We start from the raw sequence: 288,358 nt of genomic DNA, 5'->3' as shown, positions 1-288,358 counted from the left end.
TTTGAGTGAGATTTTGGTGCAAGCACCTCAGTACTCGCCCATGGGCTTTCAGAAGGTTCAACCACTCCTAGATCAAGCATTTTCTGAACCTCTTGTTTTATGCCGTCTCTGACATGGTCAGGCTGCCTATAGATTTTACTTTTGACAGGCATGCTGTCTCCAGTATCAATTGTGTGTTCACACCAAGATGTGGTGCCAGGCACAGTTGAAAAGAGTTCAGAAAACTGTTGGGAGATTTATGCAGTTGTCTTTCTGTTCTGCAGTCAGACAATCTGCCAAAACTACTCCCTCCACTAAAGCATCCTCTTCAGTGGAGGAGAAGAGATCAGGGAGAGGGTCACTCTCTTCTTCATCTGTTGCCATGAGCACGGTGAGATCAGCCCTGTCATAGTAGGGTTTTAGGCGGTTGACATGAATCACCCTAAGGGGACTCCTGGCAGTGCCCAGGTCTACCAAATAGGTAACCTCACCCTTTTTCTCAACAATGAGATGGGGTCCACTCCATTTGTCTTGGAGTGCTCTTGGGGCCACAGGCTCCAATACCCACACCTTCTGTCCTGGTTGGTACTGGATCAGAACAGCCTTCTGATCATGCCATTGCTTTTGGAGATCGTGGCTGGCCTGAAGGTTTTTACTGGCCTTTTTCATGTACTCAGCCATTCTGGATCTTAGGCCAAGTACATAGTCCACTATGTCCTGTTGGGGAGCTTTTAAAGGTTGTTCCCAACTCTCCTTCACAAGTGTTAGTGGACCTCTTACAGGGTGTCCAAAGAGGAGTTCAAAGGGGCTGAAGCCCACTCCTTTCTGGGGTACCTCCCTGTAAGCAAAAAAGAGGCAAGGTAACAGGACATCCCATCTCCTCCTGAGTTTTTCAGGGAGTCCCATTATCATACCTTAGAGAGTTTTGTTAAACCTCTGTACCAGTCCATTAGTCTGTGGGTGATAAGGTGTGGTGAATTTGTATGTTACACCACATTCCTTCCACATAGCTTTCAAGTATGCAGACATAAAGTTGCTACCCCTGTCTGATACAACCTCTTTTGGAAACCCCACCCTGGAAAAGATTCCCAGGAGGGCTTTTGCCACTGCAGGTGCTATAGTGATCCTTAGAGGAATTGCTTCAGGATATCTTGTGGCATGGTCCACAGCCACCAAGATAAACCTATTGCCTGAAGCAGTAGGAGGGTCAAAGGGGCCAACTATGTCAACCCCTACCCTTTCAAAGGGGACCCCAACCACAGGTAGTGGAATAAGGGGAGTCTTTGGTGTGCCACCAGTCTTGCCACTGGCTTGGCAGGTCACACAAGACTTGCAAAAATCTTAAGTGTCCTCTGACATCCTAGGCCAGTGAAACAGGGGGACAAGCCTTTCCCATGTTTTGATCTGGCCCAAATGCCCAGCCAAAGGAATGTTATGTGCAAGAGTTAGGAGGAACTCTCTGTACTGCAGGGGAATGACCAATCTCCTGGCTGCTCCAGGTTTTGGGTCCCTTGCCTTGGTGTACAAGAGGTTGTCCTCCCAGTAAACTCTATGTGAGTCACTGACATCCCCTTTTGCTGTTTGACAGCTTGCTGCCTGAGACCCTCTAATGTGGGACAGGTTTGCTGTGCCACACTCAGCTCTTCCCTGGCAGGCCCCCCTCCACACAAAAGCTCAGCAGTGTCTGCTGCCAGCTCATCTGATGAAGGTTCTGCTCCTGGAGCTAAATATTCTTCCTCAGAAGGAGAATCATCTGTAGAGGGAGGGATAGTGGGTAGGGATTTACCCTTTCTACCTCTAGCTTTAGGGGGCACTTGGTCCATTGTTTCAGGATCCAAGTTACGATGTCCTTTTTGCTTTTTGGCCTGAGCCCTGGTTAAAGCAATAATATGCCCAGGAATGGCCAGCATTGCTGCATGAGCCTCAAACTCCACTTCTGCCCAAGCTGATGTCTCTAAATCATTTCCTAGTAGACAGTCTACAGGTAAATCTGAGGCAACCACAACTTTCTTTGGACCAGTAACCCCCCCCCCCAGTTGAGATTCACAACAGCCATGGGGTGGCTAAGAGTGTTGTTATGAGCGTCTGTCACTTGGTACTGGTGACCAAGTAGGTGTTGTTCAGGGTGTACCAGTTTCTCTATTACCATGGTAACACTGGCACCTGTGTCCCTGTAGGCCTGAACCTCAACACCATTTATTAGGGGAAGTTGCTTGTACTTATACATATTAAGGGGACAAGCAACTAAGGTAGCCAAATCAATGGCACCTTCAGAGACTAACACAGCCTCTGTGGTCTCCCTAACAAGACCAACCCCAACTAAATTACCAAAAGTGAGCCCAGCTACTCCCTTGGATTGGCTATTAGAAGGTTTTCTCCCACTACCACTGCTATTACTAGGGGCACTAGGAGTTGCAGCAGGGGTTGTGGTAGTGGGAGGTTTGGTGTTTTTCTTTGGACAACTGGCATCAGTTGTCCAATGGCATTTGACTTTACACATATAACACCAAGGCTTTGTTACTTGATTTGAAGAGGATTTGGACCCACCAACCCCACCAGAGGATTTTTGTGGGCCTGATGAAGACTCAGTATGTTTACTTTTGTCCCCATCCTTGTCAGAAGACTTACCATCCTTCTTCTTGCCATTCTTGTCAACCCCTGTATGAACTTTTCTGTTCACTCTTGTTCTGACCCATTTGTCTGCCTTCTTTCCCAGTTCTTGGGGAGAGGTCAGATCTGAGTCTACTAGATATTGGTGTAACAAGTCCGACCTGTGCCCGTTCGCACCCCCTCTTCTTGCTCTTGGGGGCTCCTCTGTTTTCTTGCCATCTGCAGCAGAGGCTGTGGAGTGTATAAACTATCTCACAGTGTGGGTACCCAATAGTATACAAGATCTCTCCCTATACCGACCACCCTCTCCCTTTCCCCTGTAGGCATCCTCCAGGAGTCTCAGGGTGAAACGCCACATGACCCCACTCCATCTGCATCCCTGATTCCGTCAACCAGGAGCTCTTCTAAGAGAGAGCCCACAATCACCGTTGTTCCCAATCCCAAGGACAAGAGGAAACGTAGGGAGCCTGTCATTATAAATAAACGTACCAGGACTTTGAGCCCCCTTCATCCGACCCAGCTCCCTAACAAGGTCATGGGTCCATCCTCCCCGCTTCTCACCATCGACCAACAGTCAAATGGGTCTTTTAGGGTTCTCATAAGAGAAGAAATCTCTAAATTGCTTCTCCCAATATCAACCCGCCTTCAAATAATAGAGGAGAAATTAGAAGCTTTTATTAAGTCACAGAAGCCAGCATTCCCCCCTACTATAGATACTTTACCTCATTCGCACCATTCTTATCCTATTCAGGAGCAGGTTAGTGTTAACAGACGACCTTCCCCAATGAGTAAGAGCCACTTTCCCTCTATAAATCAAGATAAAATCAGTTCTGCTAGAGCTCCAAATACTCAGAGTATTTCTCCAGTCCATCCTCTAGACAGGATACCCTTTCCGCCAAACTCAGTGCCCAGTATTGGTACCTCTAATTCCACTTGTGACCATGTTCCCTCTGGCTCCCTGCAGAGGACCCAGACCATCGGCCCATCTGGCATAAGAGTACTGCAACTTCCCCCGGGGTCATGCCCATATGTTTTGGTTATTTCTAATGTGCCTGTACTTAAAACCAAACCCTCAGAATCCTTCGCTGAGCATAAAAATAAGGTTATCCATTGGCTGCATGCCAACGCAGGTTTGCATTTTCTATGACATCCTCAATTCTGATGGTGAGAAGGGTTGGGTGGGTGGGTTCTCTAGAAAAGATCGGTACAGGGGATTGTATTGTCATCATTTTCAACTCCCCTGTTCTTGTACGGCAGTTTGTGTTAAATGCAGATAGACCATATCCTTCAGCAGGCATGGTCTCTCTATGTAGACTACAAGTGTTTTATCCACCCACACGGCCATCCATGAACAGGCAACCTCTATTGTTTCGTAAAGTTTCCTTTGACACTGAGATACGGTCTAGCCTTGACCTTGGCCCCAGACATCCATCGCTGTCGCTTTCGGAGATGGATTGACTATGTGATGGTCCAGGGGGAGAGGATCCCAACATTCTTGTCTCCGAGCACACTAATCATACTGTCCTCGATGTTCCTATTTTAGCAATCTCATCGTCTTTGACGGACCCTGATAATCGGGGATTTTTTAAAAACATTTTTCATTCAGTTAATAAGGAGGGGGCTCCTTTTTCAACACCCATTTCTAGGGATCCAGGGCTCTATTGCTTAGATATCCCACTAGATTTGAATTCATTGGGTTCACCACTTTGCGAAGTGCACACCACACAGGACAACACAGATATAGGCAACCATATATCAGCGGGGAATAGTATGACCCCCGGCTGTACTACCCTTAGCATGAAACACCTCCCTAAGGAAGTTAGATACACCAAATCTAATGATCTCGCTAAAGTTCTCAGCTGGAATATAGCAGGGCTCGAAAGCAAATTGCAAAATTCGGAATGGGGTCAATTTATTGATGAACATCTACTATGTCTTGGGCAATGGGTCCCAAACACAGATTAGGCTTTAGAAGCTATTGGGTTCCAGCTCGAGGGTCCCCCTCCGGGAGACCTTCAGGAGGGCTACTCACATGGTTACGTAGTTCTCTCAGATGTAAAGCTGTTGCAATAGATACGGGCTTCCCTGATTTACAGGCCCTCTTGCTAACAATCTCCAAGGAGAGATCCTTACTAATAATCAACATTTACAACAGGAGTGAGGGCAGCCTCGTAGATTACGATGCTATATCTCTACTGGATAGCTTACTTAAAAACAATTTATCTCATTTTATTCTGATTGGCGGGGACTTCAATGTCACATTTGAGCCCAACCCCCTGGTTCAAGAGATATATCAAGAAGAGGATGCCTACTGGGGGATTCCACAGCTAGTCTCTAATAAAAGTCTGAGACTGAACAAAACAGCTCGTTTAATGGCTGATATTACATTAACATATGGCCTTCGAGTCTGCAATGGTCGCTCCTGCTCTGACATAAATCTGCATCCCACTTTTAAAAGAGGAGGATCTAGAAACCAGATTGATTATATACTCCTCGATATCCGACTGTGGGGCCATATGGCTGATATGAGAGTACAAGAGCATGTAGAGAGTGACCACGACCCACTGATTCTGTCGACTAGAGGCCTATTCCCTTTACTTGAGATACCCCACTCTAAGGCTTATACCCAACAGCTAGCTCTATCAAATAATAGATGCAATTTAAAATGGGAATCTGTTACCACATCCCCCGAGCATCTCTCTTCAATATACAATCTGCTAGCCAACCAAATGGAGTGCATGCTCCATTATAAAGAAGACGATGAGGGTGATAGGCTTTTAGCAGCCCACAGCAAACTGTTTGATTCCCTAAAACATCTTTTTACAAAAGAGATCACCAGCAACCCCAAGAAAAAGTGCCAGGCACGGTGGTTTACCAATTCATGTAGGGAAGCACAGCTCACTTTATTGAAAGCTCTAAAAACTGGCCAAGTTGAATCCATAAGAACAGCCAGAAAAGATTATAAGATTGTATGCACCAAGGCACGCAGAAACTGGGAAGAGGCTAGATGGGCTGTTATTTTGGAATCTGCTGAATCAAAAGATACCACCAGGTTTTGGAAATTAATAGCAGAAAACTGTGGAGACTCCGCCTCTGTACCTGGCACATCAATTCTATCCACAACTTGGGTCGAGCATTTTGCCCAATTATACGCAGGTCCACCTGAGGCATCTTTCAGGCCTCTTGATGTCCCAATAATCCAAGATGCTACCACGATCATATTCACCTTAGCTGAAACAAGCGCCGCTATAGATTCATCAAATTGGGGAAAGGCTCCAGGTCCTGACAAGATTCCGGGCGACTTATACAAGACAAGACCTGACATATGGGCTCCTTATCTAAATCGAATCTGCAATGCAATCGCAGCAGGAGCCCCTATCCCTTATTCATGGAAAGGGGCTGAGATAGTTCCCATCTTCAAAAAAGGTAGCCCCAATATTCCAGCTAACTACTGCCCGATCAGTCTCCTGGATAGTTTCCAAAAAATGTATGCTAAACATCTTTTGTGCCACCTCGACGAATGGATCTTGGAATCTAATGCCTTATCTAATCTACAAGCAGGGTTTAGACCTGCTGTGAGCACCATTGATCAAGTCTTGAGATTCCTGGCAATTAAATGGAAGAATGTGGACTTGGGGGGTGGGGGGGGGGTGGAATCTGTATGTGGTTTTCATAGACCTGAGAGCTGCGTTTGATCTGATCCCCAGGAACATGCTATGGTCGACACTCTCTAATATGGGAGTCCCTTCAGGTCTTCTGAACTTTATCACCCGACTTCATGACAACACCTATGCTTTAATTAGATGTGGCAAGGAGGGTGAGCTGACAGATCCTGTGGCTATCAATAGAGGTGTCCGGCAGGGGTGCGTTCTGGCTCCTACTCTTTTTTTGCTTTATATTAACAACTGTATCCGTTATCTGGAGAATTGTACAAATGACTTGCCCAAATTGGTTGGGGTAAAAATCCCCTGTTTATTGTATGCAGACGATACAATCTTGCTAGCCAAATCACCCGTGGGGATCCAAAGTTTGGTTAACCAATTTTTTGTTTTCTGTAAGGATTTTGGGCTCGACGTTAATGTTAAAAAGACGAAACTTATGATATACAGCACCCCAAGAAAACAACCATGTGCGAGAATTGAAATGAATTCAGTCCCTCTTGAGAAAGTGGAAGAGTTTGACTATTTGGGAATTAGATTATCGACCACAGGAAAATGGGAGGCAGCCATTGATAAAGGGGCACTTATCTTAAACCAAAGAGGTGGGGCCCTAGTAGGTAGGTCCAGAAAGGCAACAAGTTCCCCTCTGATCACAATTGACGAGATCTATAACGCCCAAATCCGTGCGGCGGCCCTGTATGGAGCGGAACTCTGGGGATTACATAGAAGATTGGATATTTTACAAACAAAAGAAAACAACTTCCTCAGACAGGTTTCTCGGTTAGGGGTAGGTACCCCAATGATTCCTCTCAGACTCGACTTAGGATTAAACAGCATCAAAACCATAGCAGCCCTGAGATCGCTTTCCTATTTGATCCGACTCTGGAAAACTGCCGAACTTGAACCATACAGGGCGGCGGTGAGGGAACTTGTAGCCACTCCTCAGGGCCCAATCAAAATTCAATGGTTGCAGGAGATGAAATCTGCCTGGGTTAAAATAGGTCTCTCCCATTACTGGGAACACCCGGAATTGGTTCCCAATAATGAGAAACAACTTGTCAAAAGAAGATACTGGGAAAAAGCCAATGAAGATCTACTGCGCCAAAATGGGCTGGGCAGGTTAACAACAGAATTCGTTCAATTCAAACACGAACCCTGGCCGAGACTTTTATGAACCTCCCTATGCCGCCTTATGCTCGTGCCCTCTATCTACAGCTTAGATATGGTTTCCTGCCTATTAATACTCACACGGCCCACTGGTCATCCAGAGACCCCTCACCTGACAGATGTATATCTTGCCTTCATTATAAAGAAACGACTGAGCATATTCTGTTCTTCTGTCCTCTATATATAAGTCCTAGAGGATAGTGGATTATCCCCCTCTGTAAAAACTTATTATTGTTGGATAGAGCCAATGCCATCAGAATATGCAAATATGAAACATTTACACTGGTAGCTTCCTCAGTTACCAAATTTTTATAGGAGGCTTGGTGTATCCGTCACAAGCATATTTCTGTGAAGGGCCCTTAGAGCTTTAGGCCGTGCCCTTGTTTATTTACAGAGGGAGATTTTAACAAAATGTATATTCCTTCGTCTCGCTTCGTATTTTTAAAATGTGCCATATACCCTGTCATTATTTTGAAACTATTACTTTGTATGTGACACTTTTTTCCTGTATTTTACTAAGAATCCGTGGCCCTTTGCAGGAGCAAATTGAGATCGCACAAGCTCTCAAAGACGTTTTTTATGTCAAAATTTGCAATTTGCCATATTTTAAGTTTGATTTTAATTTTAGCTGGAAGGATTTTACTGAAATATTTTATATGTTAGTTGATTATTCTGAATAATTGTTATTATGAATTATGATGAGCTATCGCGATTCCAACTGATTTTATATGATTATGTAAGATTGTTCTTTTTCTTTTTGGAATTCTAAATGGTCCAAACGTTTTTGGACCGAATGTATTTAAAATAAATAAATAAAGTCAGACACACAGTTATTCAGAATATGCTCTCTCAGAACAAGATTATACCGGCTTTCATAGTCAGAAACTTTACTGCCATGTAACCACCCTTCCAAGGCCTTCACTGAACAGTCAACAAAGTCTATCCAGTCTTGTGAGGACTTTTCTGGTGTCTCTGAACTTAATCCTGTATTGTTCAGTGGTTAAGCCAAATCCATCCAAGAGTGCATCCTTCAAAACTGCAAAATTGTTAGCATCACTTTCTCTAACAGTAAGGAGCCTATCCCTACCCTTTCCATTGAAAGATAGCCACAATATAGCAGCCCACTGCCTTTGACGGACCCCCTGTACCATACAGGCCCTCTCAAGTGCAGCAAACTACTTGTTGATGACATCCCCCTCCTTGTAAGGGGAACTATCTTGTGCAGATTCCTGGAATCATGCTCTCTAACAGGATTACTATCAGGAATACTGCTGTTGCTGCAACCATGGGGTACAAACCCCAAACTCTGTCTCGCCTTCTCCAGGTCTAGAGATTCCCTGACAAGAGCCAGCTGTTGCTGTTTAAGCTTCAGTCTGGTCTCTTCCACTCTCAACTTTTTGAGTTCCCTTTCTAACATGTTGTCTTCAGGGTGTGTGGGTTGTGAATGCTTGGACACAGAGGATAAATTGGAAACAACAGAGGGAGATCTGTCCCTAACTGACTGGACTCTAACAACCTGGCCTCCAGGAATAGAAACATCCCTACTATGATGGGAGCTTCTATTACTACCAGCATTGCTAGGTGGTCTGCTAAGGGGCAGATTTGGAACAGAACCCTCCCCACCTCCCTCAAGGTTATCCCCTGAGTCAGAATGGGAGCCATCTATTAACTTCTCATTTGAAGTGCCCGCTTGGGACTCATCATTCACAATAACCATGTTATATAGAAACTCTTTTGTGGGGTTCTTTCCTATCACTAAACCTCTACCTAAGCAGAGACTCCTTAGGCTCTTGTAATTCAATTTGTCATAAGTTGTACTGACCATTTTAAGAGCAGACTCTACATCAGACATGATAGAAAAAGGTTTAGAGATAGTGAGAAGGAAGAAAGAGTTTCAGAACTTTTTAAAGAAAAGAGAAAAAAACTTTTTCCAACATTTAGAAACTTTTTAGAAGTTTTAGAATACTTTTCAGCACTTAGTAGAAAGTGTAAGTGGAGAAAAGCAAAACTTTTTGGTTAGGTGTACATACAGTGAACTTGTTTTGTATATTTTTCTCTTATGAAAAGTACAAAATGACAAAGTGGTAAGTGGTTACAAGTACTTATCCCACCGCTGCACAACCAATGTAGGAGGCTGGCCTGGCTTATAGTGGGTACCAAGGGTACTTACACTCTGCGCCTGGTCCAGTTATCCCTTATTAGTGTAGAAGAGGTGTTTCTAGCAGCTTAGGCTGATAGAAGGTAGCTATGGAAGAGCAGCTAAGGCTGAACTAGGAGACATGTAAAGCTCCTACTATACCACTGGTGTCATATGCACAATATCATAAGAAAACACAATACACAGATATACTAAAAATAAAGGTACTTTATTTTTATGACAATATGCCAAAAGTATCTCAGTGAGTACCCCCAGTATGAGGATAAGTTATATACACAAGATATATGTACACAAACCAAAATTATGCAGAAAATAGCAAAAGGAAGTAATGCAAGCAATGTAAAGTTACAGTAGATTGCAATAGGAGCACATAGGTATAGGGGCAGCACAAACCATATACTCAAAAAGTGGAATGCGAGCCACGAATGGACCCCAAACCTATGTGAGCTTGTAGAGGGTTGCCGGGACTGTAAGAAAACAGTGAGGGTTAGAAAAATAGCCCACCCCAAGACCCTGAAAGGTAGGTGTAATGTGCACCTACTACCCCCAAAGTGCACAGAACTCGTGATAGGGGGTTTCTGCAAGAGGAACAACACCAGCAATGCAACAACAGTGGATTTCCGGACCTGACTACCTGTAAGAGAAGGGGACCAAGTCCAAGAGTCGCAACAGTGTCGAGAGTGGGCAGGAGCCCAGGAAATGCCAGCTGAGGGTGCAAGGAAGCTGCCACTTGTTGGAAGAAGCTTCTAGCTCTGCAAGAAAGAAGAGGACTAGGAACTTCCCCTTTGGAGGATGGATGTCCCACATCGTGAAGAAGCTTGCAGAGGTGTTTCCACGCAGAAAGACTGCAAACAAGCCTTGCTAGCTGCAAGGGTCGCAGTAGAGGTTTTTGGGTGCTGCTGTGGCCCAGGAGGGACCAGGATGTCGCCACTTGGAAGAGGAGACAGAGGGGGCAGCCATCAACATAGGGAGCCCTCACAGAAGCAGGCAGCACCCACACAAATACCGAACAGGCACTTGGAAGAGGAGTGAACTGGAGTCCACCCGAAGTCACAAAAGGGAGTCCCACGACGCCGGAGGACAACTCAGAAGGTTGTGCACTGCAGGAAGGAGTGTCAGGGACCCAGGATTGGCTGTGCACAAAGGAAATCCTGGAAGAGTGCACAGGAGCCGGAGCAGCTGCAAATCACGTGGTACCCAGCAATGCAGTCTAGCGTGGGGAGGCAAGCACTTTCCTCCACCAGACTTGGACTGAAGAGTCACTGGACTGTGGGAGCCACTTGGACAGGGTTGCTGAGTTCCAGGGACCACGCTCGTCGTGCTGAGAGGGGACCCAGAGGACCGGTGATGCAGTCTTTTGTTGCCTGCAGTTGCAAGGGGAAGATTCCGTCGACCCACAGGAGATTTCTTCAGAGCTCCTGGTGCAGAGAGGAGGCAGGCTACCCCCAGAGCATGCACCACCTGGAAACAGTTGAGAAAGCCGGCAGGATGAAGCGATACAAGGTTGGTAGTAGTAGTCTTGCTACTTTGTTGCGGTTTTGCAGGCGTCCTGAGCAGTCAGCGGCCGATCCTTTGGCAGAAGATGAAGCGGGAGATGCAGAGGAACTCTGATGAGCTCTTGCATTCGTTATGTGGTGAGATCCCCAAAGCAGAGACCCTAAATAGCCAGAAAAGGAGGTTTGACTACCTAGGAAGGAGGATTGGCTACTAAGAGAGGTAAGAGCCTATCAGAAGGAGTCTCTGACATCACCTGCTGGCACTGGCCACTCAGAGCAGTCCAGTGTGCCAGCAACACCTCTGAATCCAAGATGGCAGAGGTCTGGGGCACACTGGAGGAGCTCTGTGCACCTCCCCTGGGAGGTGCAGGTCAGAGGAGTGGCCACTCCCCTTCCCTTTGTCCAGTTTCATGCCAGAGCAGGGCTGGGGGATCCCTGAACCGGTGTAGACTGGGTTATGCAAAGATGGGCAGCATCTGTGCCCATCAAAGCATTCCCAGAGGCTGGGGGAGGCTACTCCTCCCCAGCCTTTCTCACCTTTTCCAAAGGGAGAGGGTGTAACACCCTCTCTCTGAGGAAGTCCTTTGTTCTGCCTTCCTGGGCCAGGGCTGCCTGGAACCCAGGGGGGCAGAAACCTGTCTGAGGGGTTGGCAGCAGCAGCAACTGCAGTGAAACCCCGGAAAGGCAGTTTGGCGGTACCCGGGTTCTGTGCTAGAGACCCGGGGGATCATGGAATTGTCTCCCCAATACCAGAATGGTACTGGGGTGACAATTCCATGATCTTAGACATGTTACATAGCCATGTTCGGAGTTACCATTGTGACGCTACACATAGTGTAGGGCACGCGTGTAATGGTGTCCCCGCACTCACAAAGTCCAGGGAAATTGCCCTGAACAATGTGGGGGCACCTTGGCTAGTGGCTAGTGCCAGGGTGCCCACACGCTAAGTAACGTGGCCCCCAACCTTCACCAGGTGAAGGTTAGACATATAGGTGACTTATAAGTTACTTATGTGCAGTGTAAAATGGCTGTGAAATAATGTGGGCAGGCCTGTGTAAGAATTGTCAGAGCTCCCTATGGGTGGCAAAAGAAATGCTGCAGCCCATAGGGATCTCCTGGAACCCCAATACCCTGGGTACCTCAGTACCATATACTAGGGAAGTATATGGGTGTACCAGTATGCCAATGTGAATTGGTAAATTTAGTCACTAGCCTGTTAGTAAAGAGAGAGCATAACCACTGAGGTTCTGGTTAGCAGAGCCTCAGTGAGACAGTTAGGCATCACACGGGGAACACATACAGGGCACATACGTATGAGCACTGGGGCACGGCCTGGCAGGGTCCCAGTGACACATGGACTAAAACAACATACACACAGTGAAATATGGGGGTAACATGCCAGGCAAGATGGTACTTTCCCACAATTGTGCACTACCATTTTATGGCATTTACATTGTGGCATTCGAATCGGCAAGACACGCGATTCATTCCTTGTGTGTGTAATTCTTGATGCTTGTGCAACCATTTCTTAGCACTTATAAGGTGGCATTAGAATCAGCAAGACGCGTGATTCATTTCCTGCAATTAAACTAGATGTTTCAGATCTCTTGCAGTGTGCGCGATCATTTCATGGCATTTGCATATTCTTGTTGAAATCAGCAATGTGCGCAACTTATGTTTCTGCATTTAAAAAAAAAGAACTAAGTGTTAGAATTCTAGATGTTACATTATATGTGCATAATAAGGCCCGTAATACAACTCCTATGGTGTTCCAGAAAACGTTCAGATTATTTCCTTGTCCTCATGCAAAAACACTATGTTTGATTTTGAAAACACCGTTTTAGAGGGTTTTTATGTTTCTAGTAAATGTGTAACATTTCATTAAGGGATACATTGAGAAGTTGTATTAATCATTCTTAATTTCTTCCCAGATAACCAAACGTCTTGAGGCCTAGTTATTTAGCCCATGCTTAAGTTATCCTTGGTTACAGTATGACAATGCTTAGAATCATAGTCTAGTAAAGGTTTAATGTGATATAATCTTGATATTGTGTGTGGTTAACCTTTTGTTCCCTACAGGTCTCCTTCCCAGCAGTTCCCATCCTAATTCCCCTTTTCCCCTCTTGGACTTTCCCAGTCTCTGTGATTCATCTATCAGAGTCTTGGAGCTGTCTAGTGGTGGACATGTTGGGAACGTGCACAGACCCTGAGGATGTGGTCTCACTGACAACAAGCATGCTTGCACTAGTTAGCAGTTGTAAAGAACACAAAGTCTTAAGGCCAACAAAACAAATTTCAGCTAAAAACAACTGAGGTAAGTAGGCAAAGGGTGTAGGGGAAGACCACCCAAAGGCTGACAGGTCTAACACCTATTCAAGCAGAAACCATAATAAATATCAAGATGAATTCACAAGCAACTCCAAATTCACCTGTATTCAACCGCTTGTAGCTTGGCGCTGAGCAGGCTTAACTTAGAGGCAATGTGTAAAGTATTTGTGCAACACTTCAAGCAGTAACACATTGAAAACACACCACAAAAAGATCCCACACCAGATTTAGAAAAATAGTTTCATCTTTATTAAATAAAACAAGAACAAAGCAACAAAAATCTAATCAGTAGAACCGGAAATAGTCAATTTTAAATATTTTGAGCGAAAATGGCGCCAAAAAGCACAAAATGGCAATTGAGGCTATCTGGTTGTGTCAGACGGGGACAAAGTCACAAGTTCAGGCCTACTGTTACAGAGTCCAGGCCAGCTACAAGTCTTAGTTAGGCCCACTAAAAAAGAGTACCTTAAATCCTGGAGTTGAGGATGTGTCAGTTCTAAGGAGATTCAAGTCTGAGATGCAAGGTCCTCCTTTGTCATTGAGCATCCCATCAAGAAGGGCTTGGGATGTGAAGCACAGCATCAAGTATGCATTGCTCAGTCAATACAGTGCATCATTCTGAGTAGCTGCAAGGCTGTAATGCGAGAACCTGCATCGTCTTTACTGCTGCCGTGGATGAGAGGTTTGTGCTGAAATGGCCTACGTCATGGAAGCTCTGCACATTGGCAGTTCTAATGCGAACTGGAAGGTTGATGCAGAGTCCTTGCACTGAAAGAATCCTTGCAGCAGAGGTGATGCATTGGTTCTGCTCAGGAATTCGCTGCACAGCAGAGGTGATGCTACGGTTTTGTGGGTCCATAGATGGGCTGGCAGAGCACATTCAGGCTCATTCCAAGAGCCCAGGAATGGGTGGCACTACTTGGCAAGTTATGATTCAAGATAGATGAGTCCTGGTGCCTTCTGTCTCTGAAGCTCCATTCAGGAGGCCTGCCAACTAACCCTTGGAGTCACTATGGGGTCCAGGGTTCAACATATGCAGGTCCAGTCCTTCTTACCAAGGCAAAAGGTCAGCAGGTCAGCACAGCAAAACAGCAGTCCTTTGGAGGAGCAGTAGCCCAGCAGAGTGGCACAGCAGTCCTTCTTCCTGGTAAAGTGTCCACAGGTCCAGATGTGTACTGAAGGGCTGGTGTCTGAGATCCAATATTTATACCTGGGTCTTCCTTTGAAATGGGAGAAGCTTCTAGACATTTCCCTTTGATGGACAAATGCTTTCTGCCTTCCCTGTACTTACTCCACAGTAACTAAAGAGGGTGTCAGCCCTTTGTGTGGAGGGAGACACAGCCTATTTAAGTGTAAGTAGGGTTGTGCCCAGCTCCACCCTCCCATTCTGCCAGTGATGGTCCAACCAGGCACACCTAAATACTCTATTGTATGCAGCTGTGTAGGAGAAATACACCAAACCCAATTATCAGCTACCCCTAGTCATGCGACACAGAGACAGGCTGCAGGCATTAAATGGCTAAGGCAGGAAAATGTCAAATTTCTAAAGTAGCATTTTCAAAATTGTAATTTAACTCCCTGTGGGTGTGTTGGCCAATGGCCGACGCAAGCACACCCTCCCTATTGCTTCTATAGGATGTTGGCCGACATAGGGGAGGGCTTAAAAGAATCCTCAGGTGCTAGCACATGAGGTTTCCATTTAAAAAATCACTTCCGCATCTCCTTCTGCCTGCCCATTTGTGACATCATTATGCCTTGTGGCGCACTGACATCACAAACACCCACCAGAGCAGAGAAGCAGGCAAGTATGTGGGGAGTTCTCCTGTTAGGATGACTCTCACAAACCTATTTCTGCTCGTGGATTGGGCTTACCAGAAACCAGTGTTTGAGCGGTCGGCCCTTGTGTGTGACGAGCCAACCCCTTCCCAAGGAAAGCATATATATATTTTTTTTAAATGTGTATTTTCCTCCTGGGGAGTGCAATCACATCCCATGGGGAGGATTCAATTACTATAACTACCTAGTGGCGCTCGCCACTAGGTAATATATATATACATATATATTTATATATATCTTCACTTAAAAAAAAAAAACAAAGGTTACAGGGATGTTGTAGTTAGGGTCAAATTTTAAACGAACAAAACCATAGAAATTCACCTGTTATAATTATGGTCAGCTCAAGAAACTATAACTTGTGCCCTGAGGTAACTATAACTCACGCCCTCGCCATGCACAGGTATCTCATCAATACCTTTAATGAATGATGTTATCAAAGATGTCATGAGTGAAGTAATATCAGAGGTAAATAGCAGTGAGTGCATGACCAGTATGTTTATGTATTTGAGGAGTAGATGGTTGTGCAGTAATATTTGTGTTTTCTGTCTTTCTCTGTCAGGGTCTACATTGTTTCTAAGGAAAATCTAAAAGCTCTAGATATTTTTGCAAACTAATCACCAGGTGAACTCAAGGGTGGCTCGCGTGGATCCCTCAAAGTACTGGAATCTGCTGGAAACATAAAACTTCCTGCCACCCAGAGTTCCAATACGTCCTAATAGAAATGGTACCTCACCTATGTGAGTGGGCCTAGTATCCGCAAAATTGCTGGGTCCAAGACGCAATGTGGCAACATCAACAAAAGGTGTAACTGCAGTTTTTGGGCCTGGGTTCAGCAGGAACCCAGGAAAACGTACCAAACCAAGGCATTTCTTAAAACTAGGCACCCAGGGCAGTACAAGGTGGTGTGCCTCTCGTGGATCCCATAAAGTTCTCTTACCCACAATGCCCTGCAAACCCCAAGGTTTAAAAGGTTAATTGCACATCTTCTTGCATTGTTGTGCTGTATTCTTCCAGAATCAGAAGGAATCCAAATATTTCCTACCACCCACTGTTTCCTCACGTGTTCCAATAAAAGTGCTGTCCCACTTGCGTTTGCTGGGCCTAGTGGCCGTGAAAGGAACCGATCAAACTAACATTAACTGGAGTCCTCGCAAAAGGAAACTTATTGACGTTGGTTTCATGTGTTCTGCCATGGGCACAAGACCTATCGACGCAAGTGAGGCATCAGTTTTATCAGGATTCTTGTGGGAATGCCTGGTGGATGGAAGTTTGTGGCTTCCACAGATTCCAGAACTTTCTATCCCAGAAATGTGAGGAAAATGTATATTTTAGTCAAAGTTTGAAGCTTGCAAGGGATTCTCTTTAACAAAATGTGGTGAGAACCTGCAAGTCATCCCACTCTGGATACTTCTAGGTGCTCAGTTTTCAAAAATCTACAGGTTGGCTAGGTTTATGTTGGTGCTGGCTGAGCTAGAATACAAACTCTAGAGCTATGCACATTGGAAAGAAAGAGACAGTTTTCAGTGGAAAAATGTGTTGCGTCTATGTTTCTTTTTGGCCATTTCCTGTGGCAGCTACTAGGTCTACCCACACAAGTGGGGTACCATTTTTACTGGGAGACTTGGGAGAACGCTGGGGGGATGGAAGTTTGTGGTTTTCTGCAGATTCCAGAACTTTCCATCACAGATATGAGAAAACTGTGTTTTTTTTAGCCAAATTTTGAAGTCTGCAAGGGGCTTGGAATAAAAAAACGTGGTGAGACCCATGCAAGTCACCCCGGAATGGAAACCCCTAGATTTCTAGTTTAAAAAAATGCACAGCTTGGCTAGATTTCTCTAGGTGCCGGCAGAGCTTAACTGGTCCAAAATCTAGTGCTACCCACATTGGGAAAAAGAGTCAGTTTTCGATGGAAAAATGTGATGCACTCATGTTGCGATTCTGGCCTCACTTGTGTGGGTGGGCACCAAGCCTACCCACACAAGTGAGGTACCATTTTTATCGGAAGACTTGTGGGAGCATACACTAGCAGAACATTTTTTATTACCAATGAGAGTTTCCTGTGTTTGTGCCTTTCAATTGTAAGCCAGTGTATAAGAAATAATTCATTTTGAAAAAAACCTCTAAATCATACGCTAGTATGCGTACCCAGACATTCAGAAATGTTACAAATAACCACTGCTCCTAAACTCCATATCTTGTTCTCATTTCAGAAAAAGTTTTCTTGATACCTATTTCGCTATATAAATTGGTCTTTACTCAGTACTCAATGAGAAACCATTGTACCAGCTTTCAGTTATTAGCTCTGGGTACCTTGGATTCTTGGAGGACCTATAAACCCTATATATCCTCACAACCAGAAGGGTCTTGGAGACATAATGGTATATTGCTTTTGTATACTGGCCATTGTGACAAAAGTAACAGAAGAAAATGTTGTCACGAATGGCCGTTTCTTCCTCCTCATTTTCAATACTTCTTTATTTCAATAGCACACATAAGACCCATTGTTGAATTTGGAATATTCTCTACTTTAAAAAAAATTCTATAGCTTTTCTGGATCGACCAAGGGACTTCACACAAAAAATAAGAAAAATGTGCTACCTCTTAGAAAAATGCCAAAACTGTGATACAACAAAAAATATTCAGCTCTGCATGTTCCTGTAAGCTGGTGACTTTAGTAGAGGTAGTACAGGAAACTGTTCATGGATGCCATTTTTAGTAAAAAAACAAAACTAGAAAGTTTTATCTGGAGCACGTTTTCCCTAGTTTTCTCAAAAAACTCAAAAATTTGCTAAATTTTGCTAATTTTCGCAGTACTCTCTAGGGGAATCCACCAACCCTGGATGCTTTTCAATCTCCAGGACATTGGAAAAATAGGATGCAAATTTGGCATGGATAGTTAAGCGTGAACTATCCCGAATAGCCAAAAAAAGGCTCAGAACTGGAAGGGAGGGAGAGATGTCCTAGCAGCCAAGGGCTTAAAATCCAACTTCACCATGTAAGAGGATTTTTTATTACAGTTTCAAAGACACCAAACATGAACCAGATTATCTGTTCCTATTTGGAAGTTACAGCTTATTAAATGTAAGAGGGTAACTCCAATATTATTCGATGAGAGAGGTAATCCTTGCCATAGTGAAAAACAAATATAAGAGTTTTTCACTACAGAGACATGCAAAACCTAAAATTACATGTCCTACTTTTTAAACACATTGCACCCTGACCTATGAGCTATTTCGGGCCTACCTAAGGTGTGACTTATTTGTAGCAAAATAGAAATGTTTGGGCCTGGCAAAACGTTTATTTTCCCAGGTCAAAATGACCATTCAAAACTTCCCACACAGATTGCAATGGCAGACTTGAGATATGTTTAAGGGGCTACTTAAGTGGGTGGCACAATCAATGCTGCAGCCCAACTAGAAGCTTTTGATTTACAGGCCCTGGCACATGTAGTGCAGTCTGCTAGGGACTTATAACTAAATTAAATATGCCAGTTGTGGATAAGCCAATGTTACCATGTTTGAAGCAGAGAGCACATACACTTTAGTACTGGTTAGTAGTGATAAAGTGTCCAGAGGCTTAAAGTCAATAAAAATGCGTCCAGCAATAATGGAGGAGGAGAGGCTAAAATTCTGGGGTAAGACCACCCTAAAGCTGACAGGTCTAACACATGTCCCCCCTCAGTTGAAAGTGGGGAGAACTGCCCAGCCCCTTAGGAGTTTTCTTCACGAAGACATAAAAACCTTCGCAAGACTATCAGCACTGGTGTGGTCTGACCCAGGGCGGGTTTCCTGTAGGGAAATGGGCCACCTAAACAATTTTGGATTTTTATCTGAAATTTGCATTAGCTAAATGAGGTATGGTCTCAGCTTCTTCAGTGCTCAGACCACAGCAAAGGCTTCTCTCTCAATATCACTCTACCTCTGTTTCTGGGGAAGAAGAATCCTAGAGATGAATGCTAAGGGCTGATCTAGGCCTTCCTCATTCAGCTGCATAGAAATTGCTGCTATCCCTTGCTCTGAGGCATCTGCTTGAACAATGAACTCCTGGGAAACATCAAGGGCCAGAGCTTGTTTTAGGGAGTCAAAGGCTTTCTGACAGACCTCCTTCCACCTTCTTGGGCTGCTTCCTGGGAGTCAGCTCAGTCAAGAGGGCAATAATGATGTCATACCCTTTGACAAATCTCCGGTAGTAACCCGTGGAGCCCAGGAAGGCTCTCAATTCTGCTTGTTTTTTTTGGGCTCTCAGCCCAGGATAGTCTCTATTTTGGCCTGAAGGAGCAGAATATTATCCCTGCCCACCAAGAGTCATAAGTACACCACATACCCCTGCCCTATCTGGCGCCTACTTGCCAGATAGGGCAGGGACTATCAAGATAGTCAGACCTGCCTGCTACAGGGCCTGAAGCACTTCCTACAGATGAAACAGATGGTCCTTCCAGGTGCTTCTGAAGACAGCTAAATCATCTAAGTAAGCGGCACTGACAGCCTCCATCCCAGACATGACCTGGTTCACCAGCCTCTGTAAGGTGGCAGGGGCATTCATGAGCCCATGGGGCATTGCTATGGATTGGAAGTGGCCCTCTGGAGTAGAGAAGGCCAACCTCTCTTTAGCTCCCTCAGTCAGGGAAATCTGCCAGTACCCCAAAGTAAGATCAAAGGTGCTCAGGAAAATGGAAGCCCCTAACCGATCAATGAGCTCACCAGCTAGGGGATGAAGTGTGCATTAGTCTCAGTCACTGAGTTGACTCCTTGGTAGTCAACACAGAACCTGAATTCTGGGGTGCTGCCTGGTGAGGCCGCCCTTGGCACCAAGGACTACTGGAAGGCTCAATGACCCCCAGTTCCAGCATCTTAGTGACTTCTGCTTGGCTGCTGGCTGTCACTTTGTCTGACAGCCTGCACATTTTGTTTTTGACAAGCAGGCTGTCTCCAGTATCTATATCATGGATAAACAACTGTGCAAGCCCAGGAGTTAGGGAACATAGGAGCAAAACAGTACCAGCAACTGGCAACAGTCCCTCTGCTGCTCTGGGGTCAGGGTAGCCCTCCACTGACAACCTTTTCTGTGGATGATAGGAGATCAGGGGGCAGTTCAATCTCTTCCTCCTCCCCATCATCATCTGTCACCATCAGAATGGTGACTTCAGACCTCTCATAGTGGGGTGTGAGGCGGTTGAGATGAAGCACCCTTAAGGGATTTCTGGGGGCCTTGAGGTCCACCAGGTAGGTGGAATCCCCCTTCCTCTCCACCACCTCATATGGACAGTCCAGCGATTGTGGACAGCCCTTTGCTCCACTGGTTCCATTACTCATACATTCTATCCAGGTTGAAATTCCACAGGGGTAGTCATACTATTGCTTCAGAATCTTCTGGCTAGCCTCAAAGATCTTTCATGCTTTCTTCCAGAACTTGGCCATCTAGTTCCGGAGGGTCAACATGTAGCTGACCACATCATATGGAGGTTTCTTGGGAGCTTGCTTCTCCCATATTTGACCAGACTGAGAGGTCCACTGACAGGGTGACCATACAGAAGTTCAAATTGGCTAAAGCCCACTCCCTTCAATGGCACCTCTGTGCAAAGAGCAGGCATGATAAGAGAACAACATGACCACAGGTAGCCCTCTAATCATCCCTTTAAGGGTCTTGTTGAACTTCTCAATAAGCCCATTTGTTTGTGGATGGTATGGTGTGGAGAACCTATAAGGAATCCCACAATCACCCAAATGGACTTCATGTAGAAAGATATGAAGTTGGTGCCCCTGTTTGATACCACTTCCTTGAAGAAAACACCTCTGGTGAAAATCCTCGTAAGGGCCCTGGCCACTACAGGTACAGTAATGGTTCTCAGAGGGATTTCCTCTGGGCACCCAGAGGCATGGTCCTCCAAGACTAGGATAAAACTATTGCCTGGGACAGTGTTGGGATCCACGGGTCCTATAATATTACTTCCCACCCTCTCAAAAGGTGTGCCAACACAGGCAAGGATGTCATGGGAGCTTTCAGCTTTTTCCCAGTCTTCCCACTGCCTGGTAGGTGGGATAGGTCCTACATAATGTATTAGAGGATGTTCTCTGGGGCCAACAGAAGTAGGATAGAAGCCTGGCAAAGATCTTGTCCTGCCAAGGATATCTCATGATCCAGCCCCAGTAGGAAGGCCATGTAGCACTGTGGAACTACCAACACACGAGTTGCCCCAAGCTCAGGAACCTTAGGCTATAAAGAAGGTAATTTTCCCAGTATATGAGGTGATTTCCAGAGGTATCACCAGCTACCTGGGCTTTGGCTTGCTGCCACAGGCCCTCTAGGGTTAGGCACTCATTCTGCGCATGGCAGAACTCCTCCCTGATGGCCCCCTGCAACTTACCATCCAACAAGTTCAGGTAGGGTACCAAGGGAGGCAATGTCCTCCCCAGTAGTCGTTGGGGCAGCCTCCTCTGGTACCCCATCCACCTGGGCTGGGGGACATTTAGGGGCTGAATTCCATTGTCCCTTGCCCTTCCCTTTTCTGGCTGTTTTCTGGGCCATTCTTCCAGGCTCCAGACCTTCCTGACTCCCATCCTGGGCAGCCAGTGACCTGGTGGTTCACAGACCCACTCAGGCATCCCTAACATTCCCAAGTGTGACCTGAGCTTCACTTCTTTCCATGCAGTGTGCCCCAAGTCATTTCCCAACAGACAATCCACGGGCATAGTAGGGCTCCCACCAACCTTCAGAAGACCTGAGACCCCATCGCACTCAAAGGGAACATGAGCGATGGGATAGTGGTTCTCCCTGTTGTCTCCTAACACCACCTAGTGGAATGTATTGGGTACCAGCTACTCTGAGGACACTAGATGACACCTGGCAGTAATTTATATTGCCTCCTGTGTCCATCAGAGCCTCCACTTTCTGCCCCTTAATGGCGACCCTCTGCCTATACTTGGATGTATTGTGTGGTATGTGAGCTTGGAGCACCATCTCTAGAGTACACTAGGGTTACCTCACTAGTCTCCTCCCAGTAACTGGGGCCATCTTCTCAACAAGCACTACACTGGCTACCCCTTGTGACTGCCCAATACTGGGGGGCAGTTCCCTCTTGGAGCACTTGGCATCTCCCTTGACATGCCATACTCATAGCACTCATAACACTTGGGGACAAACTTTCTAGTATTCTTATCTATGCAGCCTTTCTCTTGGTGGCCAGATAGTGTTTTGGGCCCTTTCCCCCTGTGAATTGTTTCAGGGGCCTTGAAAGAACTCCTTGGTTTTATTTGTATCAATCAAACATTTGTAAAGCGCGCTACTCACCCGCTAGGGTCTCAAGGCGCTGAAGAGGGGGGGAGGAGGGACTGCTACTGTTCGAATAGCCAGGTCTTGAGGTGTTTCCTGAAGGTTAGGAGGTCCTGGGTCTGTCGTAGGTGAGCCGGGAGGGAGTTCCACGTCTTGGCGGCGAGGCAGGAAAAGGATCTGCCACTGGCTGCGGTCCGGCGGATGTGAGGGACGGTGGCGAGGGCGAGGTTGGTGGATCGTATTTGGCGGGTGGGAGCGTGGAAGGTAAGTCGCTCGTTAAGGTAGGCAGTTCCTGCAGTGTGGAGAGCTTTGTGAGCGTGGACCAGGAGCTTGAACATGATCCTCTTGTTGACCAGAAGCCAGTGTAGGTCTCTGAGGTGAGCTGTGATGTGGTCACGGCGAGGGATGTTGAGGATGAGGCGTGCGGAGGCGTTCTGTATTTGTTGCAGTTTCTTCTGGAGCTTGGCTGTTGATCCTGCGTAGAGCGCGTTGCCGTAGTCCAGTCTGCTGCTGACGAGGGCCTGGGTGTCTGTCTTTCTAGTTTCGGTGGGGATCCATCTGAAGATCATGCGGAGCATGCAGAGGGTGTTGAAACAGGCGGAAGGGACGGTGTTGACTTCTTGGGTCATGGTGAGAGATGAGTCAAGGATGAAACCTAGGTTGCGTGCATAGGTGGTGGGTGTAGGTGCTGTTCCTAGGGTGGCAGGCCACCAGGAGTTGTCCCATGCGGAGCGGTTGGAGCAGAGGATGAGGATCTCCGTCTTGTCCGAGTTCAGTTTGAGGCGGCTCATCTTCATCCAGTTGGCGATGGCAAGCAGTCCGTCGTGGAGGTTGGTGCAGGCGGTGGCAGGGTCCTTGGTGAGGAAGAGGATCAGCTGGGTGTCGTCTGCGGAGGAGAAGATGTTGAGGCTGTGGGATCTGACGATGTTGGCGAGCAGAGCTGTTGAAGAGAGTTGGGCTGAGAGAGGATCCTTGGGGAACGCCGCAGATGGTCGTGGTGGCTTCAGACAGGAACGGAGGGTGGCGGACTCTCTGGGTTCTGCCTCAGAGAAATGATGTGACCCAGTCCAGGGCCTTCTGACGGATCCCAGCGTCGAAGAGGCGTGTGCGCAGGGTGTGGTGGCAGACGGTGTTGAAGGCTGCTGAGAGATCTAGGAGGATGAGGGCAGCGGTTTTGCCTTTGTCGAGCATGATCCTGATGTCGTCGGTAGCGGCGATGAGTGCGGTCTCGGTGCTGTGGTTCCTGCGGAATCCCGATTGGGAGATGTCTAGTGTGTTGTTGTCCTCCAAGAAGCGGGTCAGCTGGCGGTTGATGATCTTCTCGATGACCTTCGCAGGGAAGGGGAGGAGGGAGATGGGCAGGTAGTTCTTGAGGTCTCCGGGGTCTGCATTGGGCTTCTTTAGCAGGGCGTTGACTTAGGCGTGTTTCCACATATCTGGGACGGTTGAGGTCTCGAAGCAGCTGTTGATGACGGCCTGGAGCTGGGGGGCTACCCTCTTTTTTCTGTTGAGAACCCTGACCACCCTTTTGGGAGACACCTTCTTAAACACTCTGGTGCTGACCCAGAGGTCTGCCTCTTCAGCAAAGTTCCTAGGATCGGTAAGCTTGCAATTCTACTAGGTGCTGGCACAACTCTGGAAAACAAGTATTGAACATGTGCTCCCTCAGCATTAGGTTATAAGGCACATTAAAATCATTCACTTTGCTACCCCTCCCCCAGTGCTCCAGGACATTGCTGGCATAATCTAAGATATCCACAGAGGTCTGATTTGGTAGCTTGTGGCTCTCCCTGAACCTATGACAGTACTTCTAAGGGTTCAGACAAAACTTAGCAACAAGGATTGTCTTCATGGGGATGTACCTTGTCTGGTCCTTGGCCTCTACTGTTCAGAGTGTGTCCCTCCTAACCGTGATCAAGTATTTCCACAAGCAAACCCACCCCCAGTACTCCCACGGGAACTTATGTACCCTGGGTGCTACTTTATAAGCAGCTAACCACTTTTCTATATCATCCCCTGCCACATAGTTAGGCACCAGCTTCGAGAGTATGTGGACCTCCTAGGGTATGTGGACCCTCACCTCACCAGCAGACCTTGTTGGTATGCTGCAACCATCAGTGTTGGATCCTGTGGGTTGCTTGGCTTTTAGCGCCACTTCCCTCCTATGTTTCACATGCTCCAAAAGTAGCTTTTTTTCACCATCCAAAGCCCTCTCAGGTTTCTCCTTTGCAAGGCCCTCCTAGCCTCGACCTTCTTCCTTGTTTAGGCCCTCTCAGCTTAGCTTGATTGGCCTTATTCCAACTCTTCGGGGGTCAGGGCCCTGGAAAACACAGAGCTCCCTGTATAAGAGGAAACTTTCAAGCGTGGGTGAAGGTTGCTCCCCTCCCCTCAGGCTGCGTTCTAATACCCTCATGTTTGGTCCTATTTATCCTCAGTATCCAGCTGCTCCTCCTCATTGTCCGTGGGGCCCTGATGTACATCTGCCCATGCCCTTAAAGCCTTTTGGAGCTATACCTTCTTGGTGCTCCTCGTCGCAGGCAACGCCTCCTTGTGTTGGGCCACTGTGGTTGGTCAGTTCAAACTCCATCTTTGCAGGTGAAATCACAGCTCTAACAGCCAGGCTGAGAGAGTATAACTTTGGAAATGTTTTAAATTCTAATCAGGGAGAACTGACTCAAATTGGTCTTATGTGTGGAATGGTATCAGACATCAATTTACTGTAAGGCACTGCACAAACACAAGTCCCAACCTCACCGCTGATCACCAATGTCAGAAATGGGTGTCTGGTTAGCAGAGGTATGCACCCTGTCCAAGCAGGAACCCCAATCCTAGTCAGGATAAGTCAGATACACACTAAAAGTTAACCTCTGCTCATCCTTTGGTTCCTTGGCACCCAGCAGTCAGGCTGGCCTGTGTTAACCGACCTAACTGTCCAAGGAGTAGTGCTTCATAAATGTGTGGCCCACATGGTAGCTTGCCAGAAGTCCAGGACTGATACCACAAGTGATAACTGTAAGGAAATGAGTCTTTTTTTCATGATCATTCCCAAAGTTTGGACAGATGCTGCTAGTTTTTCAACTCTCAGAATACAGTGAGTCCTGCTAACCAGACCCCAGGGCCAATGATCTGACCCTTAAAAGTACATAATTGATTGGCTTATACCCAATTAGTAGCACTTTACTTACTTATAAGTCCCTAGTGTATAGTACAAGGACTACCCAGGGCCTGTAGGTTAAAGGTCTGTTGGACTTTGCCCTCTCTGCAGGGTAACCACCAAACTTTTCTGCCTTTACCCTCCTATTTTTCTGATCTTGTTTTTGTTGGCCTTAGGACACTGTGCACTGTGCCACTGCTAACTGGTGCTAAAGTGTTCATTCTCTTTCCCCATACATGGCAGAATTGGCAAAATGACAATTGATATATTTATTTAGTTATAAGTCCCTCCTAAAGTGGTACTACATGTACCTAGGGCCTGAAAATTAAATGTTAATCCTGGACCTGCAGCAGTTATTGTGCCACCCACTTAAGTAGCCCTGCAAACATGCTTCAGGCTTGCCAATGAAGCCTTTGTGTGCAGTTTTAAATTGTAATTTTGACATAGCAAAATAAATCTTTTGCAAGGCCCAAACCTTCATTTATAATAAATATGTCATCCCCTAGGGTAGGCCCTGAACAGCCCAGATGACAGGGCGAAGTGTATTCAAAAAGGTGGACCTGTACTTTTAAGTTTTACATGTCAATCAATCAATCGAAATTTGTAGAGCGCACTACTCACCTGTAAAGGTCTCAAGGCGCTGTTTGGGGTCTGTCCTCTCTGCTTCAGTCGAAGAGCCAGGTCTTAAGGTCCTTCTTGAATTGAGGTAACGATGGTGACTGCCCAAGGTAAAGAGGAAAGGTGTTCCAGCACTTTGCCGTGAGGTAGGTGATGGATCTTTCTCCAGCTGAGTCCTTCCGTATGCGGGCTGTGGTGGCTAGTGCCTGTTGAGCAGAGTGGAGAAATCTGGTGGAGGAGAAGAAGGTGATGCGGTGTTTGAGGAAAGTGAGTCCTAGGTCGTGGGGAGCCTTGTATGCATGGACAAGGAGTTTGAAGATGATCCTTTTCTCGACGGGGAGCCAGTGGAGGTCTTTTAGATGTCTGGTGATGTGTTCGCGATAGGGGACATCAAGAATGAGTCTGTCGGAAGTGTTTTGAATGTGCTGTAGTTTCCTCAAATTCTTCTGGGTGGTGCCGGCATAGGGGGAGCTGCCATAGTGGAGTCTGCTGGTGATCAGGGCGTGGGTTACGGTCTTGCAGCAGTCATTTGGAATCCATTTGAAGATCTTCCAGAGTAGGTGGAAACAGAAGGATGCAACAAAGTGGATCTGGCTGGTCACAGGGAGCGATGAATCCTTGTTTTTCACTACTGCAAAGCCTACCTCTCTATTAGGATAACATTAGGTTACTTTATGTGAAAACTTTCAGTTGGGAACAGGTATATAGGTCAATATTGTTTTTTAGAGAATTATCATTAAAAGTCCTCTTTAATGCTAAAGTTGGATTTTTTGTCACAATTTTGAAAAATGTTACTTTTAGAAAGTTGGCTTGTCCCAACCATTTGGTTTCAGCCTCCCATATCCTGGGTCACATCATTAGGTGTACTTTGCAGTTCACATTTGTTTTATTGCCCCCATGCAGTGAGAGAAAGAGAAGCTAGGTGTTGGCAGGAAGGGCCACATTGAGTTTACAAGGGGGAGGAGCTATCACCTAATACACTTGTACATCACAAAGACCCTGTCTTAGCACTTTCACAAAGGGGTTTAACACTAGTCTATTGAGACAGTCTGGGGTCAGGGTAGGGAGGCAGGATATTCCAATCACCTCTGGGGAGTTGGATCCTCTAGAAGCTTCTCCTACTTCTATCTTGGCACCAGGAATAAATATTGAACCTAAGACCCCAACTCTTCACTACATATCTGGACCTGTGGAAGACTCCGCAGGACTACTGTGCTGCTGTTGCAAGAAGGATTGACACTCTGCTGCCCTCCTACCTGAGTGAAGGACTGGACTTGCATCTTGAACTCAGGGTTAGTTGGCTGGCCTTCTAATCATAAGCGTCAGAGACAGAACATGGTTCCTCCATTTTCTACCCAGCACCTGGACTCTGCGAGCTGTGAGTCATACCCTCCCAAATGGTGCCACCCCAGTCTAGAACCCAGGAAGTAGGTCTGAAGGTGCCGAACCAGCCCAAACTGTGGTCCCAGCAGAACTGACACATTGGAGATACAGCATGACACATCACCGACCAGAAACGCTGCATCTAAACCACTGCATGACTCATCGCCTCACCAACTCTGCATCTGGACAACTGCCTGGTTCATCTGTGGTGCAGAACTTCGCACCACCTCCCGCAGCCTTCCAGGAGCCAGTGCTGCTTGATGCATCCTTGACGTATACCTTTTTATCGCAAGCCCCTCATTGTTGAAATCCTTGACAACAACGCAGGACTTCACAAAGCAAGCCATGCAGCTTCTTCGAAACCAGGCACTGTGCAACACATCTTGGAAAAGGACTTTCATCGAAAGCCCCTCAACAGCATCCTCAATGACGATGCAGGACCTTGCATCGCAGCATAGTAGTTCCTACGAATCACTGCTTCACAAAGCATCCTTGATGTAGGACTCGGCATTGCTCCACATCCAGGATTTAAGGCACTCTTGTTTAGTAGACCTAACTGGGCAATCCATCGCAGTCAGCCTGAACTTGTCACTTTGTCCTGGCCCTGTGCGACCAGATGTACACAGTTGGTGCTTTGTGCTTTTGGCACTATTTTCACTTATATCTTTAAAATTGCCTATCTCCAGTTCTACTGATTGGATTTTTGTTGTTTTAGTCCTAAATTATGTACTACATTTGCTCTGTTTTTTTAAATTAAATAGGATTTTTCTTGTGTTGTGTTTTCACTATTACTGTTTGAAGTGCTGCGTTAATATTTTACACATTGCCTCTTGGTCAAGCCTGACTGCTTTTGTGCTAAGACACAAGACGGCTAAGCACAGGTCAATTTGGTGTTTGCTTGTTGCTTCACCCTGACAAGCATTGTTGTTGGTGCTTGAGTAGGGTATAACCCCCTCCCCACCTCAACAAGTAACCCAGTTTCTTACAGTGTCCTACCAGGGGTGCAGCACTTATTGTTTCACCTTGCATGTGACAACGTGAAAACATATCTCCCAGCCTGCCAGTGTAGACTGGCAGAGCAGTTTTAAACTGCTAACTTGACGTTGCCATTTCAACTAATGGCAAAGCCCAAACTTCTCTGCATAATATATATAGGTAACCCCTACAGCAGGTCTATTCCATCCAAAGGCAGGGTGCTGTATAATGTATCTATTTTTAAACGTTCTAACAGTAATACCCCGAATTCTCACTATTACTGAGGAAAGGCTAGTAGCCTCATTGGCGAGTACATGGTTACATGCTGACCACTCAGCTGTACTAACTTCTGAATGGGTATGACAAAGTGGACACTTCAAGGTTTCAGAATAATGGTTGCATTAAACCAGGCTTTATGCCAAAGTCAAATTTAAGGTACTTTTTAAAGAAATGCACATTTTGGAAAGTTGCCACTCTGTTGCCTAATTGTTTGAATGGACAGTGGACAAGACAGTCTTCTGCTCTCCTGGGGTGAAGTGTGAACAACTTCCAGCAGAGAGAACAATAGCGGTGTTACCTCTCCCTGGCAGAAAGACACATAGGGTGGGAGTCCAAATGACATGCTTCAAAGTGGCAGCCGCAAATGGTGGAGAGACACAAGAGGTGCTACTCTTTTGTTCAGATAGACGGATTGATTGATTGGTGTTGGGGACAGAAAGAAAAGACCAGTTGCTAAACCATTTTGAGGTCGAGCACGCAAGTTTTTTGATCTGTTGTAAGTCTTCTGGGCTTTTAACCAGGCCTACCGCATGCCCATCACTTTCACTCGTTCGTGGGCTTGCCTTTCAAAAATCCTTTGTTATCATTGGTAAATGCTTTACGTTTGTTTCTCCTCGGATGCTTTTGTGACAACCTTAGACACCAACAATGTTACATGGATAATTGCACGTTTGCTGATACGTTTGCGAGCAAACTTCTTTTTCCTTTTTGGTCGGTGACTCCATCGTAGTCTATTAGCCACCATTGTAGATCCTGTGCAATCCTCTTCAAAATTTGGATCATGTCAGAGATATTCTCCTGATATTGTGGCCACTGCAGAGCCTGCGTATGCCATGAGTGTGCTTCATCAGCAGGATGCATGTGGCCATCAAAACAAGCAACCTCAGAGACAGTCAGGATAATGGTTCAAACGTCAACAAACTGTTGAGAGGACACAAATCTAGTACAGGTAGTAGGCTCCAGTCCTTTTTCGGTGCTAGGGAGCAGCAGTCATAGCAGCCATGCCGTATCTCGTAAGTGGGCACTCTTTTGAAGTCTTCTTTGACCAACAGACCTGCACTTTCTGATGGAGCAAGGAGAGGTGGTCCTCCGTCAGCTGTTCTGGGAATGGTGGCAAGGGTGCAGGTTTTTTCACAAACAGAAGTACATAACTATTTTGCATGATTTAGAGCTCTCACTTTTCAGAGCTTATATTGTTTTTTTGGGGCAGGTGGTACCGGAGCTGCCACCAACAGAATGGCTGTGAAGTGGGGAGGGCTCAATAAAGTGGATTAGAAGCTGTAAAATCCAGGGGAACGGGGGACTGGACAGCTCGCTGGGTATGACTCCCCATCCTTTCTGGCATCCTTGCCCCAAAAAGACTGGATAGCCAGCTGGGCTGCGGGTAGCAGGATAAGGCTGATATTGTGGCCACCCACAGGTGGCCGAGCACAGCCTGGGAAGGAGCAAAAGGACTGCTGTTGTGAGCAAGAAGTGGCACGGATTTCCTAAAACCACTCAAATGCAGAAACAGCTTTGGAACAAAACAGGTGGGCACCATCAAATGTCAATGAGGTTTGCTTGAACATCACCTAGCAATCCAGTGGACCGCAACCAGGTGTGATGGCTAAGCGCCTCTGCATAGTCTGTCGCCCTGCCTAGGGAACCAGTCATGTCCAGTCCACAGGGGATGGTGAATTCTGCTGCATTTTCCATTGCCCAACAGGGCTTGGCTGAGGATGATGCAGCACTCTTCGGGGAACATGGAGAACAGCGGTGCAACAGAATCCCATAAAAATCCCATGAAAACATCAGTCAAAGACACAAACGCAGAGCCAAGCTGGCAAAGAGAAAATCCTCTTCCCAAAGGTATACAGCCTCTTTGGCTTCCCTGCCCATTTTGGGTGGTGGGGCATGCGTTTGGGTTGACCTTGGGTGTTGAGGCTGCACTACCAGGCTCTCAGAAGAAGGATGCGGAGGATGAAGTTTGGGTCTCCTTGAACGGGACGATGGCGAGACCCTGTGCAACGTTTATCCCAGGCCCTCAGAAAAACAATGGTAAGGGCCTCATTAAAGGGGAGCAAAGGCTCAGACGAGCTCGCCTCGGATGAAGACCCTCCATCAAGACATTGGTTTTTACTTTAATGGCTATCAGTTGTCGGAAAAGAACCTCTACTGCCCTAAGCATCACAGGGACAAAGGATGTGCCCACATCGAAAATGATATCCGAGGGAAAAGCATACCAATGTCTGAGAGGTGACCAAGTACTGGCGCCACCCAGCTTCTCATACCAGTTATCTTGGTAAGGGTCCTCTTCAAAAACCTCTTTTCCTCCTCTCCCCCTGCATAAATAAAGGGCCTGTCTAGGGGCAGCAAGTCCAGGGTTTGTCAGGACCTGGATGACACCAGTATTGATACTGAGCGGTGTTGAGTCGGAGATGGGTTCTTCATCCACTGGAGCCGGTGACATCAGAAATGGTGCTGGAGGAAGCAGGGCTGTGGTGGGTATAGGAACCTAGTGCGGTGTCAATTCGATCTGGGGCCAGATCAGATGGCCTGGCTGGTGTCATGGGTCAACCCGCCAGGCCATCTGATCTGGCATGGCAGGTTGTTGCTCCGTGGAGCCCTAAGGCGCATCAAAGGGAGTTGGTGGCCGAAAGAAGGCATGTATGGTGTGATAAAATTACCTAAATTGGACGTGTGTCAGTCTAGGGAACTCGAGGTGAGGTGGGTTCGGCTCTGCAGGTGGGGTGCAGAAGTGGGCACTGGTAGTGAGACAGGGAAGGCGAAGAATGCTTCAACTTATTTTTCTTGTGCTTCTTCGACTTACCCAACTTAGACTAGCAAATCTTTGAGCGAGAAGGTGATCATCTGCAGTTATGGCTGCAGGAGCGGCTGAGAAATCGACACTGGGAACAGGACTGGAAACAGTGCAAAGACTTCTCCCGCAACTCCAGGAGCTTCATTGCCCGCTTGCAAGTCGCCTTGAGGTGCATTGACTTGCACTCGATGGATGCAGCCTTAGGGGTCTAGCCCGACCCCAGGCACCAGAGACAGACCAAGTGGGGATCAGACACAAACAGCAGTCTGTGATGTCCCCCACAAGGTTTAAACCCTGCAGGTTTAGTAGGGGACAGTCTGTAGCACACTGGTAGCAATTGCTCAGAAATAGTCACCAAAAAAGTCCAAAAAGTTGTGGGTCCACGCTGTTGGAGTGGAAAGGAAGGAGCTAATGTGAGCGCGTGTGGTGGCGTTTTTGTAGGTATCACAACATCACTTCCAATGTGTGTATGATTCAGAGCCGACCAACTCAAGATGATCAAGATTTTCTGACGCCAGGGGAATATTCTAAGTCTCTACCAGAAATTGACAACACTGCTCTCCAGCGTTCCAAAAGAGTGTTTCAAATATATAACTATCTGATGTTTTTCCTCGGTATACAGCCGCTGCTGGAAGCACATAACTAAATACAGCCAACAAATGGACCGATGCCATGTGTGGCACTTACACTGCTGTTCAAACTAATCGTTAGCATTTTAGGACTTATAGTTTTCTCTTTAGCAATATAATAATGAGAATGAATATCTCAGCACGCAAAGTATGGAGGACTATATAAAACATGTTGCACCTATATTGAGTTGGAAATGAACTGCCAGATGTTTACAAATATTAATTTCTGAAGCGCTGCTATATTTTAATCACGTTTAGCATAACCTACATTATGACACGTATGTGCTTTACCCAGTACTTTGTTCTAGGATTGAGACAAGACAGTTCTTTCGATGGCTCCAGTCATGCATTGACTAGTAGTGCCAAACATTCCACTCTCGGGTTTTTAAGCTCTATGAATTCTGTAGCTTGCACGCCTGTAAGTAACATTTTAGATTTAGTATTTCATGCAGTGAAAACACTTTTTGTTCCAACGCTGCCATCTAGTGTTTATACTGTGGATGAGGCAATGCGCTAACCTGCTTTTTAATGCCGCGCTCACCCAGTTGAAAAATACAAATCACTGAGCCACCCCTCAGAATTTTTCACAATTATTTTAGAAAGATGCCAATGTTTAAATAGGTGTAAATCTATTTAAACATTGCATTTAACTACTGTTACCTTTTTAAAACTGCAATAACATGTTTCTGCTTAAAACAAAGGCATGTTATCTGTATAATATTTCTTTTGGTAAGAGTTTGGCACCCCCCGGGATCACTTGAGGCCCCCCCAGGGGGCCCACCCCCCAGTTTGAAGACCTCTGTGCTAATGCATGCTTCAGATCTACTTAGTAAATATGACGACTGTAGATTGTAAATGACAGAATTGCTGATCCTTTAATAACCGGCAGATTCTGTCACTTACTGATCACCATGTAAAAGATGTTATAAACTCATTATGTGTACATGATGATGCACAGTGAAGGTCTGGAGAAGGCTGAAATCTTGTGTCATAGGTCTTAGTTATGAAGTGGACTGTCCACCTGACAATATTTTCTTTGACACTTTGTGGCACAAAGTGACACCAGTGTAATAGATCGAAAAATAACCAAACTTCCAAAAGTTATCATTCTTTCCAAGTAGAATGCTTACACCAAGGACCATGTACCAGCACAAAAGCTGACATGAAATGTCATTAATACATAAAAATGAATGCATGCACTGTTTTTAGCACAATCTCATCTTAATGGGAAACTAAGTATGAGCTTGACACACTCCAATTCTTTTCCCCATGGTAATAGTCCAGGTGTGGGTGTAATGTTTCATTCCTCTGTAGAATTGGCAGAATTTGGTGACTCCGTCTTACTCTTGCAAAATGGAGTTCCAGCCGAATTCCGTCAATTGCAGCGTGGCAGAATTGTTCCCCGCGAGGCTCTAGAAATGTGAGCTGGAAAGCGAGATTTAGCATTCCCTGGCATGATTTTCTAATGGGGGCGGTCATGGTCAGAGGTCTGCTTCTTGAGTACATTTGCTGCCGCTCGAATATATTTTCTACTCGAGTGGCAACAAATTCAACTCGAATAGCCATGTGTTCTTGTGCACCACATGGTGCTGTTCCTACTGGCTTTTTTTTTAAAGCTGCTTGCATATTGCAACTATATAGAATTTCCCATGGTTTCAAAAACAAAGACAACATGTGTCACAGAGACACCACAACCCCACTCATGGACACAGCATGCTCAAAGCGCAAAGGCCAAATTTGAGGCCACCTGCATTGGAAAAATAACTGCTACCGAAGGCGAAGTGCAGGCATCAAGGGCAAAACAGCCCTGACCCTCAGAGACGAGACAACAGGTGTGGTCCAACATACACCAGGGTACTAGCATGCAACAACAGCAGAAACCTACCAATGCTACAGCCAAGAAGCCTAGAAAAAGCCGCCCAGGACAGAGATACTGTCGGGGTCCAAACAGGTCAAAGGAGCCCCAGTATTGCCATTACATCCTTCTGAGGGTTTACAGGCAGCCCAAGCTGCTGCCACCTCACAGACAGGTTTCTCCCCTCCTGTTGCTTGAAAAGCTCGAGCCCCGGAACGCAGAACAAAGAATTTCCTTTGGGAGAGGGCTGGTACACCCTCTCCCTTTGGAAATAAGTGTTACAGGCTTGACGGGGTAGCCTCCCCAAGCCACTGGAAATGCTTTGAAGGGCACATTTGGTGCCCTCCTTGCATAAACCAGTCTACACTGGTTCAGGGACCCCCAGTTTCTGCGCTGGGGCGAAACCAGACAAAGGAAAGGGGAGTGACCACTCCCCTGTCCATCACCACCCCAGGGGTGGTGCTCAGAGCTCCTCCAGAAGGTCCTTGGGTTCTCCTATCTTGATTCCAAGGTTGGTAGGGAACTCTGGGAGCATTTGAGTTGCCACTGCCAGCAGGTGCAATCAGAGCCCTCCCCTGATAGGTGCATACCAGGGTGGTTCCTCTGATTCAGATTGCAAGACTCCAGCAGGAATCCTCTGCACTCTCGACTTTGACTTCTCACCAAAGAAACTGCACCTGGACTCTTCAGGATCCTACAAGCTGCAACAAAGATGCAAGATGCCACCTGCAACATTGTATTTCCTGCTCCTGCCAGCAACTGCAACAGTTTCCCGGTTGTGCAACATCTGAGTACAGCCCGTCTTCAGCCAGCATCAGAAGGAAGAAGGAATCTCCCTTGGGGTGAAGGAGTCACTCCCCTGCTTCTGCAGGCACCTACTGCCATGATGACCGGCTGCGTGGATCGCCTCTCCTGCTGAGCTGCATGGTCCTGCATTACAGGTGGTGGACTGAAGTGGTCCCAACGGTCCTCTCTTCCAACTGTCCAACTTGGGTGGAGGTAAGACCTTGCATGCCCACACAGGAATCCTTCCTCCAAGATCTTCATGCATCTTGAAGCTGCAGCCCTCAGCACTCCTTCCTGCGATGCATAGCTACCTGAGTGGTTCTCCGGCAGCATGGGAGCCTATCTTGTAGTGCTGCATGGGCCTCTTCTGCACCTTTCCTGTCCCTATCCTGTGGGACTCCTGTGAGCGCTGCCTGGTCTTCTGTGGACTCACTGTGCTGCTGAGAGCCCCCTCTGACTCCTGAGTAGAGTCCACCTGGTCCTTCCCGGTCCCCAGCAGCGCCATTTTCCACTAACCGCAAGCTTTGCATGTGCCAAGGCTTGTTGGTGGACTCCAACGACACAAACCCAACTGCAATCCTCCATCTGGCAAGGGACATCACCTGCACCCTCCAAGAACCCGGCTTCGTCTTCTTGGGTGCAGTGCTGACTCTTCATCCTCACTGGTGGTTCACCTTTAGCACCTTCATCCTGGTGGGTAGGGGCTCCTGCCTTTCTTGGAATGTTCTGTGCTTCTTGGACTTGGTCCCCTTTTTTCACAGGTCTTCTTGTCCAGGAATCCACTGTTGGTGTCTTGCAGCCTCTTCTGGGTTTTGCATAATTCTTCTCACTTCTGCGTGTGTTCTGGGAAAGTTACTGTGAATTATTTTGTCAGCATTGGAGAGGTCTACATCCTTATGCATTTCCCCAGTTTGGATGATTGTTCGGGTGGCTCTGATGGTTTGCAAGTGGAAGGAGACTGCAGTGGTAGTAATTCCGCTTTGAAGATCTAAGATTTGGTTTCCAGTCCTATTTGTGTTGTCTGTGGGTGTTCCAATGTTGCTGCCAATGTTTAAAAAAACACTGGAGGGTCCAGAAGGGGAACTACCCAAAATGGTAAGGACAGGTCATTTAAGTCTAGTGGCTTTGAAAAATTCAGGAGAGTTTGGGAGGTGCCAGGCCTTTCAGCAAAAATTCAGAACTCATCAAAGAATTCTGGGTGCCTGGAACAAAAAAGATCTATAGATTGGCTTGGTAGAAGTGGGTCTGCTGGTATTTTGGGAGAGATTCTGATCCTGTTTCATTGGAAGTAGTTGAGGTTGATAATTATTTATCAGAGATGTTTAATTATGGTTTAGTTTATCATACTAGTAATGTTCATAGGTCAGCAATTGCAGCAGGTCATGTTCACGAGGATGGATTATCGGTGGGTCAGGATGTTTTGAAAAGGAGATTAATGAATGACTGACAAGGATTTCTAAAGCGCAGCTGTCACTCTGAGAAGCATCCTGGCGCTGTGCTAGGAAAGACTACTACAGATCTAGAAAAAAAAAAAAATGTACTTAAGTCAGCAAGTGGCACAAGAAATCTGAGGCATGGAATAATCAAGTTTTAATTCCCTTTTAAAATTGGCTTCAGCTTCAATAAACCGCATGTTATGGGGGAGGAGGTTCCAGGCTTTTGAGCCTAAAACAACAAAGGACTTTCCGCCTCTAGATTTTAGACAGAAAGGGGGAGGGAGCAAAACATTCTCAGAGGATGACCTTAGGACCCACTGAGGAGCAAACTGGGAAAAACATTCACTGAGGTATATGGGCCAGAGTTTGTTGAAGCTCTGTAAACGAGCAGAAGTACTTTGAATCCTTTTGTGAACTGTGAATTGTGAGCCAATGCAAGGTATAAAGAGCACCTGAAGCAGCGCTCCTACTGGGAAGAAGTAACACCAGTCTCGAAGCTGCATTCTGCAATTTATGGCTAAGATGTTTAGAGCTGCCAGCATAGAGGTTTTTAAAATAATCCAGTCTTGAGGAGATGAAAGCAAAAGCCACCGTTTTGTGCCCGCTAGAGGTAAAATATTAAAACATTTCCTCAGGGATTTTATAAGGCTGAAGCACCTGCCTGCAAACAGCCAAAGCTTGTGGCATGAAGGAAAGATCAGAGTCACATTTGACCCCTGATTGAGAAAAAACTTTAAACTTCCCAAACAAAAGTATTTCTGTTTTTCAGAGTTACATTTGAGACGATTGTCTTGAATCCATTCAAAGATATCGGCTAGACAGTTACACAAGTTGGTTTCTGATTTCAATTAAGTGTTGTCTAAGGACAAGATCAACTGAGTGTCATTGGCATATGACATAGTTTCAATTCCATAAGAGGCAATCATAGACATAAGTGGAGCCATATAAACGTTAAAGAGGGACAGGCTTAAAGAAGAGCCCTGAGGTACACCCATCCTATCCTTTTTGTCTTGAGAAAAAAATTGTCCAAGAAAAACAGACTTTCTTCAGTTAGTCAAAAAAGACTTTATCCAGTTTACGGCACCTGGTGCAGTAAGATGGCATGTGAGATGGTATCAAATGCAGCGGATAAATCTAACAATATCAATATTGCATTATTTCCTGCATCCAGAGTCATTTTAAAAGATTCTGAAACCTAAAGAAGTGCTGATTCAGTTGAATGCTTCGGGCTGAAACCGGATTGTCGAAAGTGAAGTATGTTAGAATTCTCAAGGAACAGCATAAGCATAAGTTGTTGATTGACAGTTTTCTATAGGATTTTGCTTAGCATATGCAGGAGGGAAATGGCCGTAGATTGGAAAAAGTAATCTGGTACAATGAAGGTTTATTTTGTAAAGGTTTGACAATTGCCAATTTCCACTCATTGAAACATGTTGCTGTGTTTAATGACGCATTCATTATGTGGTTTATTATAGGATTTGCCACATCATTAGCTGCATGCAGGATTGCCAGGGGTAAGGGTCCAGAGGAGTTCCTGACTTACAGGATAGAATAAATTTTGAGGAGTGTGTTAAAGAGCCTTTCCTTTAGGGGGATATTACTAACCTTTATAGATGTAACATTTGATACGTTAGTCCTAATAGTAGAACTAAAGCCTTGCTGAATGACAGAGATCTTGTCCTCGAAAAAAATGAGAAATTTGATTACAAAGAGTCTGGGAGGGGGTAATGTCTCTAGGAAATGCTTTTTGTTGCAAGAATGATTTTGCAAAATTAAAAAAAGTTTTGGAATTAAACCAAAATGAGATGCATTAGAATTGCAACGCCACCAGTTTCCAGATATAAAATCCGTTTGGGATGCTACTAAAGTTTTGACATTTATAAGAATTGGGGAGTGAATGGTGTTCTCTCTTAGGGATTTGTTAATGAAGTTGAATATTTTGCTGTGTTTGGTGTCATTTCGTAGAGCTCTTGATGTGACAAGCAGAACTTTTACTCCGGAAAAGTATGGTTTTACTTAACCAGGACAACAAAAAATAATTCTAAAATGATAGTTAATCAATTTTTTAATTAAAAAGAAAATTTGTGCCTAGTGTGTTATGTTAAAGGGATTGAAAGTAGAACTTTGAGTCTGAGGCCTATGGGGGTGTGACATTTATTAATTTACTTTAAGAAGCCATGTAAAACTGTATATTCCCCCACTCTTGTCAGGTGAGTCAAAGAGGTGATGTTAAGAGCAGGTGTGGATGTGAGTGTGTTTGGGGCACTTTCTGCTAGAGGTGTGGCTATAACAAAAACATTAATGACAGGTGGTGAGCTTCAGTACATTTTAAAGGTGTACAGATTGGTCGAATTACAATACTTTTAGAAGGATTTATTTCAAACCAGTTGAAAATGCAGCATGTTGTCTAATTGAAAAGCTTTGAACTTGCATAATGCTAGCCTTTGCGTCTTGCCACAGAATGTAGAGTTTCCACAGCCTGGTGGGCAGAAAATTTGGATTTTATTAAAGATACAGAAGCTATTATCCCACCCTTTTACTCCCCCTTTGAAAGCACAATCTTTCCTGGTTCAAGTGGAACTACACTTCACCTACAGACCACATACTTTCCCCGATGCCCAGTCCAAAGTAGCTTTCTTGTTATCATATCTGTCTGGGGATGCAGCTACTTGGGCAATTCCTCTTGTGCGTAAAGATAGTCTTGTTGTACAACTGGAGAAATTTTATTCGTGAGTTTGAGAGAGTTTTTGATCGTGAAACTGTAACACAGTCAGCAGATCGTGAATTGTTAGATTTACGCCAAGGGAATCAAGACCTCGTATTTAGCCAACTTCGGCTGGTTGCCGAGACATCCTGGCCTGAAGAAAAACAAGCGGTCTTGTTTTACAAGGGACTCAAAGAGGAACTAAAAGATATCTTAGCGCAAATCGACCCACAACCTACAGACTGTCAAGAATTAATAAACCTTGTCTTGAGACTTGATCATCGTTTAGCAGAACGTAAAGGAACGCGCAAAAAGATTGAAAAATATTCATGGCACGTTCATGATAACAGAGACTCAAGAACTCCGAAAGAAAGAACCCCGGAACCGATGGAAACTGGAACCATCAGAAGACCTGTGACCAAAGATGAAAAGGACTTACGCAGAAAAAAATGACAATGTCTTTATTGTGGGCAAAAGGGTCATTTTGCGAAAGATTGTCCAATCAAACCAAAGAACAAGCAAGGTCAAGTTCAGAAGGTCGCAGCCAATGCACCAGTCGAGTTGTAAAACTAAAACACCCGAGATGCAGAGTAGGGTTGCTCTTGGGTGTCACCGTGGACCCTTCACAATCTAGACATCTTAAACTGGAAATAAGAGTTCAGGTCAAGAAAAAGATATATTTCAAAAAAGCTCTAGTCGATTCTGGGGCTACTGGGAACTTTGTTGATGTCCAATTGGTTCGTGCATGGGGGATCCCATGTATTGAAAAGAAGACCCCAGAAATCATCCAGGCAGTCGATGGAAAACTCTTGACTGGAGGTCCGGTAACTCTTCAGACTATCCCCTTGTCGATGATTTGTGAAGATAAGAATTAAAGAAAGAAACGTAAAGAAAAAATAATCTTTGACGTGATCCATGCTCCCCAGTATGGGATTATCCTCGGCTTGCCATGGTTAACTCATCACAATCCAGAGATCAATTGGGCAGAACGAAAAATCGTGTTCTCATCTGCGCTATGTAACGAACAATGTCTCCAAAAGATTAAAGTACCAAAAGTTTGCAACTCTTGCATATCTACTGCCGCAGAGAAAGAAATTCAGCTGCCCAAACAGTATTCATCTTACAAAGATGTATTTGATGAGAAAGGAGCAGAGACTGTACCTCCTCATAGATCCTATGACTGTCAAATTGATCTAGCCCCAGGTGCGATACTTCCCAACTGTTGTGTATATGCCCTGTCAGAACATGAAAATCAACATTTACAAAAATACCTAGATCAATTTTTGGAGAATGGCTTCATTCGCCCCTCTAAGTCTCCTGCAGCTTCGCCTTTGTTTTTTGTTCCGAAAGCTAATGGAGAACTTCGAACTTGCATCGACTATAGGGGTTTGAACAAAGTCACCATCAAGAATAAATATCCTTTACCCCTAATTCCGGTCTTATTGGAACAAGAGAGCAAAAATCTACACGAAGCTTGACCTTCGAAGTGCTTATCATTTGGTCAGAATGAGAGAGGGTGACGAATGGAAAACAGCGTTCAAGACAAGATATGGCCTTTTTTAATACACCGTCATGCCTTTTGGTCTGTGTAATGCTCCAGCAGCATTTCAATTTTTCTTGAATGACGTTCTTAGAGAGTACCTCGACATATTTGCCATAGTCTACATCGATGACATTTTGATCTACTCAGACAATGAAAACGAACATGTCCAACATGTCAAGAAAATTCTTGCAGCCCTTCGAAAACACCATTTATATTGCAAACTAACCAAGTGTGAGTTTCATGTTACCACAGTTGAGTTTTTAGGGGTTATTCTTACCCCTCAAGGTATGGTGATGGCAGAAAAGAAAGTAAAAGCCATATCTGATTGGCCCACCCCAAAGACTGTTCATGATGTACAATGTTTCCTGGGGTTTGCAAATGTTTACCGGAGGTTCATAAATCATTTCTCCCAGACAGTGGCTCCAATCACTAAGCTACTAAGAAAGAAAGAAAAGTTTGTATGGTCCCCAGAAGCTGATCAAGCCTTCTCGACTTTGAAGGAAGCTTTCTCCACTGCCCCAGTCTTGACTCATCCTGATGCGAATCGACCTTTCATAGTGGAAGCTGATGCTTCAGATGTAACAATAGGAGCCGTCTCATCACAACAAAATAAAGACACTGGTCAACTTCATCCTGTAGCTTATATGTCTCGGAAGATGAACGAAGCCGAACAGAACTATGTCATTGCTGAAAAAGCTTCTGGCGATTTGTGACACCTTTAAAGAATGGAGACATCATTTGTTGGGTGCCAAATACACTGTCACAGTATATACTGATCATCGTAATCTTCAATTCATGAGTGCCGCCAGACTTTTGACCCCTCGGCAATTATGCTGGATGCTGTTTTTTGCTGAATTTGATTTTGTAGTAACCTTCCGGCCTTGTAAAGATAATCGCAAGGCTGACGCCTTATCTCGTCAAGACTCTACCACGTTGCCTGCATTTCAAGCCTTCAGAGCTATCATTGATCCTGACAAGGTTCTATGTATCATAAAAACTGAAGATGTCTTTCAAGAAATTCGCAACTCTTTCACTGTTGGAAAATGGCAAACATGGGCCCAAGCAGATCCCAAAAGGTCAATCAAGCAAGGATTACCCTTTCATGACGCTCGTTTGTTCGTACCCACTGCCAAACTTCGCAAGATAGTGTTTCATTGGTTGCATGTTATACCTACGGCAGGTCACCCAGGTACTCCTAAAACTCTTGAACTGATCCAACGCTATTTTTGGTGGCCTACCCTAACAAAAGATGTAAAAGCAATGGTAAACAACTGCGAAGTTTGTGCTCGCATTAAAACAAGTCATTGAAAACCAAAAGGGTTGTTACATCCACTTCCAACCCCAAGTCGTCCATGGGAGCACATTTCTTTAGACTTTATTACCGGTCTGCCAGTGGTTCAACAGCATTCAGTAATTCTGGTGGTAGTAGATAGTCTCACGAAATATGGACATTTCATTGTCTGTAAAAAATTGCCCACTTCTAGTGAATTGGCAACTATTTTACTGAACAGAGTGGTTCATTATCATGGACTGCCAAAGGTTATCCTCTCCGATCGGAGGTTGCAATTTGCCTCCAATTTCTGGAAGACATGGTGTAAAACACTCCAAGTGACATCTGCGCTATCTACTAGTCACCATCCTCAAACAGATGGTCAAACGGAGAGACTAAATCAGAATTTGAAACAATACCTACGTGCCTACGCTGAAAAGGCACTTCATTCTTGGACATCTATGCTCTGGTTAGCTGAGTTAGCTTACAATAACACATTCCACACTTCTATTGGCGTTACACCCTTTTTTGATTTATTTGGCTATCATCCTGACACTTTGCCCATCACAATTCCTCAAGAAAGTTCTCTTACTCAAGCTGTGTCAGAAACCATTCAGCATTTGCATCAAACGCAGAAACTGATTCAACAGCATTTTAAAAAAAGCCAAACAAAAATACTAAAGGCATTATGACAAGAAACATTGTGAGGGACTGCAATATCAACCAGGTGACAAAGTGTGGCTTTCGACAAAACATATAGACTTCAAGAAGAAGCACATGTTTAACCCCAAATTCATAGGTCCTTATACTTTCCTTCAGCAAATCAATCCGGTGACCTATAAACTACAATTGCCAGGATCCTTACGGATTCACCTAGTGTTCCACACTTCCCTCTTGAAAAAGGCAGTCCAAAAGGTCCACCCTCATCCAGCTCCTGTTCAAGTACAAGGGGAAGAAGAACATGAAGTCAAGAAATTGTTGGATTCTAAACTGAGAGGGCGTAATCTATGGTACTTAATCTCATGGAAAGGTTATGGTCCTGAAAGTAACTCATGGGTTTCCGCATCTGATGTTCATGCTCCAGTACTTGTGAGACGCTTTTATCATCTTAATCCAGACAAAGCAGGCCCTAGAGCTCGTCTGGGAGAGGGGAGTACTGTCAACACCAGAGCAGTGCGTGCTCTATTGGCACTAGAATGCAGAAAACCAGCACTCTCAAAACAACGTAATTTATGCATTGTGCTGATATGTTGTGGTTTGACCTTTTGCATTGCAGAGTTCAATCCTGAAAACTTATTTTTAATATGCTTACAAATACTGTTCCTTTGCAATGTATTGCTGCAGGTTTTCAGGGTGAGTTAGGGTGTGGCCCCTTTCCGGGGCCTTCCGGAGACTTTCCCTGTGGCATGCCTGGGTGTGGTTGTGGGCTGGGCTGGGCCGGGACTCTATGGAGGGGAGCCGACCCAGCTCCCGGTACTCGCTGTTCAGAGGTCCCAGTGCAGAGCAGCAGCTTCTTCCCGGCAGCCTATTGGATCTTCCAGGCTTCTGCCCTTCATCCTTCATTGGTGATCATTTTTCCAGGCGGTGAGACGGTGGTTGGACTGTCCCAACACCGTTATCAAGAATTTTCATATTCTTCGTTTAATTCTTTAATGATTAACAGATTACTTGTGTGCTATCATTTCTTGACATTTATATGGTTGTTTACAAATCGGTAAGACGCGCAGTTTGCTTCATAAAGGTTTGACTTTGTTAATCATTGCGTGCTACCATTTCTTGTCATTTGTATGGTGGCTTACGAATCGGCAAGACGCATGATTCGTTTCATAATGATTTTACTTAGTTATTCATTGCGCGCTGTTATTTCTTGACATTTGCATGGTGGCTTAAGAATCGGCAAGATGCGCGATTCGTTTTATGGTGTTTTAACATTGTTGTCCATTGCGCGCTACTATTTCTTGATATTTACATGATGTCTTACGAATCGGCAAGACGCGCTATTCGTTTCATGAGGATTTAACTTTGTTGTTCATTGCGCGCTACCATTTCTTGACATTTACATGGTTGCTTAAGAATCGGCAAAAGACGCGCAATTCGTTTCATTGTACTTTGATCTTCTTATTCATTGTGAGCTGTTATTTCTTGGCATTTACATTGTGGTTTACGAATCGGCAAGACGCACGATTAGTTTAATGACGTTTTAACTTTGATATTCATTGCGTGCTACCATTTCTTGGCATTTTACATGGTGACACTCGAATCAGAAAGACGCACGATTCTCTCCTCGAGTTTAATTCATGTTTTTTATTGTATGCCACTATTCAAAGATATTTATTATGTAATATTCGAGTTGACAAGTTATGTGATTTGTTTCCTGAATCCATATTGTGTTATTCATGGTGCACAATCCTTTTATGGTGTTTAATATATATATATATATATATATATATATATATATATATATATATATATAAATCTGAAATGTGCGCAATTTGTGTTGAAACATCTTAAGAGTACACAGAAGGCCAGAGTTTCTAGATGCAATATTGTATGGTCCTAGTATGCATTCTCAAAAAAGGATTTAAATGACTGGTTTAAAATTTAGTCAGAATGTTTTTCTGATTCTCATGTAAAGGAAAGTACTTGAATAATAAAGTTTTCATTTAATCCATATTGATTCCCTTACAGGTGTCCGGCCATCTTGAAACTTAATCATTTTAAGCTTAATTCTTAGATTGTTCATGTTTTCAGAATGACTAGGCTTAGAATCATTGTCTAGTATTGATTTCAGGAGATATCATTTTCATATTGTGTGTTCTAACCTTTTTCTTACTACAGGTCTCCTTCCCAGCTGTTCCCTTCCTAATCCCCTCTTACCCTCTTGAACTCTCTTAGCCTCTGTGATTTATCTATCAGAGTCTTGGAGCTGTTCAGTGGTGGACGTGTTGGGAACGTGTGCAGACCCTGAGGACCTGGTGACTCTGACACAAGTGCAGAAGGAATCCAGTTGAGCCGATTCCATAATAGGTCGGTCCTTGGGACTTCAGGAGTAAAAGGCCTTTAACCACCACAGATGGGCCCAGTAGCCCCTGCGTGCGTCATGGTCCTCCGAAAGGGGTTTCGACACACAACATTTTGGGGAGCGTTTGAGTTGTGCAGAGTCTCTAGAATTTCCCCCTTTCCTGCCTTAGGGTAGAAGGCTTGTTTGATTGGCAATATGTAGGCTCCTCCATGGCTACTTCTCTGGTGGAGTTTTGACTTGGTTACTCTCCACATGGGCTATACGATCTCCCTTATTCACTGAGTGTTTTTGTGGACAATAGTACATGCTATGTTATATCCAAAATATGATTTTTTTTTTTTAGGCTGTGTAGGATTTGTGACATTTGATTTCTTTAGGTCTTGGACGAGAAGTGTCAGTTCAGAGAGGGTGCAGGGTGTATCTACAATTGGTGCACATGCACAGTTCATTGACTTGTTATAGAGATAATATGTGCACAGTCCTGTTTCTAAATTGTGGATATTTGAGTCTATGTTGATTATGGTGTTGGTCAATGACTGGTCAATGATTGAATTTGTTCGATCTGGAGTTTCAGTTTATGTAATTGCCATGTTAATGCATTTGTGGCTGCCAATACAGTTGAACTAATCAACATAAGTAATGTGTTGGTCGGAGGGCTGCAGACTGGTTTGTTAATACCATCACCATAACATTGGCCTGGAGAAATGTTTGTTCAATTCCTTCTGGCAGTAATTTAGTATAAGTTGTGTTTAGGAGAAAGCTAGCTAAGTTGCCAGAATGATTTTTCCTTCTCAATATATAATTTAACAAGCGACGGTACTGGAAACCTTCCAGTGTACCGCACTTCTTCTATAAGTGCCTCAGCCTTATTGCAGACCTGTTGGATTTGCGCTAGTCTCCATTATACCATGTTGACAAACAGATGGTGTAGAATGGTGATTCTTATATGTTTACAGCACAAAGAATCGTGATTTTATTAAAGACAAGGAGGCTAGCATTATGCATAACCTTTTATTCACTTCTTCTGAGCAGCAAACCCATCAAAAGTATCCAATAGAACCTGAACATCACAATGAAAAAGCAGAATGTTTAGCTCCATATAAACTGTGTGACCTCCATTTTCTTCCTCTTTTGTTTGCTGCTTCTGAGCAGATAAGTATATGCAAATGGGGGTTATGTTTGTTATATGATAGTATTACTGTATGTGTTAATTGGTTAAATGTTATTACCCAATTTATGGGTAGATTTGTTCTTAGAGGTATTTATAATTTTAAAGATTTTGTGATATTCAGGGAGCACTACCATCTCATGGCATTCACATGGTGGCATTCGAATCGGCAAGACGCGCAATTCATTTCTTATGTTTAACTCGTGGTATTCAGTGTGCGCTACAATTTCATGGCATTCACATGGTGGCATTCGAATCAGCAAGACGCGCAATTCATTTCTTGTGCTGAACTCGTGATATTCAGGGTGCGCTACCATCTCATGGCATTTACATGGTGGCATTTGAATCGGCAAGACGCGCAATTCATTCCTTGTGCTTAACTCGTGGTATTCAGTGTGCGCTACCATTTCATGGCATTCACATGGTGGCATTCGAATCGGCAAGACACGCGATTCATTTCTTGTGCTTAACTCATGATATTCATTGTTGTAGGAGGCTGGCCTGGCTTATAGTGGGTACCAAGGGTACTTACACTCTGTGCCAGGCCCAGCTATCCCTTATTAGTGTGTTTCCAGCAGCTTAGGGTGATAGAAGGTAGCTATGGAAGAGTAGCTAAGGCTGAACTAGGAGACATGTAAAGCTCCTACTATACCACTGGTGTCATATGCACAATATCATAAGAAAACACAATACACAGATATACTAAAAATAAAGGTACTTTATTTTTATGACAATATGCCAAAAGTATCTCAGTGAGTACCCTCAGTATGAGGATAAGTTTTATACACAAGATATATGTACACAAACCACAATTATGCAGAAAATAGCAAAAGGAAGTAATGCAAGCAATGTAAAGTTACAGTAGATTGCAATAGGAGCACATAGGTATAGGGGCAACACAAACCGTATACTCCAAAAGTGGAATGCAAACCGCAAATGGACCCCAAACCTATGTGAGCTTGTAGAGGGTCGCTGGGACTGTAAGAAAACAGTGAGGGTTAGAAAAATAACCCACCCAAAGACCCTGAATGGTAGGTGTAAAGTGCACTTACTACCCCCAGAGTGCACAGAAGTCGTGATAGGGGGTTTCTGCAAGAGGAACAACACCAGCAATGCAACAACAGTGGATTTCCAGACCTGAGTACCTGTAAGAGAAGGGGCCAAGTCCAAGAGTTGCGACAGTGTCGAGAGTGGGCAGGAGCCCAGGAAATGCCAGCTGAGGGTGCAAGGAAGCTGCCACATATTGGAAGAAGCTTGGAGTTCTGCAAGAAAGAAGAGGACTAGAAACTTCCCCTTTGGAGGATGGATGTCCCACATTGTGAAGATGCTTGCAGAGGTGTTCCCACGCAGAAAGCAAACAAGCCTTGCTAGCTGCAAGGGTTGTAGTAGAGGTTTTTGGGTGCTGCTGTGGCCCAGGAGGGACCAGGATGTCACCACTTGGAAGAGGCAACAGAGGGGGCGCCCAGCAACGTAGGGAGCCCTCACAGAAGCAGGCAGCACCCACAGAAGTAGCAGAACAGGCACTTAGAAGAGGAGTGAACTGGAGTCCACCCGAAGTCACAAAAGGGAGTCCCACGATGCCGGAGGGCAACTCAGAAGGTTGTGCACTGCAGGAAGGAGTGTCGGGGACCCAGGCTTGGCTGTGCACAAAGGAAATCCTGGAAGAGTGCACAGGAGCCGGAACAGCTGCAAATCACCAGCAATGCAGTCTAGCTTGGGGAGGCAAGGACTTACCTCCACCAGACTTGGACTGAAGAGTCACTGGACTGTGGGAGCCACCTGGACAGGGTTGCTGAGTTCCAGGGACCACGCTCGTCATGCTGAGAGGGGTCGCAGAGGACCGGTGGTGCAGTCTTTTGTTGCCTGCGGTTGCAGGGGGAAGATTCCGTCGACCCACAGGAGATTTCTTCAGAGCTCCTGGTGCAGAGAGGAGGCAGGCTACCCCCAGAGCATGCACCACCTGGAAACAGTTTAGAAAGCCGGCAGGATGAAGCGATACATGGTTGCTAGTAGTTGTGTTGCTACTTTGTTGCGGTTTTACAGGTGTCCTGAGCAGTCAGTGGTCGATCCTTTGGCAGAAGATGAAGAGGGAGATGCAGAGGAACTCTGATGAGCTCTTACATTCGTTATCTGGTGAGATCCCCAAAGCAGAGACCCTAAATAGCCAGAAAAGGAGGTTTGGCTACCTAGGAAGGAGGATTGGCTACTAAGAGAGGTAAGAGCCTATCAGAAGGAGTCTCTGACGTAACCTGCTGGCACTGGCCACTCAGAGCAGTCCAGTGTGCCAGCAACACCTCTGTATCCAAGATGGCAGAGGTCTGGGGCACACTGGAGGAGCTCTGGGCACCTCTCCTGGGAGGTGCAGGTCAGGGGAATGGACACCACCCTTCCCTTTGTCCAGTTTCACACCAGAGCAGGTCTGGGGGATCCCTGAATCGGTGTAGACTGGCTTATGCAAAGATGGGCAGCATCTGTGCCCATCAAAGCATTTCCAGAGGCTAGGAGAGGCTACTCCTCCCCAGCCTTTCTTACCTTTTCCAAAGGGAGAGGGTGTAACACCCTCTCTCTGAGGAAGTCCTTTGTTCTGCCTTCCTGGGCCAGGGCTGCCTGGACCCCAGGGGGGCAGAAACCTGTCTGAGGGGTTGGCAGTAGCAGCAGCTGCAGTGAAGCCCCGGAAAGGCAGTTTGGTGGTACCCGGGTTCTGTGCTAGAGACCCGGGGTATCATGGAATTGTCTCCCCAATACCAGAATGGTATTGGGGTGACAATTCCATGATCTTAGACATGTTACATGGCCATGTTCGGAGTTACCAATGTGACGCTACACATAGGTGGTGCCCTATGTGTAGGGCACGCGTGTAATGGTGTACCCGCACTCACAAAGTCCGGGGAAATTGCCCTGAACAATGTGGGGGCACCTTGGCTAGTGCCAGGGTGCCCACACACTAAGTAACTTGGCACCCAACCTTCACCAGGTGAAGGTTAGACATATAGGTGACTTATAAGTTACTTATGTGCAGTGTAAAATGGCTGTGAAATAATGTGGGCATTATTTCACTCAGGCTGCAGTGGCAGGCCTGTGTAAGAATTGTCAGAGCTCCCTATGGGGGGCAAAAGAAATGCTACAGTCCATAGGGATCTCCTTGAACCCCAATACCCTGGGTACATCAGTACTAGGGAATTATATGGGTGTACCAGTATGCCAATGTGAATTGGTAAATTGTGTCACTAGCCTGTTAGTGACAAATTTGTAAGTAAAGAGAGAGCATAACCACTGAGGTTCTGGTTAGCAGAGCCTCAGTGAGACAGTTAGGCATCACACAGGGAACACATACAGGGCACATACTTATGAGCACTGGGGCCCTGCCTGTCAGGGTCCCAGTGACACATGGACTAAAACAACATACATACAGTGAAATATGGGGGTAACATGCCAGGCAAGATGGTACTTTCCTACACAACCCCCCCACCAAATGAAGGACAATAAGACTAGCCATGACCTGATGAGTCTTCATTGTCTAAGTGGAAATATCTGGAGAGTCCATCAGCATTGGAGTGGGTACTCCCAGGTCCATGGTCCACTGTATAGTCCATTCCCTGTAGAGATATGGACCACCTCAACAATTTAGGGTTTTCACCTTTCATTTGTTTTAGCCAAAGTAGAGGTTTGTGGTCTGTCTGAACAATAAAGTGAGTGTCAAACAGGTATGGCCTCAACTTTTTCAGTGCCCAGACCACAGCAAAGGCCTCCCTCTCTATGGCAGACCAACGCTTTTCTCTAGGGGTCAACTTTCTGCTGATAAAAGCAACTGGTTGATCCTGGCCCTCAGAATTCAATTGTAATAAGACTGCCCCTACCCCTTATTCAGATGCATCAGTTTGAACAATGAATTTATTGGAGTAACATGGGTTTTTTAGGACAGGTGCAGAGCACATGGCCTGTTTGAGCTCCTCAAAAGCTTTCTGACAGCTAACTGTCCACAATACCTTTTTAGGCATCTTCTTACTAGTGAGATCATTAAGAGGGGCTGCTATGGAGCCATAGTTTTTAATGAATCTCCTGTAATACCCAGTGAGGCCTAAGAAGGCTCTCACCTCGGTTTGTGTTGTAGGGGGAACCCAATCCATGATTGTCTGGATTTTCCCCTGAATTGGTGCAATCTGTTCTCCACCTACCAGCTGTCCCAGATAAACCACATTTCCCTGCCCTATCTGGCACTTTGAGGCCTTGATAGTGAGGCCTGCCTTTTTCAGGGCCTCCAAAACTTTCCAAAGGTGGCCCAGGTGCTCATCCCAGGTGGAGCTAAAGACAGCTATATCATCTAGATATGCTGCACTAAAAGCCTCCAACCCTTGCAGGACTGTGTTTACCAACCTCTGAAAAGTGGCAGCTGCATTTTTCAAACCAAAGGGCATCACTGTAAATTGGTAGTGCCCTCCTATAGTTGAAAATGCAGTTTTAGGTTTAGCATCCTCAGCCAAGTTGATCTGCCAATACCCTGCAGTCAAATCAAAGGTGCTTAGATACTTGGCAGATGCCAGTGTATCTATGAGCTCATCTGCCCTGGGTATAGGGTGAGCATCAGTTTTTGTTACCTGATTGAGACCTCTGTAGTCTACACAAAACCTCATCTCCCTTTTTCCATCTTTTGAGTGAGGTTTTGGTGCAAGCACCTCAGTACTCGCCCATGGGCTTTCAGAAGGTTCAACCACTCCTAGATCAAGCATTTTCTGAACCTCTTGTTTTATGCCGTCTCTGACATGGTCAGGCTGCCTATAGATTTTACTTTTGACAGGCATGCTGTCTCCAGTATCAATTGTGTGTTCACACCAAGATGTGGTGCCAGGCACAGTTGAAAAGAGTTCAGAAAACTGTTGGGAGATTTATGCAGTTGTCTTTCTGTTCTGCAGTCAGACAATCTGCCAAAACTACTCCCTCCACTAAAGCATCCTCTTCAGTGGAGGAGAAGAGATCAGGGAGAGGGTCACTCTCTTCTTCATCTGTTGCCATGAGCACGGTGAGATCAGCCCTGTCATAGTAGGGTTTTAGGCGGTTGACATGAATCACCCTAAGGGGACTCCTGGCAGTGCCCAGGTCTACCAAATAGGTAACCTCACCCTTTTTCTCAACAATGAGATGGGGTCCACTCCATTTGTCTTGGAGTGCTCTTGGGGCCACAGGCTCCAATACCCACACCTTCTGTCCTGGTTGGTACTGGATCAGAACAGCCTTCTGATCATGCCTTTGCTTTTGGAGATCTTGGCTGGCCTGAAGGTTTTTACTGGCCTTTTTCATGTACTCAGCCATTCTGGATCTTAGGCCAAGTACATAGTCCACTATGTCCTGTTGGGGAGCTTTAAAGGTTGTTCCCAACTCTCCTTCACAAGTGTTAGTGGACCTCTTACAGGGTGTCCAAAGAGGAGTTCAAAGGGGCTGAAGCCCACTCCTTTCTGGGGTACCTCCCTGTCAGCAAAAAAGAGGCAAGGTAACAGGACATCCCATCTCCTCCTGAGTTTTTCAGGGAGTCCCATTATCATACCTTAGAGAGTTTTGTTAAACCTCTACCAGTCCATTAGTCTGTGGGTGATAAGGTGTGGTGAATTTGTATGTTACACCACATTCCTTCCACATAGCTTTCACGTATGCAGACATAAAGTTGCTACCCCTGTCTGATACAACCTCTTTTGGAAACCCCACCCTGGAAAAGATTCCCAGGAGGGCTTTTGCCACTGCAGGTGCTATAGTGATCCTTAGAGGAATTGCTTCAGGATATCTTGTGGCATGGTCCACAGCCACCAAGATAAACCTATTGCCTGAAGCAGTAGGAGGGTCAAAGGGGCCAACTATGTCAACCCCTACCCTTTCAAAGGGGACCCCAACCACAGGTAGTGGAATAAGGGGAGTCTTTGGTGTGCCACCAGTCTTGCCACTGGCTTGGCAGGTCACACAAGACTTGCAAAAATCTTAAGTGTCCTCTGACATCCTAGGCCAGTGAAACAGGGGGACAAGCCTTTCCCATGTTTTGATCTGGCCCAAATGCCCAGCCAAAGGAATGTTATGTGCAAGAGTTAGGAGGAACTCTCTGTACTGCAGGGGAATGACCAATCTCCTGGCTGCTCCAGGTTTTGGGTCCCTTGCCTTGGTGTACAAGAGGTTGTCCTCCCAGTAAACTCTATGTGAGTCACTGACATCCCCATTTTGCTGTTTGACAGCTTGCTGCCTGAGACCCTCTAATGTGGGACAGGTTTGCTGTGCCACACTCAGCTCTTCCCTGGCAGGCCCCCCTCCACACAAAAGCTCAGCAGTGTCTGCTGCCAGCTCATCTGATGAAGGTTCTGCTCCTGGAGCTAAATATTCTTCCTCAGAAGGAGAATCATCTGTAGAGGGAGGGATAGTGGGTAGGGATTTACCCTTTCTACCTCTAGCTTTAGGGGGCACTTGGTCCATTGTTTCAGGATCCAAGTTACCATGTCCTTTTTGCTTTTTGGCCTGAGCCCTGGTTAAAGCAAAAATATGCCCAGGAATGGCCAGCATTGCTGCATGAGCCTCAAACTCCACTTCTGCCCAAGCTGATGTCTCTAAATCATTTCCTAGTAGACAGTCTACAGGTAAATCTGAGGCAACCACAACTTTCTTTGGACCAGTAACCCCCCCCCCCAGTTGAGATTCACAACAGCCATGGGGTGGCTAAGAGTGTTGTTATGAGCGTCTGTCACTTGGTACTGGTGACCAAGTAGGTGTTGTTCAGGGTGTACCAGTTTCTCTATTACCATGGTAACACTGGCACCTGTGTCCCTGTAGGCCTGAACCTCAACACCATTTATTAGGGGAAGTTGCTTGTACTTATACATATTAAGGGGACAAGCAACTAAGGTAGCCAAATCAATGGCACCTTCAGAGACTAACACAGCCTATGTGGTCTCCCTAACAAGAGGAACCCCAACTAAATTACCAAAAGTGAGCCCAGCTACTCCCTTGGATTGGCTATTAGAAGGTTTTCTCCCACTACCACTGCTATTACTAGGGGCACTAGGAGTTGCAGCAGGGGTTGTGGTAGTGGGAGGTTTGGTGTTTTTCTTTGGACAACTGGCATCAGTTGTCCAATGGCATTTGACTTTACACATATAACACCAAGGCTTTGTTACTTTATTTGAAGAGGATTTGGACCCACCAACCCCACCAGAGGATTTTTGTGGGCCTGATGAAGACTCAGTATGTTTACTTTTGTCCCCATCCTTGTCAGAAGACTTACCATCCTTCTTCTTGCCATTCTTGTCAACCCCTGTATGAACTTTTCTGTTCACTCTTGTTCTGACCCATTTGTCTGCCTTCTTTCCCAGTTCTTGGGAAGAGGTCAGATCTGAGTCTACTAGATATTGGTGTAACAAGTCCGACCTGTGCCCGTTCGCACCCCCTCTTCTTGCTATTGGGGGCTCCTCTGTTTTCTTGCCATCTGCAGCAGAGGCTGTGGAGTGTATAAACTATCTCACAGTGTGGGTACCCAATAGTATACAAGATCTCTCCCTATACTGACCACCCTCTCCCTTTCCCCTGTAGGCATCCTCCAGGAGTCTCAGGGTGAAACACCACATGACCCCACTCCATCTGCATCCCTGATTCCGTCAACCAGGAGCTCTTCTAAGAGAGAGCCCACAATCACCGTTGTTCCCAATCCCAAGGGCAAGAGGAAACGTAGGGAGCCTGTCATTATAAATAAACGTACCAGGACTTTGAGCCCCCTTCATCCGACCCAGCTCCCTAACAAGGTCATGGGTCCATCCTCCCCGCTTCTCACCATCGACCAACAGTCAAATGGGTTTTTTAGGGTTCTCATAAGAGAAGAAATCTCTAAATTGCTTCTCCCAATATCAACCCGCCTTCAAATAATAGAGGAGAAATTAGAAGCTTTTATTAAGTCACAGAAGCCAGCATTCCCCCCTACTTTAGATACTTTACCTCATTCGCACCATTCTTATCCTATTCAGGAGCAGGTTAGTGTTAACAGACGACCTTCCCCAATGAGTAAGAGCCACTTTCCCTCTATAAATCAAGATAAAATCAGTTCTGCTAGAGCTCCAAATACTCAGAGTATTTCTCCAGTCCATCCTCTAGACAGGATACCCTTTCCGCCAAACTCAGTGCCCAGTATTGGTACCTCTAATTCCACTTGTGACCATGTTCACTCTGGCTCCCTGCAGAGGACCCAGACCATCGGCCCATCTGGCATAAGAGTACTGCAACTTCCCCCGGGGTCATGCCCATATGTTTTGGTTATTTCTAATGTGCCTGTACTTAAAACCAAACCCTCAGAATCCTTCGCTGAGCATAAAAATAAGGTTATCCATTGGCTGCATGCCAACGCAGGTTTGCATTTTCTATGACATCCTCAATTCTGATGGTGAGAAGGGTTGGGTGGGTGGGTTCTCTAGAAAAGATCGGTACAGGGGATTGTATTGTCATCATTTTCAACTCCCCTGTTCTTGTACGGCAGTTTGTGTTAAATGCAGATAGACCATATCCTTCAGCAGGCATGGTCTCTCTATGTAGACTACAAGTGTTTTATCCACCCACACGGCCATCCATGAACAGGCAACCTCTATTGTTTCGTAAAGTTTCCTTTGACACTGAGATACGGTCTAGCCTTGACCTTGGCCCCAGACATCCATCGCTGTCGCTTTCGGAGATGGATTGACTATGTGATGGTCCAGGGGGAGAGGATCCCAACATTCTTGTCTCCGAGCACACTAATCATACTGTCCTCGATGTTCCTATTTTAGCAATCTCATCGTCTTTGACGGACCCTGATAATCGGGGATTTTTTAAAAACATTTTTCATTCAGTTAATAAGGAGGGGGCTCCTTTTTCAACACCCATTTCTAGGGATCCAGGGCTCTATTGCTTATATATCCCACTAGATTTGAATTCATTGGGTTCACCACTTTGCGAAGTGCACACCACACAGGACAACACAGATATAGGCAACCATATATCAGCGGGGAATAGTATGACTCCCGGCTGTACTACCCTTAGCATGAAACACCTCCCTAAGGAAGTTAGATACACCAAATCTAATGATCTCGCTAAAGTTCTCAGCTGGAATATAGCAGGGCTTGAAAGCAAATTGCAAAATTCGGAATGGGGTCAATTTATTGATGAACATCTACTATGTCTATTCCAAGAAACTTGGGCAATGGGTCCCAAACGCAGATTAGGCTTTAGAAGCTATTGGGTTCCAGCTCGAGGGTCCCCCTCCGGGAGACCTTCAGGAGGGCTACTCACATGGTTAAGTAGTTCTCTCAGATGTAAAGCTGTTGCAATAGATACGGGCTTCCCTGATTTACAGGCCCTCTTGCTAACAATCTCCAAGGAGAGATCCTTACTAATAATCAACATTTACAACAGGAGTGAGGGCAGCCTCGTAGATTACGATGCTATATCTCTACTGGATAGCTTACTTAAAAACAATTTATCTCATTTTATTCTGATTGGCGGGGACTTCAATGTCACATTTGAGCCCCACCCCCTGGTTCAAGAGATATATCAAGAAGGGGATGCCTACTGGGGGATTCCACAGCTAGTCTCTAATAAAAGTCTGAGACTGAACAAAACAGCTCGTTTAATGGCTGATATTACATTAACATATGGCCTTCGAGTCTGCAATGGTCGCTCCTGCTCTGACATAAATCTGCATCCCACTTTTAAAAGAGGAGGATCTAGAAGCCAGATTGATTATATACTCCTCGATATCCGACTGTGGGGCCATATGGCTGATATGAGAGTACAAGAGCATGTAGAGAGTGACCACGACCCACTGATTCTGTCGACTAGAGGCCTATTCCCTTTACTTGAGATACCCCACTCTAAGGCTTATACCCAACAGCTAGCTCTATCAAATAATAGATGCAATTTAAAATGGGAATCTGTTACCACATCCCCCGAGCATCTCTCTTCAATATACAATCTGCTAGCCAACCAAATGGAGTGCATGCTCCATTATAAAGAAGACGATGAGGGTGATAGGCTTTTAGCAGCCCACAGCAAACTGTTTGATTCCCTAAAACATCTTTTTACAAAAGAGATCACCAGCAACCCCAAGAAAAAGTGCCAGGCACGGTGGTTTACCAATTCATGTAGGGAAGCACAGCTCACTTTATTGAAAGCTCTAAAAACTGGCCAAGTTGAATCCATAAGAACAGCCAGAAAAGATTATAAGATTGTATGCACCAAGGCACGCAGAAACTGGGAAGAGGCTAGATGGGCTGTTATTTTGGAATCTGCTGAATCAAAAGATACCACCAGGTTTTGGAAATTAATAGCAGAAAACTGTGGAGACTCCGCCTCTGTACCTGGCACATCAATTCTATTCACAACTTGGGTCGAGCATTTTGCCCAATTATACGCAGGTCCACCTGAGGCATCTTTCAGGCCTCTTGATGTCCCAATAATCCAAGATGCTACCACGATCATATTCACCTTAGCTGAAACAAGCGCCGCTATAGATTCATCAAATTGGGGAAAGGCTCCAGGTCCTGACAAGATTCCGGGCGACTTATACAAGACAAGACCTGACATATGGGCTCCTTATCTAAATCGAATCTGCAATGCAATCGCAGCAGGAGCCCCTATCCCTTATTCATGGAAAGGGGCTGAGATAGTTCCCATCTTCAAAAAAGGTAGCCCCAATATTCCAGCTAACTACTGCCCGATCAGTCTCCTGGATAGTTTCCAAAAAATGTATGCTAAACATCTTTTGTGCCACCTCGACGAATGGATCTTGGAATCTAATGCCTTATCTAATCCACAAGCAGGGTTTAGACCTGCTGTGAGCACCATTGATCAAGTCTTGAGATTCCTGGCAATTAAATGGAAGAATGTGGACTTGGGGGCTGGGGGGGTGGTGGAATCTGTATGTGGTTTTCATAGACCTGAGAGCTGCGTTTGATCTGATCCCCAGGAACATGCTATGGTCGACACTCTCTAATATGGGAGTCCCTTCAGGTCTTCTGAACTTTATCACCCGACTTCATGACAACACCTATGCTTTAATTAGATGTGGCAAGGAGGGTGAGCTGACAGATCCTGTGGCTATCAATAGAGGTGTCCGGCAGGGGTGCGTTCTGGCTCCTACTCTTTTTTTGCTTTATATTAACAACTGTATCCGTTATCTGGAGAATTGTACAAATGACTTGCCCAAATTGGTTGGGGTAAAAATCCCCTGTTTATTGTATGCAGACGATACAATCTTGCTAGCCAAATCACCCGTGGGGATCCAAAGTTTGGTTAACCAATTTTTTGTTTTCTGTAAGGATTTTGGGCTCGACGTTAATGTTAAAAAGACGAAACTTATGATATACAGCACCCCAAGAAAACAACCATGTGCGAGAATTGAAATTAATTCAGTCCCTCTTGAGAAAGTGGAAGAGTTTGACTATTTGGGAATTAGATTATCGACCACAGGAAAATGGGAGGCAGCCATTGATAAAGGGGCACTTATCTTAAACCAAAGAGGTGGGGCCCTAGTAGGTAGGTCCAGAAAGGCACCAAGTTCCCCTCTGATCACAATTGACGAGATCTATAACGCCCAAATCCGTGCGGCGGCCCTTTATGGAGCGGAACTCTGGGGATTACATAGAAGATTGGATATTTTACAAACAAAAGAAAACAACTTCCTCAGACAGGTTTCTCGGTTAGGGGTAGGTACCCCAATGATTCCTCTCAGACTCGACTTAGGATTAAACAGCATCAAAACCATAGCAGCCCTGAGATCGCTTTCCTATTTGATCCGACTCTGGAAAACTGCCGAACTTGAACCATACAGGGCGGCGGTGAGGGAACTTGTAGCCACTCCTCAGGGCCCAATCAAAATTCAATGGTTGCAGGAGATGAAATCTGCCTGGGTTAAAATAGGTCTCTCCCATTACTGGGGACACCCGGAATTGGTTCCCAATAATGAGAAACAACTTGTCAAAAGAAGATACTGGGAAAAAGCCAATGAAGATCTACTGCGCCAAAATGGGCTGGGCAGGTTAACAACAGAATTCGTTCAATTCAAACACGAACCCTGGCCGAGACTTTTATGAACCTCCCTATGCCGCCTTATGCTGGAGCCCTCTATCTACAGCTTAGATATGGTTTCCTGCCTATTAATACTCACACGGCCCACTGGTCATCCAGAGACCCCTCACCTGACAGATGTATATCTTGCCTTCATTATAAAGAAACGACTGAGCATATTCTGTTCTTCTGTCCTCTATATATAAGTCCTAGAGGATAGTGGATTATCCCCCTCTGTAAAAACTTATTATTGTTGGACAGAGCCAATGCCATCAGAATATGCAAATATGAAACATCTACACTGGTAGCTTCCTCAGTTACCAAATTTTTATAGGAGGCTTGGTGTATCCGTCACAAGCATATTTCTGTGAAGGGCCCTTAGAGCTTTAGGCTGTGCCCTTGTTTATTTACAGAGGGAGATTTTAACAAAATGTATATTCCTTCGTCTCGCTTCGTATTTTTAAAATGTGCCATATACCCTGTCATTATTTTGAAACTATTACTTTGTATGTGACACTTTTTTCCTGTATTTTACTAAGAATCCGTGGCCCTTTGCAGGAGCAAATTGAGATCGCACAAGCTCTCAAAGACGTTTTTTATGTCAAAATTTGCAATTTGCCATATTTTAAGTTTGATTTTAATTTTAGCTGGAAGGATTTTACTGAAATATTTTATATGTTAGTTGATTATTCTGAATGATTGTTATTATGAATTATGATGAGCTATCGCGATTCCAACTGATTTTATATGATTATGTAAGATTGTTCTTTTTCTTTTTGTAATTCTAAATGGTCCAAACGTTTTTGGACCGAATGTATTTAAAATAAATAAATAAAGTCAGACACACAGTTATTCAGAATATGCTCTCTCAGAACAAGATTATACAGGATTTCATAGTCAGAAACTTTACTGCCATGTAACCACCCTTCCAAGGCCTTCACTGAACAGTCAACAAAGTCTATCCAGTCTTGTGAGGACTTTTCTGGTGTCTCTGAACTTAATCCTGTGTTGTTCAGTGGTTAAGCCAAATCCATCCTTCAAAACTGCAAAATTGTTAGCATCACTTTCTCTAACAGTAAGGAGCCTATCCCTACCCTTTCCATTGAAAGATAGCCACAATATAGCAGCCCACTGCCTTTGACGGACCCCCTGTACCATACAGGCCCTCTCAAGTGCAGCAAACTACTTGTTGATGACATCCCCCTCCTTGTAAGGGGAACTATCTTGTGCAGATTCCTGGAATCATGCTCTCTAACAGGATTACTATCAGGAATACTGCTGTTGCTGCAACCATGGGGTCCAAACCCCAATCTCTGTCTCTCCTTCTCCAGGTCTAGAGATTCCCTGACAAGAGCCAACTGTTGCTGTTTAAGCTTCAGTCTGGTCTCTTCCACTCTCAACTTTTTGAGTTCCCTTTCTAACATGTTGTCTTCAGGGTGTGTGGGTTGTGAATGCTTGGACACAGAGGATAAATTGGAAACAACAGAGGGAGATCTGTCCCTAACTGACTGGACTCTAACAACCTGGCCTCCAGGAATAAAAACATCCCTACTATGATGGGAGCTTCTATTACTACCAGCATTGCTAGGTGGTCTGCTAAGGGGCAGATTTGGAACAGAACCCTCCCCACCTCCCTCAAGGTTATCCCCTGAGTCAGAATGGGAGCCATCTATTAACTTCTCATTTGAAGTGCCTGCTTGGGACTCATCATTCACAATAACCATGTTATATAGAAACTCTTTTGTGGGGTTCTTTCCTATCACTAAACCTCTACCTAAGCAGAGACTCCTTAGGCTCTTGTAATTCAAATTGTCATAAGTTGTACTGACCATTTTAAGAGCAGACTCTACATCAGACATGATAGAAAAAGGTTTAGAGATAGTGAGAAGGAAGAAAAAGTTTCAGAACTTTTTAAAGAAAAGAGAAAAAAACTTTTTCCAACATTTAGAAACTTTTTAGAAGTTTTAGAATACTTTTCAGCACTTAGTAGAAAGTGTAAGTGGAGAAAAGCAAAACTTTTTGGTTAGGTGTACATACAGTGAACTTGTTTTGTATATTTTTCTCTTATGAAAAGTACAAAATGACAAAGTGGTAAGTGGTTACAAGTACTTATCCCACCGCTGCACAACCAATGTAGGAGGCTGGCCTGGCTTATAGTGGGTACCAAGGGTACTTACACTCTGCGCCTGGTCCAGTTATCCCTTATTAGTGTAGAAGAGGTGTTTCTAGCAGCTTAGGCTGATAGAAGGTAGCTATGGAAGAGCAGCTAAGGCTGAACTAGGAGACATGTAAAGCTACTATACCACTGGTGTCATATGCACAATATCATAAGAAAACACAATACACAGATATACTAAAAATAAAGGTACTTTATTTTTATGACAATATGCCAAAAGTATCTCAGTGAGTACCCCCAGTATGAGGATAAGTTATATACACAAGATATATGTACACAAACCAAAATTATGCAGAAAATAGCAAAAGGAAGTAATGCAAGCAATGTAAAGTTACAGTAGATTGCAATAGGAGCACATAGGTATAGGGGCAGCACAAACCATATACTCAAAAAGTGGAATGCGAACCACGAATGGACCCCAAACCTATGTGAGCTTGTAGAGGGTCGCCGGGACTGTAAGAAAACAGTGAGGGTTAGAAAAATAGCCCACCCCAAGACCCTGAAAGGTAGGTGTAATGTGCACCTACTACCCCCAAAGTGCACAGAACTCGTGATAGGGGGTTTCTGCAAGAGGAACAACACCAGCAATGCAACAACAGTGGATTTCCGGACCTGACTACCTGTAAGAGAAGGGGACCAAGTCCAAGAGTCGCAACAGTGTCGAGAGTGGGCAGGAGCCCAGGAAATGCCAGCTGAGGGTGCAAGGAAGCTGCCACTTGTTGGAAGAAGCTTGGAGTTCTGCAAGAAAGAAGAGGACTAGGAACTTCCCCTTTGGAGGATGGATGTCCCACATCGTGAAGAAGCTTGCTGAGGTGTTTGCATGCAGAAAGACTGCAAACAAGCCTTGCTAGCTGCAAGGGTCGCGGTAGAGGTTTTTGGTTGCTGCTGTGACCCAGGAGGGACCAGGATGTCGCCACTTGGAAGAGGAGACAGAGGGGGCAGCCAGCAACATAGGGAGCCCTCACAGAAGCAGGCAGCACCCACACAAATACCGAACAGGCACTTGGAAGAGGAGTGAACTGGAGTCCACCCGAAGTCACAAAAGGGAGTCCCACGACGCCGGAGGACAACTCAGAAGGTTGTGCACTGCAGGAAGGAGTGTCAGCGACCCAGGCTTGGCTGTGCACAAAGGAAATCCTGGAAGAGTGCACAGGAGCCGGAGCAGCTGCAAATCACGTGGTACCCAGCAATGCAGTCTAGCGTGGGGAGGCAAGCACTTTCCTCCACCAGACTTGGACTGAAGAGTCACTGGACTGTGGGAGCCACTTGGACAGGGTTGCTGAGTTCCAGGGACCACGCTCGTCGTGCTGAGAGGGGACCCAGAGGACCGGTGATGCAGTCTTTTGTTGCCTGCAGTTGCAGGGGGGAGATTCCGTCGACCCACAGGAGATTTCTTCAGAGCTCCTGGTGCAGAGAGGAGGCAGGCTACCCCCAGAGCATGCACCACCTGGAAACAGTCGAGAAAGCCGGCAGGATGAAGCGATACAAGGTTGCTAGTAGTAGTCTTGCTACTTTGTTGCGGTTTTGCAGGCATCCTGAGCAGTCAGCGGCCGATCCTTTGGCAGAAGATGAAGCGGGAGATGCAGAGGAACTCTGATGAGCTCTTGCATTCGTTATCTGGTGAGATCCCCAAAGCAGAGACCCTAAATAGCCAGAAAAGGAGGTTTGACTACCTAGGAAGGAGGATTGGGTACTAAGAGAGGTAAGAGCCTATCAGAAGGAGTCTCTGACATCACCTGCTGGCACTGGCCACTCAGAGCAGTCCAGTGTGCCAGCAACACCTCTGAATCCAAGATGGCAGAGGTCTGGGGCACACTGGAGGAGCTCTGGGCACCTCCCCTGGGAGGTGCAGGTCAGGGGAGTGGTCACTCCCCTTCCCTTTGTCCAGTTTCATGCCAGAGCAGGGCTGGGGGATCCCTGAACCGGTGTAGACTGGGTTATGCAAAGATGGGCAGCATCTGTGCCCATCAAAGCATTCCCAGAGGCTGGGGGAGGCTACTCCTCCCCAGCCTTTCTCACCTTTTCCAAAGGGAGAGGGTGTAACACCCTCTCTCTGAGGAAGTCCTTTGTTCTGCCTTCCTGGGCCAGGGCTGCCTGGAACCCAGGGGGGCAGAAACCTGTCTGAGGGGTTGGCAGCAGCAGCAACTGCAGTGAAACCCCGGAAAGGCAGTTTGGCGGTACCCGGGTTCTGTGCTAGAGACCCGGGGGATCATGGAATTGTCTCCCCAATACCAGAATGGTACTGGGGTGACAATTCCATGATCTTAGACATGTTACATGGCCATGTTCGGAGTTACCATTGTGACGCTACACAAAGGTGGTGCCCTATGTGTAGGGCACGCGTGTAATGGTGTCCCCGCACTCACAAAGTCCGGGGAAATTGCCCTGAACAATGTGGGGGCACCTTGGCTAGTGCCAGGGTGCCCACACGCTAAGTAACTTGGCCCCCAACCTTCACCAGGTGAAGGTTAGACATATAGGTGACTTATAAGTTACTTATGTGCAGTGTAAAATGGCTGTGAAATAATGTGGGCATTATTTCACTCAGGCTGCAGTGGCAGGCCTGTGTAAGAATTGTCAGAGCTCCCTATGGGTGGCAAAAGAAATGCTGCAGCCCATAGGGATCTCCTGGAACCCCAATACCCTGGGTACCTCAGTACCATATACTAGGGAATTATATGGGTATACCAGTATGCCAATGTGAATTGGTAAATTTAGTCACTAGCCTGTTAGTAAAGAGAGAGCATAACCACTGAGGTTCTGGTTAGCAGAGCCTCAGTGAGACAGTTAGGCATCACACGGGGAACACATACAGGGCACATACGTATGAGCACTGGGGCCCTGCCTGGCAGGGTCCCAGTGACACATGGACTAAAACAACATACATACAGTGAAATATGGGAGTAACATGCCAGGCAAGATGGTACTTTACCACAATTGTGCACTACCATTTTATGGCATTTACATTGTGGCATTCGAATCGGCAAGACACGCGATTCATTCCTTGTGTGTAACTCTTGATGCTTGTGCAACCATTTCTTAGCACTTATAAGGTGGCATTAGAATCAGCAAGACGCACGATTCATTTTCGGCAATTAAACTAGATGTTTCATATCTCTTGCAGTGTGCGCGATCATTTCATGGCATTTGCATATTCTTGTTGAAATCAGCAATGTGCGCAACTTATGTTTCTGCATTTTAAAAAAAAGAACTAAGTGTTAGAATTCTAGATGTTACATTATATGTGCATAATAAGGCCCGTAATACAACTCCTATGGTGTTCCAGAAAACGTTCAGATTATTTCCTTGTCCTCATGCAAAAAGACTATGTTTGATTTTGAAAACACCGTTTTAGAGGGTTTAGAAGTTGTATTAATCATTCTTAATTTCTTCCCAGGTAACCAAACGTCTTGAGGCCTAGTTATTTAGTCCATGCTTAAGTTATCCTTGGTTACAGTATGACAATGCTTAGAATCATAGTCTAGTAAAGGTTTAATGTGATATAATCTTGATATTGTGTGTGGTTAACCTTTTGTTCCCTACAGGTCTCCTTCCCAGCAGTTCCCATCCTAATTCCCCTTTTCCCCTCTTGGACTTTCCCAGTCTCTGTGATTCATCTATCAGAGTCTTGGAGCTGTCTAGTGGTGGACATGTTGGGAACGTGCACAGACCCTGAGGATGTGGTCTCCCTGACAACAAGCATGCTTGCACTAGTTAGCAGTTGTAAAGAACACAAAGTCTTAAGGCCAACAAAACAAATTTCAGCTAAAAACAATTGAGGTAAGTAGGCAAAGGGTGTAGGGGAAGACCACCCAAAGGCTGACAGGTCTAACACCTATTCAAGCAGAAACCATAATAAATATCAAGATGAATTCACAAGCAACTCCAAATTCACCTGTATTCAACCGCTTGTAGCTTGGCACTGAGCAGGCTTAACTTAGAGGCAATGTGTAAAGTATTTGTGCAACACTTCAAGCAGTAACACATTGAAAACACACCACAAAGAGATCCCACACCAGATTTAGAAAAATAGTTTCATCTTTAATAAATAAAACAAGAACAAAGCAACAAAAATCTAATCAGTAGAACCGGAGATAGTCAATTTTAAATATTTTGAGCGAAAATGGCGCCAAAAAGCACAAAATGGCAATTGAGGCTATCTGGTTGTGTCAGACGGGGACAAAGTCACAAGTTCGGGCCTACTGTTACAGAGTCCAGGCCAGCTACAAGTCTTAGTTAGGCCCACTAAAAAAGAGTACCTTAAATCCTGGAGTTAAGGATGTGTCAGTTCCAAGGAGATTCAAGTCTGAGATGCAAGGTCCTCCTTTGTCATTGAGCATCCCATCAAGAAGGGCTTGGGATGTGAAGCACAGCATCAAGTATGCATTGCTCAGTCAATACAGTACATCATTCTGAGTAGCTGCAAGGCTGTAATGCGAGAACCTGCATCGTCTTTACTGCTGCCGTGGATGAGAGGTTTGTGCTAAAATGGCCTACGTCACGGAAGCTCTGCACATTGGCAGTTTTAATGCGAACTGGAAGGTTGATGCAGAGTCCTTGCACTGAAAGAATCCTTGCAGCAGAGGTGATGCATTGGTTCTGCTCAGGAATTCGCTGCACAGCAGAGGTGATGCTACAGTTTTGTGGGTCCATAGATGGGCTGGCAGAGCACATTCAGGCTCATTCCAAGAGCCCAGGAATGGGTGGCACTACTTGGCAAGTTATGATTCAAGATAGATGAGTCCTGGTGCCTTCTGTCTCTGAAGCTCCATTCAGGAGGCCTGCCAACTAACCCTTGGAGTCACTATGGGGTCCAGGGTTCAACATATGCAGGTCCAGTCCTTCTTACCAAGGCAAAAGGTCAGCAGGTCAGCACAGCAAAACAGCAGTCCTTTGGAGGAGCAGTAGCCCAGCAGAGTGGCACAGCAGTCCTTCTTCCTGGTAAAGTGTCCACAGGTCCAGATGTGTACTGAAGGGCTGGTGTCTGAGATCCAATATTTATACCTGGGTCTTCCTTTGAAATGGGAGAAGCTTCTAGACATTTCCCTTTGATGGCCAAATGCTTTCTGCCTTCCCTGTACTTACTCCACAGTAACTAAAGAGGGTGTCAGCCCTTTGTGTGGAGGGAGACACAGCCTATTTAAGTGTAAGTAGGGTTGTGCCCAGCTCCACCCTCCCATTCTGCCAGTGATGGTCCAACCAGGTCCACCTAAATACTCTATTGTATGCAGCTGTGTAGGAGAAATACACCAAACCCAATTATCAGCTACCCCTAGTCATGCGACACAGAGACAGGCTGCAGGCATTAAATGGCTAAGGCAGGAAAATGTCAAATTTCTAAAGTAGCATTTTCAAAATTGTAATTTAACTCCCTGTGGGTGTGTTGGCCAATGGCCGACACAAGCACACCCTCCCTATTGCTTCTATAGGATGTTGGCCGACATAGGGGAGGGCTTAAAAGAATCCTCAGGTGCTAGCACGAGGTTTCCATTTAAAAAATCACTTCCGCATCTCCTTCTGCCTGCCCATTTGTGACATCATTATGCCTTGTGGCGCACTGACATCACAAACACCCACCAGAGCAGAGAAGCAGGCAAGTATGTGAGGAGTTCTCCTGTTAGGATGCCTCTCCATGTCTGTGGGAGGCATTGCTGGAAAGGGGAGAGTCTCCCCTTTCCAGAGATGACTCTCACTCACAAACCTATTTCTGCTTGTGGATTGGGCTTACCAGAAACCAGTGTTTGAGGGGTCGTCCCTTGTGTGTGACGAGTCAACCCCTTCCCAAGGAAAGCATATATATATATTTTATTTATGTGTATTTTCCTCCTGGGGAGTGCAATCACGTCCCACGGGGAGGATTAAATTACTATACCTACCTAGTGGCGCTCGGCACTAGGTAATATATATATACATATATATTTATATATATCTTCACTTAAAAAAAAAACAAAGGTTACAGGGATGTTATCGTTAGGGTCAAATTTTAAACGAACAAAACCATAGAAATTCACCTGTTATAATTATGGTCAGCTCAAGAAACTATAACTTGTGCCCTAAGGTAACTATAACTCACGCCCTCGCCATGCCCAGGTATCTCATCAATACCTTTAATGAATGATGTTATCAAAGATGTCATGAGTGAAGTAATATCAGAGGTAATTAGCAGTGAGTGCATGACCAGTATGTTTATGTATTTGAGGAGTAGATGGTTGTGCAGTAATATTTGTGTTTTCTGTCTTTCTCTGTCAGGGTCTACATTGTTTCTAAGGAAAATCTAAAAGCTCTAGATATTTTTGCAAACTAATCACCAGGTGAACTCAAGGGTGGCTCGCGTGGATCCCTCAAAGTACTGGAATCTGCTGGAAACATAAAACTTCCTGCCACCCAAAGTTCCAATACGTCCTAATAGAAATGGTCCCTCACCTATGTGAGAGGGCCTAGTATCCGCAAAATTGCTGGGTCCAAGACGCAATGTGGCAACATCAACAAAAGGTGTAACTGCAGATTTTGGGCCTGGGTTCAGCAGGAACCCAGGAAAACGTACCAAACCAAGGCATTTCTTAAAACTAGGGACCCAGGGCAGTACAAGGTGGTGTGCCTCTTGTGGATCCCATAAAGTTCTCTTACCCACAATGCCCTGCAAACCCCAAGGTTTAAAAGGTTAATTGCACATCTTCTTGCATTTTTGTGCTGTATTCTTCCAGAATCAGAAGGAATCCAAATATTTCCTACCACCCACTGTTTCCTCACGTGTTCCAATAAAAGTGCTGTCCCACTTGCGTTTGCTGGGCCTAGTGGCCGTGAAAGGAACCGATCAAACTAACATTAACTGGAGTCCTCGCAAAAGGAAACTTATTGACGTTGGTTTCATGTGTTCTGCCATGGGCACAAGACCTATCGACGCAAGTGAGGCACCAATTTTATCAGGATTCTTGTGGGAATGCCTGGTGGATGGAAGTTTGTGGCTTCCACAGATTCCAGAACTTTCTATCCCAGAAATGTGAGGAAAATGTATATTTTAGTCAAAGTTTGAAGCTTGCAAGGGATTCTCTTTAACAAAATGTGGTGAGAACCTGCAAGTCATCCCACTCTGGATACCTCTAGGTGCTCAGTTTTCAAAAATCTACAGGTTGGCTAGGTTTATGTTGGTGCTGGCTGAGCTAGAATACAAACTCTAGAGCTATGCACATTGGAAAGAAAGAGACAGTTTTCAGTGGAAAAATGTGTTGCGTCTATGTTTCTTTTTGGCCATTTCCTGTGGCAGCTACTAGGTCTACCCACACAAGTGGGGTACCATTTTTACTGGGAGACTTGGGAGAACGCTGGGGGGATGGAAGTTTGTGGTTTTCTGCAGATTCCAGAACTTTCCATCACAGATATGAGAAAACTGTGTTTTTTTAGCCAAATTTTGAAGTCTGCAAGGGGCTTGGAATAAAAAAACGTGGTGAGACCCATGCAAGTCACCCCGGCATGGAAACCCCTAGATTTCTAGTTTTAAAAAATGCACAGCTTGGCTAGATTTCTCTAGGTGCCGGCAGAGCTTAACTGGTCCAAAATCTAGTGCTACCCACATTGGGAAAAAGAGTCAGTTTTCGATGGAAAAATGTGATGCAATCATGTTGCGATTCGGGCCTCACTTGTGTGGGTAGGCACCAAGCCTACCCACACAAGTGAGGTACCATTTTTATCGGAAGACTTGTGGGAGCATACACTAGCAGAACATTTTTTATTACCAATGAGAGTTTCCTGCGTTTGTGCCTTTCAATTGTAAGCCAGTGTATAAGAAAGAATTCAGTTTGAAAAAAACCTCTAAATCATACGCTAGTATGCGTACCCAGAAATTCAGAAATGTTACAAATAACCACTGCTCCTAAACTCCATATCTTGTTCTCATTTCAGAAAAAGTTTTCTTGATACCTATTTCGCTATATAAATTGGTCTTTACTCAGTACTCAATGAGAAACCATTGTACCAGCTTTCAGTTATTGGCTCTGGGTACCTTGGATTCTTGGAGGACCTATAAACCCTATATATCCTCACAACCAGAAGGGTCTTGGAGACATAATGGTATATTGCTTTTGTATACTGGCCATTGTGACAAAAGTCACAGAAGAAAATGTTGTCACGAAGGGCCGTTTCTTCCTACTCATTTTCAATACTTCTTTATTTCAATAGCACACATAAGACCCCTTGTTGAATTTGGAATATTCTCTACTTTAAAAAAAAATCTATAGCTTTTCTGGATCGACCAAGGGACTTCACACAAAAAATAAGAAAAATGTGCTACCTCTTAGAAAAATGCCAAAACTGTGATACAAAAAAAATATTCAGCTCTGCATGTTTCTGTAAGCTGGTGACTTTAGTAGAGGTAGTACAGGAAACCGTTCATGGATGCCATTTTTAGTAAAAAAACAAAACTAGAAACTTTGATCTGGAGCACGTTTTCCCTAGTTTTCTCCAAAAACTCAAAACTTTGCTAAATTTTGCTAATTTTCACAGTACTCTCTACGGGAATCCACCAACCCTGGATGCTTTTCAATCTCCAGGACATTGGAAAAATAGGATGCAAATTTGTCATGGATAGTTAAGCGTGAACTACCCCGAATAGCCAAAAAAAGGCTCAGATCTGGAAGGGGGGGAGAGATGTCCCAGCAGCCAAGGGCTTAAAATCCAACTTCACCATGTAAGAGGCTTTTTTACTACAGTTTCAAAGACACCAAACATGAACCAGATTATCTGTTCCTATTTGGAAGTTACAGCTTATTAAATGTAAGAGGGTAACTCCAATGTTATTCGATGAGAGAGGTAATCCTTGCCATAGTGAAAAACAAATATAAGAGTTTTTCACTACAGAGACATGCAAAACCTAAAATTACATGTCCTACTTTTTAAACACATTGCACCCTGACCTGTGAGCTATTTCGGGCCTACCTAAGGTGTGACTTATTTGTAGCAAAATAGAAATGTTTGGGCCTGGCAAAACGTTTATTTTCCCAGGTCAAAATGACCATTCAAAACTGCCCACACAGATTGCAATGGCAGACTTGAGATATGTTTAAGGGGCTACTTAAGTGGGTGGCACAATCAATGCTGCAGCCCAACTAGAAGCTTTTGATTTACAGGCCCTGGCACATGTAGTGCAGTCTGCTAGGGACTTATAACTAAATTAAATATGCCAGTTGTGGATAAGCCAATGTTACCATGTTTGAAGCAGAGAGCACATACACTTTAGTACTGGTTAGTAGTGGTAAAGTGTCCAGAGGCTTAAAGTCAATAAAAATGCGTCCAGCAATAATGGAGGAGGAGAGGCTAAAATTCTGGGGTAAGACCACCCTAAAGCTGACAGGTCTAACACATGTCCCCCCTCAGTTGAAAGTGGGGAGAACTGCCCAGCCCCTTAGGAGTTTTCTTCACGAAGACATAAAAACCTTCGCAAGACTATCAGCACTGGTGTGGTCTGACCCAGGGCGGGTTTCCTGTAGGGAAATGGGCCACCTAAACAATTTTGGATTTTTATCTGAAATTTCCATTAGCTAAATGAGGGGCCTGTGTTCTGTCTGAACCCGGAAATGAGTCCCAAACAGGTATGGTCTCAGCTTCTTCAGTGCTCAGACCACAGCAAAGGCTTCTCTCTCAATATCACTCTACCTCTGTTTCTGGGGAAGAAGAATCCTAGAGATAAATGCTAAGGGCTGATCTAGGCCTTCCTCATTCAGCTGCATAGAAATTGCTGCTATCCCTTGCTCTGAGGCATCTGCTTGAACAATGAACTCCTGGGAAACATCAAGGGCCAGAGCTTGTTTTAGGGTGTCAAAGGCTTTCTGACAGACCTCCTTCCACCTTCTTGGGCTGCTTCCTGGGAGTCAGCTCAGTCAAGAGGGCAATAATGTTGTCATACCCTTTGACAAATCTCCGGTAGTAACCCGTGGAGCCCAGGAAGGCTCTCAATTCTGCTTGTTTTATTTGGGCTCTCAGCCCAGGATAGTCTCTATTTTGGCCTGAATGAGCAGGATATTATCCCTGCCCACCAGGAGTCATAAATACACCATATACCCCTGCCCTACCTGCCCTATCTGGCCTACTTGCCAGATAGGGCAGGGACTATCAAGATAGTCAGACCTGCCTGCTACAGGGCCTGAAGCACTTCCTACAGATGAAACATATGGTCCTTCCAGGTGCTGCTGAAGACAGCTAAATCATCTAAGTAAGCGGCACTGACGGCCTCCATCCCAGACATGACCTGGTTCACCAGCCTCTGTAAGGTGGCAGGGGCATTCATGAGCCCAAGGGGCATTCCTATGGATTGGAAGTGGCCCTCTGGAGTAGAGAAGGCCAACCTCTCTTTAGCTCCCTCAGTCAGGGAAATCTGCCAGTACCCCAAAGAAAGATCAAAGGTGCTCAGGAAAATGGAAGCCCCTAACCGATCAATGAGCTCACCAGCTAGGGGATGAAGTGTGCATTAGTCTCAGTGACTGAGTTGACTCCTTGGTAGTCAACACAGAACCTGAATTCTGGGGTGCTGCCTGGTGAGGCCGCCCTTGGCACCAAGGACTACTGGAAGGCTCTATGACCCCCAGTTCCAGCATCTTAGTGACTTCTGCTTGGCTGCTGGCTGTCACTATGTCTGACAGCCTGCACATTTTGCACATTTTGTTTTTGACAAGCAGGCTGTCTCCAGTATCTATATCATGGGTAAACAACTGTGTAAGCCCAGGAGTTAGGGAACATAGGAGCAAAACAGTACCAGCAACTGGCAACAGTCCCTCTGCTGCTCTGGGGTCAGGGTAGCCCTCCACTGACAACCTTTTCTGTGGATGATAGGACATCAGGGGGCAGTTCACTCTCTTCCTCCTCCCCATCATCATCTGTCACCATCGGAATGGTGACTTCAGACCTCTCATAGTGGGGTGTGAGGCGGTTGAGATGAAGCACCCTTAAGGGATTTCTGGGGGCCTTGAGGTCCACCAGGTAGGTGGAATCCCCCTTCCTCTCCACCACCTCATATGGACAGTCCAGCGATCGTGGACAGCCCTTTGCTCCACTGGTTCCATTACCCATACATTCTATCCAGGTTGAAATTCCACAGGGGTAGTCATACTATTGCTTCAGAATCTTCTGGCTAGCCTCGAAGATCTTTCATGCTTTCTTCCAGAACTTGGCCATCTAGTTCCGGAGGGTCAACATGTAGCTGACCACATCCTATGGAGGTTTCTTGGGAGCTTGCTTCTCCCATCCTTGACCAGACTGAGAGGTCCACTGACAGGGTGACCATACAGAAGTTCAAATTGGCTAAAGCCCACTCCCTTCCATGGCACCTCTGTGCAAAGAGCAGGCATGATAAGAGAACAACATGACCACAGGTAGCCCTCTAATCATCCCTTTAAGGGTCTTGTTGAACTTCTCAATAAGCCCATTTGTTTGTGGATGGTATGGTGTGGAGAACCTATAAGGAATCCCACAATAATCCAAATGGACTTCATGTAGAAAGATATGAAGTTGGTGCCCCTGTTTGATACCACTTCCTTGAAGAAACCACCTCTGGTGAAAATCCTCGTAAGGGCCCTGGCCACTACAGGTACAGTAATGGTTCTCAGAGGGATTTCCTCTGGGCACCCAGAGGCATGGTCCTCCAAGACTAGGATAAATCTATTGCCTGGGACAGTGTTGGGATCCACAGGTCCTATAATATTACTTCCCACCCTCTCAAAAGGTGTGCCAACACAGGCAAGGATGTCATGGGAGCTTTCAGCTTTTTCCCAGTCTTCCCACTGCCTGGTAGGTGGGATAGGTCCTACATAATGTATTAGAGGATGTTCTCTGGGGCCAACAGAAGTAGGATAGAAGCCTGGCAAAGATCTTGTCCTGCCAAGGATATCTCATGATCCAGCCCCAGTAGGAAGGCCATGTAGCACTGTGGAACTACCAACACACGAGTTGCCCCAAGCTGAGGAACCTTAGGCTATAAAGGAGGTAATTTTCCCAGTATATGAGGTGATTTCCAGAGGTATCACCAGCTACCTGGGCATTGGCTTGCTGCCACAGGCCCTCTAGGGTTAGGCACTCATTCTGCGCATGGCAGAACTCCTCCCTGATGGCCCCCTTCAACTTGCCATCCAACAAGTTCAGGTAGGGTACCAAGGGAGGCAATGTCCTCCCCAGTAGTCGCTGGGGCAGCCTCCTCTGGTACCCCATCCACCTGGGCTGGGGGAAATTTAGGGGCTGAATTCCATTGTCCCTTGCCCTTCCCTTTTCTGGCTGTTTTCTGGGCCATTCTTCCAGGCTCCAGACCTTCCTGACTCCCATCCTGGGCAGCCAGTGACCTGGTGGTTCACAGACCCACTCAGGCATCCCTAACATTCCCAAGTGTGACCTGAGCTTCACTTCTTTCCATGCGGTGTGCCCCAAGTCATTTCCCAACAGACAATCCACGGGCATAGTAGGGCTCCCACCAACCTTCAGAAGACCTGAGACCCCATCGCACTCAAAGGGAACATGAGCGATGGGATAGTGGTTCTCCCTGTTGTCTCCTAACACCACCTAGTGGAATGTATTGGGTACCAGCTACTCTGAGGACACTAGATGACACCTGGCAGTAATTTATATTGCCTCCTGTGTCTATCAGAGCCTCCACTTTCTGCCCCTTAATGGCGACCCTCTGCCTATACTTGGATGTATTGTGTGGTATGTGAGCTTGGAGCACCATCTCTAGAGTACACTAGGGTTACCTCACTAGTCTCCCCCCAGTAACTGGGGCCATCTTCTCGACAAGCACTACACTGGCTACCCCTTGTGACTGCCCAATACTGGGGGGCAGTTCCCTCTTGGAGAACTTGGCATCTCCCTTGACATGCCATACTCATAGCACTCATAACACTTGGGGACAAACTTTCTAGTATTCTTATCTATGAAGCCTTTCTCTTGGTGGCCAGATAGTGTTTTGGACCCTTTCCCCCTGTGAATGGTTTCAGGGGCCTTGAAAGAACTCCTTGGTTTTATTTGTATCAATCAAACATTTGTAAAGCGCACTACTCACCCGCTAGGGTCTCAAGGCGCTGAAGAGGGGGGGAGGAGGGACTGCTACTGTTCGAATAGCCAGGTCTTGAGGCGTTTCCTGAAGGTTAGGAGGTCCTGGGCCTGTCGTAGGTGAGCCGGGAGGGAGTTCCACGTCTTGGCGGCGAGGCAGGAAAAGGATCTGCCACTGGCTGCGGTCCAGCAGATGTGAGGGACGGTGGCGAGGGCGAGGTTGGCGGATCGTATTTGGCGGGTGGGAGCGTGAAAGGTAAGTCGCTCGTTAAGGTAGGCAGTTCCTGCAGTGTGGAGAGCTTTGTGAGCGTGGACCAGGAGCTTGAACATGACCCTCTTGTTGAAGGAAAGCCAGTGTAGGTCTCTGAGGTGAGCTGTGATGTGGTCACGGCGAGGGATGTTGAGGATGAGGCGTGCAGAGGCGTTCTGTATTTGTTGCAGTTTCTTCTGGAGCTTGGCTGTTGATCCTGCGTAGAGCACGTTGCCGTAGTCCAGTCTGCTGCTGACGAGGGCCTGGGTGTCTGTCTTTCTAGTTTCGGTGGGGATCCATCTGAAGATCATGCGGAGCATGCAGAGGGTGTTGAAACAGGCGGAAGAGACGGTGTTGACTTCTTGGGTCATGGTGAGAGATGAGTCAAGGATGAAACCTAGGTTGCGTGCATGGGTGGTGGGTGTTAGTGCTGTTCCTAGGGTGGCAGGCCACCAGGAGTTGTCCCATGCGGAGCGGTTGGAGCAGAGGATGAGGATCTCCGTCTTGTCCGAGTTCAGTTTGAGGCGGCTCATCTTCATCCAGTTGGCGATGGCAAGCAGTCCGTCGTGGAGGTTGGTCCTGGCGGTGGCAGGGTCCTTGGTGAGGAAGAGGATCAGCTGGGTGTCGTCTGCGGAGGAGAAGATGTTGAGGCTGTGGGATCTGACGATGTTGGCGAGCAGAGCTGTTGAATAGAGTTGGGCTGAGAGAGGATCCTTGGGGAACGACGCAGATGGTCGTGGTGGCTTCAGACAGGAACGGAGGGAGGCGGACTCTCTGGGTTCTGCCTGAGAGAAATGATGTGATCCAGTCCAGGGCCTTCTGACGGATCCGAGCGTCGAAGAGGCGTGTGCGCAGGGTGTGGTGGCAGACGGTGTTGAAGGCTGCCGAGAGATCTAGGAGGATGAGGGCAGCGGTTTCGCCTTTGTCGAGCATGATCCTGATGTCGTTGGTAGCGGCGATGAGTGCGGTCTCGGTGCTGTGGTTCCTGCGGAATCCCGATTGGGAGATGTCTAGTGTGTTGTTGTCCTCCAAGAAGCGGGTCAGCTGGCGGTTGATGATCTTCTCGATGACCTTCGCAGGGAAGGGGAGGAGGGAGATGGGCAGGTAGTTCTTGAGGTCTCCGGGGTCTGCATTGGGCTTCTTTAGCAGGGCGTTGACTTCGGCGTGTTTCCACATATCTGGGACGGTTGAGGTCTCGAAGCAGCTGTTGATGATGGCCTGGAGCTGGGGGGCTACCCTCTTTTTTCTCTTGAGAACCCTGACCACCCTTTTGGGAGACACCTTCTTAAACACTCTGGTGCTGACCCAGAGGTCTGCCTCCTCAGCAAAGTTCCTAGGATCGGTAAGCTTGCAATTCTACTAGGTGCTGGCACAACTCTGGAAAACAAGTATTGAACATGTGCTCCCTCAGCATTAGGTTATAAGGCACATTAAAATCATTCACTTTGCTACCCCTCCCCCAGTGCTCCAGGACATTGCTGGCATAATCTAAGATATCCACCCAGGTCTGATTTGGTAGTTAGTGGCTCTCCCTGAACCTCTGACAGTACTTCTAAGGGTTCAGACAAAACTTAGCAACAAGGATTGTCTTCATGGGGATGTACCTTGTCTGGTCCTTGGCCTCTACTGTTCAGAGTGTGTCCCTCCTAACCGTGGTCAAGTATTTCCACAAGCAAACCCACCCCCAGTACTCCCACGGGAACTTATGTACCCTGGGTGCTACTTTATAAGCAGCTAACCACTTTTCTATATCATCCCCTGCCACATAGTTAGGCACCAGCTTCGAGGGTATGTGGACCTCCTAGGGTATGTGGACCCTCACCTCAGCAGCAGACCTTGTTGGTATGCTGCAACCATCAGTGTTGGATCCTGTGGGTTGCTTGGCTTTTAGCGCCACCTCCCTCCTATGTTTCACATGCCAAAAGTAGCTTTTTTTCACCATCCAAAGCCCTCTCAGGTTTCTCCTTTGCCAAGGCCCTCCTAGCCTCGACCTTCTTCCTTGTTTAGGCCCTCTCAGCTCAGCTTGATTGGCCTTATTCCAACTCTTCGGGGGTCAGGGCCCTGGAAGACACAGAGCTCCCTGCATAGGAGGAAACGTTCAAGCGTGGGTGAAGGTTGCCCCCCTCCCCTCAGGCTGCGTTCTAATACCCTCATGTTTGGTCCTATTTATCCTCAGTATCCAGCTGCTCCTCCTCATTGTCCGTGGGGCCCTGATGTACCTCTGCCCATGCCCTTAAAGCCTTTTGGAGCTATACCTTCTTGGTGCTCCTCGTCGCAGGCAATGCCTCCTTGTGTTGGGCCACTGTGGTTGGTCAGTTCAAACTCCATCTTTGCAGGTGAAATCACAGCTCTAACAGCCAGGCTGAGAGAGTATAACTTTGGAAATGTTTTAAATTCTAATCAGGGAGAACTGACTCAAATTGGTCTTATGTGTGGAATGGTATCAGACATCAATTTACTGTAAGGCACTGCACAAACACAAGTCCCAACCTCACTGCTTATCACCAATGTCAGAAATGGGTGTCTGGTTAGCAGAGGTATGCACCCTGTCCAAGCAGGAACCCCAATCCTAGTCAGGATAAGTCAGATACACACTAAAAGTTAACCTCTGCTCATCCTTTGGTTCCTTGGCACCCAGCAGTCAGGCTGGCCTGTGTTAACCGACCTAACTGTCCAAGGAGTAGTGCTTCATAAATGTGTGGCCCACATGGTAGCTTGCCAGAAGTCCAGGACTGATACCACAAGTGATAACTGTAAGGAAATTAGTCTTTTTTTCATGATCATTCCCAAAGTTTGGACAGATGCTGCTAGTTTTTCAACTCTCAGAATACAGTGAGTCCTGCTAACCAGACCCCAGGGCAAATGATCTGACCCTTAAAAGTACATAATTGATTGGCTTATACCCAATTAGTAGCACTTTACTTACTTATAAGTCCCTAGTATATAGTACAAGGACTACCCAGGGCCTGTAGGTTAAAGGTCTGTTGGACTTTGCCCTCTCTGCAGGGTAACCACCAAACTTTTCTGCCTTTACCCTCCTATTTTTCTGATCTTGTTTTTGTTGGCCTTAGGACACTGTGCACTGTGCCACTGCTAACTGGTGCTAAAGTGTTCATTCTCTTTCCCCATACATGGCAGAATTGGCAAAATGACAATTGATGTATTTATTTAGTTATAAGTCCCTCCTAAAGTGGTACTACATGTACCTAGGGCCTGAAAATTAAATGTTAATCATGGACCTGCAGCACTTATTGTGCCACCCACTTAAGTAGCCCTGCAAACATGCTTCAGGCTTGCCAATGAAGCCTTTGTGTGCAGTTTTAAATTGTCATTTTGACATAGCAAAAAAAATCTTTTGCAAGGCCCAAACCTTCATTTATAATAAATATGTCATCCCCTAGGGTAGGCCCTGAACAGCACAGATGACATGGCGAAGTGTATTAAAAAAGGTGGACCTGTACTTTGAAGTTTTACATGTCAATCAATCAATCGAAATTTGTAGAGCGCACTACTCACCTGTAAAGGTCTCAAGGCGCTGTTTGGGGTCTGTCCTCTCTGCTTCAGTCGAAGAGCCAGGTCTTAAGGTCCTTCTTGAATTGAGGTAACGATGGTGACTGCCCAAGGTAAAGAGGAAAGGTGTTCCAGCACTTTGCCGTGAGGTAGGTGATGGATCTTTCTCCAGCTGAGTCCTTCCGTATGCGGGCTGTGGTGGCTAGTGCCTGTTGAGCAGAGTGGAGAAATCTGGTGGAGGAGAAGAAGGTGATGGGGTGTTTGAGGAAAGTGAGTCCTAGGTCGTGGGGAGCCTTGTATGCATGGACAAGGAGTTTGAAGATGATCCTTTTCTCGACGGGGAGCCAGTGGAGGTCTTTTAGATGTCTGGTGATGTGTTCGCGATAGGGGACATCAAGAATGAGTCTGTCGGAAGCGTTTTGAATGTGCTGTAGTTTCCTCAAATTCTTCTGGGTGGTGCCGGCATAGGGGGAGCTGCCATAGTGGAGTCTGCTGGTGATCAGGGCGTGGGTTACGGTCTTGCAGCAGTCATTTGGAATCCATTTGAAGATCTTCCAGAGTGGGTGGAAACAGAAGGATGCAACAAAGTTGATCTGGCTGGTCACAGGGAGCGATGAATCCTTGTTTTTCACTACTGCAAAGCCTACCTCAGTTGGGAACAGGTATATAGGTTAATATTGTTTTTTAGAGAATTATCATTAAAAGTCCTCTTTAATGGTAAAGTTGGATTTTTTGTCACAATTTTGAAAAATGTTACTTTTAGAAAGTTGGCTTGTCCCAACCATTTGGTGTCAGCCTCCCATATCCTGGGTCACATCATTAGGTGTACTTTGCAGTTCACATTTGTTTTATTGCCCCCATGCAGTGAGAGAAAGAGAAGCTAGGTGTTGGCAGGAAGGGCCACATTGAGTTAACAAGGGGGAGGAGCTATCACCTAATACACTTGTACATCACAAAGACCCTGTCTTAGCACTTTCACAAAGGGGTTTAACACTAGTCTATTGAGACAGTCTGGGGTCAGGGTAGGGAGGCAGGATATTCCAATCACCTCTGGGGAGTTGGATCCTCTAGAAGCTTCTCCTACTTCTATCTTGGCACCAGGAATAAATATTGAACCTAAGACCCCAACTCTTCAGTACATATCTGGACCTGTGGAAGACTCCGCAGGACTACTGTGCTGCTGTTGCAAGAAGGATTGACACTCTGCTGCCCTCCTACCTGAGTGAAGGACTGGACTTGCATCTTGAACTCAGGGTTAGTTGGCTGGCCTTCTAATCATAAGCCTCAGAGACAGAACATGGTTCCTCCATTTTCTACCCAGCACCTGGACTCTGCGAGCTGTGAGTCATACCCTCCCAAATGGTGCCACCCCAGTCTAGAACCCAGGAAGTAGGTCTGAAGGTGCCGAACCAGTCCAAACTGTGGTCCCAGCAGAACTGACACATTGGAGATACAGCATGACGCATCACCGACCAGAAACGCTGCATCTAAACCACTGCATGACTCATCGCCTCACCAAACTCTGCATCTGGACAACTGCCTGGTTGATCTGTGGTGCAGAACTTCGCACCACCTCCCGCAGCCTTCCAGGAGCCAGTGCTGCTTGATGCATCCTTGACGTAGACCTTTTCATCGCAAGCCCCTCATTGTTGAAATCCTTGACAACAACGCAGGACTTCACAAAGCAAGCCATGCAGCTTCTTCGAAACCAGGCACTGTGCAACACATCTTGGAAAAGGACTTCCATCAAAAGCCCCTCAACAGCATCCTCAATGACGATGCAGGACCTCGCATCGCAGCATAGTAGTTCCTACGAATCACTGCTTCACAAAGCATCCTTGATGCAGGACTCGGCATTGCTCCACATCCAGGATTTAAGGCACTCTTGTTTAGTAGACCTAACTGGGCAATCCATCGCAGTCAGCCTGAACTTGTCACTTTGTCCTGGCCCTGTGCGACCAGATGTACACAGTTGGTGCTTTGTGCGTTTGGCACTATTTTCACTTATATCTTTAAAATTGCCTATCTCCAGTTCTACTGATTGGATTTTTGTTGTTTTAGTCCTAAATTATGTATTACATTTGCTCTGTTTTTTAAAATTAAATAGGATTTTTCTTGTGTTGTGTTTTCACTATTACTGTTTGAAGTGCTGCGTTAATATTTTACACATTGACTCTTGGTCAAGCCTGACTGCTTTTGTGCTAAGACACAAGACGGCTAAGCACTGGTCAATTTGGTGTTTGCTTGTTGCTTCACCCTGACAAGGATTGTTGTTGGTGCTTGAGTAGGGTATAACTCCCTCCCCACCTCAACAAGTAACCCAGTTTCTTACAGTGTCCTACCAGGGCTGCAGCACTTATTGTTTCACCTTGCATGTGACAACGTGAAAACATATCTCCCAGCCTGCCAGTGTAGACTGGCAGAGCAGTTTTAAACTGGTAACTTGACGTTGCCATTTCAACTAATGGCAAAGCCCAAACTTCTCTGCATAATATATATAGGTAACCCCTACAGCAGGTCTATTCCATCCAAAGGCAGGGTGCTGTATAATGTATTTATTTTTAAACGTTCTAACAGTAATACCCCAAATTCTCACTATTACTGAGGAAAGGCTAGTAGCCTCATTGGCGAGTACATGGTTACATGCTGACCACTCAGCTGTACTAACTTCTGAATGGGTATGACAAAGTGGACACTTCAAGGTTTCAGAAAAATGGTTGCATTAAACCAGGCTTTATGCCAAAGTCAAATTTATGGTACTTTTTAAAGAAATGCAAATTTTGGAAAGTTGCCACTCTGTTGCCTAATTGTTTGAATGGACAGTGGACAAGACAGTCTTCTGCTCTCCTGGGGTGAAGTGTGAACAACTTCCAGCAGAGAGAACAATAGCGGTGTTACCTCTCCCTGGCAGAAAGACACATAGGGTGGGAGTCCAAATGACATGCTTCAAAGTGGCAGCCGCAAATGGTGGAGAGACACAAGAGGTGCTACTCTTTTGTTCAGATAGACGGATTGATTGATTGGTGTTGGGGACAGAAAGAAAAGACCAGTTGCTAAACCATTTTGAGGTCGAGCACGCAAGTGCTTTGATCTGTTGTAAGTCTTCTGGGCTTTTAACCAGGCCTACCGCATGCCCATCACTTTCACTCGTTCGTGGGCTTGCCTTTCAAAAATCCTTTGTTATCATTAGTAAATGCTTTACGTTTGTTTCTCCTCGGATGCTTTTGTGACAACCTTAGACACCAACAATGTTACATGGATAATTGCACGTTTGCTGATACGTTTGCGAGCAAACTTCTTTTTCCTTTTTGGTCGGTGACTCCATCGTAGTCTATTAGCCACCATTGTAGATCCTGTGCAATCCTCTTCAAAATTTGGATCATGTCAGAGATATTCTCCTGATATTGTGGCCACTGCAGAGCCTGCGTATGCCATGAGTGTGCTTCATCAGCAGGATGCATGTGGCCATCAAAACAAGCAACCTCAGAGACAGTCAGGATAATGGTTGAAACATCAACAAGCTGTTGATAGGACACAAATCTAGTACAGGTAGGAGGCTCCAGTCCTTTTTCGGTGCTAGGGAGCAGCAGTCATAGCAGCCATGCCGTATCTCGTAAGTGGGCACTCTTTTGAAGTCTTCTTTGACCAACAGACCTGCACTTTCTGATGGAGCAAGGAGAGGTGGTCCTCCGTCAGCTGTTCTGGGAATGGTGGCAAGGGTGCAGGTTTTTTCACAAACAGAAGTACATAACTATTTTGCATGATTTAGAGCTCTCACTTTTCAGAGCTTATATTGGTTTTTTGGGGCAGGTGGTACCGGAGCTGCCACCAACAGGATGGCTGTGAAGTGGGGAGGGCTCAATAAAGTGGATTAGAAGCTGTAAAATCCAGGGGAATGGGGGACTGGACAGCTCGCTGGGTATGACTCCCCATCCTTTCTGCCATCCTTGCCCCAAAAAGGCTGGATAGCCAGCTGGGCTGGGGGTAGCAGGGTAAGGCTGATATTGTGGACACCCACAGGTGGCCCGAGCGCAGCCTGGGAAGGAGCAAAAGGACTGCTGTTGTGAGCAAGAAGTGGCACGGATTTCCTAAAACCACTCAAATGCAAAAACAGCTTTGGAACAAAACAGGTGGGCACCATCAAATGTCAATGAGGGTTGCTTGAACATCACCTAGCAATCCAGTGGACCGCAACCAGGTGTGATGGCTAAGCGCCTCTGCATAGTCTGTCGCCCTGCCTAGGGAACCAGTCATGTCCAGTCCACAGGGGATGGTGAATTCTGCTGCATTTTCCATTGCCCAACAGGGCTTGGCTGAGGATGATGCGGCACTCTTCGGGGAACATGGAGAACAGCTGTGCAACAGAATCCCATAAAAATCCCATGAAAACATCAGTCAAAGAGACAACCGCAGAGCCAAGCTGGCAAAGAGAAAATCCTCTTCCCAAAGGTATACAGCCTCTTTGGCTTCCCTGCCCATTTTGGGTGGCGGGGCATGCGTTTGGGTTGACCTTGGGTGTTGAGGCTGCACTACCAGGCTCTCAGAAGAAGGATGCAGAGGATGAAGTTTGGGTCTCCTTGAACGGGATGATGGCGAGACCCTGTGCAACGTTTATCCCATGCCCTCAGAAAAACAATGGTAAGGGCCTCATTAAAGGGGAGCAAAGGCTCGGACGAGCTCGCCTCGGATGAAGACCCTCCATCAAGACATTGGTTTTTACCTTAATGGCTATCAGTTGTCGGAAAAGAACCTCTACTGCCCTAAGCATCACAGGGACAAAGGATGTGCCCACCTCGAAAATGATATCCGAGGGAAAAGCATGCCAGAATCTGAGAGGTGACCAAGCACTGGTGCCACCCAGCTTCTCATACCAGTTGTCTTGGTCAGGGTCCTCTTCAAAGACCTCTTTTCCTCCTCTCCCTCTGCATAAATAAAGGGCCTCTCTAGGGGCAGCAAGTCCAGGGTTTGGCAGGGCCTGGATGACACCGGTGTTGACACTGAGCAGTGTTGAGTTGGAGATGGGTTCTTCATCCACTGGAGCCGGTGACATCAGAGTTGGTGCTGGAGGAAGCAGGGCTGTGGTGGGTATAGGCAGCTAGTGCAGTGTCAAGTCGATCTGGGGCCAGATCAGATGGCCTGGCTGGTGTCATGGGTCAACCCGCCAGGCCATCTGATCTGGCCTGGCGGGTTGGGGCTCCGTGGAGCCCTAAGGCGCAGCAAAGGGAGTTGGTGGCCGAAAGAAGGCATGTATGGTGTGATAAAATTATTTAAATTGGACGGGTGTCAGTCTGGGGAACTCGTGGTGAGGTGGTTTCGGCACTGCAGGTGGAGTGCAGAAGTAGGCACTGGAAGCGAGACAGGGAAGGCGAAGAATGCTTCAACTTATTTTTCTTGTGCTTCTTCGACTTACCCAACTTAGACTAGCAAATCTTTGAGGGTGAAGATGACCATCTGCAGTTATGGCTGCAGGAGCGGCTGAGAAATCGACGCTGGGAACTGGACTGGAAACAATGCAAAGACTTCTCCCGCAACTCCAGGAGCTTCATTGCCCGCTTGCAAGTCGCCTTAAGGTGCATTGTCTTGCACTCGATGGATGCAGCCTTAGGGGTCTAGCTCCGACCCCAGGCACCACAGACAGACCAATTGGGGATCAGACACAGACAGCAGTCTGTGATGTCCCTCACAAGGTTTAAACCCTGCAGGTTTAGTAGGGGACAGTCTGTAGCACACTGGTAGCAATTGCTCAGAAACAGTCACCAAAAAAGTCCAAAAAGTTGACAGCGGTAGCTCTGTGGGTCCACGCTGTTGGAGTACAGTGAAAGGAGCTAATGTGAGCGTGTGTGGTGGCGTTTTTGTAGGTATCACAACATCACTTCCAATGTGTGTATGATTCAGAGCCGACCGAATCAAGATGATCCAGATTTTCTGACGCCAGGGGAATGTTCTAAGTCTCTACCAGAAATTGACAACACTGCACTCCAGCGTTCCAAAAGAGTGTTTCAAATATATAACGATCTGGTGTGTTCCCTCGGTATATAGTCGCTGCTGGAAGCACATAACTAAATACAGCCAACAAATGGACCGATGCCATGTGGCACGTACACTGCTGTGCAAACTAATCGTTAGCATTTTAGGGCTTATATTTTTCTCTTTAGCAATATGAGAATGAGAATGAATATCTCAACACGCAAAGTATAGAGGACTATACTGTATAAAACATGTTGCACCTACATTGAGTTGGAAATGAACTGCCAGATGTTTAAAATATTCATTTCTGAAGCGCTGCTTTATTTTTATGACGTTTAGCACAACCTGCATTATGACACGTATGTGCTTTACACTACTTTGTTCTAGGATTGAGACAAGACAGTTCTTTCGATGGCTGCAGTCATGCATTGACTAGTAGTGCCAAACATTCCAGTCTCGGGTTTCTAAGCTCTATGAATTCTCTAGCTTGCACGCCTGTAAGTAACATTTTAGATTTAGTATTTCATGCAGTAAAAACACTTTTTGTTCCAACGCTGCCATCTAGTGTTTATACTGTGGATGAGGCAATGCGTTAACCTGCTAATGCATGCTTCAGATTCACTTGGTAAGTTGTAGATTGTAAATGACACAATTGCTGATCCTTTAATAACCGGCAGATTCTGTCACTTACTGGTCACCATGTAAAAGATGTTAGAAACTCATTATGTGTACGTGATGATGGACAGTGAAGGTCTGGAGAAGGCTGAAACCTTGCGTCATAGGTCTTAGTTATGAAGTGGACTGTCCACCTGGCAATATTTTCTTGACACCAGTGAAATAGATAAAAAAAATAACCAAACTTCCAACAGTTATCATTCTTTCCAAGTAGAATGTTTACACCATGGACCATGGACCAGCACAAAAGCTGACATGAAATGTCATTAATACATAAAAATGAATGCATGCACTGTTTTTAGCACCATCTCATCTTAATGGGAAACTAAGTATGAGCTTGACACTCTCCAATTCATTTTCCCATGGTAATATTATCTAAGGGAACATTTTATCAGGTGTGGGTGTATTGTTTAATTCCACCTGTAGAATTGGCAGAATTTGACGACTTCGTCTTACTCTTGCAAAATGGAGTTCCAGCCGAATTCCGTCAATTGCAGCGTGGCATAATTTTTCCCCTCAAGGCTCTAGAAATGTGAGCTGGAAAGCGAGATTTAGCATTCCCTGGCATGATTTTCTAATGGGGGCGGTCATGGTCAGAGGGCTGCTTCTTGAGTACATTTGCTGCCGCTCGAATATATTTTCTACTCGAGGGGCAACAAATTCAACTCGAATATCCATGTGCTTTTGTGCACCACATGGAGGTGCTGTTCGTACTGACTATCTTTTTTTTTTTAAGGCTGCTTGCATATTGCAACTACATAGAATTTCCCATGGTTTGAAAAATAAAGAAAGACAAAATGTGTCACAGAGACACCACAACCCAGCTCATGGACACAGAATGCTCAAAGCGCAAAGGCCAAACTTGAGGCCACTTGCATCGGAAAAATAACTGCTACCGAAGGGTAAGTGCAGGCATCAAGGGCAAAACAACCCTGACCCTCAGAGACAAGACAAAAGGTGGGGTCCAACATACACCAGGGTACTACCACGCAGCAAAAGTAGAAACCTACCAATGCTACAGCCAAGATGCCTAGAAGCAGCAGCCCAGGACAGAGATACTGTCGGGGTCCAACCATGTCAAAGGATCCCCAGCTCAAGCTGCTGCCACCTCATAGACAGGTTTCTGCCCTCCTGTTGCTTGAAAAGCTCGAACCCGGGAAGGCAGAAGTACACCCTCTCCCTTTGGAAATAGGTGTTACAGGCTTGGTAGGGGTAGCCTCCCCAAGCCACTGGAAATGCTTTGAAGGGCACATTTGGTGCCCTCCTTGCATAAACCAGTCTACACTGGTTCAGGGACCCCCAGTCCCTGCTCTGGCGCAAAACTGGACAAAAGAAAGGGGAGTGACCACTCCCCTGTCCATCACCACCCCATGGGTGGTGCTCAGAGCTCCTCCAGAAGGTCCCTGGGTTCTGCCATCTTGATTCAAAGGTTGGCAGGGAACTCTGGGAGCATCTGAGTGGCCAGTGCCAGCAGGTGACATCAGAGTCCTCCCCTGATAGGTGCTTACCTGGTTAGGTGACTAATCCCCCTTTCAGGGCTATTTAGGGTCTCCCCTTTGGGTGGTTCCTCTGATTCAGATTGCAAGACTCCAGCAGGAATCCTCTGCACTCTCTACTTTGACTTCTCACCAACGAAACTGCACCTAGACTCTTCAGGATCCTACAACCTGCAACAAAGATGCAAGACGCCACCTGCAACATTGTATTTCCTGCTCTTGCCAGAAACTGCAACAGTTTCCCAGTCATGCAACATCTGAGGACAGCCCATCTTCAGCCTGCATCACAAGGAAGAAGGAATCTCCCTTGGGGTGAAGGAGTCACTCCCCTGCTTCTGCAAGCACCAACTGCAATGACGACCGGCTGCGTGGATCCCCTCTCCTGCTGAGCTGCATGGATCCTGCATTACAGGTGGTGGACTGAAGTGGTCACAACGGTCCTCTCTTCCAACTGTCCAACTTGGGTGGTGGTAAGCCCTTGCCTGCCCACACAGGACAGTCCCCCCGTGAACCGTGTCATTTGAAGCTGCCAAGGCTTATTGGCATCCTTCTTCCAAGATCTTCATGCATCTTGAAGCTGCAGTCCTCAGCACTCCTCCCTGCAACGCATAGCTCCCTGAGTGGTTCTCTGGCAGCATGGGAGCCTATCTTGTAGTGCTGCGTGGGCCTCTTCTGCACCTTTCCTGTCCCTTGCCTGGTCTTCTGTGGGCTCTCTGTGCTGCTGAGAGCCCCCTGTGACTGACCCTCCTTAGTAGAGTCCACCTGGTCCTTCCCGGTCCCCGGCAGTGCCATTTTCCGCTAACCGCAAGCTCTGCGTGTGCCAAGGCTTGTTGGCGGACTCCAACGACGCAAATCCGACTGCAATCCTCCATCTGGCGAGGGACATCACCTGCACCCTCCAAGAACCCGGCTTCGTCTTCTTGGTGCAGTGCTGACTCTTCAACCTCACCGGTGGTTCACCTTTTGCACCTTTATCCTGGTAGGTAGGGGCTCCTGCCTTTCCTGGAATCTTCTGTGCTTCTTGGACTTGGTCCCCTTTTCCCACAAGTCTTCTTGTCCAGGAATCCACTGTTGGTGTCTTGCAGCCTCTTCTGGGTTTTGCATAATTCTTCTTCTTGTTTCTGCATGTGTTCTCGGAAAGTTACTGTGAATTACTCCTACTTTCCTGGTTGCTGGGGTGGGTTGTGGTACTTACCTTTGGGCTTTCTTAGTACTCCCAGCTCCCCTATACACACCACACTTACTTAGGTGGGGGACTGACTTTTGCATTCCATTTTCTTAGTATATGGTTTGTGCTCCCCCTAGGCCTATTTGTTCCTCTAGTGATTTTCACTATTTGCACTGTTTTTTGTAACAGTTTTTATGCCTAGTTCTGCATTCTAGTGTATATAATTTGTGTATTATGTAACTACTAATGGAGTATAGCCTTTTTGGTATTTATGTCACCAAAATAAAGTACTTTTATTTTTGTAACACTGAGTGTTTTTCTTTCATGTGTGTAAGTGCTAAGTGTGACCACAGTGGTGTTGCATGAGCTTTGCATGTCTCCTAGATAAGCCTTGGCTGTTCATCCACAGCTACATCTAGAGAGCCTGGCTTCTAGACACTGACTACACTTTACAAATAAGGGATATCTGGACCTGGTATAAGGTGTAAATACCAGAGGTACCCACCACACACCAGGCCAGCCTCCTACAGCGGCTGATGAAGCAAAAGGTCAGATAAAGAAAAAGGGTAAGGTGTCAAGGAAAAGAAGAAAAATGATGTACATGTCCATCAAAATAAAAGATGGGGGGCTGCTGCGGCAGAACATGGTTGCTGTGAAAGCACAGGGTAAGGTAGTGTTGAAGACAAATATGGAGGGCATGTAAAAGGCCTGGGGAAAGAAAAGAAAATATTAAAGAAGGCACGTAAACCTTCTGTTGTCCAAAGTGATGAATCCTCTGGAAGTGCAGAGGAAGAGTTAAGTTGTTCGTCAGATTTTGATTCTGAGGAGTAAAGGTTTGAGAATTTAAAAATGAAGTTTTGGAGAGTTGGAGAATAATAAGGAGGTGGACACACATATATTGATGGATCCTTTGGGTGAGTCCATGTTTGACCCTTTGATGATAAAGCATCCCCTATCTCCTGATTGTACAGCAGCTCCGCATGTTGCAGAATACATGGAATTCTGGTTGAAGAAACAAATACCAAAGGAGGTGAGAGAAAGATTAATGTTAGAGTGTCCAAGTTCTTCTTTGATGAACAAAGTAATGGTGACACCAGAGTTGGATGCAAAGATTTTAGCTTTTATAGGAAAAGCAGGCTGAGATCCTTGCACAATTCTAGGCAAAGGCTTAAGAATGTGCCAAGATTGTTGTATGTAATAGGTCATTTGGCAAAAGTGTTCAATATGACAGACGAGGCACATGTAAATAGGGAATGTCTGGATGTTGAAGAGCTGAGACAATTTGTACAATGTGCAGTTTGTCTCTTGGGTAATACTAACACAGCAATTTCTGTGGAACGCAGAAAGAGCATCTTTCTTAAGATGGACCCAAAATTAGTGGACTTAGCAAATAATGAGGCAGGCCCAGCAGTGAAGGGTCCATTGTTCGGTGATGCATTGATGAAAGAAATGTCAAAATTTGTGGGTGCAAATCATAGAGATATAAAGAAGGTGTTCAGTGAATGTGCTTTTGGTTGAGCTGGGCATACAAGGGGTCAGTACCCGGCCAAGGTCAGAGAATCACAAGAAACACTTTCTCGTGGATTCAGACCCTACCAGCAGAATCAGGTTCATTACAATCAGGTGTATTCTACCCTCGGAGACATAGAGGAAGAGGAACCTGTGGCACCTGGGGATGGTTAGACCCTTTTGTTATCCCATTAAAATTGGGTGGCAGACTTGCTCAGTTTTATCACAGTTGGGTGCGATAACAGCAGATCCTTACTTGTTGCAAACAGTACAAGGTTATCACATAGATTTCATAGCGAAACCAGTTCAATCTTGGGGTCCAGAAAAGATAAACCTCAGCGCAGATTTGGCAGAGTTGGTAGAAAAAGAGGTTCAAGACTTGTTGAAGAAAGGTGCAATAGAGAAGATGCATCAGGAATTGAATGAGTTTATAAGCAATATATTCCTAGTGGATAAAAAGGATAAAGAATGTGCCTGGTGATACATTTGAGGAGGCTCAGCGATTGGGTGATTTAGCATCATTTCAAGATGGAGATGTATATGTTGAGAGACATTCTTCAGACAGGAGACTGGTTGGTTTGTTTAGATGTGAAAGATGCGTAACTTACAATCCCAATTTGGGAACCACATCAGATGTTTCTGCAATTTAGATGGGGTAGAAAGATGTGGAAGTTTGTATGGCTACCTTTTGGTCTATCATCCGCCCCATGGCGGTTCACAAAGGTCCTTTGGTTTATTTTCTTGGAGAAAGAGGGATACATTTAGTTATCTATGTGGACAATATTCTGACAATAGATCAGGACAGGTTGAGAGTGAAAGATCATACATACTTGGCGGGAAGGGTGTCGAAAAGTTTAGGGTTTGTGGTAAACAGGAACAAATCAAGTTTAGAACCAAACCAGGTGACTCACTTTTTGGAGTTCTTGGTAGGTACAGTAAAGACAGAGTTAAGACTTCCAAGAGTGAAACTTGAAGAGAATACGGAAGGCGATTCAGAGAGTACTGGATACGTATTACATTTCTTTACGAACGTTAGCTCATGTAGTAGATTTTTTATCATCAAAAATTCAAGCTATTTTTCATGGACCTTTGAATTATCTGGCAGTTCAGAAGTTGAAGACAATTCATGTAAGAAGAGGGTTGACATTTTCAGAGACAAGAACGCTTACCTCAGAGGCGAGGGAAGAACTTTAACGGTGTTTGAGAAATATGGAGGCTTGGAATGGAGAATAATTTTTGGAGAGAGGCCGGATTTGATAATGGAATCAGATGCCAGTTTAGGTGGTGCAATGCCTTTTGTACTGCTGTGTCAGCAGGAGGTCATTGGACAGAGGAAGAAAGAAGGATGCAAATAAATTGTCTGGAGTTGCTGGCAAGGTCATTTGTCATAAGGTGTTTCACAAGCAACAAGGTGAGGTGTTCGGTTCTGCTAGGGATGGACAATGTATCAGGGGTGAGATATGTAAACAAATTAGAGGGTCCAAAGTCGAAGAATTTGGGGGATTTGGAAAAAGTGTTTTGGAATTACTGACTAATAACGAATGTATCTGTGCAAGCAGAGCACATCCCAAGTATGAGCAATGCAGAAGCAGATTGGTTTTCAAGGAATTTTCAGGAATCCAGCATTTGGAGGGTAAACACATAAGTGTTTTTGAAATTGGAGAGAGTCTGGGGCCCAGTCAGGATGATTTGTTTGTGAAAGGTTGCATGCTCAAGTGAAGAAAATTTTCAGTTGGTGTCAAGATCTCAAGCGGCAGGGGTAGATATATTTTGTCAGTATTGGAGAGGTCTACATCGTTATGCATTTCTCCAGTTTTGGATGATTGATCGGGTGGCTCTGATGTTTTGCAAGTGGAAGGAGACTGTAGTGGTGGTAACTCCGCTTTGAAGATCTAAGGTTTGGTTTCCAATCCTATTTGTGTTGTCAGTGGGTTTTCCACTGTTGCTGCCAATGTTTAAAAAAACACTGGAGGGTCCAGAAGAAAATTTCAGGAGAGTTTGGGAGGTGCCAGGCCTTTCAGCAAAAAATTCTGACCTCATCAAAGAATCTTGGGTGCCTGGAACAAAAAAGATCTATAGATTGGCTTGGTAGAAGTTGGTCTGCTTGTGTTTTGAGAGAGATTTTGATCCTGTTTCATTGGATGTAGTTGAGGTTGATAATTATTTATCAGAGATGTTTGAAAATGGTTTAGTTTATCAGACTCTCTGTAAATGAACAGTACTAGAATCCTTTTGTGAACTGTATGTCAATGCAAGGCATAAAGAGCACCTGAAGCAGCGCTCCTACTGGGAAGAAGTAATACCAGTCTCGAAGCTGCATTCTGAACCATATGCAATTTATGGCTAGGATGTTTAGAGCTGCCAGCATAGAGGTTTTTACAATAATCCAGTCTTGAGATCAAAGCAAAAGCCACCATTTTGTGCCCGCTAGATGTAATAAATGAAAAGAATTCCTCAGGGATTTTATAAGGCTGAAACACCTCCCTGCAAACAGCCAAAGCTTGTGGCACGAAGGAAAGATCGGAGTCACATTTGACCCCTAAGTTTTTTGCAACACTTACAGTGGCAGGTGGAGGGTCATTGTTTGGCCACCACTGTGATTCAGAAAAAACGTTAAACTTCCCAAACAAAAGTATTTCCGTTTTTTAGAGTTACATTTGAGACGATTGTCTTGAATCCATTCAAAGATATCGGCTAGACAGTTACACAAGTTGGTTTCTGATTTCAATTAAGTCTTGTCTAAGGACAAGATCAACTGAGTGTCATCGGCATATGACAGTTTCAATTCCATAAGAGGCAATCATAGACATAAGTGGAGCTATATAAACGTTAAAGAGGGCCGGGCTTAAAGAAGAGCCCTGAGGTACAGACATCCTAACCTTTTTTTCTAGAGAAAAAAATTGTCCAAGAAAAACAGACTTTCTTCTGTTAGTCAAAAAATACTTTATCCAGTTTACGGCACCCGGTGCAGTAAGATGGCATGTGAGATGGTATCAAATGCAGCAGATAAATCTAACAATGTCAATATTGCATTATTTCCTGCATCCAGAGTCATTTTAACAGATTCTGAGACCTAAAGAAGTGCTGATTGAGTTGAATGCTTCGGGCTGAAACCGGATTGTCGAAAGTGAAGTATGTTAGAATTCTCAAAGAACAGCATAAGTTGTTGACTGACAATTTTCTACAGGATTTTGCTTAGCATAGACAGGAGAGAAATGGCCAAAGATTGGAAAAAGTAATCTGGTACAATGAAGGTTTTTTTTGCAAAAGTTTGACAATTGCCAATTTCCACTCATCAAGACATGTTGCTGTGTTTAATGACACATTAATTATGTGGTTCATTATAGAATTTACTACATCAATAGCTGCATGCAGGATTGCCAGAGGCAAGGGTCCAGAGGAGTTCGTGACTTACAGGATAGAATCAATTTTGAGGAGTGTGTTTAAGAGATCTCATGAAACTGGGTTAGCCTTTCCTTTATGGGGGTATTACTAACCTTTATAGATGTAACATTTGATATGTTAGTCCTAATAGTAGGACTAAAGCCTTGTTGAATGACAGAGATCTTGTCCTCGAAAAAATCTGAAATTTGATTACAAAGAGTCTGGGAGGGGGAAATGTCTCTAGGAAATGCTTTTTGTTGCAAGAATGATTTTGCAACATTAAAAAAAGTTTTGGAATTAAACCAAAATGAGATGCATTAGAATTGCAACGCCACCGGTTTCCAGATATAAAATCCGTTTGGGATGCTACTAAAGTTTTGACATCTATTAAGAATTGGGGAGTGAATGGTGTTCTCTCTTAGGGATTTGGCAATGAAGTTGACTATTTTGCTGTGTTTGGTGTCATTTCGGAGGGCTCTTGATGTGACAAGCAGGACTTTTACTCTGGAAAAGTATGTTTTTACTTAACCAGGACAACAAAAAATAATTCTAAAATTATAGTTAATCCATTTTTTAATGAAAAAGAAAATGTGTGTGTAGTGCACTGTGTTAAAGGGATTGAAAGGAGAATTTTAAGTCTGAGGCCTATCGGGTGTGACATTTATTAATTTATTTTAAGAAGCCATTTAAAACTGTATATTTCCCCACTCTTGTCAGGTGGGTCAAAGAGGTGATATTAAGAGCAGGTGTGGATGTGAGTGTGTTTGGGGCACTTTCTGTGAGAGGTGTGGCTATTACAATAACATTTATGATAGGTGGTGCGCTTCGGTACATTCTGAAGGTGTGCAGATTGGTCGAATGACGATACTATTAGAAGGATTTATTTCAAACCAGTTGAAAATGCAGCATGTTGTCTAATTGAAAAGCTTTGAACTTGCATAATGCTAGCCTTTGGGTCTTGCCATAGAATGTAGAATTTCTACAGCCTGGTGGGCAGAAAATCTGGATTTTATTAAAGATACGGAAGCTATTATCCTACTCTTTTACTCCCTCCTTTGTTTCATCATATTTCTGTTTGACTTGTAGCTCGTGGACAAGTAAACTAATGGAAGATATCTGGCTGTTCATGGTTGGAGATGTAGTTGAAGAAAAGAAGAAAAGGATATTGGAGTTATTGTTTTAAAGTTCAAAGACTGTTCAAGAAGTTCTTTCATGACATGTTTCAGTAGCAAAGAAAGAAAGAAGGTGCCTGGAGGTTCTGGCTTTTTATTGACTTGTGGAATGTTTTCAATGTTCTATGTTCTTCAAAGTGGCTGCTGGGGTAGTGGCAATAAAGGAGTGTAGGAAGTTGGCTCTGTATGCACTATTTCAAAGTAAAGAATAGTATGCACAGAGTCCAAGTACTCCCCTTAGAGGTAAGATAGTGGCAAAAAGAGATAATACTAATGCTCTATTTTGTGGTAGTGTGGTCGAGCAGTAGGCTTATCAAAGGAGTAGTGTTAAGCATTTGTTGTACACACACAAGCAATAAATGAGGAACACACACTCAAAGACAATTCCAGGCCAATAGGTTTTTGTACAGAAAAATATATTTTCTTAGTTTATTTTAAGAACCACAGGTTCAAGATTTACATGTAATACTTCAAATGAAAGGTATTGCAGGTAGGTACTTTAGGAACTTTGATTTATCAAAATAGCATATACAGTTTTCACATAAATCACTTATAGCTATTTTAAAACTAGACACTGCAATTTTCAACAGTTCCTGGGGGGAGTAAGAGTTTGTTAGTTTTTGCAGGTAAGTAAACCACCTACGGGGTTCAAGTTTGGGTCCAAGGTAGCCCACCATTGGGGGTTCAGAGCAATCCCAAAGTTACCACACCAGCAGCTCAGGGCCGGTCAGGTGCAGAGGTCAAATTGGTGCCCAAAACGCATAGGCTTCAATGGAGAAGGGGGTGCCCTGGTTCCAGTCTGCCGCTGTCCTCGGGAGTTCTTGGTCCTTCTAGATGCAGGCCGCTGGTCCCTGTGGAAAGCGTCGCTGGAGCAGTGTCTTTAGAAGTGGAGAGACAGGCCGGTAGAGCTGGGGCCAAAGCAGTTGGTGTCTCCGTCTTCTCTGCAGGGTTTTTTCAGCTTAACAGTCCTCTTCTTCTTAGGTTGCAGGAATCTGAGTTCCTAGGTTCTGGGGAGCCCTTAAATACTGAATTTAAGGGCGTGTTTAGGTCTGGGGGGTTAGTAGCCAATGGCTACTAGCCCTGAGGGTGGGTACACCCTCTTTGTGCCTCCTCCCTGAGGGAGGGGGGCACATCCCTAATGCTATTGGGGGAATCCTCCATCTGCAAGATGGAGGATTTCTAAAAGTTAGAGTCACCTCAGCTCAGGACACCTTAGGGGCTGTCCTGACTGGCCAGTGACTCCTCCTTGTTTTTCTCATTATCTCCTCTGGCCTTGCCGCCAAAAGTGGGGCCGTGGCCGGAGGGGGCGGGCAACTCCACTAGCTGGAGTGCCCTGTGGTGCTGTAACAAAGGGGGTGAGCCTTTGAGGCTCACCGCCAGGTGTTACAGTTCCTGCAGGGGGAGGTGATAAGCATCTCCACCCAGTACAGGCTTTGTTACTAGCCACAGAGTGGCAAAGGCACTCTCCCCATGTGGCCAGCAACATGTCTGGTGTGTGGCAGGCTGCTAGAACTAGTCAGCCTACACGGATAGTCGGTTAAGGTTTCAGGGGGCACCTCTAAGGTGCCCTCTGGGGTGTATGTTACAATAAAATGTACACTGGCATCAGTGTGCATTTATTGTGCTGAGAAGTTTGATACCAAACTTCACAGTTTTCAGTGTAGCCATTATGGTGCTGTGAAGTTTGTGCATGACAGACTCCCAGACCATATACTCTTATGGCTACCCTGCACTTACAATGTCTAAGGTTTTGCTTAGACACTGTAGGGGCACAGTGCTCATGCACTGGTGCCCTCACCTATGGTATAGTGCACCCTGCCTTAGGGCTGTAAGGCCTGCTAGAGGGGTGACTTATCTATACTGCATAGGCAGTGTGAGGTTGGCATGGCACCCTGAGGGGAGTGCCATGTCGACTTACTTGTTTTGTCCTCACTAGCACACACAAGCTGGCATGCAGTGTGTCTGTGCTGAGTGAGGGGTCCCCAGGGTGGCATAAGACATGCTGCATCCCTTAGAGACCTTCCCTGACATCAGGGCCCTTGGTACCAGGGGTACCAGTTACAAGGGACTTACCTGGATGCCAGGGTGTGCCAATTGTGTAAACAAAAGTACAGGTTAGGGAAAGAACACTGGTGCTGGGGCCTGGTTAGCAGGCCTCAGCACACTTTCAAATCAAAACTTAGCATCAGCAAAGGCAAAAAGTCAGGGGGTAACCATGCCAAGGAGGCATTTCCTTACAAGGAGTTTATACATAGTATTAGCCTCTGTCTTTTTAACAAAATCCTGATTTTCTACAAATCAACCCGGGTGTAGAGAAATCAACATTTTCTATGTTAAGTACAGTTAAATTAAAGAGCTTCAGTTTGGCCAAGAATGAGCTTTTGACCAGCAATCCAAGATGTTACTGTGAGATTGCGCTTTCTGTGCTGTGCAATCAGTCTATTCTTATAACCTGTGTTAGCAATAGGTCGCAGTCCTTGAGGTTAGCATGGGAGCGAGACAACCATAATCTGAGTCTTTTGTGGATGGCGTCAGTACTGTATGGTTACTTTGTCTATTGAGATTAACGTGCAAGATTGTATCAGATGCACTGTTCGCACCATTCAAGATGCTTTTTGCTGTTGGATTGGTGATGTCTGAAACACTATTATTGCTTAGACTTTAAGGATATTCCTCTGGATCATTAGTTCGAATTTCAAAACCCTACTGTGCAAATAACAGTTTTTCACTAAGGACTTGCAGCACTAGCATTGACGACCTACAAGTTACGACTGTCGATTCTGAGTAGGGGTAGAGATGACATATTTCAAGGATTTCAATGATGTCCTCAGTTTGTTAATGACTTAATGAGCGGATATTTTATAACAAACGCAAGATATTTGCCCTATTTAATGTGTCACATCTACCGCATGATGTGAATAATGGGGTGAAATGAGTTTGGTTAGCGTACTTAGGTCACCTGCATAGATCATCCGTCAGAAGTTCCCCTCCATACAGAGGTTGACTAATGTTGGCCGCTGTTTGGCAAAAGTCATAGCTGAGGTCTTATCTCTGTTTTGTTGTGTTACCTGATTTAGTCTCACATTATTTTTAGGTCTGTAGGTGTGGGTGGGCGCATGTGGGATCTGAGTTTGTTAGTAGATTGGTTGGGTGTCTGTCCCAGCAGATTGCTCCTGTTGCTTGTTGAAAGGCTCTATGAGCTGTGCCATATGCCCATAGTAGGTCCCACTGTGAGACATTCTCTCTTTTGATGCATTTTTATCAAAGTTTCATCATGGGATTCAATTGCAGTTTCTTTATTAGTAATGCTCTCTACTAATGATTCACTTTTGTAGTTGCATATTCTGTTTCTTATTGTTCAGATGAAAAAGTCCTCTGCATGGTAATAGACATATACATCTGCCCTGAGTGCCCAACTCTGCTGTTGTCTGGATCCTTAATGCTGAACTTTTCTTATAGTTGAACATGGATCATGGGGTGTACCATGACATAAGCCTGTCTCGCGGATTGCAGTCTTGTTGGACCAGAAGGGGCACACAAGGCGCTGCCCTCATAGTGATGGAAGGCTACAGCTTTCACCAGAAAATAAACAGCAATAGCGCGGTGGTGCCAGCATACCTTGTAGTTATCAGTAGTAGTGAACAGGATCTTTTTACCCTGTGTCACTGGAGTTAAAGGTCTGCTGCTGTGTGCTTAACTCACCCTTGGCTTGCATCAGGTAGATGTGGAGAGCTGCATAGCACAGGACTAGTGGCTCTGTGTTAGTTGTTTGTGTGCCTGGAGAGAATACAGTACAAGGATGGAGCAGTACTGTGCAGTAGGTGTGGTTAGTACATGTACAGGTTGTATGTATGCCTGAGAGGAATACGTTATATGGCAGATGCAGTGGGTGCGCAGGGACAGAATGTGCTGGGCATATGTGTGCTTGTGTGAAGTACAATACATATATGAAGGGTTGTGCAGCACACACATGGTGGATATGTGTACCGGCAGCTGCATTGTTTTGAAATAACACACCATGGTTAAAGCTAGAAAATCTTTAGTGCTGAACCAAAAGTGACTTACAAATGTACACTGAGCGAGTGTGCCTGCAATAGTACGTACACTCTATGGAAAACCCTGGGTTCCATTTTGAGAAGCCCCGACTTACCTGGTACAGACATGAGAAGGAGAGGAATTCCCCTCCCCCACAACAGATCTGTGTATTGCAACATTCCTGTGAGCTGGGTGGGGACACACAGGAGTGAAAGGGAAGAGACTCCCTTTATACTTCCAAAGAATGCACGTTGATTCAGTGATAGATCACAAGGAAGGAAGATGGAGGTAATAAGATAGTCATAAAGAGGGGGGCTGGAATTTACCTTTTGAAGCACATATCACTGTGGCTGATATCCAGGTGTGAACTTTGGTCAATCCCATGAACAGTGTTGCGGACAAGTCATGCCTGCTGTGGCAGATCTCTTTTAAGAAGGAAGATAAAAAGGCCAACTGCCCACTTCAAAATAAGCAGATTCCCAACATAAAACATTAAAGACCCAGACCCTAAATCAAATTTGGTGCCTGTTAAAGGACTATAGGAAGGGGAGGTTGAGTTTCCCACAATAACACCTGCTAAGCAGCTAGATGGGCTGTATAAGAAGGGGAAGCTGCAAGACTCCTGCCTGTAACCAGGTCTAAGAGCCAAGGCTTGCTAGTGTCACTGCTAGGTGGTGACATCACCAAGGGAAACTAAGACCACCTGCCCAGGACCATCAGCACCTTCTTGTTTGCCAACACCAGTGTGTCCTGTGAGGAAGAAGAGGGCACTGGTGGGAGCGAGGACCCCCTGTGCGAGGTGTGAGGATTCAGCTATGCACCGATTGGGCCGTAGCCTGTGTGTAAGACTGTTTTTGGTGGCCCACCCATATGCCAGGAAAGGGCCACCGTAGTGTGCCAAATATTGAGCACTGTGTGGAGGCTCACCAAGCCCACCCAGCCTCATTGTGGTAACCCTGTATGCCAGAGGGGAACACCGGGGAAGAAGCTGTGTGACCAGTCTGCCAGGACTCGCGAATGCCAACCCCATATGTCAGGAGAAACCGCTGCAATGGATGCAATTGCACCTGAGGAGTCTACGTGGCATCCAGAAGGTATGCCAGCAACCCTGTGTGCTGAGCGGGGCTGACTTCGGGCCACTGCTCAAGACTGAAGTGAGGCTGTGAGCAGTGAGACTGGCTGCACTAAAGGATCTGCCCTAACTGACTCCATGGTCCAGGACGACGATGTGCCCTCTTGGGACTCCAGTCAGGAGTTGAAGGACTCAATCCTCCTGTGGAGGAGGACTAAACTTACCACAATGATGCAACATTGAAGCTGCTCCAATCGCTGGAGAGAGCAACCGTGTCATTCCGGAGAATGAGCTTGTGTCTGCCCAACACTGCCGCGTGTATAGGGAGAAACCTGACTTCTCCAAGCAGAATCGGATCTTGCAAGTTCCATGCTGAGGCAGCCGCTGTAACTCCAAACACTTCCATGCTGCAGGAGCGGGTAAGACTTCAACGAGGGCCTTTGAAGTCCTAGGGGGATGAAGGTGGTGGGGAATCATAGACACTTCTGACTGAAATCCTGAGTCAAAAGGAACTTTTGCGTACGGCCTAATAGTTTGCATTCCCAGAAGCGCTCACCAGTGATTGGGGAATTAACCCTAAACACGTTACACGAAGGAGGGTGGGAAAGATTCGCCCGATGACCACCCTAACCCCGAAATCAAGGGAGGGGCTGTGTTGTTGCATATGAATTTTACATCTCTTTGCATGTGTAGAATTAGAAATAAACGACTACTTTTTCCTTATAAAAGCAAGTGTTTGGCAGGACATTTAATTATTTTTCAAGCTGTCTGCACATTAAGTTACGAATCATGTTCACTCTCTTGCATCTACATCCACACCTCCGGCCACATGAGGGAGCTTTGACTGCTCGACCACAGCTACCACTGAGACCCAAGTGCAGAAGGAATCCAGTTGAGCAGATTCCATATTAGGTCGGTCCTTGGGACTTCAGGAGTAAAAGACCTTTAACCACCACAGATGGGCCCAGTAGCACCTGCGTGCGACATGGTCCTCCGAAAGGGGTTTCGACACACAAAATATTGGGGAGCGTTTAAGTTGTGCAGAGTCTCAAGGATTCCCCCTTTCCTGCCTTGGGGGCAGTCTGCTAGCTTTTGGCTTTTTCTTATTTTTCTTGTTAATGGTTTGTCTGTTAAATGAAAGCTTTGTGTAGAAGGCTTGTTTGATTGGCAATATGTAGGCTCCTCCATGGCTACTTCTCTGGTGGAGTTTTGATTTGGTTACTCTCCACATGGGCTATACGATCTCCCTTATTCACCGAGCCAAGAGTGTTTTTGTGGACTATAGTACATGCTATGTTATATCAATAATATGATTTTTTTTAGGCTGTGTAGGATTTGTGATATTTGATTTCTTTAGGTCTTGGACGAGAAGTGTCATTAGTTCAGAGAGGGTGCTGGGTGTATCTACAATTGGTGCACATGCACAGTTCATTGACTTGTTAGAGAGATAATATGTGCACAGTTCTGTTTCTAAATTGTGGATATTTGAGACTATGTTGATTATGCAGTTGGTCAATGACTGGTCAATGATTGCATTTGTTGGATCTGGAGTTTCAGTTTATGTAATTGCCATGTTAATGCATTAGTGGCTGCCAATACGGTTGAACTAATCAACATAAGTGATGTGTCGGTCAGAGGGCTGCAGACTGGTTTGTTAATACCATCACCATAACATTGGCCTGGAGAAATGTTTGTTCAATTCCTTCTGGCAGTAGTTTAGTATTAGTTTTGTTTAGGAGAAAGCTAGCTAAGTTGTCAGAATGATTTTCCTTGTCAATACATAACTTAACAAGCGACGGTACTGGAAACCTTCCAGTGTACCCCCTTCTTCTATAAGTGCCTCAGCCTTCTTGCAGACCTGATGGATTTGCGCTAGTCTCCATTCTACCATGTTGACAAACAGATGGTGTAGAATGGTGATTCTTATCGGTTTACAGTACAAAGAAGTGTGATTTTATTAAAGACAAGGAGGATAGCATTATGCATAACCTTTTATTCACTTCTTCTGAGCAGCAAACCCATCAAAAGTATCCAATAGAACCTTAACATCACAATGAAAAAGCAGAATGTTCAGCTCCATATAAACTGTGTGACCTCCATTTTCTTCCTCTTTTGTTTGCTGCTTCTGAGCAGATAAGTATATGCAAATGGACATTATGTTTGTTATATGATAGTATTACTGTATGTGTTAATTTGTTAATGTTATTATCCAATTTATGGGCAGATTTGTTCTTAGAGGTATTTATCATTTTAAATAATTTTTTAAGGAATAGTACTGTTTTAGTAAATAATAGAGCAATACTCCAGGAAACACACATTGCCACACATGATGCCGAGCACCTGCGGTGCAGGTGGAGGGGCCAAATATACGGCACTACATATTCCGCATTTGCATGGGGCACACTGATATGGGTGAGGGCGGGGGTCCCTTTTGAAGCCATCACTAGATGTGGACAAAGAAAACCGCTATGTACTAGTGGAGGGCAGACGTCATGGGAGATATGCGACTCTGGGTTGTATATATGGGCCAAACCAGGAACAAGACCCTTTCTTACACATACTCTCAGGCCGGCTGGCTCGATTGTCAGGAGTGCTATTGCTGCTGGGCAGGAACTTTAACTGTACATTAAATACTGAGCTGAATCGCTCCACGCCTCCACTGCCTGGGGCTGCAGTCCACAAAGTGATGAAGGGACTGACAGACGGGGTCGACCATTGGGGCATGAAGGACATCTGGCGAATCCAGCACCCACAAGTTAGAGACTACTCCTACTATTTGGGCCTTCACCGCATCAACACCAGAATAGATCAATTTGTGTGCACTAAATCTCTCGGCTCCAATGTTGTGCATACTGAATACTTGGGGGTGCACCATGTCAGACCATAGCCGTTTACTGCTGACCTGGCTGCGCAAAACATAGGTCCCCAATTCCTATGTGGCGAGTCCAGCCAACAGCTTCAGAGACTCCCTTAAAGCCCACTTGACAGAATACATTACCATTAACTCTGAGACCACTGTGACCTGTAATATGGAGTGGGAGGCCCTCAAGGTAGTGGTGTGGGGACACCGGTTGGACCGGATTGTAGGGATTAGCCAGTCCCTCAAACGAGATCTAACTCGATTGAAGTAAGAGATTCATGAAAGGGACAATGGCAGGGAACAAATCAGGAAGCGTTGCAATGATTGCTAAGTACGCGTGAGGCTTATAATGAGACCAAGAAAATATTGTGATGCCGAAACTACCAGAAATACCTGACCTCAGTACACAAAGAAGAGGTCAAGTCAGGCAGATTGCTGACCTGGCTGGCCACTCTGGGAATGAGAACACCCCTATAACTAGTTTACGTATGGCAGACGGGACACACCTGTACTTCCCTTCAAGCATTAACTTTGCGTTTAAGACTTATTATATGTCCCTTTATTGACAGCCAGAGGACGCATTGTTGACGACATTAGAGTGTCATTTAGAGGCATTACCGTTGAAATCTCTTGGACTGGAGGCAGGGGAGCCTATTACAATATAATAGGTCAAGACAGCCACAAAATAGCTGGCAACTGGCAAAACAACGGGCTCCTTATAGAGTTCTAGAAGACGTTTGCTGATATTTTAGCACCCAAACTGGTAGACTTGAACGCAGAGGTGTATGCAACGACCGAGGGGTGATGAGTGTTATCTCACTGTACGCAGATGACTTGATGGTCTACCTACGTGACAGGGTTACAGGGACTCACTGGGCCCTAAAAATGCCTTTATAATTTGGAGGCCCCTCGAGCTTACAGGTGAGCAGGAAAAAAAACATGTTCCCACTACTTGTGGATGCTGCCCATCCCGCCACCTGCCCCCCCTGAAATTCCCTGGTCTCCCCAACCATTTAAATACTTGGGAATACAAACTTCCCATGTCCCGGTGGACCTCCGGGATGGAAACCTAGGTAAAGCAATCAGATCTCAGAAATCCAGTGTAGCATTCTGGAGCTCTCTTAAGCTCCACTCAATGGGGCAGATATCACTCTCCAAAATGATTATGCTACCCTGACTATTGTTCTCCCACAGTGTCCATCCCAGTGAACTGGTTTAAGGGCCTTGATGCACGCCTCAGAGAACTGATATGGGACGATGGTCACCAAAGGACGTCCCTGTCCACACTCCATCGCCCATGGAAGAGGGGGGACTGGGGTGTCTGACTTTAAATTATATTACAGGCAGCCCAATCACAGTGGATTGCGAAGTGGTTAGCAGGTAGAAACCTTTCTGACTTAGGCTCAATGTTTTGTAAGACTGATAGTGGCCTATTACTGGCTAAAATGCTAGACTCCAGAGTTCACATCTTGGCCCCAAGTGTCCTCCTGACTGTGGCCCTGACCTACTGGGACTGGGGCACACCAGTGTAAGGGTCCTGTACGTGCCCAAGCTACCACTGGTGGGAGTACCTCACAGTACACTGCTGAGTTTTTTCTCAACAAGACAGATGGAACATTGGACAGAGGTAGGAATAGAGACGCTGGGGGACTGTTTCCAGTCTGGTGTCCCTAACTCATTTGAGGATCTGACTGTCGAGAATGGCTTGCCAGTGGGCTAGTACCTTACTTATCGAGCGCTGGCTCACACCATGCGGGACCTGTGGAATACTGTGAACGCAGAACCAGTTGCATACAAACTGCTTCAACCTCTTCTGACTATGGATGAGGGCTCCCACTTAGTCACCTGGTTCGATAAAACTGTAAATGAACTGACCTTAAAGTCACTGGGTACAATTAAGGCTGGGTGGGAGGTGACATTGGGGAGGGTGATCACAGGCTCTGAGTGAAAAAGAGTCCTGGCCTACCCCATAGGGTTTCTCACAATTCTGGTTTAAATACCTCCAATACAATTATATCTAGATGACGTATTTAACACGTGTAGGCTTAGAACAACTTATGGAGGAGAACCTAAAGTTTACCCAAGACGCAACGCTTCAGACCCAGACTTTAACCACATGACCTGGGATTGCCCTACCATGCAACATTTCTGGATCAGGTTGCCTTGGACAACTGGAGACATGTTGAACTGACCACAAGCAAATGCCCCCTACCTGTTTGTTTGGCTTGTTCCCTAGACCGACCCCTAAGAAGGTCAGAAACAGATTGATAGATTTGGCTTTGGTGCTGACCAGACGCAGGGTAGCCATAGCCTGGAATACCCCTGTGGGCCCGACACTGGAGGAATGGAGAACAGACGTGATGAAATGGGTGTAGGCTGAGGCACGGGCATCAAGTAGGGAGGAAGCACGGGGTGCAAATCCGCCCCATTGCCCCTCTGTGGGCTGAAGTGGTGGATGCCTGGGAGATGAGTGGGCAAGACACAGACCAAGTGACAGATGATACGGCACATTCACCCCGGATAGAGCCCGATCCGGCTGCTGGGTCAACAGGAGTCCAGATAGAGGAAACACTTAATTGACATCCTGCCAGTACACACTTCCATGACCGGCGACAGCGGATGACGAATGGTAACCCTCAGCCTCACATAACTTCCTGGAGCAAAGGCAGCACATATGGAGGTCAGACGCCCGCCTCGTTGGACTAAAGGGAACACACCTTGCCTTAAGTGGTTGTCCCAGAATGACGATACACCCCCCTCCCCAATCTGAAGGGCCCTCCTCCCAGTACAATATGTTGCATGCATTCCTGAAATAACAAGATACACAGGTGCTTTGTTCAGAGTTCTGTTCAGAGTTTTTTTTCGTTAATATGGGTCGTTGTAGTACATCAGACGTTTGGAATGCAATTCTCCACTATACGATGTATAAGTGTATACATATAAATGGTTCTGAGCTACTATTTTGTTTAAATGGGGGCTAAACCCCACTACAATACACACCATGAGACAGTAATCCCTCTGTGTACATAGAACTAGGTCTATACTAAATGATAATCAGGTATAAGATGTAACGCTTTTGAAAATGCCAATAAACACAGTTTAAAAATGAAAACAAAAAAAACTTAAATCTTATGTGCAGTTCATTGCAAAATGCCATGCTGCCAGAATTTTACATCTGCAATAGTGCAAAGGACTGACCAAGTAATGTGGCTGTACAAACAGGGATGATCCACAGAGTTCAATGCTAAAAAAGAGAAAATGTAAACTGTTAAAGTACACCTACTATGTGTTAAAAAAGACTCTCCTGCAAATAAAAAACAATTTTTGTAGCTCTTTTGGGAACTTGTAATTTTCCCTACTGTATCCCGGAACATATTGTACCTCCAGAAGTTCATGAATACCCACAAACGTCAATGATAGAACTTTCAGTAGGAGTAAATGTAGATTTTCCACAGCCATTGTGGGCTGAAAATTATTGCAGACACTAAGGCTAATATCATGAGGTAAATCCTTTATTGCCATCACTCGGCAGCACCTTAAAAGCTAATGAAATTTAGAATTCAAGAACATTAATAAAAGCCCCCAGTAACCAGCCCCTTTCCTTCTTTTATAAAGCTAGCAGACTAAAACTTTAAAAATGATGTCACTCAAAAAAAGTCTTTAAACACGTTAACGAAACTCCTCCATTAATTAAATCTTCCTTAAACTTGACCCGTTAATAAACAAACAATCAGAACATTAGGGATGGGTTCAAACTGTGAGGGGTAATATTAGCCTCCATGTCTCTAATAAAATCAAAATTTTCAGACCACCATGGCTGTGGAAAATCTACTTGGTATGTCAAGACCCAGAGGACAATATTATGCAAGTTTAAAGCTTAGTAACCAAACAGCTCAATGCACTCTCAAGAGGCTTAAAATAAAATTGTCTGAACATAGAATCAAAAGACCTATCAATGCAACGCAAAATGTCTTGCAAACTGCCACCCTTCATACAAGCCTCAGAAGCAGATGCTCCCCTCACAGAACGAGCACTAAACAAATTCACATCCACCCCAGATCTTTGCATTATCTTCAAACCTGCTTTATGAGGATGCCTGAATGAAATAATCAATATGCTTACTGCAGTCTGAGCAAAACCGTTCTGCGCTCACACTCTGAACCACACATAGTTTCTCTTTTTCATCGAAATAAGAGAACAATTAAATACGAATTTATTTTAGTTCTCTGCTTCAAATGAAAACATATTCTGTCTGGTGTATATGACCTAAAAGACACCTCAAAAGCCCACATCTGACAATCTACGAAAATAAACCAAACATTACAACATAGGCAGCTTCAAGGACAAATCCCTCAAATGAATATTCTCATTCTTCCCCCAACTTTCTAAAATTCTCAGACCCTTTGAAATGTCCCACAAGGAAGTGTATTTAGAACCTGGAGGATTAACCATGCTGAAGCTTCTCAACAACCTTCTCACCATCACATCCTGACACAGGTAAGCCATTCACCATAGCATGTTCAGCTGCAATAGCTTGTCGCGTGGGCTCTCATTATCCTAAATGAGACTACTGGATTTCTAGGCAGAAGGATCGATAACGGTGTGGGGGACTGAGTCTGACCCACGTGTAAGGAACTCTGTCACCCTAAATCCGTTTTTTGCTCCGGCTAACTAGCAGTGCCTCATTTCTCCCACGGGGAAGAAATGATTAGGCAGCCGAGCGCATGACATCTTTGGAACTTCTCAGGGAAGTCGTGGTCACCCAGATCCAAACCAACTCTCTCATTTACAATATGGTCTCATATACAAATGACAAAGACAGTATAAGTTTTATATAATGTTTTAATAAAACGACTGTATTTTAGATAATAAGGCGTGAGCCGCAATAACCAGAACAATACAACATAGTAGGATTGAAATAGTCACCAGGAGAGTAAAACATAAGAATAAAGCTATCATAGTGCCTAACAGTTTCTACTCTTCCCTCTGCTTGTTCTATTTAGAGCACAGCATGTTAAGCTTCTAGCTTGCCTTTCCGAATCACCGGGGAAACATAAGCCCTCATACCTGAGCAAAGGCCTGTGATCTGGTTCAGCATCTGCAACGAGGCAGTCAGCGTCTAGCTGTGGGTCTCTGGTCGGAATCTCCCTCTTGCATGTATTGGGACAAGGAAGTGATTTTATAACTAACATGTCATCGTGATCACAAAATGTCCCTACGCAGGAATGCCAAATCTAAACTCCTACCACGTCTATCGGCAATGTACCAGACTGTATCCTTGACTGAAGCACAGAGTGAATATGTTATGGAGAACTCCAGTGCTGAAGTAGGCAACACAGTGTGATATGAATAAAAAAACAACACCGTAGAACTGGCTAATTGAAAAATAACAGTACGAAGCCTAATAAAAAGCATTTAGAGCAAAGTGCACAGAGGCTCTAAGCTGTCAGCAAATGAATAAAATACATTCAGGGCAAAGTGCACAAAGGCCTAAAGCCTGAAGCTAATGCGCAAAGGATACGTAAAACTAACCACACTACAAGCTGACCTATACATATTTACAGTCCTATAAGCTAGTCCTTTTGCAAATAATACTGACAAAAACTTAATTACCTGTAGTACATCAACTGAAACGAGATCATAATACCTTTTCACACACCATCCATTTGCTCTATGCCAATTTATGTTTCCCTTGTCCCTGAAGACCAAGATTCCTCTATAAGTCTAGAAGCCTCTGATGAAAGCTTTCTCCATAACCTCCAGAAAGTGTCCATGCTACTAACATTAGCTGATCTGCACTGATCAGACTGTGAATTTCTCCCTGGGGACCTTGCATTATTTCTGGAAAAGTCAGAAGCAACACTGGAAAGTCTACACTCATATCCGATGATGTGGGTACCACTCCTGAGATCTCCAAAGCAGAGTGACTACCACCACTGCTCCCTTCCATCTATGGATCAACCCAGTCACTGTTCCGATAACCGCAAAAGGGGTAAATACACAAGGGTGAAGGCTTCCACAATTCTGGAGAAAATCTTATTTCCCTGTTGCCTCTGGATTCGGACTCTAGCTGAAAAACCTATCTACCTCAGCATTCAGCCTTTTAGAAAAGAGATCCCCCTGAAAAGGACCCCATAGCTTGTTAAATTCCCTGTAAACGCCTCTGTCAAAAATCCGCTTGAATCATGAAAATTCCTTGAAAACCAGTCCACCACTGAACTCGGCAACCCTGGAACATGTTCCGCTAGTACTCTCAGACCCCTTTCCAAACAATATTCATAACAGAACCTTCCATCGTGGACCGCCTAATCGGTTTACATACCTCACAGCTAACACATTGTCTATCCTTAGTATAATCGAACATTTGACAGTTTGGTCTGCAAATCATTTTATTGCAAAAGATCCTGCTAGTAACTCTAAACCATTTATGTACATATTCCTTTCCTGATTTGTCAAACAACCACCAGTCCATGACAGTCCACAACGTGCACCCCATCCTTCCAAGCTGGCATTCAATTCCACAACCAAATCCATATTTACGCCATAAATGGCACACCCATTCCATGTGCGCTAAGTTCCTTAACCACCACGTCAACTCCTCTCTTGCCTCCAGCAACAGACAAACTCACTCTGAGTACCTCAAATCATCTCTTAAGTGCTTTGCTGTCACCCTCTGCAAGGTTAGATAAAGCAATAGACCTGGAAAAGTGTCTGAAAAGTAAAGGACAAAAGACCCACAACACGTACCAACATTCTCAAACACACCTTGTTTACCTTCAGAGTATTCTTCGTCTCGGTCCTTAAACTTTTCAACTTCTCCTTAGTAACCACAGCGGTACTTCCACATTATCCATAACAAAACCTTAGATCTGCGTTTGCTGCACAAAATACCTCTCTCTCTCTCAGAAACGCAGCAATGTGACAATCAGCCTTTGTAAAGCAGCAAGGTACTGACAAAAGGCCAAATGGAAGGCACACAAACTCCCACACATTCTTCCTGCAGAGGAATCTCAAAAAGCTCTGGTGCCTTTCCCATATTGGAACTATTAGATAAGCATCTTTCAGATTCAATAGAGTCATCCAATACAGTTTCTGTAACATCTTTTAGTAAATGGATTCCCTCCATTTTGAAATGATGGTAAACCACCCAATCCTTTAATTCCTTTAAATTTATAACCAGTTTCATTCCCTTGTCCTCCACAAGAAAAATATTGCCTGCCAAAGTCTAAGTGATCTGCCTCTAAACCAACCACTACTTTCGTAATTAGCACCTATATTTCCAAATCTATCAACCTTATCTGATCCATGAAGAAAATTAACCTTATTAGCATATTTCTTTGACCTGGACTTCCCACAAACTCTATCCACAACCGCTGCACTGTCTCTATAACACAAGGATCCCTTGTTATCGGCACCTACTTGGGTAAAACTGCGCAAGGATGCCACCCAAGTTCAAACGGCTAACAGAAGGGTCTACTCTTTCCTGAAATACTCCTTCCTCGTGCTCTCAGTCTTTGTGGGTAGAATCTTCCACTGCAATGAAACCTCATGAAAAGGAGTTTCTGGTAATACCCTGACCACGACTGGGGAATCAAGTCCTCATTCTTGCGGCCATGCCAAAAACACGCTACTGAAGCACCCTTTTAAAATCCTTCTGGGACTACTGAAGGGAATAGAAATCTCCTACAAATCTAGGAAGATTTTAATAAAAGCAGCACCAAAGAGTAATCTATTTGCTGAAGGCTCCTCTTCTTTACTTGCCAGATTCACCAATTTTGGATCGATTTTTAACAGAATGCTTTTGGGTCTCTCAAGAGTGTGGTATTGTCATTGCCTAACAGGCATACAGTCCTTTTATTCCACTGATGCAATTCATCTACATCCACTCTCTTACAATAAATGTAGGCCTCCCAAGCCATGTCAAATATTTTTGTGAGTGGCCCCACCATATCTAACAGCCTGTCTCGACAGGATCTCAGGCCCTTTTCCAAACCCTTCCTAGGGTCTGGGCTACCAATAAACGCAATTTTCTTTGCATCCAATTCTGGTGTTACCAACACTCTCTTATCAATTGAGGGCACTCAGACCTTAGTCTTACTGATACATGTTTTCGGACCTCTAGTCTCATCCAGACATGAAGATTCTCAGCCACTTGCTTCGAGGGAATCCACTCCAGAGATAGTGAATGCTTACTGAGCAAGGGGTCAAACATATGTTGACCAAAAGGATCAATAGGTGCCTCTCACTTTAAGTCTTACTTTGATCTGATGAGAATTTCTCTCTTAAAGATCCCTGCTCTATATCCTCCAAATCAAAATCATCATAACAGCTGATCTCCACCTCCGCACTCCCAGAGGATTCCTCACAAATGACCATCTTATGCTTACGGCCTTGAGATCCCTATCTCTCATTTTCTGGGCCTTTCTCTTGCCCACCTTATGTGCCCTCAGCAACATCATGCTCTGCTTCTGCTGATTTTTTCTTTTTCACCACACCAAGGTTGATGTTGGCATGCTTTTTTCCCCCCTGGTCACCTTTCCTTCTTTCTTTATAATCAACTCTGTCTCATCTACAGAAAAAAAAAGGCTCTTCCTCTGCAGAAATGCGTTTACCAATCAATAATTCTAACTTCTTGTCCATTCTACTTGAAACCTCCAATGTAATGTTTTCTATTGCCCTATTGAGTTTCTCCTCAAAGCTCAAATCCTGTGAGCCTTCTACATATTTCTAAAAATATAATTATCACATCACAGACCTTATAAAATGATCTAAACTCCCTTTCAACCTTAATCTCTTCTACAACCTTATTAAAATTGTCAAAATCCTAAGCCACACAAAATTGCTGTATACTGTGACTTACCCTGTCATCTTCCTTCACATGAAGCGTTGCCAACAATAAACGATGACTCACACAGATGTCCAGTGCGGACACTCCCTGCAGTCAAAACGGACTTAAACAAGTATTTTCAATGCAACGGGGCTCGCATTTGCTCGAGTTGGAGCTATTTGCGTAGTAAACTCCTAACCTAACTTTTCTTGCCACACAAATTAAAAGAAAAAAAACACAGCGCGATCGGGCTATGTAAAATGGAGCACGATCGCACTGAAATTGAAAATGAAAAAACGGAGGGCGATTGCGCTATGTAAACTCCAGCACGATCGCGCTGCGGGGAAAATTAACAGATAAAGTAGTCCAGAAACCAGGCTCAAAACATCGAGCCTCGTATGTTTCTAGTAGTTTACCGGTGCTATGTAGGCAGGCTAAACACCGGAAAAGGCATGATGTATGCATAACGTTCACAAATCAAAGCAAGCAGTTTTTAAAGAGCAAGTCCAGGAACCAATGAAAGAGACTGACGTGACCTGGGCGTGGTTTGAAGCCCAACAAGAGATTACTTTATGGACGGAGCGCTTTGTGCTCGCCCATAAAAAGGACTCTACACTAAACAATGAAACTGAATACTTGTATCATACAGACAAGCAACACCATTCAGGTTAGTGGTCTAGACTTCCACCAAGATGGCAGATTGATGCATGAGCGTGTATTCATGAGGGGAAAAACAACTGTTGCTTTTAATCACCCTCTCCAACGTTCACGCACAGGTTAGAATATCTCATTTATAGGTTTACAAAGGTTCAGCAAGGCACCAAAACCGTGGACCTTGCTATATTAAATATCTTGCTCCTCGCCCCAACACTCCATGAGACTGTGCTCGCGGTGCGGTACAACTCACAACGTGACTCCTTGAGCAACGACTCCATGCACTTCCAGAATTACCCACTGAATAGGTTAACGAGCTGAATTAAAAGCCATACAAATTGCTTCCAACACAACCCCGCACACTACGGCACAGATGTTATGCCCCACTCTTAGCAACGGGCACCGCGCATCCCAACAGCCTAAAACACTCAAAGTTTAAAAAACGCCGATTATTTCATCCATTGAGAACCATTAAAACGAGACAAAAAATAAATGACCACCCCACAGCCTGGGAGCCCAAAAAACCCTAGCGGTCTTAATTGTTCCCCCAAAACTCTTTAAACAGACTCATGAAAACAGAACAGACTCTACTCTGCTGCCACACACACACTAATAAATACAAATCCTTCAAATACACATCATACAACTTATATGTCAAACCAGCACATTGTAATATCTGAGTGAGCAGCAGCAAGGAAAGAAGGAAGAGGACTGGGCACCAGGTGGTTTTCCTAACATTGTAATGTTCTTGAATTCCAAATGCCTTTGGCTTTAAAGGTGCTTCTGAGTGGTGGCAATAAAAGATTTAGGGCCAGATGTAGCAAACAGTTTTTCCCATTCTGTGTCAATGGGAAAATGTGTTCGTACTTATGGCCCTTACTGGCCTCAGAGTCTTGACATAAAATGCACAAATAAGTGGAAAATAAAATCTTGTCATTAACTGCCATGTACTTCCATTTATAAACATTGGTATATTCACACCTATTCATCATGTAGGTGAGAAAGCACCTTTATGAATGAGGCCCATAGAACTGCCTTGAGACGGGGGGAGTTGATATGTTGTGTTGTGTTGTGAATGTCTAAAGGGCAGGCTTCATGTTTACATCTCATCTGCAAGAGCACATGCACTAGAACAGGCGCTCTCACTTGCAAGAGAGAGTTTTTTGCAATGTGCTTGGAGCCTGACAATTGCATACTTTTCGATTTTCTGGTCACTCTCACTTGCTCCCTTCTTATTGGCAGTGCGTGCCAGCTTCACATCCTCTTCTTTCGACTGGAGCATGAATCAAATACTGATTTCTTCATCTTGATAAGGGCGCTACGAGGCCTCCGGGTAGCTGGCGCTATAGAAGTCTCAATAACATAACATAACAACATAAGGGTCCTCTCACTGCTAGTGCTGTGATTGCGATATTATTTTTCTTTCTAGCTGGCGTAGTGCCCATGTTGCTTCTTCCATCCCAACCCCAACCACCTTTTGTCCGTGTTCATTCATCACCCCAAACTCCTGGGGTCTGTTTTGTTTCTTCCCTCGTCCACTCTCCAGATATCTGTGTTGCTTCTTACCTCCTACACTCCCATTGTCTGTGCTGCCTCTTCCTTCTCATCCTCCATGATTCAGTTGTCTCTTCCTTCTTACCCACCCTCCAGTTAATTGTATTGCACTCCCAACCACATCCCCCACAGGGAAGGACAAAAAGAGCTATGACTTGGCCAGCGTTGACTGCGTAATATCACTTTTTTTTTTTTTTTACCTTCCCATTAAACGCCATAGTGCTTTTTAAAAAAGAAAAAAGAAAAAAAAAAAAAAAACCTTAGCTAGGCTGCTTCACAACATGGCTGAACAACATTGGCAGAGCCAATAGCTCTGATATAGACATGTGCTTTGGGTTTGCCAATACTTGTTCTTACAAGAAATTGTGGTGGTGTGCTATGCTATGCTGCTTGTGAAATGTTAGCATACAATAATGTAGGCTTTTAGTCAGATTTAAGTATCTCATAGGCATTGCATTTGTTGTGGACAAGTCATATAATCAACAAAAGTTATACAACGACACTGGATAATATCCTATTTCTAATGGCACGTTGGAGTTGGGGGTTTCATGTCAATTATGGTGTCTCTTCTCTGATCACGGGAGCATTTTTTGTATCCAAACAAAGAAATTTCTAGGTGTGGTTCTCACATCAGTATGTCCTCTTCAAAATATATATTTATGATGCAGTGTAAAGTTTGAACTGTGCTTCTATAATTGAAGATAAACCAGAAAAAGTTCTTCAATATGTCAGTGTATGTCCGCTCTACAGTGAAGTTAACCTCTTCTCAAACGTTTTTATCATTTTCTGAATTCTTAATAAATCTAGATGTAAACATTTGGCTCAACTATAACTGATTGTTGGAAGACCTCAAATCCATTCAGACCAGTCTCTAAATAGTTATAACAACAACTACATACCAGAATATTATAAACATGCGCAGAATTGAAAACCATATATATAGACTGACCAAAACTTTAAAGTGTGGGATTCTGTAATGTAGGGGCAAGAGTTTGCAACAACAGATAGAATAGCAAAGCAAGAAACCACGTATTATTTTTGCAAACCTCTCATGTTAGGTGAATATAACGTCTAAGGTTAAGGGCAGTGACACTTAACGAAAGCTTATCTGCTGTAGTGATCTTGCTAAGCCCGCTAACTAAAAATAGGTATGCAAAAATATTATTACAAAAGAGTAGTTGTGTTAAAAAAAAATATGAAAAAGGAACAATACTTTACTATAGTTATAGCTATAGTATTTTTTAGACATCCGTGGGAGGTTTAGGGGGCGGAATTATAGGCAAAGGTATATTTGTACGTTTCTGACAGATGCTATTAACCCCTCGGGTGCCTTGGACGAGGTCACCTCGTCCAAGGCACTGGTTCCCGGGTGCCTTGGACGAGGTCACCTTGTCCTACACCCCGGGAACTGGGGGGAGCGCTAGCGCTCCCCCCGTGCTCCCCACCCACCCCCCCACCAAGGCAGGGATGGAAGGGGAAGCCCTTCCCCCCCCTACTCCCCCCCCTGCCCCGTGACGTCAGCGCGCATCGCACGCTGACAATCACAGGGAGCCTCCTCCCAGCGCGATCGAAAGAGAAATGCAAAGCATTTCTCATTCGATCACGTGGGGGAGGCCCAGAGAGGCTTCAAAGGGAAGGAAATTTATTTCCTTCCCTTTGAAGTCTCTCTGAGCGATTCAAAAGCCGGATTGCTTGAAACGCCCACTAGATACCAGGGATTTTTCTTTTTTGTTTATGAAATGGACATAAGGGAGCGACTCCTTGGGCAAGGGTCGCTCCCAGAGGGAGCATTTTTTTGGAAGGCCTTTTCTATTAGGCCGATCTGCCCCCAGGGGGGGCAGAAACCTCTAGGCACCAGGGATAATATATATATTTTTTTTCTTTTTGTATTTTTTTGGAGGTGGGGAGCGACCCCTTAGGCAAATTATACTTAGGCCATTTCTGCCCCCCTTGGGGGCAGATTGGCCTATTTTTATGAGGCCAATCTGCCCCCAAGGGGGAAAGAATCTACTAGACACCAGGGAGTTTTTTTTTTTTTTACCTGAATTTCACGCAAGGGGAGCAACCCCTTAGGCAAGGGTCGCTTCCCTGGGGGGATTTTTTTTTTAGCCCATTTCTGCCCCCCTGGGGCCGGATGAGCTAGAGGCCAAAATCCACAGGTAGGCACTTTGCAGAAAACACCTCTGTTTTCTTTAAAAAAATGTGATGTGTCCACGTTGTGTTTTGGGGCATTTCCTTTCGTGGGCGCTAGGCCTACCCACACAAGTGAGGTACCATTTTTATTGGGAGACTTGGGGGAACGCTGGGTGGAAGGAAATTTGTGGCTCCTCTCAGATTCCAGAACTTTCTGTCACCGAAATGAGGAAAAAGTGTTTTTTTGGCCACATTTTGATGTTTGCAAAGGATTCTGGGTAACAGAACCTGGTCAGAGCCCCACAAGTCACCCCATCTTGGATTCCCCTGGGTTTCTAGTTTTCAAAAATGCGCTGGTTTGTGAGGTTTCCCCAGGTGCCGGCTGAGCTAGAGGCCAAAATCCACAGGTAGGCACTGTTTTCTATGAAAAAATGTGATGTGTCCACGTTGTGTTTTGGGGCATTTCCTGTTGCGGGCGCTAGGCCTACCCACACAAGTGAGGTATCATATTTATCGGGAGACTTGGGGGAACGCTGGGTGGAAGGAAATTTGTGGCTCCTCGCAGATTCCAGAACTTTCTGTCACCAAAATGTGAGGAAAATGTGTTTTTTTAGCCACATTTTGAGGTTCTCAAAGGATTCTGGGTAACATAACCTGGTCAGAGCCCCACAAGTCACCCCATCTTGGTTTCCCCTAGGTCTCAAGTTTTCAAAAAAGGCACAGGTTTGGTAGGTTTCCCTAGGTGCCGGCTGAGCTAGAGGCCAAAATCTACAGGAAGGCACTTTGCAAAAAACACCTCTGTTTTCTTTAAAAAAATGTGATGTGTCCACGTTGTGTTTTGGGGCATTTCCTGTCGCGGGCGCTAGGCCTACCCACACAAGTGAGGTATCATTTTTATCGGGAGACTTGGGGGAACATAGAATAGCAAAACAAGTGTTATTGCCCCTTGTCTTTCCCTACATTTTTTCCTTCCAAATAGAAGAGAGTGTGTAAAAAAGACGTCTATTTGAGAAATGCCCTGTAATTCACATGTTAGTATGGTCACCCTGGAATTCAGAGATGTGCAAATAACCACTGCTCCTCAACAACTTATCTTGTGCCCATTTTGGAAATACAAAGGTTTTCTTGATAGCTATTTTTCACTCTTTATATTTCAGCAAATGAATTGCTGTATACCCGGCAGGGTGCAGCTCATTTCTTGGCTCTGGGTACCTAGGGTTCTTGATGAACCTACAAGCCCTATATATCCCCGCAACCAGAGGAGTCCAGCAGACGTAACGGTATATTGCTTTCGAAAATCTGACATTGCAGGAAAAAGTTACAGAGTAAAACGTAGAGAAACATTGCTGTTTTTTTCACCTCAATTTCAATATTTTTCTTTTTCAGTTGTTATTTTCTGTAGGAAACCCTTGTAGGATCTACACAAATGACCCCTTGCTGCATTCAGAATGTTGTCTACTTTTCAGAAATGTATAGGTTTCTGGGATCCAGCATTGGTTTCACACCCATTTCTGTCACTGACTGGAAGAAGGCTGAAAGCACAAAAAAATCGTAAAAATGGGTTATGTCCCAGTAAAATGCCAAATTTGTGTTGCAAAATTGGGTTTTCTGATTCAAGTCTGCCTGTTCCTGAAAGCTGGTGATTTTAGCACTGCAAACCCTTTGTTGATGCCCTTTTCAGGGAAAAAAACCACTTTTTCCCATTTTTTTGAAAAAAACGAAATTTTCACTGTATTTTGGCTAATTTCTTGGCGTTCTTCAGGGGAACCCACAAAGTCTGGGTACCTCTAGAATCCCTAGGATGTTGGAAAAAAAGGACGCAAATTTGGCTTGGCTAGCTTATGTGGATAAAAATTTATGAGGGCCCAAGCGTGAACTGCCCCAAATAGCCAAAAAAAAGGCCTGGCACAGGAGGGGGGAAAAGGCCTGGCAGCGAAGGGGTTAAAACAAGCATTGGCAAGGTTAATAGGTCTGGCTTTGAAGGAATTAAGTATGGTACCATAAAGCAATACAAGTAAATAGCATTGGAATAGATATGTATTTGTGTGGGAGCAACTAACTGCAGAATAATATTGGTGCAGGTTAAAAGGTCAGATAACAGTTGCACCGTCAAGCCAGACCTAAAATCCATGTAGGTTAATGACTGCCTTTCTTCCATCTTTGCTGCTGTAGAAAAAAATAAACATAAATTATCTGTTTATCTAGACACTTTAGAGTGTTATGCCTGTACCCATGAAAGTTCAAACTCAGGATGCTGGCTAAATAAAAATATTCACAACTGCTAGAGGGCAGGTACTTTTTTTGTGGAAACACGCATCTTCTGCCCAATCAAAACATGTACTTCTGGCTTCCAACATGTGGGCGGAGACAAATCCCATCTCTAGTGATGATCACATAATTCACTCGCAACAGCTGTTCTGTCAAGCCAGACCATACAAAAAAGCGCACACACCAAGACACAAAGGGCCTTATTATGACCCTGGCAGTCCGACCGCCACATTACAACCACCTGAGTAGCGCTGTGGTCAGACCACCAGACTACGACTTAACGATGGTCTGGCGGTCCTAATCCGCCAGGGCAGTGCTGCAAGCAGGGCAGCCCTAGGGATTACGACTCCCTTCTCCGCTAGCGGTTTCATGGCAGTAGCACCGCCATGAAACAGCTGGCGGAGATGAGGTGCAGGGAGCCCCACCTGGACGGCCCCGTCACAATGTTCACTGTCTGCTTTGCAAACAGGGAACATTGAGACAGGTGCTAATGCACCCTATGCACTACAGCATTGCCGCCGGCGCTATTACGAGCCAGAGACAAATCAGTAGGATGTTTCCCGCTGGGCCAGCCCCGACTGCTGACCCAGTGGGAAACTCGTAATGGGGCTGGCGGGGAGGCAGCCGCACTGGCGGCAGCCTACTCGCCAGGACTTCAGGAGACGGGCTTTACCATCCGTCGAAGTCGCAATGACCCCGGGAGTGTGTATACTTCTTTCAGCGCGTTTTGAAATGTAAGCAATAAAAGTAAAAGCTATGTGACTGAAATGTTTTATTGGCATTCGCGATTCGTACCATAACAAGTGAAATAAGACACTTATATAGCGAATGAGGCAAACAATAAGACAAATATTTGGTTTGTACCAAAATATGAGTAAGTGATAATACTGCATATGAATCCATGGATGTATAATAAGTTGCTTTCAGCTTCTTAATATCCTTTAATAATCCAAATATACAAATCTCTGATATTATTGCATTTGAATCTATAGAATCACTGTCTCGTGATGTTTTCAGCAACATGTATAGTTCATTACTTTAAGCTTAATACTCTTTAAAACTCGAAGGCACAGCATAAAGTAAATGGCATGCACATACAAGAAGGCAAAATTGGAATGAACCGCAAAAATGTGCTGATGTAAACATTTACATGAGGTCCTAGTGAGAGTTCACATTATTTTTTTTATTTTTTTTTAGAAAAAGAAATATGGTGCGATCAGCTTTCTTGAAAAATGCCAAGAGAAAAGCTTCTCAAAGAAATTGGCAAATGCGACTCAATTCCATTAGAATCAAAAAAAGGTTACTGCGGCACTCCGGATTGGCACACTGGGGTGGATTAAGTGCATTGGAATAAAGCAAAGTGTGTTCTTGTACTACTGGTTAATGCACAGGCTTGTCACGGACACTGACTGTGCCGTCTTCCATACCAAAGTAGACCTTCTCTGCCATGCCGATAAATAGACCTGTGTCTACCACACCTGCAAAAAAAAAAAAAAAGACAGTCATCAATGTAGTGCTAGTGAATTAATCTCTGATAGCTGTCTCAACGCAACACAACAGGAAAAAAAAAACACTGAAATCGCCCCAATTTTTAAATGTTTGTTTGGCCTTAATCTTAATACGGCTCAGTATTTATCAGTATCGTGGATTAGCTTGTGCAAAATACAAATGCTGATCACCTGAAAAAAAGTCGGTTGTTCTTGTGTTCAATACTATGTCCTCCAATATGGAAACTGCATGCAGTCCTATGCATCATGTGCTTTAATCTGCAACTTTACTTCGGTCCATATTATTCCCCCTGTTTTCCAGTTGTTATGCAGCAAACTCCTACTGCCACTTTCTGTCCTTAGATATGTACCGCGAATGTATGAGACCTAACCATCCGCTTTTATTCTAAAACACACAGGTCTGTTTGAAGTCAATAAAAACAAAATAAATTAAAAAACGGTCTGTAGCATACACTTAACACCATCAATCATCAAAACAAGGAAAACTTTTGTTGTAGGACTCTCGTCATGAGGAAAAGACGAGACTGCTGAATTCAGGCAATAGCACCACCGCATGGGGGGAGGACTGAGTCTTATCCCATACAGTTAGGACCTAACCCTTTCAACTAGCTAGCAGCACCTCACCAAAACCTAGAAGTAAAGGTGATTTGTGGCAGCCTGACGCATGGCACTCTGTAACTTCTCAGGGAAGTTCTGGTGGAACAGATCTTACCCCTTTCTCTCAGTTACATAAGACTCCTACATGCAGAAGACAAAAAGAAGCAGGATTTATTTCAATATATTTTATTGAAGCAACTGCATTCTATGTAATTAGGCATAAATTGTGATTTGGATAATAAAACACAACACTATTATCATTTTGACAAAAAATGAGAAACAGGTAAGTCCTAACATTATTTCACACTAGTGAATCTAAAATCACTTCCCATACTTCTAAAATCTATACAAGAGCTATAGCAGTGTTAGCCCTAATCTGCCCTTACTTGATCTCTGCAAGAAAGACCCAATCCCATACCTGGATAATGAGCAGGAGGGTTGCCTGTTGGTCACTGGCATTTTTCCCAGATGTTTGGAGCGACAAGGCCTAGTCGAGACGCAATGCAACAACATGGTACAGCATAGGATGCCTGGCTGGCATATGTCTCTCTAGCCTGGTTAGAGTAAGTCTGTTATTGTTCTGAACTGCCCTGATGAGATAAAATGTATTTTCTGTGTAGGGTAGACTTTGTACTCTTTGGACTGGCAATAATCAATAAATTATCATGTACAGCTTCCTTCAGCTTTGGACTGAGCACAAGATGAAATGTCGTGCAAAAGAACTAATGACAAATCCTGCATGGAAGGGCAGCTGATAAAAATAATTAAACAGCTCCACTAAAATTAAGCTTTTGTTAAAATAATAGGAATAAAATGAAACGGAACTAGGTGAGAGGTCACAGGTCTCAAACTCAGAGTTAAAATAAATGTGCCCAATTAAAGCGCTAAAATAACCCCACAACAATTTCACTGTAAACAGAATGAAAGTGTAGGGCACAAAGGAACCATTCTGCTAGAACTAGTCAAAAGGCAAAATATGAAACCTTACGTTCGTGCTTGTAATTGTTCAAAGAGTGTAGAAATTTAAAAACGACTGTTTGGAAAGGCCTTCACCACCTACGTAGTCCGAATTGGGTACAAAGAAAACCTGTACCTGGAGGAACAACTCCTTAAAGAGCACAATCTGATTTAGAAGGGATTAAACTCTGGACCATGGTCATCAGGGTGATGTCAGTGCTGAGAAGTCACAATAGAGTATCATGGAAAACATCATCACAAAACAGTTGCATTCAGAAAGCAATGACTATTGTCCTCTACTGGTCCTCCAAAGCATGCATCTCCCTGATCACCTGGTCATTCCAGCCTAATGAGATCTTGAAACTCCCGTCTTTAGCAAAGTCAGGGGTAATCATCACAAAGGATCTAAAGGATCATAATATGCTTCATCTGAACCAATCTGGTTTCAACCCATTTCAAAGAACATTGCCTGTTCCTCTGCATATGTGATATTATCTTCTAGAAATTATGGATTAGGGTTTATCTGATTTAACTTGATGGATCAGAGCCCTAAATCCAACTGACCAAGAAGCGTTCATGGAACATCTCAGAAAATTAACTGGTATGCTCAAAACTGGTTTGTCCTCATTTCTAATTATATGAGCAAACAAGTAAAATCGCCAATCTTGTTGGTCCTCAGTCATCCAGTTTATCCCACAACCTTCTTCCAAAGGCTCCAAGAAAATATGGGTATTGTGTGGCAGCTCCACCCTCTATTAAATCTATTCAGACAGGCCATTTACAAGTAAAAGTTGATACTTTCACTTTAAAGCACATGTACTGTCCCTTGCTGTGGTTGTCCCAACACTTATTTGCCATACTTGGTTAATGGCACTGACCTGTTCAAGACGCTCTTCGTGAAGATGTAAATGCTACCCAGACTAAGCAGTGCCTTCAAGAAAGACAACAACGGCACCCATAAATCTCTGCCAGCCCAACACATTTCCATTAATAGATAGCTAGATGGAAATAACCTACGCCTAAATGGATTGGAAATAAATGTGCTACTCTCTCCTAAGGCAAGGCCAACCGATTTACCTTTCAAATTGCCAGCATTGACAGACAAGGCCCATTTTATAGAATCAAAGGCAACAAGAGTTACAAATCTGGGGTCTTCAACTCTTTCCTTCTCCCCACAAATAACTCCAGTAACCAGAAGTGCAGATCTTCAACTACAAATGCTTGGCAAAATGACACCTAAGCTCAGCACCAGTGTTTGTCACCTTGCACTGGAATGAAAATGTCACTTACCCAGTGTACATCTGTTCGTGGCATCAGTCGCTGTAGATTCGCATGTTTTGCATAGCTCGCCATCTGGTGTTGGGCCGGAGTGTTACAAGTTGTTTTTCTTCGAAGAAGTCTTTCGAGTCACGGGACCGAGTGACTCCTCCTTTTGTCTCCATTGCGCATGGGCGTCGACTCCATCTTCGATTGTTTTTCCCTGCAGAGGGTGAGGTAGGAGTTGAATTGTAGTAATAGTGCCCATGCAATGGAGTGACTAAGTATGTACCTATTTAAGGTTGAGATGATACATATACAAATAGTTGAAAGTAACTTCCAAACTGCTACAGGCTCCCGGGGAGGCGGGTGGGCACATGCAAATCTACAGCGACTGATGCCACGAACAGATGTACACTGGGTAAGTGACATTTTCAGTTCGATGGCATCTGTCGCTGTAGATACGCATGTTTTGCATAGACTAGTAAGCAGTTATCTCCCCAAAAGCGGTGGCTCAGCCTGTAGGAGTGGAAGTAGTTTGAAATAATGTTCTTAATACGGCTTGACCTACTGTGGCTTGTTGTGCGGATAACACGTCTACACGGTAGTGCTTGGTGAATGTGTGAGGCGTAGACCATGTGGCTGCCTTACATATTTCTTGCATTGGGATGTTTCCTAGAAAGGCCATGGTAGCACCTTTCTTTCTGGTTGAGTGTGCCCTTGGTGTAATGGGCAGCTGTCGTTTAGCTTTAAGGTAGCAGATTTGGATGCATTTAACTATCCATCTGGCTATACCTTGTTTTGATATTGGGTTTCCTGCATGAGGTTTTTGAAATGCAATAAATAGTTATTTAGTCTTTCTGATGTTCTTTGTTCTGTCAATGTAATACATTAATGGTCTTTTGACATCTAATGTATGTAGTGCCCTTTCAGCTACGGTATCTGGCTGTGGAAAGAACACTGGAAGTTCCACTGTTTGATTTAGATGGAACGGTGAAATAACCTTTGGCAAAAATTTAGGATTAGTCCTTAGGACGACCTTATTCTTGTGTAGTTGTATAAAAGGTTCTTGTATTGTAAACGCCTGAATCTCGCTTACTCTTCTTAGGGAAGTAATGGCGATGAGAAATGCAACCTTCCAGGTTAGGAACTGTATTTCGTAGGAGTGCATGGGTTCAAAAGGTGGACCCATAAGTCTAGTTAGGACAACATTTAGGTTCCATGAAGGAACAGGTGGTGTTCTTGGTGGTATAATTCTCCTAAGGCCCTCCATGAATGCTTTAATGACTGGTATCTTATATAGGGAAGTTGAATAGGTAGTCTGCAGGTATGCAGATATTGCTGCAAGGTGTATTTTAATGGAAGAGAAAGCCAGGTTAGATTTTTGTAAGTGAAGCAAGTAACCCACTACATGTTCTGGAGTTGTGTGTAATGGTTGTATTTGATTAATATGGCAGTAGCAAACAAACCTCTTCCATTTACTTGCATAGCAGTGCCTGGTGGATGGCCTTCTGGCTTGCTTTATGACTTCCATACATTCTTGGGTAAGTTGTAAGTGCCCGAATTCTAGGATTTCAGGAGCCAGATTGCTAGATTCAGCGATGCTGGATCTGGGTGTCTGATCTTTTGGTTGTGCTGTGTCAACAGATCTGGCCTGTTGGGCAATTTGATGTAGGGTACTACTGATAGGTCTAGCAGCGTTGTGTACCAGGGTTGCCTTGCCCAAGTTGGTGCTATTAATATGAGTTTGAGTTTGTTTTGACTGAGTTTGTTTACCAGGTAAGGAAGGAGAGGGAGAGGAGGAAAAGCGTAAGCAAATATCCCTGACCAGTTCATCCATAGGGCATTGCCTTGGGACTGTTTGTGTGGGTATCTGGATGCGAAGTTTTGGCATTTTGCGTTCTCCTTCGTCGCAAACAAGTCTATCTGAGGTGTTCCCCAGAGTTTGAAATAGGTGTTCAGAATTTGGGGGTGAATTTCCCATTCGTGGACCTGTTGGTGATCTCGAGAGAGATTGTCTGCGAGTTGATTTTGGATCCCTGGTATAAATTGTGCTATTAGGCGAATTTGGTTGTGAATTGCCCAACGCCAATTTTTTTGTGCTAGCAGGCTTAACTGCGTGGAGTGCGTCCCCCCCTTGCTTGTTTAGATAATACATTGTTGTCATGTTGTCTGTCTTGACGAGAATGTATTTGTGAACTATTATTGGTTGGAAAGCTTTTAGTGCTTGAAAAACTGCTAGAAGTTCTAGGTGATTTATATGCAGTTTTGTTTGATGTACGTTCCATTGTCCTTGTATTCTGTGTTGATCGAGGTGTGCTCCCCACCCTGTCATGGAAGCATCTGTTGTTATTACGTATTGTGGCACTGGGTCTTGGAAAGGCCGCCCTTTGTTTAAATTTATGTTGTTCCACCACAGAAGCGAGAGGTAAGTTTGGCAGTCTATTAACACCAGATCTAGAAGATGACCCTGTGCTTGAGACCACTGTGATGCTAGGCACTGTTGTAAGGGCCTCATGTGCAGTCTTGCGTTTGGGACAATGGCTATGCATGAAGACATCATGCCTAGGAGTTGTAATATCATCTCTGCTTGTATCTTTTGTGTTGGATACATGCGTTGTATGATGGTGTTGAAATTTTGAATTCTTTGGGGACTTGGAGTGGCTACTCCTTTTGTTGTGTCTATTATGGCTCCTAGGTATTGTTGTACCTTGCACGGCAGAATGTTGGATTTCGTGAAGTTGACGGTGAACCCTAGTTTGAAGAGGGTTTGTATGATCTGATTTGTGTGATTTGAACACTCTATTAACGAATGGGCCTTGATTAGCCAGTCGTCTAGATATGGGAACACATGTATTTGCTGCCTTCTGATGTGTGCAGCGACTACTGCTAGACATTTGGTAAAGACTCTTGGTGCGGTTGTTAATCCGAAAGGCAGTACCTTGAATTGGTAATGTATTCCTTTGAATACAAACCTTAGGTATTTCCTGTGCGATGGGTGTATTGGTATATGGAAATACGCGTCCTTGAGGTCTAAAGTTGTCATGTAGTCGTGTAGTTTTAGCAATGGTAATACTTCTTGTAGTGTGACCATGTGAAAGTGGTCTGATTTGATGAATGTGTTCACTATTCTGAGGTCTAGGATTGGTCTCAGCGTTTTGTCCTTCTTTGGTATCAGAAAGTACAGTGAGTAAACTCCTGTGTTTATTTGTGTGTTTGGCACTAATTCGATTGCATTCTTTTGCAATAGTGCCTGCACTTCTATCTCCAGGAGATTGGAATGATGTTTTGTCAAATTTTGTGCTTTTGGTGGTATGTTTGGAGGGAATTGTAGAAATTCTATGCAATAACCATGTTGGATAATTGCTAGAACCCAAGTGTCTGTAGTGATTTTCTCCCATGCTTTGTAATAATGACTTAATCTTCCCCCCACTGGTGTTGTGTGGAGGGGGTGAGTGACATGTGAGTCACTGCTTAGTAGTAGGGGTTTTGGGGCTTTGAAATTTTCCTCTATTCCTAGGGAATTGCCCTCCTCTATATTGTCCCCGAAAACCTCCTCTGTACTGTCCCTGGTAACTGGACGGTGTTGCCTGTGAGGTGCTGGCTTGTGTGCTCTGACCCCGAAACCCCCCTCTAAAGGGTGTTTTACGTAATGTGCTGTAATTCCCTCTGCTCTGCGGGGAGTAGAGTGCGCCCATGGCTTTAGCAGTGTCCGTGTCTTTTTTGAGTTTCTCAATCGCTGTGTCCACTTCTGGACCGAACAGTTCTTTTTCGTTAAAAGGCATATTGAGAACTGCTTGCTGAATCTCTGGTTTAAATCCAGACGTTCGGAGCCATGCATGCCTTCGGATAGTTACAGATGTATTAATTGTCCGTGCAGCTGTATCTGCAGCGTCCATGGAGGAGCGGATTTGGTTGTTGGAAATGGTCTGTCCCTCCTCAACCACTTGTTTTGCCCTATTTTGTAGGTCCTTGGGCAGATGGTCAATGAGATGTTGCATCTCATCCCAATGGGCTCTGTCATAGCGCGCAAGTAGTGCCTGGGAGTTAGCGATGCGCCACTGGTTTGCAGCTTGTGCTGCGACTCTCTTACCAGCTGCATCGAACTTGCGGCTTTCTTTATCTGGGGGTGGTGCATCTCCAGATGTGTGGGAGTTGGCCCTTTTCCTAGCTGCTCCTACAACGACAGAGTCTGGTGGCAGCTGTGTAGTGATGAAAGCCGGGTCTGTAGGAGGCGCCTTATACTTTTTTTCCACTCTTGGTGTGATTGCCCTACTTTTGACCGGCTCCTTAAAGATTTCTTTTGCATGCCGGAGCATACCAGGGAGCATAGGCAGGCTTTGGTAGGAGCTGTGGGTGGAGGAGAGTGTGTTGAATAAAAAGTCATCCTCGACCTGTTCTGAGTGGAGGCTTACATTGTGAAATTGTGCTGCTCTAGCCACCACTTGAGAATACGCAGTGCTGTCCTCTGGTGGAGATGGCTTCGTAGGGTATGCCTCCGGACTGTTATCTGACACTGGGGCGTCGTATAAGTCCCATGCGTCTTGATCTTGGTCACCCTGGCTCATGGTGGTGTGAGCTGGGGAATGTGATGGAGTTTGTGCTGGTGAGACGTTAATCACAGGTGGAGGAGAGGGTGGTGGGGTAACTTTTTTCACCACGTTTGTTTGTGGTGTTTGTTCAGTTTGGAACTCCAATCTTCTCTTTCTTCTAATAGGGGGAAGGGTGCTTATTTTTCCTGTCCCCTGCTGTATGAAAATACGCTTTTGCGTATGGTCTACATCAGTTGAGTGTAGCTCTTCCTCAAACCTATGCTTTTGCATTTGGGAGGTTAGCGAGTGCTCTTCTGTATAAGAGCCTGAAACTGGGTCGGTTGCAGTTTGTTTTGGCACCGAAACCCTGTCTGCATCTTTTTTCGGCTCCGAGGTGACTTTTTTCTTTTTCGGGGCCGAAACCTCTCGGCGTCGATCTTCTTCGGTGCCGCTGTCTCGGCGTCGAGCCGTGTCTACACCGGTATCTCGGTGTCGATGCTTGTCTCCAGCACTTTCTCGGTCCCGAGAAGGCTGCGTGCCGGTGTCTCGACCGGAGTCGGACGATCTCGGCACTGTTTGGGCCTTTTTCGGTGCCTGGTGGCAGTGGCGTCCCCTGGGCCTTGTAAATCTTCTTCTGAGTGGTTTTCGACGTCTTACTCACGGTTTGTGTATCGTCGAATCCTTCGGAGTCCGATTCTTGGATCGAAAAGGTTCCCTCCTCTTCTTGTTCCTCGAACTCCTGGTGGGCTGTCGGCGCGGACGCCATCTGAAGTCTTCTGGCTCGACGGTCTCGGAGTGTTTTTTGGGACCGGAACGCACGACAGGCCTCGCAGGTGTCTTCACTGTGCTCAGGTGACAGGCACAGGTTGCAGACCAAGTGTTGGTCTGTATAGGGGTATTTATTGTGGCATTTGGGACAGAAACGGAACGGGGTCCGTTCCATCGGCGTTCTTCTGCACGCGGTCGGGCCGACCAGGCCCCGACGGGGGATCGAAAAAATTACCCCGAAGGGCATCGGAGCTCTTCGATCTTAGACGCGGTGTTGAATCTAACTACGCCGATCCCGAACGCAACAATAGCGACGAAAATCTTCCGAAATTAGCTATCTTTCCGTTCCGAAACTCGGAGCGACAGGAACACGTCCGAACCCGATGGCGGAAAAAAAACAATCGAAGATGGAGTCGACGCCCATGCGCAATGGAGACAAAAGGAGGAGTCACTCGGTCCCGTGACTCGAAAGACTTCTTCGAAGAAAAACAACTTGTAACACTCCGGCCCAACACCAGATGGCGAGCTATGCAAAACATGCGTATCTACAGCGACAGATGCCATCGAACCTATGTTACCTTCAGTACAAAAATGCAGAGCAGATTGACCTCCAACAAATGATTACGAAAACCTCAATTACAGCAGTACTGCATGGCTTTGTGATGTTGAGCAGTCATCCTAACTAGTTCCCAAGCACTTTCATGTTGATACTTTTACTCTGTCCCTGTGTTGGAAAAGGTCCAAGAAACGGTGAGGCAATGCGCGGGGTTAACAGAATTGTTTATTCAAGAAAAGCTGAGCAAGCGGCACCGACAGACAGCCCATCACCTCGTTCCAGCCGCACGCGCCTAACATTCCAATTCCTAGAATACCTACCTATTCTCACACATCCCCCTCTAAACAAAGAAAAATACAACAAAAAAATATAACTATACAACAAAGCTAACCCTAACAATGCCCAAAACCCCAATACATTTGAAATATATAGCATACAATCAATGCCGCGTAATAAGGCGAAAACAAAGAACAACATTTCACTTGTGGATTACATAGTCCTTTAAATATGTAGGCATCTTTCTGTTCCTCTCGCTACGGCGTGGCACTTCGCACTCATTGACATGATCATCATGACACCCAGACTCAACCACGCCAGTAGAATCACTTCCAAATAGATATCCACTGCATTCCTCCCTACACTCCGCATCTCGCATCACAACATTAGGCTCTCGCCTACATATAGACACACGCCTAACATTCCAAACTTTGCCATCATCCAGTTTTACCGCATTCTTTAAGACTCTTACAATCTTCCTCGGTTTGGACCATTGGGATTTCTCTTTTTCCACAAATCCAGGTAACTTGACTCGGACACTTTGTCCCACTTTCAGTCCACCAATACTGGATCTGACATTATGGCACAACTTAACCTGAGAGTGGAACTCTAGCACCCTGTTCCTCATCTCCTCATCACAAACTACCATGAATTTCCCACGATGTCTTTCCATCAACCACCAAGGAACCAAACTGGTAGAAGGCTTACTTCCCCCTAACAGTTCAAAAGGCATTTTCCCTGTCACAGAATGCGGCGATGCCCTGTAGGAAGAAAACATCTTTCTTACTGCTTCCTTCCACGGAATTCCAGACTTTAAAGCTAGGTGAATAGCTTCCTTAACAACTCTGTTAAATCGTTCAACCAATCCATTTGAAGAAGGATTATACAAAGCTACTCTGACATGCTTAATACCGTTTCTTTCCACAAATGCTGCCATTTTTGTAGACGTAAACTGCACACCATTATCAGATACTAGTGTCTCTGGAACCCCTTCTCTAGCAAAAACATTTTCCAAAATGACAACCTCAGTGGAAATTTTGCTTACAAACTCAACCTCAGGCCATTTGGAAAAATAATCCATCAAAACAACAGCGCAAGCTTCTCTTGCTGGTAAAATGGAGAACGGACCAATGAAATCAATAGCCAATTTCCTCCAAGGCTTATCAGGTAGTTCAACTGGCAATAACGGTGCAGAACAAGGTTTGTCACTCTTGTCACTTTGGGCACAAGCAGCACAATTTCACACAAATCTGTCAATCTTTGCATCCACACCTGGCCACCAGAAAAATTCCTTTACTTGCTGTTTATTCCAAGACATTCCGCTGTGACCAACATGACTCCTTTGCACAATCACATCACGTACTCCCTTCGGAGAAATTATTCAGTCACCACGCATGATTATAACATTTTCTAAACTAAGTTCACACTGCAATTTCCATAACACTGCACTCTCACCTCAGAGATCTCTCACTAGGCCACCCATCGCTTATATATTTTTTATCAATTGCATTTCATTATCTCATCATTTCTCGTTCCCATACTTGTTCAGTTAATACCATTTGTTCTGTCTCATGATTCATCTCAGAACCAGAAATTACATCAGCATACGTATATGCAACATCACATTCCACGTCTTCATGTGCATCTTGAATAGGTAACCTAGACAATCCATCAGCAATAAAATTGTCTCCACCGGGTATATACTCTATTTCAAAGAAATACATTTGCAATTTGGAAGCAAGTCTTGCTAATCTTGGAGACAAATTCCGTCCACCGCCCGGTTGTAGAATATTTACTAAAGGTTTGTGATCTGTACGCAATTTACATTTTCTTCCCCACACATACATTCGAAATCTTTCTACAGCCCATGAAGCTGCTAACAGTTCTCTCTCAATCACTGAGTAATTTCTTTCAGATTGAGATAAAGTGTGTGAGGCATAAGATACAATCCAATTCTCACCATTATTTTTCTGTGATAAAACAGCCCCAATGTCATAATTACTTGCATCAACTGCAATCATACAATCAGCATTCGTTACAAATGGTTTCAGACATGGTGAGTTCACAATTTCTTGTTTGATACAGTCAAAGCATTCTGACTGTTCTTGCTCCCACACAAATTGAACATTTTTCTTTGAAATTTTTCTCAATTTCTCCACCTTGGTTGCATAATTCTGTATGAACCGAGAATAAAATTTGGTGAGACCCAAAAACAACATTAATTGTTCCTTACATTCTGGTATAGGTGCGTCCACTATAGCTTTTACATGACTCACTTTGGGATGAATACCTTCAGATGAAATGACATGTCCTAAATATTCCACTTGGGATTGGCCAAATCTGCATTTATCTTTCCTTACAGTTAAGCCATTTTTGTCAAGCAAAGTTAAAACATGCTTGAGAACTTTGTTGAGTTCCACCTTATTCTTGCCATATATCAATATGTCGTCCTGGAACACCCTCTGTAGGAAGTTGGCTCTGTATGCACTATTTCAAAGTAAGGAATAGTATGCACAGAGTCCAAGGGTTCCCCTTAGAGGTAAGATAGTGGCAAAAAGAGATAATACTAATGCTCTATTTTGTGGTAGTGTGGTCGAGCAGTAGGCTTATCAAAGGAGTAGTGTTAAGCATTTGTTGTACATACACACAGGCAATAAATGAGGAACACACACTCAGAGACAATTCCAGGCCAATAGGTTTTTGTATAGAAAATGAAAATGTCACTTACCCAGTGTACATCTGTTCGTGGCATCAGTCGCAGTAGATTCGCATGTTCTGCAATAGCTCGCCATCTGGTGTTGGGCCGGAGTGTTACAAGTTGTTTTTCTTCGAAGAAGTCTTTCGAGTCACGGGACCGAGTGACTCCTCCTTTTGTCTCCATTGCGCATGGGCGTCGACTCCATCTTCGATTGTTTTTCCCCGCAGAGGGTGAGGTAGGAGTTGAATTGTAGTAATAGTGCCCATGCAATGGAGTGACTAAGTATGCACCTATTTAAGGTTGAGATGATACATATATAAATAATTGAAGGTAACTTCCAAACTGCTACAGGCTCCCGGGGAGGCGGGTGGGCACATGCGAATCTACTGCGACTGATGCCACGAACAGATGTACACTGGGTAAGTGACATTTTCAGTTCGATGGCATCTGTCGCTGTAGATACGCATGTTCTGCATAGACTAGTAAGCAGTTATTTCCCCAAAAAGCGGTGGATCAGCCTGTAGGAGTGGAAGTAGTCTGAAATAATGTTCTTAATACGGCTTGACCTACTGTGGCTTGTTGTGCGGATAACACGTCTACACAGTAGTGCTTGGTGAATGTGTGAGGCGTAGACCATGTGGCTGCCTTACATATTTCTTGCATTGGGATGTTTCCTAGAAAGGCCATGGTAGCACCTTTCTTTCTGGTTGAGTGTGCCCTTGGTGTAATGGGCAGCTGTCGTTTAGCTTTAAGGTAGCAGATTTGGATGCATTTAACTATCCATCTGGCTATACCTTGTTTTGAAATTGGGTTTCCCGCATGAGGTTTTTGAAATGCAATAAAGAGTTGTTTAGTCTTTCTGATGTTTTTTGTTCTGTCAATGTAATACATCAATGCTCTTTTGACATCTAATGTATGTAGTGCCCTTTCAGCTACGGTATCTGGCTGTGGAAAGAACACTGGAAGTTCCACTGTTTGATTTAGATGGAACGGTGAAATAACCTTTGGCAAAAATTTAGGATTGGTCCTTAGGACGACTTTATTTTTGTGTAGTTGTATAAAAGGTTCCTGTATTGTAAACGCCTGAATCTCGCTTACTCTTCTCAGGGAAGTAATGGCGATGAGAAATGCCACCTTCCAGGTTAGGAACTGTATGTCGCAGGAGTGCATGGGTTCAAAAGGTGGACCCATAAGTCTAGTTAGGACAACATTTAGGTTCCATGAAGGAACAGGTGGTGTTCTTGGTGGTATAATTCTCCTAAGGCCCTCCATGAATGCTTTAATGACTGGTATCTTATATAGGGAAGTTGAATAGGTAGTCTGCAGGTATGCAGATATTGCTGCAAGGTGTATTTTAATGGAAGAGAAAGCTAGGTTAGATTTTTGTAAGTGAAGCAAGTAACCCACTACATGTTCTGGAGTTGAGTGTAATGGTTGTATTTGATTAATATGGCAGTAGCAAACAAACCTCTTCCATTTACTTGCATAGCAGTGCCTGGTGGATGGCCTTCTGGCTTGTTTTATGACTTCCATACATTCTTGGGTAAGTTGTAAGTGCCCGAATTCTAGGATTTCAGGAGCCAGATTGCTAGATTCAACGATGCTGGATCTGGGTGTCTGATCTTTTGGTTGTGCTGTGTCAACAGATCTGGCCTGTTGGGCAATTTGATGCAGGGTACCACTGATAGGTCTAGCAGCGTTGTGTACCAGGGTTGCCTTGCCCAAGTTGGTGCTATCAATATGAGTTTGAGTTTGCTTTGACTGAGTTTGTTTACCAGGTAAGGAAGGAGAGGGAGAGGAGGAAAAGCGTAAGCAAATATCCCTGACCAGTTCATCCATAGGGCATTGCCTTGGGATTGTTCGTGTGGGTATCTGGATGCGAAGTTTTGGCATTTTGCGTTCTCCCTTGTCGCAAACAAGTCTATCTGAGGTGTTCCCCAGAGTTTGAAATAAGTGTTCAGAATTTGGGGATGAATTTCCCATTCGTGGACCTGTTGGTGATCTCGAGAGAGATTGTCTGCGAGTTGATTTTGGATCCCTGGTATAAACTGTGCTATTAGGCGAATTTGGTTGTGAATTGCCCAATGCCAAATTTTTTGTGCTAGCAGGCTTAACTGCGTGGAGTGCGTCCCCCCCTGCTTGTTTAGATAATACATTGTTGTCATGTTGTCTGTTTTGACGAGAATGTATTTGTGAACTATTATTGGTTGGAAAGCTTTTAGTGCTTGAAAAACTGCTAGAAGTTCTAGGTGATTGATATGCAGTTTTGTTTGATGTACGTTCCATTGTCCTTGTATGCTGTGTTGATCGAGGTGTGCTCCCCACCCTGTCATGGAAGCATCTGTTGTTATTACGTATTGTGGCACTGGGTCTTGGAAAGGCCGCCTCTTGTTTAAATTTATGTTGTTCCACCACAGAAGCGAGAGGTAAGTTTGGCGGTCTATTAACACCAGATCTAGAAGGTGACCCTGTGCTTGAGACCACTGTGATGCTAGGCATTGTTGTAAGGGCCTCATGTGCAGTCTTGCGTTTGGGACAATGGCTATGCATGAAGACATCATGCCTAGGAGTTGTAATACCATCTTTGCCTGTATCTTTTGTGTTGGATACATGCGTTGTATGATGGTGTTGAAATTTAGAATTCTTTGTGGACTTGGAGTGGCTACTCCCTTTGATGTGTCTATTATGTCTCCTAGGTATTGTTGTACCTTGCGCGGCAGAATGTTGGATTTTGTAAAGTTGACGGTGAACCCGAGTTTGAAGAGGGTTTGTATGATCTGATTTGTGTGATTTGAGCACTGTATGAACGAATGGGCCTTGATTAGCCAGTCGTCCAAATATGGGAACACATGTATTTGCTGCCTTCTTATGTGTGCAGCGACTACCGCTAGACATTTGGTAAAGACTCTTGGTGCGGTTGTTAATCCGAAAGGCAGTACCTTGAATTGGTAATGTATTCCTTTGAATACAAACCTTAGGTATTTCCTGTGCGATGGGTGTATTGGTATATGGAAATAAGCATCCTTGAGGTCTAAAGTTGCCATGTAGTTTTAGCAATGGCAATACTTCTTGTAGTGTGACCATGTGGAAGTGGTCTGATTTGATGAAAGTGTTCACTACTCTGAGGTCTAGGATTGGTCTCAGCGTTTTGTCCTTCTTTGGTATCAGAAAGTACAGTGAGTAAACTCCTGTGTTTATTTGTGTGTTTGGCACTAATTCGATTGCATTCTTTTGCAATAGTGCCTGCACTTCTATCTCCAGGAGATTGGAATGGTGTGTTGTTAAATTTTGTGCTTTTGGTGGTATGTTTGGAGGGAATTGTAGAAATTCTATGCAATAACCATGTTGGATAATTGCTAGAACCCAAGTGTCTGTAGTGATTTCCTCCCATGCTTTGTAATAATGACCTATTCTTCCCCCCACTGGTGTTGTGTGGAGGGGGTGAGTGACATGTGAGTCACTGTTTAGTAACAGGGGTTTTGGGGCTTTGAAATCTTCCTCTATTTCTAGGGAATTGCCCTCCTCTATATTGTCCCCGAAAACCTCCTCTATACTGTCCCTGGTAACTGGACGGTGTGGCTTGTGAGGTGCTGGCTTGTGTGCTTTGACCCCGAAACCCCCCTCGAAAGGGCGTTTTACGGAATGTGCTGTAATTCCCTCTGCTCTGCGGGGAGTAGAGTGCGCCCATGGCTTTGGCAGTGTCCGTATCTTTTTTGAGTTTCTCAATTGCTGTGTCCACTTCTGGACCGAACAGTTGTTTTTCATTAAAAGGCATATTGAGAACTGCTTGTTGAATCTCTGGTTTAAATCCAGACGTTCGGAGCCATGCATGCCTTCTGATAGTTACAGATGTATTAATTGTCCGTGCAGCTGTATCTGCAGCGTCCATGGAGGAGCGGATCTGGTTGTTGGAAATGGCCTGTCCCTCCTCAACCACTTGTTTTGCCCTATTTTGTAAGTCCTTGGGCAGATGTTCAATGAGATGTTGCATCTCGTCCCAGTGGGCTCTGTCATAGCGCGCAAGTAGTGCCTGGGAGTTCGCGATGCGCCACTGGTTTGCAGCTTGTGCTGCGACTCTTTTACCAGCTGCATCGAACTTGCGGCTTTCTTTATCTGGGGGTGGTGCATCTCCAGATGTGTGAGAGTTGGCCCTTTTCCTAGCTGCTCCTACAACGACAGAGTCTGGTGGCAGCTGTGTAGTGATGAAAACCGGGTCTGTAGGAGGCGCCTTATACTTTTTTTCCACCCTTGGTGTGATTGCCCTACTTTTGACCGGCTCCTTAAAGATGTCTTTTGCGTGCCGGAGCATACCAGGGAGCATAGGCAGGCTTTGGTATGAGCTGTGGGTGGAGGAGAGTGTGTTGAATAAAAAATCATCCTCGACCTGTTCTGAGTGGAGGCTTACGTTGTGAAATTGTGCTGCTCTAGCCACCACTTGAGAATACGCGGTGCTGTCTTCTGGTGGAGATGGCTTCGTAGGGTATGCCTCCGGACTGTTATCTGACACTGGGGCGTCGTATAGGTCCCATGCGTCCTGATCTTGGTCACCCTGGCTCATGGTGGTGTGAGCTGGGGAGTGTGATGGAGTTTGTGTTGGTGAGACGTTAATCACGGGCGGAGGAGAGGGTGGTGGGGTAACTCTTTTCACCACTTTTGGTTGTGGTGTCTGTTCAGTCTGGAACTCCAACCTTCTCTTTCTCCTAATGGGGGGAAGGGTGCTTATTTTTCCTGTCCCCTGCTGTATGAAGATATGCTTTTGCGTATGGTCCACATCAGTTGCTTGTAGCTCTTCCTCAAACCTATGCTTCTGCATTTGGGAGGTTAGCGAGTGCTCTTCTGTATAAGAGCCTGAAGCTGGGTCGCTTGCAGTTTGTTTCGGCATCGAAACCCTGTCTGCGTGTTTTTTCGGCTCCGAGGTGACTTTTTTCTTTTTCGGGGCCGAAACCTCTCGGCGTCGATCTGTTTCGGTGCCGCTGTCTCGCCGTCGAGCCGTGTCCACACCGGCATCTCGGTGTCGAGGCTTGTCTCCAGCACTTTCTCGGTCCCGAGAAGGCTGCGTGCCGGTGTCTCGACCGGAGTCAGACGATCTCGGCACTGTTTGGGCCTTTTTCGGTGCCGACGGTCGGTCACCGAATTTATGGGTGGAGCCATGGCCGGATGGCAGTGGCGTCCCCTGGGCCTTGTAAATGTTTCTCTGTGTGGTTTTCGACGTCTTACTCACGGTTTGTGTATCGTCGAATCCTTCGGAGTCTGAGTCTTGGATCGAGAAGGTACCTTCCTCTTCCTGTTCCTCGAACTCCCGTTGGGCTGTCGGTGCGGACGCCATCTGAAGTCTTCTGGCTCGACGGTCTCGGAGTGTTTTTCGGGACCGGAACGCACGACAGGCCTCGCAGGTGTCTTCGCTGTGCTCAGGTGACAGGCACAGGTTGCAGACCAAGTGTTGGTCTGTGTAGGGGTATTTATTGTGGCATTTGGGGCAGAAACGGAACGGGGTCCGTTCCATCGGCGTTCTTCAGCACGCGGTCGGGCCGACCAGGCCCCGACGGAGGATCGAAAAACTACCCCGAAGGGCACCGGAGCTCTTCGATCTTCGATGCGGTGTGGAATCTAAGTACGCCGATCCCGAACGCAACAATACCGACGAAAATCTTCCGAAATTAGCTAATTTTCCGTTCCGAAACTCGGAGCGACAGGAACACGTCCGAACCCGATGGCGGAAAAAAAACAATCGAAGATGGAGTCGACGCACATGCGCAATGGAGACAAAAGGAGGAGTCACTCGGTCCCGTGACTCGAAAGACTTCTTCGAAGAAAAACAACTTGTAACACTCCGGCCCAACACCAGATGGCGAGCTATTGCAGAACATGCGTATCTACAGCGACAGATGCCATCGAACATATATTTTCTTAGTTTATTTTAAGAACCACAGGTTCAAATTCTACATGTAATACTTTGCATGAAAGGTATTGCAGGTAAGTACTTTAGGAACTCTGAATAATCACAATAGCATATATACTTTTCAAATAAAACACATATAACTAATTTAAAACTAGACAGTGCAATTTTCACAGTTCCTAGGGGAGGTAAGTAATTGTTAGTTCTTGCAGGTAAGTAAACCACCTACGGGGTTCAAGTTTGGGTCCAAGGTAGCCCACCGTTGGGGGTTCAGAGCAACCCCAAAGTTACCACACCAGCAGCTCAGGGCTGGACAGGTGCAGAGTTCAAAGTGGTGCCCAAAACACATAGGCTTCAATGGAGAAGGGGGTGCCCCGGTTCCAGTCTGCCAGCAGGTAAGTACCCGCGTCTTCGGAGGGCAGACCAGGGGGGTTTTGTAGGGCACCGGGGGGGACACAAGTTAGCACAGAAAGTACACCCTCAGCAGCACGGGGGCGGCTGGGTGCAGTGTGCAAACACACGTTGGGTTTTCAATTGGGATCAATGGGAGACCAAGGGGTCTCTTCAGCGATGCAGGCAGGCAAGGGGGGGGCTCCTTGGGGTAGCCACCACCTGGGCAAGGGAGAGGGCCTCCTGGGGGTCACTCCTGCACTGGAGTTCCGATCTTTCAGGTCCCTGGGGCTGCGGGTGCAGAGTCTTTACCAGGCGTCGGGATCTGGGAAGCAGGTAGTCGCGGTCAGGGAGAGCCTCGTGATTCCCTCTGCAGGCGTCGCTGTGGGGGCGCAACTCTGGCTACTCACAGTCTCGTAGTCGCCGGGGAGTCCTCCCTGAAGTGTTGTTTCTCCACAAGTCGAGCCGGGGGCGTCGGGTGCAGAGTTGCAAGTCTCACGCTTCTGGCGGGACACGCAGTTGTCTTTAAGTTGCTTCTTTGGAAACAAAGTTGCAGTCTTGGGTGAACAGGGCTGCTGTTCTCGGAGGTTTCTTGGTCCTTTTAGAGCAGGGCAGTCCTCTGAGGATTCAGAGGTCGCTGGTCCTGGGGAAAGCGTCGCTGGAGCAGTTTCTTCAGAAGGGGGGGGGAGACAGGCCGGTAGAGCTGGGGCCAAAGCAGTTGGTGTCTCCGTCTTCTCTGCGGGGTTTTCTCAGCTCAGCAGTCCTCTTCTTCTTAGGTTGCAGGAATCTGAGTTCCTAGGTTCAGGGGAGCCCCTAAATACAGAATTTAGGGGTGTGTTTAGGTCAGGGAGGGCAGTAGCCAATGGCTACTAGCTCTGAGGGTGGCTACACCCTCTTTGTGCCTCCTCCCAAGGGGAGGGGGGTCACATTCCTATCCCTATTGGGGGGATCCTCCATCTGCAAGATGGAGGATTCCTAAAAGTCAGAGTCACTTCAGCTCAGGTTGCCTTAGGGGCTGTCCTGACTGGTCAGTGACTCCTCCTTGTTTTTCTCATTATCTCCTCCGGCCTTGCCGCCAAAAGTGGGGCCGTGGCCGGAGGGGGCGGGCAACTCCACTAGCTGGAATGCCCTGTGGTGCTGTAACAAAGGGGGTGAGCCTTTGAGGCTCACTGCCAGGTGTTACAGTCCTGCAAGGGGGAGGTGATAAGCATCTCCACCCAGTACAGGCTTTGTTACTAGCCACAGAGTGACAAAGGCACTCTCCCCATGTGGCCAGCAACATGTCTCGAGTGTGGCAGGCTGCTAAAACCAGTCAGCCTACACGGGTAGTTGGTTAAGGTTTCAGGGGGCACCTCTAAGGTGCCCTCTGGGGTGTGTTTTACAATAAAATGTACACTGGCATCAGTGTGCATTTATTGTGCTGAGAAGTTTGATACCAAACTTCCCAGTTTTCAGTGTAGCCATTATGGTGCTGTGGAGTTCGTGTTTGACAGACTCCCAGACCATATACTCTTATGGCTACCCTGCACTTACAATGTCTAAGGTGTTGCTTAGACACTGTAGGGGCACAGTGCTCATGCACTGGTGCCCTCACCTATGGTATAGTGCACCCTGCCTTAGGGCTGCAAGGCCTGATAAAGGGGTGACTTATCTATACTGCATAGGCAGTGTGAGGTTGGCATGGTGAGGGGAGTGCCATGTCGACTTACTCGTTTTGTCCTCACCAGCACACACAAGCTGGCTAACAGTGTGTCTGTGCTGAGTGAGGGGTCCCGAGGGTGGCATAAGATATGCTGCAGCCCTTAGAGACCTTCCCTGGCATCAGGGCCCTTGGTACCAGGGGTACCAGTTACAAGGGACTTACCTGGATGCCAGGGTGTGCCAATTGTGAAAACAAAAGTACAGGTTAGGGAAAGAACACTGGTGCTGGGGCCTGGTTAGCAGGCCTCAGCACACTTTCAAATCAAAACATAGCATCAGCAAAGGCAAAAGGTCAGGGGGTAACCATGCCAAGGAGACATTTCCTTACACCCTCGCATTACTCATGTCACAAAAGATCTTGCTCATCTCCCTTTGGAATACTGCAGATGCACTGGCAAGACCAAAGGGCATTCTTATATACTGCAACGCACCTTCCATCGTTACAAGTGCCGTGTAATGCTTTGAACATTGATCCAGTTCTATCTAGTGATATGCACTAGATAAATCAATAGTAGAAAAGATTGAAGCTTGGCACACAGAAGAAACCAATTCTTGCAGATTTCGTAATGGAAATGTATCAACCCAGATCACTTCATTTAAGGATCTTAAGTCGATGCACAATATGAGATCCCCATTTCTCTTAAGAGATGAAACTACTGGTGATATCCAATCTGATCTCTCAATCGGTTCGATAATATTTTTGTCGCACAAATCCTTCAACAATTCTTTTAACTTAGGTCTATAATTTACCGGAACATCGCGTACTTTATGCCTCACAGGACTTGCGTTTTCGTGTAATATAATTTTATGTTTAAATCCTTCCAATTTACCTAAAGACTTTGAAAACACTGTAGGATACCATTCATCTAATTTGTCATACTGCAGCTCTTCCAGAAAATCATGCTTCAACACTGCATACACGGGATGAGATTTTGTAGGATCAATCTTAATTCCTAATTTCTTTATGTGTGGCCATCCTAAAATTGTTTGGCCCCTTTCAGCTTCGTATAGCTTACCTGCACACTGTTTTTGCCCAAACTCCATATGTACATTGACATAACCAACAACAGGAATTCTGTGTCCTGTGTAACTCCCAGGATTGACATCTGAAGGTATTAACTTCCTGCCAGGCCACAAGCTCTTAAATTTACTAAAACACATGATCGTAAACCATGCACATGAGTCAACCATGGTAGGGACCACCACGCCATCTATGCGCAAGTCACAAGTGGGTAAACCAGCCGACCGATCCTGAGACATTCAATCATCATTAGGTAACACACTCAAAACCACTTCATGTACCCCTACACAATCGAGATCTTCTTGCCTAGAAATATAACTAACCCCTTTCATACTCTTACACACTTCGCTAAAGTGTCCTATTTTCTTACATAGACTGCAACACTTGTTAATCGCTGGACACTTCTTAGAATTTGCTAAGTGGTCAGCAGCACCACATCTGTAACAATTCCTTGTAGTACTCTTCTTTCATTCAATTCTCTTTTCAACACCTTTCGAGTCTTTAGTAATAATGCTAACATCAACCAAACCATGCTCAGGATCATTCATATTCTTCCTGACGGTTTGAATACATTTTTCAGACACTTCCATTGTTCGCGCTACATCAATTGCACGGTTCAGGGACAAGACGCTACCACATGACCAAAATTTCTCTTGAATTTTGCGAGATTTTTTTTTTCATCAAAATCTGATCCCGCAAAACTTGGTCATAAGACATTTGTTCAAACTTGCAAGTAACAGCTAAACCTCTAAGGGCAGCTACAAATTGATCAATAGATTCTTCATCCTGTTGTGATCTGGAATAAAATTTGTAGCGTTCCAATACTACATTTATCTTTCTACCATAACGTTCCTGAAGTTGCTTCTTAGCAAGTTCATAGACGTTAATATTTCCAGCGTTCTCAACTGGTGGCAGGTTCTTGAATTCTCTTAATCCGATAGCGCCCAATCTATGCTTCAATAATGCCAAATGTCTTTCAGGAGGGCATTCCTGCTCTTCCAAAACTTCCACATAAGCTTCAAATAAGTCTATTCATAGTTCCCATTGGATAGGAGGTTCACCAGGTTCAGCAAGAAAAAATGGTGGAGGATGGATGTTCGACATACTAAAAATCCAAAAATTCCAAAATGGCAAAGAAGAGAAAAAAAAAATATAGAAAAAAACTAGCAAGCAAGTAAAAACAGTGATGCGTTATAACCCAGCATCATCTAAAGTTGCACATGCATAACAATATCCACTATGGATTAGCACGCGATGTCTGAGCAGTAATATAAAGCTGAAACATTATGTCAAAATGGCCGCCGCTGCTTGTTTGGACATGTACCAGATGATAAACATAAGTTCAATGCACAAATTTTACCTCAAGATGGCCGCCGTTGTTCCTATTTTCTTTATTTTGTTGAAAAACACGTTCTAGATTTTAGATGTACACATACCTAGACTCACAGTTGCCAATAAGCGTCTAAGCGTTTGAATACATCGTCATCCACGACTTAAGGAAGAAACGTATATCCACATTTGAGGAAAATAAATGCCAGTGCAGATGAAATCGTCGAATAACGTCCTTAAGTGCTTGTCTGACGATGGTCAGGTCGTGGCAACAGCGTCTTTCCAACCGTAATAGTGTATTCGGTGCCGCTGACTGTTCCCCATCGTCGCCAATATTGGAAAAGGTCCAAGAAACGGTGAGGCAATGTGCGGGGTTAACAGAATTGTTTATTCAAGAAAAGCCGAGCAAGTGGCACCGACAGACAGCCCATCACCGCCTCCAACCGTCCCCTCGTTCCAGCCACACGCGCCTAACATTCCAATTCCTAGAATACCTACCTATTCTCACACACAGGAAAACTTCACATTGAGTCCACTGACTCTTAGAAAGTCTACTACCAATCTCAGCCTCTTATGTTCACCGTTTTCAATCCTTGGCGCCAGGACACCCTTGCGAGTGCACTTTATAAATATACTTAACAACCCAAAAAATTTAGTGCTTTCAAAGCCTTTGAATTATGAATTTGTGCATTAAGCAGTGAAAAAACATTGTTGCTAAAACCAGATCAAATGTTTTTCTTTAAAGTTAAAATACTCAAATGGAGTAATGAACACTAAAAGAGGCAAGATGTTTAGCACAGAGGAATTTGGAGAGTGCTCAAGTTGATAAGGAATAATAATGCATTTCCTCGTACCAATAACATTTCATATAAGAGCAGTATTACTGGAAATCTATCCGTCAAATATTCTTGTCTAGCTCTTGAGGGTGCACACACAAACTGATTTTGCTATTTTCCCTTTTGGTCACCATAGGTATAGCTTGCCATAAACAGCTTCCAACTGAAATATATTTTACCTTATTTTAATTTCTTCAGTTCTTCTTTTACCTTTATATTTTTGACTCAGCATTTTCTTTTACCCCAAGCTGACAAGCAAATATTTTTATTTTCCAGTTTCTCCCTGTTGGAAAATCCATTTGTATGGTTCCGCCAAGTAAATAGATGAGCCCATTGTCTCTTGACAGTTAGACAAGGCCACAGTACAAATAGGTAAAAACTGCACAAATGGCAAAAACATAAAATACTGCATGTGGGCTGCAATGTGGCTTTGCATTGCCACATGAGAATATTTACAACATGGCATCATGTGGCCCTAAACCCCTGTAAATAGACATAAACAAACCTCATCTTCCAGGGGAACAAAGGGCCAGCTATTGCAGCTACCTTGCTGGAAGATTTCTGGCAGGAAGACATGGGAGATTAATCACAGGAACTTCAACCAAAATGTATCTAAGGAATGAGAGGTGATAGGATGCCACCAAATGAACACACAAAGCTTAGCCAAGAACTCTGAAGATGGCACATTAAAGCAAAGATCTAAGGAGGGCCTATTTTAACATTATCCTATTTCTTGCCAGGCTGACTCCATTCCTTCAGAACAGTAGCTGAGGAACAGTACTAGTTGGAGTTGGTTTTACACTGCTCAGGACAGGGAAACATCCAAATTTAGCAGACAAGCCTAGTGGTGGGCTAGTAGAAACTTTAAGAAGCTGAAACAGTCTTGTCTCATCTTGAAAAGCATTTGGATTATGGCTATATGGGATTGTTTGAGCCATGGGCTAGGAGAACTGCTACCACATTAGGAAGTGACTAATTTGGGAAGTTAATAGGCATAGACTAATGGCCCTACATTATCTATTGCTGAGTTACTACTATTTACCAGTGCCGCATTCAAAAGCATGATTTCACCCTTCATTCTACTGAAAGTCCATTTTGTACTTTCTCTCATTTTAACAGAGGCCAACAGATAACTGGAGGATTTGAAGGGTGGAGCATCTGTGAATATTTTGAACAGCTCTTTGATGTGATCACTTCTTGGTTTATTGTTTAAGTTTATAACTAGAGCAAGAACTATGTAGGCTTTTATTGATTTTGTCAATCTCTTACCTGGAAATCGCATCAAAATAGAGGCCTGTACCAAACGTGCCGAGTGGCAAACAAAAAGCCTGGTGCATACATTAGATAGCAAACGAAAGCTCACATTTTCTCAGATTGTCACTTACCTTTATCTCGCTCTCAGATAAGTGCACTGGATAAACGAGCCTACTCAGCTTACATTTGCTGAACTACTGTTTTATTCACAAAAATATCTAGAGAGTCTCCTTTTTATGTGCGTTTAAAGGCTTACTCTATATTCTCAGCTTCCCTCGCCCACACAATGGTAAGCACCTATTGTGGCAGCTCTCACAAGACCTCCCAAGAGGGCTGCACATACCTTGAAATGTAAACTTAGCTATGAACAGATTGTCCATTCATCCCAAGGTTGGCTGAAATGGCAATATTTATGCTGTTAGTGGCAAAGGGATGCTAGCAGTATAGGACTGTGGTTTGCTTTGCTTGTCCTCTGTAGTTTAGCCTTATTGCCCGAATAGGAGGTATTCATTCCTGGCAAGATTCAAATCTGTGAGACAACTTACACACAGATCGCTGTACAGTCAGTATCTCTAGAAATAAACATAAGTGTTTGACATTTACAAAGGCAAACCACACAGTGGCACTGTGAGGAGTATTCATGACTAAGTGCCCCACTGCAATATTTAACAACATCTTTATAATAACTTCTTTGTATAGTGCTTCGCACTACCCTTATATCGTTTCTAGGTGCTGCAGATTACAAAGGAATGGTCAGTTTAATGGTAGATAACCTACCGGCCTCAGAGTCGCCATGCCTGGATTCAAACCTGTGATCTGCCTACCTCATCAGTGAGGGAACGTCTACCTCAGTGAGTCAGCTTTTTAACAAATTCTCTCTGGCTTGCGTTCAAACTAACCCCTCTTTAAAGTGGTTTGTTTTGTTTGCACAAAGTACAATTTGCCACAAACAGCTAAAACATGACATGTTTGCCATGAACCCTGGAGATATCTAAGTAAAAACTTTGAAATGTGTTTGCGTCTTTACAAGGTGAAGAAGTCTTTGTCTCTAGACAGAGGACTGATGTCCCAGCAGCAGGAGGATAAGAGAGAGGGCAGCAGGATTTGCCAGGAGCTTTGCCACAAGCAGGTGGTGTTAGCATGACGGGTGAGGAAAAATTGCTAAGTCTCGCAGATATGGTGGGTGAGTTTGTAAGTGACTGGAAGTGCTGAAGGATAGTCAGGGGTATTTTCCATGGCAGCCATCGGAGATGCTGGAAACTAACCTTTGAAAAAATAACATGCGTCTCCCCATCTGTAGCACCTGTGAACTTTTAGTGCTCATCACAACAACCTGCTCACACTATGCTGCACACGCATACTATAGGAGAGTACGCGCAATCCACTCAAGCCAGTCCCACCTGGAATTTCGGTTTCGACCATCACTATGGAGTTGCAGTTTTATCCATTTTATACATGCAACTTAAGATATGTTTGCGTAAACTGCATTTCAGCTACTAAGAAAAGTAGAAACCTTGTATAACTCATTAAATTGAACAAAAAGCAGCTGCTTATGTAGGAAAACAACAGGTGCATTCTATTCATTAATAGGGAACTTTGTAATAATGTCAAGCACATTTGACATAGATAGTTTACTGCTGCCCAAAGATGGAAAATTTACCAAACAGAAGCCAGTGAAATAAACCGATGGTGACAACAAAAAAAATCTACAAAATAAGGATGTATGATGCTTCTTACTCGGAGTTTACGATCACCTGCATTGATCGCTGTTACTGCAGAAATGTGGTCACAATGTGTGCCTGCAGACAGCCGCAATCCACACACACACTAAGGTGTCATTTGGAAACAGAACATAGAGCTCTAGCAGGAAAGAAGAGAGACCTTTTTGCCAGGAAATTGCAAGACGTTACCCCCCAAAGAAAACGCTGTGAAAATCATAGCCTTCAATGCCGGAAATCCACTGAAACCATCCTAATAGATGGTCATCGCACTGCCAAAAATCGAAAAGCCTTTTAGATAGAGGAAAAAAGTTATTCTTCCAGCTACTCTTGACGAGGCCAATAAAATGCTTGGTAAAAGGTGACTGAAAAGTTTAAAATGATACGCCTCCCTTATATCACTATTTATCGCTGTCTATCTGGCCCGTATTAAAACAACTCATTGCTCACCTGAAATTAAGTCTGGTTGCTTTACAACTGGACAAAACAAATGACTCACTGACAGAACTAGTTTATTGGCTTACACCCACAACAACCACAAAACTGTAATACTGAAAGATTTCAAATTCTCCAAGTCAACAGAGGGGCGGGTAACAGTATCTAACATGTTTGACATTGTCAATGGCTTCTGTGCTACTATGGTTTAGAAAGAGAAGACTGCGTTAGAAAACTGGTATATGGTCCTTCTTCTATATGTGGCACTATAGGAGGACGAAGGCCAACACAATGAAAGTGGCTCCACATATTATCAGAACCCACCGTACGATACACTGGGAGCCCTTCCTGTCCGAAAGATTGATGGTGATCTTGAGGAGGTGGCGAATCTTACAGTACAAAATGTTAGGTTCATGAACATCCAATGCAAAAACTTTTGTGTTTAGAAATGAGGGCTAAACATGAGGGTTTGTTGTTTCACACACAAGTGATAATTAGTAAAGCTGCTGAATCATATTTTTTAATTGAGTAAAAAAGTATGACAATTCCTTCTGACTTTGGACTCTGTAAAGCAGACCAACTGTGCAGTCTCCGCTGCACTCTGCTTTTCACTTACTATGCCAACATACTTGATAAACTAAATTCCCTGTATATTTATTTGTATGGAGCCAAACCACTTTTTACCATGAATAGAAACAAACTGAATTAAGAATAAGCTGCAGTTATTGAAACAAATAAGTGAATCTCGACTGGTAGAGGAAGTCCAATTACTACCTGATACTCTTGAGACCTGTGAATGTTTACTTCAAAGTGTTGCTGAGGTAATACATTTTTTTGTAACTTCTCTAAGGTAATAGCTTATGAAACTACTTTCCTGGGGACAATGCTCACATCGATGAGCAAGTAGTTCAACATTTTCTGACTGAGGAGGGGGTAATCTCTCAATCCACATTCAAGAAGTGATTTCGCTCTAGAACGTCCATTTGGCTTTAACAGAAACTCCTACCAAATGTCCTAAGCTCTTATTTATGCAAAATGGGGTTCTCAGCACTTAATAGTACTAAGGAAAAAGTTATGTTCCAGACAAAAAAGTGAAGCACAATCAGAGGATTGCAGCTGCAAGGATTCATCCACAGATGGCCTGTCTGCAGATAATCGGGCACACCCATCACAGTAGTTCAGAAAGGCCTTATTGTCCAAATATCTATGTGCAAAATGTTCTGTCTGTGGAAAATAAAACCTGAACACTTTTGGACAACATGTTCTTAGAACCTTGTAAAAAATATTTTGGCTCATTTGTTTATCTAAAATGCAGTGTAGGAGGGGCGCAGCCAAGATGGCGGCGTGAGCGGACGCATTGGTCCGAGCTCCGCCGCCCGGGCCTCTGGAATCGCCTTACGATCCCAGAGTTGGGGGGCCCGATGGGCCCGGCCGTGATGCCTGGTGTGGCGGTACTCCGGGGGCCCGAGAAAACTGAGGACGCCCGCTGCTGGGTGGCCGCGCGCGAGGAGCGGCACGTCTTGGGCCGACGCCTGCGGCCGGCGGCCGCGGAGGGCCACGGTTCCTGCTGCAACGTGGGCCTGAGGCCCGGTGGCCTGCTGGCCGGGCGAAGGTGCGCTGCGGCCCACCTATAGGGGGCCGCGGGCTTCCGGTGAGGCGGCCCGCAACGGGGGCTCAGTGCTGTGCTGGGCATTGGGAGCTTGGGGAGCGGCGGTGCCCGCCTTGCTGGGCCTTCCGGAGAGAGGCCCTAGAGAAGACGGCGAGTGGGCGAGTGCGCTCCTGTGCTGCTGGGCGCTGTGGTGGAGGAGCCTGCGGGGAACGCAGTGGGACTGGGCTACTGGTCGGCGGTGCAATCGGCCCGCAGTGGTCTTATTTAAAGCTGAGGAGGGCTGTGTTGTGGAGAAGGCCTGCGGGGCACCCTGCAGCGTGAAAGGCTGACGGCTACTGGTAGGAGTGTGCGGCCAGGAGAATACGGCCCCCGGTGGCGACGTGCAGAGGTCCGGCTGAGATACCTGCGATTTCACAGTTAGAGGGCAGAGGTGATGGCGAACTCCAAGACTAAGCGGGACCGGACTGTAAGAGATATGCTAACTGGGGGACGCCCGGTCCCGGGACGTGCCCCTGAGGAGCCGCCGTCCGCGAGGTCCCCTGAGGCAAGGAGGGAGATAGCAGAGGACGAGGCGGCCCCAGTTACAAAGGCTTTCCTTACCTCCTTGTTTGAATCGCTCCGCAGCGACTTGCAGGAACTCCGCAAAGACATATTTCAAGAGGTGAAGGAGTTACGGGTTGAGCTTACCTCCTTGGGCGAGCGGGTAGCACAGGTTGAGGATGGTGAAACTGCCCGCGGTGAGGAGGTGGCAGATTTGTCGCAGGAGGTTATACGCTTGCGGGAGCAGCAGGACCTTCTTCAGATGGCGGTGGAGGACCTGGAGAATCGGTTGCGCAGGCATAATATCCGCATTAGAGGGGTACCGATCGGGGCTGAGAAGGAGGACATTAGAGACTTTGTGGTGGCGTTGTTCCGCTCTGTCCTTGACCCGGACGAGTCCCGGGAGATCGTCCTGGATAGAGTCCATAGTGTGGGCCGATCTGGTGGAGCTGGAGACCGCCCGCCGGATATTCTGGCGTGTGTCCACAACTTTGGGCTGAAAGAAAGCATCTTGCAGCCAACACACAACCTTCCGCAGGTCCACTTTAGAGGACATCATCTCCAGTTATACCAGGACCTCTCGGTTCGGACTTTGCAACGGCAGCGTGAGCTTAAACCTATTACAGAGCATTTAGGTGCACATGCTGGGTCGTACTCGTGGGGTCATCCGTTCCGCCTTGTCTTCCGTTGGGAGGATCAGCTTCACCAGGTGAAATCTTTGACGGAGGCAAACCAGATCTTGGGCTTGGAGGGAGATACCCAGGGCCCGGACTTGAAGCTGGGTCAGGCCAACGGGATTCGTCCACGCTGGCGGAGGAAGGAGAGAAGTAGGAAACAGCAGCGCCCTACTGTATCGGAGCAGATCTCGGAACGTCAATTGACAGTGAGCAGCGTGACAGCTGGGACAAGTGTCTAGGCGAGGGGAGGCGAGGAGCTGCTGGACGGCTGTGGGTCACTTGTTGTGGGCCTATGGCCATTTGAGCGGGGCCTGGGCGGTGGAGTCGATGGACTTGGTGGGCGAATTTGTGTGGTTCTACGGCCATGCTGAGACCTTTTCCTCTTTGTGATGTGTGTGAGAGGACTTCTTTGTTCTGAGCACCTGCTGTGCGTTATGGTTATATGTTGGTATGCTTCCCTGCGAGTCTGGCCCTTATGGGTTATAACGCTGTAGCCATGTGACTTGGAGCGGTTGAGGTGCTGCTCTGGGTCTTGGTCCCTCCGTGGATCTCCTTCCCCCCTCGGCAATCTTTTCCCTGAGATGTATGACAGTTAAGTGCTTAAGTTTGAATGTCCGTGGGCTTAACAGTCCGACCAAGCGGTTAACGATACTGTCGGGGCTAGAGAAATCCGGGAGTGATATCTGTTTATTACAGGAGACACACTTGCTGCATAAGGACACATTTCACATGCGTTCAGGGTGGTTCCCTAGACAACTCTGGTCTTCAGCAACCACGAAGCATGCTGGGGTGGCGATACTGCTTTCAAGGACCTTTCCTGGGCAGGTTTCTGGCTATTAGAGTAAGACTTGGGCCCTTCTTTTTCACTATTGCTTCTCTTTATGCTCCAAATGCCCAGCAGGAGGCCTTCCTGAGACAGGCGGTTTCCCAGACACTTAGCTCACCGGACAGTGCCATTTTGGTAGGCGGAGATTTTAATCTGGTGATGGACAACGAGCTTGACCGCTCGGGTCAACGCTTTGGGCAGACGGGGGCGTTATCAGAGGCGGGGCGCAAGTGGCTGGCTGAATGTGGGTTAGAGGATGTGTGGAGGAAGTTGCATCCCACGCTCCGGGATTACTCCTTCTATTCAGCAGCGTCCAAGACCTATGCACAGCTCTATCTTTTCCTGGCCAATTACTGTGGAGCTTGCCATGGAGGTGGGCTGGGAGGGTACCCCGAGCTGGCGCTTTAGGGATTCCTTGCTCCAGAGTGTGACAGTGGTGGAGTTGCTCTGGCTCGCGATCTCGGACTACATTAGCTTTAATGACGAAGGCAGCACTTCCTTGGAGACTATGTGGGAGGCCCTGAAGGCCGTGGTGCGGGGCGAGGTAATGGCACTGTCTGCAAGAGATAATAAGGCAAGGAGGGAGATAAGGGAGGAGTTGGAGCAGAGGGTGGCTGTACTGGAGCGTTCCCATAAATCCACCGGCGCACCTAGAATTTGGCGGAGTTAGAGAAGGTGAGGCAGCAGCTGAAATGACTGGACTGGGATAGGGCAGAGTATGCGGTAGCGCAACTCAAGCATAAATACTATTTTGGGAGCAATAGATGCAGAAAGCTCTTAGCGCAACGTGCGGAGTCGGCAATAAAGCTAATCCGTTCCCCTTCTGGAGGGGCGGCCCACACGAGCGACCAGATCGCAGAGGCTTTTGCGGAGTTCTACCGGGGGTTATAGGCGGCGGATGAGCTGGACGATGCGGCCATGGATTCTTATCTAGAGGGCATAGCAATCACCCCTCTTGGTGAGAGGGAGGTGTCCCTGTTGGACCAGCCGATAAGGGCAGAAGAGGTTAGATCGGCGATCTCTCGCCTAAATGTTGGGAAGTCCCCTGGCCCTGACGGGTTCACAGCATTATTCTATAAGACCTTCTGTGTGGAGCTTGCCCCGCTCCTTGTGCGGCTTTTTAATTCCTTCCGGACGATGGGAGCCCTGACGCCTAGTATTTTGGACGCTACCATTGCTGTTATACATAAGCCGGGCAAAGACCCTGAAGAGTGCGCTTCATATAGGCCGATTTCGCTCCTGAACATAGATGCCAAGCTGTTCACCGGGATTCTTGCTTGCCACCTTAATCCTTATATGCCGGGTCTTATCGATACGGATCAGTCAGGTTTTATCCCAAACCGACAATGTGGTGAGAACACAAAGCGGCTTCTGCATTTGTTAGATAAAATAGATCGATCTCGTAGGGAAGCGCTCTTCCTCTCTATAGACGCCGAAAAGGCGTTTGACAGGGTTCACTGGCCATACCTCTTTCGGGTACTGGAGCGTTTCTGTTTGGGTCCTGGTTTTAGGTCTTGGATCCGATGCGCCTATTGGTCCCCTAGGGCGGCGGTTCAAGTTAATGGTGTGCTTTCCCTGTCGTTCCCGGTCAGGCATGGGACTAGACAGGGATGCCCGCTCTCCCCCCCTCTTGTTTGCGCTATATATGGAGCCCCTCGCACAGCGTTTGCTGGACAGCCCCTTGGTTTCCGGTGTGAAATTTGGCGGAGACCACCATCTCATTACCCTGTATGCAGATGATGTGATCCTTACTGTTGCGGAGCCCACGACCTCGCTGCCTGCGCTTATGGAGATAGTAGCCGAGTTTAGCCAGGTTTCGGGATTTAAGGTGGACATGCAGAAGTCTCAGGTCCTTAGTTTGTCAGTAAATTTGGATCACGAGGAAGACTTGAGAGCTAGATACCCCTTTCTTTGGTCATTTTTGCGTCTTTCCTATCTAGGGGTTGAACTGGCGACGTCTGCTGCGAAGACAGCAAGCTTGAATTATACGAAGTTGGTTTGCGAAGTACAGCGGGACCTGGAGTCGTGGGGGAGTCACAAGCTGTCTTGGCTGGGCATAGTGGCTGCGGTTAAGATGACAGTTCTGATGCGTATACTGTATGTGTTTTAGGCGCTTCCGCTGACTCCACCCCCTCGGACGATTGCCACTCTTCAATCGGCGGTGCTGAGATTTATTTGGGAGAGTCAGCCGGCGCGTCTCCTGCAACAGGTTTTATATCGCCCTAAGAGTGGGGGGGGCTGGCGATTCCGTGTTTTTTTGCGATATTTTCAGGTGACGCAGCTGAGCTTTCTTTTAGAGTGGAGTCGCCCACTCACGGAGAAGCATTGGTGCTATATGGACCAAGCGGTGGCGGGCTCCCATATATGGAAGGAGCCTTGGCTTTGGCGTCGGCACAGGGCAGGAGGACTTTATTCTTCCCCGATCACGGGAGTAACGTTACGCATATGGGACGCTGTGGCTTGTCGATCGGGACTGACGTCATTTCCGTCCCCGATGACCCCCATAGGCGCAAATCCTGACTTCGAGTCTGGACTCAGTCTAAAAGGCCTGAGACGCTGGTACGAAGGGGGTTGTAACAGAGTGGGAAGCCTCTTTGATGAACATGGGGTGTTGTCCTTTGATCAGATGAGGGAGATGTATGGCTTGCTGGAGGCGGATAGGCTGATGTATTATCAGATCCGGCACTGGGCTCTTCTGCCGGCTAACAGAGCATTAATAGATAGGCCTCTTACGCTATTCGAGAAATGGCTGCTGCTAAAGAAGGACGATAAAGGAGTCATTTCGGAACTTTATCGACTCCTGTAGGGGGAGAAGCGCCTGCCCAAGTCAAAGGGACAGCCGAGATGGGAGAGGGAACTGGAGAGAGACTTTTCAGATGAGGAGTGGGACAGTATATTCTATAGAACACACCACACAGCCTATAATGCAGCAGGGACAGAGGCATCATATAAAGTAGCCTCCTACTGGTATCATACTCCAGCACGGATACATGCATGGGACCCTGCTAAGCCGGACCTGTGCTGGAGGGGATGCAGAGCCACAGGTACACTGGTGCACTTACTATGGCACTGTCCCAAGCTACATCGTTATTGGGAAAGCATAATAGATGATATTGATACAGCGTTTCACACTAAGATCCCTAGGTTCCCATCGTATAGCTTGTTGGGGCTGCCCAATCCCCTTACTTTCCCCTTGAGATCGCTAAAGGGGAGGCAGATGGCCCTGGTGCTTAACGCAGCGCTGCAGCAGATTCTAGCTCTCTGAGGGCCAGATAGGGTCCCGGCGCGGGTCTCATGCCTACAGAAGCTGTGGTTTATCCTCGCCATGGATGAACTCACCCTGGCCTCCCAGTCGTGAATGGGTGATTTGAGTGTATTATGGAAGCCATTCCTTCAGATCCTATCCGCAGAATTTACTGAATTGACATGTCCGGCCTATCTGAGAGTTTTGAAGCGGACTTGAATTTTGTTCAGATTGCTGTGAGGAGAGACACTTGGGAGGGCTGGAGTTGGATGGGGAGGAGGGGTAGAGGAGTGGAGAGACAGGGAGATGACATGGACTCTGGATGGGAAGCATTGTTGGTATGTTTTTACTTATATGTTTGTGTGGTTCGCATCTGCGGGACTCGCAGCCTGAAAGACTATTGGACGTTGCCAGCCTGCTCTCTAGATTGCAAGGAGGGGGCTGGCCGGAAGGCCCCTTTGGGCACGGTCCAGAGGTTAATGGGAGGGGCTTCTGTCTATAGTGTTGAAGTTTCTGCTGGAGCGATATATTTCATCTACTGTCCTGAGATGTGTTGTATTTTTTAGGTTTATAATTTCAAAATAATAAACAGATTTGATCCATAAAATGCAGTGTAGAGAAATGAAGAAAATACTCAACTCTTTGCACTGCACGAAAAGGTGGTCCCCTGACTACCCGCACTCAACTAGCTTTTATTTACAAACCACTGTCCTCTGCATTTTAGATTTCACCAACAAGGAAATGACATATGCTTGACGAGTGTGATAGAGTTCGATGAAGTGGAGGTTGAACTTTTAAAGATTTTGCCCAGGCTGCCAAACGCCTAAAATTTAGCAAGGGAGGGGGGCTTGACCTAAAAGAGTTCAAAGACCACTTGATTTAGAAATTATTTTCCACTGGGACTGCTGACTTTCACATGGTGCATATGTCTATTGTTACATTCTTTTTACACATACATGCAAAACTCCCTAAGGCCTTGCATTACTGCACTGAACCTTCACAGCCAGAAGCTTCTTATTTGTCCCCAAGATTACAGCTCCCACACTCAACAACTAACTACTGAATCTTAGTTCACCCATTTACATTAGTCCCACAATCATCTTCATGACTTCACTTTTTCCCCATAAACTTACTTTTCTCACAACATCTACCAAACCTTTCTTGTTCCTCTCTGTTAGTGCTCTGGTACAATAATCAGTTAAGCCCAACTTACTACAGCAATGGCTCAACCGATCGGACTAAAAATTGCCTTTTAACTCTCTAGATGATATATAATTGTTTACATTCCCTCGCTGCTAATATGTGCTGTGGTGGTGTCAGAGTCCAGCACTGGAGATATGCCAGCAACACAAAAAGTGGTTCAGAAAGCGTTCACAGTCATTGCTTTAACTTATGAGGATATTGTTCAATGTTCACTCTTCACCTGTGCACCTTCACGTATGTGTATCACACAGCAACTGCGGCTCTATAAGGACACTTTCAAAGTGGTTACATCCAGCGTTAAAAGGATTTTTCCCTTCCTTAAAGCCTAAGTACTAAAATTGCTATCTTAACAAAAGCACTTCATTTCTCAAATTAGCCATAGGCACTTCTGTAAGTTAGCCCTTGTGCCTACACACTCCTCCAGACTACCAGAAACCCTACAGCCATTTTAGTAACACTGCAGAAGCCAACCTAAGTAGCTTGCTCTCTTCACTGAAATCATTCCCAACAGCACTTACCCAATTTCAATTTGTTCTACCGCCAATCCCTACTGCTGGAGTCAACTTCTTCTGCCGTGTGGCATAACCTCTCCCTGCGGCGCTATGGCCTTCTGGGTCCTGCTTCATTAAAGTGTAATTTGTCTGCATGCAGCAGGTTCTCTGGAACTTCAGGCTCCCAGGTGTGTTCTCCCTGAACTTGTCACCAAAGTGAAGCACACATGTATGGTGGAAATCAAGCCATCACTGCTGGCAGCAGCTGGAGCAAAGACATCAGGGACATTCTACAAATACACAGCTCTCTCATAAAATGGAATGTGAACAAATCTAGAAGAAATATTACTGCTAGCCGACTGGTTGTGGTATTTCTGTATCAGTGTCAAGCATCATCAGTTTATAAGATTTACGACTCAGCACTTTGAAGCCATAGAAAATAGCATCACTCAGCATGTGCTTTCACCACATGAATTTTTTTTTAAACCAGAAAACTCACTCCTCAGAGTGATAAATTGCCAATCCACACCAAAATAGCCATAGGAAGATTCAGTCACTTATGACGATGATTGTAATCAATAAACACCTTGAAGTTCAGTGTTTTCTGATCACAAAGCCAAATCCAAAGCCATATCCGAGCATCTGCAACAAGACGGCCTTACTTTGGTCCATTTTACTAAAATGGCCAATAGAAAGTTATTGTCAGGCATTTCATTTATATCGAAGTGATTTAGAGTGATCTTATTATCCTGTTCCTGTCTACGGATTTTCTTCAAATTGTGCTCAGTTGACATTTTGACTTTTTTTACGCTTTGCTTAGACCTAATTTCACGTGTTCTTTTTAACTGGATTGCTCTTGAATTGTGGAATACTTCCACCAACCAGTCTCTATGTGAGTCATGAGGCTGACCCACACTACCCATAAAGGGAGACCTTTTGTTGATGTCTGGCTTTGGTGCTGCTGCCAGCCACCCTTCTAGCTCTACACTGAAAGGATGATTTTGAACACAAGGAAAACCAAAAGGCTGTGAGCTACACTATAGTACAAAATAGAATAAATGTTGTGAAGCCAAAAACTAACACTGTAGTTTAACTGGTCGAGGAACATTATCTTTTATCAACACATATAAAAGGAAAGCAGAAAGAAGGGGGAGTACGGTCTTCTGCCAAACACAGTAAAACCATACTTGAAGAAACAAAAGTAATGTAGGAGGAGGTAAGAACTACCTCAAGCAACTAAGAGGCAAAAAAGGTTCCTAGAGCCTTTGCACAACATGAGTAACAGGTTACTGCTAACTTGAGAACCATGAGAAACACTGCAAAGAAATATACACTACATTTTGTAATCATTGTGACTAGACTGTGCTGATTGGATGAACAATTTTCTATCTTCCAGTTGATACTGCACAAATGGGCTTCCAAAGTTGTCCCAAGTGTGTTTTTCACTATCAAGTTTGCTTCTTACAAATGACAGGCCCTATAGGTGCAGGTGTACTTTCTTCAACAGAATATCACAGTTTCCACCTGAGATCCTACTGTATGATGTTGCAGTTTTGGTGATGTACGGTCAGTAAAGTGCATGCAACTTCTCATATTCCAAAGTTTAATATTATACAAGTGCTTGCTTCCTCACCACAGACACACACATTAAATATATTGTAGCACTTTAATACAACCAATTTCCACTGTGAACCGGTTACCTGGAATCATTTTAATAGCTGTATTCACTGTGCTCCAGTTGTGTAACTTGTCAAACTTCCAGTCTAAAAGGAAATTGCCATTATCTGTCACCACTGGACCCTACGGAGAAAGAATTGAAATATGTCAAATTTCTTTAAAGTGCATTTCTCTCTTGCACAATTTACCTAGTTATCTCGAGCATGATAACAAAGCAAATCCAGAAAAGGACACTGGTATACTCATCTTACAGATACAGTCATTTAAAAAAAAAAATTGAGTGAATGCTCAACTTCCCCGTGGTGCAGTAAACGTCTGCCACATGCATGTACATAGAAGCTACCCCAAACAAACAAACTGACAAATCTTTTTCAATGTGTAAAAAACACTACATTTTTAAGCTGAAATCTCTGCTAAGAAAAGAAAATGAAAACTGAGTCCTTGAACTCATGCACCTATGCTCTGCTTAAATGGTACTGCATTCCCCCTTCTCCTCTCAGAACAGTCAGTGCAGTTGTAGGGCTGTCCAAGTGGATCTGCTTCAGCTTCATCCATGTAGGTAGGTGTACATTTGCTTTATTCTTCACAAACTCTATCCAATGTCAACAGCCACCAGAACGCATCAGTCAACCCCTTTGATCACACACACAACACTATGCACATGGTCTCAGATGCCATGATTTGCTTTGAATGCCGTGGGATGTGGATTCTATATTTATTTGTTATGTCTTCCTAACCATGTGACAATGGCTCTCTGCTCCACAAAACATAAATGTATTAAAGCCATACTTTGCATGTGTGCCTCAAGATTGGTTTTAGATTTTTGTGAATTTGAATAGTGTGTGTTGTGACCTCTAGGTGAAGTGGAACTTTCAAACCGCCCCTGACAGCATGTGCATTTTCCTAAACTGCCCAAAGTAAACCCTGCAGGTAACCTCTACACATGTTATGTGTATTTGTATAGTGCACAAGTCACCTGGGGAGATATCCTGGTGCTAAAGCAGCAGCTGTATGGGCAGAGCCAGGTCAGAGCTAGGTGAAGAGCCAAGTCTTCGGTTTCTTGTGGAATTCAAGAACTGAGGAGGAGGCTCTGATGTGCAGGGACAGGTTGTTGTTCTACTCACAAATAACAGCATCTAAAATCGTCACTATGCAGACGTTGTATAACTCTTAAAATTCTCCTCCCTCCAAAAATCAACACCTCAAACACTGCCTGCATCTCATCTAGATCTGCATGCCCATCGCTTACCTTACGTTTAACCACATCAGGGCATAATTCCTTACTTACCAAGAACAACAAGCAAGAAGTAGTTCAACTCTGGCTCAATGACTAGAACCTTGATGACTTAAAACCCCAACTTTCACCAAATGCCATGTCACTTGGATTACTACTGATCATGAACCTCACTCTTAAGGGATACAATGCCAAAAAATTAAGACAGCCTGGCACCAGCCCTCTCTTATAAAGAAAGAGAGAGCAACAGTTTATCTACATTGTGATTTTAGAACTGCTGTGCAAGACTTCGTATTTTATCATCTGGATGGTGGTAACGACATGGTCCATCATCTCCCGGACTGCACATTTGTCCCCCCTAAACGCTCTCCCTCATACTTCCTGGGTCATCTTACACACCACAGAATGTTTCATCCAAGGCTGGAAGAAATGTGATCACATCCACTCCATCTTGTTGGAACGACTTTGGCTCCCATTGCTGGCCTGCACTGTCTTCAAAACCAGATTCATCATTTACAAAGCCATCACAACCAGTATCCCCGTTTTTCTTGCAGACAAGTTCACCATCACTAGCAGCTGTCACCACAACCACAGTTAGGCTACTATCAGACTGCAGACTAAGAAGTGTACAAAAGAAAAAATAAAGCATCATCCGTTTTCCGCCTAAGTATTAAGGATCTGGAACAACATCCAGGTAGCCACCAGGATCTCGCCAACGCTGTTCCAATTTAGGAAAGAGTTCAATACATGCCTCTCTATAGAACACATCTCAATGCAGTAACATCATAATACCCAGCTAGCTCTCCTATTACTTAGTCAGTATGCTTGCCTTTGAACCTGTGTAGTACCCACTGCCTTTTTGCTTTTGGCTAGGTTTACTCTGTGCAAATACCACATTATAATTAATATATATATATATATATATATATATATATATATATATATATATATATATATATATATATATATATATATATATATAAGGAATCCAGGTACCACCGTCTCCGGTACCTGGAAAATCGCACTCCATAAGCTTGCAGTTCGTGATAAGAAAGTTTAATAGCAACGCGTTTCGATCTCCCAGAGCTCTTCCTCATAGCCAATGAAAATAAAGTGAACAAACTCCCTTAAAAAGATAAAACAACAGACCTAGTCAAAAGTTTATAACCCTTTCACAAAACGAAAAGAAAGAAAAACAATACATTTAAAAATTGACAATTCATCAATCCTTAATTATATCCATAATATTTGATCAGGTTTATACTCCTCAAAATATTCAAAAACCATGTGTTGAAACTAATGTAATAAAAACCTTTGTATAAATGCATCTCTTATATATACAGGCAAAATGGCCATGTAATACATCAAACCTTCTTGTACATCATATTTTCTGGAAAAGTCAAAACAAGTCCTAAGGACATGTTTCAACAATAACAAAAATATATATGTGTATATAGGTACTTACTGGCCAAGTGACCATATGATATTACATCAATTTATTTTCACACATGATTAATCTTTTCAAAATATTCATCATCACTCCCTCTAACATATACCTTTTGCATCCAGTTAACATAATTGCATTGTATTTCCTACTTTATTCTTTCATGTCAATTTTCTACATAAAAAAGGCAACAACCCATGCACCACCGAAAATAAGTGCATTAAAAATGTATGGGGAATAGGAAAAGTGCTGAGCAATATTCCTGTCCCATAGTATATGCCCCTACCTCATGTCTCCCTATATATATGTTCCTAAAACCAAAAGTAGACACTCCATTTAATATCATATTCTAACAGCTAACAGCCTATATGACCCGGAAGTTCCTCATCCAAATTCAGGCCCATCGGGGCCTTACTATTAAGACGCACAATATATTCAGACTACAAAATCCGGAGTTTCCGCCCTCTATCACCTCCTCTCACCTCCACCCTGTCAATGCCAAAAAAGGAATGATTATCAGAATTCTTGGTATGTTCTTTTTCCCCAGTGTCGCTCGCAAATGCTCCAAAATCAGTTTCTTCACTGGAAAGATGGTACTAACAATATAACGTAAACCACATGGACATTCTAAGACATATACACAAAAATCACTATTACATGTGATTGTCTTGTTGATCTTCTTTTCTTGTCCATTTGGCATTTTGTACGTCTTAACATTGGCACTATTTTTACAAGCTTTACAATTGCCACATTTGAAGAAACCCTTCGGTTCAGTCAGCCAACTGGCTTGTTTCAAAACCTTCTTCATGTTGCTATGTACTAGGAAATCTCTCACTGATCTAGCTTTTCAATAAGTGATCAATATATATATATATATATATATGGTATGGTATGGATGGTATTTGACCAGTCCAAAGATGTAATACTGTGCCTGGAGTGGTAAATGGCTTTTGTCATTTTACAGCTCGACGAGGATGACACTGTGTCAATCCTATGCTTAAAGATTTTGCTGTACAAATGGCAAAAGATTGTCATTATCTAGCTCGGCGAGGATAGCACTGTGCTGATCCTATGCTTACAAACTTTGCTAGATAAGCAGACATTTGAGGTGAGCAAATCTAGCGTGTCGCTGGTGTTGCAGGGTGCTCTTTACTAGAACAGCTCTCCACCTAAAATTGGGAACTTCCCAGAGTTCTCCTTTGTTTTTTGCATAATTTATGCGTCACTCTAACCCTGAGAGGGCCTTGGTTTGACTTATACTGGGTGCTCCCTTGTGTCTGGACAAAGCTATACTCCTCTGAAGAGCTCTAATGAGAGCGAAACACGTGTCAGGGGTTGCTTTACTCATTCCAAGTTGACTTGGATGGTATTTGACCAGTCCAAAGCTGTAATACTGTGCCTGGAGTGGTAAATGGCTTTTGTCATTTTACAGCTCGGCGAGGATGACACTATGTCAATCCTATGCTTAAAGATTTTGCTGTACAAATGGCAAAAGATTGTCATTATCTAGCTCGGCGAGGATAGCACTGTGCTGATCCTATGCTTAAAAACTTTGCTAGATAAGCAGACATTTGAGGTGAGCAAATCTAGAGTATCGCTGGTGTTGCAGGGTGCTCTTTACTAGAACAGCTCTCCAGCTAAAATTGGGAACTTCCCAGAGTTCTCCTTTGTTTTTTGCATATATATATATACACACACACACACACACACACACACACACACACACACACACACACACACACACACACACACACACACACACACACACACACACACACACACACACACACACACACACACACACACACACACACACACACACACACACACACACACACACACACACACACACACACACACACACACACACACACACACACACACACACACACACACACACACACAAAAAGACATCACAGCCTAGGCTGAGCAGAGCTGGGAAGTCAACATTTACAGCCTATAAAAACATACTAAGTTTTAACGTTTAATGAACTGCTGTGTCAAAAGGACCACAGACGGACACTGCGGCAAGTGTAAAACTTCAACCTATTCAGACTGGCTGAAGTGCCAGCACACAACATGCTGCTAAAGAGTTGCTCCAAACCCCAAAGGCCCACTGAACCGTGACGTCTGGAGTGTTCACCGAAAGATGGTGCACTAGAACGTATAACAGAAAGGGTACCCAAACTCCCCCTCCCAGACATAAGCATGTAAAACACCAATCCCCATATAGTATCAACTAATTCAAAGCAATATACTTGATTTCTGGATACTTCACTAGGCTGAAATATCTGTGGCTATCAACCCATCACAAGCCTACATACCTCCTTTACTGAGTCCCAACACACGCAGCTAACTTACTGGTCCTGGACAAATGTGCCGAGAAGTTACCAGTTATCCCACCCTCAGGACACCCTATAACGTTCTCATCATCGCCCACCCAGAACATAAAATTACTCATGGTAGAACTTCCTGTCAAGAACTCCCCAGCAACTCACCCAGCTGAACTGCGCTCTTCTTACTCCACCACTTGCCTTTGGCAACCTTACAGCATGCTGTAAAACTTTGAAGACCCTTTCTTCACTCCTAAAGGTTTTCTCTATCAGCTATATTATCAGCTACCTCAACCCCCACTTGTTTCATCCTGTAAAGCACATCATAATGCATCTTGGCCTTTCACTGTAACTCATCCATTCTGTCTTTCACATCACTTGAGATGGGGAGATAACCATCAAACTGCATCTTCTGAAGGACACACCTAGGGCACAACTTGGTCAATGAATCCCTTCCATGCAACAGAAAGAATGGTGTGATTCTTTCCTGTTATTCAGCGTAGAGTATCATTAAAAGTATTAAAGCATTCCAACACATGTATGTTGATAATCCACAATCACCAACATCCATATCAAATCTCTACTCAAGTGATACATTGGCCCAATTAAATTCATTCCCAGCTTCTCCCAGGAAAGAAACTTTACCTGGCATAAAGTTGTTTTGCGAATACAAACTTGTCCACCTCCCTATACACCACATGAGTTCACAATGTTTTTCACCTTAATTCCCATTCCAGGAAACCACTAATACAACATTTTTCTCTTCCTCAAATCTGACTGAATGTACCTTTAAACCAACTGGAGGCCGATTCTTGCTGGCTCTAATAATGGCCAACACTCCCTCCACACTCAACTCCTCATGTACTTTTGAAAAAGCTATCAATTGCCTCTGGACAGTCTTCACTTCTCCGTCTGTGTAAAATGATAACCTTAACACACAAAGGCTCATCCCTCGCACACACTCTTTCTCATTCTTCATAGCTTATTATCTCTTCTGATACAATCACACAGTTCAGCAAACCAATTACACACTCAATCTCACTGTTGGAAACGTTTCTCATAGCCACACTCATTGGATCTCCTGACAGAAAATTCAGCTAAAAACAAACTCATGTATTTTGGACAGCTGCTAAACGAGTATTGGACCGACCATGCCCATACTGTTTTTATTTAACACATAACAAGTAAACTAATGGTTTGTGACCAGTAAATTAACACAAACTCTCTTTCCCACAAATAAATCATAGAATGATGACCTCCCCAAACAGAAGCTAACATTTCCCTTCAAATTATACTGTAGTTACGCTCTGAGCCTGATAAACATCTGGAAACAAACATCACCACATTCTCCTGAACACCAATATCTTGATTCAAAACTGCTTTTACGTCTGTTGCACTGGTGTCAATGGTGATTACACACTGGGCATCATTCTCGAGCAGCTGTAATAGAAGTGTCTCAATACTCAACCCTCTCATCCTAGCAAACACTACATGACCTACAATAACCTGCACATATTTTCACCTTTCTCAATAACTTCCGGAGTGGTTCTCTATCGGTACGGTAACCTTTCTTGGTCACATACACTTTGGTAATGATTACCTGTCTTTGTATGCTACCTTTTCATGGAAATACCGGATAATATAAATTTTGTACACTCCAAAAGCTAGTGTGCAAATATCTGGTGGTAATAACGCCTTGTGGCAATTTCTCCTTAAAAAACATGGCTGTCACAATAGTGATAGGTGAACCAGAGCCCATGGTCACACCGGGGTCTACCTCGCCAATTTCAAATCACAAATCAGATTACCATTTCCTTTGTTGTCATTTTGCCCTTCACAATACCACTTTGTGTTGTCTTCTCTCATCCTTATCATCCAGTCTATTAATTTGTTGTTCATTTACTAAAATCACTTTCTGCACAGTGGAAACACTTCAGCAAAGTGGATGATTTTCTTACACTTCATGCATGCTTCCTAGACATTTGAATCACCTCATGGTTGTGTGATCGACCCCAATAAAATTGTCCCTGGTTATTTCCTGCGCTTTTGTCTCGTCTCCTACTGCCACTTGGTATATAGGTAGTGTTGTTGTCCGTCCATCACTTGTTCTTTTTGCATTTGCTGCCCCAAGTGGGAAGGGTATGCCCAGACGTGGGTCCCGTGCTTCTCATGCCACTGGAATCAAGCTAGCCTGGATGATGAAGGGGGATACCCTGAAACCGGTCCTAGGATGCTTGTTTCCAGTCCAGGTCCTCCCTTGGCAGTTCGGGCTGGACTGTTCCAATGGGGAACAGGGGCAAGACTGATTTGCATATGGCTGGGTCCAAACTGGAACGGCATGGGTAGCAAAAAAAACGATGGATTTAGGCCCAGATCTCTGTACTGGGGGTGAATGTTTGACATTGTTCAGCATTCCTTCCATCACTTGTTCTTTTTGCATTTGACACAGACTGCACCTACGGACCCTGACTTCCCACTGAACCTAGACTTTGCTAGTTCCTCAGGCTAAGCACAGACCCCTTAATGCCACTGGTTATCCCCAGTGTTTTATCAAGTGCCTGGTTCCTGCAAAATAATTGTCCCTCTTATGTCCTACCGTCTTAACAATTGACTACTTGTTGGTCTATCGGTTTTTATTCAGTGTGCCATCAAATTCAGATGGTGAAGATAAAATATTCAATTCTGCTAAAAAACTGTTGATGTATTCATACTTTTGTTGTACGCATGTGAAAAACAAACTATGCCTCGACACTATTATGCGTGGATCATCTTTAAAGTAATTCTACAGTCTTTTACAGCATCCATATAGACATTCCACATGGCAAGTACAAGAGATGGTGGAATCATCTCAAGTAGGTGATCAAAATAATCATTGCCCTTCTGTGCCAAGACAATTATAAACCATAGCCTTTTTCATGGCAGGATCATACCTGGAGCCATCTATGGCTATTACATAACCATGTCCTGTACCATTGCCTCCATTTCAATTTGAGAACCCCAGGCTCCAGCAAATATTAGGTTAGTAAATTAGCGTTTTGAATTAGGCAACCACAGGGTTCTGAAAATGTGCCTTACAAAAACTTTCTCTTTAATCACTTACAAGCTGCGTTTCCTAGTCAGCTCTTTTACTAAAGCTTGTCCTTTATAATTTAAAATGCTCTCACCTCATAAAGTCTTCACTTCTTAGCCAATTATTTTCCTTTCCATTTATGTTAAATGCATAATGCAGCCTTGGATGTGCTTCACCTCGCTGTTCCTTAACTTTGTGGAAACAATCTCTCTGTTGCCTCGTGAAATAGCCTAAATGTTCTCCCACTCAAGCAACCATTGGGACACATTCTGAAGGAATTAAATCCTGTCTGCTGCTAATCTGTATATTTCAACCAACTCGAGGGAGTGACTGTTGTATTTGCAGACCATTGTAGGTAGTCTGGAAAAAGGAGGGGCACAATTGCCAGTATGATGTCTTATGGAATGTTGGAAGTTGGAATGTTAGGTGCGGGGAACGTTAGGATATTCAATGCTGGGAGAAGGGGGAGATAAGAAGCGTATGCTTTACTTATGAATGTGTTATGCCACTTTCAAATAAATAAAGGATTTGGAAGGAGAAGTGGAGAGAGGATCCATCTTTACAGATTTGGCGAGGATTAGGAGCAAATGCACTGCAAATCACAACTACTATACAGCTGTACAAGATTGACACGAGGTGTAGACCGCTATACGAACAAAAACCTCAGAAACACTTCAGAAACAAGGCTTTGTTGTGTATTATTATCTTGTGCGCGGCCCCAGTGGGTGGCTGTGTGCACGAGGCTTAGAGCGCACAACTTCAAATGCTCGTCATCTACAGCTCGTCAACTAGAGCGCGTAATTGTATGCGCGGCACCTACACAAAATTAAAATAATGCTCGAAACGACAAGGAAATACTTCTTTTAAAAAAATATAATGTGCAGAGAATTAATGACATGCACTCTTAAAGAGTAGAAGTAATCAGATCGGTTTCAGTAACACACGTTGTGACGGATATATTTACCACTTCATAGTGTTGCTTAGAATAATTCTAGTTACATTTAAGGAACTACATACCTAATAAGTATTGTTTGGTTAATATATGTCATAAAAATAAACATTTAAATAAATTATTAAACCATCATCTCAAAACAAATTCTAAGATCATGCCTACAAGCAATATATGAAACCTTACTCCACCTCTGCCATTTTTACAAGCAAGATGAGAACTACTGTTAAAATGGAGAGAATGGAAAGAGCATTTTATAAATTATATTTCAACATCTGAAGATGACGAAGACCTCACACTTGAAAAATATTTGTAAAATCCTGTTGCGTTCTTTGGGCCCAGGAGGACTGTAAGTTTATACCTACATACAGAAGAACCCTAGACAACGGGATGTCTTCAAAAATGCTTTAGAATACTTAAATGCATATTTTATTTCACCAGTCTGTATCAGCTGAGCAGTTTAAATGTTTCCATAGAAAGCAAGAAATAAATGAGAACATCAAAGACTATGTAGCATCCCTAACAAAAATTTGGCCATAACAAACAGATTTGAGGATCTTCATAATGAGCTGGTTAGAGACCAAGTTGTGATGCATGCAGCTAAATCTTATTTTCAAGACAGGTTATGGACAAAGAGAGAAGCATCACTGCAAGAAGTATTTGACATAGTTAAAAGAGCGGTGATAACTGGACGATGTGCCAAAGCTGTGACAGCAGAAGACAAAAATAAAATTGAAGACTATAATGACAACAATAAAAGTCTTATTGTGAGAATTAAGGTTAAAAAAACATCAGTTACAGAATATATGGATAACTACAAAAATAAATTCCAGACTACTACAGAGAAATACAATGGAAAATCAAACCAAGGAACTTTCAAAAGGAAATGCTACAGATGAGGGCATTTAACTCATGACAAGAAATGTCCAGCACGCTCACAGAGATTCAGGGTGTGAGATAACAGGGCATATTTACAAGGTATGGAAAAGGAGAAAAGAAAAGTCTGGGAAATTGGGTGATGAGACAACAGACTCAATCAGATAATGAGGATGAAACCGATGTTGATGTAAACATGTGTGTGTTTAATATAGTCGAAGAAGAACTTAATGTGGGGGAACAACCTAAGAAAAATCCCATTTGTAACATGTTGATTGGTGGTGTCAAAATTTAAAATGTAGCCGACTCAGGGTCACCCTACACGATCATCAATAAAAAGGTATGGGATGGAAAATTTGCACCTGTTTTAGGTAATAATTTGGATCCCGCTGACATTAAACCTAAAACATTTACAGGATAAAACATCGATATGGTGGGGGTGAGAAAACAAATAGTTTAAGGACAGAGAGGCGAATGAAAATTGTATGTCTCTGTTAAAGGGCTTTCAGTGTTGGGATGATGTGACCAAGGTGAGTTAGCAACTACTTTGAATCCTAACAGTCCCACAAGAGTGTTATCCTTTCAAGATAATGATGAGTATGGGCAATACATGTTACGACTGTACCCTGAAGTGTTTTCTGGACCCATAGGCTAACTTAAAAAGTTTCTACACAAAATCATACTGAAGCACAATGCTACACCTTGTTTACACAATGGAAGAAATATACCCATGACCACGAGAGAACAAGTGAAGTGTGAATTGGAAAAATTGTGTAATGCTGGAATTATAGAATAGGTGGAGTCATCAGAATGGGTGTCACACCTACGATGGTTGTGAGAAAAGCTAAGGGAAAATTGAGAATATGTGTGGACTTAAGGATTCTAAATAAGAATATTGCAGTGGACCAATTTCCCTTGTATAAGATAAACAAAATGCTATCAGCTACTAAGGATATAAAATGGTTCACTACAATAGATCTCACAGCAGCATATCTACAAGTTCTGTGGCACCGATAGTCAAAATCTGTCCACCTTTATTACACCTTTTGGTTGTTCCCGATTTGTGAGGGTTCCTTTTGGCTTAACCTCTGAGGCGGCCATGTTCCAAAGATTGATGTTTGAATTCTTGAAAGAATTAAGGAATATGAAATGTTTTCAAGACGATATTTCAATAATGGAAAAGACCAGGTAAGAACATGATTGTACCATGGAAAAGGTAATGAATATTCTAAAAGGAAAAGGATTAACCGCAGAATTCACAAAATGCAAATTTCTAAGACAGAAAGTAACTTATTTAAGACACCAAGTATCCCTGAGAGGGATTAGACCTAAAAAAGAAATGCAAGGAGTCATTAGGAACTCCCAGAGTCCTAGCAACAAAGTTGAAGTGATGGCTTTTTTAGGCTTGGCTGAATTTTACTCAAACTTTGTACAAAACATTATCTAGTGCAATATATCACATTAGACAACTTTTAAAAAACAAAAGTAAATTTGCATAGTCTATTATGCATCAGAGAGAGTTTGAAAGAGTGAAAATGACATTTGTAATGCAAACTATTACATTTAACCTGGTCATAAAAGGAGCAATCCAATTGGCAAAAAACAACAACTTGAGTTGGAAAGTAGAAACATTCCGTAATATATGGGCAATCAGGTCAACACAGTGTAGTGCAACAGACCATAGCCCTTTTTAATTAATTAGAGGAAGGACACCATTATCAAAGGACAACATCAGCTGGATGCCCCAAGTAAAAAGAGTAAACTGGGAACCAGAGGTAGGCAGGCCTCAAAAAATTATAAAATTTTTACTAGACCTGCAGGTTGAGTAACTTGAGTAATATACTTGACTGCAATCTACTTGACCTGTAAACGGGTCTCAAATTGTGTGATCCTAGGCAATTAGTGTACGGAGTTGCCTTTTTCTTCATTCTCACATACGAGTGCACCTTCAAATATGTAAGCTCAGCATTTCTACTGCAAAAAAAAATAACTCTTTTGTTTGATTAAATAGAGAAAATGTTTGCTCCATATATAATAGGAACGTAGCTCTTGTATAGGGGACAAATGATCCATGACTTGCCCCTTAGTTTACTAATAGCATTGCCATCAAGGCAGGAGAGTTTCTCAGTTCATGCTTAAACACTCAAATTTAATAAATATATTACTAAAGCATGATGTGGTAGCACACTATCATTTACAGACAGTAAATTTCCAATCAATGTCCAAAAACTGTCCCACTAACTTGCAGCTTTACTGATAAAACTATATAGATTATTAACAATAACCTGTGAAAATTAGGTTTCAGAAAACATATTTATCTTTTGCACATCACTAAGTAAAGAGGTGTGATTTGTTTTCGTGATTTTAAATTATTTTTTTTAGAACACATAAGTACAAAAAAGGGCTTTCACAACTACTGAAATATATTTTGAAATGTCTGTACAGTTGACTTGCTGTGAAATTAAAGACTGTATGGTGTCAGGTTTTTCCTAATAAACAACATTTAAATAACTCTTTTTACACCAGGTCAGAGACGTTCACCTTTAAAAATCCTGAAACACTGTAGTGAGAAGGGAAATTAACTACAAGACAAACTAACTTTTGACCTCTGTCTCTCAACATTTAAAGGGTCCTAACTGCTCCTTTACTTTCTGACTAAACAGAACACCTATTCATTGTCAACTCGCCAGAAGGGGCGAGGAGGTCCTACAAATAGCTCGACCTGATAAAAAAATGACTCGCCATTGCGAGTGGTCAAGTACACTTTTCAATGTCTGATGAGTAAAAGAAAAAAATAATGAAGCAAAACCACAGTGAAAGAAATGGTTGTAAAAATGTTAATGTGAAAGTAGGAGACAAAGTGAAGATCAAATGGCCTGGTATTTTGACGAAAGGACATAACTGATTTTCTGATCTGCTGGAAGTAGAAGAAATATTCTGCTTTGTTAAATGATGGGAAGGTCAGACATTTTGGATCTTTGGCCAAACGCCAGATCTGAAGGAAAAGTATCAAGGGAATCTATACAACTTTGCAGGAAGTACAATTAGTTGATAGAGGAAGATGTTGAAAAAAACGCACATCTGGTTTGTGAAAGAGTGGATAGTGCAGTCACTGAGAAAGGACATAGCGAGAATCATACGGATGACCAAAGACCAAAAAATTCTACCAATGAATTAGATATCAGATATCAACAAGAACACTCAAAAAGAAAAGAGAAGTGGAAGATTTGGTAGATCTATTCATAAACATTCCAAATTAAAAGATTTCATCTATGATTAGTAATATTATGAATACATCCCAGTATGTTCCATTCAAGTACGTACAGACATGAGTTCGAGAAAATTTGTAGCATGTGCTCTTCCTTAGCATTCTATACATCAAAGTTATTGGTTGATCTATTATACATATCTTAAGATACAATACAAGTTTCACTGTTCAATCATATTAACAAGGGGGGATAGGTGGAACATTAAGGTATTCTATGCTGGGAGACTGAGGAGATAAGAAGAGTGATGCTTTACTTATGAATGTGTTATGTTGCTTTCAAATAAATAAAGGGATTGGAAGGAGAAGTGGAGTGAGGATCCATCTTTACACAGACCCAGAGAGCTACTGTCACAATGTAAACAACATGCATACATGAACTGCCCCAGTTCTTGCTCTCCATCTCCATCCCACCCTTCCAGCACTACTTGACCCTACCCGGCAGACACCTCTCCCATACCTTAGCCACCAGGCAGGTAGTAGCATCAGACCTTGAGGCTTTGTTTCAATGCACTCTTCCAGTACAGTTTCAGGTCCCAGGATTGCCACCAAATTATATTGTGTCAAAAGGACCACAGCACGACACAGCAATACGTTTAAAACGCTAATTTATTCAGATTGCCTGAAGAGTCAGCACACAGCGTTCTCGTCAGCAGCTGTTCCAGATTCCAACTTCCCAATGTACCATGCAGTCTGCAATGTTCCCCAAAAGATGTTGCAACGGAACATACATCTTAAATGGCAACATACACTCCTACATAAACATGCAACACTTATCCATTCCATTCACTCTCTTACATCAACTTACAGTGAGAGGGCATCTGCTTAATGCCAGTATCAATCATTTTCTGAGATTGCCATGCAAGCCCAAATACTTACAGCTTTACTAACGGCCATTCTTAGTTCAGCAATTCCTCCAAATCTGCTGGCGAGAGCTTTGGATACTGGCACATAAGCCATCGGAATGACTTCAATTGGAATGCCTTTCTTCCATTGTTCTCCAAAATTCTTGGAATCTTTCCTGGGGAAAAAAGGAATTGTGTTTTCATTTTTATAGGAATAGGAAATGTTTTTCAGTTGTACAGTACATTCTCAGTTTGTAGTCAGCAATTTTTTGATATACTTACCATATTTTAAGAAGCCTGCCTTGAACTACGTCAAAAGCATTGCCTGTACAGATGAAGTTAGAGCAGTCCCTTGTACAGAAGTCATAGGTTTAAAGAACACAATAAATTAAATGTTATGCTCTCATTAAGGACTTTTGCATACATTATAAAAAGTAGAATGGCAGCTGATTTATCTGGAAGATGAACTTTGACTATTCAGTCTGCAGTCTCAGAAAAGCTTTGCAACAATACTGTTCCTGAATGTTCTTTCGTATTTCATGATTTCACTCTGCCCCTATATCTATTGAACTTCACACCGCAGAATATAGCAAAGTCTACAAATACTAATTTGAAGAGTTTGACCTTAATTCCCAATTTTCTAATATTCTATGGAAAGCAATCAGCGGATGCATTATGTAAAAAGCCCTGGGGCACTTTAATTTTACAGAAAGGGTCGCAGACATTTGTGAGGCCCTTTCCGTAATACAGATAGCGCCAGCACTATCACCAGAGGATGTTCACTCATTTACATGGGAGTGTGGCACCATGCAAATAAGGGAACCCCTTTGCCTCTGCACCCATAATGTAGGCGCAGAAGCAAAGAAGCTGTCAAGAGGCGCACTGACAGTGCCCCTTGATTACAGTCCTCTGGAGGAGGGAAGGGGAACCTATGGCACCACCCCAGACATCACCTTGCAGGCGGGTGCAATCACTCACTGCACTGACCTGCACAGTGAAACACAGAGCTGCTGCTTCGAAACCGCGTAGTTTTTCACTTTAAGTCACTCCCCCCAGGGCGGCTCAAGTTCGCAGCTGCCCTGGGGGCAGTGCACTTAAACTAATACGGCACATTCTCCTTGTTTGTGTTGGGCGCACCTTTCAAAAGCTGCGCCTGGCACAAACAAGGAGAACGCACTGCATTGTATAATATGGCCCCAGAGGTTTCCCATAGTATAAAAATGCTATATTAAACTAAAGAAAATTTAATTATAAACAAATATTAACTAATGAGCAGGTAAACATCAGAAGCGTAGTATTTCTTCAAGCAACATACTCATCTGGTTCCAATGGATCTCTGATGCGTTACTGGACTATACTCATTTTGAACTCCCTTCTAATCTAGACTGATTTCAAACACGTGCCAATGGCTCACTAGCCTGGTGCCAAAGCCCTGAGGCACCAATTCCCAACATTATTAAACTTGTCATCAGCTATGGTAAAACAGAGTCGAATTATCTGGTTCAAAGCCATATATTTATTTACAATGAGATCACAAAAGGAACCAACAAATATTTAAGTGTGAGAGCTATCCCATGTTAGATCATCTTACAAAACGATATGACATTACAAATTAACTGAATAGTCAGAAGCTGTTTTTATGTACAAGGATGAACCTTTCCGGATCCATGGAAACTCATCAATGAAAGAGGCATGCTACGTCATTGGCTCATGCTCCTTGTTGGGTATGTGTGGGGTGCATCACCCAATGGGCTACTTGTGGAGCACTTGTAGGAGAACTTGCATTATGTGTTCATGGATCACAAAGACCCAATGGGTGACCTTTTGTAAAAATCAATCTTTCAAAGGAAAGAGTGATAATAGATCTGGCCAAGTGAAGTAAGATTGTACATGGATAACCATAACCAATATTTTAATTATTTATTAGCTGGTAGTGGATTCAATGATAAGTTCAGAAAATAAATGGGACTCGCAGGACATAATTATCCAAACAGTCACAGGGAAGTGGTGGACAGGTTCCTGCCCTAAAGTAGACCCGTAGCCGCTGTAGCAAATATTGATGCGTAAACATCTGTAACTGTTTTTAATGTAATTTGAATAATAATGAACAAAAGAGTATGTTTTAGTATGGATTACATTCTTTTTCATGTACACAAGGCTTGTGGAGAGATTATAAACAGTTTAACAAAGTGGAGCCTCTCCATGTGAACAATGCCACAGCAGTAATGGAAATGTGTCATCCTGGGCAATGTGGTGTGACCAACCAGCACAAAAGTTAATCTTCCGTGTTAGTGCCTTTTTTGGAGGAAAATAGGAAAAGCAATATATTCTCATATTTATGCCTCCCCGGAAGTATATTTAAGCCCTGGCCGTAGCATCATGTTAAGATTATAGTAAATGTGATACCTCAGTGCGACAAATCATGCCTTAGCAGAAGCTTCTCTCCTTCCATGTGCACCAGGTAGGATCACAGTATTTGTTATATTCTTAATTCATACCATACATCGTTCTTGATCGTAATGCAGGTTCTAACTAATGTAGAGAAAAACAGAGATAACAAAATGCAGTACTTTCAAAACACTGAAGTAGCTAACCAAGGCGGTAGAGATCTCGGAGACCAGAGCACAACAAATAAAAGTGGTTATCCATCCATCTGCATCAATAGCCCTGTCCTCCACTACCACACCTGCCGAATGTTCTAGAACAGGTAGTCAGATTTCAACTGCAAGCCAAAGCACTGTGAGCTTCTTGATGAAACTCAAGCTTTTTTACCACCTTTCCAACAGAGTGTAAAGCCAGAAGTTACGTACCTGTAGTCAGCAATGACGATGAAAGATTTGGCGCAGCCAGCGACTATCTTCTCTTGTGCCAAACAACCTCTAGAAAGCAAACGTAAAGACAAGCAGCAGTTACTCGAGGGAAAACAGATTAACCTACCGCCTGCTAGAAATGGCAGCAGGGCAACCTAGGACTTAAGCGTCATATTCTAGTGATAAAACTGCACAAAAGTATTAGGGAGTAAGATATCAACGAGAATCTGCCTCTTTTTACACTCCCACTGTTGTAGGAGTAAATCTGGATCCCAGCAGCAAGGTGTCACATACAGGAACTCTGTAACAGCTTCTTTTCAATGAGACCTTTTCACCCCGCAGGAAACTTCCTACCCCCTGTACCTACGCGTCTCCACCCTTTAAGTGCAACAGTTGCAAGTGCAGAGTCAATTTCCACCAGCATACTTCATTAACAAGGATCTAACAGCAATTGTGGGAATTATACGAGACAAATTCATCTTCATGTTTAACACTCACATTCTTTATTTATTTCGATATTAAAGGTACACCAGGGGCTCATCTGTAACCGGGTGCTTGGCAGTTCCAAATGGGAATAAGGATGGCATCGAGATGGGTGGGTGGGGCTGAGCCACTAGCAATAATCCAAACAGCGAACATAATATAGGCGACAACTAATGTGATGTTCAAAAGAGGATCCTGTTTATTTCTGGAAGAAGGAATAAGTTAGGTCAGAGTTAATGGCCAGGGGAGCCAAAAAGATTAAAAAAACAAAGCAGAGAATACCATAATTGTTTTTTGAGTTGGCAGACTCACTGAAGGATGTTACGATGGGTATTGTCTGAGCAGGTGGGCATTCACTAGATTCTCGAAAGTAGTGAGTGTGGTCAGAGTTCTCAGCTAAGAGGTCAGAGTGTTGCAGACCAAGGAGGCTGCACAAGAGGACTGGTTTGTGCTGTTGTAGTTGTGATCTGGGAATTTCTAGACGAAGGCCTTGGTGACTTCTTAGACAACTGACCAACCCCCCCCCCCCACCTGCCCCCTTTGGACCCTCTTGATAGTGAAAAAGAACAGTAAGAGATGGTAGGGTACTTTCATGGCTGGCCTTGCGCATAAGCACATTTTAGATTCTGGCAGTAATTGGCGGTCAATGCAGATCACAGGCTATCAAAGTAATATGGCCACATTTCCTTGCAGAGTGGACTAACCTAGCAGCTGAGGGCAGTACAATGGATTCATTTCTACCAATGCATTTTCAATATCAAATCTCGATAAAAGAGAATGGGCAGCTATTTCTAATAAGTCAGAGGGAATATTTTTATGCATGGAAAGGAGAGATTGCAGCTCTCGCCATCTGTTGATATATGGGCTTGAGTGAGGTATGAATTAAGTGTGAAACCGAAGTATGAGGCTAACAGAATAGGCATGGTTGCAAATCCTTCCTGCTTTATGTGTCCCAGAGCGTCATATCCAATCTGCTTTTGGTTGACATTGAGAGGAGGAAAAATTCAGTTTTCTGGGAGTTTAGAAGGAGGACTTCCTGTTGCATCCAATTTTATGATTGTGTTAGAGCATTTCTAAGGATAGTAATGTCATCGACTGTTGAGGGTCTTAGGTGCACTGGGTGTCGACTGCATAATGTGCAAGGGCTACACCAGAGTTATGTAGGATCAGGATTTAAGGCACGAGAATTGATCTAATGGAACTGTGCATCTTATGTTGGCAATACTCAAAGTATGATCGCTAACCTTCCTACTTGGGATCACAGTAAGGAAGGTGTAGATATCTCCAGATATCTTTTGTAGTCAACTGTACCGAAGGCTGCCAAATAGTCTAATAGAATGATTAAGTATGAGTTGCTTTTGTCTCGGGTATGGTGTACATCTAGTACCTTTAATATTACAGTTTCAATGTCAAGGTCTGGGTTGAGATTGGAAGCCTGGTCACTGGCCAAAAAGTGCTCTTCAGGTATGTTAGAATTGAATTGATTTGCCATTATTATTTTTCATTCTTCCCAAACCTTGATAGGTTGGACACTGGAGGGAAGTCAGAAGTCAAGATGCAATCGAGACTGGGTTTTAGGTCAAGCGTGCAAGCGCTTTTGACCTGTTGTAAGTCTTGCAGGCTTTTAACCACGCCCATCACTTTCACTCATTTGTGGGATTGCCTTTTAAAATACCTTTGTTATCATTGGTAAATGCTTTATGTTTGTCCCTCCTTGGGGAGGTTTTGTTAGCGCCTTGCAGGCTGCCCCTGTTACATGGATAATTGCACAATTTGACTGTGAGACAACTTCGTCTTTTTGCGTCCCTCCCTCGTGCTCATGGTGACCATGGCGCTTTGAATGGGCTCACTTATGTCAACTGTTTTACTTTTCCTTTTCAATTTAAGTAGCAAGAAAAATCCAGTTCGGAATGTACAATGCTAATCGCTCTAACTCGAGCAAACGCGAGACCCATTGCAGTGCACATGCTTGTTTGATGATGGGGTGATCTGGTCCGTCTTCAGGGGTGCCAGGGATATGCCTAGAGGACATGCGGAATTAGGCCTACTTTAATTATACCAACTGACATTCCACCTCCTCAGCAGTGGAGCTTAATTAAACAGCCCTCAAGCTGTAAATTGCGAAATGTATGTGGGGAGAGGGCAGGAGGAGCACTTGGGGTGCAGGGGGACCTGCCCTCACAATCCCTCCTCCTCCCTCCACAGGCAATCACCGTGGGGCAAACGCAGCGCTTCGAGTGTGTCGCTGTTTGTCCCGCTGTGAAATGCTTGCAAATCTGCCTTGAGCAAGTGATTTATTAACCAGATAGTCCTAAGTGTGTTTGTAGACGGTGAAAGAGTCCTCAATTATTTTTGCTGGAATTGGGTTACAGAAACAGTAGATATTAGAATTCTGATAGTCTTGGCTAGTTAATCTGGACTTGTGATCTTAAAGGAGTATCGTACATGTGCAAAGTTAGTAGGGGATACTGAGGAATTTTTGTTATTTCAAAATTGTCCTTAATCACATGTAGGTACCCTGTGAAGTAACTCTTCGCATTTTTTGGGTGACAAGTGTCTGAGAAGTCTATTTTGCAGGGCGAACATTATCTAAAGACGCAGAATAAAGATATTGTGGCATTAGTGGAAAATTCCATTCTCGGACAGGAGTGTATTTATATTGTTTTCTTACCTTGGATTCCTGTGGCACCAAAGTAAGCATGGGTGGTTTAATGGTGCCCTCTGCTGGCCAGTTATAGTAATACAGTACACCGTTTCAAAACTGTGGCAACACCTCTTTACAGACACATTTCATTCAAACTACAATAAGTAGCTCATTATATTGAAAGTAAGTAAATGTCCGTTTTGTTTTACTTTGAGCTGAAAGGTGGAATTTTTCCCTACGGGTCACTGGTTATTGAGTGAAGAGACAACTGCACACTCCATACTAAAGCTAAAACTATCTGTTAGACCTGTAAGCCCTTGGTGTGGTTTCCCGTGTCTTTTGGCTTCGGACCTCGTTTAGGGTCGAGCCTGCGAATGCATGCGCTTGCACATGAGTCTCGCATGCAAGACACTGTTGTGTTCAGTAGAGGGCTTGGAGCCTGCCTGTCGCTCACCATTTGTTGGTTTCTGGGGCACTCTTCTTTACAGCCTCGTAATACGTTGATTTCAACTTAGTGTTTGTCCACTGTCTCTGAAGTGATGGAGGTACTATTGCTTTCTAGCTTCCAGTGCCCCGCAAACAAAAGGCTTCTGACTGGCAAAAACGTGCCCAGCAGGACGAACAAAATTGCAGTTTTTTTTTAAAGCTAACTTTATTTTAATTGTTAAGCCGTCTTTTCTCAGTTTCCATTTAATTTTAGTTTTTTGCTCGTGGGCACTGTTGTCAAAAGATGACAATTAACTTGTTCCAAATGTGTGAGACCTATTCCATTACAAATGCTTGTTTTTATCTCATGCTGAATTTCTTTTTTGCTGGCTTTAGGTCTCTAGGCACTTTCCCACGGCTGATCAGTGCTAATGTGCAAGTGCTCTCTGTCTAAATTGTATTGGTAAATGGTTTATCCATGACTGGCATATTTGATTTAGTAGTAAGACACTAGTATAGTGCACGAGGTGTGCCTAGAGCCTGTAAATCAAATTCTACTAGTGGGCATGCAGCACTGATTGTGCCACCCACGAGTAGCCCTGTAAACATGTCTCATGCCTGCCATTGCAGTGTCTGTGTGCAGTTTCAAAATGCCAGTTCGACCTGGCAAGTGCACCCACTTGCCAGGCCGAACCCTTTCCTTTTACTACATGAAAGTCATCCCTATGTTGGGCCCAGGGCAGCTCCTTGGGCAGTGTGCAGTGTATTTAAAATGAAGGACATGTGCTGGTGTGTTTTACATTCCTGGTAGAAAAATACTGCTAAATTTGTTTTTCAGTATTGCAAGGCCTCTCTCTCCCACAGGATAAGATGGGGATTGCCTTGAAATATATTTCAATCATAATTTCCCATTGGGAACAGTTACAAATATGGGTTTTGGGGTCTCTGAACTCACAAATTAAACATCCAATTTAAAAAACCACCTTCACCAAAAGATGTAAATTTGAAAATGCCACTTTATGAAAGTGGGCATTTGCCTGCTTAATCATTCTGTGCCTCTGTCTGTCTGTGGACTACTTCTATGGATCAGGATGACAGGCTTTGTGAATTCACTCTACACAGTCACACAAAGGGAGCGGAGGTGTGCCCTGCATATCCCAATGGGTCTTCCTGAGCTAGAGTGGTGGGAGGAGCCGACACTTGCATCTGAATAGGGCTGTGTCTGTGCTTGCACAAAGGAGTCTCCAAGGTGCCCCCCCAACCACGGAGTGTGTCTGGAGCCAGGGCAGGAAAGGCAGGTTATTGTGCACTACAAAGACTTTTCTTTAAAGTTTGCCTACTTCAAAGGCAGAAATGGGTATAAGTACTGGACCTCTGATTCCACAAAGTTAGAACACTTCTGCACTGAGGACATTCTGCCAGGAAGAAGAGCTGGATGCTGTGGGAAAGACTGCCACTCTGCCTGTTGCTTTGCTGTGCTGCCCTGCTGCTTACGGCTTCTATCCTGGGTGTGAAAGGACTAGACTTTGCTTTCCACATCATGCTTCCAAAGGTTCTCAAAGGGCTGGTGCTGAGCTTGCCTCCTGTTAAGAAGTCTCTGGGACATTAAAGACTTCCTCTCCCAGCATCTGGGCCCTCTTGCTGAGGGTGGTGCCAAGAACCTCACATTGCTTTAGTAAAACTGACTGTCTAGTCATACAAAGGGGTAGGATACTATTTTGGAAACCTAAAAAGTAAAATGATCAATGCTGCTGTGGAGATAACCCGGGAAGGCCGCAGTTTGAACTTTTCATTTGACAACTGAATGGCTTAATATGATTGTATAAATAATAAATTCAATTATGCTTTTTAGGAGATGCAGGGACAATTTGCTTTGCCCACTTTTTTTTTTTTTTTTAAACAAATACTTCAGTCACAGGCATACACATTTGTCAATGATATGTGTTTAGGTGCACAGACAAGGCATATCATTTTAATCCAAAGGTGCTAAAAATTGTTTTCACTTTCCTGCTTATACAAAGAATGCCAGTTTTCCCTCCAGATCTTTTTTTAAGAAATTATAAAGGCACTTCAAATGAAAATCACTTGGCAGCCAATGAGATGATCTGGTTTTATGGTCTGTACTTTCACTGTTGATTTAACAACATCAGAATGAACATGTCACACATTAATAATCTACAACTGTCAAAAAGTCTCTTCTTCTGTGACACCTTCTGCCAGTTCTGGCTATATACCCAACAGTATAATGCATTGTGGTACTAGCAGTTTTACGTCACAATATGCAAAAAGATATTGGAAAAGGCCATGCTCAGGACTGGCAGAAGATGTTCAATACGACAGTTACTTTTCAGCTACAGCAGACCAAGTTAGTAGCCCGCTTAACTGATTTAAAGGTTACATGACCTTCTGACGCTACGCTGGTGTCAGACCTTCAAAGTATCTACGGTCTCTCAGATGCTGATGTCCTGGCTATTTCAAGCTACACCGTCAGGCCTGGAGACAGTAAAGTACACACATGGAAGGGGGCGGAGCATGCAGCTGGGAGGAGACAAAGGAGGCTGGAAGCCCAAACAGGATACAGCAGCATGCTGCAGAAAGGAAAAACTGTATTGCTTGACAGCAGGGCTAGCAGGTATAGCTACCCAAATCATAGAGGTCTATAAAACCCAAACAATGCAGAAAGCTGGCTGACCTGAGGCCCAGGTTCCAATGGGTGAAACTCAGCACAGCATCTTGGCGTGTCACAGTGAGGTTAGCAGAAAGTTCACCTGCAGGTCACAATTGTGGTAACAGATTGATGCTGACAAGTTGTAACCTGATTTGCTTCCAATGAAGGCCCCAACAGTATACAGAGCACGGAAAACAGCTGCCCCCTCCTTCACAGATTTTCCCTCCCACACTCAACATTCTAAATGACATCATAATATGCCTGTAGGATTACGGTGACATACAGAGGTATGGGTTGGCAGCTGGGACAATATTCATACAATTACATTTCACTAACATACATCAAAACACGCCCTCAACCCCAATAAAATTCGAAAGACCATCTAAGAAAACCAACCCTGGGAACATATCTATATATATATATTTTATTTTTTTTAAACAAAACATGTAAAACAAAAAAATAAAATGATCAACATTGAGTTATGCAAGTAAACCGGAATTTAACTAAGCAGAACGTGAATTTTCATCAAAACATTAAATTCCAAAACATTAAATTTTTAGAGAGAACAATATCACTTATCTAATATTTGCATACATACTCTCTGAATTTTATAGGTTCTGTGATTCTTCTTACCATCCTTCCCAACCTCACATGGTTCTCAAAAACTGAGATAGGGAATTGATTTCCTGCCTGTTGGTTATTTTCCAATAATTCCATTCTTTCACATTCATTACCCACTTCACTTCCACCCCTCACATTGCCACCTGACTTTTTGAAACTCCTGCTCATCCCACACCAAATCGTTTACATTAAAACCTTTGGTGAATAACTGATTCCTTATCTCTTTTTGCACCTTTGTATTTAGAGATGCGACTCAGATGCAACACCTTGCCCTCAATTCAATGAAACTGAATTGCAAAATACTTTTACTACTTTTAATGGTTGCAGAAATCTTCCTTTACTTTTTTTTTTAAATACACCAGGTCTTTTTAACTCTTACCCAGTCCCCTACTTGCACACTCACATTTTTACAGTTGTGTTTATCACAATAACATCTGCACTTCTTTTTAGCTTCAGACAGTTTCCTTTTTACCTCTGAAGGTGTCCATACATTAATCCTAGATTTTGGCAACCATCCCACATTATACTTCATGACAGGAGTGCAACCTCTCATTACTTTAAATGGACTGTACCCCATGGACCCGCACTGTGTCACCCTATAAGCCACGCAGTACGCCACACTTCCTTTATCCAAGGCAAATTAGCTTTTTTAGCCAATTGTTCAGTGTTTCTTAGCACTCAATTAAAGTGCTCAATGGCACCATTTCCAACAGGATAATAAATGGAGGTGGAATTGTATACATCATTCTTCTTTAAATATGAATGAAAACATCTAAAGTAAATTGAGGTCCGTTATCAGTGAGGATTAACTTGGGTAATCCTTCCCTCAAAAACATCTTAGCTAAAAAAAATACAAAAATAAAAATAAAAACTCACCACTGTCTGTGCTTCCAGTTTAGATACCACTTCAATATGCGGCCACTTGGCAAAATGGTCAATCAACACAATAATGTACTTGGACTCTCCTCCATTATGAACAAGACCTAGAATAACCAACCCTATTCTTTCTCAAGGCACCACTGAGCTTCTGATGGGACACAAAAGGGTATGAATGTGATTAGAGCCTTTTCTGAATCATTACATAACACACATTCTCTTTCTTTTCTTTTAATGGCAGCATCTAACCCTGGCTACCAGTACCTGCATTGCACTCGGTTTTTAGTTTTCGTTATGCCCAAATGGCCTTTGTGACATAAATTTAGCATTTCTTCTAATAAACGTTCTAGAAGGATCACCCTTTCACTGTGAAATACTTTATGAATCTCAGATTTTAGCTTATGTTTTCATTCCCAGAACACCCACAAACTTTCCTCCAGGATTTTTTTTTTTGCTAAGCCAACCTTCACTTACCACACACAAATATTCTGCATAACCTCATACTTATATATAGCCTCCTTACATTCAGTCTCATGTATACCACACACTTCTTCATCAATTTCAGACACACAACACTCCTCAAACTCATTTAAGTAACCGGATTAAAAAATCTGCAATCCTGTTCTTAAACCTTGGTACATAGCACTTCTCAGTTATAATCTACTAATTTGATGTACATGCGAGCCAATCTCGGAGACGCATTAAATAACCCTTGGTAGTCAAGACCTTAGTCAAAGGTTTATGGTCAATGCTAATAGTAACTTGTGAACCCCAAATGTGCACCCTAAAATGTTCCAACGCCCATACATATGCAAGTGGTACTTTCCCTCTGTGGGGGTTAGTAAGTGAGATTCAAATTCAATAACACTTTTGTTTCTTTCCTTATCCACTTGTGTTAACACAGCACCTAATCCTATACAACTAGCATCTGTTGTTACTATACTTCCTAACTTTGGGTCAAATTCTTGCAAGGCAGGTGCACTACAATTGTCATCTTTAATTACCTGAAATGGCTCCTGACCACAGGAAATCACATTTGTTTTTCAAAAGTTTTCTGATGGGAATGTTTTAACTGAAAATATCATCACATATTTGGAATAAAATTCTGCCATTCCTATGAATGCTCTTATCTCAACTTTATTTTTAGGTCTAGGTGCTTTCTTTATTGCTTCTACTGAAGAAGCTATGGGCTTTACAACCTTCCAACTTATTTCATGGCCAAGATATGTAACGCCATTCTTAGCAAATTCACATCTTGCATATTCTGCAGTTAAACCATGCTTTTTTAATACCTCAAGTGCTTGTTCGAGTCTAAAATCAAGTTCAACCTTGTTCCTATTACCAGGATGTCACCCTGAAAGGAATATTACTTTAACATCTTTGAATAACTTGAACATTAGTTGTTGAAACATTGCAGCTGCTGACGCCAGACCAAATGGTACTCTGACAAATTGAAAACAACCAAACGGCATGATGAACGTCATCAACCGGCGACTCCCCAGGTGCAATAGTACCTGTTAGTATGATGATGTTAAATCCATAGTGTTAAACCACCCAATGCACTTGGTAACAGATAACATTTCAGTAATCCTCGGAAGAGGAAATTAGTCAACCAAAATGTTTCTGTTGAAATCTCTTAAGTCTACACATGACCAGAGTTTTCCATTGGCACGTCTTTCTACCACCAATGGAGAAAACCCAATCAGATGATTCAACAGCCTCAATAATATTAGCTTATCCAATTCTTTAGAGTCTTCTTCTCCTATTGCCATGGGAATGCTTGACTGATGAACACATGGTACAGTGTCATCCTTTTAAAATTATCACATGTTGAAATCCCTTGAGTTCCCCTATGTTGCCTGAAAAAACCCCGGGAAATGAATCCAAAACCGGCACGTCTCTAACTCATTCTGAACCACCATCACAGGATCAGGACTGTTGGTGTAGGATGTTGGCTCTGTATGCACTATTTCAAAGTAAGGTATAGTATACACAGAGTCCAAGGGTTCCCCTTAGAGGTAAGATAGTGGTAAATAGAGATAATTCTAATGCTCTATTTTGTGGTAGTGTGGTCGAGCAGTAGGCTTATCAAAGGAGTAGTGTTAAGCATTTGTTCTACACACACAGGCAATAAATGAGGAACACACACTCAGAGACAATTCCAGGCCAATAGGTTTTTGTATATAAAAATATCTTTTCTTAGTTTATTTTAAGAACCACAGGTTCAAGATTTACATGTAATACTTCAAATGAAAGGTATTGCAGGTAGGTACTTTAGGAACTTTGAATTAGCAAAATAGCATATACAGTTTTCACATAAATCACATATAGCTATTTTAAATAAAACTAGACAGTGTAATTTTCAACAGTTCCTGGGGGGAGTAAGAGTTTGTTAGTTTTCGCAGGCAAGTAAACCACCTACGGGGTTCAAGTTTGGGTCCAAGGTAGCCCACCGTTGGGGGTTCAGAGCAACCCCAAAGTTACCACACCAGCAGCTCAGGGCCAGTCAGGTGCAGAGGTCAAAGTGGTGCCCAAAACCCATAGGCTTCAATGGAGAAGGGGGTGCCCCGGTTCCAGTCTGCCGGCTTAGACACTGTAGGGGCACAGTGCTCATGCACTGGTGCCCTCACCTATGGTATAGTGCACCCTGCCTAAGGGCTGTAAGGCCTGCTAGAGGGGTGACTTATCTATACCCATAGGCAGTGTGAGTTTGACATGGCACCCTGAGGGGAGTGCCATGTAGACTTAGTCGTTTTATCCCCACTAGAACACACAAGCTGGCAAGCAGTGTGTCTGTGCTGAGTGAGGGGTCATAAGACATGCTGCAGCCCTTAGAGACCTTCCCTGGCATCAGGGCCCTTGGTACCAGGGGTACCAGTTACAAGGGACTTACCTGGATGCCAGGGTGTGCCAATTGTGGAAAGAAAAGTACAGGTTAGGGAAAGAACACTGGTGCTGGGGCCTGGTTAGTAGGCCTCAGCACACTGTCAAATCGAAACTTAGCATCAGCAAAGGCAAAAAGTCAGGGGGTAACCAATGCCAAGGAGGCATTTCCTTACAGTTGGGATTCAAAATAATACCAAGATCACCCTGGTTCCACTATCCTAATACCTACAGACCTGTTTCAGCAATATACAGCTTGCACTCAGCTTTACAATTCTTGAATTCAGACAGTAATTCTCTATACCCTAATAGTACAATGGGTTCTCCAGTAAAACTTTTGGGAGAAATGTCAGAAGATTCTAATTTTTCTCCTTCAACTGGGACAAATTACTTCCATACACTCTCACCTGCCAAGGTATACGGTGACCCTGAGTGCGCAGTATTTGTAATTACGACACCTCCTATATTTACTTCCGTTGGACCTGGCCCTTTTTTGCAGGGTCATCCCCAATCTTTTTGCCTCCTTCCTCCTATTTTTTCTGACCAGTTTTTGTTGGCTTTAGACCAGAGCTAAAGTGCATATGCTCTCTGTGTAAATTGTATTGGTGATTGGTTTATCCCAGATTGGCATATTTGATGTACTAGTAAGTCCCTAGTAAAGTGCATTGGTGGTGCCCAGAGCCTGTAAATCAACTGCTACTAGTGGGCCTGCACCATTGGTTGTGCCACCCACATTTGTAGCCCTGTAAACATGGCTCAGACCTGCCACTTCAGCGTCTTTAGATGCAGTTTTAAACTGGCAATTCGACCTTGCAAGTGTACCCACTTGCCAGGCTCAAACTTTCTCTTTATTATACATGTAAGGCAACCCTAAGGTAGACCATAGGTAGCCCCATGGGCAAGGTGCAGTATATGTTAAAGGTGGGACACGTACTGTTGTGTCCTAACAGTGAAATACAGCCAAATTTGTGTTTCGCTGTGCAAGGCCTATCGCTCTCATAGGTTAACGTGGGGGCTGCCTTTAAATATTATTAAAGTACAGATTCCCTTTGAGAGCTGATAGAAATATGGAGTTTGGTGTCTCTGAACTCACAATTTAAAATACATCTGTTATTGAAGCTGGTTTTTAGATTGTTAGTTTGAAAATGCCACTTTTAGAAAGTAAGTATTTTCTTGCTTTAATCATTCTGTGACTCTGTCTCTTTGTAGATTGTCTGTCAGGGTCAGACTGACAGTTGGACTTTTTGTGAATCTCCTCTAGATAGTGACACAAAGGGATCTTGGGTGTAGCCTGCATATCCAGTGGGAAGGGGAGGGGGAGTTGTCACTTACACCTGAATGGACTGTGCCTGCCCTCTCACAATGCAGTCTCCAAACCTCTGGTGCGTGTCTGGTGCCTGGCACGGGCAAGTCAGGATATTGTGAACAACAGAGTTTCCTTTGAAGCCTGCCTACTTTAAAGGCATAATGGGGTACAAGAATTGGACCTAAAACCCCGGACTTTAGATCACTTCTGGAACCATGAGGAACCTCTGCCAATGAGAAGAGCTGAGAAGTGCTGTCCCTGCCTGTGACTGTGCTTTGTTGGGCTATCCTGCAGCTGCTGCTTCTGCCTGTGAAAAGGGACAAAGACCAGACTTTGTTGAGCATTCCTGCTTGAAGAAGAATCTCCAAGGGCTTGAACTGAGCTTAGCTCCTGTTTCGAAGTCTCAGGGCATTCAAAGACTTCCTCTGGCAAATCCTGGACTCTCTGCTGAGACTCCGGCCCTGCCAAATGGTGCCCTATCCAGTCCCTGCGCCCTTGAAAGGTGAAGTTGGCAGAACAAGGACTGAAATCAACACACAGAATGCCATGCAGGAAAATGTTCGACGCACCATCTGCAACGCAGCAGATAAACAAAGGGCCACCAGTTTTGTGGCTGAAATCGACGCTCACCCTGCATCGCGGCTGTGAGACCGATGTATCACGGCTGGAGAAACGACACAACACCCGCTTGCCAGTGTTGCTTTATTTTTGACACAAACCAGGTACTTTGTGTAAAATCAATGTTTGCATTGTTTTCTATGGAGTAAGACTCTTATTCTTTTGAAAATTCATATCTTGACTGTGTATTTTGGATTTTTGTTGTTTTGGTCTTGTTTGATTTAGATAAATATTACCTATTTTTCTAAACTGGTGTGGTGTTCATTTTGTAGTGTTTTCACTGTATTACTGTGTGTGCGTTGGTACAAATACTTTACAATTTGCTTCTTGGTTAAGCCTTCCTGCTAGTGCAAAGCTATCAAGGGAGTGAGTGTGGGTTAACCCTTTGCCCTGACTAGAATGAGGGCCCTCACTTGGAGCGAGGGTAACCTGACTGCCAACCAAAGACCCCATTTCTAACAACTTTGGATTTGGGTTTTTTCCTATCCCCACCTTTAACATCTAACACTTTGGGAGAAGTATCTACACTCAAGGCACACACATTAATTTCTTCGCTATCTGTTTCTTGTGACTACGATTCTGAATCCTCCTCTAACACCTTTATTGCAGCATTTTTGCTCTGCCTTTCCTCCTGCATACTTTCTGTAAATGCCCCAATATTCCACCTGCAGAACATTTCTGATTACGTGCAGGAAATGTTTTGTTATTGGACAAATGACCTGCAAATCCTCATCTATAACATTTCAACTATCTATTATAGTCTGACTGGTTTTCTTAAAGCTAGGTTTAGTTTGACTGGTTTTCCTTTTTCAAATACGTTCTGTTTTTTAGTTTGATTTGATTAACAATCTCTTAACCCTTATGCTGATTTTTACTCTCAGCGGTTTTCTTGTAGTCCATCAACACAGTTTCATCACACCTTTCTGCAAGTTTTACAATTTCTATGACTTCTTGTGATCGAGCTTCTCTTTTGGCCCAAAGATTGTCTTTATATTGATGCATTAGCAGCATGCATGACTATTTGGCCCCTAATTAATTTGTCATGTAATGGTCCAACCTGCAGGTTAAAGCTAGGCTTTTTAATGCAGAAATGTATTCCTCTACAGATTCTTCTTTCATGTGCTTACTGTGATAAAATGTGTACCAGTCTATTCCCACACAAACAGTTGGGGCATAAAACATATCCAAATCCACCCAAGCATTTAAAAAAAAAAATCTCCTTGGCCTGGCCCTCTAGGTTTTTTCGTAATACGATTGTACACTCTTAATCCCACTGCTCCTAAAGAGTTTAACAGTATTTTTTTCCTTTTTTTCTCAAGTGAAATCATTATCTGCATCAAGTGTAGATATGCAATTCAAAACATACTCCCTCCGTTCTTGCTATTTTAGTGAATTCTCCCCAGAAGAAGATACAAATAGCTGAGGTGGAGTTAGATTTAAAGAGTTTCTAAGTCATGTTTCACTACGTAACATGTATGTATATATGTGTATGTATGTATATATGTATATATGTGTATGTATGTATGTATATATATATATATATATGTGACTCAATGATCTCACCAAAGAACAAAAATATATTCCTTGTAAATAAATTTACCTTAGCTCCACAAATGTATCTAGGAAATAATATTGCTGCTGGATAAATGTTCCAAAAGAAAACTAGCTATTTTCCTCTGCGAACGTCAAATTTAGGTTAAATTAGACTGGTTTATCTTGCAGCCAGTAGGTGGCAGAAGTGCTAAAGAAATGTGTCCTCAAACAAACACCAGGCAGAAATTGACTTGTGGAAGTCGGAGGTGAGGAACGCCAAAGAAATGCTGCCTAGCAGTTCAGAGAATGAGACTTTACACGCGCTGAGGGAATGGCTTGAAACTGGCACTGCAGGGATTAGCCCAGGCTCTGGCAATTTAGATGGATGCTGCAAATTAAATGAAACAGCTGTTGAGACAGTTGTTCCGCATAGATTATTATTTCTTAAGAAATGTTTGAAAAAACAGCTCACTGTAATGCACGGTTCCGGAGAAGTAAATTACGTAGTACTCAGCGCTCTGACGGTGTTTCCGAAGCGCTTTAGTAGTAAAATCACTCTAGCAGTTGTTCCAGATGTGGCCAATGCAAAGGTTCTTGTGCTGGGGCCACTCGTCGCCGCAACAGTAGTAACAGATTGACGCTGAAAAGTTGTAACCTGATTTATTTCCAATCAAGGCCACAACAGTACACAGAGAGGAAAACAACTGCCTCCTCCAGCTCCTTCGCGGATTTCCTCTCCCCCTCTCCACACTCTAGATGACATCATAATAAGCCGGCAGGATTATGATGACAGAGTTATGGGTTGGCAGCTGGGACAATATTCATACAATTACATTTCAATACCTTACGTCAAAACATAAATGGCTCTCACAAGTCCCTTTTCACTACTCGTGTCCCTTTCTAGCCAACCTAGCCTGAGCAGAGGCAGATGTGCGAGGCACCTCCAGGCATATGTTACCGACAGGGGGAGGACGTCACGAAGCTGGTTTCCAAACAGAACATACCCCACTATATCACTCATTAGCAGGTTAAACAAAAACTTTATTCAGTCCAATTAAAAGACCAGAGAAGTACAATAAAATACATTACAGTACCACGATATCAAAGGTGGTTAAAATCTCCTGGATTTAACATGCTACGTGATAAAAAAATACAAATTCAACTTTAAAGCCCACCTGCACAGAAATACTAAATGATCTAATGACCAGAGCAAAAAACTAAGGAGACAGAAAAACACCTCGCTAAAGCACTCAAAAAGGGATAGCCAGGCTTGGCTCTGATGAACCGACTCATAAATTAGATATAGCAAAGAATTGTAACATAGTTTCTGAGGCAGAGAAACACGAAGCCAGGCGGTCATACGAGCACAGGCCGGTGTGTGGTTAATTTGGACCCTGCCGTGATACATGGGATTTAACAGTATGTTAGTCCAACCTGGCAGGGCTGCAGAATCCACAGATCAGAAGAGTGGGATGGATGGGCGATTGCACAAATGGAGAGGGGGTTCGTAGCACTGGGGTAGCTCTTGCGGATTGCAATTCCTGACTCGTGTATAGTGCCTAAACTCAGTATAAACTCACTATTTTGAAATATCGCACAATGGTTTCCACTGATGAGGTATAGAATCCCATGAAACTGCTGAAGCCCCCAACAAAGCACTTTATACCAGTGGTTCCCAACCTTTTGATTTCTGTGGACCCCCACTTCAACATTAATGGAACCCAGGGACCCCCACTGAATCATCATGGGAATCCGGGGACCCCCGCCTGAGTCATTACTGGAAGCTGGGGAACTAATTTGTCAATATTTTTGAATTTTCTAGGCTCTCGCGGACCCCCTGAGAAGGCTTCGCGGACCCCCAGGGGGCCCCGGACCACAGGTTGGGAACCACTGCTTTATACTGAAATCAACGCTCAAGTGACAAGAAGACTCCAGACCAGACAGATCTCAGTGGCCGGGATCACGCTCAAGCTCTGACTCCACACCCACATCACCACTACCTCAGAGAATTCCACTGGCTCCCAAAGTACCAATGGGCGCTCTTCAAACTCCTTAAACACACATATATAAAGCCTTACACGACAATGGCCAGAAGTACCCAAAACAACTCCACAAACTTAACAGTGCGTCTAGAAAGACAAAGTCCTACTCACAAGCACCCCCCCTCCACCAATCTAGATACACAGAACCAGATACCGCGGTCGTGCCATCTCCTACATCCCTCCCGAAGCCTTGACCGACCCGGCCCTGCCTCCTCCTCTGTTCTTGAATTCCATCAGGAAACTAAAGACCTGGGTCTTCCCTTAGCCCCGACTCTGGCTGAGCCCAGGACATGACACATAACAATTAACAAGGGCTGAAACGCTGACTGGCCTGTTGAAGGGAACAGAGAATCTTTCCATCTGCAGTTCCATAAAACTGCATCAATACATTAGCGCTGATTTAGCGCAACAACAGATGCCGTCTTTCCAATTTTGGAATTGTGTTCCTTCTGCTGGATAGCAATTTGTTTACCAAGCACTGCATCCTTACCATCCTGACCATATTGTGCATCACATTGCCCATTCACTGTCTTTGTAATAAAAACTCTTGATTTGTTACACTTAAATAAATCGTATGGGAACTATAAGACGAAGCCAGCTTTTACTGATAATGGAATTTGGTAACTCAAATGTTCCACATACTACCCCAAGTGATCAAATATAGATTAACCTTTCTTTTGTAACCAATCCTGCATTTACAAGATTTATACTCAAGTTCCATATAGGAATACATGGTTGCTCTCTGATGCCAACCTTAAAATAGAAAAAAAAAAACTTGTTTTACACAAAACATGCAGGTATCCTGCAATTTTACAATTCCCATCACATTTCATAGGGAGCCGATTTCAAATAAATAAACTGCTGCCAAAATAGGTTAGACGGTGAGGCTATTCCCTGGCTATGATTAATCTAGCGTGCACCACAACCACAAAAATGCATGATACTTCTCAGGACCGCAGGCCATTGACATTTGTGAGCCCAAGGAAAGTAAATATACCTCCTGTTTTCTGGCCATGAAATAATGGAGCAAATTCCTTCCATCGCTGGCTGTGGTATATTGCAAGGTGAACCTTGCTGTGCAATTAGTCATCTCATCCTGCATTGATTGCTGGAATTGGGTTATGTCATACCATCAAGAACACCAATAGCGCCCTTACTCTTCGTCTTCTTTTCTGGACAAGTGGTAAATGTATTCTGGGTAGGAAGTGTGCTATTTTCAAAAGCGATCATACAGCTCTTTAGTCCAGCAGCCCCCTTTTCTCACATTCCAAATTCTCCTGGAATACACCTTTGCAACTCTTTGTTGTGCCACTCATTTTTTTCTTAAGGTACCTAAACTTAAACACACTATTAGAGGCAGATCGTTCTCTTTCCAAGCTACGGAGATACTGACAGCAGAAGATGAACCCTTCAGGGTCAGAGGCCTTCTACCTGCGTCTCCTGCTGGGGCAGAGAGCTGCCTGAGGCAGAAGTAGAGCTCTGGACCAACCTACCTTTTTAGAGTCCTTCAAACACTACCCCTTATTCAGGAGAGGTCTGCCGACGTTTCCCTACATAAGCTGCTGGAAATATTGTGAGCATCAATAGTCGATCAAATGGATATACCAAGAAGCCAGTATAACATTAGAGCATTAGAGTGCTTAACAAATGCCTCCTTGATGTAAACCCTCATAAAAAATAAAACTAGGACCACAAAAGTATAACGTCATCTAGTCTTAGCTTAAACCACTAACCACTCAAAGAATACTTCTAATGTAAAACATGCATTAATACTCTTCTCTATAGGCAGAAATTGGCCACTCACAGGAAAACAAATGGCTGGAATTTACTAAGCTGTTACAGCAACTTCTGATTCTAACTTAGAACAAAAGTCCACATCAGCATATTTGGGCATCGCCACATTTTCACTGGGGGAAAATATAGTGCCTCTTTGAGGCCTTCTAACCACCGTTATTCAATATACTCAACACAATGGTACAGACACAGATTTGGTCATTACTACATTAAGAAAAGGCCATAATGACAGCACAAAAGAAATACCCACTATGCTGAAAACCGTGGACCATGGCGCAGCCCGATTTTAAGTAGGTATCGTTCTGAGCACGTCACTCCAATTCTGATTGTAATGAACTGGCTTGCCACATAGGACTTCTAGACTGCTTGCTTCACATAAAGGCCACCAACCTACTAGCTGCCAAGTGAACTATTTCATGTGGCCCTGCTGTGTGTGCTTGGACATCTACTCAAAATATATTTAACATGAGAGAAGCACTTTCTAAAAATGTGTACAATTTAAATGGGGTGGCCCACTGCCCACAAGCAACGCATGCACAACTCATGTTACACTATCATGTGCCTTCTCTCAATGCCAATAGGGTCTCCCCTTCGACCCAAGCCTGGTTTCTGCTTCACCAGCAACCTGAGTATTCCCTGCTCACTCTTACAGCCGCCTGGGCTGCATTACAAAATACATCAATGCCTGCTGCACAGCAATTTAGTAGTCTCCCCATTACTCAGCGGGCAAATAGTTTTATACAAAAATAAATGTTGTGAAGGTAAGGTTATATAGGCAAGTCAGCTACACATATATGTACTTTCAAGGTAAGAAAATATCATCAAGGTAAATGGAAAGGGCTGGAGACTTGAATTAGAGGTCATTGTAGGAAGTTGGCTCTGTATATACTATCTCAAAGTGAGAGATAGCGTGCACAGAGTCCAAGGGCTCCCCTTAGAGGTAAGATAGTGGCAAAAAGAGATAATCTAATGCTCTTATTTTGTGGTAGTGTGGTCGAGCAGTAGGCGTATCAGAGGGTAGTGTTAAGCATTTGTTGAACATACACACAGGCAATAAATGAGGAAAACACACTCAAAGACAATTCCAGGCCAATAGGTTTTTGTATAGAAAAATATATTTTCTTAGTTTATTTTAAGAACCACAGGTTCAAGATTTACAATCAAATTTAAATGAAAGGTACTTCACTCAGGTATCATAGGAACTTTGAATCAGCAAAATAGCATGTACAGTTTTGGCAAAAATGGCAATAAGCTATTTTAAAACTAGACAGTGCAAATTTCAACAGTTCCTGGGGGAGGTAAGTATTTGTTAGTTTTGCAGGTAAGTAAACCACCTACAGGGTTCAAAGTTGGGTCCAAGGTAGCCCACCGTTGGGGGTTAAGGGCAACCCCAAAGTTACCACACCAGCAGCTCAGGGCCGGTCAGATGCAGGGGTCAAAGTGGTGCCCAAAACGCATAGGCTTCAATGCAAAAGGGGGTGCCCCGGTTCCCGTCTGCCAGCAGGTAAGTACCCGCGTCTTCGGAGGGCCGACCGGGGGGGTTGTAGGGCACTGGAGGGGACACGAGTCAGCACAAAAAGTACACCCTCAGCGGCACGGGGGAGGCCGGGTGCAGAGTGCAAACAGGCGTCGGGTTTGCAATAGGTTTCAATGGGAGACCCAGGGGTCTCTTCAGCGCAGCAGGCAGGCAAGGGGGGGGGGGGGGGGGGGGGGCTCCTCGGGGTAGCCACCACCTGGGCAAGGGAGAGGGCCACCTGGGGGTCGCTTCTGCACTGAAGGTCGGATCCTTCAGGTCCTGGGGGCTGCAGGTGCAGTGTCTTTACCAGGCGTCGGGTTCTTTGAAGCAGGCAGTCGCGGTCAGGGGGAGCCTCTGAATTCCCTCTGCAGGCGTCGCTGTGGGGGATCGGGGGGGTCAACTCTGGCTACTCACGTGCTCGCAGTCGCTGGGGAGTCCTCCCTGTAGTGTTGTTTCTCCGCAGGTCGAGCCGGGGGCGTCGGGTGCAGAGTGGAAAGTCTCACGCTTCCGGCGGGAAACGTGGAGTCCTTAAAAAGTTATTTCTTTGTTGGAGCAGAGCCGCTGTCCTCGGGAGTTCTTGGTCCTTTTAGATGCAGGGTAGTCCTCTGAGGCTTCAGAGGTCGCTGGACCCTGGGGGACGCGTCGCTGTTACAGTTTTTCTTGAAGTGGGGAGACAGGCCGGTAGGGCTGGGGCCAAACCAGTTGGTGTCTCAGTCTTCTCTGCAGGGCTTCAGGTCAGCAGTCCTTCTTCGTCTTCAGGTTGCAGGAATCTGTCTTGCATGGTTCTGGGGGCCCCTAAATACTCAATTTAGGGGTGTGTTTAGGTCTGGGGGGTTAGTAGCCAATGGCTACTAGCCCTGAGGGTGGCTACACCCTCTTTGTGCTTCCTCCCTGAGGGGAGGGGGGCACATCCCTAATTCTATTGGGGGAATCCACCATCTGCAAGATGGAGGATTTCTAAAAGTCAGAGTCACCTCAGCTCAGGACACCTTAGGGGTTGTCCTGACTGGCCAGTGACTCCTCCTTGATTTTCTCATTATCTCCTCCGGCCTTGCCGCCAAAAGTGGGGCCGTGGCCGGAGGGGACGGGCATCTCCACTAGCTGGGATGCCCTGTGGCGCTGTAACAAAGGGGGTGAGCCTTTGAGGCTCACCGCCAGGTGTTACAGTTCCTGCAGGGGGAGGTGAGAAGCACCTCCACCCAGTACAGGCTTTGTTACTAGCCACAGAGTGACAAAGGCACTCTCCCCATGTGGCCAGCAACATGTCTGGTGTGTGGCAGGCTGGCAAAACTAGTCAGCCCACACTGGAAATCGGGTATGTTTTCAGGGGGCATCTCTGAGATGCCCTCTGGGGTATATTTCACAATAAAATGTACACTGGCATCAGTGTGTATTTATTGTGCTGAGAAGTTTGATACCAAACTTCCCAGTTTTCAGTGTAGCCATTATGGCGCTGTGGAGTTTGTGTATGACAGACTCCCAGACCATATACTCTTATGGCTACCCTGCACTTACAATGTCTAAGGTTTTGCTTTGACACTGTAGGGGCATAGTGCTCATGCACTTATGCCCTCACCTATGGTATAGTGCACCCTGCCTTAGGGCTGTAAGGCCTGCTAGAGGGGTGACTTATCTATGCCATGGGCAGTGTGAGGTTGGCATGGCACCCTGAGGGGAGTGCCATGTCGACTTAGTCTTTTTATACCCACCAGCACACACAAGCTGGCAAGCAGTGTGTCTGTGCTGAGTGAGGGGTCCCCAGGGTGGCATAAGACATGCTGCAGCCCTTAGAGACCTTCCCTGGCATCAGGGCCCTTGGTACCAGGGGTACCAGTTACAAGGGACTTACCTGGGTGTGCCAATTGTGGAGACAAAGGTACAGTTTTCGGGAAAGAACACTGGTGCTGGGGCCTGGTTAGCAGGCCTCAGCACACTTTCAAATCATAACTTGGCATCAGCAAAGGCAAAAAGTCAGGGAGTAACCATGCCAAGGAGGCATTTCCTTACAGTCATTCAAAGCAGTGGCTATTTCACTAACATGTTTCCCATTCAACATGGATAAAAAAACCAACAGCTGTTCCTTTCATCCATCACAATGATGTAAAACACCGTAAATGAGGTTTGTTTGCAGAATCAAACCCCGGAATCTGAGGTTTCTAATGGGTATGCAGAAATAATGCAATCGTTGCTTGTCGTAGTTGGACTCTCGCTCCTAAGAGAGACTGTTGGCTTAGGAGAGACAGCACTTTTGTTTGTAGGTGACTGGGTCACTCCTACAAGTCTCAACTGTCAGCCCAACCCTCCCATCTCACAAGCAGTACCTCACAAAAAAGCCAAAGTAAAGGTGATTTCTGGCAGCCGTTACGCATGGACTTTAGATTAGACCTCTCAGGGAAGTCGTGGTGGAAGGGAAGTTATCCTTTTCTCTCGTTAGCAAGATGTCTCAGTCACACACAGGCAACGAAGGAAATGCAGGAAAGTTTTCAATATATTTATTGAAAAGATGGCAATACATGATAAATTGCATGAGCTGCAATGATTAAGATAATGAACAGTAAAAGAAGCATAATTGTGAAGATGAGAGTTGTGAATACAAAACCTCCCAATTCCTAGCAAAGGGAACCTAATCTCTAAGCTAATGAGAGCTAGGTATGATAAATGTAATCTGTCAGTAGCATATCCATGAGAAGCACCCCCCAGCCCTCGTTACCTTGGAATAAGGTGTCTAGGTCAGACTCCGTGGTCACACAAAGGCTAAGTTCTGCAGCAAGGTGACAGGCAGCGTAGATGGCATCTGGAAGGAATCCCTCTAATGACCTTGTCCGTGTGAGATGTATTTATACAGATCATGCAGTACCCACGACACAGGTATGTTCCCAAACAACTGATAAGGACTTGTGATGCAATTACATAAACAATCCCCAACAGTATCACACGTAAGTGAAAAAGGAACATGATGTTGACCTGGTCAGTGAACTGCTCTGTTTCCCCTGGCTCCACCGGCACGTAGAGCCTTCGTTCCTCTTAACTCCTGACCTCTGTCAGGAGTTCGAGGCCCTCCTTGACCCGCAGGCTTCTGCCTGCGCCTAAACCCTGGTGTCTAGTGGGAGAGCTCTGCTCTTCTACTAGGCTGCCCTCTGCTTCTCTTCTTCCTGCTTTGCTCTTTGTGTGCTTTTTCTTCCATGTTCTGTCCCTTTTGTGCTCCTTTTGCCTTTCACCAAACCGGATTCCGTAGCAACCACAGCACTGAAACCGCCCTCATCGCCGCCACCGACGAAATCATGACCCTACTTGACAACGACGAAACCGGGGCCCTCATCCTCCTGGACCTCTCAGCTGCCTTCGACACAGTCTGCCACCACAACCTTCGCACACGCCTCAACGACGCAGGGATCTGCGACAGAGCCCTGGACTGGATGATCTCCTTCCTCACCGGCAGAACCTAGAGAGTCCGCCTCCCTCCATTCCGCTTTGAAGCCACCAAGATCATCTGTGGCATACGTCAGGGGTCGTCCCTATGCCCGAGCCACTTTAACGTTTACATGGCTCCGCTCGCAAACATCGTCCGATCACACAACCTCAACATCATCTCATACGCCGATGACACCCAGCTGATCCTCTCCCTCACCCAGGACCCCGTCACTGCCAAAACCAAACTCCAAGAAGTAATGAAGGCCATCGCCGAATGGATGAAGAACAGCTGCCTGAATGAAAATGTCACTTACCCAGTGTACATCTGTTCGTGGCATCAGTCGCAGTAGATTCGCATGTTCTGCAATAGCTCGCCATCTGGTGTTGGGCCGGAGTGTTACAAGTTGTTTTTCTTCGAAGAAGTCTTTCGAGTCACGGGACCGAGTGACTCCTCCTTTTGTCTCCATTGCGCATGGGCGTCGACTCCATCTTCGATTGCTTTTCCCCGCAGAGGGTGAGGTAGGAGTTGAATTGTAGTAATAGTGCCCATGCAATGGAGTGACTAAGTATGCACCTATTTAAGGTTGAGATGATACATATATAAATAATTGAAGGTAACTTCCAAACTGCTACAGGCTTCCGGGGAGGCGGGTGGGCACATGCGAATCTACTGCGACTGATGCCACGAACAGATGTACACTGGGTAAGTGACATTTTCAGTTCGATGGCATCTGTCGCTGTAGATACGCATGTTCTGCATAGACTAGTAAGCAGTTATTTCCCCAAAAGCGGTGGATCAGCCTGTAGGAGTGGAAGTAGTCTGAAATAATGTCCTTAATACGGCTTGACCTACTGTGGCTTGTTGTGCGGATAACACGTCTACACAGTAGTGCTTGGTGAATGTGTGAGGCGTAGACCATGTGGCTGCCTTACATATTTCTTGCATTGGGATGTTTCCTAGAAAGGCCATGGTAGCACCTTTCTTTCTGGTTGAGTGTGCCCTTGGTGTAATGGGCAGCTGTCGTTTAGCTTTAAGGTAGCAGATTTGGATGCATTTAACTATCCATCTGGCTATACCTTGTTTTGAAATTGGGTTTCCTGCATGAGGTTTTTGAAATGCAATAAAGAGTTGTTTAGTCTTTCTGATGTTTTTTGTTCTGTCAATGTAATACATCAATGCTCTTTTGACATCTAATGTATGTAGTGCCCTTTCAGCTACGGTATCTGGCTGTGGAAAGAACACTGGAAGTTCCACTGTTTGATTTAGATGGAACGGTGAAATAACCTTTGGCAAAAATTTAGGATTGGTCCTTAGGACGACTTTATTTTTGTGTAGTTGTATAAAAGGTTCCTGTATAGTAAACGCCTGAATCTCGCTTACTCTTCTCAGGGAAGTAATGGCGATGAGAAATGCCACCTTCCAGGTTAGGAACTGTATGTCGCAGGAGTGCATGGGTTCAAAAGGTGGACCCATAAGTCTAGTTAGGACAACATTTAGGTTCCATGAAGGAACAGGTAGTGTTCTTGGTGGTATAATTCTCCTAAGGCCCTCCATGAATGCTTTAATGACTGGTATTTTATATAGGGAAGTTGAATAGGTAGTCTGCAGGTATGCAGATATTGCTGCAAGGTGAATCTTAATGGAAGAGAAAGCTAGGTTAGATTTTTGTAAGTGAAGCAAGTAACCCACTACATGTTCTGGAGTTGTGTGTAATGGTTGTATTTGATTAATATGGCAGTAGCAAACAAACCTCTTCCATTTACTTGCATAGCAGTGCCTGGTGGATGGCCTTCTTGCTTGTTTTATGACTTCCATACATTCTTGGGTAAGTTGTATGTGCCCGAATTCTAGGATTTCAGGAGCCAGATTGCTAGATTCAGCGATGCTGGATCTGGGTGTCTGATCTTTTGGTTGTGCTGTGTCAACAGATCTGGCCTGTTGGGCAATTTGATGCAGGGTACCACTGATAGGTCTAGTAGCGTTGTGTACCAGGGTTGCCTTGCCCAAGTTGGTGCTATCAATATGAGTTTGAGTTTGCTTTGACTGAGTTTGTTTACCAGGTAAGGAAGGAGAGGGAGAGGAGGAAAAGCGTAAGCAAATATCCCTGACCAGTTCATCCATAGGGCATTGCCTTGGGATTGTTTGTGTGGGTATCTGGATGCGAAGTTTTGGCATTTTGCGTTCTCCCTTGTCGCAAACAAGTCTATCTGAGGTGTTCCCCAGAGTTTGAAATAAGTGTTCAGAATTTGGGGGTGAATTTCCCATTCGTGGACCTGTTGGTGATCTCAAGAGAGATTGTCTGCGAGTTGATTTTGTATCCCTGGTATAAACTGTGCAATTAGGCGAATTTGGTTGTGAATTGCCCAATGCCAAATTTTTTGTGCTAGCAGGCTTAACTGCGTGAAGTGCGTCCCCCCCTGCTTGTTTAGATAATACATTGTTGTCATGTTGTCTGTTTTGACGAGAATGTATTTGTGAACTATTATTGGTTGGAAAGCCTTTAGTGCTTGAAAAACTGCTAGAAGTTCTAGGTGATTGATATGCAGTTTTGTTTGATGTACGTTCCATTGTCCTTGTATGCTGTGTTGATCGAGGTGTGCTCCCCACCCTGTCATGGAAGCATCTGTTGTTATTACGTATTGTGGCACTGGGTCTTGGAAAGGCCGCCCCTTGTTTAAATTTATGTTGTTCCACCACAGAAGCGAGAGGTAAGTTTGGCGGTCTATTAACACCAGATCTAAAAGGTGACCCTGTGCTTGAGACCACTGTGATGCTAGGCATTGTTGTAAGGGCCTCATGTGCAGTCTTGCGTTTGGGACAATGGCTATGCATGATGACATCATGCCTAGGAGTTGTAATACCACCTTTGCCTGTATCTTTTGAGTTGGATACATGCGTTGTATGATGGTGTTGAAATTTTGAATTCTTTGTGGACTTGGAGTGGCTACTCCTTTTGATGTGTTTATTATGGCTCCCAGGTATTGTTGTACCTTGCGTGGCAGAATTTTGGATTTTGTGAAATTGACGGTGAACCCTAGTTTGAAGAGGGTTTGTATGATCTGATTTGTGTGATTTGAGCACTGTTTGAACGAATGGGCCTTGATTAGCCAGTCGTCCAAATATGGGAACACATGTATTTGCTGCCTTCTTATGTGTGCAGCGACTACCGCTAGACATTTGGTAAAGACTCTTGGTGCGGTTGTTAATCCGAAAGGCAGTACCTTGAATTGGTAATGTATTCCTTTGAATACAAACCTTAGGTATTTCCTGTGCGATGGGTGTATTGGTATATGGAAATAAGCATCCTTGAGGTCTAAAGTTGCCATGTAGTCGTGTAGTTTTAGCAATGGCAATACTTCTTGTAGTGTGACCATGTGGAAGTGGTCTGATTTGATGAAAGTGTTCACTACTCTGAGGTCTAGGATTGGTCTCAGTGTTTTGTCCTTCTTTGGTATCAGAAAGTACAGTGAGTAAACTCCTGTGTTTATTTGTGTGTTTGGCACTAATTCGATTGCATTCTTTTGCAATAGTGCCTGCACTTCTATCTCCAGGAGATTGGAATGGTGTGTTGTTAAATTCTGTGCTTTTGGTGGTATGTTTGGAGGGAATTGTAGAAATTCTATGCAATAACCATGTTGGATAATTGCTAGAACCCAAGTGTCTGTAGTGATTTCCTCCCATGCTTTGTAATAATGGCCTATTCTTCCCCCCACTGGTGTTGTGTGGAGGGGGTGAGTGACCTGTGAGTCACTGTTTAGTAGTAGGGGCTTTGGGGCTTTGAAATCTTCCTCTATTTCTAGGGAATTGCCCTCCTCTATATTGTCCCCGAAAACCTCCTCTATACTGTCCCTGGTAACTGGACGGTGTGGCTTGTGAGGTGCTGGCTTGTGTGCTTTGACCTCGAAACCCCCCTCGAAAGGGCGTTTTACGGAATGTGCTGTAATTCCCTCTGCTCTGCGGGGAGTAGAGTGCGCCCATGGCTTTGGCAGTGTCCGTATCTTTTTTGAGTTTCTCAATCGCTGTGTCCACTTCTGGACCGAACAGTTCTTTTTCATTAAAAGGCATATTGAGAACTGCTTGTTGAATCTCTGGTTTAAATCCAGACGTTCGGAGCCATGCATGCCTTCTGATAGTTACAGATGTATTAATTGTCCGTGCAGCTGTATCTGCAGCGTCCATGGAGGAGCGGATCTGGTTGTTGGAAATGGTCTGTCCCTCCTCAACCACTTGTTTTGCCCTATTTTGTAAGTCCTTGGGCAGATGTTCAATGAGATGTTGCATCTCGTCCCAGTGGGCTCTGTCATAGCGCGCAAGTAGTGCCTGGGAGTTCGCGATGCGCCACTGGTTTGCAGCTTGTGCTGCGACTCTTTTACCAGCTGCATCGAACTTGCGGCTTTCTTTATCTGGGGGTGGTGCATCTCCAGATGTGTGAGAGTTGGCCCTTTTCCTAGCTGCTCCTACAACGACAGAGTCTGGTGGCAGCTGTGTAGTGATGAAAGCCGGGTCTGTAGGAGGCGCCTTATACTTTTTTTCCACCCTTGGTGTGATTGCCCTACTTTTGACCGGCTCCTTAAAGATGTCTTTTGCGTGCCGGAGCATACCAGGGAGCATAGGCAGGCTTTGGTAGGAGCTGTGGGTGGAGGAGAGGGTGTTGAATAAGAAATCATCCTCGACCTGTTCTGAGTGGAGGCTTACGTTGTGAAATTGTGCTGCTCTAGCCACCACTTGAGAATACGCGGTGCTGTCTTCTGGTGGAGATGGCTTTGTAGGGTATGCCTCCGGACTGTTATCTGACACTGGGGCGTCGTATAGGTCCCATGCGTCCTGATCTTGGTCACCCCGGCTCATGGTGGTGTGAGCTGGGGAGTGTGATGGAGTTTGTGCTGGTGAGACGTTAATCACAGGCGGAGGAGAGGGTGGTGGGGTAACTCTTTTCACCACTTTTGGTTGTGGTGTCTGTTTCGTCTGGAACTCCAACCTTCTCTTTCTCCTAATGGGGGGAAGGGTGCTTATTTTTCCTGTCCCCTGCTGTATGAAGATACGCTTTTGCGTATGGTCCACATCAGTTGCTTGCAGCTCTTCCTCAAACCTATGCTTCTGCATTTGGGAGGTTAGCGAGTGCTCTTCTGTATAAGAGCCTGAAGCTGGGTCGCTTGCAGTTTGTTTCGGCATCGAAACCCTGTCTGCGTGTTTTTTCGGCTCCGAGGTGACTCTTTTCTTTTTCGGGGCCGAAACCTCTCGGCGTCGATCTGTTTCGGTGCCGCTGTCTCGGCGTCGAGCCGTGTCGGCACCGGCATCTCGGTGTCGAGGCTTGTCTCCAGCACTTTCTCGGTCCCGAGATGGCTGCGTGCCGGTGTCTCGACCGGAGTCGGACGATCTCGGCACTGTTTGGGCCTTTTTCGGTGCCGACGGGCGGTCACCGAATTTATGGGTGGAGCCATGGCCTGGTGGCAGTGGCGTCCCCTGGGCCTTGTAAATGTTCTTCTGAGTGGATTTCGACGTCTTACTCACGGTTTGTGTATCGTCGAATCCTTCGGAGTCTGAGTCTTGGATCGAGAAGGTACCTTCTTCTTCCTGTTCCTCGAACTCCCGTTGGGCTGTCGGTGCGGACGCCATCTGAAGTCTTCTGGCTCGACGGTCTCGGAGTGTTTTTCGGGACCGGAACGCACGACAGGCCTCGCAGGTGTCTTCGCTGTGCTCAGGTGACAGGCACAGGTTGCAGACCAAGTGTTGGTCTGTGTAAGGGTACTTATTGTGGCATTTGGGGCAGAAACGGAACGGGGTCCGTTCCATCGGCGTTCTTCAGCACGCGGTCGGGCCGACCAGGCCCCGACGGAGGATCGAAAAACTACCCCGAAGGGCACCGGAGCTCTTCGATCTTCGATGCGGTGTGGAATCAAAGTACGCCGATCCCGAACGCAACAATACCGACGAAAATCTTCCGAAATTAGCTAATTTTCCGTTCCGAAACTCGGAGCGACAGGAACACGTCCGAACCCGATGGCGGAAAAAAAACAATCGAAGATGGAGTCGACGCCCATGCGCAATGGAGACAAAAGGAGGAGTCACTCGGTCCCGTGACTCGAAAGACTTCTTCGAAGAAAAACAACTTGTAACACTCCGGCCCAACACCAGATGGCGAGCTATTGCAGAACATGCGTATCTACAGCGACAGATGCCATCGAACACTGAATTCTGACAAAACTGAGGTCCTCATCCTCGACTCCCCCCCCCTCCGCCTGGGAAGACTCCTGGTGGCCTGCCACACTGGGAATCGCACCGACACCCACCGACCACGAACGCAACCTGGGGTTCATCTTGGACTCATTTCTATCAATGACCCAGCAAGTCAACGCGGTCTCTTCCTCCTGCTTCAAAACCCTCTCCATGCTTAGGAAGATCTATAAATGGATCCCCACCGGAACCAGAAGGAGGGTCACCCAAGCCCTTGTAAGCAGCAGACTAGACTACAGGAACGCCCTCTATGCAGGAACCGCGATCAAGCTCCAGAAAAGACTGACGCATACAGAATGCTTCCACACGCCTCACCCTGGAGAACCACAGCCACGTCACAGCCCACCTGAGAGACCTGCACTGGCTCCCCGTCAACAAGAGATTCACGTTCAAGCTCCTCACCCACGCACACAAGGCATTGCACAACACTGAACCAGAATGCCTCAACAGACGGCTCTCCTTCTACACTCCGACCCGACAGCTTCGCTCCGCTGACCTTGCCCTCGCCACCGTTCCACACGTTCACAGAACAACCGCTGGTGGCAGATCGTTCTCCCACCTCACCGTCAAGAGTTGGAACACTCTTCCTATCAACCTGCGACACACACAGGACCTGCTAACCTTCAGGAGACACCTCAAGACATGCCTGTTCGAGCAGTAGCAGCACCCGTCCCCCCTCAGCACCTTGAGACCCTCACGGGTGAGTAGTGCGCTTTACAAATGCTATGATTGATTGATGTTAATACCTACGTACATCACTGATGATGATACTGATATTGACGCCTTCACAGAGTGGCACTGATAATGCAAATCAAAACATTTCTATAACTATAAACAATGGCAGCCATCTTAAAATAATTAATAAAATGAGTGAGCTAAAACAGAGCAAGCAAACAATTTTATAGAAGAAGGATGGGGAAATTTAAAGAGTGGTAAATTAGCACATTTATGGGCTAACCATTCTAAACGAAATCAAAGAGCAGTGTGGTTAAAAGATATATGACAACTTGAAAGAAAAGAGCTGACAGATTTTTTTAATCACATGTTCATAAACAAGAATGGTTCAGTCAGATTATCAATCATGAAGTAAAGAAACACAGCTACTACTGTACTTTTAAATGTTGTGTTATGCTATTAATTGTGTTTGACCAATGACTTTGTGTTTCATCACTGCGCTTATTAGTGGCTCAATGTTCGCCAGTAGCACATTACATGTTGTATTCAGTTTAGCTTCCTATTGGCTTTAACGTGGCATTAGACATTACATTTGGTATTTAGGTTAGCTGCCTATTGGCTTTAACGTGGAGTTAGACATTGCAGCTGAGACATTGCAGATGAGCTGTGTTTTTCCACATGGTAGACCAAGCTGTGTTTTTAAAATTGAATTCACACGAACCCTAACGTGATAAGAGAGCGTATATTTGGTGTTTTCCTTTCTGCTCAGCCTTGGGAAGAGGAGAGGCCTAGGAGATCTGGCCAATCTCCAATGGCTTGTTTTATTTCCCGAGTCTGAGAGGAAGGGGCATGTTTTTGTAACGGTGGCCCTGTGGCAACGGCAGGGAGAGATCTTTCAGGACTTCAGGCAGGAGCGGACGTCAGCTGCCTGTCTCCCGTTTGGGTGGAAAGTATCTTTCTCGCAGTTGAACCGGACTTGAAGATAGGAGAAAGATGACAAGCAGTGATAGGCCCTGCGGTGATGCAATTTTGACTTTTATTCTTTGCTTTGAAGTTATGCTATAATATAATCACATGTATTTGCTGTGTACATTGCAACTGAGAAGTACTTTGATATATTTTGCTTTCATTGCTGCAACTACTTTTAAACGTGTGCTTCCAACCTACTAATCTCGTCTTTCAGGAACCTCGTGGTGAAGTAATAATAATAATAAATGTCTTCTTTAAACTAAGAAGTGCATTCCAGAGAAGTTTTGTAAGCTCGGTCATAAGATAAGAGAAGGAAAGCAAAACATGTTGGCAGATACATATTCCCAAAGGAAATGTTTTATTCAAAGCAGACTTACTTCAGAGAGAAATATGGGCACAAGAATGAAACAGCCTCTTGGAATTTCACCATTTTTTATGTGTACTTGATCAGCATACCAGTCACAAGCTACCATCAGAGTCCATATTCTTAGGTCATCTGCAAGGTTCTCTTATTCTACTGTACTGTACTCTACTCCTTTATAAAGTGATCTTTTCTAACTAGATGACTGACGGATGATTCTTTACGTAGTAAGGAATGAGATACCAAAAAAAAACACTTATTAAAATAGTGTCAATAAAATAAAATCTTGGAAATCAAGCTTTGACCAACAACATATCTACACACATTATTGTCCCTTACCCACCACCCTTGATAAGATTTAGGTCCGAGTCAACTTCATCGGCTCCATCAATGGCAACATCAAGCTGTGGATAACAAAAGAAGAAATGGAGACAATGTGAAACATCAGAGAGGGCTTCCAGTATATGTCAAGAAAGACTTTGAATGGAGAAACAATTTATCCAATGCCTCATCAGTTATGTTGTTCCCAGTACAAAAGTGTGAAGCCATTTGAAGCCATTAAAAAGGCAGCTAAGAAGTGTGTATGTGACCATTTTTATGACAAATACGCGGGAAAACAACGCAATTGCAAAGGATAATTAATTTTACTTAAAATAATGACATAATAAAACATGTAAACACTGGTGTTGTATGTTCTCTGAATTACTCCGCCTGACTGAAAGGATCAGTTTGGCACATTCCTGCAATTTCAAAACTGAGTACTTATTTTTTATTTTTATTTTATAAATATGTCAAAAAAAAGTGAAATGGTAAAGAGAATAGCGAGTCAAAATGTGATACTTTCAACTTATACAAATGCCATATTCGTACTAGGTTGTGTTTTAACAATTCACGAAAAAAAGATATGTAGACATCTCAGATCACTTGTTAATTTTTCCACTGTTTGCTCTTAACAAATCACTCAGTATTCTGTTTGGTTCAACATAAGATAATTTTTAGTTTAAAAGTATGAAACAGCGCATGCACTGTATTTTGGCACACTGTTGCAATACACATTGTGTGTCCATACAAGGGCTTTCAGCGCACCAATTGCTTACCATTGGTTGGCTTACCAGTCACTCTCATTTGCCTACTTCCTATGTGTTCCAAATTCACAATCTTGTGCTTGTTCCTACCATGAAGCACTGGCTCTTTACCATCTATTTGACTGGCTGGTGTCTGTGGTCGCTGTCATGAAACTCATTTTTATGTTTGCCTGCAAAGCGCTTGCGCTGTGCTTATAAAATCTGTTGTATCAAATATATCTTAAAAGGGGCTCACATCCTGCCTTCCCTTCTTACTGGTCCGTCTGTGCCCGCCAATTTTGTTCTCCTCCTTTCTATTGGTTGTAGGCATTCTTTTCCTGTAGTTCCTTGTGTGTTGCTCTTATCAGGCCACCGTGGCCCAAATACTTATTCTCCTCCACCACTTGTCACTTTGATGGGTAGGACTTCTTTAATTTGCTTGCTGCACAGCATTTATTGTTTAGCTTTTAATAGCTTCCCTTGGCAGAACGCACTCCTGGCTGAACGCATTTAAAGGGTGCTTTTTAATAGCATTTTCTTTCCTTTTTTGGACGATTGCATGGATTAAAGCATCCAATATCACAACATTCTGTTGCCTTTGTCTGACGAATGCATGCACTTAAAGCGTAATTTCACACAGCTGTAGCACACTCCTTTCAACTAATGTTTGTCTGCTTTCTTTTGAAGCAGTCCTTGTAAATAATGTTCGCATAGTTGCACACATTTGAAGCGTGCTCTTGTTTCAGCAACAATTTCTTCTATCTAATTTTATCCTGTCTGGTCACATTGTAAATGTTTTTTAGAGATCTATTTATTTACTTTTTGGGGGCACAATCAGTGGACGGAGTGGGCAGGATCACTTTTTTAATTTATGGAAATCAGTTCCCCTACTTTATATGAAGAGATAGCCAGGCCGGGATGGATAAATCCAAAAGCTGATCTGCTTCTGCTGAAGTGTACGGCAGGGAGCCTCCTGTGCTTTGAAGCCACAGGCGAATGGACAGGTCAACAGTCCTTCTTCCCAGAGCAGCTGCTTGCCTGAAAGAAGTGTAACTGTGTATAACATGTTAATCTGCAAATGTAAAGGGAGCTCGGAAGCCGGTGCTGTCCTAATGGGATCACTGGAAGCTTCCTGAATGCACACATTTATTTTGTTTGTGTTGTATTGGAAAGAGTTATCAGCTGACCTGTGAAGTATGTGCTTTCTAAAGGGGCATAACACAGGCCCCTGCACCGAAGGGGCTTCAGGGGTCTGTGTTATGCTCCTAATTATTGTCCAATGCTCTAATCAAGATTCAGTTCCTGCCTCTCTGGTTATGGACACAAACCTCTGAATACACCATTTCACACCCATTTACACTGCACCAGGTCACTTATAAGTCAGGCCTGCCAACCCTAAAGGCTGGGTGCAAAGTACCTGTGTGTGAGGGCACCCCTGCACTACCACATCGTCCAGGTCAATTTTCTCGGGCTTCATGAGTGCGGTAACACCATTTTACATGTGCACTGGCGATAGGTCAAAACCTATGTCCAGCTTCACAATGGTAACTCCGAATATGACCATGTAAGGTGTCTAACAACTGGGAATTGTACCCCAATACTGATTCTAGTATTGGTTTTACAATTCCATGCACTCTGGGGCTCCACAGTGAACCCCCAGTACTGCCATACCAGCCTTCTGAGGTTTTCCAGGCAGCCCCAGCTGCTGCCACCTCACAGACAGGCTTCTGCCCTCCTGGGGCTTGAGCAGCTCAATCCCAGGAAGGCAGAACAAAGCATTTCCTGAAGGAGAGGGGTGTTAGGCCCTCTCCCTTTGGAACTAGGTGTTACAGGCATGGGAGGGGTAGCCTTCCAGAGCCTCTGGAAATGCTTTGAAGGGCACATATGGTGCCCTCCTTGCATAATCCGGTCTACACCGGTTCAGGGACCTCCAGTCCCTGCTCTGGCGCGAAACTGGACAAAGGAAAGGGGAGTGGCCACTCCCCTTGCAATCACCACCCCAGGGGTGGTGCCCAGAGCTCCTCCAGAGTGTCCCTGGGGTTTGCCATCTCGGATTTCAAGGTGGTGGGGCATTCTAGGAGCATCTAAGTGGCCAGTGCCAGCAGATGATGTCAGGGCCCTCCCCTGATAGGTGCTTACCTGTGCAGCTGACCAACCCCTCTTTCAGGGCTATTTAGGGTCTCTCTCCTGAGTGTTTCCTCAGATTCGGATTGCAAGACTTCAGCTGGCATTCTCTGCATCCTTTACTTCATCTTCTACCGACGGAACCGCAGCTGAACCCTCCAGGAACTCTACAAACTGCAAAAAAGAAGCAAAGACGGCTTCTGCAACATTGTATCTTCAGCTGCTGCCAACAACTGCAAGTGTTTCCAGGTCGTGCATCCTCCGAGGACTGCCTGTCTTCAGTCTGCACCAGAAGAACCGAAGGAATCTCCTGTGGAGTGACAGAGTCACGTCACTGCTTCACAGGGCACCTCTCTGCAGCGATGACCGGTGGCGTGGGACCCTATCCTCAGGACGAGTGTGAATCCAGCAACACGGGTGGTAGACTAAAGTGACCCCGACAGTCGCAAGGTCCAGCTGTCCAACTTTGGTGGAGGTAAGAGCTTGTATTCCCACACAAGACAGTACCCCCGTGCACCGCGTGACCTGCAGTTGTCAAGGCTTCTGTGCGACCTTCCAAGAAGTTCTTCGTGCACAGCACAGCTTAGGCCCCCAGCACTCCATCCGGCGATGCACAGCTTCCTGAGTGGTTCTCCGGAGGCGTGGGATCCCATTGTGTCGCGCTGCGTGGGCCTTCATTTGCACCTTCTTTGTCCCCGTGCTGTGGGACTCCTGTGCATGCTGCCTGCTCTTCTGAGGGCTCTCTGAGTTGCTGAGAGCCCCCTCTGCCTCTCTCTCCTGGGTAGAGGCCACCAGGTCCCTCCTGGTCCCAGGGAGCACCATTTTCCGCTAACTGTGACCATTGCGTATGCCAAGGCTTGTTGGCGGAATCCAGTGACGCAAACAAGACGCAAAAAGCCTGCCGTGGGACATCTTCTGCACCAACCAGGAATCTGCATCTGTCTTCTTGGGTGCATAACTGACTGTCTTCTCACCAGTGGTTCTTTTGCACTTTCATCCGGGTTAGCAGGGGCTCCTGTTCTCCCTGGACTCTTCAATGCTTCTTGGACTTGGTCCCATTCTTCCAGAGGTCTTTAGGTCCTGGAATCCATCATTGGTGTCTTGCAGTCTCTTCTGGTTCTTGCATACTCTTCTATCACGACTTCTTGTGTGTTTCAGGAAACTTACTGTGATTTACTCCTGTTTTCCTGGGCTTCGGGTGGGTTCTATTACTTAACTTTGGTGTTTTCTTACACACCCAGTGCCCCTCTAAACACTACACTTGCCTAGGCGAGAAACAGACTTTCGCATTCCACTATTTTAGTATATGGTTTGTGTTCCCCTAGGACCATTGCAACCTATTGTAATTTTCACTATTTGTACTGTTTTCTAACAATTTGTACAGCTACTTCTGCATTCTAGTGTATACACTGTGTATATTACTTACCTCCTAAGGGAGTATAGTCTCTAAGGTATTTTTGGCATTGTGTCACTAAAAATAAAGTACCTTTATTTTTGTAACACTGAGTATTTTCTTTCATCTCTGAAAGTACCGAGTGACTACAGTGGTATTGATTGAGCTTTGCATGTCTCCTAGATAAGCCTTGGCTGCTCGGCTACAGCTACCCTTGGACAGCCTGGCTTCTAGACACGTACTACATTTCACTAATAAGGGATAACTGGACCTGGTATAAGGTGTAAGTACCTTTGGTACCCACTACAAACCAAGCCAGCCTCCTACACCTACATCCTCTACAAGCCCACCTTTGGGTCAAGCACTTGAAGGACTATAGCCACAAGGTAACCAAAGTAACAATTATTTTTAAAATGGGTCATTACAACAATAGTCTAAGTAGTTTCCTTCATGAAGGCAGCTGTTTATCCGTTTGGTGAAACTTGGCTTATGAAAAAAAATAGGTCCATGAAATGTTAAGTTTAAAATGTGTTGTGTTTGCTGTATTTCTTTACAGGAGCTGTTGAGGGGCAGCCATTAGCAGCATTCACCACTTGTAAACCTCTTTTATATTTTGATATACTATAGTGGTTCTTAACCTGTGGTCTGGGGAACCTGGGTGCCTACAACGCCTACTCAGCAGTCCACGACTGCTTAGAAAATTGTACAATATTAACAGATTAATAAAGTGTATATAAAGAAAGAAGCAAAATAAATTGAAAAAATGAAATCATTTGGTAAATGTTAAGGACTTTTACATTATTGGCTAAAAATGAAGGTGATGTCCCTAAAAAGATTCAGGGAAGCAGTGCAAATGCAACAAACAGAATGCATCAAACATGATGGGTGGCATCAGTTGAGTGTAGAAAAGCTCCAACCTTCCCATTTAAATTTTGATTTTTAGTATTTGTCAATTAAATAGAATATTTCATCATTTTTATGATGTTTGTTTCTGTATTCTTGTTTATTGTTTGGCGGTTCAAATCATCAAAATTGCTTAGACCAGGGCCCCCAGAAAACAATGATTTAGTGGGTGTCCCCGGATTCCAGTAATGATTAATTGGGGGATGAAAGAGGACGAAAGGTTATGAAGCGCGATTAGCTAGTTGAAAGATTAAACACCATGAATGTCAAAATATAATCTATGTTTAGCAAACAGGGCAATGTTTACGAAGTAGACAAACTTGGTACAAAAATATTTTTTCAAAAGTAAGCACTGAAACGCTTAACCCTCTTACCTCTGGATGTCTGTCCAGGTCACTTAGATCTAGTCCATTCTGTAAAATCAGCTGACGTGCCTAAAAGTAAAGATGAGCAGTCAGCTTGAACAGGTACAATAGCGTAAGACTAGAAATTAACTTCACTTCACGTTACAGGACATTATTTAGAACTAACTTCACTTCACATTACAGGACATTATTTAGAACTAACTTTACTTCACATTACAGGACATTATTTAGAACTAACTTTACTTCACATTACAATACATTATTTAGAATTAAATACACTACATTATTTAGAATTACTATACTTCACATTACAGTACATTCTTTAGAATTAACTGTACTTCACATTACAGTGTAGAGCTAGTTTAAGTTTCCCAGTAACATATCCTGTGAAAGGGAATCTAGTGCCGCTTTACAAGTTATCAAAGAATTAATCGTGCATAAGTATTCATTCTGAAGTCTATGAGGAGTACTTACTTCAAAACATGATCACAAAATGGCAGCGGTGTCTAAACAAATTTACAATGAGGAACAAATTTTTCTTTCATATGAAGCTCTTAAAGGAGATCCATCTTATTCCATGGCACTGTCACCGAACACAGGAAATAAGTTACTTACCTGAAACACTTATTTCGTAGCTTGCCCTATCATGGACTCACATGTTGAGGCAAGTATCTTGTTTTTACACTAACTCACCTTAGACTAACTCAGCAACACAGTTTTCGAAACACACATATATATAAGATCCATCCAATCACTGCTGTTGCTTTACAATAAGAATGCACCTTTGTTTCACTTCAAAGTTTGAGAGCTCATAAAATTGTGATAGTTCACAGTTAAATACGGTCAGGTACGTTTCTCCCAAAGACAAGGACATCTGGACAATTTCTTGGCAGATGCAACTCAAAGTTAAATGTGCACATTTGAAATAGACACGGAGGTGCACCAGCAGGTTGGTTTGATGATGAATGGTTGAGCTGATGAGAGTAGTTCAGAGCGCTCCATTAGCAGATCTTTGCACAAGGGTTCTTAGTCCTGGTAGTTCTCGCGCCGACCTGCAATCAGAGTATCACAACCTCATGATGTTGGTCAGAGCACCATATAAGGAGATACAAGGGCTGAGGAGACCTGTGCAATGCAGGTGTGGTCAGCAAAGAGGAGAGGCCCTGTGTCAGGGGAAACTCGCTGGACACTATTCTTCTAGGAGGGCGGACAGGTATCTGATCAGCAGTGCTCACCAAAACAGTCATTACCAGGAGGTGTCAGTGGTGATGCAACCTTTACAGACCGGCTGGGCAGGAAGGGGTACGCCCCTGCAATAAAGAGAAGAGAGGGAATAGCCTGCAGGAGTGGAGGTTTGATTTGGGGAACACACCAGAAGGTACCGGATGTGCCCTGCGGCTCTGGAGGTCTTCCCTTCAGCCTCACTCTCAGGACAGTATTGTCTCCTACACAAGCGAGACAATGAGAGATATTTGACATGATACGTTTTGCTGGACTTGCAAGGACAGCAGAACTGCAGTCTTTAGCAGCTCCTCATTGCAGATAGCAGGACCTCGCGTGGCAGGGTTCGCGGTTTCTGGGCCATCAGTTTTTGAAAGTACCTACAGTACTCAGAATCCATGGTGATGGCAGACATCCAGTAGTAGTTGGAGAATATGTACACCCACCACAGACAAACCGCAGTAAACCAAAGGCTGATGCTGGAGCTTTAACTTTCTTAAATATGAGGAACGTCCATGGCATCTGCTGAATTTGTTCAAGTGCTGCTGCTTGCAGGCCTCAGGCTCACTCACCCGTTCAATCATCTTCCAACTGGTGGAGTAAAACAAAGCTCTTTCCTTCACTTAAGGGTGTGTAAATCCAAATCAGACAGACGTCTTAGATGTAACGGTTTCTGTACGAAGCAGTGCCTAGTTTGTGTCGGTAGGTGCAAGCCGCAGACCCCAATATTCGTTTGTGGGGACAATAACTCTACTTTTCATCATCAGATGTTGAATCTCAGCAAGCGAGAGAAGGGCGGGGAAGGAGGGAAGGAAGAGAGTGGAAAAAAAGGAAACAAGACGATGACTGAAGGCAGGGGTGAAAAAGCACTTGCAAAAGTGGGATATAAAGCAAGTGTTTGGCGGTGGAAGAAAGAAGGCTTCAACACTGGGCACCCTTGATGTTTTGCAAACCCAGCATTGGGCAGTGCCAGCAGAGGGCTCCTAAAAAAATCTATGGCCCCTGAACTCTCTTTGCATGATAACTTCAGCGCCAGCAGGGACGAAGGAGGCAGAGAAAGGAAGTATGCAGAGATACTTCTGACTCCTTTTCTCAGGATCCAGTTTAAGTCAGCTACTGGGCATAGCCATATGTTACTGTTATTTACCACTAGCGTCGCTGGTACACAACATTGGTGCATTCAACTTGGACAGCAAAGTTACTCCCATTGGTTAGCAAAGTTAAGGGGTGTGTCAGCTTAGCAATTTAGATTCAGTATGACACACTGAATAATAACAACAATGTCCAGTCAATGCTTGACCTAAGGTGCAAGATTTATTTTTTAACATTGACCCTAAATCGAAAGTTATCCTTGAAGACGACTTAAGAATCTACAGGAACGTTCAGGTCTCCGATTGTTAGCAGAGGGTAAACTCCTAATTATGTGGCTAAAACGTGGATCAAGAAATGCAAATGTAAAGACTCTGGACCCAACTCTATTCTTTGAGTACCACCCTAGCACCAAGAAGAGAACAAAAGACGGGGCCTTAAAAAACAATTCAAGTACTGAATAAAAGGTGGCACCCCACAATTTAGACGCCACAAACACACTCAAAAAACAAGATCCCACCCACCAAAAGACTTCAAACACTGGTATTTGGGTGGGGGAGGCTTCATGTCCTAGTAAGCTGGTGCAGCTCATCAGAATCCAGAACAATGCCCTTTCAAGGAACCAGTTAAACACCCAACTGGTCTTTTTACACTTAGACAAGCTATCTCCCACAAGGATGTACAAAGGGACGTTTAACCTTTAGAGGCCATTGACACAGGACATTAGATCTACTAAATGCAGTCAGGAATTTCAGGTGGCAAGGGCACCCACAAGCTCAATGGCATAACATTGTATTTGTACATAGCGAGACTTAAAGGGGGTGTGAAGCGCTCAAACCTTCAAACTTGTATTGGGCCCTTGGGTGCCTTTATGAGTGCATGGTCTGGAGGGTGCTATAATTTGATTATGAATAGGGAGGGTGAAGTTTGAAAAAGGTGAGGGGAGCACAATGCATCAAATGTCACTATGCATGAGCGTAGTGTAGAGTGTACAGGACAAATTTTGTGCATGATGGTACATACCAGCTTTAGACTGGACATTACCAAATTAGTAAGCTCTCAATAATGTTTATCTTTTGGCTACACTAAGTTATATGGAGCATCACAAACATTAGGAGACCCAAACCATCAGAAGCTATGATAAGTAACCAAACGGTTGCTCTACTGAGCCCACCAGGGAGCGATGGAGGAGTAATTCTCTGGTGACACCATTAAACTGTCAAGCACTCCTATTCTATAGACTCCACCCAGGAGCATCAGAAGGCCCATTCACTGTATGTGAGAGCAGAAAGTATCAATTGTGAAATGTTCACTTTAGAGGTAACCTTTACCAGAACTTCAAGCATCAACATCTCTGGAACATTAAGGCTAAAACATGGTTCAAACTGTTTCAGAATAAGGAAGGCCTTCTACACCTGGACTGCAAGCGACCAGGCGTAGAAGAATGAATATGTGCTTATCCAACTGGAGCAACAAAAAAAGGGGGGAATAGATACCCTACCAACTCAAACCCGGAAGGACCTGCAAAGAGGCACAGATGACTGACACTTGCATGATGTATCAAAGGACTGATGCTGCATAGAAGCAACAGGTTTTCTGTCTCCCTGCTGGCCAGGAGAACCCCAGTAACAGGTTTTGCATCGTCTGGGGTAAGAAGCAGCATCACTGCCTGTCCCCAATAAGTGGATGAGTCTGCAGTCCTCTGACCCACTGATATCCACAGACTGCCTATCGTGCTCCTCTCTCACATTCAAAATGGCCAAAAGGAAGATGTCAGCATATCACCTGTGCAAGGTCTGGTCCTACAGGTAGGAAAGAATGCCACGATTCCAGAACAACTGTAACATTCTTTCTAACCCATAAAGTTCTTAAGGTCGAAATTTAGAGTGACATATTAACCCCCAATTTTATTTCACAAAGGTAATGGTTGTAGTTTTCGGGTTCTAAAGTTGTCAACTAGTAGTTCTTACCACTAGCAAGCAGCAACTGCAACCAGTATATATTTCTATATACAGATCCTAAAAGTTTAGGTACCCCAGAGGGTCACTTGTTTTGGTCCACTACTCCAACTTCCCCCAAAGAAAGAAAGGTAACTCTTTGCATCTTTAACTTTTGGGTTTCCAACAAGCAAGTGGACTCCAGTGAGGATTCAGTAGACTGCAGACCTTGTTGCCCTTTTTCAACTTTATAGTATGTGCAATCTTTACTTATCTTTCATGTTACCAAGAATCTCATCACTACAGTCAACTTAGAGGTTGTACAAGTCGATTGTTTTAGAAAAGCTAGCAGCTGAGTAATTGGTTTAGTGGTTGAAAGCTTGTACAGAGTGATGAGTGGAATGTTGATGAGGGAAGAGATGTTTTGGTAATGTAGTTTCCATAAGACCAAGCATGTAGTGGTATTTATTTGATTTATAGGACAGAGGGATTCTGTTTCTAGCCTCTGCTTTGACCAAAGCTATATCTGACTGACAAGGCCTAATTAGGCCACAACCGGTCTTGGGTTGCTAGTGTTCGTGTTTGTAGGGTATGTGGCAAATCAGGCTGGACTGTTCCTATTGGAGCAGGACCTATAATGATTTGCATTTGGCTGGGTCCTGTCTGAAAGCCGGGTTTCCAAATAATCAATTAACGCTGATGTGACCCAGGTTAATTTCCAGTGTCTGGGATAAATTCACACATTCAACCCATCACTTTTTTCTCTTAACACCGTATGTAAAAGTTGTTCTTGCCTGCATTTGTTTTTTGCTGAAAATGGCCTGTGGCTCCTTGTATAATGGCAGGAGAGAGGTAAAATTCTTGGTGACCTCCGAATGATGAAGGGGCTATTTGGGAGGCAAGTGATCAAACTGGACATCCACCAAGGTGCATCTCTGCAAAACACATGGATTGATAGGTCTTCCCAAGATGGCAGGAGGGCATGAAAAGTCTTGACTGTGTATAGCGCAGTGGATCGCTTGACTCAACTGAAGCGCCTGCTTGCACAAGTCTGGTGCAAGAGGTCATTATGAAATCCTTCAGTGAAAAAGATTGCCTTCAGTGACAAAATAATGATTCAAGCCAGTTGCAGATATATTTTCAAGGTGGCACAGCCTAAAATATATTTGACAATAAACAAAACAAAAAAAAGAAAAACACTTTGTCACCAGTCTTACCTGAAAAGATGTAGGAACACACACTACTTTCAGGTTTTCTTGTTTTACCCTTTCAGCTACAAAAAAGAAAATGTTATATCAGTTCAAGTTTTCTTTGCCACAGAAAACATTTCACTCAACATGTTTCTAAATGGGTTGTATTTAGTGTCAAAGTTCAATGTCGACACTGCAGGAGAATCAACACAAGTATTCAAAACTGCCCTGCCATTCCAAATAAAAACTTCACATATCACATCAACCATGAGTATCTACACAGGAGGTATGAAAGTAGTTTGGCACTATTACATCGAGAACATTTCACATAGGAACAGCACCGACACACCTCTCAGGTGTGTCACTGTTCTGCTGTGAAATCCCAGAATATAGGGTTCTTACCCCCTTCTCATCATCGCCACACCTCTTCGTGTGTGCCACCCTTCCCGCTGAAACATTTTGTGCAGGGAAAATGCTGGATTAAATGGTGCTGGGCAGGGGGCGTCACAACCTAGACATTAAGCCACTGATCTTCTGCTGCGCTCAGTCTCTGTTTTTATCATCATCATCATTATAATCTTTATTTCGGCTGAGAGCTATAAAAGAACAGATAGCAACATACAAGTAAAATGTGCAAAAAGCAATCATGCAACTGGCATCCAATCAGTCAATTCCTAATTAGTAAAATAGAGATATAATTCGATACGAGTGGTGCTATCATACAACAATGAGTTGCCAACAATAAAATCTGGGTTAAAATAAATACAACTAGTGCTATCATTAGCACAATGAGGCAAAAGAGATGTACATATGTTAGTTTTTCTGCCCAGTGCAGTAAAGTGTAAGTGCTATAGTAAAGTTCAAAGCAAACAATGCAATCATAAGACAATTAGTTGCCATAAAGAAAAATGTTGATAAAAATCAGCGCAACCAGTACTTTCTTAGCATAAGGCCAAGATCAATTGGGGTACCCGGCCTCTTGAGGGACAAAGGCAGTATTTAGCACGCACATCTTTTGCTTAATCCTCATCACTTGATTGCAAATATCGTGAAACAGCAAAAACAATAACTTGCCTCGTGTCATATTTCAATAGTTGGATTTCCTCAGTATATTTCGTAACTCCTACATTTCTGCACAGCAGAACTAACCACCTTCTTCTCCCTTTTGAGTAGCCTGAGTAGAAGAACAGGGCATGTCCCTCTGTTTCCTTCATATCCCGGCAAAAAGGGACAAGCCAGTCTAGCTAGATCACCTATCCGAGCCCACCTATGGGTAAAAGAAGAAAGGGGTAAAGTGCCACGGCGGGACTGGAGATGGAATTTCCAGGCGGCCACTGGTTCGACGTCATCCAGAAACCGCTCCACCAGGAAGACAACTTTCACCAAGAGGAAGACATCAGTCAGGGGCCCAAAGGAAGATTGTGTCTCCAATAAGCTTCCCCTATCCTGGCCACAGTTCCCCTTGAGGTTAGCTTACTGATAGATAGGGCTATTGACCGGTCATCCCACAGTGTCCTGTTGCCTGATATTATGAGAGTCTCTCTGACATACTTGATCTACTGTATTTTGCTGGAACCAGGGTAGCCCAGTATTTCTTTCAACCCCTGATGGTAGGAGAGAAGCTCAGGAGTGGCCTAAATCCTCCTCAAATAAAGGATTGGTCTTATGCCTATCCCTTCAGAAATTGACCTAAGCCCCATATTGAGTCTAAGGGGGAGTAAAGGAGTACTAGCGGGGAGTTTAAAAAATTGGCACAAAAAACAAAAACAAAAAAAACGATTTTATGCTACTGTTAGGGCTGCAGTGTCCTTGTCGCCCCAAAGCTCTACACCATAGAGGGCAACAGCATGAGGCTGTGGTTTGTAGATTTGTAATACTTGTAGGATCAGAGAAAAATGGGGCCTGCGATGCATTTTAACCAGCCCCCCAGGATGTTGCTCTAATACGAGCCTGACCCTATTCATGTGATCACGCCAGTCCAACTGCTCTGTAAGGATCAGCCCTAGATACTCCATAGGGTGCACTGTCGCTACGGGCACACCCCTGAGCCTGGGAAAGGGTCTGGTAGAACGACAGGGATTGAAAACCAAGACTATTATTATTTTAGCCACATTTATTTCCAACTCCAGCCGTCTACAGAAGATGTCAAAGCTATCCAAGATGCTCTGCAACCCCATAGGGGACTTGGGAAGTAGCAGGATATCATCCATAAACCTTAGGACATGAAGCCGGATGCCTGCCAGGCTTGGAAGATCACCCTGGCATTGGTTTAAACGGGCAACTAGTCCATTGACATAAGGGGTGAAAAGAGTGGGGGCGAGGACACAACCCTGCCTAACCCCTCTAGTGACATAGGATTCATCTGTCCTCTCACCTAGTTGTCCAAGTCGCACCTGTGCATATTCGTGTTCATGCAGCCTTATTATGATAGCCAGGAGATAAGAAGGGACTCCTGTATCTGACAACATTTTACCACAGCAAAGATCTGAGGACCAGGTCGAAGGCCGGCAGAATGTCTACAAATACTACATATAGCCAACCGCCCTCAAGAGTCACTGTTTACCAAAAGACAAGTTAAAGGCATGGATGACAGTGCTGGTGCATTCCTGGAAGCCTGCCTGTAAGGGGGCTGAGAATGTCTTCTTTAGACATCCAATCTTGGACCCATTCCAAAAGAAATCTGTTAAGCAGCTTTTGTCAGCTGTCTAGCAACCTTATCGGTCTGTAGTTGGATGGCAAGGTAGGGGGGACTCTTTTTAGGTGTTGCATGCACAGCACTTGCACTGCTTGTGAAATCTATTGTATTCAATATAAATCTTAAAAGGTGCTTACATCCCGGCCCCCCTTGCTTTCATTGGTTCGTGTACTTGCCACTTATTTTTTCTCCGTTTCGATTGGCTGTCACACACTATTTGCTTGCCCCAAGTGTGTGTGCTCTTACTGAAAAACAATCTTTGGCTTCAGCACACTCCTTTTAAACAATGTTTGCCTGCTGAAGACAACCATAAATGTATATATATATATATATATCAAAGTGCCCACATACGTGATAATCAAAAAAATATTTGCGTAAGATCACACCATTTCAGTGCAGAAGCCAAGATTTATTCAGTTTTTCTGATGTCACTTTGTACAAATCAGCCAATGATTGCACTTTAACTCATATTTTATACATGTTTATTTTTTTCGCAGACGATTGATTTCAAAAACATATTTGTTGGTTTCAGCACACTTGTTTTAAAAAATGTTTGCTTGCTGAAGAGGACCGTAATTGTATATATATCAAAGTGCCAGCATACGCAATAATGAAAAACAAAATGTGCCTAAGATCACAGCATTTCAGTGGGGTAGCCGAGATTGGCACCACTTTACCATATGCTCATTTACAGTACTTCACACTCTTTACAAGCTAGTCACTGTGGAGACGTTGTTCGCGTTTATAAAACATGATAACATCCCTTCACAGAGCAGACACAGCCCATAATTAACACACGGACAAACAGTTTTTGATTTCCAGAACACTGCTTGCCTGAAAGAAGTGTAAATGCGCGCCACAGGTTCATTTGCAAATGTAAAGGGAGCTCTGAAGATTGTATTGTGTTCTACTAGAATCTCATGAAACTTTCTGATAACACACATTTTTCCAGAAGTATTACAAAGGAGTTAGCAGCAGAGCTGTCATGTGTGTTATTTTTTTAGTGAGGTAACAGTCCCTTGCGCCAAAAGGGGTTTAGGTGTCTGTGTTAAACTACCAAATAATCTCCACTGCTTTAATCAGAATGTAACTCTTGGCTCTCTGGTGACAAGCACAGACCTTTACATTAATTTAACAAATATACATTTTATGGAGCACCATGCTGCAACCTCATCAGAGGTACCCCCACCTTCATCTCATAAAGGAATGATACATTTTTAACAAAGTTGGGTGCGTGATTGATAGTCATCAGTAACAGGGTGTTAACTTGAATTAAATTTCACATCCAACTCCATACATTCAGACACTTTCACCATGTGCTTACACACCTATCAACCTTCATTCATACACCACTCGCAATGCACAGAGAGCACTCACACCATTACCCCTGCACTGATACGCAGCTCCCACACCTCTTATTATTAATCCCATAGGCGAAACCCAATGCATTTACCAATGCTTGTTATGTAGTGGAATGATTTCGGGCCCCTGCCAGGTGGGAGGGATGGGTGCCCCCTTTTGGACGGCATTAAAAAGCAAATAAAAGAAAGTACTTCATAGGTCTACCTCACTTGAGAACAAGTCGCCCGGGATTTTGTCTGGCCCCGGCGCTTTATTGGGAATGATCTTAAAAATCGCTCATCTCACCTCCTGGGTCGTGATAAAAGGGATCTCCTCCCATTCTACAGACCTATTGTCATTGTTGGCACTGTTGCAGACAATCATAAGGGCATCATCTGCTTCAGTTGCAGAGTAAAGGCTACAGAGGTGGGCAACCCATTGCACTGCGGTGACAGAGGTTTTGGTTATGCAATGACCCCCTTGGGAGCCAGTACAGACGATGTTTCAGAAAGTACGCTGATCACCTATTCGTACCGCCTCCAACAGGGCTTCCCACTTCTCACCCTCCCACTATATTTTTCCTTGGTTAAGAGCTTTTTTATTTTTTATAAACCACCCGCCAATCTTTTATCGCACTCCAATCATGTTTCCGGTTCGCAAGCATCAGGGCTGCTCTGGCACCCTTGCAAATTTGAATGTACCAGGAAGGGGAGCTGTGCCTCTCAACAGTCCTTTTAGTTTCGACTAAGAAGAGCTTCCCAAGCCCCTCAAGCATAATATTAAGGATGGTGATGAACTCAGAGGACCCATAAAGGGATAGTAAACCTTGCAAGCTAGATGCTACAAGTGTATATATTGCCACAATCATCTCTTGGGAACGGCCCATCTTGCTCCACTTTATTTGGTGCATGTTATTGAAGAGCCTCAGCCTCCAATCAAAAGGTTCAATGGAGCTAGTTATTTTACAACGAGAATGAATAACTACATCGTGAAATAAGGCATTGTGGTCTCTGTATTGCATCAAAAATACCTCCACAGCCACACAATGCGGTCAGACATTCACATCCACCAAGATATAATCAATGAGACTGGTACTCTGGAAGTGGTTCAACGTGTGCCTATCCTCCCCCTATATGAGGCAGTTCTACAGCTGGCTGCATGCAGGCCCTGATTCAGGGTTAGGGCATTCATTAGTAATACCAGGGGGACCAGCTTTTAAAAGGGCGGGGAATGGTCAGCAAGGGTATGGACCAGATTTTATCTTCTTCCTGGGTTACTACCTCAATGTTACTACCTAAAGGTTCAAAATGACAATTGAAGTCCCCTCCCACAAATTTCCTAACGCCAACTGGGGAACAAAATATATGTGAGTTAAATGATTCTAAAATTGGTGAATCTCTACTGCGTGCCCGGGCCTGAGATATAGCTTTTGAATATAAAAAGTAAACTTGAGGGAATGTAAGGGAAATGCACAAACTGTCAGGGGTAGTGATGGGTATTTTCTCCACCTTACAGGTGAGCACTGTGCAGACCCCGATTGTAAACCCCGTAACCTCTCCAAAGGCCTGCCCTTGCCCATGGCTGTAGCAACTTTACTAAAGTTGGAATAACCCATTTGATGTACTGGCTTGATACACTGAGTCTCCTGGAAAAGGCAGAGGTCATGGGTGTCGATGAACTGTGCTCAGTCAGGAGAGTCTAGTTTAGAAGTAAGCCCAGCAATATTTCAAGAGAGTAATTTTATAGAGGTCTCAGGGCAGTTGAATTCTGTGTCACTCAGAGGGATATGCCCGGGACTCACACCCTTAGCCACAAGATAGTTGGATCAGGGCGGTACCATGATGCAAGAGACCCCCACTCATTATTGTTGGACGCTAGGCTATACTGGTCTTGCAAACTACAGCCTGGTAGCAGGATGTTTGTTTTCCCTTGTATTTGGTGGATGGTCAATCTGTTTCAGTGTCATCGAGGTAGTACTCCCTATTTATCCAGATAGCATTTGAGGAGTGGCATCCCTATAACCTGAATTGCTCTGTAGCCCAATTGTCGGTGGGAGGGGGGTCTCCCACACCCCATGGAAGTGCAGGCGCCAAGTGACACCCTGGTAATATCCAACCTGATATCTACAGCCACCAGGCCCCCTTCACGAATGGCTGGGAAAGCATCTATTAGAACGCGCGGACAGTGTGTCAATGAACCCCTGCCAAGGCGTTGAAGCAATTAGAGATGGGCAAAGCCACATACACCCCATGCACCAACAGGATTATTGGTGACAAAAGCCCTATGTGGATACAGCCGTTGATGAGAACGTTGAGCATGGCCAGCTGGTCTAGCCAGGTGGTGTGGTTTGAAAAAGTAGTCCAGTGGCAACAGCTCTATGCTGGATGAGTCCCCCCCTTTGGACTGGTGGACAGGGGGGGCACATGACTGCGCTTGCCTAATATCACTTAACCCCTGTTCAACTGCATGTTTAATTGCGTGTAGGTGGGGGAAAATAGGCAGACAGTATACTTCTGAAATTAATATCCCTTAACCCCTGTTCAATTGCATGTTCAATTGCGTGTAGGCGGGAAAACATTTGTGCAAGTTCCGCAGACAGTATATGTCTAAATTTGAGGAGGCAATCCTCAAATTAGATTAGATTAGTAGCCCAGGGAGGGATGAGGCTGTAGGCTAGCCCTTCCACTTCGCTGCCGAGGTTGTACAGTGTCGAGTAAACAGCGGATCTTGAGGGAGTGGAGAGAACTGCGGATTAATCATTAGGCGGTTGGTTGGTCTGACTGGTCTGGGCCTGCCGCCTGAGCCTCTTGGTAGCACTGAATTGAAGAGGTCATCTTTTCAGATGCAAGTGTAATTGTGTGGTTTTAGGTATACATCTTCTCATCAAATACAATATAAAGAATTATATCACATAAAGAACGCTTGATTAAGCCTTGCCTCCTCCGTTGATGTAAATGAACCTACATGTTTTTGCATGAAAAAACACAGACTTCCACTTATTTAGAAGATCTATATTAGGCTATGAACATAATTCTGTATTCCAAAAACCCGCCACACACAAGTCTGGCATTAATGATTATGTCCAGATTTGTGAACATACCTATCACGGAATAAAGTTATCGCTCTCTATGGTTCAACTCCTATGTGTTCGAGATCTGACTTTTTTTTTTCCTCTTCAGCTTTTTTGAATTGTGTATATGTCTTGCAACCACAATTGACCCCTACCGGCCCTTCTTACAAGGCTACTCAGTGAGTAATTGAGCCTGGCTAGGGTACACAAGAGCAAGGCTTTCCTTCATGAGATTTTGGTTAATCAATACCTGTCAACAGCAGAGGACAAATGCTGGCAGAGGGCATTAAACCTTTGCTGGATCCGTACACACCAACAACAGCATCAAGATCCACCAATACTCTGATGGCACTCATCTCTAAATCAAAATATCTTCAGTATATGAGATCAAGCAATCCAGAACTTGATGATAAGCTCATACTTACAAGCTAAACCAATCAAGACAGAAGTCCTCCTTGTCACCAACAGCACCAAACAACCTTTGGTTCGAGGTTTGGTATGTGACATGAATTCATATATTTTCACCCCGGCAGACAGCCAATGGAAAGGAACCTGAATTAACACATCACTTTGCATTAACCCAACCCTTTCGCTGAATGAGAACACTGTGAAAAATAAACACAGCATGGTATCAGTTCCTACTGAAAAAAGTTAAACCATTTCTATCTGAAACAGATTTCAGGACAAGAGTGGAAGCTGTGGTCCTGTTGCACCTCCATAGAAGCAATGCTTTTCTAAAATATCTTCTCAAATCTACTCTTGAACTCCAGAAAGTCATTCAAAAGTTACAGAAAGTCTGAAGAACTTCAAAAACATTGCTCCAATGCCTAAAAAACCATAGCGGTTACAGATTCATGCCTGTGTTATGTTCAACAATGCCACTACATACCTAGCAGAGAAACTAACCATGTTACAGGTCAGAAATAAGTCAGGAAACAGGACATTGTCGTAATGTAAGAGAAGAAATACAAAAGGAAAATATCAGAAAGAATGCCTTCGTCCTCCACACATCCAAGATATGGAACAAAGTCCTCATCAACATCTGAAGGACTTCTACTCTCCTTCAATTTTGCAAGGAACATAGAGGCCATCTTTTGAAGGAGCACTACTTACTTGAACCTGTCTTCAGCAGGGGTGTGGAATTTAATAAAATATCTACTTGTCCAGGGGACAGGTTGCTTCTTAAATCTACTTGTCCTGTAAAAAAAATCTACTTGTCCCTCTGGTGCCATGTAGTGCGGTGACAAATTATGGCAGCAATCTCATTCTGCGAGAGCTCTGATAACAGCCTCTCTGATCATGCCAGGGCAAATACTATAGTAGGGCTTGAATATCTTCAATTTTAATCCCTACTATAGCAATTTCTTTATTTTTCTACCTTTCGGCAGATCTGAGGGGCTGTAGGAAGCACTATGGAATAGTTCCAGGGCTGGAATGTCTTTGAGTCTGCAAACCTACTAACTTGCATGTTTTATGGATGTTCACTAGCTGTTCTCTAATCTTTCCCCATACTGAGAAAGGTTGGAAATGTACTCCTGACAATGGCAGAAGTAGAAGTTTTTCCAGGATTCGGAAAAAAAAGTGGTTGGAGTCAATGTGAACTTGTAAACGCTCAATAGATTTTCACATGAGCAAATCTACACATGCATAAGTGCTAGTGCTAAAATACAGTTCACAGATATTTTCTTAGATTACGATTTCCTTATCTAATTCTGTAAGTTTTTGTGAATTCATGAAAGCCACTAATTCAAAGACATTTAGCATGGGTGCACGTTTGTGACTTTCTTTAAGAATTGGGTCCCTAATTAGGTCTGGCATTGACCAACACATTTTGTTTTTACCAAAATTGTATTTCTCTCTCTATCGGCTGGCTTTACTGTGAGTGATCGCATTATGCTGTTCCGCAAGGAGAATATTGGGAGCATTATGCTGTTCCGCAAGGAGAATATTGGGACACAAAGTAGTTTTGTTCAGTGCCAGGAACTACTGTGGAAATCAGTGGCATAATGAAACTGGAAGGGGCCCATATGCAAAGGACATGGAGCCCTCCCCCCCCTCCAGACCCACACAGGGCAGGTGCTGTGGGGGTCCCCTGGAGCGTCTTCCTGCACAACGGGAACTTTGTTACACCACTAGTGGCAATGTGTGCTTTTTGAGACCAAATAAAATAGTTTTTTTGCCAGTGTTCAATGCAACGGTGAGGGCGTGGCAGCTCCCACAACAATAAAGTGTTACAAAAGCTACGTCAAAACAAGACATGCATTGACGAAACCAAAAGACTCACAACAAATGTTGGATCGGTTGGCTTTGCCAGTGCTTGTTTATCTTCATGCTTCCCATAATCTTGTTGAAAATGTTACACTGATTTTCCATTAGGAATATTTTTTTGGAAATACTAGTATGCATTTACTAAATGACGCTTGAAAGAAATAGCACCTAAAATGTTATAGTAGTGATAGGTTTTCGTTTACTACCTGCATTTTTTTCTGAACATTTTATTTTGAAAGCAAAGAATCATCATTCTTGCTTACAAGCTTCTACAAACATTTGCATATAATCAGAGAGCATTCTGGGAGCATTAAACTTAACCTCATATTGTCAAACTTTTCGGGGGCGTGGCCAAGCGGTCGAAAATGGCGCATGCCTAATTCTGCTGCTCCGGAGGGGCCAGAACTTTATCCTTCATTTATACCGTCCCCGGGGCAGTCTAAGCCCGGAAAGAAGCAGGGACCCAAGTGAGGGTGCTGGGCATCACCTGACCCCGAGACGAGCGCTCCTGGGGACATTGCCTGCCTCCGAATGACTCCTGGGCCTTCGGACCTGCCGCCACGCTGTCCTCGCGGACAGCGCCCTAGGGAGGACTGGTACACGCCCGCCACTGCGGCTGTGCGATGCCTCGGAGGGGCATCCTGGACCGGAGCCGGAGCCTGAGGTGACCCCCCCGCCCTCCCGGGGCCCGACGGCGAGTGAGGTGCCCGCGCGGGAACCGCTGGTGAGCGGGGCGGGGCTGGCGGGATCGTGGCCCTTGCGGCTCCGCGAGCGGGACTTGAAGGGGCGTGCTGCTCTGGCCCGCGAGGCAATTTTGGGGACCGAGGCGGAGGGGCCTAGAGGAGAACTGGGCCCCTGCCGCGGCGAACGCGAAGCAGGTTTGCCCCCCCCTGGTGGAGGAGAACGCTGGGCGCGGACCGGGGAGCGGAAGGCAAACAGGAGGAACCACCTATCTTGCAGTAGGACCTGAGGCGGCGCCGAGTGGGAGCGGTGGGGCTGACTGGAGGCCGGGCCCTACTTGGCGGACCCTAAGAGGAGAGGCATCGTAACAGGCCCAACGACATCCCGGGGGTGGGGGTGCCCGGACCCTCCCCGGTGCGGACGAAACACGGGGAACTGAATTGTGACGGTCAACCCCCTGATCCAAGAGGAAGGTATAGTGGCATGGCGCTACGTGGTGACTCGTTGGAAACAGGTGGCATGGTCCTGTGCACCCTTGCAAAAGACCCACTGGACAGTGTCCTGTAACATGAGCCTTGTTTATGTGACCCGTATCAAGCCCCGGGGCAGAGATTGCTGCAAACGAGTTGGTGATACCACCTCGGGCTGGCCGGGTGCGTCCCTAGGCCTCTGGTGAACTGGAGAGCGAGAACACGGACTCTGATGCCACTGGGATCGAGCCTGGGAGCCATAGGGGCCCTGGATAGCGCTTGGACTAGGACCTATTGAGCTGGTCTCTGGTTCGTCCCCTGGTGGGGCATGCACCCACACGCCAAATGTCCCCCAAGAACCGCCAGAAGACCAGAGATATGGACGGCGCGGCGGCTCCCAGTCGTGGAGGGGGAGATGCGCAGAGCCCACCGCAGACCCAAATGCAGGACACCCTAGATAAAATCCTTGGCGCGATTGAAGATACCAAATTGACACTCCAACACGACATCAATCAGGTTGCAGTTGAGCTGGGCCTCCTGAGGGCCGACCACCACAAGTTGTCAGACAGAGTGAAAGAAACAGAAACCACGTTGGCCGACATCGCACCAAAACAAAAAGACCTGCAAGCTGAAATGACGCACCTCAGGGACAGAATGACACGCCTAGAGCAAAGAGCAGAGGACGCAGAGGGGAGAAGTCGTCGGAATAATGTGCGTGTGGTGGGACTCCCGGAGGGGACCGAGGGATCGAATATGGTAAAATTCCTCGATAAATGGCTGAGCACTGTAGTGGCGCCGGATGGCCTGACCCCCTTCTATACTCTGGAAAGGGCACACCGGGTACCCTCGAGACCCTTGGCTCCGGGCAGGCCCCCACGGGTGGTGATCGCAAGATTACTACACTACAGAGACCGGGACATACTACTGCAAAGAGCACGAGAGGAAGGCCCGTTCAAGGTGGCAAATGGCGAAGTCACACTCTTTCCGGATTTTACTGTAGAAGTACAAAATAAACGAGCATCTTATATCGCAGTCAAAAGGGCCCTAAGGAATGAAGGCATTCAATACTCACTGTTATACCCAGCCAAACTGAAGGTAATACTAGACGGTAAAACTTCATTTCCTCAGTCTCCTGAGGAGGCATGGGAATTACTGGAAGCCCGTGGGGTACAGATGGAGCGACAGGTGAGGGGAGGACCACTTGGGAGAGGATAACTTCGACCCACCCGGGGGACACGTAACCGAAGTCGCCACCGGAGGGCACCCTCCCGAAAACAAAAAGAGAGTGGCAGAAGAGCGGCATTGGAGGCAGCGGCCTGTATGAGTGGAGAAGGGTCCCCTCTGGAATGCTCTGGAGGAGAGTCAGACGAGACCGTGATGTCGTCGGCAGTGGGCTCGAACAGCTACGAACGAGCACCAATAGTGACCCTACAGACTGCAGACGAACTGTGACCGCCAAGGCTTTTTTTGGACAACCCCGGGGCGGCTGATCTTGATGTATGAGAGGCCCCTTCGTGCAGGGCCACCCCCCTACTAGAATCTCGCCTGTACAAGTAGGCTGGCGAGAACAGCAACCAACAGTTGACACAAGTTGCACTGTTGCACAGGTTTGTCAGTTATGGGCAGCCTACTGTTTGAGAGGTGCCCTGGGGAGGGGGAGTTGGGAGAAACAGTTACGAGTTAAGATGGCAAGGGGTGGTGAATGGTTTGAAAATAGTGGTACTCCATTACTGAACAGGGGAGAGCTGAAAGTAAAAGGGGTAAAGTGCAACCGGCATAAACTAGCAAAACTCCAAAATGGCAGAGTACAACTTCTTACCGTGGAACGTTAGGGGGATGGGGTCACCGAATAAACGACACAAAATACTGGCTTACTTAAAAAGGAGGAATATACAGGTGGCAATGTTGCAGGAGACCCACCTGGCAATAGGGGAACCCGAGAGACTGAGACGGAGATGGAGGGGGCGGGTGTATGCAACAGAGTACTCAGCATTTGCGAGAGGAGTAATGATCTGGGTTCGAGCAGGAGTCCCGCTAGAGATTGAAGCCTCCAACATAGACCGGGAGGGGAGGTTTGTGATTCTGGAGGGTAGATTGCACGGTATACCGATAGTTCTATGCTGCATGTATGCCCCTAACCAGGACCAGATCCCCTTCCTAACAAAACTCTCGAGCCACCTCACCCGTCAAAGGAGAGGAGAGCTCCTGATCGGAGGGGACTTCAATAGTATACTAGATATAGACCTGGATAGATATACCCCTCCGCTGCAGGGTGCAATGACAAGTAAGATAGCTGGGAAGCTCAGTGAATGGTTGAACTTATGGGGACTATTGGATGTCTGGCGGGAACACCATCTGCATGATAGGGACTACTCATTCTACTCGGGTCTCCACTGACTCCATACCAGAATTGACAGGGTGGGATGTACAGCACACCTTATGTGGGGGATGACCCACTCAGAATATTTAAGTCGCACATTATCCGACCATAATCCCCTGCTAGTAACATGGAGAGCGACAGAGGTTAGGCCCCCATACCGACGTGGAGACTAACTCCGTCGGCGCTTGAAGACCCAACATATAGAGACACCCTGAGGCAGCACCTGACTGACCACAATCAAACTAACAACGGATCCACTGCCACTAGAGCAACCGAATGGGACGCCCTTAAGGTGGTAACAAGGGGTTTTTGTATGGGACAATCGGTCGGAATTTGTCGAACACTCGAAAGAGAACTGACCAGACTAGAGAAGATAATACATGAGAAGGAACTGAGACAGGGGGCGGACACAACAGGGAATGAAGAGTACAATCAGGCAAGATAGGAACACTCACAGACCAAAGAACAACTCAGATGCCACCATACACAAAAATATTTCGCCTCCTTACAGTCAGAAGAGGGTAGGTCTGGGAAAATGCTAGCATGGTTGGTAAGACCCGGGGGAGAGACCGAGCCCATAACGAATATACTAGATAAGGAAGGGATAGGCAGAAGTGGACCATGTACAGTGAATAACGCCTTCAAAGAATACTACACCTATCTCTATGCGAAACCGGAGGAAATTAGCACAGAAGTCTTTGATAATTACTTACGGCAGATACCCGTGCCAATCCTGACGGCTGAAGATAGGGCTTGCTTGGGATGTCCAGTAACACTGTTGGAGGTTAGCGAAGCCATAGCGCAACTGGCCCCTGTGAAGACCACTGGGAAGATGGCCTCCCCATGGATTTCTACAAGAAATTTGAGAAACAACTAGCTCCCCAGCTGGTAGAGTTATACTCAGAAGCGCTACGAATCGGAATAATGCCGGGCACCATGAGAGAGGCGCTAGTGATTCCGCTCCCTAAGACCAAATCAAAACAACCATCAGTGACTGACTTCCGCCCCCTGTCAATGCTAAACAGTGATTTCAAAATACTAAGTAAGATCCTGGCTAACCGGCTGCTTGACCATGTACCAACTCTTGTACATGAAGATCAGAATGGTTTTGTCCCGAACCGTAACACCTCTCTGAATCTGAGGCGCCTATTTGCGATCCTGAATATGCCTAGTAACGTGAGACCCGCAACGGAGGTGTTGCTAGCGGTAGATTTTGAGAAAGCGTTTGACTCTATCAGATGGGACTACCTAAGAGCAGTGAATGGGTGAGGATTGGGTTAGATGGGTTGACCTATTATACACGTCTCCGCTAGCGAGAGTAAGAACAGGCAAGACAATATCTGACACTTACCCAATTTATAGAGGAACCAGACAGGGCTGCCCATTGTCCCCGCTGTTGTTTGCCCTGGCCATCGAGCCGCTGGCGTCCCAGATGCGACGGGATGGTGCGGGTAGAGGAGTAGAATGGGGGCGCCAAGAACATATAATCTCGCTATATGCGGACGATATACTTTTATATCTCCGGGACGGAGAGGAAGACCTCCCGTGGGCCCTGGGAGTGCTGGAACATTATGGGAACATCTCTGGATTACACCTTAACCGTGGCAAAACATATGTGTTCCCCCTGTCCCCGTGTGGCGAACAGCCGACAGCTTGCCCCGAGGACTTGATTTGGGCCCCACGAACATTCAAATACTTGGGAATACAGGTGTTTCATGACAAGACAGATCTGCGCAAGGGTAACCTGGGTAAGGCGCTACGATCACTGAAGTCCTCAGTTGGGTTCTGGCGATCACTAAAACTAACGATAATGGCCAGAATAGCAATATCTAAAATGATCATGCTACCCCGCCTCCTATATTACTTCACCAACCTACCCCTTCTGATCCCGACAGCATGGTTCCGGGAGCTTGATGTCCTACTCAGGGAGCTTATATGGGATGATGGCCGGAGACGCACATCGCTCTCGATATTACGCAGACCAGCCCATCAAGGAGGATTGGGAGCCCCTGACTTCGAAGCCTATTACTTGGCCTCACAGCTGCAGTGGGTAGCCAGGTGGCTTATAGGCAGGGGCCAATTGGAGAGATTCAGCGAAACAGCGGCCGAGGACATTAACCGGTTCGCCGCGCGGTTGACATGTAGGAAACTTACCCCTCACATACACAGTCAGATAACAAGAGTGGCACTGGCATGTTGGAAAAGATGCGCAAAAAGGGTAGGAGTGGGTCCCCCGTACTCCCCAGCCTTGCCCCTGGCGGCTCTTGTGACTGAAACTGAAGGGAGGAGTTTGGGAGACCCAGGTATTGGTTCCTGGAGGAGAGCTGGAATAGAAACAGTTGGAGACCTATTCCATGAGGGACTACTGAGATCCTTTGCTAACCATGTCGTGGTTAATACACATGCTGAAAACGCACTGAACCACTGTCAATGCAGAACCCCCCACCCATAGAATATTACATCTCCTACTGACATCGGGCGAAGAGTCCCATTTGATCACTAAATTATACCGCGCTCAAATTGAAGATGCACTAGACTCCCTGGGACCACTGAGAGAGAGATGGGGGGAGGACAGCTGGCAGGGAACTGACAGATGCGGAGTGGAATAGGGCCCTGGCTTATCCCCGGAATGTTGCCCGCAGCACAAGGTTGCGGTATATACAATACAACTACTTACATAGAACGTACCTTACCCCACACCGATGAATAGTAATTTATGGGGGAGACCCTAGGAAGTGTCCCAGATGTAAAAACACAGACGCAAACTTTGACCACATGGTATGGTCCTGCCGTGAGATTCAGCAGGGATGGGGCGAAGTGATTTCTGACCTGTCCAGACTACTAAGTGTGAACTTGATCCCGACCCCCAACGTGTGCTTGCTGGGCTATGGGGATGAACTGCCACAGGGAAGGACCGAGATCCGATTCATGAACCTGGCCTTGGCCTTGTACAGGAGACAAATCGCGAAGAACTGGAATGCACAGCTTCGCCCCCCCCCCCAGGTCAGATGGAGACAAGATGTTGCAGTGCGGGCTAGGGCTGAACTCCAGGTCCTTAAGAGCGAGGAGGGGAAAGGTCTACGACGCCACCCTGTTGCACAGGGTGGAACGACATAGTAAGGGCTACAGACGCGGATGCTGACGTAGACACAGCGACAGAAGGGGAAACTGGGTAAATAATGAGAATAAACGGACGTTGCCACACTCACCAAAATGCAGATAGACTGGGTAACAAGGAGACGGGAACAGAATAAGGGACGAGCCACCAATGAACAGAGTTCAGACATTGAGTTATAGACAAATTAGACATAAGAGAAACCCACCCCTACGAAACCAGCCCAAGGCTAGTAGTACTAATACCATATACATTCCTGAAGAGAGAGAAGGGAAAAAGACACAGCCAGCCCCTACATCAACAACCACCACCCCCCACAGAACCATCTAGTTTTTAGTTTGAGTTAATAACTGTTGAATAGACACCAACCAGGTTGCATGACTCCTAGAATTACACAGAATCATAGCACCCAGATCACAGAACATCCCATAGGAAAGTTGAACTTCCAGTGTAATGCTTGTATAAAAGGAATAAAACAATTAAGCTGACTATGAGTTAGTACAATCAACAACAGATACAGGGGTGATGTTAAAATTGTGGTGTACAAATGTAATGCATACTAAGTGATTCTGCAATTGTAACAATGTTTTATTAGACAACAAAATGTTAATAAATATATATTTAAAAAATATATATATATATATATTGTCTAACTTTTCAAATGTATGTATACTTTTTTTTTCTCTTTTTTTTTTACTGGAACCACTGTCAGTAGTGCAGTTTAATCTTAAAACTTTTTTTTTTTTTTTTAAAGCACTCACCCTAATAATAAAGGCTTTTTAATAATGAACCATAAATACAAGTCCAAACACCATTAACTTATGTCCACACATATTACCTCAACTGAAGACAGTCCCTTCTCTGTAAACTGACAACCAAAGGGTTTGTGCAGCAGGGGGTTGAGCCTACTTGTCCCACGGACAAAATAAACATGAAAACTTGTTGTCCTTGGCCCCAAACAATATGTCCCGGGCGTTGGGCGATAGGAATTCCACATCGCTGCTTCAGGTAAACTTAATTGCATATCTTTTGCCTCATGCCCTATGTAGTGGGTTACCGTACATTAAAGCGAGACACGTGCTACACATATAGACACATATACTAGCATCACCTTCTTCATACAACACGTTAGTGGCTTAGCCACAAAGTATTTTATTCTAAGAAGGTGGTCTGGTCCACCTGCTTATAGTTTCAATTTTTTTTATTTAGGATTAAACATACTGTACTAAAACTTCCAACATTAAAAAAAGATTTTAATAACATCTCACTTGTTAAAACAAAAATACTTTCAACATACCCAAGGTTCAGTTATCAAGTCATAGTGCTGACTCATTCATGGTAAAATTATATTGACCTTTTCTAAAACCCATTTCCATCAAAGATAATACACATGAAGTTCCCCTGTTCTAGAGCTCATAATATTTTATTTCCCATACAAACAATGCAATCCAGTAGCAATCCTAGATTTTGAGAATACCAATAATGACAAAACGGTTAAACAAATGAACTGCTAGTACGGTTCATCTGTCCCTTTCAACCTTAAAGATTTTTTTTTTTTAAATCCCTGTCATTGAGTCTTAACTTTGAACTCCATCTTTCACCTCACTCCATTATACCTGAACTTTATCTCTGATCAAGTGGTTAATCAAACATCCACTCAGTTTCTCAAGCACCTTCAAATGAACAAAATATTTTTTTTTCTGTGCATTTACTCACATTGTAATACAATATTTGTCACAGATTCAATGAACCAGACCAGACCAGACCAGACCAGATTACTTTAGGCTTTGTAGCTCTTTGCATTCTTTATAATGCATTCATCCATACACAAACATCTTTTGTACGCTAAAGGGTTGGGTGCTCAAATGCAAATAAACGTGTCTGTAGTCATCTACAACCATAGAGGCTTTCCGTCTCTACTGTGAAAAGATGGTAAGAAGGTTGAAACAATTATGCAAGCAGTGACCTTTATGAGGCTTTGTTTAAACTAACAGCACAGGTAACCTGTTAACATGCAAATCACAGTGTAACGAAAAAAAGAAAGGGAGGAGCTTTTCATGGAAAGAAGATGGTGCCAGTTTAAGGAAGTCATCTTCTTTTACACTGGGGGGCTTCAGAGCTAAAGTTCCACTCTTCATTGTACCCCGACTGCAAAATTTAAAACACAAGATGGGACTTAATGTTGTCCCAACAATTCTTATTAATTTTTTATTTTTTTTAAAGAAAAAATGAAGAACACCTCAGTTATCAAATAGACCAAAACACAATTACTCACCTAGCCTGTTAACAGCATGGACAATAGTAGACCCACTTCCAATACCGAGGGCTTGATTATTCTGTGAAATACAAATGAGAAGTTGTTAAATTCTTTTTAGTTTGTTCACCCTTAAAAAACGCCCTTCCCCATTCGAGAGATATGCAACACTTCACTTTAAAAAAAAAAAAAAAAAAAAAAAAAGCTGTTAAGTGAGACCTTAACACTGTAAACATTAAAACGCATAAAAAAGGAAGGAAGAGCCCGGAAGGCACCAGGAGCACTAAATTCCCATGGAAGAGACCCATGTTTGAGGTATTGCACTCCATAAACACACACTACAACCACATCACCCCTACATTTCACCCCTCCAGGCATAGGGTGGGTGATGCTAGGTTATCGACTACTTAAACTATTTCAAAAATATATTATTTTGATGTAATAAGCAATGTGTAGTGACCCACTACTGTCCTCGGATTCGTTTTGACTCAGCACACAATTAAGCCAAGATACCGGAACAAAATTATTTACAAAATTGAGACGGCAAAAATAAATGTTGCTTTGTTTCGTTAACTTTCAGGGATGTGTGGTTCTTGCTTACAAATGTGTTGCACACAAACGTGTCAATGTCTATTTCTCAATATTGAAACCACTATTTGCAACAGTATTTTTATTTTTTAAAGAAATTCAATGAACAGAGCACACTTTTAATTTATAGGAGATGCTTTTTTCAATGTATTAAAGTGTTCTCTCCGAGTTGTAAAAAGTGATAATAGGTGCACTGCTGTATTCAGTTCGGAGTGAGATAAACCCTATTGTGATTCTAAGAGCACATTATCCCCTCATAGGGGAGAAGAGAATTACTGCTTTAAAGACAGGTCAAAACCAAACTGACGTGTCAAGAACTACTAACCCTCTATGGTAAAGTAAACATGGGATGTCATGTTCGGTTACGGGCAGGGCCAACTGGAATTATAAAAATGTGCGTCTTCAACGTTTTTGCATAGCTAAGGATTTGCCGCATTTGCAATATAATCCATCCTTTGCTGCATAATCGGCAGATTTTACCAGAAAAATATATTTTTTCTAGCTCAACTGGTTCAAAAGTTACTGGAAACGCAGCAGCAGCATGTGGTGCGACGCAGTGGAAGTCCCTTTGCAAAAGTTGAATGTTTACCTTTCTGGTGCTCATTGCTGTATTTGAATATTAAACTGGTACTCTTGAGTTATAACCAATGACCAGACAGTGTTAACAAGTGTAGAAATGACAAAGTAATGAAGTAATACTATTAGAAAATGTGCCACTTTACACCGCGTAATCTGCCTTTTTTGGCTGCATAATTTACTGCACCCTGCTGCATAATTTGGCCCTCCCCTTCCGAATTTCACTTATTCCAGTGGCCCTGGCTAGTGGCATTATGGTCATGCAGTCATGAACATCTGGATAGTCATTCTTCCATTCAAGGCTACCTGCTGCAAAAAATACAATCATAGTACTCGAGAATGATTACTCCCAAAAAAACAGAATGCCCCATAAATGAAGAGAAAACTATATGAATTAGACTGGTAGAGGAGGTTGGGATAGCAGCAACTTTTAGGAGAAAATTGTTAAGTACCCGTCACGCACCACAAGGCGTTGGGGGTTATAAGCCAGATCACAACTGGTTGGCCTAGTAGAACCCATGCAAAAAGTGACAAGCTGCTCTGCCACTATTGACTGTGTGTGTAAAAGTGGAATGTGGTAAGAGGAGATTAGTATGGGCTACGCTGTGATTAACATGGAGAGTTGCTTGCAACTACTTATCGGGGGCACTGAGGTATGACCCTAACAGGACAAGGTGATAATTTGTTGAGGTTCAAGTGATCAAACGTCTCCAGTGCCATGGTGTTCAGATGGGTATCCAAGCAATTTTGGGTCAAGTTACCCCTGCATACGAGTCCATCCAACGTACTGGTCATAAGCAACAATTACATAATTATATAGTATAGTAGATCATATTACTACAGTTTTGGTTGGGTTAGTTGAATGACCAAACACAAGAAAATTCTCAACCTGCTAAATTCCTTTAAGGTGAATAAGCATCATATAATGCTTTATAACCCTGCTCTATCCTTTTCTACATCTATTTAACAAAACAAAGCCATCCTTTCTTATGAATGCATAATCCACAAAAGCAAACACGGGAAGTAAGCTTGAATGCTATGACTCTCCGATTACTAAGTTTACCACTATACAACCATTGTCCACGCCAGGGTTCAACAAGCACACGAAAAGATTATAATATAAATAAGATGAGAAGCTACTTGTTAGAATCAGCTTTTAAAAAAATGTTGTCTAAGGAAAACATTTCTGCTACCCATGTTCATAGAGACAATGTCTTTCACCCAGTTGTCTCCTATTTAATTTTTATTAGGCCACTTAACAAGCACACCAAGCTCCTTCTCACAACCCAGCAGGGAAAGAACACTGCTTTACCACATTTTCAGCATTCACATTATCACTGGGGCACACAACCTAAGGTCCAGGAGAGCATTCACCACGTCAACGTCCATGCTGAGACCTGGTCAAGATGATTAAGACTTTTCACAAACTCAGCACTTAACCCTGGCTCTTCTCTAACTCCAAGGCTCAAATTGCATTATAGATACCAAAGGATTTAAGTATAAATCAAAATAAAACTTTATTAGAATGCCAATCTTTGAAAAATCTACCAAAGTCAAAACAGCCACAAAAGCTAAATCAATTGTGTATGATCTGTAATGGGAAGAACAAGAATGTTATTAGGAGAGAGACCAGGCGCCTAGTAGGCCACATCTTCTGTGTGGGGAATACTAGATGAGCTTAATCTTTATTTCTGATCACAGATATGGTTGCATACCTGAATCTATAATCAGTCCTATGTCTGTGGAAGATGAGTAACATTTAGAATGTCTGCACTGTTATTGGTGACATATACCCTCTTCTCATAAGACATTATTTGCAATAGGAAGTTGGAGGGAGAAGCTATAAAATGCGAAACCCAGATGTGACGTCTGAGGGTCCACAATTTGCAATCACTTAGGGCTGCAGCATTGGGGCCAGAAACGTTTCTGCCTACTGAAGATGCCAGCACGTATTCTATGGGTTCCCAGTCTTTTACATCGATGAGGAGTAAAGATTGTATGAGTCTAAAACACAGATTCCTACTATGAAGAATTTATGTGAGCTTAAATTGATGATGGCTGCAAATTCAAGAGTTCACCAAGAAACAAGTGGACAGATAATTCAATTGAATTTGGGTAATGGATGTACTTCAGTGTCGGAGTAAGTTCTGGTCAGATTCCCCCGAATTGAGTAGAGAGAGGAACCAGGACCCACTACTTTGGGTAATCCTGTATAAAACAACAGCACTTAATGCTGCATCCAAGTTTTGTTGGTTTATATCCTGGGTACTACAACTACGAAATGAACTACCCTTCGGCTCAAGCCGGACGTGTTACATATTCAAGAGATACACTGGTGCACGTGTGTGATCAATGGTCTTGGTTGCTCTACCAAAGTAATTAAAAGGCTGCAAACTTTGGCTCAATTTAAGATAAAAGCAACTATGTTCGGGCCGCCTGGGCCAGCTCATAGATTTTGTTCTGCTCAGATGAACTTCAGGACAAGGAATAAATGGCAAGGACTGGTTTGTTCATAATTCAGTTTATGGCCACACCCCATTATCAATTAAAGTTTCATACTGGGAGAGGGATAACCCTTGTCGCAATCCTGGCTGTCACGAAATGCTTGGGATGCATAAACCCTGTACCGTAAGATTTATGCTTGTAAAGCCTCTGAAATCAGAACCTGTTTGCTCTTTAAAAACCTAATATTCAGTCAAAGGCTGAAAGGACAAAATGTGGAACCCACACTAGGTCCACTGATACTCACTGCAGGTGCGCGCTTTCTAAGGAGCAGTAACGACTCACAAAATGGGGTCCAGCAAACAAACTGTGGAATTTGGGAGGCACTGAATTCCATCGTGCTCTATTAATTGAGATACTGAAATAGTTATGGCAGCCTTGAAGGAGGCTGGACTGGCTTGTAGTTAGTACCAAGGGGTACTTACACCTTGCACCAGGCCCAGTTATCCCTTATTAGTGTATAGGGTGTCTAGCAGCATAGGCTGATAGATAATGGTAGCTTAGCAGAGCAGCTTAGGCTGAACTAGGAGACGAGTGAAGCTCCTACAGTACCACTAGTGTCACTTGCACAATATCATAAGAAAACACAATACACAGTTATACTAAAAATAAAGGTACTTTATTTTTAGGACAATATGCCAAAGTATCTCAGAGTGTACCCTCAGAGTGAGGATAGCAAATATACACAAGTTATATGTACACAATACCAAAAATATGCAGTATAGTCTTAGAAAACAGTGCAAACAATGTATAGTTACAATAGGATGCAATGGGGACACATAGGGTTAGGGGCAACACAAACCATATACTCCAAAAGTGGAATGCGAACCACGAATGGACCCCAAACCTATGTGACCTTGTAGAGGGTCGCTGGGACTATTAGAAAATAGTGAGGGTTAGAAAAATAGCCCACCCCAAGACCCTGAAAAGTGAGTGCAAAGTGCACTAAAGTTCCCCAAAGGACAAAGAAGTCGTGATAGGGGAATTCTGCAGGAAAGACACAAACCAGCAATGCAACAACGATTGATTACCAGTCGAGGGTACCTGTGGAACAAGGGGACCAAGTCCAAAAGTCACAAGCAAGTCGGAGATGGGCAGATGCCCAGGAAATGCCAGCTGTGGGTGCAAAGAAGCTTCTACTGGACAGAAGAAGCTGAGGTTTCTGCAGGAACGAAAAGGGCTAGAGACTTCCCCTTTGGAGGACGGATCCCTCTCGCCGTGGAGAGTCGTGCAGAAGTGATTTCCCGCCGAAACACCGGCAACAAGCCTTGCTAGCTGCAAATCGTGCGGTAAGCGTTTTTGGATGCTGCTGTGGCTCAGGAGGGACCAGGATGTCGCAAATTGAGTCAGGAGAGAGAGGGGACGTCGAGCAAGACAAGGAGCCCTCTCAGCAGCAGGTAGCACTCGGAGAAGTGCCAGAAACAGGCACTACGAGGATGCGTGAAACGGTGCTCACCCGAAGTTACACAAAGGAGTCCCACGTCGCCGGAGACCAACTTAGAAAGTCGTGCAATGCAGGTTAGAGTGCCGTGGACCCAGGCTTGGCTGTGCACAAAGGATTTCCGCCGGAAGTGCACAGGGGCCGGAGTAGCTGCAAAAGTCGTGGTTCCCAGCAATGCAGTCTGGCGTGGGGAGGCAAGGACTTACCTCCACCAAACTTGGACTGAAGAGTCACTGGACTGTGGGAGTCACTTGGACACAGTTCCTGGATTCGAGGGACCTCGCTCGTCGTTCTGAGAGGAGACCCAAGGGACCGGTACTGCAGCTTTTTGGTGCCTGCGGTTGCAGGGGGAAGATTCCGTCGACCCATGGGAGATTTCTTCGGAGCTTCTAGTGCAGAGAGGAGGCAGACTACCCCCACAGCATGCACCACCAGGAAAACAGTCAAGAAGGCGGCAGGATCAGCGTTACAGAGTTGCAGTAGTCGTCTTTGCTACTATGTTGCAGTTTTGCAGGCTTCCAGCGCGGTCAGCAGTCGATTCCTTGGCAGAAGGTGAAGAGAGAGATGCAGAGGAATTCTGATGAGCTCTTGCATTCGTTATCTAAAGTTTCCCCAGAGACAGAGACCCTAAATAGCCAGAAAAGAGGGTTTGGCTACCTAGGAGAGAGGATAGGCTAGCAACACCTGAAGGAGTCTATCAGAAGGAGTCTCTGACGTCACCTGGTGGCACTGGCCACTCAGAGCAGTCCAGTGTGCCAGCAGCACCTCTGTTTCCAAGATGGCAGAGGTCTGGAGCACACTGGAGGAGCTCTGGACACCTCCCAGGGGAGGTGCAGGTCAGGGGAGTGGTCACTCCCCTTTCCTTTGTCCAGTTTCGCGCCAGAGCAGGGCTAAGGGGTCCCCTGAACCGGTGTAGACTGGCTTGTGCAGAATTGGGCACATCTGTGCCCATGAAAGCATTTCCAGAGGCTGGGGGAGGCTACTCCTCCCCTGCCTTCACACCATTTTCCAAAGGGAGAGGGTGTAACACCCTCTCTCAGAGGAAGTCCTTTGTTCTGCCATCCTGGGACAAGCCTGGCTTGACCCCAGGAGGGCAGAAACCTGTCTGAGGGGTTGGCAGCAGCAGCAGCTGCAGTGAAACCCCAGGAAAGGCAGTTTGGCAGTACCAGGGTCTGTGCTACAGACCACTGGGATCATGGGATTGTGCCAACTATGCCAGGATGGCATAGAGGGGGCAATTCCATGATCATAGACATGTTACATGGCCATATTCGGAGTTACCATTGTGAAGCTACATATAGGTAGTGACCTATATGTAGTGCACGCGTGTAATGGTGTCCCCGCACTCACAAAGTCCAGGGAATTGGCCCGGAACAATGTGGGGGCACCTTGGCTAGTGCCAGGGTGCCCTCACACTAAGTAACTTTGCACCTAACCTTTACCAGGTAAAGGTTAGACATATAGGTGACTTATAAGTTACTTAAGTGCAGTGTAAAATGGCTGTGAAATAACGTGGACGTTATTTCACTCAGGCTGCAGTGGCAGGCCTGTGTAAGAATTGTCAGAGCTCCCTATGGGTGGCAAAAGAAATGCTGCAGCCCATAGGGATCTCCTGGAACCCCAATACCCTGAGTACCTCAGTACCATATACTAGGGAATTAGAAGGGTGTTCCAGTAAGCCAATGTAAATTGGTAAAATTGGTCACTAGCCTGTTAGTGACAATTTGAGAGAAATGAGAGAGCATAACCACTGAGGTTCTGGTTAGCAGAGCCTCAGTGAGACAGTTAGGCACCACACAGGGAACACCTACATATAGGCCACAAACTTATGAGCACTGGGGTCCTGACTAGCAGGGTCCCAGTGACACATAACAAACATACTGAAAACATAGGGTTTTCACTATGAGCACTGGGCCCTGGCTAGCAGGATCCCAGTGAGACAGTGAAAACACCCTGACATACACTCACAAACAGGCCAAAAGTGGGGGTAACAAGGCTAGAAAGAGGCTACTTTCTCACAAGCCTCAAACTCAATGTTTAACCTCAGCACTCATGAGTTCATGCAGGTACCGCAGACTCATGGCCCACACCCAATCAGCCTCAGAGTCCAGCATTACCAACCCCTTCAACATTAGGAGAGGTTCTGTGAAAGATATCTCTTCCTCTTAAATTGTGTCTAGAACTAGTGCCCCCATAACATGGGAAGCCCTACGAAGAGTGTATTGAAGTTTATTTAGCAACAGTTAAACTCCCTTAAAATGTAAGGTGTCCGTGGACACATGAGATGTGAGCCCTTCTTACATGTATTTGTGTTACCTTCCCATTGACATAGGGGAGTCCAGCATAGATTAATTTATCAGTGGTGTGGGACAGACAGGTGGTGATATCACAAACATAAACATGTTTTAACCCCTTCGCTGCCAGGCCTTTTCCCCCTCCTGTGCCAGGCCTTTTTTTGCCTATTTGGGGCAGTTCGCGCTTAGGCCCTCATAACTTTTTGTCCACATAAGCTAACCAAGCCAAATTTGCGTCCTTTTTTTCCAACATCCTAGAGATTCTAGAGGTACCCAGACTTTGTGGGTTCCCTTGAAGGAGGCCAAGAAATTGGCCAAAATACAGTGAAAATTTCGTTTTTTTCAAAAAAATTGGAAAAAGTGGCTGCAGAAGAAGGCTTGTGGTTTTTCCCCTGAAAATGGCATCAACAAAGGGTTTGCGGTGCTAGACTCAGCAGCTTCCCAGCTTTCAGACTTGAATCAGAAAACCCAATTTTTCAACACAATTTTGGCATTTTACTGGGACATACCCATTTTTGCAGTTTTTTGTGCTTTCAGCCTCCTTCCAGTCAGTGACAGAAATGGGCATGAAACCAATGCTGGATCCCAGAAACCTAAACATTTCTGAAAAGTAGACACAATTCTGAATTCAGCAAGGGGTCATTTTGTGTAGATCCTACAAGGGTTTCCTACAGAAAATAACAACTGAAAAAGAAAAATATTGAAATTGAGGTGAAAAAAACATAAATGTTTCTCTACGTTTTATTCTGTAACTTTTCCCTGCAATGTCAGATTATCGAAAGCAATATACCGTTACGTCTGCTGGACTCCTCTGGTTGCGGGGATATATAGGGCTTGTAGGTTCATCAAGAACCCAAGGAACCCAGAGCCAATAAATGAGCTGCACCCTGACGTGCGTTTTCATTCTATACCGGGTATACAGCAATTCATTTGCTGAAATATAAAGAGTAAAAAATTGCTATCAAGAAAACCTTTGTATTTCCAAAAAGGGCACAAGATAAGGTGTTGAGGAGCAGTGGTTATTTGCACATATCTGAATTCCGGGGTGACCAAACTAGCATGTGAATTACAGGGCATTTCTCAAATAGATGTCTTTTTTACACACTCTCCTATATTTGGAAGGAAAAAATGTAGAGAAAGACAAGGGGCAATAACACTTGTTTTGCTAATCTATGTTCCCCCAAGTCTCCCGATAAAAAAGATACCTCACTTGTGTGGGTAGGCCTAGCGCCCGCAACAGGAAATGCCCCAAAGCGCAACGTGGACACACCCAAATTTTTGGAAGAAAACAGAGGATTTTTTTGCGAAGTGCCTACCTGTAGATTTTGGCCTTTAGCTCAGCCAGCACCTAGGGAAACCTACCAAACCTGTGCCTTTCTGAAAACTAGAGACCTAGGGGAATCTAAGGAGGGGTGACTTGCGGGGCTCGGACCAGGTTCTGTTACCCAGAATCCTTTGCAAACCTCAAAATGTGGCTAAAAAAACACATGTTCCTCACATTTCTGTGGCAGAAAGTTCTGGAATCTGAAAGGAGCCACAAATTTCCTTCCACCCAGCGTTCCCCCAAGTCTCCCGATAAAAATGATACCTCACTTGTGTGGGTAGGCCTAGCGCCTGCTACAGGAAACGCCCCAAAGCGCAATGTGGACACATCCAAATTTTTGGAAGAAAACAGAGGTGTTTTTTGCGAAGTGCTTACCTGTAGATTTTGGCCTCTAGCTCAGCCGGCACCTAGGGAAACCTACCAAACCTGTGCATTTCTGAAAACTAGAGACCTAGGGGAATCCAAGATGGGGTGACTTGCGGTGCTCGGACCAGGTTCTGTTACCCAGAATCATTTGCAAACCTCAAAATTTGGCTAAAAATACACGTTACTCACATTTCTGTGGCAGAAAGTTCTGGAATCTGAGAGAAGCCACAAATTTCCTTCCACCCAGCGTTCCCCCAAGTCTCCCGATAAAAATGATACCTCACTTGTGTGGGTAGGCCTAGCGCCCGCGACAGGAAACGCCCCAAAGCGCAACGTGGACACATCCAAATTTTTGGAAGAAAACAGGTGTTTTTTGCGAAGTGCCTACCTGTAGATTTTGGCCTCTAGCTCAGCCGGCACCTGAGGAAACCTAGCAAACCTGTGCATTTTTGAAAACTAGAAACCCAGGGGAATCCAAGATGGGGTGACTTGCGGGGCTCGGACCAGGTTCTGTTACCCAGAATCCTTTGCAAACATCAAAATTTGGCCCAAAAAACACTTTTTCCTCTCATTTCGGTGTCAGAAAGTTCTGGAATCTGAGAGGAGCCACAAATTTCCTTCCACCCAGCGTTCCCCTGGTACCTCACTTCTGTGGGTAGGCCTAGCGCCCACAAAAGGAAATGGCCCAAAACACAACGTGGACACAACATATTTTTTCACAGAAAACAGAGGTGTTTTTTGCAAGGTGCCTACCTGTGGTGTTTGGCCTGTAGCTCAGCCGGCCCCAGGGGGGGGCAGAAAAGCCCTAAAATAAATGTGCCCCCCAACCCCCACCCTCCCCCGCCGGGAGCGACCCTTGCCTACGGGGTCGCTCCCCCTGCGTGACATTGGCGCCAAAAAACAAATCCCCGGTGCCTAGTGGTTTCTGCCCCCTTGGGGGCAGATTGACCTAAACTCTGCCAATCTGCCCCCAGGGGGGCAGAAATGGTCTAAATACAATTTGCCCTCCTGGGGAGCGACCCTTGCCTGATGGGTCACTCCCCATCTCTAAAAAAACAAACAAAAAAAAAAAAAAAGAAAACACAAAACAAAATTTGCCCTGGCGCCTAGAGGCTTCTGCCCCCACCCCGGGGGCAGATCGCCCTAATAGGCCGATCTGCCCCCAGGGGGGGCAGAAATGGCCTAAAATAAATTTCTCTCCCCCCAACCTCCACCCCCCCCCCGGGAGCAACCCTTGCCTACGGGGTCGCTCCCCCTGCGTGACATTGGCGCCAAAAAACAAATCCCAGGTGCCTAGTGGTTTCTGCCCTCTTGGGGGCAGATTGACCTAAAATCGGCCAATCTGCCCCGGGGGGGGGGGCAGAAATGGCCTAAATACAATTTGCCCCCCAAGGGGAGCGACCCTTGCCAAATGGGTCGCTCCCCATCTCTAAAAAAAAAAAAAAAAAAAATTTGCCCTTGCGCCTAGAGGTTTAGGCCTAAAATAAATTGCCCTCCCCCCCAGGAAGCGACCCTTGCCTAAGGGGTCGCTCCCTTTGCGTGAAATTCACGCAAAGAAAAAACTCCCTGGTGTCTAGTGGTTTCTACCCCCCTTGGGGGCAGATTGGCCTCATCAAAATAGGCCAATCTGCCCCCAAGGGGGGCAGAAATGGCCAAAATATAATTTTCCCCCAAGGGGAGCGACCCTTGCCTAAGGGGTCGCTCCCCACCAAAAAAATAAAAAAATTAAAAAAAAATGAAACATAAAAAAAAAAAAAAAAAAAGAAAAAAGAAAAAAAGGTCCCTGGTGCCTAGAGGTTTCTGCCCCCCCTGGGGGCAGATCGGCCTAATAAGGCCGATCAGCCCCCAGGGGGGGCAGAAAAGGCCTTCTCAAAAAACTGCCCCCCCTGGGAGCGACCCTTGCCCAAGGGGTCGCTCCCTTTTGTCAGTTTCAATAAAAAAAAAAAATCCCTGGTGTCTAGTGGGGTTTCAAAAGCCGGATTGCAAGCAATCCGGCTTTTGAAACCCTCGGAGGGACTTCAAAGGGAAGGAAATACTTTTCCTTCCCTTTGAAGCCCCTCCGGGCCTCCCAGTGATTGAAAGAGAAATGCTTTTGCATTTCTTTTTCAATCGTGCTGGAAGCAGAGCTTCCAGCGCGACTAGGGAGGCCCCTGTGACACATCAGCGCACGCGCTGACGTCACAGGGGGGGGTGGGGGGGTCGGGGGTGGAAGGGGAAGGTCTTCCCCTTCCATCCCCGACTTGGGGGGGGGAGGGGTGTGCACGGGGGGCGCGCTAGCGCGCCCCCAAGTTCCCCTGTGCCATGGACGAGATGATCTCGTCCAAGGCACAGGGGAACTGTAGCCTTGGACGAGATCATCTCGTCCACGGCACAGAACCGGTTAAAGAAGGATAAGGCACACTAATACACAGGGGCTGGGTCACATCAAGAAGAACAGCATGCCAGACAGTACCTAAAAGTACCTAACATTCTATGAGATAGAGTATGAGGAAATACTATCAACAACCGAACCGAGGGCACGCCACTGATCATAACCATCAACTGTCACCTTCAACATGGAAAAGGTTTTCTTCGGGGGGGATAAACTAAGTGGAGGTGACTTTCCATCAGGCCCAGCTTCGCCTAATCAACTCAGATATTTTCCTACATAGCCGAGTTCAAGAACCCTGTCAGAACCCTGTCAGACTAAAAAGCTTCAAATATAATACATTTTCAGACATTTTTATCCATAATCTTACCACTTGACTGATTATTACAATGCTCTTTGTCAATTTAGTATATTTGCAGCCATTTGGGGTATTACTGCTCTATTTTGTAATGTGCAGTGTCTAGTAATACACGTCTACACTGCGCTTAATCTGGACATTATATTCCTTGTCTTCTCTCACTATTTGAATGTGAACTGCAACCCATTAACTTGTGTAGGGATCAGCCTTAATGAGATTTAGTTGATCTCTGTTTTGTAACAAGCTCAGTCTTTTTGTGATGGAATGTTAGTTGTTACAGAACATTGATCCTTCATCCTTTGTTGTTACTACCATGCCGGCATGGACCTCACCTTGGAATTCTTTTTAACACCTTAGTGCTCAAGCACAATCAAATGAACAAACTTTACAAGACCCAAAAAACAAAAAAATCAACAACAAAAAAATCAATGGGTGGATATGGTGTCTCGTGGGCTCTCATTATCCTAATGAAGCTCCTGGATTCAGGCAGCAGCATTACCTGAATTATGGGGAACTGAATCCAATCCCACACCATGTGACAACTGTCGGCCTAATCCGTTTCCGGCCAACTAGCAGTGCCTCATCTCTGTCCAACAGCTGGGATGATTTGGGGCAACCGGGCGCACAACAAGATAACTTCTCAGGGAAATCGTGGTCGATCTGATCTCATCCTTTTCTCTCAGATACATTAGTCTCACACATGCAAAGACAGAGGCAGAAAATGGTTCAATAAAATGTATTGACTCGTTGCGTCTTAGATAAAATGCCATGAATTGCAATAATTCGAATGATGAAACACGCTAGAAGCAAAATCGTGACAAGAAAAGTGAAGCACAAGAAAAGTCCTACCATACGGTCACTATGCATAATATATGCGGTTACTACCTGTACTGCCATTTGATAAAGTTTGTTTTGACCAATGACTTTGTGTTTCACCACTGCGCATATTAGTTGCTCAATGTTCACCAGTAGCACATGGTATGTTTTGTTCAGTTTAGCCGCCTATTGGCTTTGACATGGCATTAGCCATTACTTTCTGTATTCAGTTGAGCCGCCTATGGGCTTTGACATCGCATTAGCCATTACATTCTGTATTCTGCCTATTGGCTTTGACATGCTGTATCCAGTCTAGCCGCCTATTGGCTTTGACATTGCATTCCTATTGACTTTGACATGATGTATTCAGTTTAGCTGCCTATTGACTTTGACATGCTATTAGATATTCTGCCTATTGGCTTTGACATGATATCATATATTACATTTTGTATTCAGCTCCGCTACCTATTGGCTTTGACATGATATTATACATTACATTTTGTATTCAGCTCAGCTGCCTATTGGCTTTGACATGATATTATACATTGCATTTTGTATTCAGCTCAGCTGCCTATGGGCTTTGACATGATATAAGACATTGCATTTTGTATTCAGCTTAGATGCTTATTGGCTTGGACATGACACTAGACATTGCATTTGATATTTAGGTTAGCTGCCCATTGCCTTTAACGTGGAGTTAGACATTGCAGTTGAGAATCCAAGCTGTATTTTTCCAAGCTGTGTTTTTGCACCAGAGAACCAAGATGTTTTTCTCACAGTAGACTAGACATGATAAGAGAGAGTACATGGGTGTTGTTTTTCTCTTCGCTTGAGCTTGGGAACAGGAGTAGTCTTGGAGACCTGGCCAGTCTCCAAAAGGCTTGCTCAGTTTCCCAGGTCTGAGAGGAGGGGGCACACCTTTGTAACGAATGTAACAGGCTGCAGAGGGTCAGATTCGAATCTGCCGGACCTCGTGCTGGAGCTTGGCGCCAGCTGCCAGCAATCCCGTGTGGGTAGATGAATCTCTCTTTCTCGCGGCTGACAGGGGTCATCAGCTTGCAGACCTTAGAAAGATGAAGCTGTAGATAGTTCCCACACGGTGAAGTATTTGTTTTGCTTTGCATTCAATATCTTATAAATATAACCTGCTGTGTATATTGCAAACTGATATATTTTGTTTGATTAACGCGGACTTGAAAGCTACTAATTCGTCATACATAAAATATTGTGGTTGGGGAAGAATTAACAACAATAAAAGTCTTCTTTGACCTCAGAAGTGCATTTCTGTTGTGTTATGTTAGTGCTTAGAAACTAGATAAGAGGAAAGCACTACAATTGGTACCAGAGGTCGTGGGGTGTCGGTCATTAAGAGGTGATTAAGAAGGGGTTTGACGAGTTAGTAGATTTCTAAGTGCACACTTTAAAAGTGTAATTGTTTTTTTTGTTGTTTGGAGAGTTACAGAAATTGTTTTTTGTTGTTTGGAGAATCACAGTAGCACGGCAGACCATGTCATGTGTTGTTAAACTGCCTGATGGTGCTACGAAAAACTGTGAATTGTTTGTTGTTTGGAGAATCACAGTAGCACGGCAGACCATGTCATGTGTTGTTAAACTGCCTGATGGTGCTAAGAAAAACTGTGAATTGTTTTCTGTTTGGGGAATTACAGAAGAAAATGCATGTGTAGAAAACTTGTGTTTTGGAAGTAATGATGACAGAAAGGTCTGGATACCTTTATCTGCTTACAGAGAAATGCAGGAAGTTGGAACATGAAAATAGGAATTTACGTGAGCAAATTAGCCCGACTGAAAGTTATAAAAGGGCTGTTTTTGAAGAATCTTTCTTGTCCCATTCCAGTAATGAGGGGGTTAAGACAGCTCCGAGCTGCACTGAGTTTTCGTGTGAGCCAGGGTTTTTGGCAGCCAAAATGCATTCCTTAACTGATAACACGGACGAGAGAGACCAGAATGTGATTTACGAGTTACCGTTGCAAAATGCACAAGTAAAACGAAGGATTTTAGAGCAAGACACCCCGAGTTTCATTAGCTTGTTTGATTTTTGGAAAAAGAATAGCCCTCATTTGAGAGAAATCCTAACACTTTTGTATATGGTCACTGTGAAAAATTATATGCAGCTGCGCGCTTGTGATTTGGCAAATGAAATAATGCAGACTTTAGGTTTTTGCGCAGTGCAAGAAGAAAATACTTATGTACAAGTAACTCAAGAACAAGGAAAGAAAATAGTGCCCCTAGCTAGAATCATACACTGGATCTGGTACTTGCAAGACAGGGCTAGAGTACCACAGGTAAAAGAGTTATCAATGAAGTTGTGTGCACCATTTGAATTCGTGTCTACTGAAGAAAAAAAGCATGTTTGTTTTACTAATGATTCATTGACTGAAATGTTGCTTTCTGGCACAGTAGAAGGAACAGCGTTGTATAATGTGTGTCAGATTTTAAAGCAAGAGCTACGTGAGATGTGTCATTTTTATGCTGATTTTTGGTTCTTTGATAATGTTTTAGCCACATGGCTTGTACCTAACTGGTTCAATTACCTTGCAGATGTTAATGAGAAAAATTCAGAGAGAGAAGTGTACACCCAGAATTCTGCCTTAGTGGGGATGGCTAAGTGGGTGCCCCAGAAATGTGAACAGCTGAGAGAAAAAGCCACTTACAGGTGGGCAGAGATGAGAGAGATGCACATTCCCCTAGTTTTGATAAAAACTGTGCAGCACGCACAAAAGCAATCTGTCATGCAAGCCGTCACAGAGCAGTTGGGGAGAGGAAACTTACCAGATCAGAAATGGCAAAGTGATCAGGTTTTAGGGAGAGTGATTGCTGCAGATTACCAAGGAAAAATCGAAATTATGCTGATACCTAGAAAAGAATCTGATTCATTCAAACAAATTGGAGACAGAATGGCCCAAATTGGCAAAAATGCAATGAATGGAGGTTTGGTAAAGAAGGAGTCTGCCCCAGCCCTTCTGACAGTGCAAGAAAAGGGAAGCTGTGGCGCAGCAGATAAAAACCTCAGTACTGATGTGTGGGCTGAAGCCCCAAGTGATCCTCCAGAACCTGCAGTGAATATAACAAAGGGCCTCAAAAACGTCCTGCTGATCATAAAACAGGGAAAGAAAGAGAAAGGGTGCAGTTTAAATGAAAAATGTTATTTGCAAGAAAAGTCATACTTGTTTCTTTTGCAGATCCTACCACGTTTCGCCACTGTCCCCGAGTGTGCTGTGTGGTCCCCCTTCCGGTGTGTGCGTGTGGGGTCAGGGAAGGGTCCGAATCCCCAACCTGAACCTGGCTGAGTAAAGTGCCAGCACCATGGATCCATTTTGCGCAAACTGCGCCTTCAGTTCAAGTTCAACTTGTTTGATTGCATTCTTCCCCTGGAACTGAGCTGTGTTTTATTTTATTTTTTTTTCCCTCTCATATGGAACTCTGACTTTTGCTTATCTTCCAGCAAACCTTTCAGGTGGACCGTGCACCTTTACATGAGCAGAACTCATGCCACATCAAATTGCTAACACTGTTGAATTAGAGACTCATTCAGAGTATAAAAATTGCTCAGTCTTTTCTATGTAGATGTATCTGATGTGAAAGGTTATGAGATCAATGTGTTAATTCACTTCTATTGCTTTACAGGGATTGCTTTGATCATTCAAATCTGACTTACTGATAATGTTTTTTTTGTGCCGATGTTTTTTGTTTTTGTTTGAAACAAGAGATATGTGAAACAAAAATTCATTGGTCAAAGGGCGGAATGTACTGCCATTTGATAAAGTTTGTTTTGACCAATGACTTTGTGTTTCACCACTGCGCATATTAGTTGCTCAATGTTCACCAGTAGCACATGGTATGTTTTGTTCAGTTTAGCCGCCTATAGGCTTTGACATGGCATTAGCCATTACTTTCTGTATTCAGTTGAGCCGCCTATGAGCTTTGACATCGCATTAGCCATTACATTCTGTATTCTGCCTATTGGCTTTGACATGCTGTATCCAGTCTAGCCGCCTATTGGCTTTGACATTGCATTCCTATTGACTTTGACATGATGTATTCAGTTTAGCTGCCTATTGACTTTGACATGCTATTAGATATTCTGCCTATTGGCTTTGACATGATATCATATATTACATTTTGTATTCAGCTCCGCTGCCTATTGGCTTTGACATGATATCATATATTACATTTTGTATTCAGCTCCGCTACCTATTGGCTTTGACATGATATTATACATTACATTTTGTATTCAGCTCAGCTGCCTATTGGCTTTGACATGATATTATACATTGCATTTTGTATTCAGCTCAGCTGCCTATGGGCTTTGACATGATATAAGACATTGCATTTTGTATTCAGCTTAGATGCTTATTGGCTTTGACATGACACTAGACATTGCATTTGATATTTAGGTTAGCTGCCCATTGCCTTTAACGTGGAGTTAGACATTGCAGTTGAGAATCCAAGCTGTATTTTTCCAAGCTGTGTTTTTGCACCAGAGAACCAAGATGTTTTTCTCACAGTAGACTAGACATGATAAGAGAGAGTACATGGGTGTTGTTTTTCTCTTCGCTTGAGCTTGGGAACAGGAGTAGTCTTGGAGACCTGGCCAGTCTCCAAAAGGCTTGCTCAGTTTCCCAGGTCTGAGAGGAGGGGGCACACCTTTGTAACGAATGTAACAGGCTGCAGAGGGTCAGATTCGAATCTGCCGGACCTCGTGCTGGAGCTTGGCGCCAGCTGCCAGCAATCCCGTGTGGGTAGATGAATCTCTCTTTCTCGCGGCTGACAGGGGTCATCAGCTTGCAGACCTTAGAAAGATGAAGCTGTAGATAGTTCCCACACGGTGAAGTATTTGTTTTGCTTTGCATTCAATATCTTATAAATATAACCTGCTGTGTATATTGCAAACTGATATATTTTGTTTGATTAACGCGGACTTGAAAGCTACTAATTCGTCATACATAAAATATTGTGGTTGGGGAAGAATTAACAACAATAAAAGTCTTCTTTGACCTCAGAAGTGCATTTCTGTTGTGTTATGTTAGTGCTTAGAAACTAGATAAGAGGAAAGCACTACACTACCTAAGCTAAGTTAGAGCACAGCATGATAAGCCCTAATCCGCCCTTCAGGATTCCCCCCTGGTACGACATCACCCCCATATCTGAGCAAGGAAGCTTGTTGTCTATAGAGACACCACCCCCATGTAGGCCAGGGCATTGGTAGTCTCACCAAGCAGCTGTAGCAAAATCAATCAGCATGCGGTTGTGGTCATCTGGCTGTAATCTCCCTCTAACGTGCATGGGACTGAAAAGTGTACTTGTAATAAAACAGCGTATGTTCTAAGAAAATGTCCCCACGTAAGGATGTGTGTTTCTGTGCACGTAGGAGACGAAGTGTACCACTTTGCCGGCAACACTATCTCGCTGCAGCCTTGAGGAAAGCACAAAGTGAAAAGAATATCTTGCTAAGAAAATAAATGCTTTCCTACGTAAAAGAACAATTAGATAAAGAAAATAAAACACCACAACAAATGTGGCCTATGCTGAAATAATACAAATGAAGCAGAATAAAATGTAACTGGGCTAAAGGGCACAAGCAGCAGGCCTAGTTGCTAAATAACGTGCTTAGAGGCATCACTAAAATGGCTATACAACAATGGTTGAGGTGGAACTATACCCCAAAACATTAACGTTTTGGGTATTGTCCTACCCCATTCAAATTGCTTCATCCATGCTCATCACCATACAATAGCAGCATGGTGGCCCATACTGACGAACAAGTACTCAAGGTGCTTACTCCACCCATCTCTCCTTTACACAGTCTAGTGAGAACACAACACTATGCCACGCAAGATTGTCTGAGCAGCAGCAACAAGAATAGTCAGGTTTAACCCCTTAGCTGCTGGGCCTTTTCCCCCCCAGTGCTGAGCCCTTTTTTGGCTATTTGGGGTAGTTCGCGCTTAGGGCTTCATAACTTTTTGTCCACATAAGCTAACCACGCCAAATTTGCGTCCTTTTTTTTCCAACATCCTAGGGATTCAAATGGTACCCAGAGTTGGTGGTTTCCCCTGGAGGAGACCAAGAAAATAGCCAAAATACAGTGAAAATTTTGTTTTTTCCAAAAAAATGGGAAAAAAGGGCTGCCGAAGAAGGCTTGTGGTTTTTTCCCTGAAAATGCCATCAACAAAGGGTTTCTGGTGCTGAAATCAATATCTTCCCACCTTCCCACCTCAGGAACGGGCAGACTTGAATCAGAAAACCACATTTTTCAACACAAATTTGGCATTTTACTGGGACATACCCCATTTCTACTATATTTGGTGCTTTCAGCCTCCTTCCAGTTAGTGACAGGAATGGGTGTGAAACCAATGCTGGATCCCGGAATGCTAAACATTTCTGTAAACTAGACAAAATTCTTAATTCAGCAAGGGGTCATTTGTGTAGATCCTACAAGGTTTTCCTACAGAAAATAACAGCTGAAATAAAAAAATATTGAAATTGAGCGGAAAACAACAGCCATTTTTCTTTATGTTTTACTCTGTAACTTTTTCCTGCGATGTCAGATTTCTGAAAGCAATATACCGTTTTGTCTGCTGGACTCTTCTGGTTGCTGGGATATAAAGGGCTTGTAGGTTCATCAAGAACCCTAGGTACCCAGAGCCAATAAATGAGCTGCACCCTGCAGTTGGTTTTCATTCTATACTGGGTATACAGCAATTCATTTGCTGAAATATGAAGAGTGAAAAAGAGGTATCAAGAAAACCTTTGCATTTCCAAAATGGGATCAAGATAAGGTTTTGAGGAGCAGTGGCTATTTGCACATCGCTGAATTCCGAGGTGCCCATACTAGCATGTGAATTGCAGGGCATTTCTCAAATAGACGTCTTTTTTACACACTCTCTTATATTTGGAAGGAAAAAATGTAGAGAAAGATAAGGGGCAATAACACTTGTTTTGCTATTCTATGTTCCCCCAAGGTAGGCCTAGTGCCCGCAACAGGAAATGCCCCAAAACACAACATGGACACATCCTATTTTTTTTATAGAAAACACAGCTGTTTTTTCCAAAGTGCCTACCTGTAGATTTTGGCCTCTAGCTCAGCCGGCACATAGGGAAACCTACCAAACCTGTGCATTTCTGAAAACTAGAGACCTAGGGGAATCCAAGGAGGGGTGACTTGCGGGGCTCGGACCAGGTTCTGTTACCCAGAATCCTTTGCAAACCTCAAAAAGTGGCTAAAAAAACAAGTTTTCCTCACATTTCGGTGACAGAAAGTTCTGGAATCTGAGAGGATCCTCAAATTTCCTTCCACCCAGCGTTCCCCCAAGTCTCCCGATAAAAATGATACCTCACTTGTTTGGGTAGGCCTAGCGCCCGCGACAGTAAACACCCCAAAGCACAACGTTGACACATCCAAATTTTTTGAAGAAAACAGAGGTGTTTTTTGCGAAGTGCCTACCTGTAGATTTTGGCCTCTAGCTCAGCCGGCACCTAGGGAAACCTACCAAACCTGTGCATTTCTGAAAACTAGAGACCTAGGGGAATCCAAGGAGGGGTGACTTGCGGGGCTCGGACCAGGTTCTGTTACCCAGAATCCTTTGCAAACCTCAAAAAGTGGCTAAAAAAACAAGTTTTCCTCACATTTCGGTGACAGAAAGTTCTGGAATCTGAGAGGAGCCACAAATTTCCTTCCACCCAGCGTTCCCCCAAGTCTCCCGATAAATATGATACCTCACTTGTGTGGTTAGGCCTGGTGCCTGCGACAGGAATAGATCACCCGGCGTTCCCCCAAGTCTCCCGATAAAAATGATACCTCACTTGTGTGGGTAGGCCTAGCGCCCGCGACAGGAAATGCCCCAAAACAGAACGTGGACACATCACATTTTTTCATAGAAAACAGTGCCTACCTGTGGATTTTGGCCTCTAGCTCAGCCGGCACCTGGGGAAACCTAGCAAACCAGCACATTTTTGAAAACTAGAAACCCAGGGGAATCCAAGATGAGGTGACTTGTGGGGCTCGGACCAGGTTCTGTTACCCAGAATCCTTTGCAAACCTCAAAATGTGGCTAAAATAACATGTTTTCCTCACATTTCGGTGACAGAAAGTTCTGGAATCTGAGAGGAGCCACAAATTTCCTTCCACCCAGCGTTCCCCCAAGTCTCCCGATAAATATGATACCTCACTTGTGTGGTTAGGCCTGGTGCCTGCGACAGGAATAGATCACACAACGGTCAATGTTGGTCCTTACGTGAGGCAGCTGTTGACCCTGGGGTGATCCATTCCTGACGCAGGCACTAGGTGTAGGCACTCAAGTGGGGAAGTGTTTTTATCAGGACAGGTGAGGAGTCACTGGGTGGTAGGAATGTTGTGGATCCCAGCATATTCCTGTAGTTTGTGTGACAGAAATGCGAGAAAAATAGAGTTTTTTTTCAACATTTCAGCTTTGCAGGGTATTCTGGGTAAGAAAACTTTGGGGAATCCACACAAGTCACACCTCTGTGGACTCCCCCGAATGTCTAGTTTCCAGAAATGTTTGGGTTTAGTGTGTTTCTCTATATGGCCGCCGAATCCAGGACCAAAAACACAGGTGCCTGCCTTACAAAACCAGTTTGTTTTGCCATAGACAATTTTGATGTCTCCACAATATGATTTGGATGGTGGAATTTGGGGCTGAACTAAATTGGGGAGCTCCCAAGAGAGCACTCTCTCTCTGCTTGCCGCCGCATTCACCTGCTCTCTGGGTTGGCCTAACCCACTTTTACCCAGTTGCACGAACAGCTTGCGAAGGGACAGCAGGACTGTCCTCATCACCTCCCTCATAATGTACTGGAAGAGGAGTTTTCGAATGGGACTCCTCTGACTGAAAAATCACTCCCAGAGTCTGCGCCATTGTCCTATCCCTCAGATGCTGTCTCAGTATCTGATGTCTCAGTCTCTGATCCTATGTCAGAGCGGTCCTCTATAACCCGAGTGCAGGCAGCAGTCATCCAGGAGAAGTGTGGCTCAATGGTTAGAGCGGCAGACCCTGAAGCAGAGAACTGGCTCAAGACCAGGGTTCAAGTCCCGCTTCGGCAGGTATTGGGCTCAATTCCCCTTGACCAGATAATTCTCGCCTCGGTGCCTAATCTAATTCATGGGTCCCACTCTGCAACTCTGGGCAATAGCTTGCTTAATCTCCACAACGGCCCCAACAGCGCTTGGATGCCTGGCTTCACCCTGGGGGTGCCCAGGAGTGGGCACCTCACAGGGAAAAGCCAGGAGGGATTCCATAGCGGTATGAGTACAGCGCCTTGAGACCCTAACGGGTGAGTAGTGCGCTATACAAGTGCAAATTTACATTTACATCCATCAAGATGCCATCTCTGCTATTGGCTAAACTGTTGCTCTAAAACACTAGCCTACGTAGACAGTCACAAAATCGATGGTGTGTGTGAGATACGTGCAACAGTAGAGGCCACCTTACCTGCGCTTCTTCCCTCAATCAGCACGTACTTTCAAGACACTCAAAAAACACCTTGTCACATACCATTCATCACAGTCTTTAGCACCTCCTGCGCCCAGTCCAACAATGATTATTGGTGCTCCCACTCCCTCCTCCTCGGATTCCCTCATTACCACCCAGCAAAAGTGCCCTTCATCTCTCCATAGACTTTACTAATGTACTCAGCTATTTACATAAAATACAGATGTGCTCTTTGCAGTAGGCATATAAACCTTCTGCGCTTCTTTATGGCACTAAAACTGCCACTAGACAAGTCGGACCCTTTTCCCCCCAGGGAAACCACACACATATTGACAAAAGTGATATATATATGACAGCCAACCACCTGAAACTCAACTCAAGCAAAACCGAAATAATCCTCTTTGGCCCACACAAAAACACCTGGGACCCCCCATGGTGGCCCACCACGCTAGGCCCAGCACCCACCCCCGCCAACCACGCACGCAACCTCAGCATCATCCTAGACTCCTCCCTCTCGATGACCCAACAAATCAACGCTCTTACCTCCTCATGCTTCAACAAACTCCGTATACTGAAAAACGTTCAAATGGATCCCCACAGAGACCAGAAAAACTGTCACTCACGCACTCATCAGCAGCAGGCTTGATTACGGAAACACCCTCTACGTCGGCACCACTCTAAAACTCAAGCGCAAACTACACGCATCCAGAACTCAGCAGCACGACTCATCCTCGACCTCCGCCGACACGAACACATCTCTCCACACCTCAAATCCCTCCACTGGCTCCCCATTGACAAAAGGATCACCTTCAAGATCCTCATCCTCGCACACAAATCACTCCACAACACAGGCCCTGCCTACCTCAACGAGAGTCACCTTCCACACCCCCACACGAAACGTCCGCTCAGCTGACCTCTCTCGCGCCTCTGTCCCCCGCATCAAACACACAACCACCGGGGGCAGATCCTTCTCCTACCTTGCACCCAAAACCTGGAACGCACTCACAACCCACCTTCGCAAGACCCAAAACCTACTTCTTTTCAGGAAGGGCCTCAAAACCTGGCTTTTTGAACAGTGAACCTCCCAGCCCCTTTCCCTCCCCCCGCCCCCCCCCCCCCCCAGCGCCTTGAGACCCTCACAGGTGAGTAGCGCGCTTTATAAATCTCTTTGATACAGATCTACCTCTATATATATATATATATATATATATATATATATATATATACATAGATATATCTATAGATATATCCATGTACCTAGATATATCTATCTACATAGATATATATAGATATATATATATATATATACATATATTTTTTTTTAGTTGTTCTATGGTTTCCTTGGGGGCCAAAATGGCCCCCAGGGAAACCCTACAACATCTAAAAAAAAATTGCCCCAACAGGGGATCACCCTGCCCACGGGCGACCCCCTGTCATTTCATTTTTTTTTTTCATTTTTTTTTTTTTTTTAAACAAAATCCCCGTTTTCCGGGGGGGCCGCCCCCCAAAAGTGAAATCCCTGGTGTCTAGTGGGGTTTCCTGGCCCCCGATCGCAGCTGTGCTGCGATCGGGGGCCAGGAAACCGTTTCAGAAGGCCTCGTAAGAAAGGGGAGACTCTCCCCTTTCTTACGAGGCCTTCTAAAACTGTTTCTGGCCAGGAAACACTTTCAGGAAGGCCTCGTAAGAAAGGGGAGGCTCTCCCCTTTCTTACGAGGCCTTCCCGAACGTGGAAAAGGCCGTTTTCCCCATCAAAGCAGGAAGCGGCCGCAAGGCTGCTTCCTGCTTTGATGGGGAAAACACCTTGGAAACGTCAGCGCGGCGCGCTGACGTCACAAAGGGGCGGGTGGGGGGCGGGGGGAGAAACGGTAGCTTCCGTGTCTCCCGGGGGGAGTAAAAAAAATAATAAAAATCCTCGGGTGCGACGCACCCGAGGATTTATTAATGCCCTTCCTGGTGTCGGCCACTGGTCGTGACCCGCACCAGGGAGGGTGTGTGGGCGTCGGCCGCACCAAAGCGGTTAACAGTTCCTATGAGAAGGCAGATGCGGCAGAACCTCGACCCAGTGTAGGGAAGCAGTTAGAACCTATACAGAGGGGAAGGGGTTGCATGAATGGATGGTGTGGCCTTGTATTTCTCATCTACCCTGCTACAAAATGTCCAAACTGTGCCATCTGGTTTTATGTGTTATACAGGTCTTGCCTATCAGACATTTCTCTCATAAGTGCAGTTTTGTTATCAGGACACAAGCATTGTGCTTCATTTTCCAGGAGCCTGTAAAGCACACTGTGTACTTTTAAAAAACGGCCTCTACCCACACTCTATGTATAGCAGTTCTGCATTCAGGGGCAAAAAACATCCACTCCTCACATTCAGACTGCTGAATGTCAAGCAGTCAGTGCTTGAAATAGGCAGGTACTCTCTGGTACTGAGTACCTGCACTTATATAATTTGAAAGGGAGAGTCCCAGCACTTCTCACAACTGCTTCAATACATTTAATGGGAGAGTACCAGCACTTCTCAAGAGCAAACAGGTACTTTGAATGGTGAGTACCTGCACTTTTATATTTCTGTTTAAAGCACTCCGATCAGTCTATAGGATACAGACACACATGCACAGCATGTGTTGGTCACATATCCCTTTTCAAGTGCATGCATTGGTGAAGCAACAAACTAAATGAATGAGCTAATCATGCCCTGAGAAACTAGGACATGAATACTACAAAAATATATGTCATCCGACAACCAGCAGCACTGCCACAACCCTTAACACCAAAATATAGAAAACACTAAAAACTACCTGAAGGCAACCCTGAAATATAAAATGCTTCTGTATTCTGCTCTCTCTAATCAAAGAGTCTCTGACCCCTTTTACTCTTACGACCCCATCTAAAGTTTGCCAGGTCATACTTAAAATCAAATCGTCCAGCTTATCCGCTAAATCTTGCACAGGGCTGTTCTTTAAATATTGCTCTGACATTCCCACACCACACACGTTGGAAAATGTTGAGGTTTCCTCACTTCAACAAAATGAAGTCCTAGCTGTCCCACGAAATGCAATATCTTCTGAACACTGGGAAAACACTATGGGCCCAACACGACTGGAAGACTACTGGTCCCACTACAACCAACAGCACACCAGGGTCGGGATCTTACAACTCCAAAGCGTTGAGGAAAACTGTAATATCCTATATAAGCAAAACTTTGTCTTATCACAATCCATGGCCTTCTATCAACCTTACATAATATAAGAAGCTGTCGCGTAACATCATCTGATTAAGGAGAAATCAAACCATTCATCTTGTTTAACAAGCTATACCATGCAATTGCCCTTGACTGCTTGGAGAAATGGCAGTGGTGTCACAATGGACCTTAAAGCACATATGCAGGCAACAGAATAAAATCAGATGGCATTAAGATCTTTCAGCAGCGAAGGAACTGAGCTGAGCAAACGAACTATACTCTGGATGACAGTGATCTTAGTATTTACACAGGCATGAAATACGAAAAAAACAGAAAATGTTCCTCATAGCCTTCCACATTTGGACACTTTCTGGACATCCCATTATGGGCCACATGTACGAACCTTTAGAACTGTGATTTCCTAAATGCAATTCCATGCGAACCGCAATTAGGAAAGCACAATTCCAAATGTACGAAACTCCAATGAATTTCTTTGCGATTCCCAGTGGGTCACAAATAGACCTACCTTATTCATAATAATGAGGGAGGTCGCAATTTGTGACGCAATTGGAATCGCAAAAATCACAGGGATGGTGACCTGCTGGGGTCAGCAGACCACCATGTCTGTGATTGCTTTTAAATAAAGCAATGTTTTATATTTATTTTTAAAGGCAGCCTGTTTTCCTTAAAGGAAAACCGGATGCTTTCAACCCCTTCGCTGCCAGGGCTTTTCCCCTCCTGTGCAGAGCCTTTTTTTTGGCTATTTGGGGCAGTTTGCGCTTAGGCCCTCATAACTTTTTCTCCACATAAGCTACCCATGCCACATTTGCGTACTTTTTTTCCAACATCCTAGGGATTCTATAGGTTCCCAGACTTTGTGGGTTCCCCTGAAGGAGACCAAGAAATTAGCCAAAATACAGCAAACATTTCATTTTGTTTAAAAAAAAAAAAAAAAGAAAATGGGAAAAAAGGGCTGCAGAAGAAGTCTTGTGTTTTTTTCCCCTGAAAATGGCATCAACAAAGGGTTTGCTGTGGTAACATCACTATCTTTCCAGCTTTCAGGAACAGACAGACTTGAATTAGAAAACCCCATTTTTCAACACAATTTTGACATTTTACTGGGACATACCCCATTTTTACGCTTTCAGCCTCCTTCCAGTTAGTGACAGAAATGGGTGAGAAACCAATGCTGGATCCCAGAAATCTAAACATTTCTGAAAGGTACACAAAAGTCGGAATTCAGCAAGGGGTCATTTGTGTAGATCCTATAAGTGTTTCCTACAGAAAATAACAGCTGAAATAAAAGAATATTGAAATTGATGTGAAAAAAACAGCCATTTTTCTCCACGTTTTATTCTGTAACTTTTTCCTGCTATGTCAAATTTTTGAAAGCAATATACCGTTACGTCTGCTGGACTCTTTTGGTTGCGGGGATATATAAGGCTTGCAGGTTCATCAAGATTCCTAGGTACCCAGAGCCAATAAATGAGCTGCACCTTGCAATGGGTTTTCATTCTATACCGGGTATACAGCAATTAATTTGTGAAAAATAGGTATCAAGAAAACCTTTGTATTTCTAAAATGGCCACAAGATAAGGTGTTGAGAAGCAATGGTTATTTGCACATCTCTGAATTTAGGGGTGCCCATACTAGCATGTGAATTACAGGGCATTTTTTTTTTACAGACTGTCTTACATTTGGAAGGAAAAAATGTAGAGAAAGACAAGGGGCAATAACACTTGTTTTGCTATTCTGTGTTCCCCCAAGTCTCCCAATAAAAATGGTACCTCACTTGCGTGGGTAGGCCTAGCGCCCGCGTCAGGAAATGCCACAAAACACAACGTGGACACATCACATTTTCACAAAGAAAACAGAGCTGTTTTTTGCAAAGTGCCTAGCTGTGGATTTTGGCCTCTAGCTCAGCCGGCACCTAGGAAAACCTAGCAAACCTGGACAGTTTTGAAAACTAGACACCTAGGGGAATCCAAGATGGGGTGACTTGTGGGGCTCTGACCAGGTTCTGTTACCCAGAATCCTTTCCAAACCTCAACATTTGGCCAAAAAAAACAGTTTTTCCTCTCATTTCAGGGACAGAAAGTTCTGGAATCTGAGAGGAGCCACAAATTTCCTTCCACCTAGCATCCCCCTAAGTCTGCCAATAAAATGGTACCTCACTTGTGGGGGTAGGCCTAGCACCCGCGACAGGAAATACCCCAAAACACTATCTGGACACATCAAAATTATCAATACAAAACTACCTGTTTTTGCGGGGGGAACCTGCGTTTTTGGTCCTGGGCTCAGCAGCCGTCTGGAGAACCCTACCAAACCCAGACATTTCTGAAAACTAGACACCCGAGGCAGTCCAGGGAGGTGTGACTTGCGTGGATCCCCCAATGTTTTCTTACCCAGAATCCAGAGCAAACCTCAAATTTAGCTAACAAATCACATTTTTCCCACATTTCTGTGTGGGATCACCGCACTGGGACAAATTTCATACCACCCAACTTTCCCCTCCCGGTAAAAACAATACCTCATTTGTGTAGGTGGGCCAAGTGCTTGTAAAATGGAAGAGCCAAAAACATGTCGATATTGAGGGGGGACCAAAGGGGGTCCAAAAGGGCAGTTTGCAAAAAAATATTTTTAGGCTGACAAGTGCAGCAGAATTTTCATCGGTATAGATGAGACAATGCTGGGTGGTAGGAATTTTGTGGATTCCTGCAGATTCCTGAAGGTTCCATCACAAAAACGTGGGAAAAATGTGTGATTTCCAGCAAAGTTAGAGGCTTGCAGGGCATTGTGGGTACGAAAATGGTGCAGGGTGCATGTGAAAAACACCACCCTGGAATTACCCAGATGTTTAGTTTTCATGTGTGTCTAGGTCTTGTGGGTTTTTCTACATGGCAGCGTCCCAAAGTCCATTAAGTGCAGCCCTCACCATTCCAAGTGGGACGATTTTGAGAGTTAGCCAAGCTCTCATGGCCCATATGTAAAACCAAAACCCAAAATAATCAAATGGCTTCTTGCTTGCTGTGGGATAAGATGTTTTAGAGTGTAGGGGAGAGCTGAAACCCTGTTACCCCCTTCAGTTGGGGTGGGGGCATAACCAGGCTCATAATGGTTGGTAGCCACCACCCCAATATATATATAATTTTTTTATTCCCTGGCATCTAGTAGACTTTCTGCCCCTCTCCCCTCCCCGGGGTGTGGATCAGGGGTAATTGCCCCATCTGCCCACTGGTTGGCAGAACAACTTTACCCCCATTTATTTGGGGTGGGGGTATGGCCATACCCCCACCCTCTTTTTTGGGAAAAAAAACTTCCCTGGTCTCTAGTGGGCTTTCTGCCCCCCCCCCCTTTGGTGGCAGATGGGCCTTCCAAAAATAGGCCAATCTGCTGGGGCAGATATGGCCAACAGTAATGTGCCCTCATGGGGTGCGACCATTACCCAAGGGGCTGCCCCTCTAAAGAAAACACACACACCAATCCCTGGTGCCTACGTGGTTTCTGCCCCCCCCCCCGGAGCAGATCGGCCTAATAACAATAGGCCGATCTGACCCTTGCCTGAGGGGTCACTCCCCTTGTGTGAAATTGGCGCAAAAAAAGCTGAGCTTCCAGCGCGATGGGTAAGTGGCCTCTGATGAGGTCAGCTGGCGAATGCGTGCTGATGTCATCAGACATCACTGAGGGGGTCGGGGGTGGAAGGGTAAGGGCTTCCCCTTCCATCCCTGCCTTGGGGGGGTGGGAGGGAAGCCCACTCCTCTGAGCTCAGTGCAGAGGACGTAATGGTTACGTCCTCGGCACATGAGCACTGTGCTGTTGGACGTAAGCATAACATCCACGGCTCAGAAGGGAGTTAAAAAGCAAAAAATTAAAACGTTTCAGTTTAATTTTTTAAGAGTAGGCAGTGGTCATTGAGACCACTGCCTACTCCTAAAAAACGTTTTTGCATGCACAAGCAGGAAGGGTTTCCCTGACGACCCCTTCCCCTTTGCGAATGGGTTAGCACCAATTTGAAATTGGTACCAACTGTGATTGTTTTGACGATTACATTCACGGTCACAAAACAATCATACATTCCACTTGCGACTCGCAATTAGGAAGGGACGCCCTTGACACACCCCTTTCTAACTGCAACTCAAACCTATTTTGCCATCGGGTAACTAGATTACTGAATCGCAAAATAGCATTTGTACATACCAAAATGCTTTTCTCTGTGCACTGACTGCGCACAGAAAAAAGCATTGTACATCTGGCCCTTAATACTTTTACCAATGAACTAAACATGATGGAATGGAATCTCACCCACAGAAATTTGCATTGAAGACTGATTTTATTTCAAAACTTTAATGTTTTTGCAAACCAAACGTCTCCATGAAAGACCTTCCTGCTTCATTGCCTGCTGACATCGCGACATATTGATGCTTTTATGTGGTGCGAACTTCGCCTAAAGGCATCCGTGCGCCTTTCGTAAGCACCTGAACAATTATTTTTGCAATTTTATACAGCGCGAACTTTATTTTATAAGCAAGGGGAGATTAAGTGATTTGGCCAGAATATCAGTAAATTGAGCCGACGCGGGACTCAAAACGGACACGGACCCCTCCCTGGCCGACCCACCCAAAAGTCGTCAGCTGTAGCAGTAACTCCACAATTACATTAAACAAGGTCAGATTTTGGATTCCGTCAGCCACGTGCTGCATCATATGCTGGTGTCTGGGCTGCGCGTGCAATTATCGTGGCCTAAACTGCATGCCGCCCACGTGCTCCTAGTGCTTGGGATAGTGCCAACCTAGCCTGCTGCTGCCTCTACTGACCCTTAAAAATCATACCTCCCATGTGCACGTGCGATTCTACATCTACTTTCTCCCAGCTTCCCGAGTACTTCTACCGACACCACTGTGTGTACTATTTTTCTGCATAAGTACACAGGAAGGTTACCTTCACGTGGTTATCAACGGCCGCACAGCCCGCCAATCTTTTAGCTTCCTCTGCCATCCTGCTGCACACTGCGCTTAGAAGCCTCCGGCTCGGATTCATGTGTGAAGTGCAACTAACATGGCACGGCAAGAACTGCGCATGTCAATCTGCGTGAAGGCCGATCCTGTCCCGAGGAGATACCATGGTAGGTTCAGGCAAAATGCATTTTGTGGCTCCGAGATTCTAGCGTCCTCTAGCGGAGACGATACATATGTAGGACGTTTGTCATTGATACGAAATGAAATGTTTGCCTGACTCCAACATGTCACCTTGAACCAATGTAGTCAATTGTGTGTAATATCCATGGAAACCGTCGCAGGCGAAGTGCGTTCTCTGTTGTGAAAGCGTCTTCCGCTAAGCAAAGGAACAAGCATTGGCAAAAGCCAATATGTCTATTTCTGACCCATTTGCTTTGCCAGTGCCTTCTGCCGATGCCGTGCAACGTTGGGGAAAGGGAAAATGCTTTGTGCCGATGCTGTGCAGCATTAGCAAAAAATAACAAATGCTCCATGACGCTGGGAGCTACGGTCAAACATTTCACTATTCTTCAGAATACACTCGCACACTGTGCATTACATCATATTCTGTTAACCACTTCCTAACAACTGCACATTATGTACTTCCTGTTCAGAGTACAACATTTTCTCGCTATCACATCAAGAATTTTAGATTCTATTAAGGACGCAACGATTACCAAACCGCTGAGGCCATAATATCCTCCAAACGAGAACCAGTGGAAAAAGCCTTAGAGGCCACGGCTCTGTTAACGCATATGACTTAATTGGAAAATATTAATGAATGTTTATGTATTTTGAATAAACAAAATTGGTAGAAAATGATTAACGTAGAAAAATAATGTGCACGTTTGAAATTGTGACCTCGAAGACTGGCCACCAGAATTCACGATTTGTACTAAATGAGTAATTAATATACATGAAATATTGAAAACGTATAAGATTTATGTAGTAAGATGTCATATTGAGAGTTATAACCTATGTCTTGCAATAATTGTAGGCCTTAACTTAGCGAGTGTCTTGACCTAGTCTTGCCAGGCCTCATTGTAGGAGGCTGGCCTGGCTTATAGTGGGTACTTTGTGGTACTTACACCTTGTGCCAGGTCCAGTTTTCCCTTATTAGTAGAATAGAGGTGTTCTAGCAGCTTAGGCTGATAGAGGAAGCTATAGCAGAGCAGCTTAGGCTGAACTAGGAGACATGCAAAGCTCCTATTATACCACTTATATAATATAGCACAATATTATAAGAAAATACAATACTCAGAGTTACTAAAAATAAAGGTACTTTATTTTAGTGACAATATGCCAATAGTTTCTCAGAGGATATCCTCACTTGGGAAGTAAGTAATATACACAAATTATATGTACACAACCCAAATCAGGTAAGTAACAGTAAGAAAAGTAGTGCAACCAATGTAGAATCACAACAGAATGCAATAGGTAGAAATAGGCCTAGGGGCAACACAAACCATATACTCCAAAAGTGGAATGCGAACTACGAATGGACCCCAGGCCTAGTGTAGGTTGTAAAGGGTCGCTGGGACTGTTAGAAAACACTAAGGGTGTCCAAGATACCCAACCCCAAGACCCTGAATAGTAGGAGTAAAGTTACCCTACTACCCCAGAAAGACAGTATAGTTGAGATAGGGGATTCTGCAAGAACAACAACTGCCAGCAAAACACTGAAGACGGATTCCTGGACCTGAGGATCTGTAAAGGAAGGGTACCAAGTCCAAGAGTAACGCTAGTGTCCGGGGGGGGGTGCAGGAGCCCACTAAACCCCGGATGAAGGTGCAAAAGGGCTGCCTCCAGGTGGAAGCAGCCAAAGATTCTGCAACAACAGAAGGTGCCAGGAACTTATCCTTTGGTCAGAAGATGTCCCACGATGTGCTGGAGGATGCAGAGTTGTTTCCACGCAGAAAGACCGCAAACAAGCCTTGCTAGCTGCAAGAGTCACGGTTGAGGATTTTGGGTGCTGCTGGGGCCCAGAAAGGACCAGGATATCACCACTTGGAGGAGAAGACAGAGGGGGCACTCAGCAACTCAAAGAGCCCCCGCAAAAGCAGGCAGCACCCACAGAAGTACCGGAGCAGGTACTTAGAAGATGTGAGGACAGCAGTCCACTCTGAGTCACAAAAGAGGGTCCCACGACGTCGGAGTCCAACTCAGCGAGTTGGGCAATGCAGGACGGAGTGCTGGGGACCCAGGCTAGGCTGTGCACAAAGGAATCTTCGGAAAAGTGCACAGAAGCCGGAGCAGCTGCAGATCACGCAGCACACAGGATTACTCTCTGGCATGGGGAGGCAAGGACTTACCTCAACCAAATTTGAACAGAAGGGCCATTGGACTGTGAAAGACACTTGGACCCAGCTCGCTTGTTCCAGGGACCACGCTCATCAGGCAGAGAGGGGACCAAGAGGACCGGTGATGCAGTATTTTGGTGCCTGCGTTAGCAGGGGGAAGATTCCGTCGACCCACAGGAGATTTCTTCTTGGCTTCCAGTGCAGGGTGAAGGCAGACAGCCCTCAGAGCATTCACCACCAGGAAACAGTTGAGAAAGCCATCAGGATGAGGCACTACAATGTTGTTGGTAGTCGTCTTGCTTATTTGTTGCAGTTTTGCAGGCGTCCTGGAGCAGTCAGCGGTCGATCCTTGGCAGAAGTCGAAGAGGGAAGTGCAGAGGAACTCTGGTGAGCTCTTGCATTTGTTATCTGGTGAAATACCCACAGGAGACACCCTAAATAGCACACAGAGGAGGATTGGCTACAGAGAAAGGTAAACACCTATCAGGAAGGGTCTCTGACGTCACCTGCTGGCACTGGCCACTCAGAGCTGTCCATTGTGCCCTCACACCTCTGCATCCAAGATGGCAGAGGTCTGGGACACACTGGAGGAGCTCTGGGCACCTCCCTTGGGAGGTGCTGATCAGGGGAGTGGTCACTCCCCCTTCCTTTGTCCAATTTCGCGCCACAGCAGGGCTGGGGGGATCCCTGAACCGGTGTAGACTGGCTTATGCAGAGAGGGCACCATGTGTGCCCTCAAAGCATTTCCTGAGGCCAGGAGAGGCTACTACTCCCAGGCCCTTCACACCTATTCCAAAAGGGAGAAGGTGTAACACCCTCTCTCAGAGGAAATCCTTTGTTCTGCCTTCCTGGGACCAGGCTGCCCAGGCCCCAGGGGGACAGAAACTTGTCTGAGGGGTTGGCAGTGGAAAGTTAGTTTGGCAGTACCCGGGCTCTCTGCTGGAGACCCGGGGATGCATGGAATTGTCCCCCCAATACCAGAATGGTATTGGGGGGACAATTCCATGATCCTAGACATGTTACATGGCCATGTTCGGAGTTACCATTGTGCACGCGTGTAATGGTGTCCCTGCACTCACAAAGTCTGGGGAGTTTGCCCTGAACAATGTGTGGGCACCTTGGCTAGTGAGAGCCTGATGTGATGCTGATCGACTGATGACCTGAGGATGAAGACTGACTCTGTTGCTGACCCATACCGAGGATAGGTAGATATGAAAATGTGACTGAATTTTATTCTTGTGCCTTTTCTTTCTAGGTACCAACTGCGCTGTTTAAATAGCCTTTTTAGCTAGATGTTTTCCAAAATTCTTGTTTCTAAATTGTTTTGCATGAAGTCCCACATGCTGATGCTCATCTGGGTTAGGTAAGGGTTTTTCTTCCATGACGGTTGACATTTTACAGAGGCAAATGGTTGACAGACTAAATTGCTGAACTCCATGACACAATTTGACTTATTGCCTTTGATTCATTAGTTGACTTATGCTAATGCTTTAGAATGTACTCTGATGCAAGTTTTGATTAGGTTATGTTTTTGGCGCTTTCTAATAAATTAATTCCTGATTTTGATTGAATTGAATTGAGTTGAATTAATCTCATGACTTAGTATTATGAGTAATAGGGAAATAAAATTACTAAAACATATATCGAGTTGTGGTTCTCCTTGACTGAAAGGTCATGGTGTGATGTTTATTGATTATTGATTAATGACTTGTGTAATGGTTATTGAATTTTGTGCATTGATTACTGAGAACATCGGTCACATCATTACTAAGATACTCCATGCGAATCAAAAGGTACATCGACCTATGCGCGTCCCCTTGTAAGTTTACTTATTACGGACCAGGTGCGCTAACAGCTCCACTAACTGAATGAGCCCCAAAAGTGGCCACTGTGGTAGGAAAACTTGGAAGATTAGAGTGTTAGAGTGTAGAACGCTTGTATTGCTAATAGCATTCTGGCAGTGACCGGTTTGTCAGTTGCGGCCAGGATGCTAGGAGTGGAAGACGCCAGGTACGTTGTGGGCACGTATGGGGAATAAATTACGTTTATCATCTTTGAATCCATCCAAGGCTTCACTTCATATTGGCGACGAGCTACGCAGCCTTTGGTTCCACTCTGTACATGCCCACAGAAACTGCATTATTTTGTCTATTTCCCAGACAGGCTACCTCGGCGTTACTTTTAACTGAGATCAATCCGCACGCAGTGAGTAAATTTCTGTTGCCGGGGTCTTCAGAAGTTGTTATCTGCTTTTATTCACTGGCTTTGATCGCAAAGCAGATAACGCACGTGTGCGCGCAGCGACATTTGTGTTTCCTTGAGAAAGTGTTTCCCTGGCAACATTATAAACAGGAGCACGCTGTGACGCTTGTGCGTTTACTTTACTCTTTCTTGCTTAGCAACACTGTAAATGGAGGAACACCGTGACACTTCCACTACAATTAACAACGCTGCTCTTTGTTGCTTAGCAACATTGTAAACGGAGGCATGCCGTGATGCTTCCGCTACGATTAACAAGGCCACTAGAGTGTTTCCTTAGAAATTGTGTTAAAAGACACTCAGCTCGACGTTTCTTCAGTGTTTTCGATACAGCGTGTCCCTGTATAAAAGACGTGCGGTTTGACAATTTTACAGTGTTTCCTTTCGCTACAGTATTTCCCAGTAAACTTTATATCATTTGGCATTTTAACAGCGTTTTTCTCTCATAGTACAACTACATCTTAAGCCTTTCAGAGACACTATTACAATTAATTTACTTATTGCCTGCATGATTGGTGGCAGGCATACCATTGTAACTTTGTACAAGATTATTACAAAATCTTCGTCCAAGTGCATAAAGAAATAAAAAGTGCATATATATAATTAAATCAAAAAGGTTTTAAAAATGGCTTCACCGCAAACGATTCAACATCAATCTATTCAACCTTCACCTTTTCTGCAGCAACCTGGGAAACCACCAATTAAATGGAAATAGTGGTTTAAACTATTTCAGAACTATTTGATTGCAGTAGATGCAACAACATTTTCTTCAGCAAGAAAATTAGCTTTATTATAAGGTAGTCTGGGACAGGATGTTCAAGAAGTCTTTGATAATTTACCTACAGTGACCACCGCAAGAGGGCAAGCAAGAGATAATGCTGCAGAATATGCAGAAGCTATTGAAAGGCTTAGTAAACATTATTGTGAAGAACCCAGTATTTTGTTTGAAAGACATACATTTGTAAAAAGGAAACAGAATGCGGATGAAAGTGTGGAAGAGTACATTTCTGTTCTAAGAATTTTGTCTGCTGCATGTGAATTTGGGGCAAATATTGACACGGCTATTCGTGATCAATTTGTTTTTAATTGTTATTCACGCAAAATTCGGGAAAGATAATTAGCATGTAGAAACCTAACACTTGCAGAGGTAATTGATTTAGCCAAAGGTATGAAACGCTCAATGGTTTCTTCCAAAGCTCTAAATGAAGAGGTTCCATTAAACCTATTAAACAATAAAATGAGAAACATCGAAGAACCTACACAAATGTTATGTGCAGTTAGTATGAATGATAAAACAGGAAAGGAATTTGCAAAAAAAGACAAGTTATGCATTGTTTTACATGTGGATCGAAGAATCATTGTGCTAACAATCCTATTTGTCCAGTGCTAACAAAGCGTTGCATGTTATGTAAAAAAAGTTCGGCATTTTCAAGTAGTGTGTAAAATGAATAAGACTAATGTCAAGGTGAATAGTGTAGAGTTGAATGATAATGGTTTAGAAACCAAGGAAAATATACTGCTAAAAGTGGAATGTAATTCAGTGACAGATACTGACAGCATTAAAGGACCTTTAGTATATGCAAAAATGAATAATAATACAATATTACAATGCAAGTTATGGCTGATTCAGGTTTCTCCATAACCATTTAAAGAGATTATACATTTTTAGAGATGTACGGATATTAATCCGAAGGCATTTGGTGAGAAAGAAATTGAGATGATTGAGTATTTTCTAGCTGAAATAGAATGCTTGGGAAGGAGTACAAATTCCAAAGTATATGTTGCTGTCAAAGGGAAAAATATTATTGGATGGAAAGACTTAGTTAAAATGGGTTTATATTTAGTCCCTGGATTTGAGAACCCAATTAGAGTAGGCAAATGTGAAATAAGTAATGATCATATTAAAGAACAGATAGTTAGTATAAACTCCATTTCTCAAGACGTCAAGGTTATTTGTAAGAAAGTGGAAAATGTTTTTCAGGAAACAATTGGTCTGGTTAAAGGATTTGAACATCATATTAGACTTAAATCTGATGCTCACCCTGTTATTCAAAAAGTATTGAATGTACCTCTTAGTATAAGAGAGTATTTGAAGAGAATATTGAAAGACTTGTGTTCACAAGGTATTTTTCAACCAACCGAATCTTCTCAATGGGTTTCTCCAATCGTTGTAGCTAAAAAGAAAAAAGGTGAACTCAGATTATGTGCTGATTTATGCACATTAAATAAGAACATTATAGTGGACTGCCATCCTGTACCTAAAATTCAGGAGTTGTTGTCAAACTTAGGCGGAGCAGAATTATTTTCTTTGTTAGATCTGCGTTCTGCATATCACCAAATTGCTTTGACATCTACAACTAGGGAGCTAACAACATTCCTTACACTGTTTGGAGCTTTTTAGTATTGTAGACTTCCATTTCGTTTAGCATCAGCTGCTAGCGTTTTTCAAAAACTAATGGATAGGTTATTTGGCGATATGCAGGGAGTGCAAGCATATCAAGGCAAGGCATTCTGGCAGTGACTAGTCTGTCAGTTGCGTCCAGGATGCTAGGAGTTCAAGACACAGTATAGATCGTGGGCATGTATGTGGAATAAATTACATTTATCATCTTCAAATCTGATCAAGCCTGTTCACTTCAGCCACATCAATACCAGCCTCACTTAACAGCCATTTAACCCAGCGGGCCAAAGTAGCTGAAGAGACCGGGCGGAAAGGTTTCTGCAGAGAAATAAGTAATTGCCGTGTCAAATACCATCTAAATTTGCATGTACAATCTTCATAAGCTTTAATGTATTGCACAACACACAAATTCCTATCATGGGGAAAAGCGGGTAAGAAATACAACAGGATGTAGTTTTGGTATGTCTCGAAATGGTAAAAGACACCTTAGTGGGAGTAAATACTCTACCTGCTGTATCTAGGGCCCTCACATCTGAATTGCGTCTGCAGGATATTAGGCATAAAAGTATCATCAAGTTTGCGGAAATCTGCTTACAAGATAAATCCTCATTACAAGCCGAAGACTTAATGAATTTCAGGACCACATTTACATCCAATAGCACCGAATACTTGGGCTGAGGGGGCTTCACCATTCAAATGCCCCTAAGAAGCTTACAAATTAAGGGGTGTTTACCCACTGGTCTGCCCTGCATATGCAGAAGCCCTGCAGAAATGGCAGGACGGAAATTATTAACAGTTCGATAAGCTGCACCCGAGCAGGCCAGATCTGATGTGAAATTTGCTAAGACATGAATCTCCGCCCCCACAGGATCCACACTTCGTTAACTGCATCAATGTACCCATCGCTGTCAGGCTTGTTCAGATCTCTTATGAGTAGAGGGGGCCCAGGATTGTGATAAGAAAAACATTGCAGAATCCAAAACTCTCTGCACTTGGCAGTGTCTCCGGAATGTCTCCACCGCATGCGGGACTGAAGGCCCTGTGCTACTAGGGGAGAAGGAAGACCCAATGGCTCCGTTAGAAGGTCCTGGAAGAACAGAATCTGTACCAGGAGATTGCATGACAATGGCATTGCTGATGGGAACCAGGGCTGTGCTTTCCAGCATTGGGTTAATAATATCAGTTCCGCCCCCTGCCTCTGAAGTTGGGCAAGAACTCTGGGAATCATAGAGAAGGGGAGAAAAGAATACAGAAGGTCCTGCGACCACGATTGAAGAAAAGCACCTGAACCCGCTGCTAGAGGATCCAGTCTCCAGCTGAAAAATATCGGAACCTGGGCATTCAGACGTGAGGCAAACAGATCTATTTTGCAAGTTCCCCAGTGAAGATTCAACGCCTGAAACACCTGAGGCAATAACCTCCAGTCGCTGGAATTGCGAAAGAAACTCAAATTCCAGTCCGCTGTCACATTGGACTTGCACAGGATGTGCTCCGCTGTCACTGTGATCTGATGATTGAGGCAAAAGTGCCAGAAATCCTTTGCTATCTCCGCCAGAAGGCAAGACCTTGTGCCCCCCCAAGCGATTTATGTGCCTGACTGCAGACACGCTGTCCGTTTTAAGCAGAAGACAACACTGAGTTTTTTTGGGAGACAGGGATTTGATCGCAAAAGACCCTGCGAGAAGTTCCAGACAATTGCTATGATATTGAAGCTCCTCCTGAGACCAACCGGAGAAGCTCTACCGGACTACAGCGTGCTTCCGGGCCCCATCGGAATGACATCTGATGCTATGATCACTTCCAAAACTGAGGCTAATATTGCTTTCTCATTCCAGGATTCCATGTGAGTCAACCACCAGGAAATCTTCATCCTGGCTTCCTCCGGAAGGGGTATCTGCTCTGAGTATCTCAGTTCCTTTTGGAGATGAGGGATCTTCGAATGCTGGAGGGCCCAATAATGTAACAGCCCTGGGAAAATCAGCTGAAGTGAGGATGCCGGAAGCCCCACAAGGCGGGCCAAAATAATCAGAGATATAGTCAGAGAGGCAAGGGCTCTCCTCAACTCTTTCCTGATAGAACATCATTAAACAACGGTAAAAGGAGTTGGGCACTGATTGAATCTAACTCGAAACCTAAGAACTCTATACTCTGGGAGGGCAGCGTGAAGGACTTCTCCTCGTTGATGATCAACCCCAGGTTCTGTAGGAGCTGAATTGTCCACGAGACATGGAATATGGCCACCTCACTGTCTTGGGCCATGATCAGGATGTCGTCTAAGTAAATAATTAATCTTACCCGTCTTTCCCAGAGATGTTGAACCACCGGATGTAGCAGCTTGGTGAAACATCAAGGGGCCAAGGACAGGCTGAAGGGAAGAGAGGGGTATTAAAAAAAACGAGGCCCCTATTGAAACAGAAGTAATCCTCTTTAGGGAGAGAAGATGGGAAACCAGAAGTAGGGATCTTTTAGATCACGACATACTAACCTATCTCCTTCTCGTAAAAGATCTCTGAGTAAGTGAATGCCTTCCATCTTGAAATGGCGGAACACCATCAAAGAATTGAAGTGCTTGAGATTGAGCACTAAACGAGAACCTAAACCCTTCTTTTGAAATAAGAAGATGGTGCTTAGAAAACCTCAAGGATGAGCCTCTATAATGGCTTCTTTTCAAAGAAAGGACTGAATCTCTTTGTCTATCAAAGAATGTTCTGAGATGGAAAAATGGAGCTGGAGGGGAGGGAACGTCTGAACAGGAGGAGAATAGAACTCTAGAAGAAACCTTGCACTGTTTGCAATATCCATGGGTCCTGAGTGATGAGAGAACATTTATAAAGAAATAAGCATATTCTTCCCACCAAAATAACCTCATAAGATGGAAGAATTCTCACCTGTATTGGTAGAGTCCAAAAAATTGTTTCCTCTAAGATATCCCCCTCTGGAGGAGCGTATGCAACCTCCCATGTATGGAGATGTATAAAAGCTGGAGTTGTTATTTTAAGTGCCACCTTTGCCACGCTGCTGAACAAATAGTGAAGTCTGAGCATATCCACGGCCTGACACCCGACTCATGAAGTGCCCGGCCCTGGATGAAAGAGAGTTGTTGAAGACTTTCTTCATCGAGACCTGTGCTTTGTGCAGAGTTGCAAAGGTTGCAACATATTTGCTCAAATCTTTGACAAACTTGTCGCCGAACAACAATCCATTTGCCAAAGTGCCTGCCTCGTTGGAGGCCAACTCTGCCAATTGTGGGTCTAATCTCATGTGGAAGGCCCTTCTTTGTTCTGTTGACATGGCATAGTTTGCATTACCCAGCAGGCATATAGCCCTCCGCACCCATTCCAAAATGACCTCCAGATCAAGGGTGGAATTGGACTTCTTAGCCTGAACCGCTAAATCTAAAATTTTGGTGAGAGGACTGGAAAGGACTAAAAGTTTATCCTGGTAACCACGCCAGTTGCGGTCCAAATCCTTGGCAATTTTTTTCAGAAAGGTAGTCATACTGGGGTCTAGTTCCAGAGTGTTCCCCACCTTCCCCAGGAGGGAAGGACGGGGACATTCAGACCGGAGTGTACTGCAAACCTCCTTTTCAAATCCATTGCATAAACAATCTTGTACATAATTAACCATCTCCACACTAGGACTCCACTCTGTGGGGTGTGGGTGAATGATGTGCTTCAGATAAAAAAAAAAGATTGCAACCACTTGACCCAGGAAGGTCCGAAGAAATGTAATGTGATTTGCGCTTCTTTTTTAAAGGTGGAAGGGAATCTCTCCCTGATCTGATTTCTCTCAATCCGAAGAGGAGGAAGGATTATAAGCAGTCTCTTGAAAATGCTTTGTAAGCTTTGGGAGGGATTCAGGAATTTCTTGGGGGGGATGATCCCATATTCATGGTCATGCAGCACCGATGCTGCCATGTGCGCCAATATTTCTGCTGATGAAGACCCCCCTAGCTCAGTCTCAGAGAAGGATTGGAGTGAGGGGGCATCATCTGCGGGATTAATCTTGACTGGGTAGGGTCACCCATTAACTCCTGTCTGCCAAAATTAACCAGGGACTGAGTAAATGGTTTAAGGGCCTTGATCAGGGCCCAATTCACGGAGTCCTGCACGAGGTGTCCCAGTGCCTCCACAAGTCTCTCTTCCATATGAGGTTCATATGGCCCTTCATTGTCACCAGTGTACTGGTCATCCTCATCATTGGCATAGTATGCCATGGCAGATAATCTGCAAAGATAGAAGATGTTCAGTGGTGGGGGGGACCCAAGAGCAAGTGAATATATATAAAGAGCAGAAAACTGCTAAATAAGCCAAAATTTTATTGTGCTAAACAATATTAAATGCAGAAGCTCTGCAATTTCCCTTGGGCCAGGCCCTGCAAATGCGTAAACATACACATGCGCATTACAATGATATTCAGAAAAACAACATAACTGTTGCAGCAGCAAAGAAATGGTTGGTCAGATGTTTATGATGTTATGGGAAACGTAGTCTTTGTTAAAAACCTTATTTGATTGAACTACGGAACGACCAGATACCATGACATAGGAATCTGCGGAAGAGCCCTGGAATGGGTCCACTCCTTCCTCTCCAGGAGGACGCAGACGGTCAGACTGCCACCGTACACTTCCAGACTCACAGGAGTCAACTGCAGAGTCCCCCAAGGATCCTCACTGAGTCCCACACTGTTCAACATATACATGGCCCCCTCTCCCTGCCATCGTCAGAAGCCACGGGTGTGAACTTCATGTCATATGTCGATGACACTCAACTCAGAATTTCCCTCACGGAAGACCCGGACACGACCAAAAGGAACTTCCACTCAGGAATGGAAGCCTTCGCCACCTGGATGAGAGAAAGCTGCCTCAAGCTCATCTCCGACAAGACTGAGCTCATCATCTTTGGAAACACCACCTCAGCTTGGGATGACTCCTGGTGGCCCACATCCCTCAGCGCCCCCCCTGCACTGACTGAGCATGGCCGCAACTTAAGAATCATCTTCGACTCCTCCCTATCCATGACCCGCCAGGTAAACTCTGTTGCCTCCTCCTGCTGGTACACACTCCGCAAACTTGGGATGATCTTCTGATGGATACCAGCAGACTGTCACAGGACAATCACCCATGCCTTAGTCACTAGCAAGCTTGACTACGGCAACTCCATCTACACCGGCACCTCAACCAAGAACATCAAAAAACTACAACTCAACCAGAATGCCGCAGCCAGACTAATTGTGGACCTCCCTCACCGAGAACACATCTCCGAACACCTTAGGACCCTCCACTGTCTACCGGTCGAGAAGTGAATCACCTTCAAGCTTCTGACCGTAGGAGGTTGGCCTGGTTTGTAGTGGGTACCAAGGGGTACTTACACTCTGCACCATGTCCAGGTATCCCTTATTAGTGTAGAAGAGGTGTTCTAGCAGTTTAGGCTGATAGAAAAGGTAGCTTAGCAGAGCAGCTTAAGCTGAACTAGGAGACATGCAAAGCTCCTACTATACCACTGGTGTCATATGCACAATATCATAAGAAAACACAACACAAAGATATACTAAAAATAAAGGTACTTCATTTTTATGACAATATGCCAAAAGTATCTCAGTGAGTACCCTCAGTATGAGGATAGCAAATATACACAAGATATATGTACACAATACCAAAAATATGCAGTAATAGCAAAAGGAAGTAATGCAAGCAATGTACAGTCACAATAGATTGCAATGAGAGCACATAGGTATAGGGGCAACACAAACCATACACTCCAAAAGTGGAATGCGAACCACGAATGGACCCCAAACCTATGTGAGCTTGTAGAGGGTCGCTGGGACTGTAAGAAAACAGTGAGGGTTAGAAAAATAGCCCACCCCAAGACCCTGAAAAGTAGGTGTAAAGTGCACCTATATTCCCCAGAGAGCACAGAAGTCGTGATAGGGGAATTCTGCAAGGAAGACCAACACCAGCAATGCAACAAAGATGGATTTCCGGACAAGAGTACCTGTGGAACAAGGGGACCAAGTCCAAGTGTCGCGACAAAGTCGAGATTAGGCAGATGCCGAGGAAATGCCAGCTGAGGATGCAAAGAAGCTGCCACTGGATGGTAGAAGCTGTTGATTCTGCAAGAACGAAGAGGACTAGGAACTTCCCCTTTGGAGGATAGATGTCCCACGTCGTGAAGAAGCTTGCAGAGGTGTTCCCACGCAGAAAGACCGCAAACAAGCCTTGCTAGCTGCAAGGATCGCGGTTAGGGTTTTTGGATGCTGCTGTGGCCCAGGAGGGACCAGGATGTCACCAATTGCGTGAGGAAACAGAGGGGGCGCCCAGCAAGACAAGGAGCTCTCTCAGAAGCAGGCAACACCCGCAGAAGTGCCGGAACAGGCACTACGAAGAAGAGTGAACCGGAGCTCACCCGAAGTCACAAAAGAAGATCCCACGATGCCGGAGGAAAACTCAGGAGGTTGTGCACTGCAGGTTAGAGTGTCGGGGACCCAGGCTTGGCTGTGCACAAAGGAAATCCTGGAAGAGTGCACAGGAGCCGGAGCAGCTGCAAATCACGCGGTACCAAGCAATGCAGTCTAGCGTGGGGAGGCAAGGACTTACCTCCACCAAACTTGGACTGAAGAGTCACTGGACTGTGGGAGTCATTTGGACAGAGTTGCTGAGTTCCAGGGACCACGCTCGTCGTGCTGAGAGGGGACCCAGAGGACCGGTGATGCAGTCTTTTGGTGCCTGCGGTTGCAGGGGGAAGATTCCGTCGACCCACGGGAGATTTCTTCAGAGCTTCTAGTGCAGTGAGGAGGCAGACTACCCCCACAGCATGCACCACCAGGAAAACAGTCGAGAAGGCGGCCGGATCAGTGATACAAGGTTGCAGTAGTCGTCTTTGCTACTTTGTTGCGGTTTTGCAGGCGTCCAGAGCAGTCAGCGGTCGATTCCTTGGCAGAAGGTGAAGAGAGAGATGCAGAGGAACTCTGATGAGCTCTTGCATTCGTTATCTAAAGAATTCCCCAAAGCAGAGACCCTAAATAGCCAGAAAAGGAGGTCTGGCTACCTAGGAAGGAGGATAGGCTTGCAACACAGGTAAGAGCCTATCAGAAGGAGTCCTGACGTCACCTGCTGGCACTGGCTACTCAGAGCAGTCCAGTGTGCCAGCAGCACCTCTGTTTCCAAGATGGCAGAGGTCTGGAGCACACTGGAGGAGCTCTGGGCACCTCCCATGGGAGGTGCAGGTCAGGGGAGTGGTCACTCCCCTTTCCTTTGTCCAGTTTCACGCCAGAGCAGGGCTGGGGGACCCCTGAACCGGTGCAGACTGCCTTATGCAGAGATGGTCACCATCTGTGCCCATCAAAGCATTTCCAGAGGCTGGGGGAGGCTACTCCTCCCCAGCCCTGACACCTTTTTCCAAAAGGGAGAGGGTGTAACACCCTCTCTCTGAGGAAGTCCTTTGTTCTGCCTTCCTGGGCCAAGCCTGGCTGGACCCCAGGAGGGCAGAAACCTGTCTGAGGGGTTGGCAGCAGCAGCAGCTGCAGTGAAACCCCGGGAAAGGTAGTTTGGCAGTACCCGGGTCTGTGCTAGAGACTCGGGGGATCATGGAATTGTCTCCCCAATGCCAGAATGGTATTGGGGTGACAATTCCATGATCTTAGACATGTTACATGGCCATGTTCGGAGTTACCATTGTGACGCTATACATAGGTAGTGACCTATGTATAGTGCACGCGTGTAATGGTGTCCCCGCACTCACAAAGTCCAGGGAATTTGCCCTGAACAATGTGGGGGCACCTTGGCTAGGGCCAGGGTGCCCACACACTAAGTAACTTCGCACCCAACCTTTACCAGGTAAAGGTTAGACATATAGGTGACTTATAAGTTACTTAAGTGCAGTGGTAAATGGCTGTGAAATAACGTGGACGTTATTTCACTCAGGCTACAGTGGCAGGCCTGTGTAAGAATTGTCAGAGCTCCCTATGGGTGGCAAAAGAAATGCTGCAGCCCATAGAGATCTCCTGGAACCCCAATACCCTGGGTACCTCAGTACCATATACTAGGGAATTATAAGGGTGTTCCAGTATGCCAATGTGAATTGGTGAAATTGGTCACTAGCCTGTTAGTGACAATTTGTAAAGAGAGAGCATAACCACTGAGGATCTGGTTAGCAGAGCCTCAGTGAGACAGTTAGGCATCACACAGGGAACACATACATATAGGCCACAAACTTATGAGCACTGGGGTCCTGACCAGCAGGGTCCTAGTGACACATAACAAACATACTGAAAACATAGGGTTTTCACTATGAGCACTAGGCCCTGGCTAGCAGGATCCCAGTGAAACAGTAAAAACACCCTGACATACACTCACAAACAGGCCAAAAGTGGGGGTAACAAGGCTAGAAAGAGGCTACTTTCTCACACTGACCCACACTTACAAGGCAATATACAACGCAGGACCAGCCTTACTGAACCACCGTGTCTCCTTCCACACCCCCACCAGATTCTTCTGCTCTGCCCAGATGGCCCTGGCCACCATCCCTCGTATCCGCAAAACCACTGCTGGAGGACGATCCTTCACCTACACTGCAGCGAAGAGCTGGAACAACCTCCCCCTGCACCTCAGACAAAGCCCATCGCTCACCATCTTCAGGAAGATCCTCAAGACATGGCTTTTCGGATGAGGACCCTCCCCTACCCACTGCACCTTGAGACCCTCACAGGTGAGTAGCCGCTCTTTACAAATACTGATTGATTGAGTGATTGATTGGCTGCTGTGAACAAAGCAGTGAAGAAAGAGAAGCATAATCTGAAGCCTCCGGTCCTGACATAGAATCCACCCAGAATTCCCAGACATCACAAAATCACAGTTCCATTAATAGTTGGCGAGGTACTCTCAATTGTCTGCCGGCTCGGGTGACCTGAGATGATCGAGGTCCACCCCGATCAGGCAGCTGCGACATAGGCTCAGGCACTTGAGCTGGACCTGCAGGCGGGTTTGCCTCCTGTAATGTTTCAGAACTCAACAAGTGTCGCAGTAGGTGTTTAAAATGTGATGCGTTCTGAGTGATGGATTGTGATGTAGGGAAATATTAGGGATTCATTTTATAGACATGTACACAAATATAAAATCTCAAACCCCAAAACAAACATTAGGTGAGGGATAGTTTTAAAACCTATGTAAGTAGTGATGCGGCCTAAGCCTAATAAAGGGATGTGCTGCAAAAGATATCTGTGGGTTCTTTTGCAGAAATATATAGGTCATAGGTCATAGGGCACATTAGTTTTAAGAAACACACCGAGAGGTTGACAGAAGAAAATGGTTTTCCTTATCTGCACAGCTTACTATTTACGTCATATAGGAATTTGTCAGTCGTCTTTTTTGTGGCTTTTACAGTATATATACCACTGCTTGTAATCCAGAACTTTGAACTTCAGACTTTGGTCTCTTTTTGAGAGTGGCTAATTTTCCCAATTGATCAATTGATTAAAACCATATTATCGTGTATAATTGTTCTGTCTTACTTTATTAACAGCTTTTCCTCCAACAGATGGGTGAGCCAGCCAGGAGCTCTGTTTGACTGCACGGATTTTGTTCCAACAATTGTCGAGGACGATGTGCTGTCACCATATGTCCTTTGCATGCTACAACCTGCAACGGATCAGCAGCATAAGGAGTGTCCATTTTCTGACTGTGTTTTTGCTTAACTAGTGCGCAGTCTTCTATGTCAAAACTGTCCCCTGAACATGGCGGCACTGATCTGCATATGTATTTTTTTCTTTTCCGATCAGTGTTCTTGTCTAAAATCTTGCCAGTATTCACCGATATACGTGGAGTGAGAAGTTGATCAATAGGCCCAGAGGACCTGATTCATGGCTTGGTTCTGATAGATTCCCTCCTTGGATGCTTGTTAAATGACCCTCTTGAGAGTGCCCATAAATCCTTCAACTACACTACTGGCTGGGGACAAAAGGGGTATACTCTTTTGATGTTTGACGTTGAGTCAGACAAGAAATTCTTTGAACTCTTTGCTGTTAAAGGGCATAGCAATGTATATAGCACACACAAAGGCAACATAATTGCAATACAATTAAAAATGGATAAAAACTGCAGTGACATACAAATTACAAAATTCTATTCAGTTTAGAATTCAGAACCTTAACCAAGTTCAATTCTAAACACTGAAAAACACTCAACACATATTGTTTCAAAATATGATCCATGCCTATACATCCAAATATGTAGTAAACCATATACATATCTCTGTGTTAAGATAAATATCCCAAAGTATGTGATCATATCCTTACTGCTCCCTCAATATGTTGCTAGGCTGAGACAACTCGTCTGAATGATCATAATCCATGTAAGTAGCTAGATCTTACCACAATGAGTAATTTCATTAGTACACAGGAATAGTCCACATGTTTCTTCACCATAAATTAAGTAACAACATGAGTCCCCTTACACAGATCCCTTCATATTGCTCTGGTGTAATCCTCTCAGCTTCTTTGAGTCTAAGCACATAAATCAATCACTAAATTTAAAAAGAAGAGGAAAAAAAAAGAGAAAAAGAAGGCAAGATGGGCATCAACAATAAGTCATATATTACATATACGTATTTGCAAATCATAACTCACCCATCAAAAAATCATACCTACCATAATTATTATCCTCATAACATTTAAGGTTTCATAATACCACGAGCATGAGAGGAACCAAAATGGCGGTCGGGACGGTCGCTTGAAACGAGCGCTCCGTCTCCGGCTCAGCCAAAGAAATCCTGAAGGGCGCCTCCCGCAATCCTGGTGAAGCAGCCGGGGCGGTGGCCCGACCGGGAGGGACCAGGACATCGGCCGCGGACCTTGCGCGCCCCCCGGTGTGCTGGTGGACCGGGGCCGGGCCCTGTGGCGGAGGGCAGGAGGGGCTGCCTTTGTGGCTCCGGACGCGCTCTCGTGCCGCGCGGCCGGCCTCCGCCCTCTCCGCACGCGACTGGAGGGGCAGAGGCGCCGCGGCCAAACGAGCCAAAAAGAGACTTCCGCACATTTCCCCCGAGGCGCGAGGAGCTGGAGCCGGCCTGGGGGACTGGGGCGCCATTTTGAACATCGCGGCAGTGGAGCCGCGCGGACAAGCTCCGGAGCAGTCAAGGGAAGGGCACCTCTGCCCAGATCCAAGAACACACCGCTGCAAGCCCAGGAGGGAGCAGAGGTCCATCAAAAAGAGCCAGCATACTGCGGTGAGGGGGGGAACCTGGGTGGAACAACTAAATCCTATGCAGAGGGGACACCCCAGGACTCCCAACCACCCCCCCCCCCTCGCTGCCTCACCATCAATGCAACCCACCTCCGCCCCCTAGGATGGGGACGGGCAGCGTTTGAGCCCTAAAAAGGGGGGGGGGGAAAGGCGCAAAACTAACAAGTGCCGCGTGCCTCCATAGGCTCTGACCTCTTAACTCGCATAGCATAGACGGCTGGTGCGTGCTGCGGGCGCAGGGGCCGTGCCGGTCCCCCACAGCCGGCGTTTGTTCTGGAAGCTCTGCACGGCGCGGAGCCAACTCGCGGTTCCGGACACTCGCCCCACTCCTCGGTCTCTCCGGGGGCACGCCGCCTCCCTCGGCCCTCAACTACGCTCCCCCTCTATTTGGGGTAACCTCTGGCACCATGCCCCGCCGCCAACCATGAGGTTGATTGTGCTCTCCTTCAGCGGCCACGCTCCCCACGCACATCGGTGGGCCCCGCAGACAGCCCAACGGGAACTCAACGTCGGACTGTCGTGAAAACTGGCGGCCGCAGCATTTATCAATGAATACATGGCCACAAGTTATAAGCACGCATAAATAAGGCTACGCCCTCCCTTGATATTGTTGGCCAACCCCATGGCCCCAACGCCGTATGTGCACACCACATCCAGGACACTCAGCAAAAGTTTAACTCAACGAATTAAAGGAGCCAAAGAGTGCGAAATTACTGCAGACTAGGAGGAGTCCTCGAGACAGCTAAAATGGCCAGCAGAGCCAAATCAGCCAAGAACTCGGATCGAACCACCCAAGGACCAGCACCTGCCGACCAACAATCTAACCCATCCCTGCAGTCACTAGAAAACACGCTCCTGGTGCATTCTGCTCAGTTCGAGAAAGTATTGCAGGCGATCTTGGACACTAAGGGGGTCATTCCAACCCTGGTGGTCGGTGTTAAAGCGGCGGCCAATCTGCCAACAGGCAGGCGGTAATAAAAATGGAATTCTGACCCTGGCGGGAACCGTCAACACAGGCGGCCACTTTAACACTCCGACCGTCACGGCGGGACAAACAAACAGCGCGGCGGTCACCGCCAACAGACAGGCGGCAGACAATGTACCGCCCACACTATCACGACCCACCAATCCGCCACCTTTTCCGGGGCGGGCGCCCCGCCGATAAAAACACGGCAGAAACAGACTACGAACGGGAAAACGCTCACCTATACACACTCCACGAGGAATCTGGACAGCATGGAACCCGAATTAAACATCCTACCAGCCATTGTCTTCCTGCTCCTCTACCAGGAGCACGAACGCCGACGCAGAAGACAACGGTGAGTACTGCACCTACGACACAGGGGAGGAGGGAGGAGAAAAGGTTACGGGCACACACATATGCAACCCCCCCCCCCAATCCCTACACACCAATGCAGAGCAACAAGTCAGAGTGACACACCCCAAACCCCCCGGAATAATGCAAAGACAAAATAAAATGTTCCTTAAAATTGAAGAATATTAAAGCATATTTGAACTTAAGTGAAATATGAAATTTATCAAATAAATATATTACAACATGAACAATATATACATAGTCCAAAAGTCCGGCACATATTGGCTACATTCCATTGTTCGTGGGCCAATGTGCATAAACACATGGGCAAAGCCCACACATGAGACCCGATTCCATTGGAGAGAACACTGCTGGGGCATCAGATAATAAAACCACAGGCACCTCAGGGGGAAGGGAAGGGGGGGCACCTCAGCCACATGAGTCCACGACGCCAGATCCACAAGGGGCCTCCATGCCCACTGTACCATCCTGGGGAGTGCAAAGCCACAGTCTCTCAACTCTCTACAGTGGGTGGATTGCCCATTGTACCATCCTGGGGAGTGCAAAGCCACAGTTTTCCAAGTCTCTACAGTGGGTGGATTGCCCACTGTACCATCCGGGGGAGTGCAAAGCCACAGTCCATCAGGTGGATTACAGACTCCACTGGTTATGGAGGAGGCATGTTGGCCAGAGTGCTTCGTGAAGCCCTGCCCGACACAGATCCGGCCCTGCCAATGGGCCAGCGGTGCTTGAGATGAAGGGCCCAGCGGAGCAGTTCAGAGACGGCGGTGCCCAGCGGAGCGGTGCTTGATAGGAAGGGCCCAGCGGAGCAGTTCAGAGATGGCGGTGCCCAGCGGAACGGTGCTTGAGATGAAGGGCCCAGCGGAGCGGTGCTTGAGATGAAGGGCCCAGCGGAGCAGTTCAGAGACGGCGGTGCCCAGCGGAGCGGTGCTTGAGATGAAGGGCCCAGCGGAGCAGTTCAGAGACGGCGGTGCCCAGCGGAGTGGTGCTTGAGATGAAGGGCCCAGCGGAGCAGTTCAGAGACAGCGGTGCCCAGCGGAGCGGTGCTTGACAGGAAGGGCCCAGCGGAGCGGTGCTTGACAGGAAGGGCCCAGCGGAGCGGTGCTTGAGATGAAGGGCCCAGCGGAGCAGTTCAGAGACGGCGGTGCCCAGCGGAGCGGTGCTTGAGATGAAGGGCCCAGCGGAGCACTTCAGAGACGGCGGTGCCCAGCGGAGCGGTGCTTGAGATGAAGGGCCCAGCGGAGCAGTTCAGAGACGGCGGTGCCCAGCGGAGCGGTGCTTGACAGGAAGGGCCCAGCGGAGCGGTGCTTGAGATGAAGGGCCCAGCGGAGCAGTTCAGAGACGGCGGTGCCCAGCGGAGCGGTGCTTAAGATGAAGGGCCCAGCGGAGCGGTGCTTGAGATGAAGGGCCCAGCGGAGCAGTTCAGAGACGGCGGTGTCCAGCGGAGCGGTGCTTGAGATGAAGGGCCCAGCGGAGCAGTTCAGAGACGGCGGTGTCCAGCGGAGCGGTGCTTGAGATGAAGGGCCCAGCGGAGCAGTTCAGAGACGGCGGTGCCCAGCGGAGCGGTGCTTGATAGGAAGGGCCCAGCGGAGCAGTTCAGAGATGGCGGTGCCCAGCGGAACGGTGCTTGAGATGAAGGGCCCAGCGGAGCGGTGCTTGAGATGAAGGGCCCAGCGGAGCAGTTCAGAGACGGCGGTGCCCAGCGGAACGGTGCTTGAGATGAAGGGCCCAGCGGAGCAGTTCAGAGACGGCGGTACCCAGCGGAGTGGTGCTTGAGATGAAGGGCCCAGCGGAGCAGTTCAGAGACAGCGGTGCCCAGCGGAGCGGTGCTTGACAGGAAGGGCCCAGAGGAGCGGTGCTTGAGATGAAGGGCCCAGCGGAGCAGTTCAGAGACGGCGGTGCCCAGCGGAGCGGTGCTTGAGATGAAGGGCCCAGCGGAGCAGTTCAGAGACGGTGGTGCCCAGCGGAGCGGTGCTTGACAGGAAGGGCCCAGCGGAGCGGTGCTTGAGATGAAGGGCCCAGCGGAGCAGTTCAGAGACGGCGGTGCCCAGCGGAGCGGTGCTTGAGATGAAGGGCCCAGCGGAGCAGTTCAGAGACGGCGGTGTCCAGCGGAGCGGTGCTTGAGATGAAGGGCCCAGCGGAGCAGTTCAGAGACGGTGGTGTCCAGCGGAGCGGTGCTTGAGATGAAGGGCCCAGCGGAGCAGTTCAGAGACGGCGGTGCCCAGCGGAGCGGTGCTTGAGATGAAGGGCCCAGCGGAGCAGTTCAGAGACGGCGGTGCCCAGCGGAGCGGTGCTTGACAGGAAGGGCCCAGCGGAGCAGTTCAGAGACGGCGGTGCCCAGCGGAGCGGTGCTTCTCAAGGCGGGGCCCAGCGGAGCGGTGCTTCTCACGGCGGGGCCCTGTTCAGCGGTGCTTGTCTTGGCGGGGCCCTGTTCAGCAGTGCTTCTCACGGCGGGGCCCTGTTCAGCGGTGCTTGTCACTGCGGGGCCCAGTTCAGCGGTGCCTCTCACGGCGGGGCCCTGTTCAGCGGTGCTTGTCTTGGCGGGGCCCTGTTCAGCGATGCTTCTCACGGCGGGGCCCTGTTCAGCGGTGCTTTTCACGGCGGGGCCCTGTTCAGCGTTGCTTCTCATGGCGGGGCCCAGTTCAGCAGTGCCTCTCACGGCGGGGCCCTGTTCAGTGGTGCTTGTCTTGGCGGGGCCCTGTTCAGCGGTGCTTCTCACGGCGGGGCCCTGTTCAGCAGTGCTTCTCACGGCGGGGCCCTGTTCAGCGGTGCTTCTCAGGGCGGGGCCCTGTTCAGCAGTGCTTGTCTTGTCGGGGCCCTGTTCAGCGGTGCTTGTCACGGCAGGGCCCAGTTCAGCGGTGCTTGTCTTGGCGGGGCCCTGTTCAGCGGTGCTTGTCACGGCGGGGCCCTGTTCAGCGGTGCTTGTCTTGACGGGGCCCTGTTAAGCGGTGCTTCTCACGGCGGGGCCCTGTTCAGCGGTGCTTCTCACGGCGGGGCCCTGTTCAGTGGTGCTTCTCACGGCGGGCCCTGTTCAGCGGTGCTTGTCTTGGCAGGGCCCTGTTCAGCGGTGCTTCTCACGGCGGGCCCTGTTCAGCGGTGCTTCTCACGGCGGGCCCTGTTCAGCGGTGCTTGTCACGGCGGGGCCCAGTTCAGCGGTGCTTCTCACGGCGGGGCCCAGTTCAGCGGTGCTTGTCTTGTGTTCCTAGGGAACCAGATCTGGCCAATAATTCCCGCTCAGTCGCCATCCGACCTTTCGCTTGCGGGGCCCTCCTGTGCTGGAGTCCTGGGCCCATGGGTGTCCTCCGTCACACCCCAAATGGGGCTGGTGGGGCCCTCCTGGGCAGCTCGCCTGCTGCCGGACTTGTCCGCCCTGCTGCCCTTGCCCTCCTTGGCAGAAACTCTGGGGCCCTTGCCTCCCTTTGTGGATGGGCCAGGTGACGGTGCAAGGGTGGTGTCCTTGGGGGCAGCCGTCTCAGGCCTGTCGCGCCGGCCCTTCCCTTTTTTGGTTCTTTTCCCAGGGGGTGGGCTGGCTGTCCCCTTGCTGCTGGCCGATGTTCCTGCCCTAGGAGCTGGTGGACTCCAATAGCCCTGAACGATGGTCCTAGTAGGTGCAGGGCTTGTGGTGGCTGAGGTGCTGATTGGAGTCTTATGAGATGGAGGGGGTGGGTCATTTGTTGGAAAGAGGTCAAGGTTGGAAAGGAAAATCAATTTAGAAAGACAGGGACGGGTAGTTGTAGTGGGTATGGGAGTGGGGGAAGAGGATGTGGTTGTAGGAGAGTCAAGTCTGGTGTCTTTGGGTGCAGGTGCTTGTGCTGGAGGCTGTTGTGAGGTGGATGGCTGTTGGGTGGGTGGCTGCCTGTGTTTGTGTGGTTTGGAAGAGGGGGTGACAGACACACTGGGAGAGGACACAGGGGACGTGTAAATGGCAGTGGGGGTGGTGACTGCACGTGTGCGGACTGTTCTGGTGGGTGTGGTGGTGATGGACGTACTGGCTGATGGTGGTGTGCATGCAGGTGTGAGTGGAGACATCACAGGGAGGGAGGAGGGAGACGAGGAGGAGGGGGACACAGAGGAGGCAGTGGATGTTGGCATGTCTGCATGTGGATGTTGCTTGGGTGAATGCTTGTGTGATCTGTGGTGCTTATGTCTGGATGAGCTGCCCTTGGTTGTTGAGGTGTGTGCAGGCTGGTCTGTAGGTGTGTCTGGGATAGGCAGAGGAACAGGGGAGTGGGACTGGGTTGAGGAAGTTGGAGGGGGGAGGCTAGACACAGGGACAATTGCTGCCGTCAGTGGTGAGGCCAGAGCGTTGAATGATCGCTGATGGGCAGCCTGACCCCAATGAATGCCCTCCAGGTATGCATTGCTCCGATGCACCTCCCTTTCTACCCCCTGGATGGCATTCAAAAGGGTAGACTGCCCAACAATGAGCGTCTGGAGGAGGTCAATGATCTCCGCACTGAGGGCAGCAGGGGTAACTGGGGCAGGACCTGAGGTGCCAGGGGCGAAGGAGATGCCCGGCTTCCTGGCCGAGCGGGCACGGGGCGAAAGCTGAGGGGCTGCTGGGAGGGCGGAGCTGGTGCGCTGGGTGGCGGCTGTACCTGTTGTTGCGGTGGGCACGGATGTTGCCGCCACCACAAGGGAGCTCCGTTCCGAGGACGTGTCGGTGTCGCTGACGTCTCCACGGGTCCCCGTTGTGGAGCTCCACTCGGAGTCGGTTGCATGGCCCTCCAGGGCCATGTGAGATGCAGCTCCCTCGTGCGCCGATGCCACTTCTCCTCCGCCTGATGATGCTAATGCACACATGAACAGGAAAACCAAAAAAAAGGGGGGGGGAGAAGAAAGAAAGACATGTTGAGTGCATGCATTGGAGGCACCGTTGGTGAAGAGGACAGACACAGAAGCCCCCTGCACTACGCCGCGCACTCGGGGTACACTACTCAATTATTGTGACTCGGCCTACAAGTCTATGGACGACAAATGCACACATAGGTGAGCCCGGACCATAGATAGCTGTACTTAGCACCATACAGAGGTGGGGGGCGGGGGCACAGGGCCATGCCAAACGGAGGGGCCTAGCCTACAGAAACCGCCCTGGCCTAGAGATAGCCACAGCCCTCCTCCCCCACCCAGACACCTCCACTGTGCGCTAATATAGCAGAATGTGCTGATACTCACCCCCTTGTGTCTGCTGTGATGTCCTCACGCGCCCATCCAAATCGGGGTAGGCCACCGCCAGGATCCGGGACATCAGGGGGGTCAATTGCCGTGTGGCACCCCTCCTAGGTTGGGAGGCCATCCCCAGCAGAGCCTCGGCGGTCTTTCTGCTCCTGCGGCGGATGTCCTCCCACCTCTTGCGGCAGTGGGTGCCCCGTCTGTTGTGGACCCCCAGGGCCCGGACGTCCTTGGCGATGGCACGCCAAATGGCGATCTTCTGATGGGCGCTGACCTATGTGACATGTACAGGGTGGAAAAATAAATATCATCACTTTTCTGCATGGTCGATGTGAGTGGCCCCCCCTCCCCAACCTTGCCATGTGGCACATGCTCTCATCTGTCGTGCGTTGCACTCCTCATTCGCTCCCCTCCCCACCATCTTACATCCACCCCACTCAACACAGGCATAGCCCATACTACGTGCTCCCTGTGTACTTACCTGTTGGTCTGGAGGACTGTAGAGTAGCGCATACTGGGGGAGGACCCCATCAAAAAGTTTCTCCAATTCCTCAGATGTGAAGGCAGGGGCCCTTTCCCCAGTCGCAGCAGCCATTGTATCTTCCAGACCGAGGTCACAGCAGCACTTGCATTATAGGTCCTCTCCTGTGGATGATCAGTTCTCGAGTGATTAAGCAGTTAGAAAATGGCGGTCACGCCCGCGGCGGTGCGTACCGCGACCGCCGGCGCACATCGTCATTGGCTCCTGAGACCCATAGGGTTCAATGTTAACCAATGCTGCTTTGCGCCGCGGTTTTCGACCGCCTACGGCCACGGTGTGCCACGCCAGCGCATTGACCTCACATCCCATTGTCACACTTTACAGGTCAGGCAGCCGCCATTTCAAGGGCCCACATGCCTTAATTTCTACTGCGTCACACAGGCCTAGGCCTTGCATTGCCACTCATACATGCCATTCAATGCATAGCGAATCGTGTACTGTGCAAGCTGTGGTTACGTACCTGTGGGTTGCTTGACTCTGTGCTCCATGTTGTCCTTCCTAGGCACCGTCCGCTGGGACTTGCGAGGAGATGGAGGAATCCTCCTGTGTACAGACCGCTGGTGGACCTGTCGACAATGGAAGAAAGACATGTCATACTGACATACAGACTTGACCGAGCCACTATACAGGAACTGTGTGCCCAGCTGGAGCCAGACCGGATGTCCCCCATTCGCCAACCCACAGGGATTCCCCCTCTGGTGCAGGTTCTGTCAGTACTCCATTTTTTGGCAAGTGGATCATTCCAAACAACAGTGGCCATATCACCTGGGATGTCTCAGCCTATGTTTTCTAAGGTTTTGTCCAGAGTGTTGTCTGCCCTGATGAAATACATGCGGAGCTACATTGTTTTCCCTGAGGTGGGCGATTTGGCTACAGTGAAGGGTGATTTCTATGCCCTTGGACATATCCCCAACATCATTGGTGCCATTGATGGGACCCATGTGGCTTTGGTTCCCCCCAGTGGAAGTGAGCAGGTGTACAGGAACAGAAAAAGTTATCATTCGATGAATGTCCAGGTGGTCTGTTTGGCTGACCAGTACATCTCCCATGTAAATGCCAAGTTCCCTGGGTCAGTGCATGACGCGTACATCATGCGAAATAGCAGCATCCCTTATGTGATGGAACAGCTACATAGACACCGTGTGTGGCGAATAGGTGACTCTGGTTACCCCAACCTGTCGTGGCTACTTACCCCAGTGAGGAATCCCAGGACAAGGGCAGAGGAACGCTACAATGAGGCCCATGGGCGAACTAGGAGGATTATAGAAAGAACCTTCGGCCTCCTGAAGGCCAGGTTTAGGTGCCTGCATATGACAGGTGGATCCCTAATGTACTCACCAAAGAAGGTGTGCCATATCATCGTGGCCTGCTGTATGCTTCACAACCTGGCTTTGCGACGCCAGGTGCCTTTCCTGCAGGAGGATGGTCCAGATGGTGGTGTTGTAGCAGCTGTGGAGCCTGTGGAGAGTGAAGAGGAGGAAGACGACG

The 288,358-nt window shown here is 45.2% G+C and overlaps 1 protein-coding gene across 1 annotated transcript; it reads right to left on the bottom strand.

Moving 5' to 3' along the window:
- Nucleotides 1-116,666: 116,666 nt before the first annotated feature.
- RPIA (ribose 5-phosphate isomerase A) lies at nt 116,667-261,764 on the bottom strand. Its single transcript, XM_069204603.1, has 9 exons — nt 261,573-261,764; nt 231,376-231,436; nt 213,108-213,163; nt 207,653-207,712; nt 202,134-202,198; nt 170,734-170,802; nt 167,958-168,099; nt 153,931-154,030; nt 116,667-117,389 (listed from the first exon to the last, which is right to left on the bottom strand). Exons 1-9 carry the CDS (start codon nt 261,669-261,671, stop codon nt 117,292-117,294), a joined length of 750 nt encoding a protein of 249 aa, XP_069060704.1. The 5' UTR covers nt 261,672-261,764; the 3' UTR covers nt 116,667-117,291.
- Nucleotides 261,765-288,358: the final 26,594 nt, after the last annotated feature.

The sequence above is a fragment of the Pleurodeles waltl genome, chromosome 1_2, assembly GCF_031143425.1.
Source record: "Pleurodeles waltl isolate 20211129_DDA chromosome 1_2, aPleWal1.hap1.20221129, whole genome shotgun sequence".
NCBI lineage: Eukaryota > Metazoa > Chordata > Amphibia > Caudata > Salamandridae > Pleurodeles > Pleurodeles waltl.
This window is presented reverse-complemented; position numbering and strand designations above follow the sequence as displayed.

Excerpts from the sequence above, each read along its gene's own strand:
- RPIA (XM_069204603.1), bottom strand. The coding sequence starts at position 261,671 with ATGAATCCGAGCCGGAGGCTTCTAAGCGCAGTGTGCAGCAGGATGGCA. Across the intron at positions 170,803-202,133 it reads AATCTTATCAAGGGTGGTGG|AGGTTGTTTGGCACAAGAGA; the intron begins GTAAGGGACAAT and ends TTTGCTTTCTAG. Across the intron at positions 154,031-167,957 it reads GAATGGCCGTTAGTAAAGCT|GGTCCAGTGGTGACAGATAA; the intron begins GTAAGTATTTGG and ends CTTTCTCCGTAG.